We start from the raw sequence: 214,285 nt of genomic DNA, 5'->3' as shown, positions 1-214,285 counted from the left end.
ATTATCATTATTATTCTATTTATTAATATTGTAATGCTAGATGGGAAAATGAGTTTCATTCAGTCTCATTTTTGAAAATGATGAATGACTTTTATTATAATTATATTTATTATTTTATTATTGTTTGCAGTAGTTCACCTGTGCTGAAGCTGATGTGGTCTACTCCTTTACATATTCTAATTGGAGTCATTCATACCAGTCATCACTTGTATAAAAATGTATGCTTTTTGAAATGTTTTAGAATGCCATTAAACTTCTATACACAAAACAGAGGGCAGGACTTGTTTGTTTTTTAATTTTTCATAGTACAAGATTATACTATATTATTAAGAAAGTACCAAAGATGGTATGCTACAATAATGGAGAGAAAACCTCCAGATTCAGACAGCCTCATATGAGCAAGCACTTGGTAACAGTGGGAAGGAAAAATTCTTATAAGGAACCCTCTGCACTGAACTAGACACATTACAAACTGAGGAAGATAGATTAAGAATAATAATTATTAAATGCAGCGTGGTGCAGAAACACCACAGAAATCTTGATAACCTCAAATTTCTTGTGACCATGCACAGTTTTTCACTCAAAAACTACTCTACCTACTGTATTCTACCTGTATGTGTGGATGTGGAGGAAAGCTCAAGAGCAGTCACAGGGAACAACAGTGGAAAGAAATTATCCTGTACTGGTCCTATTGGTCCTATGCACAGCCGAAGCACAGCTTTGCAGGACATCATCTACCTGCTGTTTACTACCACCTGGAAAAATCTATTAAAGAACCAGTGTTTTGGTTCATCTTGCTCGTTGTTGGTCCTTCAGCCAGCAGGGCTCAAGAATGTTCTAACATGCTAAAGCAGGGGTCGGCAACCTTTCTGATGATGAGTGCCATCTACAATTTCCTCAGAAGTCAGTGTGCCATATGACTGCATTAGCAATCAATTTAACTTTCACTTTCACTTTCACTTTGTGATCTTTTATCTAGAAATGTGCTATGTAAATAAAATTTTACTTACTTACTTACTTTCTTAATAATGCTCTATATCAACAGTTACACACTATATAGAGAAACTTTATAGAATTATATTTGTTTGCAGATGTTGGCATAGTGCAGATCAGCTATTTTGAAACAAAAAAAGACACTTTTTATCCATAACAAGAACTCCATAACAGCAAATGAACTGTACACAAGAAAATGCAAATGCTATTCATTGTCTCAACAATGATAAGAGAAATAAGCTGGGCGGATATGGCATGTTTGTTAATACAGGGATACACATGTTAATGTGATCTCTGGTCTTCAAGTGTCCAGCATTCAGACGGCTACCTGAGGACACTCTTCGTGTGAGAGAAAATCTGCTCACACGAAGATGTAGAGCCAAATACTGTCAATAATGCCTCTGCAATGTTCTGAAGACAGTTAAACTTGTCAGGTAGTGATGTTCAGCAGGTGAAATGCAATCTCCATGAACACGCACAGCTGTGGATTCCAGCTGCGTTCATAGTTCTGCAAACTCTGACCCCCACAGAGTCAAGCTTTTCAGTTCAATCAGCTGCATTTCGATGTCTTCTGTGTCCAGATTGTTAGTGTGAGACAAATCCAGCTGCTCATTAAACCTTTCTGGTTTGATCAGAAATGAAAACATTGGTCGATACACCTGAAAGTCCCGAAAACGCATTGTGAATTCTGCCTCGAGTCTACAGATGTATCCAAGTATTTCCATGGTACTATACTGCATTAAGCGGACAGCTCCTGAAGCATTTGAATCGTCGGAATGTGGAAATTTCAACATCGCTTGAAAAAACTGCCAGCTATCAACGTCACAAGTTACAAGTTATTTTTAGCCAATTATAAGTTGAATCTGGTAGTTGGGGTTGTTAGCTAAGATACCGTCATAAAGAAGTGGCCCAACTAATGTGTCTATGCGAGCTAATTTGTGATGTGCACCTCTGGCCCAGCCATTTATTTTTTAATGCACCTTCTCAGATTAATTCACTACATGTCGTGCCATCAGTTAACCTTCGCGTGCTAGCTGTGGCATTGCATGCCCAGGGTTACACAACTGAACCAGATGTCAGCAGATGTTTCATGAGTTGTCCGTCTTTTCTTCCTCTCTTGTCCAGTCTTGTCATCTTTCTCCATCTCTGAGTGATGTTAGCACTCTTTCCTTTCTCTCCCCTTGTGAAATACAGCAGCTGGACCAACACACTGTGAGACAAAATAATGTCACACAGTTTGTATGTTTTCTCTTTAGAAACTGATAGAAACACTGCATTTGAATTTACCAGCCACTTAAAAAAGTCACTCCCTTTATGTTTGCTCCTCTTCTGTAGAGATAGCTACACAATCCCACTTTTAAACCCTGACTATGGCAAATTTAATCTCTTTTTATGTGACCTCCTCAGTTGATTAAGAGACGAGCAGGAACACCTTTCTTGTTTAGGGTCAAATTGGTTTGATGTTTGGAGGCAGGCAGTGAAGAAATTATAACTTGACCAAAATGCATTAAAGCAAAGGTGTCAAACTCCAGGCCTCGAGGGCCGGTGTCCTGCAGGTTTTACATGTGTCCTTTATCCAACACAGCTGATTCAAATGGCTAAATTACCTCCTCAACATGTCTTGCAGTTCTCCAGAAGCCTGGTAATGAACTAATCATTTGATTCAGGTGTGTTGACCCAGGGTGTTATCTAAAACCTGCAGGACACCGGCCCTCGAGGCCTGAAGTTCGACACCCCTGCATTAAAGCAAAAGTAAGTAGCCTGTTCTTTAGTCATATTATTATTTAAAGGATTTTGCTTGGATAAAAGTTCCATACGGGGTGATTCCTTTGTCATGCCCTTGATAGCATGTAATATCCTTTTTTGCATTTTTCTGTGGAAAAAACAACAATCTAATGCTCATGAATCTCATGAAAATTACACAGAATAGACATCATTATGAATAAATACAGTCACAGTGGTCAAATGTGACTACCAGTGCTATCACACACACACAGGTGTACAAACAGGCACTCACAGACACACACTATCTTGGTTGGCTGCTGCCTTTAAACATCTCATGCGTTGTTGGCTTTGTGTGTGTCACGGCTGGGGCAGCAGTCGTGTGGTGGAGTTAAATGAGGACCCAAGATGCAAGAAATGTCGAGATGCAGGTGAGCGTTTTATTTACTAATGGTGAAGTATACAGAAACGAGGGTGGCGAGGACTGCACAAAGACATGAACCTAAACTGGGAAAACTAATAAACCTGGAACACAAGATGGAACAGAGAGAGACACGGCGAGATACCAACTAACGCAGAGAAATACAGACAACGCGATGAGGAGCACAAGCAGACACACACTATAAATACACACACCAGGCAATCAGGAAATGGCACACAGGAGGGGACACAGCTGGAACTAATGGGCATAACGACACACAGACCTACAAAGTAAAACAGGAAACACAGACTGTTTTACAACACAAAACTCGGGACCCGAACAGAGCACAGAGGACAGACACAGGTAGGGCTGATACAACACTCAAGCACTAAACACAAGAACCAAATCCTAAGAACTAATACCAAAATCAGAATAAACACAAAACACAAGGTGAAACCAAAAGGAAACACAAAACGCTGGGTCAAAATGACCCAGGATCATGACAGTGTGCTACTCCATAAGATTCAATATTTATTATTTACTGTTACCTATGCTTATGTTGGTTGTTCCTGTAGTTTCCCTTCTGTGCTGTTTTCCTGTTTTACAAAGCAAGTAGAGAAGCAGATTTTCAGTGTCTTTTCTCTCTATCCCTCTTTTCCTCTATTTTTCTTTCCCTCTCATTCTGTTAACTCTCTTCCCAACTTCTCTTTAGTCATATGATTTCTCTTTTCTGTCCTTTCTGATTGTAATAACTTCAAATAAAAATAAATTATAAAGAGCAAATAAACTATGACAATCAAGTGGACCAATATAGCAAAAGGTCCACTTGAAATAATATAAAACTAAAGTAAAATAAATAAAGACAAAATAAACAGCTGTAGAAAAAAGCAAATAAAACATTAATGCCTTGACAAACTGCTAAAATACACCAAATGCAAATACAAACCAGTTCTACATGAGTTTGTACCTGTTCCAGTAAAGACAAGCTTATGCTTGCCAAAGTAAAGTAGCAGTGCAAATCCTGTTCAAAGCAAAACAAGCCGGCAGAGCATGGCTATCAAAGGTATCACCGTTAAGCAAGATTCATTAAAAAAAAGTTCTCAGTGTCACAGAGGTGGCAGCCTTTTTTACAAGGGAGAAGCATTAGGGTAGCTACAACAAGTTTTTATACAGTCTGTAGTTGATCATGGTACTGCATGTAAGTTAAAAGAACCAATAATTTTTGTTACACAGTAGATACCTATTTAACTATGCATTTAATTCTCACAGCTGCCTGTGTGGAACGCAGGAGTCTGACCCAAATGCAGGACTCAGAAACAAAGGTTAAACTATAAAACAACATTACTGCAGAATTTTAGGAAGGTATAAAAACAAAGAAATAAAATCAACAAACCTTCAAAGGGGGAAAATGTGAAGGAGGACATGACAAAAGGCAGGGGGAAACTGAAAACTTAAATATAAATAATGGATAATGAGAGGATATAAAACTTGAACCAAAGTACAAGAGAAAAAACAGAATAAGACAGATAGGAAAAGAAACACAAACTTGACCCTGTAGACTGTGACAGTAATAATGTTTTGCTTTTTTAAGTTTAAATAAAATTTTGTACATTAACAACAAAGGTAATTATAAAATGTCACTATAAGCACAACATGAGTAACAACATGAGTAACAAACAATAATTTCATTTTTTTTGTTACTGTACTTAAACTGTTTGTACTAACCACACCTCTCGACATGGCTCTTTTTTCCCCCCTTAAACTTCCACCCAGGTTCTTAGAACTCTCATCGTACTACGTCATTCCTAGTAGGAGGAAAGTTTTTAGAAAGGCGCTAGTCCCAGAAAACTATGTCAAGTCTTATTATGGGTGTGTGAAGATGTTCTTGCAATGAGCATGATTTGTAAATAAATCCAGGCTAAGAGTGCCAGTTTAGTTCATAGTGCGAGTAGGCAATAAGGCTGAAATGTAGTGTCCCTGGTCCTAGTCCCACTCTGCACTTTGTCCCTAATCCAAGGTAATCCAATTCCTTTTGAATTATAACATTGACAAGATTTTCAGAAAACTTTAACTGTGATCTTGACCTTGAGGTGCAGCTGAATATTTTTGCTTTGAGATCAAGGTCAGCGTAATTTGAAGTTGTCTACGTCGGACCCTATGCCACCAGAACCAAGACAAAGACTTCGGTAAGGGAAGGGGGGGGGGCTTTGTGCTTATTCTGGACCAAAAGCTGGCCATCTACTGCTCCTCAGGGGAGAGCATGCTCTTCTGCTTTTAGTAACACAAATTCATTGCACAGAACATCCTCTGAATTGTCTAAACTGATCATATCTCTGCTTTGTTTGATATCCAAGAAAGATTTGTCAATGAAATATCTCACGGTGACATCAGCGTGACGCATGTTTAGACTTTAGATAGCTCACGGAAAGACACATGACGCAGACAGAGGAATGGAATAAAACGTAAAGAGAGGAACGACACAGGAGACAGTGATGAGACAGTGATAAGAAAACATGAACTGGAAATAAACTTAAAGGCAAAAAGAACTAAACTCAAGACTAAACAGTAAAACCTGAACTTAAACATCTTAGAAAATACAGAAAAGGAATCATATTATTATTAGTAGTAGTAGTATTAGGGTCTACCTTACAATATGAAGCACTATGAAGTAACTGTTTATGTGACTTGGCACTGTATAGATAAAATTAAACTGAATGTAAAATTGAACTGACTGCAAAATAAACATGGCCTTGAAGGCTCTGGTTCCCATTCTACATTTGAAACCTAAGACCTGAACTCTTCCACAGCATGCATTTTCAATTTCTCTTTGATATTTGGCCATATTGGGGCCCGATGAATGTAAAAACAAAGAATTACCAGATTTTTTTAGATTAGATTGGATGAAACTTTATTAATCCCTCGGGTGGGTTCCTCCGGGAAATTCAGTTTCCAGTAGCACAGCACCGACAGAAGTTGCATGTTACAGATACAATAAGGGGAATGAGAGTAAGGATATAAGCATAAATATACCATGTATACATATATATAAATACAGAATATATAATATGGATAAACAGGATTGCACATTTGAGTGAGTCTATTTCACAGTGATTATTGCACAGTCAAATATAAGAAAAAATATTGCGAATATGGCACAGTATAAAAAGCACTACAGCTCAATTGTTCCCTCCCTCTCTAGTCCCCCTGTTTCCCCTCCCTCTCCCCACCAGTGAGGAGTTAAACAGTCTGATGGCGTGTGGGACAAAGGAGTTTTTAAGTCTGTTGGTGTTTGACTTTGGGAGAGGCAACCTGTCGCTGAATAGGCTCCTCTGATTGTTTACGACCGTGTGCAGAGGATGCCCAGCAATGTCCATAATGTCCAGCAGTTTCTTTAATGTCCTTTTCTCTGCCACTGTCACCAGAGTGTCCAGCTTCATGCCGACCACAGAGCCAGCCTTCCTGATTAGTTTCTCCAGCCTGGATGAGTCCTTCTTTGCTGTGCTGCTCCCCCAGCACACCACAGCATAGAAAAGAGCGCCTACCACTTATTTACAGTCCAGGCCCTGAGGTGACAGTTGATGAGCGCCTGGTTCCTTTCAGCGGTCGCTGTTCCTTCAAGGTGTACATTCCGAAAGAACCAGGGAAATGTGGCTCAGGGGATTGGGAAGCTCATCTGTAACTGGAAGGTTGTCAGTTCGATCCCCCTGCTCTCTCTCTCTTGGCCGTTGTGTCCTTGGGCAAGACACTTTACCCTACCAGCAGGCACTGGTGTTGGCCAGAGGGGCAGATGGCGCGATATGGCAGCCTCACTTCTGTCAGTCTGCCCCAGGGCAGCTGTGGCTGTAACTGTAGCTTGCCTCCACCAGTGTGTGAATGTGAGAGTGAATGAATAGTGGAATTGTAAAGCGCTTTGGGTGCCTAGAAAAGCGCTATATAAATGCAATCCAATCCAAAATTGTTCACAGTTAAAGAATGTTGAATATTAAATAATATAAAAATTTGGTGGTGAAAAATCGTTTTTGTGCTAATTTAAGAGGACCGGTCAATTTTGACAGGGAACACTGGAGCAAGGGATGGGAAGTAAACGTTCTTTTTCAAACCTTTGAACACATTCTCACTCACTAAAAAAAACTTCGAATCATTGTTGCATAACTGGAGCGGATGTTAAACCTAACTTTAGCACAGGTGCTGCTTTTCCTTGCGGACAATGAAGACCATCCTGTGAACTGTTGCAAAGAATGATTGTGTCAAAAATAACATCAGTATGATGCATCGGGACACCAAAAGATTTCTAGTCTCATATTGCATTTGATGACAGGGTATGTGCTTACTGGAAGAATATTTCTTTCTGTGCTATTGACCACACCTCTTGACATGCCTCTGCATTGTGTCTGCAATGCTTTTACTCCTTTGTAAAAACATTGCACATGTATAGAGGGAGGAGTAGAACTAAGATCAAGAAAAAAAAAAGCAGGTGCATGTGGAGAGGTGAGGTTTTCATATGTCACGTCATTCTCTCAGGTAGAGGTCATGTTTTTCCACACTAAGCTGTCTCATCAATGTTTTTATGAACCTTATTTTGTGCATTGGTGCACTGCCGTGTTGGAACAGGAAGGGGCCATTCCACAATTGTTTCCACAAAGAGCATGAAATGGTCCAAAATCTCTTGGTATGCCAAAGCATTAAGAGTTCCTTTCACTGGAACTAAGGGGTCGAGTGCAACTCATGAAAGACAATCCCACACGATAATCCCTCCTGCACCAAACTTTACACTTGGCACAGTGCTGTCAAGTACCATTCTTCTGGCAACTGGCCAACCGAGACTCATCCATCAGGTAGTCAGGCAGAAGTGTAATTTGTGACTCTGGAGAACACGTCCACACTGCAGTGGCATGCTTTACACATTGACACTTAGCACAGCAAACTAATGCAGAGTTGCCTCTCAGTGTGAGCTTAGACCTTTCATTATTTAAGTATATTAAATCCATAGAATCGATTATTCATTGAATGAGACCTGCACACTCAACCAGCCCACACACAGGTAACATTTTGGTAAAACCTTAAACAATTTTCACCTAATTAGACACAGTTTTCCCTTCAGTCATAAACTGTTGATTGGATGTTGTCATCACCCTGCCTCTGAGGTCAACCTCATGGTCAGAGGTCCAGCTTTCTGAAGAAATGTAATTACAAAAAATTAAAAAAAAAAAAATGTCACTGATTCAGAGATGGTCTTTCCCTTTTCACGTAAATGGCCTCCTTGACTCCGCACTCAAACCAGCGTTCTTCCCTGTCCAGGATGTGTACATCCTCATCGTTGAAAGAGTGTCCACTGGCCTGTAGGTGTAAATAAACTGCAGAGTCCTGGCCTGATGAGGTTGCTCTTCTGTGTTGTGCCATCCGCTTCGCTAGAGGTTGTTTGGTTTCCCCGATGGAAAGACCATCTCTGAATCGAGGAGGGGGCCTAAGGGTACATCTTTCGCCATCTTACAATGCTGTGATTGCAGCCATTCCCCAACTCTCTGTAAATGGTACTCATGGCCATTGATCAGTGTTCTTTGATCAGTGGGTTTTGGTCAGTGATTGTTGATCAATGGTCATGGGAATTTGCATAATTATGATTAAGGAACTGACCTCACAGCCCATTGTTCCTTCAGTGGGCTGGTTTCAGTCATTATGCAAATGTACTGTTTATAAGGTTTGGGGAAACCTGGAGTCAGCTGAGACTGAAGAAGTCACTTGGATGAGTGACGAAACGTTTCTCCCACAAAACGCTACGTCCAGATGAACAGATTCAACTTTTGGAGATCACTAGTGATCATTTTGGTGTCATATTTTGACTACAGATAGAGATCATTTAAAAGTTTAGGTTCTTCTTTTCAGTGTATTAGCAACTCTTAAAAAAATGAAAATGCAAAGCCTGCTGCTGTGATGTTCCACCCTGATCTTCATCTGCTGACAGTGCTACTGCTGGTCTCAGAAACACAGCTAGAACACAGTGTTCTAGTTTGTCAAATGTAATAACATGAGTAACTATAGTACAAATGCCCATCCATGCATTTTTCCGGTCTTTCCTGTTTTGTTTTATTTGTCTCTCTTTATTATTCATGTGCGTGTTCTCACAAAGATTCTGCTGACACCTGCCCTTAACTAGAACTTAAACAATCCTCTTTCGGTGTGTGAAATGAGATGATGGCTGTCAACACACTGTCAAAAAAGGTTTGCTACTTCCTTCTAGGTTGCTTGGAGGATCTGTTGGTGTCCTGTAGTGTGATGGAAATATTAGGTAATACATTATAACACAGCTGTAACTCAGTGTATTTTATATCGAATTTACATTGTAATTGCATTTACCAACAACTATTTAAAGGTATATTCACTAGAAAAAGAGACTGACAAGTCAGGTTTTTACAGGGAAAAAAGAAATACTACCTCACCAGGTCTTCACTATACCTACAGGTTGTCAAGGTTCTGAGGAGGACTAACCCCTGAAAAGCAGGTGGCGCTGAAAACACCTCTCCAGCGTGTCATTAAAATGGCACAATTCATCTGTGGAGTACCCTTCCCTCGACTACATCATCACAAACTCATCAAGGACTGCACCAACCCACAGCACACACTGTTCATACTCCTGCCATCTGGTAGACGCTACAGGAGTGTGAACGCGAGGACAACCAGACTAAAAAACAGTTTCCATCTACAGGCTAATCTGTCAGGGGGGCGGATAAAAAACTGACTCAACAGCAGAGCTCCTTGCAGATAAACAGTGAGGTTTATTTACAAAGTGGAGAAAATAATGAACATCTGATCTATGTACAATGAATGTTGAGTGGGGAGTCTTCTTTGCTAATACTCCAGTGCTGACTGAAGATCGATCACTCTGTTAAATAGTCTGGCTAAGATGGCGGAAGATCAGCAGCAGGTGCAAAGGCTTCAGCCCGGGGACACCCCAACGGACGTAAACAAACATATATAGAGAGAAACGAGAGGGAGAGAGAACACTATATCACGGGTAGGCCAACTGGTGAGGACCGTCGGACCTTGACATAATGAATCACTGACTAATTGTTATCTATTGACTATTGTTGAATAACCTGACCTGTACATTTGCAACATTGAACATTTATATACAATCTAATACAACTTCATGCAATACAAGCAATTATCACATTTGGAATATCTTAATAACTGTGACAGTGCTGCATAACTACTTGCCCTTTAAAATTTTAATTACACCCTACTCTTGTGTACATAGCACCCGCTTTATTCTTTTTATGATTAAAGTTAAGTTTATTCTTTAGTTAGTTGTTTATTTAGTTGTGTGAAGGGAACTCGCAAAGTAAGAATTTCATTGCTCAGCGTAACCATTTGTGTTTTGCAGTGTATATGACAATAAACTTCTTGAATCCTGAATTACCACACTAAATTAAATCACATTTATGTTGCTACTTGTGTTACAAAGTTTTTTCACTTATCTTAAAAATAAAAGAACTTTTTCCACGATTAGCAAAGCTGCTAGACCTTTCTTCTGCGGTGCCCAAATGTGATAATTACAAATACCAACCGTGTAATTTTCCCAGTCTTTCCAGTTTGGGCGTGTTTTCTTTTGTTTTTGTCTTGCTTTGTTACACCTACTCATTTCCGCATTTCAGCTGCAGCATGAAATGCTGCTTCATTCAAAGTTTCAATGTGTCATCATTCTGAGTCAGTGCTTCTCATTACTTAAACCTTTTGACGTCATTAAACATAGCATTCAACAGATCAAAAATATGTAATTCTTGTAGAAGAAAGCACAGAGGTATGAATGTTTGTTTGTAGCTAAAAATTATAGTCTATGAAAGCAAAACAAAGTCACAAAAAATATCTTTTAAATGAGATGACTTTTGCATATTACTGTATGAGTTTTTTGTACACTTGTCTATCCATTTATTGATTTTACGTATATTTGGCTTTAAGATTTTTTTTAAATTAATTGTTGATTTCTCGCCACTCTCCTTATAGTAAGCTCTTATTCTAAGGTAGAAATGTTTATTCTTTGTAGCAGAGTGACCTCTGCCCTTGTCACTGGACTTTGGGGAAACACTTCTTTTCCAGAAGACCTTTAAGTTTTCAACATTCATTTCTCTGATCTATTTGACAGATTTCACCATCTCATGTAAATATGACTACTGCTGACTCCAAAAGAATCATTGGCAATAAAATTAATATGACACTGACACACCTTTATTAAGACACTGATGAGTGAAGGCAAGCAATGCACAACTTGTTAAATCTAAAAATAGACATAGATTAAAACGTACCAGAGTAAAGCAATCTTTTCTTTAATCTCAGACAGCATATTTAATAAAAATCTCCTTGCCTATTTGCATCCTTCCTTTACATCACCTCCACCGTGTGACCACTGTCAGCTGTTGTCACTGAATGCTGCACTTGTTTCATGCTCATAGGAAAACGTAGTTGTCTCTTTTTCATGGGCATGTATGTCTCCCTTGAACTGGGCAAGTTGAGAGGCTAGAAGCTAACACAGATGAACACACAATGTAAGCACTGTGGATAAACCTCTGGTCTTTCATGGCAAAGAAAGATTCTCCGAGGCTTATTGTCTGTGCTTTGCCTAGAAACCCAACAAGTATTAGCAAGTAAACAAGCTTGAGTGATTTATCATCATAACAGATACGTTTCTTCATTCTAACCACCTTCTCCAACATGTGTGAGGCAAAGAAGATGGAGTTTGAACAAGTTGTTAATTACTCCTTTAGCTGAAATAACCAGAGCTCTGACCATCTCTGGTTTAAAAAAAACAGCCAAGCAGGTACAGGCTTGGCCACAATTTCAAAACTGATATCTGTGAGAATGTCTGAAAGTAACAAAATGCTCTGCTAACGCTCTACTTTAAATTTTTATTAATAATTTAATACCCCTTATAGGTATTGACTATTAACTTTATCACATGCTCCCAAAGTATTTTAATATACTACAGTAACTTTTTAATTTATTTATTTTTACACTTTGTTCAGTTTGGTTTGGTTTCTATGGAACTCATGTCAGATTTGTTATGGAGAGGGGGGATCATAGATATGACAAACTATTGATTTTTACAATATGATGCTGGACATTAAACAGAATATGAAGTTTTCCAAAATCAGCTCCACCTTCAGTATATGCAGCAGTGTAAGACTGATGGAGAGCATTTTTCTGCAGTATAATTATTTTTTACTTTTGCCTTCTTACGCAAAACTTCTTTCCATTAATACAGATTTTTCAGCACAGAGTTGACGGGCATCTTTTCTTAAAGGAATATGTTTAGGAAAAGATTCAAAATCCCACTACTCATTGCTGCATCCAGCTAATAGTTAATAATCTTTATTAATGCAGTCAATATTAATTTAACAAAAGACATCATATTTTACAGTTCTTCAGTCAGGAAGGAGGGCAGCACGGTGGCACAGTGGTTAGTACGGTTCCCACACAGCAAAGGTTGAATTCCAGCATCAGGCCAGGGTCTTTCTGTGTAGAGTTTGCTTGTCCTCCTCATGTTGTTGTGGGTATTATTCCTCGCAAGAATATGCACTTAGTGGGGTTAGATTAAATTGCCCATAGGTGTGAATAGTTGTCTGTCTCTCTGTTAGCCCTGTAACAGACTGGCGACCAGTCTAGGGAGTGCCCTGCCAATAATAGCTGGCTTAGGCTCCAGCACCCCCCACAACCCTGACAAGGATAAGAGATAAGAATAAGGAGTGCAGAAAGGTAAAGAGGTATGTATAGAGTGCACGGTTGTGTTCTGTAAGCCACTGTCAAAAACTGGTGAGACTAGAAAAACCCTGATTTTCATGAGCTGACATGTCCTGGAGAGGTAGTGAAAAATAACTAACAATCTTGGTGTAACAGATACATGTAAACGTTTACATTTACATGTTTCTATAATAGAAGCCCCATGGCAGTTGCTTTGATGTGTCTTTGGGCTGGTTTTCAGCTTTGATTTACATTGACAATTTTATGTTTATACATAACAAATAAAATAAATATAATAAAATAAATAAATATAATAATGAAAATAAAAATAATAGATTGGATGTTTTCAATTCAGTTTTATTTATATAGCGCCAAATCACAACAGCAGTCACCTCAAGGCGCTTTATATTGTACAGTAGATCGTGCAATAATAGATACAGAGAAAAACCCAACAATCATGTGACCCCCTATGAGCAAGCACTTTGGCGACAGTGGGAAGGAAAAACTCCCTTTTAGCAGGAAGAAACCTCCGGCAGAACCAGGCTCAGAGAGGGGCGGCCATCTGCTGCGACCAGTTTTCTCATGAGGACGGGCATTTGTGTTGATGTGTGGGATGTGTGGGATTTATGTGACAATCCATTACCCGTCACTAATCCGTAATTATGTGTGAATCCATTTCAGGTCTTTCAACAAAGCAACACAGGAAATAATGTAACTGTAGTTTAACAATTTACTTTATTCAGCAAATAATTAGCTAACATAATTTTCCTACATCCAGCTTGCAAACTCAGGTATACACAAGTTTCTTGGTTTCTTTTAGTGATTTTAAAAAATATATAAACCAGTTCTTCTCTGGATGAAACCTGCATGCTCAACAAGCCCTAACACAGTCCTTATCAGATTTTTTTATTTATTTATTTTTTTTTTAACAGTAGTTTTCACTCTTGAAATGTACTGATGCATGTCTGCCTCTCAAACATTTTTAGATGTGTTCCTTTGATAGTAGAAACTCCCTCATCATGCTGACTGATTTCGAACCATTGATTTGCATTGCTCCAAGTAGAAAGTAGAGTATTATTGAAATATTTTGGCCACTCCTTAAAAAAACATGCCTTTCATCAGAATTTAAACTGTAAATGTCAAAGTTAGAACACAGTGTTCTAGTTTGCATGAATGTAATAACACGTGTGACTATAGTACAAATACCCATCCGTGCATTCTCTGGTCTTTCCTGTTTTGTTTTTTTCTCTCTCTCTCTCTTATCCATGTGCATGTTCTCACGAAGACTGCTGAACCCTGCCCTTAACTACAACCAAAACAATCCTCTTTCGGTGTGTGATCTTGAATCAATACGTGTCCTTGTTTAAACTGAGAAATTCTGAGATGATGGCTGTCAACACACAGCCAAAAACAGTGTGCTACTTCTTTGTGGGGGATGGAGCACACAGGTGAATCATGCAAGGACATTTGTTTTCAGCTAAACTCCGTGCCAGCTACAGAGCTACCTTGGCAGGGCATTTTTAAGATTGTACACTGTAAAGTGCTATACAAATACAGGCCATTTACACTTGTAAATGTACCCATGGATATTGACCCTATTATATTATCTTCTAGGTTACTTGGAGGATTCTGTTGGTGTCCTGTAGTGTCATTAGAATATTAGGTAATACATTATAACACAGCTGTAACTTAGTGTATTTTCAATGTCATTTATATCAAATTTACATTGTAATTGTATTTAAAAGTATATTCACTAGAAAAGGTGGTTGACAAGTCAGCTTTTTACAGGGAAAAAAGAAATACTACCTCACCAGGCCTTCATTATACCTACAGGTTGTCAAAGTACAACTGTGGTGTAAAAGAGCTGCAAACCAAGTACGATACTTTCTTGGTCCATCAAATATAGCTGAACAGCACTTGCAACTGTGCTTTACTTATGGTTAAGTTCTGCCACCTACAGTTTTTCATGAGCATTGCATGTGCATTTGGAACAATGTAAATGGATTTAGGTCAAAGAACGTAACTTAGAATTTCAGTAATGCAAAAGCCTTTGTGGACTGGACAGAAGAGAGGCAGATGGGACACCTGAGGGGGAACAAAGGATTGAACCATGTAAAAGAGCGAGTATGAGTGATCAAGAATACAGTATCGCAACCATTAAGTTTGCTCTTTAGCTAGACTTTAAGTCTAGCTGTAACAAGTCTAAAATTAAGATTTTGACTCACTTTCTATTCTCAGCCTTTGGAAGTAAATATCTGTTGATCTGTTGTCACTATGTTTGAAATCTGCCAATATTTTCATTATAGCTTGCACTATTGGAACATGTTATGTTTAAAACTACTCATATAGCAATGTATTTAATATACTGTGGGAACCAGGAAAAGGAAACAGCCAAGTTATCATTATCGTCACCAGTGAGTTGTAGAATTAGACTGCTGATTGAATAGAAGCACAAACCTAACATCTAGTGGTGAACACAGTTACAGTGCAATGACACTGTGTACTAAAAGGTCAATCGTCATTAGATTCCTCATATTTTCCTTACAAGCACGCTGATCATTTTTATTCTCCTGTACATGTATGAAACGCTGCAGCAGTGGTCCCAAAAAGCGCGTATTTTTTTCTTCATTTTTTTAAACAGCAATGTTAATTTTTATGTGAGGGGGGGAAAAAAAAAAAAAAAAAAAAAAAAAAAAAAAAGGGGGAGCCTTAAATGCTTTACTGTTCCTTTACATGACAGATAAGGAAGTTCACAAGTTTACCGTTTTGCCACAAAAGCACGTATACAGTATTAAAATATTGTCCAACACAAGGGTGGTGCGACAGAGCAACACTAAGCTGTATGAAAAACTCATGTTTTACAAATCAATGTACCCAATTCATCAGCTGATTTAACTGATATCTCTCTCTCTCTCTCTCTCTCTCTCCTCCCTCCCCCCCCCTCTCTCTCTCTCGTTTGTTTTTGGAGGGTGGTGACCATCTCTACTCAAAGTCCCCTTTTTAAGATTGGAGAACAGTAGGTGGACAGTTCCATTTTGACTTCTAACAGCATGCTTTCAAAATACAGAGCCAATCAAATCACACTGGATAGAAAACTGAAACAATGATCAAAAATGTGTTCTGAAGTGAAACACTGAACAGTTAGTATTATTGTAGCCAATATCCAGTTTCCCCTTTACCTGAAAGAAAATGCGTAAGAAAATCGTAACATACCACTGTGCCACAATAAGCAAACAAGGTAATGAGTGTTATTTGAATAATTTTAAATAAGTTCATCTCTTTTTTAAAAATTAGGCAAATAAGCACAGAGTCAAAGATGTATTCAAGTAGCTTTATTTGTTAAAAACCAGAACAATTGACAAATAAGACTTAAAATTTATTTCCCTTGAGCCGTCAATTCCAGGCTAGCTCATGAATGATGTGTAACAGACGATGTGAATGAAGGCACTCCATCTTAAGTCCAAGTATCATTCCCAACCAGTTCAAGTAAACAACCTCCTCTCAGCCTCTGTGACAATCAATAACAGCTGAGTGTAGGATGTTTACATGAACTGAGTCTGAACAACTGAACACAAAGCTACACTTTAAAGGAGCACAGTGTCTAAATCAGGTATGGATTTCAATGAATATTGAATAAAAAGGTTAACTTGGCAGTAGGAGGCAGCCAGCAGCCGCAAACATCAGACTGAAAGCTCTGTGGTGCAGACAGCTTCCAGTCGGGGATGTTTACAGCCCCAGACTACCAAGTGCATGTGGAGCCTTAAATGCAGATTATACAAACACTTTCCACCTACATTTGATCTGAAGATGCCAGCCCAGGTCCTTTATAGAGTTAAGGTCAGAAGGTTATAGTGGCCACACTGGTTTTCCTTTTGAGCAATCAGGAAGCCTAGAAAAGAAAAACATTTCCATAGCATGTTAGGACATTGCCAAGTTGGGATCACCATAGGGCTGGGCGATATATTGAGTTTTTTAAAAATATCGATATATTTATACGAGATATAAGATGTGACAATATCCTTTATATCGATATAGTCTATGTTACGTTATAATTATACTTGTGGAGCCACAAGTTTGCCTCTCTTTCGTCCACTTTTGTCTCTACACAACGTTACTCTGCCGCGCCTCTCTCCTTCACTGAACACAACTCCCCCTCCTCCCCCATTGCTTCACCTGCAGGCAGCGACAAGATGGACACAGCAAATCTCCGTTAACAAGTTACTGCGCATCCCCCCCGTGCGTGGGGCTGGATGCCATCAACGTGTTAACGAGCTAACCGCGGTAACGCTATGCAGCCCACGGGCTGCACGGCCTGAAATCCTTTCATTTTCTCAAAAGTTGACAGCGCGCCTTATGTATGAATTCTGGTTGTGCTTGATGAGCGCGAACCGATTTTATGTGGTACACGGCGCTCAGCAATACGTCAAAAAATGTTTTAGTATGACTTTGGTAAGCTACGGAGCTGCTACGGAGATGGATTGTTGGAGCATTACGACTACCGAGGAGCCTCGCGGAGTAATACGTACTGTGCTTCAACGTACTGTGTGTGTATAAGGACCATAAATGGCACCTGTTAAGAGACATGGTTACGAAGCAGATTTCAAACTCAAGGCTGTCAGTCACACAGTAGAAGTTGGGAACAGAGCAGCTGTGAAATCTGTCTGTGTTATTATGCTCAGCGTCTCTTAGTTTACATTCTGACTGCACAATTGTGAGCTCTTTGTTATGCACAAAAACAACATTGTTTTCTTTTATTTATGGAGCATTATTATTGAATAAATGCTCAATTTATTTTTGAGTAATTTTTTCATGTACATCGACGCTGTATGTTAATAAAAGTGCCTGTGTGACATCTGGGACACAGCTTTGACTAAGAACTCTGTTCTTACTTCATGGCTTTAAAAAAAAAAAAATATATCGAAATATATATCTTATATCGCCATCCAGCTAAAAAAAATAACGAGATATGAATTTTGGGTCATATCACCCAGCCCTAGATCACCATACACCTATGAGGACATTTTGACACACTGAAGTGGGACCAATCATCTCGCTACACAGTATTCCAGTTCAGATCCCGCTGCCTTCTGCTTGGTGAGTCAGGTTGGTGTTTACCAATCGTCTAAAACTCCATCCACCTGGACCATAGTAGCAAGGCCTTCACTGGTGGATCAAACAGTTTTAAAATTACAGATATCTGGTCTGTTGGAAACATGTTTTTAAGTATTTTTATTTTGTTTATCAGAAGTCTTCCTTAAAAATATGGTTCATTTACTCCAAGCCCTTAAGCACTTTAGTATACATTCATTTTTGTGGCAAATACAGAATAGGCACCTACCATGCATGTCTTCTGGACAGTCACAGGGAGCACATGTGTAACTCCACACAATAAGGTGACAAAGCAACAACACAATACACCCACCTTACCACCATTTCTCTATTTGACTCACACTTTCCCCAAGATTTTTATGAACCCTCTTCATTTTTCCAAAATTATATCCATGTCTTTCATGCCAGACACTGCACTTCTGCCACACTTTATCTTCTGAGAAATCACACTCCCATTTTGCATGAAAAATGCAACTAGTTTAATTTAACTAGAGGTTATTTAATAACAAACACCTGGCAAGCCAATTAGCAACCATGTCCAATTCACAAGAGAACAAAAAAACTAACTCAGCTGAATCTGTTTAAATCCTACTGACATGTGACTACATAATAATTTCTGCCGTTAGACATGAAAGAAGAAGAAGCAGCAGCATAATATTTGGAACACAGTTTACGTACTGCACCAGGAAGACATACTATGAAAATGTAGATACTGTCTGAGGCGAATGCTGACCAGATGTATATCCGCGTACAGTTTAGTTGCTCCTTAAAGAAAGAAAAAAAGAGGTATAATGAGGAGTAAAGTTAACATTAAATCGTTTCCAAAATACTTTAGTTTAGTGACAAACATCCATAGAGGCTTGTGAATTAGCAGAATGGTGCTCCTGGGAGAAAAACGACAGCAAAACAACTTTGTCCCTCACTGCACTGCCTCAAAAGATTAACATGCCAGCCTGCTGTTTCACGCTGACTTGCGCCACAGCTTAAATTACATTAGCTACGAAACAGCTGTTTGGTGCCTTGTTATTTAGAAGCATATTGCGGTTTAACGGTACTGTAATGTCACTGAAGTAAACTTGCACTGCTGGTAAAGACTGTTGCAAGGCCAGCTACTGTCCTATCTAACTGAACACAGGAAAAGCTAACTTAAACAGCAAGATGACTGTTAGTAACACACGTCAACTGCTTGTAAAGTAACCGGCATCTCTAGAGAACTGCTTAAAGTAACTTAGTGCTGCCAGGCGTCCTACCAGAACAAACAATATAATGTGGTAAGTGTTAGCACTAGCTAACCAACGACCTAGGCTACAGCTAGCTCGCTAGCTGCTGTTAGCTCGTCTGTGACCCTAACCTTGTGCTGTGTGACGTTCCCTTACCGGTATATAAAACGATTATTCCCGGACGAACGACACGACAGCATCCAGTGCAGGAAATTAGTTTGTATTTTGAGTCAACCTGGTACTGTTCTGTGCTATTCTAGGAAGCCTGTTTAGTTTCCTTCCGTTTTCATTCACTTGTCTTTATTTTGACCTTTGGTTACTCGACACCAACATTGACGTCATTGTCATGGCAACACAGTCCCGCCTACCACGAGCCCGGACAGACATACGGTAGTTACTTTTACGTTTTGCGCTTGAAATCTAGCCGTAATTAACATCTCACTGTGAATGTAGTTTTTTGTTTCTAAAGAGTTGAACAGGCGCAAAGCAAGCTAAATTCCGATTTGTTCATGAGAAGTAATGATAAAATAACAGAAAGACGAATATAACTAAAATCTGTGTAAACTGTTAAGTAAACATTCACAAATATGTTTAAACTACTAAAAGCAGAGTCATATCAAAAAAGCCAGTTTGAATATTTGGATTATTTAGGCATCAGCAAAACTATTATTTTTGCAAGCCTGTTTTAAAACTACTTTGTTTTTTGTTTTTTGCATACATAATTAGTAGGCTGTTGGCTCTATATTAGCAATTATAAAGGACAGGAGCCTCAATCTGAGATTTTGAATTCTAGCATTAGCATACTTTGTTTTCTTTTTTTTCTTTTTCTCTTTTCTTCCCTCTTGCCTTTCATCCAAATCTACGATGACTTTTGGAGGCCAAGAAAATACCATTGAACTGAATAAATGTACTTAATGCAAGTACTTACGGCAATCGGTTGCCTTAATTTTTTTCTTTTCATGTTTTCTGTGACATTCCCTGCATACTAGCATCGTGCACCCAGCTGTTATGTGCTGCATTTTCTCAGGGGCATCTTTGCACAGCCTGCACCTGGGGTCTTGCCTGGTGTGGTAAACCCATGTACCAGGTGTGGTACATGCTGTACAGGCTCCTCTCCATTCATGATGGTTCCTATTGTTGCACGTCTTCTTTCTCAGGTTTCTGCGGCCTGAGGTATTCACTAAGCACATAATCAGTTGTGGTTATCTTCCTGATATACTCATGGATGTTTGTTGTTTCATCTTTAATATTGGTTTTGACACACTAGAATTTGGCCTTCTGCATAGGGTACACTCTCATGGTGCTGTATTTGGGGTGAAACACTCCATGCATGATAAGAAGCTTTGTTGTCTTGTCAGTGAGTTCTCTCTCCTCCTTTGGCCAGCTTATTATCCCAGCAGGGTATCTGATGACCGGCAGGGCATAAGGTTTGACTTATGAGAGACAGAGAGAGATAGATAGATATCTATATATATTGGCAATTCAAAGTCATCCATTTGAACCCAGGGGCTTAGCATTTGCTTTACTTTCGTAATTCATTACGTAATATTTCATTTACATTAATAGTCACTGTGATTATTAGATTAGTTACCGATAAAGATTTACAGCCCTAACTCATATTTCACAAAGGCATCAAATATATTACACAAGTTTAGCTTTATTTAAACTTTGTTCAATAATGCACATTGGTATTTATTCGCCCAGATTACTGGTCTCAGCTCTGCCTTAGCTTCCAGTAGTTACTATAGCGCAAGTACTTGCTTGAGGGAAACCCTGAGTCCAGTCTAACAAAGTTATGCGGCCTGTCAATAACAGGCTTTCAATTGCAAAAAAAAAAGCAGGAAAAAAAAGAAGAAAGTGCTTTGAAAAAAGCAAATGTGGAAGCTACCTTGTAGCTCTGAGCATTCACCATCTGCTTATGCCTGTGGAATAATCTGTGAGTAATCATTTAAGGTACATGCGTTTGCCCCACTCATGTTTTCTGTTACATCATACCTGTTGACATATTTGATAAGCAGTGCACTCATTAATCTAATTAGTGCCTTTAGCTACTTATGTTTATTCCATCAGATGGATCAGATCAGACTGCTTTACTCTCATCTTTGCCTTAGCGTGTCTTTATGTCCAATCAAAGTGTAATGGATGTAATACAGCAATTCTTTAAGCATAATAGAGTTAAGTGCATTTTTAATTGCATATAATAAAAGAGTGTAGATGAAAGAGTAAGTAAGGTCCTAGCAACTTCACATAATCCAAAAAGGAGTCATTACTCTCTTCAAGAGAGTGTGTTAGAAACTGCTTTGTGCAGTATCCTCCACATGAGGTCAGGCTAGTTCCACAAATCAACCATCTTTTCATTATCTAGTGGAACAAAGTTAGCTGAATTCTTGTGAAAGATTACAGTGACTATTTAATATTCAAAGCCCACGAACATGTTGCAAGAATATTCAAAGTACCCAATCTTCAGTCAAAATTGTGAAGCAAGATCAGCAAATGCCAATTTCTAAAAATTATTTCTGAACCTATAACAATATTCATTATATTTCAGAGGACGGTGGTGTAGCCTTCTTTATGTAACACTGCAAAAGACTTCTTAATAATTCATATAACATATTGCAGTTATTTCTTATGAAAAGAGAGCAAGAGAGAGAGAGAGAGAGAAAATCCATCTATAACCTAACCAGGGAAATTGATTCCCTTGTCATTCTGTGTGGTCTGAAATTGCCCAGAGCTATTATGAGAGAGACTGATTTTCACTGTGCAGTGGAGTGGAACAGTCTCGCCTTGTAGAGCTTTTTGTGAGATGTGAACAGATTCATGAGCACTAGCACTGCTAAAGAGGCATGTTATCATGTGCTCTCGGGCAGATATCCTAAACATTTTAAGCTTTTTAGAGTAATCTAACTGATCTATGATAAAACGTGCGATTTACACAGTCATTGGTACAAATACTTTCTGCATGTTTAACCAAAGTGCGTACAGCATGACTTTGACAGTTGTAAAAAAATAAAGTTGTAATTAATTTGACAGTTGTGAAATAGGTTTGTTATTTTTTTCAAATGATCCCATTAACTGTAAAGTTATATTAAAACATTTTTTTAAACTTAAACAACAACAAACAATATTTTTGACAACAAATCAGAGGTATTTCTAATGTGGTGGACATGTGGAGGCACCAGTGGCACACTCACATTCACACCTATGGGCAATTTAGCTTTGCCAATTAACCTAACCCCACTAATTACATTTCTTTGGGAGGAAGCCGGAACGCGGGAAGAACATGCAAACTCCACACAGAAAGGCCAGGTGATGAAATCGAACTCAGGCCCTTGCTGTCAGGGAACAGTGCCAATCAACCATGCTGCCCCCTAATCAGGCCAAAGCAATATATATGTCACACGAGCAACAAATTCTGTGTATGTTTCAACCAACTGGCGACACCAATCAGCACACACAGAGGTCATAGATGAGCTGTCCCAGAGGAAAATGAAAGTCAGTAGTGGAGCTGAGAGTTACATCACTGCCCTTCTTATCATATCTGTGAACACTGCATGAGATCCTTATTTCAAATGAGCAGAGGGGTGTACCAGAGGACCACAGGGATGTTCCTATCTGGGGCAATATGATTTTTTTCACCATGCTTCTGTGATTCTTTACTGGTTAATAGACCACCCACAACTTACTGTAAAAGTCAGTGTTTTTGTGGCGTGATAAATAGAAGAATCAATACACGCTCTGATTAATTTTAAAGTTTTCTGTGAAATGTGTGTCTGGGTAGTTTTACTGGGCTGGAAATTACAAAGGCTATCAGCGCTTAAAAATGGATGTTTGCAGGCTGGATTGGCAGGTTTACAATACCTCGCCACATTGCCAAAATATGGATTGCTTTTTTTCCAGTATTTTACCTTGTGGCTAAAATCAGAGTGTGCTTGACCCATAAACTAAGAAATGGGCATTCTTTAATTTTGAGTTTCTTCACCAACAAACAAAAAAGCTGTTTGTTGTGTTTTTTGCTTATTTTCTGTCAAATATATGCCAATGCAATGGAGATCAAACACGGACAATTTTTCAAATACGAAAGTCAGTATACTTTAAGGAAGTGATCCCTGTGAACAATAAACCACGTACACATAGTTCACCACTTAATGCATTTTGTTTACTCTTGGTTCTTTAATGTCAGTAAGAAGAAGAGCAGCTCCCTTATTCACAAAGGTCACTACAGCAGGTAGCGCAGCCTGGCTGATTTGGCAGAGTTTTTACACCGGATGCCCTTCCTGATGTCAGTGAGAGTGGATGAATTAATAACCATAATCATAGTCATAATATAGTCATCTCAGGCACACAGCTCTGACTGAGCAAGGAAGCCCCACCCACTTACTATCAAACCTTTTATTTGTGAGGGGCAGCAAATTAAGATGAGCTAAAATGGCTTTGAGAGAGAATAAAGTGATGGCCCACCAAGGCTCAGTGTAAGATAAATGTAGATTATTTTTAACTGTGAATCATGCAAAGCTACTTTAGAAGATTTCATGAATAAAATATTGAAATATGGTATAAGTGCTAATTATTCATTTAAGAGACAAGCATAAAGCATTTGTACAATTTACGCTGATCCTGATTTAAATATATCTGCAAATTTTTGAAAAATGTAAGTAAGAAAATAAACATGCATAATACAACTCAGGGTAAGCAATGTCTGCAATAAACAAAGAGAATCATAAACAGAAACCATAACATCATGCTTCATTTCACTGGGAGGAACTGAAATCCAAAATAATGAACTGAAATCACTATGGGAGCAAGGAGAATCTAAAGAAATAGTGTAGGCTCAATAGCTGTATTTACATTCATCTAACTTCCTCTAGCCTTATTCAGCAAAGAAGGAATTATTTACAGGACTCAGCAGCTCACATGCTGTATATCTTTTGAATAAACCATGTGAATTTGTTGGATTGTTAGTGACAAAGCAAGCAACCAAAAGAACTGCTCACCAGTGGTTTGCAACACTTCCTTTTCCTCTTCAATGACAATTTGTTGAACAGAAAATAATTTTAAAAAATATATGATTGTGTCAAGATTAGTGGTAAAACTGGCCATTGCAACAGTGTCTGGAAACAAATGTTTTGCCAAATATATCAATTCATCTGTGAAAATTTAAAAAAATTATCATAATTTTATTATAATTATTATTATTTTTTATATTATATATTTTCCCATCTATCTTTATATACACGATCAAAAAGTGTATGCACCTGTGTGTTGTTTAGCCTCTTGATGAAGTCAGAAACTGATCACCAAACCAAAAGAGTGGCCACTTAGACTCTGCACCCTTTTCCAGCTGAAAACTATGACGTCAGTCTTGGAGGTGCTAATTCTCATCCCAGCTCCTTTACACTTGGCTGCAACCTGCCCAAGTGCAAGTCTGCCATTATCACTCAATGAAGCCAATTTCCCCAGTGCAACTATAGAAATGTAAAGTGTCATAATGGCGTAATTATTTCACTCGTAAATGAATCCCTCATTCTCACATTCTCAGATTTGTTTAACTTTTTGAGAAGAAAATCTACGCACAGCTAAAACAAAATCCTGCTATTAACACCATGTGCACCATGTGCTAATTTGTAAAGCATTGACATTCAATATCATAAACTCAAGACGTTACACCTGGAACCCATTTAACACACAGTTCATCAGATGGAAATACATCTGATGAACTGTCGATGGAAATGCCCGAGATGTTGACGACTGAAGAATGCTGACACAGAATATGGATTTTTGTGATTTCTGAATATTTGGTTCTGACAGTAATTTTCCTACAGTTAGATGGCACTGGAGAGCCAAAACGGTGTGTTCAGATCTCTGAAGCTGCCTGCAGAATCTGGCACCCAGATTTTAGCAGCAGATCCTTTCAGTCCTACAGGTAAAAGTGGATAAGACATGTAGTAGCACATCCTCAACAACTCTTTCACTGGGTCATTGTTTGTCTCTGTTTGGACTGCTATCTGTAGTTTTTCATTACTATAAGGAGCATGCGGACACGTTCGCCTATTAAGTGAAACCTTCTTAAGCAATCTGTTAAGTAGTACCATGTTTATTTGTTTGGTTGTAATGGAGATAACAAAAATGAATAACCTTGGATACTCACATTAGACCCCTATTGCCTTGACAACAAAAGCCTGAAATGACAGATCCAAACTGGTTCTCTTGTCCATTGTATGTAAAACTCTTACAAGGCTGAACTTTTGGGGCATTTTAGCCTAACAATAATAGCTGACAAATCAAATCTAGAATCAAAACTGTATCAGGAAAGAGGAAAAGGCAAACACTGACTTAACAGTAGGAAGTTGACATCCTTGAGTGGCCCATATCCATAAATCCATCCATCCAATTAGACAATGTTAGATTACAGTAGTATCAGACTAAGAAGGTTTTTCCAGTTGTTGTTGTTTTTTTTTTCAAAACTCTGAAAACCTCTGCCCTGAAAACCTGCAAAGGAAAGTGCCCAAGACGCATTCTAATCAGATTCTCCTGTAGCAGAGAACTGGAAGTCTTGCCTTCCAGTTCTCTCTCAGGTTCTCTCAGTCTGGTACAGCGGTGTAATGATCTGCTTGTCCATCTAACTCCATTTTATTTTTCACCAGAAAACTTGATGTCACGGTTCAGTTTTCCCCAAAGCAAAGGTCGCTCTTCACCAGAGCTGGGCAGTAATGGTTAAAAGTAACGCTTTGCTGTAATCAGATTACTTTTTTCAAGTAACGAGTAAAGTAAGGGATTTGTTAGGTCTAATTGTTGAATGTTGCCATTGTATTTCTTAAATTTGTACAGTCTTATTTCAAGCAGTATTATCAAAGCCATTCCTTTGATCCTGAACACCTCTAACCACTTTGTGTTGGGGGAGGTTTTATTGTAGATACATCGTATCTGAGAGATCTGTTTCTTGTGTTGTAAGCTTCCTGCTTTTATGACCCTTTTGGTCATCAGGAGGTCACACAAACGCACCCCCAAAACACACACACACACACACACACACACACACACACACACACACACACATTCTTACTAACATACAGAAGTTCACACATATACATACAGAGCCTTGTCTTAGAACCATGTGGGCGTTGCTTTGCTGTGTGAACTGTCTCTCAATAAAAGGCAGCAGGGGGAGGCCATCGTCGGGGTCATTTTCGTGCTGGACACAGATGAGGCCTCCCTTGCGCAAGTAAACGATCGATCGCTGACTGTCTTGTTTTCTTTCATGATGAATAAGTCTCTAGAATTAGCGGGTTTGTGGGAACAGACCCAACAGGATTGCTATTGCAAAAAAGTAATTAGATTACTGTTACTTTCCCCCAAGCACGCTGCATTACTGCATTACTACTGTATGTGAGAGTGTCTCATGACAATGAAGTACGAACACATGACGTTCGTGGCAGCAACAGATGTGTGTAGATCAATATTGGATAATATGGAGCGCGGGAGAGAGTACGCAGAGTATGCAGGGTTTAGAGCGTGGAAGTACTGACATTACTTTGAGTTTGATTCTGTAAAAAGTGACAAAAACATCAACGTCCGCTGTACACTCTACCTGGGAAAACTTCTTTCTGCAACGAAAAATTAAACTTCAAATCTGAGCAAGCGCCTAGCAAGCCGGCACAGAAATATGATATTCACAGAGAAACCCCCGGATCCCCCCACTGACATGAGGCAAACCTCTACGTGTCCCACTCCTGCTAAACAGGTGAAAATAGATTTAAAAGCGACAGGACTTAGTACTGCTGAATCTTTGATTGTATTTATTGCTGAGTTTTACTTGTATCTGTTTGAAAGACTGAGTGTAAACACAAAAAAATATTTTATTTTATATGCTGGAATATGCAGAAAATAGGTTTAAATGTTAAACAAATTTCTTCCAGTCAGAGAGTGTTGCATATGATTTCATTTTTGTTTGATGCAATGTGCATAAAGTTAAAAGATTAAAACTAATAAAACAATTTTTAAAAAAAGACTTTTTCACGTGATTCAATTTTATATGATGGATTATGCAGAAAAAATAGAACTGGGCTGAAAGGTCTATTGCTTTATAACGTATTCAGGTTGTGTTTCATATTTTTTAAAATTAACTAAGTAATAAAGGAACTAATTACTTTTGAAAATATGTCTTTAGTAAACTAACGGGATTACTTTCTTGGAGAAGTAATAAATCATTTGTAACTAATTACTATTTTTAAGTAACTTGACCAACACCTCCACTAACTAGAAGGTTGTGACTCTAAAAAATCTATCAATATAAACGAGCATTGGTTCCAATCCATGTTTTTTGTTTTATTCAAGAAAAACAGAAGACTGTCATGATTTTGAGTAGAGAATTACAAAGCCTTCTGTGTTATTTTCAGCGCTCTCTGCACTTTCTGCCATTTCCCCTCCACTCTCCTCTTTGCAAAAGTGGTGTACGCCACTTTACCACTCAGCTGTCAAGAGGGCAAAAATCCTAAATGAAACCACGTCCTTTAAAACTGTACAGCATTTATTCAATACTTGACTTCGGCTTAATGATGTAAATCAAATGAAAATCAATAAGTAAAGCTTCGTCTTACAGTACTTATGGTATTACTCGCATGAACTGAATTAATGTGTCTGTGCTGTACTTTCCCAAAAGCTCAAAATAACTTACTGCCCATGCAGCTTCTCCAGAATGGCCTTGGAGGATTTATGTTTTGTGTTAAGTAAGGCTGAAGCTACTCATGTTATCTCACTCCATCAATAGCAAATACATTAACAATATCTAGTCGCTGCAAGCACACTATTAATTTACCACGACCTGTCCCTACAGGGACAGAATGATTGTTGGAGGCAACGAGGTGTATCTGCTTACCCCTCCCTGGGACACGGTGTCGCTGCTGGGGGATCAATGTCCATTGAGCATGGATGAGGAGGGGGCAGGCAGGCAGCCAAGCAGCCGGCTGGAGGAAGCCCTCAACCTCAGCTCGAATGACGCTGTCACCTAAGAGTTCCCAGCAGGCCTTGCAGAGACAGAGAGTTATGTGCTGCCTGATGCTGGAGCCATGTCCTCTCACACAGAAACATGGGCCTTTGTTCCTCAGAGGTTGAAGAGGACACAAGTAATAGATATTGCAAGCTCCGGTTCATGACAGGAAAAACCCAGACTGCCACCGACAGTTAACTGTCAGTCAGATATCTTGACATTTATCATTGGGAGAAGTGCAGTGGCTCTCATTCTAAGTAAGACTGTCTGACACTTGAAAGAAGAAATGGTGCTTTTTTCTTCCCATGAATCAAACCTTGAACGAATATGGTGGAATTAAAACACAGGAGGGAAAAAAAAACAATGTAACATTTTGAGAAATGTTACGGGTCCGAAATTGAGGACGAGAGTAAAACAATGATGGTCCAGAAGAGGTCAATCAAACAATTGATTTTAATGAATACACGCAGCGTGGGGAGACGTACACTGGAAACCATCAGTTGTAAATCCCCGACCAAAAATACACTTCAGATTGCTTTTATAACATCAGGGTATTATGACGCCCCCTCTTGCGTTTACAAGCACATAATTTGCATCTTAAGAACATTATTTGCCTCTTCTACAGACACTGATCTATTCTAAGAGATAAATGCAGACACAGAAGTTCCCCTTTCTGGCATCCATCCAAATATGGTGATGAGGTCAGGCCTTTGAGGTCCCCATGGACTTGTCCTCCTCTTTGCGTCACCTGTTGCTAGGCAAACTCAAATGCAACAAGAAGCTGAATACATTCAGGCCTTCACTCAGCCACTATTTTACTGTAGCAATATACTCAGCATATAAGCTTTTAAGATTATAGATTTAACTCAATGATTTAAAGTGGTTATAACTGCACCTGTAATAAACATGTTAATATTTGATTATGATAACCCCTGTAATACAAATTATAACATAATGCCAGCAACTTCAATAAATGCTTGGATGAAATGATGATTAATGCAATGATAAAGATGATGGTTATGTAAAATAATCCCTGTAATTCCACAGAAGGAATTCAATAATGACATTATTTATTCTATTCACCTCTTTAGGAAGGGGAGGTTTCTTGGTGTCTTAAGAGAATTTTGAGAGAAGGTTCATGTCACCCTGGTCTTTTTGGTTATGTCCAGCTTCTTATGTGATAATGCAAAGTCTTGAACTGTTGGAGACTGCTAAATGGGGAGGAGGGGTTGAGCACCATCCTCAGAGTAGAGCTGTTATGTTGTAGCAGGTATTTGTCCACCGGGGGCAAAAGTTTTTTGAGAGTAGTGTCAGTGTGTGTGGCGCTTGCCCCAGTTCAGAATAATAAAGAGTTGACTGTGAGATCAACATGGTCTCCGTGGTTCCTTAGTTCTAGGATATCACATATGGTGACGAGGGTAAAAGCCGGGTGTTGCTGTGAAGTTAAGCCATGATAATTGGCTTGTAAAGTGAGGTTATCAAGTTGTGCGGCGCTGGCATCTGTTGGAAGCGGAGCATAACCCTCAGTGAGGAGTAATGGCTACCACAGTGGGCTCGGTGGCACCGTTCGACAGCCAGCTGCAATCCTGGGAGGAATATTGTGAGATTTTGGATTACTTTGTAGCGAATGATATTAAGGAGGAGGAGAAGAAGCGAGCGGTGCTGTTGAGTTGAGTGGGCGCACAGACCTACGCCCTGATAAGGAACCTACTCAGTCCGGTCAAGCCGGGAGATCATTCTTATGCTGAGTTGGTGGGATTGTTGAACAATCATTTTCACCCTAAACCAAGTGAAATTGTGCGGTGGTGGAAGTTTAACACACGGAACAGGAGGCCAGAGGAAAGTGTGGGCGATTATGTGGCGGAGCTGAGGAAGCTCGCACAGGACTCTAACTTTGGAGATTCCCTGACGGTGATGCTGCGGGATCATTTAGTATGCGGAATAAGCGACGACAGGATACAGCACAGATTGTTAGCAGAGAATGCACTAACATTTGAAAAGGCGCTGAAGTTTGCTCAAGAAATGGAGGCTGCTAATAGAGACATTGTGGACTTGAAGAGCATGATGGAACAGTTGCGATTCAATAAAGGTAGGAGTGGTGAACAAGATGGAGGACGGCGGCTCGACATCACAACAGGTTGTCAGGAAGTGCTACAGATGTGGAGGGATAAAACATGTGGCCAAGGACTGCAGGTTTGTTTCAGAAAAGTGCCACAACTGCGGCAAGGTGGGACACATAAAAAGGGTCTGCCAAATGAAAATGGAACAAAAAGGAGGGCATGGCAGACAAGGTAAACAAGCACATTTCTTAGAAGAGGAGAATGTGGAGAGTGAGGAGGAATGAGCTGAAATGCACCACATAAAGGCAAGTAGTGTGACTATGTATAATGTGCATGAGGAGATTAGTATCCCAAGGGAGGAACCCATCAGACAGTAAAAGTAAATGGACAGAATGCGACATCTGAAGTAGACACAGGCTGTGGCTACACTATCATGTCGAAGGAGACATTTAAAAAACTTTTTGAAGGCAGTAATGTACCCAAAGTAAGCAAGTGTGGAATCAAACTGAGAACGTATGGAGGCCACAAGGTACCCGTGTGGGGAGCAGCCAAAGTGCAGGTGGAATTCAGAGACAGTAAAAAAAAAAAAAAAAACTGGACGTGGTGGTGGTTGAAGGGGCTGGAACTAGTTTGATGCGTCGGGGGTAGATTAATGCCCTCCAATTAGACTGGCAACCTGTACATAAGATAGAAGGCAGAGAAGATTCCTTACAGCGGATACTGGCCAGACATGAAACAGTGTTTAAGGACGAGTTAGGGACACTGAAGGGGTTTGCAGCAAAGATACATGTAGCCAGTGATGCCAAACCGTGCTTCTACAGTATAAGCCCCGATCAGTTCAGTTTGCTATGTAAAAGAAAGTGGAGCAAGAACTGGAGAGACTGTTGGAGGAGAAGATCATCCAACCAGTGAAATTCTCAGAGTGGGCCACGCCCATCGTACCAATACTAAAGCCCGACTCCAGCGCCAGAATTTGTGGTGACTACAAACTGACTGTTAACAAGGTGTCACCTGTAGAACAATACCCCATTCCAAGAATGGAGGACATGATAGCAGGGCTGGCGGGAGGAGAAAAATACACCAAGTTAGATATGAGTCACACATATCAACAGGTTGTACATGATGACAAATCTAGAAAGTATGTCACAGTGAACACACACAGGGGATTGTTTACATACACCAGGTTGCCATTTGGTGTGAGTTCAAGTCCTGCCATTTTTCAGCGCAGTGTGTTGCAAAGTCTGACCAATGTTCCAGTGTATCTGGATGACATCATTCTGACGGAAAGAATGACAAAGAACATCTTCAGACACTGGATGGAGTGCTGCAGCGCTTGGAGGAGGCGGTGAAAGTGAAAGCAGTGCAGCAGGCACCACCCCCAAAATTAGTGACAGAGCTCAAAGCTTATTTGGGGTTGTTGAACTTCTATAATATGTTCTTGCTAAACTTGTCCACACTGTTGGCCCCACTGCACAAGCTTCTGAGAAAGGGGAAACCGTGGTGTTGGGGACCAGCACAGGAGAAGGTTTTCTGCAAGTCAAAGGAACTGTTGCAGTCAAGCAGTGTATTGGTACACTATGATGAGCAGAAAGATTTCATTCTTTCTTGCAATGCGTCCCCTACGGAGTAGGACCAGTGCTAGCTCACCGCATGCCAGTTGGTCAGGAGAAACCTATTGGGTTTGCATCACGTACCCTGAATGCAGCGGAAAAGAACTACTCACAGCTGGATAAAGAAGGATTGGCTGTAATATTTGGTGTACAGTATTTTCATAAATACTTGTACGGCAGGAAGTTTATGATTATCACGGATCATAAGTCATTGATAAGTTTGTTCCATGAGATGAAGGCCGTCCCTCAGATGGTGTCACAGAGGATCATGTGATGGGCTGTGTTATTAAGAGCATATGAGTATGTCATTAAATACAGAGAGGGCAAGAACAACAGTAATGCTGATGATCTGAGTCGTCTTCCTCTTCCAGAGAACCCCCCTAAAGAGGTGGCAGCAGAGGAAAAGGTGTTGATGGTGGATCAGGACCAGGAGGGCGTGATGACATCTGAGCAGCTGCAAAGATGGACAACCAAAGATCCCATACTCTCCAGAGTGCGTGAGTATGCTTTGAGAGGATGGTCCACTACGCAGCATCCTAATTTTCAGCCTTACAGACAGAGACAACAGGAGCTGAGTGTGCAGGATGGGTGTGTGCTGTGGGGGGCTAGGGTGGTGATACCAGAATGAGGTCAATGCCCCCTGTTGGAACAGCTACATCAGTCACAACTGGGAATGAGCTGCATGAAGGGCCTGGCCAGAAGCTACATGTGGTGGCCGCATATGGAGACTCACACTGAAGACAAGGTGAGGTCCTGCAGTACATGTCAAGAACATAGACACAGGCCTCAAGAGTCACCGCTACATCCCTGGGAGTGGCCGGAGAAGCCATGGAGAAGAATACATATCGATTATGCTGGCCTATTTTTGGGTAAAATGTTCTTAGTAATAGTGGATGCCCACTCCAAATGGTTAGCTGTGTATCCGCTACATCAGCTGAAACCATAGACTGCCTGAGAAACAGTTTCAGCATGCACAGCCTTCCTGAGATGGTGGTCTCAGACAATGCCCAGTGTTTCGTAAGTGCACAAACTAAAGAGTTCATGGCAAAGAACGGAATCACTCACGTCACCTCCGCTCCATATCACCCGGTATCAAATGGGTTAGCAGAAAGAGCAGTGCAAACTTTCTAAGAACTCATGAAAAAGAGTACTAGAGACACACTGGCAACCAAGTTAAACAGGGCTCTGTTTAGTTACCGAATCACACCACAGTCCACAATGGGGAAGTCTCCCGCTGAGTTGATGATGGGCCAGAAGTTGAGGTGTATTCTTGATCTCATACACCCTGACTTGAAACAGAAACTATGGCGGAGGACCCAAATGGAAACCAGGACTTATACAGGAGATGATGGGCCCTGTTTCCTACTTGGTGATGCTGGGCAATGGGACAGTGGTGAGGCGTCACGTAGATCAGCTGTTTGCCCACCTGGAGCCGTACATGTCAGCAGGAATTCCTGAAGGTCACCCGGGCAAGCCCACAAAAGCAGCACCAATCATCAGCGCTGAGGCAGGAGACGATGATAAGAGAAACGTGGAGGTGCAAGTTACACCAGTGGTGAAGCCACACATGGAAAATAGTGATTCAGCCACTGGGTTACGGCGATCGCAAAGAACCAAGAGACCTCCTGAGCATCTGAGAGACTTTGTGCCATGACTGACAATAATAAGAAGGAGATTACGGTGAACTGTTATAGTTTAACCTAAAACTGTTGGACTAAAGGTTCATTATTACGGGGTGAAATTTCAGTAAAGGCTGGGGACAGAGTTGTTGCATTTTAATAAAGGAGAAGTTTTTGTTTATTGGTATTTTATGTAGTGATTAAAACTACAGAGTAGTTTCCGTTTAAGGAGGGAGGAATGTTATGTTGTAGCAGGGATTTGTCCACCAGGGGGCAACAGCTTTTTGAGAGTGGTGTGTATGGTGCTTGCCCCAGTTCAGAGTAATAAAGGAGTGACTGTGAGGTCAACATGGTCTCCGTGGTTCCTTAGTTCTAGGATATCACAAGAGCCACGGGGTTAATTGCTGTGCACAGGAACCATGTTTAATCTTAAACTGCATGCTAATATCAGCAATAAATGAGTGACTTACAGTAAATCGTGACATGACAAATACTTAATGGTATGCTAAAAAGATATCATTACACCAATCCTGTGACTGGGCAGACTATTAAAGAAAATAATATTTTTAACTACAATCACTGGAAAAAGAATGTTTTCACAGGACTCTGTGCTGTCCTTTGACAAACTAAGTATATCATTAATGCTTCCATAGGAATTAAGAGAGTAAGCACTAGCCAGGTGTAGCTAATCAAATGTAGTTGATTTATTGATTATCAGCAAGTGTGAGGACCTCTATGAAAACAGAATTTTAGGCAGTTGCTGCTCTGGAATATTCAGCAGTCCAGGAATGGATACTGAAGCAAATCCCCTCAAAGGTCAGACTGTGCAATGGTGAAAGAAATTGGAAAACATCCAAGAGCTACATCTTCTACATGTCTCAGTTAGCATGTTAAGTTTATGACCGTACAGTTATAGCCATACTGATGGCTATGATTTGGGCTTCTTTTGCAGTCATCGGACCTGAGTGACCCGCAGTCATTGAGTTGACTCTGAAATCCTCCATATACCAAAGTGTTCTAGATTAAAGTATCAGACCATTGGCTGAAATTGAGATATGCAAAGCAATGATCCTAAGTGGAGCAGCACATTTACTCCAGAATAGCTTAAAAAGAAAAAAATGAGGGGTGTCAATGACCAAGTCAAAGTCTAGATCTAAACCAGAGTGAAATAAATTCAAATTTCAAATCAATTCCATTTTATATACATAGCGACAAATCACAACACAAGCACCCTCAAGGTGCTTTACACTGTAGGTAAAGACTGTGTCAAAACTATCAGAGAGCTATGCATTAAGCCTCAATGACCTGAAGCAAAATGGTAAAGAAGAGTGGGCCAAGATTCCTCCAAAACAATGCACGAGACTGATGAAGTCATACAGAAATTGATTACTTCATGTTAGAGCCACTAAGGCGATTCGAAAAGCTACTGAATAATGACGTGTACTTAGTTTTTCACGTGACTGCACTGAATGCTGTGAAAACTTTGTCTCACATGACTGCATGTGGTAGTAGAAGCAGAGGCCTTAGTGCTGAAAATAGCTGTGAGTAATCCCTGGCTGCTGGCAGATTAAGGAAATGTGTTGTTTTCTGGATTTAGTTAAAACAAAACAGGTAAACTATCCTTTGGTTATCTTGTCAAGTATATACATATGCTGACATTTGGTCAAGAAGACTTTTTCACATTTTAGCTTTGTTCCTGTCAATGTAATTACCACAAACTGACCCTTTAACAGCCATTAGATGACAATCTGTGTTAATTGGAGTTAAATTATCTTACTTTCAGGAGCAGGACCATGCCTCCAAACACGCCTCTTCATTCCTTGTCTTATCTCTATATGACCCCCCCCCCCCAGTTTTACAAGTTGTTCAATCACGTTTTCGTGCCCCACCCTACCTCCCCCTGTTTAAATCCTTTCCCTTCTTCGCTTCTCATTAGGGGATCTGCCAGGCCCGGGAGATCCCTATGTCCCCAAACCGCAGCTCAATTCTTGATAAAGTAATTCGCCTTTATCTACTAAAAAACGCTGCCAAACCTAAAATGAGGACGTGGGCCCAGCTAGTGAAATGTTTTTACAGGCATTACTGTAAAACTGTATTTTATGATACTGGAAAAGCCCAAATTATGTACAAAAGCCCAAATTATGTACAAATAAACAACTAAGTACTTGAAATCGTTTAAGTTGTGGGCCCTGAATCTATAATCTATGAAAGTTTAACATTTTGAATGGAATTATGGAAATAAATCAACTTTTCCATGATATTCTAATTTTTTGGAAAGGGTCTGTAATAGCTTGTCTCATTTTGTATGTAGGTACAAAATTTTTATTTTGTCATGCACACACACTTACACACACATACATAGTAAGTAATAATATATGTAGATATGCAGTAAAAGGAACTCTGTTTAAGACTCTTAACAAGTCAAAGAGTTTATGTTGGAAATCACAGTGCAAACTGAAAAAGAAATGATTTAATTCAACACTCAGTTAGTCAAGAATCATTTCTTGGCTCTTCTACACAGAAACCTTCCTTTGACCAGCTCAGAAAAAGCCTGTTGTAAGTTTTCCACACCTACTGCTGTTTCAATAAGAAGGAGCATGTTGGAGCTGATAGCCTCTGGAGGAAAGCTACTGCATCATCCAGTTTCTCAACCTCACCACCATTGCCTTAAGTGTGGGTCAAAGGTCAATAATAGAGCAATTGCAAGCAGAACATGAAATCCAAGTAGTGCCTGTGTGGAAGAGAATAAACACTGGAAATGGTACAGCATGATACAAATCTCAGAAAAAGACTTGCAGAGAGTACCCCTTCAGATAACATCACCGTGGGTATGTGGTTATTACAGTGGGTGGTCAGAGAGCACTGACTGAAACAAACTCCCCAGCAAATAGTTTTGACATTGAAATATCAGACAAGTTGAAAATTGACTCTTTAATTTGTTCTGTGAAAGGGGATCACCAAAGGATGCATTATTTATGCAACAGCACATCATGAATCAAAGCAGGGATACTCACGCTTTGTTGATGGGAGCAGTCAGACTCAAACGTGATTTAACGGTTATAAATTCAGTTTTTTCATCTATTCCCATTTAGCTGTTTAACACCAAAACATCCTTACACGTTCTCTCTGGAAAGCAACAGCTCCTTGTGTGGAACGTTCCCAGCTGCCAGCCTGTGAATGCTCACTTGATGTGTCTTTGTCTTCTCTGTCACACTCGAGAGGATTGAAATTCCTCGTGTGAAATGATATTTGAGGTGATTAAAGGGAGTCATTCCATGGAGCTGACAGTTCTAATGGAGAGAGAGCAAAATCTGCCAGTCCGGTCCTAATAGCGAGACGAGCTTTGTGACAGCCGCTGGAGGAGCTCAGAAATGCCCTGCTGTGGGACAAAGTGCCGAGAGAGGCATGCCCTCTGATTCTGTTGTCAAAACTGCTGTTTGTTTAGTTGCTCATGATGTATGAAGGAGCGAAAGACGGAGACAGAAAAATGGAATGCAGCTTTTTAGTCTTTTGGCACAAGGCGTCAGATATCAGCACATAGCTAGTGATCAGAAATATACTGCAGAAAGAGCTGCTCAGGGTTGGAATCTGGAATGGTGTTTGGGATATTTAACTTCTTCACTCTGTTCCTACTTCAGTAAAGGCTTTGGAAAAAAAGAGAAATGAAGACAAACCTGATAGCAAAGCAGCTTTCCCATGAATGTGAGTCAAAACTGGAGCACAACGTAGCAGGTCACGTATCCCCTTTTCCTGCACACTTTAGTTACAGTCAGGTGACTTCAGTTAATATGAAGAGAGGGAAAAAAACGTAAAGTGATCTTAAACTTTTGACAAGTGGAAATCTAAAAAAAATGCTTCCACTTTCATTGCACAAGAGAGTGCAAACTGCAGCCAGGCCAGAAACAACTTCCCGTTACTGCTAGTGCTTGACTAGCAGTTGCAATAACAAATAATAACAAACATTATTTGTTATTGCAACCATCTGCAAAGACAACATCCTGACACAAAGTTGGTAGGGAGGAATTCCTGACCCACAATGATAAAGCTAAGTGCAGCCAGAGCCTCATCTTCAGCATGTAAAAGCAGTAATTAGCAGTTAGGCTTGCCGCACTGTAGCATGCATTTTCTAACTATGCCTCTTTCAATCAGTATTTTTGGGGTGGTCTTCACCAACTTTGCTGTCAGTTTCATGTTAATACGTAATGCTAAAGAAAGGTCTTTGTGTGTGTCCTCGTTATGGATGTGTCAGCATGTGGGACTGTAGTCTAAGGTTTAAATTGATAGCTGATAATGATGTTACAGTGCATCTCAGGCCTCATCTCCTGCTTCCAAGCAGCTGGGCTGGCTTCAAGAAGTACTTATTTTGTGAAGTCCTGTATCTACACACCAGTTCCAACTGGCACACCCAGTCATTTACCACCCACTCTCCTCCACATCATTACAGCAGTCCAAGTGGTAGCAACTTTGTGATCTCTCATTATAAATTATACAATACTGTGAAAAAAAGTATTTCCCCCGTTCTGATTTCGTTGGTTTTCTTTGTCACACTTACACATTTCAGATGATCAAACAAATGACCATAACCAACTTTTTACCTTTTTCACACAGGGCCAGGTGGGTGTGGATAGTTTTTTCCCCTTAATAAGTGAAATCATCATTTAAAAGCACTGCATTTTGCATTTAATCGGGTTATCTCTGTCTAACGTTAAAGTTTGTCTGATCGTCTGAAGCATGTAAATGTGCCAAATGTGCAAAAACCTAAGAAATCAAGAAGAGGGCATGTCATTTTACACAGCACTGTATATAAAAGAAGGATGATGTTACTCACTGGTTATTCCCTTATGAAGCATCGAGCAGAGTATTTTTGCAGTCACATTCTCATTGTTTTGAAATTGGATGTTATGAATGAATGGAGTGGATGTGAAGTGAGGAACTGGTTGACCCTAAATGCTCATTGGCTGGTGACTTGTGAGTGACAAGTTGTTAACCAGTGAGCACATCATTGTTTATCCTTTCAAGCACGTCTGTGATCTCAGTTTACTTTTTAGAGCTGGAAACCATCAACCTCTGTTGTATACAGTCTATAGTTCCGATCATCTTGTGGGTGTTACAGAAATGTACATTCAATGACAGGTGCTATACCCAAACTGTCAAACAAGCTGACATTACCCCTGGGCTTCAGTGCTTGTTTTGAGTGTTTTCACTTTGCAATATGGGCATCATTGTTTAGAACATCACCTTCTGTACCTGCCATTCGCAGACCCTGCTTCCAGTGTGACTGACTGAAAAAGGTTTTTCCCAGTTCCAGCAGAGCACTGCGATGCCAATTACCCCCTTTTTCCTCCAGCACGTCCATCCTTTTTTTTTTCTTTTTTTTTTGCAGTTAACAGAAAATAATGGATTTGTGTGAGAGTGATAACGGTGGGATTCCCCTGAGGGATGTAATGCACCAGAGATCGTTTTATCCTCTCAGTTCCTCAACTGATATAGATCAGGTCTTAATTCCTGGACTATCACTCCTGGATTTTGTTTAACATTGTATTTGAGGATTTGCAAATTAATTTCCCCTCATGTGCTACATTCTTGTTTTTTGCAGGTTTTTCACATTAAAGCTTTCCTTTGGTATTTGCATGTTCAGACATTGAATTATGAAAAAGAGAAGCCTTCTGTGAACCTTCACTGCTGATATTCCCTCCCAGGACAGTACTCGGGAGGTATTTCATTTTCACAGGTGACTCTGTAAATTCTTTCTTTTTTTTTGTCCTTGTTTCACTTTCTAAGACTGTTTCAAAAAGATTTCTTTGACATCATAATTCCAGATCGATAGAGTACATAAGCCTTGATTATGCTGCATTTATACAAGTCGTGCAGCTTGTAGTTTCAAAGAGGCGAAATACACGGCACAAAGGAAACCAACAGACAAGAAACCACAACACTGCTGCCATTCAACAATTGTTTAATAATGCGACTGTGATGACTAAGAGAAATAAATGGAAACAAAAGACACCAGAACCCTTGGTACAACAAACAAAAGAAGAAGAAGAAGACCATGAACACAACCCATGCTTAAAAATCAAAAGCATAACATGCAAGTGAGGGAAGAGGAGGAGACAGAGCAATCAAGACATCACTTGCCGACCCACCATGTTTTGCCTTCTCTAGGTTTATATTTGTTATTCACTGTATTATATTCAAGCCTTTAGCAACCAATCAGCGCTGAGAATAAATCTGAGAAGTGAGAGAGCGGGTTAATGAGGGTGACAATGAAAACACGACAAGATGGCGACTGAGCCGATGCCCTGAGGTGGCACATAGTTTTTATACACTGATATTCCTTCTTTACTTTGCATTCACTTTCTGAGGTAGGGAAATTGTCTTCTTACTCTAGCTGTTAAGCTGATAATTAAATGATTAAACCGATTTGAGACAGCACGGTTAATAAAAGTGCAAACTTGATTGTAAGTTTCTATAAAACCTAGGAGCGAAAGTTTAGTTTGCTCAAATAGCAAGACTTCTAATCACAGCAGTTATTCCTGATGGTTGTTTTCCTGTTTCACAGAAAAAGGACTTTTTTTTTCAGATAGCTTTAAATTGGATCTGTTACTTGTTCTTTTCTGTCATAAATATATTGAAATATACTATTTTGCTGGTGTATGCTCATGTATGCTCATACAGTAAATGTGGCCAAAGGTCCCATTGATGACTTCAGTTTATGTAAAGGCTAGGCTGCTCTAAACATATGTGTCCATAGAGGACTGAAAATGTGTTTGTCCCTTCCGTTGATATTGTTATTCTGCCACGCTTCAGATCATCAAACAAATTGTAACATTAGATAAAGATAAAACCAGTAAATGCAAAATACAGTTTTTAAGAGAGCACGGCACAGCCAAGGACCATCTGAGATCATCTGCCACAACTGTGTAATGTTGCCATTCCGTTACAGATCAGTCATAGCAAGCACTGCAGGGTCCATCAGACATGGCAGAGCATAATCTCATGAGACGGACGATGCTAGCATATATTACGGTTTTAGATAGTCAGGATCAGTTTTAACTTTGCTGTAGACCATTAGTCATTAGTCTTTCTCTGTATTATTATAGGGCCTTTACCTTACAATATAAAGCACCTTGGGGTTATTATTGTGATTTAGCACTGAAAAAATAAACCGGAATTGAATTGAATCATCCTGATACTATCAATGAGGTTGTGCTGGTGTGCTGAAATCTCATAGACACCGTGCTAAGTTTACCGTCATCACCATCTTAGTTTGTTGTTGCTCCCCCTGTGGTCACTTTTGTTTTCTTAATGTGTTTCACGCATGACGAACTCTGATGCTTGGAACCTTTGCAAATAAGTGTGTACCACCCTGCTGAGGCCGTCGGTCCACCAGGGTTATGTGTTACTCTCACAGAGTGCGAGGTCAGTCCTGCTGATACTTCTTGTTTAGGAGTGGTATGCCCTTTGTGACATGTTATTGTCACACTAGAGTTCACCTGTGCCATATCATCTTTGTCAGGCTCTTGTGTTCCTGCTGGCTCTTGTTTTTTTTTGTAGATTGTAATACTTTACTGAATCTTGCAGTGAATATATTTTTTTATCAGCTCTAGTAGTTATAGAATAAAGGTCTGTGTTTATCCACCTACCTGCCAGCCCCCATATTCTTTCCCTTTTGTGACAATAATGGTGACATATTTGGCAGTTTCACGGCAGTCACATATATTTGGAGGATAGTTTAAAACTTTGCAGGCCCCAGTACGCTTCAGTATGTGTCAGTTTCAAGGCTTCTGGTAACCCCGGTATTCTTCCACTCCATTTAGTTTAATTAATCATCTTTATAGTAGCTATCAAAACTGGTGCGCTCCAAACTGCTTACTTGGATTTCCAACCTGCTGTCCTCCATAAAGAATGAATGAAGTCAAAGCAGTAACTCGAGACACTTAAGCAGGTTAGCTCCTTGTGTTTAAGTGCTGCTGAATAGTGAATTCCAAGTAATGATTTTCCTACCCCTGAAATGAATATGTAGCTTTACAAATACAGCCTTTCAGCTACTATCATCTTATCATCCCTCTACAGGGCATGCCCTGGTAAGTGACTTTGTTATCAAGACACACTGCAGTGAGTCAGCTGCTTAGTGTTTAGCTGATATTGACGTTCATTGAAACTGTGACCTTCTTATCACCTCTTCATTACAGGATGACCTCTATGCTGCCCGGCCACTTGTGAAAACCTTAGTTGTTAATAATACAGTTATTAGGGCCCCTTCTCTAGGACATGTCACCCCTCTCTTTACAATTGATTTGTCTTTTCCATGTAGAGCACTTTTTTTTCCTTCACATATTTGTCACACTTATCACCCCACACTCCCCCTTCAACCCTGATAGGGACAAGTTAAAGAGGTTGGATGGATACATACATATACATAGTTTAAGTTTAAAGTTTTAAATTTTTAAGTAAAAAAAAAACAGCTGGGAGTGAGAGCACACTATCAGCCACATGTTTCGAAAGATTTCCCTATTATATTTCTCTTGGTTTTGAGAAGCACTAAACAAAGAAAGAGATTCTCGTAGAATGAAATGACAAAAGATGTATTTTTCAGAATATTCCCCCATGCCTCAAATTAATGAGTGACATTCCAGTAACTTAAACTGACAACGTGAAACTACAATGCTCATACAAAGTCAAAATATAAAAAAGTTTAAATGAAATCGAGTTTTCAACCACTGGACATCACCGTCACATAAACATGATGAGAAAAGGGGGGGTAAAAAGCTATTGAGAGGGATGTTAAATTAATATGTGACTGCATTCTCTTATTTTCATATGTTTTATAGATTGGAAGAAAATTTTGATCACAGGAAATGGAACTGAGAAGGAGGGGAAGTTGAACTAGTTTCCCCCCTGGTTGCTTGAGCCATTAGTTGCAGTGATGATGGATCAAAGATGATGTTGAAAGGGCTGAGCAGAGGATTTACCTGCCTGGCCTAGACAGCTGATCTGTGGGGATGAAGAAGACTGCTGTTAGCCAAATCCTTCATCTCCCTTAATGCCATAACTACGACACCTTGGAAAAGCAAGTAAAGGGCATGCTTGTCAGAGATATACCAACACTACAGGTTTTGTCTATATCTCTCTGTGCAAATGTTGAAATTGGAAGAAATCAAATAAAGTCATTTTACAGAGAATTTGCTATGTAGGTTTGGGTATCCTTTTTTTCCATTTAATAAATGAAATTAATTATTTCATTTATTAAATGGATTAAATTATTTCTATTTACTAGGGTCATCTTTGTCTAATATTAAAATTTGTTTGATGATCTGAAATATAAATATGTGACAAACATGCAAAATATGCTGTCTGGATATTTTGCCAGAGAACAGAAGAGAACGGCCACACTGCTTCTAGCTGTTCCTGTTGCCTTCTAGCTGAAGGCAACAGGAACAGGAAGTTTGAGGCAGTTAGAACCATGGTGAACACCATGTGCATTCCTTTGTGACCACAGTGTACCCATCTTCTTATGAGTGGTTCTAGCAGGAACACTCCATGTCACAGAGCTCAGATCATCACAACCTGGTTTATTGATCACTGAAAATGAGTTTACTCTGCTCAAGGGGCCTCCACAGTCACCAGATCTCAATCCAACAGAGCACATTTGGAATGTGGAGACTCTAACAAGGTGTAACTCATAAATTGTCTAGTGTGTATAGACAGACAGACAGATAAATCAGACTAGATTTCATCATAGCTAATTAAGGAAAGCATTCAGGATTCAGGCTATCACAACACAACATGAGGCCCAAGCCCATGCAAAGCGACATTTAGAGAATATTGGAGAATATTGAGAGCAGCCTGGGGCTGTGTGGTGGTTGCTGATGCTATCATGCTATCATTGTTCTTGTGCTTAATCGCTGTGGCTAATGACAGGAAATGAAATCACCCACTGAAGACCAACGTGCTTCCCACAGAATAATTACCGCTGTTGACCTTGTGCCTTTCTCTGGTATGTAAGTGCACTATGAGAACACTCACCACACATTCAGTCAATACATACTGTAGCATGAGCTACTTAAGGCTGCTCTATTAAGCTCTTATTCATTACACAGAAATAACAACAACAAAAAAGATGAAAACTGAGCCACTGACTACATGTTGCACTTGCTGCCAGTTAAACAAAAAAATGAAAAAGATTTATCTGCTTTGGCATTAGCTATCAGTTGTGTTTAGAATTGCTTATGAGAGCAAAAACAAGCATTTGTACAGACAATGTGATAGTCTGCCACAGCACAAAGCCTAATGGAACATGTCAGTGTATGAATATTTCAGAATTTCCCTCACGTTTACTCAAGTATTGATTGTGCTTTCACAGTACTTGTCATCGTTTTTGTTATTAAAGCAGTCTGCGGACTTGTTTTTTACTATGGTTTCACTTTATGTCGTTTTCTATGCAAAATCCCCGTTTCACAGGAACACAAGCGCAGCCTCGGTAGCTGTGAGTGGAGATGATAGAGTGCCTCTCAGTCCTAGTTTTACACACATGAGGCTGTTATCAATCATCTCATCTAAAGCAAGAAAGTAAAGAAACACATTTCCCAAACCTGTCAAAACTATTCCTTAAAGGTAAAGCACTGACGAAGCAGCGTGGAGAAATCCCATTTAAAGCCTGTTTACCTGCTGCGAGTCAGACCCTGACAGCGCCCTTTTACACTGCACAGGCTCTGACTGCAGCTCCAACCTCAGGTTCTTTGGACGACTTGGGGGTGTGTGTTTGGGAGTGTGTTTGTGTGTGTCTTGACCTTGGGAGCCCTGCAGGGTGCCATTGATTTGTTTACCTGCGCGCTGCTGACAGTTTCTCATTAGGTTTCTTTTGCTCAACACTTCCAGGACAGGAGACCAGAGTCTGCACTTCACAGCCGACGATGCATGATCAATGCGGCTGATAGATTGGCACTGGCAATATCATTCTGTTGAATGACTCTTTAATGGACGCAAGCGCTCCATTTAGTGGCCACAATAAGGAGCCTTTTTGTGTCTGAACCGGCATTGTGGGTCTGTATGAGGAAGCAAACAATATGCTGAAAGGAGAGCTTTGTTAAAATTACTCTGGAAGACAAGCGTGGCTGCAGGAGGAATTGTGCTTTATTCCTCTGTTATTAGGGGGTATTTGCAAAGTGTATAAGAGAAAATGCAATTTAGCATTACAAAAGCTTTTTGGCACTGCAGAGAGCGTGCATGCAGCTTGTAGAACCTCTTAAGAGGAGGAAATAGAGGATAAATAAAGAAGAAGGGGCAGCACAGTGACATAAAAAAAACCCATTTCCTCTCTTTGCACACCTCTTCTAATTCCTCCCTCATTTTCTAGTTACGCATTAAAATGATTTTCTCCAAATACCCGCTATTTTGGATTTAAACACAAGGCTGGTGGATCTCTGTAATGATGCTTTTACCAAAGCACAATATGCACTGAAGGGAGTGTGTGTGTGTGTGTAGAAGGGGGAGTGCTGATAAATTAAGCAAAACTGCCCAATTTACAGCAAAGCTTTACAGCAATTAGTCCGCCTTTAAGCGTATTCCTTGCTCTTATAGGGCTTTAATTCCATCCCACCTCCCTTTCCTTAATGATGAGGATGTCTTTTTCTCTCATTGTCTGCTAAAATGGGCACAAGGAGGCAGTGTTGCTGCTCTCCTGCCAAACCACTGCTGAGGGAATCCAACCTTTTGAGGTGCTAAAAGTGCCCCCTCTATTTGTCATATCCAAATTTAAGTAGAAAGTTAAGATCCCCACCACTAACACCACCCAAGGCTCTGAAACCCCCCAGCTCACTTTCCTGTCCTGACGCGAAGTGACACCGCAATTAACTTGAGGACACATCAAGGTCTAATTACTTCCTCAGGTGACAAGCCGAACATCTCCACCCAAAACCGTGACAGCTCCCTCTCCCTGGAAAGAAATTTTAAGAAGACTGAAAGCTGACAAGACATTGAAATCAATAAACATTTGCTTCAAACACCTGTCTCCGGCTGTAATGAGCTCTTCTTGTTAAGAAAGAGAGAGAGACAGAAAAGAAAGAAAGAAAGAAAAGAGAAGAGAAAACGCTGACCCTGAAAGCAGAAGACTGCAGATGTAATAGTATGGGTGCATGTAGCATTTATGACGCCCCGGGGCGCTGCACAGCCTGTCTAGGTGTAGCAGTCCGACATCATATTTAGTGGGCTGGGACGGGCTGGCGGGCCAGCCATTCTCTAATGATCAAAATAACACTTTGTCAATGTAATAGCCCGCTGTTCTTCATTCTTTACACCCGCCTGACAGAACATTCCTCACAGCTTTGTTTACACCCCGCCCTGCTGCCCCTTTGGTCGCCCGTGACTTCTGTAAAAGGGGGTGGGAGGGGGTCCCTCCAACACCACCATAAACCATGATTATTTTCATTGGAGCTGATGTGTTGCGATCACTTACAGCACTGAGCTCCCTTTCAATAAAATAAAAAAAAAAAAAAAAGCATAGGTCCCGGTGACTTTGGTTCAAACATAAACGGTAACGCCAGGCTTTGTTTATGAAGACGGGGAGCAACAGATGGCAAGCATATCTATAAATAAGTCGCTCCTCTGAATAGGAGATTAGTGCATTTGAGCCGGTTTTTAATGGTCTCTGGGAGAGATTAAAAAGTAAGCTGATTCATAATGCATTTCTCTTTGCCGTGAATCACACATAAACGAGAGTCTGGAAAGTATCAGAGCAGGAGGGGAGGGGTGACGGAGTGGTGGTGGTGGGGAGGGCTCACATGTTTAAAGTGGGAAGTTGCATGACGCATGCCTTCTTTGCGCCACAGCAGTTTCTCTACACGTTATCTGCGCGGTTGATTCCTAAATTCGCAGACCTCAGCGTGCATATTTCGACCCATTCATTTTCACTTCGCGCTGTTTATTTTATAATCATTAATGCCCTGAGCGGTTATTCCAGAGCACAAATATCAAGCAATATTAAAAAAAAAAAAAGAAAAAAGAAAAATAACCAATAGCGCATTCCAAAGTTCATGGAGAATATAAACGCTGATAAATATACATAAACCCATCTTGCTTTTAGCCTCTGGGTCACATTTTCTCCAAGTTATTGAAATAGAATGGAGAGGGGAAGGGAAAAAACATTCTCAATTATATAACCAGTGCTGATCAGCCTACAGATAGCCGCCCACCTGAGGCTACCGCATCCTCCACAAATATTGACAGAATTCTTATCTTTTTCTTTTTTTCGTTTTACCACTTTTTTTTCTCGAACAAATATGAAGCCTGTGTGCAAATCCTGTTACCTTCCCATCTGTTCCAACACCGCACCGCACAAATTTCCTCACAAATGCATTTTGGTATTCATTGTCATTGTGCGCGTTTCCAGGAACTGCTGGGCTCCATCTGATAAAAGTGGACGTATCTTTAGATATCTGCCGCCTGGATAAGCTCTGTATCTGCCATTTAATGTCGCTGGTGCCAGTTGTGTGGAGACTCACCAAGTTTGTCCGCAAGCCTTTTTTGTGGCTGTGTTTTCTCAACAGCAGCAGCTCCTACTTATTTAATGAATTCATAATCACGCCCAGGAGAAACACATGGCTGACCTATAAGAAGGTGAATGGATTTTTTTTTTTTTTTTGAGAACTATTGACATGTTGTCCTTAACAAAGAGTCACGCTGTCCTAATCAATTGCTTAAATGAACAAAGAACACATATCACCACCCGAGATGTTCCTGTATCTGCCCTGACCAGCCTCGCCTGTGTAGCCTTGAGTGACACACAGTGTTTGAATATACGAGCACTTTTCACGGGATGTAAACAGTCAAGAAAGCATCTGTGGAAATCTATTTTCATACATACATCTGTTGGGTGGATCTGTCAGCACTTATCAACAGTCATTTCTATGCCCACACCTTGTGTTTCTATTTCTAACGTGTGTGAGAGAAAGGCTTGGGAAAAAAATATTTGCAGACTAGATTTTTTGCCCTTAAAACACAGTGACTCACTGTGTCTCTTACTCATTAAAGAGTTTACAGATATTGTATTTAATGCTATTCCCCCAGCATATCTCATCACTTTGCAGCCACTCTTCTGTAGTGGCCTTTTAAATTCTGATTCGCAAGACTGAGAAAGCAAGTCAGAAATAAATGCACTGCAAAAAAGTTGTGTCGAAAGCACTGCAAGTTTACATCAAAAGCATCAATGCACATTGTTTGTGCATGATTGTTTGGTGTTAAACAACTGATTTGCAAAGAGGGATTTTTTTTAGGATAGTTACTCCATTGGAACTCATAATCATACTTAATAGTGCAAAACCTGTTATAAAAATATACTAAAATAAAAAGCTAATTAATGATTTATGGATGTATATTAATATTGCAGCTTTTACTACTGACAGATAGATTTGACTATAATACTACAACAAAAAGTTAGGTTTAAAATTTAAAATCTGCAAAGTTCAATTCAATTTTATTCATACAACACCAAATCACAACCCGAGTTGCCTGAAGGCACTTCATATTGTAAGGTAAAACCCCTACAGTAATATGGAGAAAAAAGACAGTCAGGAGACCCACTATGAGCAAGCTGTTAGTGACAGTGGGAAGGAAAAACTCCCTTTTAACAGGAAGATTTCTCCAGCAGAACCAGCCTCAGGGAGGGGCATCCATCTGCTGCAACCGGTTGGGGGTGAGAGGAAAGAGACAGGACAAAAAGGAGAAACTGAAGCTTTATAATGCATGTGGAGTATTTGCATCTAAAATATAACACAAAAATACACCATGTGGACAAAAGCACTGGGCCACCTACACATTACACCCACAGAAGCCGTCATGAAGCTCCCACTTTTTGTGTTGATGTTAAAGCGAGAGGAGGTTTGGAACTTTGTGCTTACTGAACCGGCACACCGTTGGTGACTTGTACAGTCCACAATATGCACAGCAGCACTCACTTACCTCACTGTGTAACTTTAACTCGTCCACTACTTCCTGGTTGAGTTGCCATGGTTCCTAAATAGTTCCACTTTGCAGCGATACCACTTTGCGCTGATCATAGAATATTTGGGAGGGAAGAAATTTCACACTTCTTGCATCCTACTAAAGTACTTCATTTGATTTGATTTGATTTGATTTGATTTGATTTCAGTGAGCTCAGACTGACTCCTTTCACAAATGCTTTCAAAGACAGACTGCATGGCTAGGTGTGTAGATTTTATACACTTGTGGAAGATTATGAGGTGTGCCTCAATACTTGTGAAAATAGTGCACTTCTACAAAGTACGGGCACATTCAAACTATATTGAGGATTTAAAGTTACCACTCTTTCTTTTCCTTATTTTGAATTACCCCCAATTCCATCACTGAGATATACATGTTTCCTCTGCAAAAAAGTTTGGAATGTCGGCTAAAACATATTGAGCTCTTAAAATCCAGGTGTTTGACACAAATTACATGACATATACATGAAAATAAAGTAATTTATTGGTGACACATTGACTTTTAATTGTCTCACTTATCCAAACAAAGGACCCAAAATGACTTGATATCAAAAAGAATTGTCATCTCATCATGCTTTCACATCTTGAATCAGGCAATTACATAAAGAGGACAGAAGAGTAAAATGCTGCCTGTTATGTGTGTTGACTCAGCAGGCATAATATTAAAAAATGGAATAGCTGAGAATGCCTGAACCTGCCTGCATTATATTCCAGTTTATGATATGCTGTCACCTGGTGCATAAAAATTCACCAGAATGCAGGAAATGAAGTGTGTGATGTACACTTTGATGAACTTCAAATATAATGGATGGCTCCTGCTCTCTGGAGGAGCTCGGAAGATAGTCCAGATTGAATGGGGGTCCCATGGAGCACAAAAACTCCCTAAAATGTACATTTGGTGAGGTAAACAACTTCTGGAAATGTTCATCGTGTTTTCGATAAAAGTGGATGAGACATACTGGGTTTTATTTGAGATTTTTATAGGTTTCAATTGCAATAAAATGCATTTCTGTTAGTATTAGGGACATCACAGCACCATGGGTTGCTTTATAGAATCCATTATCTTCAGTCATGAAGTGAGCAGCAGCAGAGAATTTCTAGCAGCAAACTGCCTTCAACCGCAACAATACAAACATGGAAGTTTCCGCAATGTTTCTAAGACTGCATTCCAGATACCTCAGAACTTGTATGCCGAAAGTTACCGAGTTCCACATAGAGTCAGTCAAAACAAGTGTGCTTAGCAAGGTAGATCCAATCAGGTATCACTATACACCATAATACTTTTTTGTGCATAAAAAACACATTTATGCATAGAGCCGTATCAGTGCTCTGCATATGGCTTATTTAGTAAGAAAAAAAAAATACCAACGGTGGCAGTACAGAGTAAAAGTTTACTGCCTTACTACTGTTTAAGTTCAGTGCCGCCATCTTGGACTGCTAACTAATTTCCGTACAGATTAATATAACAGCGAATGCCTGTGCTAGACTGGCTCTAATACTTACACTATCCTGGTTTAGACACTCAGAGTCCCGCTTATTGTGTCCCCCAGTGCTCAAACACAAACTTATTATGCTAATAGCATCTTTTTACTCATAGCAAATTGTGCTGTGTATCTTGAAAAATAAAGGGGCTTTAGAGTGTAATAAGCTGCGGTGGAAGTAATGTGCATTATTTACATCGCACAGAAGAAAACACACTCTTAATCTTGGAGTGGTTTGCTTTAGTTGGGTCTTTGTCAATTGCCGCTCTACATGGTGATTTTATGATAATGATATGGTAATGGCGAGACTCAGCACCGCGGACAGCTCCCAAGTGTCGCTCCGCCCCCTTCCACCCGCTACGTGAGCGCGCGGCGACCAATCACTGCCTCCGCCTCAGTTCAGCTCTGGATACAACAGAGGGAGCTTCAAAGAGCCCCTTCACCCAAAGAGGAGAGGACCGCTCCGGGTGTAATGCATAGCTGGGCTTTGCCTTCGTCTTGGATGGGATAAAACCTACCGTTCAAATTTAAACGCTCACTGTGTGTGTGTGTGTGTGCGCGCACGCGCGTGCGAAAGAGAGAGGGGGTGTGTGTGTGTGTTCCGCGAGGACCGGGAAATGCTCTTCTAGCGCGAGCGCGGATGACATTAGCGCCCGCGTTTTTTCCTCCCCCAACGCAAATATTCCTAACTTGGAGCCTCCTGGACGCCGAGCAAGTTTTTGTTTTTATCTTTTCTTGAATTGCGTTTGAGCCGTGTAGGTGGAAGACCAGAAAGCAGCGCAGGACAAGATGGGGAGCGAAAAGTACTTGCCAGAGCTCATGGCAGAGAAGGACACGCTGGATCCGTCTTTTCAGCACTCCCTGCGGCTACTGGATCAAGGTAAGCGTCCGTGGATAAACACTGAAGTAAACACTTGAGCTGCGTGAAAAATGTTTAGTAAGAACGTTTAGTTTTTAACGTTTGGTCTCAAGGCTACACGACATCACCAGTCCGCCCACTTTTGAGTTAAAAATAAGAGGTACATACAAATTTTCCCTTGGTCACACTAGCACAGCGAGGTGCTTTTTAGCAACAGGGCTGTTTTTGCCAAGTTTTCATGCTCACACGATGCTTTAGCCTCCAGTAGTGTAGAAAATTTGGCAGTAGAGACTAAACACTGCACCTTCACACCTCACACCTTAACAACTTTAAATTGGCCAAGCCTTGGTGTGAATGATGACATTTCAGCCTCTCTTAATTAGCTTGTAATTAGTGATATGTCACAAAGGCGGGGAAAATGCCGGCAAAGTGAATATCTAAATATCCCATTTTTTTTCTTTTTCTGATGGCATACCGTGAAATGCTAGCCTGCAGTTCATGAAAGGAACAGAATGACATCTCAGTTTACAGGCTGGCCTCATCTCTATCCCCGTGCTAACATGTGTGACCTGTGGTGCCAGCGCAGGAATAATCGCTCTTTATTCAGATAGAAGTGTTTCCCGCTTTGAAGACACGGACGTGACTGAAATAGTGTGTGTGTTTGTGTGTCTGTGGATGGAGCGGCAGAAGCGCTCGCATGCAGACGCTTTAATTAATCCGTTGCACAGGGTCCTACTTTGAAGATGTCGGGTTTTTTACCCCCCTTTTTTTCTCTTGCAAACACTTTCTGGAGACTCCTGAGCTCTTAGGAGCGCGCTTTTACCGCAGCCAAGTGCATCCTTCAAGCAGCACTCACGGGCTTTGTTCGAGAGTCGATTTACAGGTAACAGACGAGACAAGGAGCACGGGTCTGTAAGCAGTCCTTCTGCGCTGTAACTAATTATGTTGAATCCCAGCTCTTTTTATTCCGACAGCTGCGCCTGTTCTACTCGCTGTCTCGCAAACTTGGGGGATCTCAGGGTTAAAAGGGTTCGCCGGGGCTCAGAGCAAAGCCAGGCACGAATCAAGTTTAATGGTGTTCGGATGCTGGAGTTTGCTACAGTTATAATCAGGTTACAGGTTATTTTGAACCCTGGTTGTTTGAGCAAATGTATAATATATATGTCTTTCATATTTAATTGAAAATGACAGGAAAAAGAAAGTCAAGATAGCAGTTAAAGGGTGGGCCCTTAATAAAAAAAAAGGCTCTTTAATGTAATGTATGCACGTATTTAAAATGAACTTACTTATATTGAGTTTTCTGTCTGTTTTGCACACCTAGTGAGGAGTATAGTTGTGCATATTTGTTTGAGCTTTCACTTTTGCGTTCAAATCTCTAAATCTGTGCTGTTGCCTTCATTTTTTTAGTTGTGTGGAGGACAGAGATTGATTAGTGTAGATATGCATTGCTGCTCCCAGTGTTTGCGGTTTGAGAACAGTGTGAAGGTTGAGCTGTCAATGGGCCACCACGACTGAGATGATCTCTGTTCAAGTGTGCTGCTGTAATTCTGCAGTGTGTGGGGGATATGAACACAAGCTGTCTCTCAACACACAATGTAAACCTGTAATTAAATATGGGTCCTTTATGTCAACATTTTCTGACTGTATGTACTATAAAGATTACTGTATTGAGGTTGTGTAATGGGTATCTAACTTAAAATTAGAGGTGTCAAGGTCTTGACTTGTATCTTTTCTTTAGGTCAGTTTGCTTAATTTTTTTTTCGGAGTAAATCGTAATAGAAACATGTCGGTTTTATGTAAAACTCAGTTGCTCAAAAAAGTAACCTCAACCTAAAGCATCTTAAAGCAACCTTTTGCAACCTTATTTTAAGTGCATCTCATGACGAATAAACTCAGAAAATGGCCTTTGAACGATCTAGATTTTTAGCTTGAGGCAAACTTGTACACTGTGTGTATGTGACGACTTAGGGGACGGAGAGCTCACTTTTTGTTCAATGACACTACAACATCATTAAATGTGTTAGTTATCCCATGTCCTATTAACATGCCAATGAGTTTTTGCACCTTGTTTTTCTATGTACATTTTCATGAAGATAGAAGCGTACACAGAAAAATGAAGCAATTATACCTCTATTACACTCCTATACATGCTCCTAAATTTAAAAAATATAGATGGCAAAGTGTAAAGCACAACGTCTTTGGTTGACTTTGTGTTTTATCAAGTTTTTGCACAATATTATAAATAAAACTATTCCACTGCCAGTCATACTTTGAGTCGCTGCTCTGTCTCACAACCTGCTGATGAAAGTGACTGGTTTAAAAGTGTGGCACTTTCTTTACTGGAATCTAGACCATGAAAAATTCAAGAGCCAAAAGGCTTTGATCTCCTTTTTTATATATAGTGAAATGTAAACAGTAGTGACTCTAGACTTACAGAGTAACTGTCCTCTGTTCAGTCTTTATATTTTGGAGCGATGTATGTAATGGCCTCACAATATCAACTTTTGGGTCTTATTTGAAAGAGCAGCATTTTTCATTGAGCTGATTCATGTACAGTAAGGTAAATTCATTCCACTCAGTAAGCCAGATAAGCCTTTGTTTCACTCAGCACTTTTGGTTATCAGCTCCTTTTCAGATCTAGGTTAGATTTTTTTTCTAACAACACTCATCTCCCTTGCTGATAGAGGGAAGATGGCAGCACCGAATCCTTAATGCTAGTTGAAAGACACTTACCAGCCACTTCCGTGACAGACTCTCTCTTAAAGACCTTTATCCACATGGCAGGTCTTCTGTAGAGTTCTAGCAAATATTAGCCTCTTACCAGAATGGAATAAAAGTGAGTGAATACTTAAAGTATGAGCCAGGATATGCCAAAAAAGAAATTAAAAATAAGTGTGTGAAGTAAAATATTGTACAACAAGTTCTTAATGTAATACTTCCAATAAAGTTAGTTGGCGATATTTCCATCGAGGGCAAAGATTGCACTTGGATGCTGTCGCAGTGGCAGAATTAATCCGTGACATTTATGAAGTAAGCGGTACTCTGCGGTGCACAAAATTTGGCCGAAACAGTCTGCCACAACTCCAAAACTGTAAATACTGTTATCTCGCTCTTACACAACAGATGGAACACGATGCGGCTTAATAGAGCACTTCTTCTGCCATCTTGCTGATGAGTTCTGGACTTGATTATGCAATTGGCAGGGGATGCAGGGAACAGAGCCGGAGTAACTGGAGTTACTGCGTGCACACGGCGAATATGAGATTACTCCGGGTCTGGAGAGACTTCCATTCAGGAAAAATTAGGGGGGCATTGTATTGGAAGCTTGGGGACAGGGCGGACTGCTTTGATAAGTTTGAGCCATTCGCAAAGCTCCTCTCCCGCAAGGAGCGTATCTCTTCCCCCTGTGACAAGCCTCATACAGGCAGCAGCAGGCTCTTGGAGCTGGAGGAATATCTTAAGCCAAAATAAGAGACAAGCAGGACTAACAGTCTGCCTGGAATGAAAAATCCTCAGCAGCATACTAATGAAGTGCTTCCAGGTACGAAAACACCTCATGTGGCAGGAAGTGCGTCTGTTATTAACATGAAATCACGACTGTAAAAAATTGTTATTTCCATTGTGAATTTAACTAGTTGTTTTGAGAGCAAAAGTTCATCCAGGATCTTAGAAACAGTCTTGAATTTCACATTATCAGTGGAATTCTACTTCGCTTCCGCTCATATTTGATGTGATCCGCTGTGTGCTTTGTTCCCCTTAGTGAACAAGGCTTTTATTGTTCTCTTCACTCAGTGGAGATGCAAATTGGAGAAATCTAGCAAGCCATGCTACCTGACTGATGACACCAAAGCATCTAAGAAGTAATGTGCGGTAAAATAATAGATAAAGGTGGGACTGTTTGCTGACTTAGGGGAAATGAATCTGCTTTAAGCCATGTGTGTCTGCACAGCATGCAGAATGTTAGCAGAGCAGCAGCTCTGGTGCTCTGCGTGGGTCTGCACAGGAGGCATTCAGGTGCAGTGTTCAGCTGTACATCACCTGCAGGTCTGGAAGCCTAGCTTACAGTCACTGTAGTACTGCACACAGAATACAGGAAAATAAATTTAGAGTGTAAAAACAGATTCTAGGAGCCACTGTCAGACCCTGGTGACTATAAGGGGAGAAGGGACTTGATACAGTGTTGTACAGGATTCATAAAGTGCGATGCACTTGTTAATTCTTAATTGTTGGTAGTGCAGCAAGACCAGCAGCTACATATATGCCTCTGTGCAAACAGGAGGAGAAGGAGGTGGGGGGACGCTGGGAAGCTTTTTCCAAGGGATCGGCACAGTTGATGGATCCAATGGATTTGTCACACATAGACATGAGGCTCTTCCTGGTGCAACCATCCTATTTATCCGATCTTGGGACTGGCACTAGGAGTAGACTAGCTCTGAGGCTGGGTTTGTTTCCACCTCTTGTGAACCGGGAATTCCCAGTGGATAGACGCAGCACAGGTCAGCTGAGGTCTGTTTGGCTTTGCTTGTGGTAGAAACCCTAGTTACAGCAAGGCTAGCATGTGAATATACACATATTAAAAGGTTAGGATTAATTAAAGATTTTATAATTAATTCTCGAGAGTCAAAAAATGTCCAATTCACATGACTGATTTAAGATGACGTAGCAGCACGACAGTCTGACTGAGTCGATGTTTCAACTTGTGTAAAATGTGCAGACCTCAAATTATGTACAAGTTTTTAAAACTAACTATGCAGTTCTGTGGATTTTATTGACAGTTTACCTTGCCTATGCTGTCTATGTTGTGGGCATGTCTTACTGTAATTAACACAGAAGCTTTTGAAATATGTTATGCTGTGAATGATACTGTTAAACTATTTAAAATAATACATTAAAAGCAAAAAAAAATGCCCTGAATTACATTTAGTGTTATATTTTAGATAATCTCAACAGATAATTCGGATTCTTGTATTGTTTTCAGTTTGATATTGCAAAGCACCATTTGCTACTGTTGGTGCTGCTCTCCCAAAGCGTATTAGAGTTATGGTTTAGCACATATGATATGTTAACTCAAATACATTTTATATTTGTTTAAATTCAATCTGGGAACTCATCAGCTGCTTTGCCAAATTAGCAAAATTAGAGAAGTTAAAGGCCACATGATGGCCAATAGGCCATTTACCTACTTGCAACCAAAGCCTGCTCAAATGTGATTTGTCAGAACTACAGAAACTATAAAGCATGAGGTCCTAGAAATCCATCCTTGAGGATTTGATTTTTAAGGACTTGATTACAAATTACCAGTCCTTGTCTTTTTAATAGCTCAGTTTCATCAGAGAAAAGGAATACTGGCTGAACCTTTACTTAACTTGTTTTTGATGGAGTAGAGAAAAGTGTTAGTGATAGATGCCTTAAATCAAACACAAACCATTACAACAAAATTCACAAAGTAAGTTACATAAAAGGAAAGAGAAAAAAAGAGGAAAACTTTAAGGACACATTATTGACAGTCTTGTTGATAATGCTTTTGGAAATGTAAGCTTTTTTTTCTGCATGTAGATGTTACTCTACTCCTGATTAGCTCCTTGCTGTCAACTCATTTTGTTTGGCTTTAAAGTGAGGTGGTAGACTATGTGACGAAAATGTGAGAGATTCAAAGATTTTTCAGCTCTCGTTTGACGTTGCAGCCTCGATGCACACCGATGAGCTGAATATTAAAAGGAGGTAAAGCCGACAGCCTTGATCACCTTAGAATCTTACTTTGAGTTGTACCACCCACCGTGGCATTTTTGCAGTCCTCCACAATATCAGGCAGAGGATACAAACTTTTTGTGTACACCTTTGATTATTAAAGATCATTGAAACAAAATTTGCTGTGCTTCAAAGGACAGACAGTCATGTTTTTGTGTGGGTTTCTAGTTGTAAACAAGTTTCTCCTTGCACCAGATGTATTCTGTTTGTTCAGGATGTGTCTGCAGAGCTGCGTGCAGCCCACTCTGAATCTTTCAGGACCTCTGGCCCAGTTTGGACATTGTAACCTCAGTCCCACACCTAAGATGCTTTTTTTAATTGGATACTCCACAGCGGGAGCCTGGCACAATGTTTGGATTACATTAACAGCCTCAGCTAGCTTACCCATCAAAAAACAACCCTAACTGCAACACACACACACAAAACATCTGCAAAAAATGAGCAGGTGTTGGAAAGTAACCTTATTTCAGACATGATGCTCCTATTGTTAATTCATACATTTCCGTCTCATCAAAAGAACAGGGGGTATTTTTAGTCGTGCTTGATTTTGTGTCCTGAGTGAGAGAAGTCTGTGGGATAGAATGCCCAGAAGTGAGCAGAAATAAGCTTTGGCATAGGATCAAAGGCAGAGATATCATTTTGTTGGGGAAACAGTACTTGATAGCGATAATGATCTGCGGATCTGTGGCGGACCGACACGCTGAGCCACACAGCGAGGTGGAGGTGAAGGCGCAGCCACAGCACTGAATCTGTCTGAGGCCGGGACCTGACCGGTGATCTGACCCACAGATGTAGTGAACTCGCAAATGAACTGTAAGAGAGCAGAAAAGCGGAGCTCCAGAAACTGGCTTTGCATGCAGACAAGTCTGCAGAACGTTGCTGTGGCTGAAGGCTGTTTGCGGAGCGCCGTCTCCTGCTACGCAGCAGCTCCCACTGGAATCCAGGGGTGAAATGTAGGCCAGGACGAACGCAGGCACACCCCGGCTATTTCTAAGAGCTGCTTGTTTGCAGGCGTGACGAATCACATGACTTCCTTGATTTCTCCGCTAATGTGAAATGCATGTTCTTGCTCATTAGGGCAGCAGTAATGAGCTGATGAGACTGTGATTTTGCTCTTTTCCCACGTCGAAGCTGCACCTGATAAGCTTTAATACAGTTAAAATGTAGAACCTGGAATATGTTAATATTACTCAAGTTATTGAGTCACACTGCTGCATGTAAACAAACACAATCACTAGTTATCAATTAGAATGGTAAATAGACTGCATTCATAAAACACCTTTCTGAGTGCTCAAAGCACTTTACACTGCAAGACACTTTCAGCTATTACTGTGTAGATACAGTGCTTTTACAATCACTTACATTCACACACTGATAGCACACTGATGACACCAAAATAACTTATAGTCTGCCCTAAGGTATGTCTATTGTATCCTTTTGAGGGGGTACTTATTTTAACAAGCAGACCCTTTACAAAGGGGGAACACAGGGGTACCTATTCAGGTAATTTCTTGAGTTGGGCAGGTATGTATGTGGCCTTTCTAACTTTACTGACTCTTCAAAGCTTTATTTTGTATCTGAACCCTCAATAGATTGGGGAAATACTTACCTAACATGTACATCTTTGCCCTGTGAGAGGACAGGAGAACAAATCTTAAATTCTTAGAGTAAAAATTTTGTCCTTCAGATGAAAAAGACTGTTTCCTGGTGTTGTAAAGGATACATACTTTCACTTCTAGGTGCAAATATGTATCTTTTACTGCCTGGGAACATATATTTGAACCTTTTGGACCTTTAAAACGGTGCACATAGTTACCTTAAGGTCCAATAATTATTCATGTCATTATTTTATTCAGTCAATATTCATGTAGATTATTCCTGTAAGTACACAAATGGATTTTCCTGCATCCGTATCTCTAAGAGAGTATATGAAGTATGAGTGTGCAAGAAAATGTGTCCATTTTAGAATTCATAACAATACATATTTGCTTCACAATGCAAAAGTTCAATTAGCAACCCGCTGTTTTTAATCCGCCTTTAATACATATAGCTTCTTTGTTGCCTTCATGAGGAAGACTGAGAGATGTTGATGTTTTCATTAAGCCCATATTTATCAAGTCCTGTTTTTATTCTCAGTCACATACTGATGTATATGTGGAATTAGATTTAGTGTTCCAACGATGTAGGCGGACTTCTCCCTCTTTAAAGCTAGACTTTGCGAGTTTCGAAAGAAAAAACACAGTGTTTGACTAACAAATAAAAAAACTCATAAGCAATAAAGCACACTCCTGTGGGAGGAACCTGACTATCAGAGAAAACCCAACAGGCAACACCAATATTAAAGACAGATACAGAGTTAGATACTTGTTAGAATGTATTAAATGCTTTTTATCTACTTTAAAATTAGTAAAACCTTAAAATCTAAAAGCAAAGTTAGTATTTTACCTTATTTGGCCACACACAGACTGTCTCCTTGTAGTAAACCTTAAAATCCTTAAAATGAGGCAACACTTGCAAAGAAGTATGAATATATGTATATGTATCTGTTTTGGGTCTTCAGCGTGGTGCACATAGTTAAAATATGGCCCAACTCTTTAGTATTAGTGTAGACTTTAACTGTAGAGACAGAAATGGACTTTTACTGTGTCTCTGTTTCCAAAAGTGTGTATTATATATGAATGGCTGTTAGAAAATGCATCCATTTTAAAATTCACAACAATACATATAAATGTATACTTCACAATGTTAAAATTCCATTAGCACCTTTTAATTTAAATGACTAAACTTTTCTGTATTATGTTATACATACCTTCTTCTGGTAGAAGTTAATGTGTTTTTATTAAGCATATATTTACATAGGGCTTTGTTATTCTCAGCCATGTACTGGTGTATATGTGGAATTTAATTTTTCATTCCATACATGTGGGCGTATATTTTCTCTTTAAAGCTAGGCTTTGTGTGTTTTCAAAGGAGAAATAACACATTGTTTGACTAACAAATACAAAGCTCAAAGTGTAACTCATGAGCTATAAAGCACACTCCTACACAATTATAAATGACTGTATCAGAGCTGCTTATTAGCTGTTTTTCATATGGGAAATTTACCAGAAAAACTGAAAACTTCTTATATTTAATACTTTGCAATTCTCACAGCTCACGCAAATTTATTAAATTATTTCAATGTTCTATTACAAATATGGTACAAATATGTAGCTTCTACTGCTTAAGAACACGCACGTATATTTTTTTATTATTGTATAAAAAATATACATATGTGTTTACCCCCCTGAAGGGGTAAAAAATGGTTGCCTTAAGATCCCTTCAACATATAGAGTAGAGGAGCTAGTGATTAAACCACTTCTGTTACATAATAATATTAATAATAATTGTTTTATATGTCAGCGGTCCCCAAGCCCTGGGCCACGGACAGGTACTGGTCTATGAGTTTGGTACTGAGTTGAGGCTCGGGTTTGAAATTCATGGTTTTCAAGGTTTTTATAAGTTTTTATTGTTATTTTTTTATCGTTTTTATCTTTAACTCGGTTTCCCTGGGTCTTTTACCGTGTGTTATGAATAAATCTTCTTTTTTTTGGTACCGGTACTGGTTTTATTTTGTTGTATTTATCCACGACATCTTAAAGGCCGGTCCTTGAGAATATTGTCGGACATAAACCGTTTGGGGACCGCTGATATATGTCATTAAAGGCCTGGAAGAAAACCATGACAAATGTGTGTAATGACAACGGAATTGCTTAAAGTGATGAACCCAAAGAGAAATGTCATTATCTGTACCGGTAGTTTCCTCTAGCTAAATGGGGCGTTTTAGTGTTTTTGTTTTTGTTTTACAATGTACCACATGTGTACCAATGTGCCAATTATAGTCCGTATTGCATTTTTCATTTTCAGTATATGCCTATCATAAACTGCCAGCTAGGTAAAAAGATAAATAAGAATTATTTATTTTTAAGTGCACTACAGAAACAAGACTGCAAGTAATGTTAATACCGTGGTTGCTTGATGTGTACGTAAGAAGTGTACGCTTAGGAAGTTATTCTCAAGTAAGTACTAAATACCATGAATATCAGAAAAAAAATAACCAAGATTATTTAACTCAATAAACAGAAAGCAACAATTTTGAGTAAGATGTATCTTAAATTTATAAAATCAAAGGTTTATTTGTTTAAACAATTATTTATTTAAGAAAAATATGTTTGGTAAAAACTAAAGGTATAGTGAGCAACAAAATTGTATTTGACCATGTAATATAACATTTTAAATTGTACTTATATAACACACAAACGTCACCTGTAATCAGATTACTTAAAGTCAGCATTTTTGGCATAAATATTTTTTTTGGATTTTCATTTTTTTTGTTGTGCACATTTTGTTCTTTTACTTTTTTGGGGGGAAAATTAAAATTTTGTTTAAAAAAAACACTAACTAATGTACTAAAGAGCTTTATTTATTTATTTTTTGTTAATTCTTTGTTATTTTTTTATATTTTTTTGTTTTTTAAGCCGTTACCAACAGGCATTGTTTTAGCATCACTGTCCAATACTAAGAGCATTCCTGTTGTAGGTTATGGGCTGTGGCTTTTCTGGGCCCTTTTTCTGCTCATTCCACGCCACAGTGCTTAATAATTGCGAGATTCCTCTCCAGCTTTTGGCTCATTGGTCTCTCCTTGCATCTTTATCATTGTCCACACAATCTCATCACCATATTTCACAGAATACAGTCTCCACCTGGCGCAAAGCTTGCCGTGGGCTCAGTTTGTTGATTTAATGTTGAGACTGTCAAATTTCCATGTTGTACACGCTCCTCAGGTCTAAACGCTGCGTTCATATTTCACATGCCACAGAAATGTGCGTTTTCCTCCTCGACCGGCTTGCATACCTTGCTGAGGGCCTGCCTTGAGCTGTCTACTAGGAAGGATGTCCAACAGGAGACTCAATTAAAGCGGCCGGTCAGAGCTGCTTAAATAATGCAAAATGCACTTGTTTAGGCAGGAGTATGCTGTAAGCAGATATTCCACCTCTCTGGTTAGGAGATCAGTGATAGGGGTGTGTTGCTAGGTCCTTGACATCACTGGGTATGGTTTAAAATTTTAGATACAGGTATTGGTGCAATAAAACTACTGTTTTCCCTGAAAAATTAGTGATTTTCCATGCAGTTTGACTATTATGTATTATTATTATATAATAATTATAATAATATAATATTATATATTATGTAATATATTTTCAAAATTGTGCATAAACAAGACAATTAAACAAAATAATAAAACAAAAATTATTTTGTGCATAAACAAAATAACGAAAGCTTAAAATGCTGAATTAATGTTGTATCTATATCAGATTTTCAGTGAATATTTATGCCTAAAATAATTTCATAGAAATCTGTCTAAAACTAAAACATTTGAACACGTAAAAAAAGCTAACTGTCAAATTCATCTTGAATTTTGTTTATAGTGTGTTTTGCTTTTTTTTTTCTTGCACCACTTTCTGTAGCTGTAACTGTACATAAGTGTTCAAGAAGAGCAACTGATTCCAAAGTATTTCAAAAAAAGTGTTAATATTACATGTACACCTTACATGTATACGTTCATATGCAGCAGTAACCATCATCCACATTTGATACGCTCTGCTGCTAGATTGGAGCATTAACTACACGGCTCCTTACACTGGATTCTTTATATTTTCATACGTGCATTCTTAGTATGATATAAATAGCTGATGTGATTACAGATGGACTGATTCAATATTTGTATGAAATATTGGTCTGACGCAAACTGTTAGACTGCGTGTAAGTCTATCATTGTCAGATAATATATATCACAGTTAAATATACAGTATCTGTTCAGTTCAGCAGCATGAGGAAAATGAACAGATTGTTTTACTTGCCATTTGTATCATCTTCTTGCCTGCTCCACTCTGTGTGTGCGAGTTTCTAAACGGAGAGCTAAAACAGAGAGCACTACATTCAAATCACAGCAAAGTGCAGCAAAGACTCACATTGTGCTGAAATGAAGCACAGGCCAAAAAAATAGGCGAGTATTATAAAGAGATTTTCATTTAATTTATCTTGCTCCCATTCTTGTGTATGATTTCACTGATATGTAAAATATTTAATGTTATAAAAAAAATTGTACCATCCATGCCTTCTATCATGATTGGCTGTCTCCATCGTGCCAAGAGAAAATAAAGTGTTCAGCTAGACCGGGCAGTTTAGATCTCTTATTGCAGAACTGAAGCTGAGAAGCTCGTTTCATCACCTTAACAGTGCAGCCTAGATTTCAGCTTTCCTACATCACATATATAGAGATCATTAATCAAAATTTTATTGGATGATAATGTGATCCACAGCGGTGTCCAAGAGAGGACACAGACAGGCCAGGATTACACTGGATTAGTTTGAAAAGCAGTAGAAACTCCCAGACTGTATCAATCTGTTTGCTGCGCCTGAGGCTGAGAGACAAAAAGGGATGGGGATATAAAAGAAAGAGAGGGTTGGCAGGGCTGTAGAGAAAGTAAGAGCCTCTTTCCCCTGGGGAAAGGTTATTTGTAAGGGATTGTACCAAAGTCACTTACAAAAGGCAAAATGCAATCTGGTGGGGGTGGTGAGTGGAATGAAATGGGAGTGGGAATAGAAAAAAAATGCAGTTATGATATAGAGTGCTGCTGTAGATGTGTTAGTGATAAATACAATTTTTAAAAAAAGTCCACGTCCACTGTTGTTGACTCCTGCTTTCATGCTATATCTCATCTTCTCCATTTGAAATACAGTTTTAAAAGCTTGAAAGGGTGGCACTGCGCATCCCCGACTAAATCTTTTGTCGTTACTGATACGATGAAAGATAAGTGTGATTTCCCACTCCCTCAAAGGACCGGTGTGCTGCAAAGTCATCGCTTATTCATTTTTGACGCTATAGAAGCTGTGCAAACACGTTCTGCATGCTCGGAAACATCCTTTTATCGCGTGAATGTTTTATTTTACTTTGAGATGCACTAGAGAATCAGATATATTTTCAGCCCAGTTTTTTCTTTTGCACTAAACTCCTCTATTATAGTTTATGTTTAACTTTGGAGCTCCCCCCCAACCCACCCTTTCTTTCTTTTTTTTGAACTTGCAGGAGCTCTTTCTATGCCCCTGCCTCACCTTGATCTCTCCACGACAGCCACTGCTTCCCTTTCTCACTCTCTTCTTTATTTATGTCGTTTTGTGTGGTTGGCACCTCTATAGAGAGGATTGCAGTGGATTAGCTTCTCCGCCTTCCCAACTGATCCGATCCATTTTGTGTAATCCAACTCAATTTAATTATGTTTATCGTTCCACCTCGCTGGTGCCGAGAAGCAGCAGCACACCTCTACCAAGATAAGCCTGGGGACCTTGTGCCTCTTTGCTGGCAGAGCATCTGCCTGAGCCTGTTGCTTTATAAACAGATGGTGTAAGTCACCTACACTCTCAGTAAATAATGTGTTAGGCACAATATTATGTTTTCAAGCACCGCTCAAACATCAGCGTGACATGGAAAAAATATCCGAGGCTGAAGATCATAACCCAATTTTTGATGTCGCTTGTGGAGAATTTGTACAGTTTAGCACCGTCTCCACCCTCTTGATAGTGAGAGACTTAATGTGCCCACTATACAGTCTTCCTTATTACTTCTGCAAATCTAATCCTCGGCATGGAATTTCAAAGGCTCACAACCAAAGCCTAAAAAATGGCTCAAGGGCTCACAAATAGCCTGACCACATTGAAAATACGACTCAGAATGTGGCAATTGTGCGGTAAATCTTTGTTGCGAGATGTCCTTTGGCTTCTCATGGCACAATTTCTGCATGGGTGAGAAATACCTCTATTATGTTTTTCTTCGAGGGAGAGGAACCAAAGCAAACTTAGAGCAGACAGGCAGATGAAAATGAACAAAAAGACCTCTTTTGATGTAGAGGCGGTCTCAAAGAAAAGACAGCTGGAGATCCAGAGTCCTGTACTACGGAGGAGGATTTCAGGCCTAGTGGGGTAACCTCAGGTTTAACCAAGGATTTTTCAGGGTTGTGAAGGTGGTTCACTTCTTACTGGTGTGCATCGCTGTAGTAACTCTGGAGACATAACCTGCTCTGTAGCAGAAAAATAGCATTACCATACCTGTGGAGTTCGATGTGCACATTCTGAAGGGAATTATAGTTTGTAGAGACTAAAGTCTTTAAATTTTTTTCATTAATACCAATAAGAAATGTAGATTCCTAGGAGCAACTTTGAGAAGCAAACTAGTAACAAACTATTTTAGAGCAATTTTTTTATTCTGTAAGCCTTAAAATGGCTAAAACTGTTTTATATAGGGATGTGTGCGACAAGTTGACTAGACGAGTAGACGATTAATTGTAGCTATTGTCACTAGTGAGTACCACGTGTACCAGTTATTTAATCGAATTGTTAATATTTTTAATGACGCTCATTGCTGGTAAATTTTCGTAATCTGGTTGTTATGCAGCCATCAGTCACTAGGTGGAGCTGCAGCCGCAATATTGTTGTAGCAAAATGCCAGAACTTTATTAATCTAGGCATGATCTTTTTGCTAGGCCTATTATTGTTAATTGCTTTGAAAGTGAAAAAATTAGATCAGTGGATACAATGAGTTTCCTCTGAAGGGTTGCTGGCATCTTCCTTAGAGATAGGGTCATTTGGGAAGGGCTCAGAGTAGACCTGCTACTCCTCCACATTGAAAGGAGCCAGCCGAGGAATTCACGCCCTGGGTGAGGTGTTCCAGGCTTGTCCTACTGGAAAGAGGCCCTGGGGTAGACCCATTAGACTCAGGAGAGATTATGTCTCTCAGCTGGCCTGGGAACGCCTCAGTGTTGCCCCTGATAAGCTGGCGGATGTGTCTGGGGAGACGGAGGTCTGGGCTTCTCTGGTTAGGGTGCCACACCTGCCACGCCCCAGATAAGCAGAAGAGGATGGATGGATGGATGATTTATTGTTCTCTTTTCATTTTGGACATGAATAGTAGAATGGCACAATCATCACACTTTTTAATCACAATTTTTCATTTCTTGGGTGTTAATTTGTCATGTTTTAATAATATGTGCACATCTTTTGAAGTAACATATTTTTATATCATATTTAACATTAGCTGATTTAATTTAATTTACTTTTTTATTCTTCTTTGTTGTCTGTTTGGAGCATAATGTTCATGATGTGCGATGCCAGGTGCCACAGAGTTAAGCGCAATTAAATTTTTCATTTTTAAAGGATGTGATTAAAGCTTTCAAGTGCCTTTGTTTAGACAGTTTTTAACATTGTCCATTAACCGGGCCTCAAATTTAACATCTGATTGTTGTTAGTTTTAGAATGTTCGGTTAGTCTATTTTTTTCCCTTGTTAAGTTGAAATTAGTCACCAGGAACATCCTTTGTCTTACCGCATGTCTTATAGGATCTAACAGATAATGATAGCCAGATGTACTCTTGCTAAAGGGCAGTGATACTAAAAGGTCTGTTGACTGACACAGTCATCTTTTTTTTTTTGGTCAGCTTTCTGCTGTGGCTTTTTTCTGTCTCAATGACCAGTCAAAGTGCACATAATTTTGTAAAGCACCTTTTAATTCAACAGACCTACATACAGCACAATTATATCACATACATTCATGTGAGTGAAGACAGTTTCCCTGATTACTCACCCAGCATACAGCACACAGCCATGCTTCTATTTGCTCCGCACCCTTTCCAGCGTGCTCCCGCACCTTCATGTGTGTCCTCATGCCAGTTTTTTTTTCTTTTTTGGATTGCAGTTTTTGCCTTTCATGTAAGTTTGGCCTGATGTATTTTTCAGACTGTTTTTGGATTCTGTCTCTTCCCTGCCCCTTGTAGTTTGGACACATCTGCTGTCACGTATTTGGCGCCGTCTTGGTGTCATCAGATTCCCCGAGCACTCATTTCACCAAGTCCTCCTTCACATCTTTCCTCAAACTCGTGACGTTTTCAGTCGAAACAGAGAAAAAGGGATTGGTAAAAAACACGGGAGGGATTTTCTTTTTCTTTTAACCCTTCAACTGGAATCTAGAGAACGTGAACATGAGAGAAGTGAACAATAAATACAAAAACAGAAAACACAATTTGACAAACAAGAGGCCAACTCTAGGACATTCTCCAGTTCTGTGTGGCAGTGTTAATGCAGTGGACTTTACTAGGCAGCAGAAGTTATCACCCACCAATAGTGAGAAAAAATAAAAGGCTAAGCTCTGCTCTGATGACTAGAATACTTCTGTCATCTGCACCACAGTCTGGTTCAATGTCGCAGAATGAATCTGTTACTGAAATATACAACATTTGTCAGGAGTAAAACAAACATTGTATGGAGTGTAGGATAATGCAAATCCAATTAGGACCAAATATAATAAACAGGACTTGAAAATATCCTTACAGAAAACATCCCTACATTTAAGCATTGTTTTGATGTCACACACAGAGGCGACCTGCTTCCAAGCATCATTCTTTAAGTAACTATTAAACATCATTAATCTTGTTTGTCGCGTTAAGTATTAAATGCCCCGCTCATCTTCTGACAGCGGAAAAAAAAAGAAAAAGAAAGAAAGCAGGGCGGGCTTTGGTGGAACATGAATCTTTAATGAGTGAGGGTGGTGGAGATATCAGTAAATGAAAGTTAAGTGCATTTTCTGGGTTTTTGGAGCAGGAGAAGTTATTCTGTAATGCACTAGGAGAGGAGGAGGAAGAGGAGGGGAGATGGATGCTCATTTACCACCTGTGCCAGGAGACCTTTCTTCGTGTCCTTCCGGGCTGCTGGCTTCGCTGTGTCTCCCATCTCTATTTTAAGAGCTTGATATTACAGCCTAATTGTGTTCAGAGTTTTTTCAGGGGCATCTCTCCTCTGTTTCTTGTGTCCCTTTTTCTCCTGTCACATAGCACGCCAACAAAATCATTAAAAATAGAAGGCACCATTTGTAATTTGTGTGATTTTTTAGGATGGCTGCTTTTAAACATGAATTATCTCGTTCTCATTAATACGGCGTTGAGAACAGATGCAGCGTGGTTTTCAGTCAGCCTGTTAACATGTCACTGCTGTTCTAGCTGGCTGTAAATCATTCATTAAGTCTAAGCAATAGAAAAGCCATAAACAAGGGGTCAAATTAGGGTATACGACCCTCATAACCAGCCCAGTTTTCCACTCTTGCCTTGGTAATGAAAAGATAGTGCTGGTTCTTTGGCACTCCAGCGGATGGTTCCTTCATTGTGCCATCTGGCAGCGCTTCTTGGTAAAGTTTGACCCCAGCATTTGCCCAGTAAGAGGCTTGTTAAAGTTTGCCCTGGGAGTTGATCTCTTTCTGTCTGCTTGTTAAATTTCTGTCGGCGGCCATCATTAGCCAACACGGAAAAGGGTTGGTGCTTATATAGAGTGGATATAGATATATATTTATATTGATATGCATGAGCAAAATCCTGCATGGCTCTCACAAAACCAACTGTGTTAATTATGCAAACCTTTATATAACCTTTATATAGGCACATATAATAGAAGAACTGAACAATACTTGGTGAAATATGGAGTAGAAGAGATAATATAATTATAATAAAAATAATGCTGCTAGTTTCCTGCAGAGTTATTGTTCTGGGCATTTTCTAGAAAAAAAAACAATTTTGTGCAACATTTTAAACCCTTAAACAACAGATTGTTAAAAAATTTTACTTGCAAGCCTATTCATTGGTGTTATTCAGTTCTGGACAAATATAGCTTAATCACATTATGACTGTGGGGTTGGAAATGTATTGGCTTACTGATAGATTTGGTACACAGACACTGGTTATAATCGATTGGGCATAATGTTATGCCTAATATTGTGTTGGTTCTCCCTTTGCTGTCAAAAAAGCTCCGACCCTGCAGTTCGGCTCATCCTGCAGATGTCAAATTGGCTTCAGATCTGGGGAGTCTGCAGGCCAATCAACACCTCATTCTCATTGTTGTGCTCCTCAAACCACGTTTTGCTCTTAAAAAAATGCTTCAGGCTCACGTCATCAAATCATCACAATTTGGCCCTTTGGTCAAACTCACCCAAATCCTCATTGCCAACCCATTTATCCTGCTTTTAAGATGAACTTTGAGGACAACATGGTCATTTCCTCTCTAATATATCCCTCCCACTAACAGGTACCACGATAAAGCGATAATCAGTGTTGTTGACTTCACCTGTCAGTGGTCATTATCTTAAGCCTGAGCTGTGAATTGTCTGGCTTCTTATTTCTTCCAATAAGCCATGCTGACACTGGCACACTGTCCAGGTATGGTTGCATGGCGAGTCATGTACTGTCCAGGTCACTTTACTCACTGTCCAGTTATGTCACTCATAGTACTGACAAGCGACGGGGTTGACTAGAGTCGGTTTGGTTGCTTTTTTGCAAAAAAACCCCTTAACTTTACAAAACACTGTAAAAGTTAATGGAATAAAAGAAACAAAAATCAATTGAAATAATAAAATCAAAACATTTTTTTTAAAGCCTGGTGAAATTGGAAGTAAATTGCTTTTGCATCTATGTTTGAAATGTTCACCTTGCTCCATTCATTAGCTCAGTACTGATATATGCCAGATTAAACATTATTTGTTTATTATATCAGAACTGTAGATGTACATAAGATCACACATTTAAAGTCGAATGTACCCAAGGGGTGAAAATGTAAGAGAGGGTTGCAGTGTTCCAAGGTGCTGGTGTTGTTTTTTTGAAAAGCTTGTGGAATTGTGAACATAGCATTGGTTTATTTTGGTGGATAAAATCTGTTTTGCTGCTGACCCCTTCCTACAGCTTCAGTGCCAGTGCTGTTGCTTGTTTGAGCGCATGAATGTCACACAACCCCACCTAGAGACATAATGAAAAAGTGAAATATTTTGCATTTCCTGAATATTGCATTGGCTCCCGGCTGCAAAAAAGACGCTCGAAAAAGACAAGCATGTTCCCCGCTTTGTCTGTGGTTCTTTTGCTATGGATGTGAGTCTGTTACAGAAAGTCACCACAATATCAATTAATGAATGAAGAATTTTTTAAAACTGCAGCAGGAAAAGCAATAGATTTGTTTTTTGGGACTATTTTCAGCTGCGGATTAATATCCATTTTTTGTGCCGCTGAGTATTCACAGCAGCTGGTTGGAGCATGTGGGAGCGACTCAAACTAATATTAATTAAAGCTCATGCCAGTCAAGCGCGTCACTCTGGCTCATTTGTGCGTTTTTTTGTGTAGTTTGTCGACAAAAACAACTCAATTGCGGCTGAATAATAAATATCCAGCTCTGGACACGCAGGCTGTGATTGTTTGCGACATCAGTTTGGTTTGGTGGAAGTTATTTACGAGGAGAAAAATCGAGAACATTACCAACAGCAGAAATTAATGATGTGCAGAGCACAGAGCCTCTGGTATATATCTAAAAGTTAAACTCCACGCTGCACATTTGCAGCCTTTTAGGAGGCAGCTCATTCATTAGTGGCAGGGATCACAAGTATCGCAGCTGAATTCTTTTCTGTCATATGTGACGCGTCTCCAAGCAAAGATGATGGTAATTACAGCGAGAGCCGAGTCCACAGAGCTGACGCCTCCTGAGCTGGAGTGTCGATGGGAGGCTGCAAGAGGTGAACGGATAGAAATCAAGTTTATAGATCTGCGGTCGGTGCGTGCCCACCCCTTCACCAGAACACTGGGGTTTTAATTGCTGTCTGACCAGAGCTGGGTCTGTGCGAAGATGTGGTGCCTTGATACGAGAAGCGAGGGGGGAAGGAATGGTTTTCTTTCTCTGTGGTTGTTGTATTGACAGCTCCCCATCCTGGAGGAGCTGATAAGAACACGCAATCCAAAGTAGGAGCGGATTGCATTTCGGGGCCAGGAATCAGAGCTGTTTTTTGGGTGGGTGTGTCACATTTAACTTCTGGAGGGCACAAAAGAGCAGGGTAGCGGTGTTACTGCGAACGCACATGCAAGGGAGAAAATGCCTGAGCAGATGGCGAGGATGAGTGGAGAGGTTGTGCATAAATGAAACACCTGCATGCTTGAGGAGCATCGTATTTGAAATCAATGAGGGAAAGTGCATTGATTTGAAAACAAAAAACAAACACAGGGGACCTCGCTGCTTTCTTTCTGCTGGGCCACTGTTTTGGTGCTGCTTTCTTTGCTGGGGCTCCGCTCACACGCATTTATAGAGACAGAAGATTATTTTTGTTGCTTCTGCCTGTTTCTTTTGCTCTTGTATTGTGGATGCTAATTTGATGCTTTTAAGCTGGCCTTTAAGTTTACCAGCACTGTGCTATAAATCTGGCTCACTGGATAATTATTTTTCTAAGAAAATATTAGTGTTTTTCCAACCACAGAAGGGGCCGCAGGGGATGACTCAGACCATGAGTGGTTACATCTAAATTTTGGTCATCCTATAAAGAAAAAATATAGTTAAGCGTGGGACTGAAACATTATTAAAGTGCAACAATACCTCTGACGCTGTCTGGTATTTTTTTTTTTCTACTGCAGAAAAAATATAAAATAAGTAATCATTTGGACAGATGCAGTTATCCCTGCCTCATACACACTGCGGTTTAATCCCAGCCAACAACAGAGTGTGTTACTGTGAGCAAGCAGACCCAGTGTTTAGACGAGCACTTGGTAATGTTTTTTTTTACTTTAGAAAACTCGTTTAATTAACTAATGTAATCTCCCTTCAGTAAAACCGTCGCAATGTACAGGATTCCCATCCCACATCACAACCTGTGCGTGACAAAGTGTTAAACATGAGCTGTTCACAGGTCCACAGGTTTATAAATGTCTAATGAGTCTTTAATGCTGACGACACCTACACGTCTTAGGAGGTTACATCCCCAGTCAAAACATAAGAAAACTGAAGAGAGCAAATTATCCTTATATGTGTGTTTGCTCAATGGGGATGACATTTATTGAGAAAGTGAGAATAAATATTTGAAAGCTGTACAGAATGCCTGAGAACCTCTCTGCATTTTATCACAGACATTAGAGGAGAGAGAGAGACGGGGCACTTAAAGAACTCTTTGGAAGAACTCTGCAACAGCAGAGATGGTGGTAAGAAGGAAAAAAAGATGAGGTTTGACTGGTGTTGTTATACATTGCAGTGTTTACGTCCCAGTGATCATTAAAATTAATTTAGATAATGCTTCAAAAATATTTAAAAACAACTGCCACAACACTTGAGGCACATACGTTTGTCTTGCTTTTAGCCCTGCAGCACAAGGCTGTAAGCACGAGCTGGGTTAATATTCACTGTTTAATCTAATTTAATCTAGTTTAGTCTAATTCAGTGTCTGTGGCACTCATAATGTGTTAGCTTTATCAGTTTCCTTTTCCTTCTTCTTTCTATGAATTTGACTACTAAAAATGGATACATTCAGAGCAGTGTTAATTTTGTTGGAATAATTTTTGTCACAAATACCTACTTGGATCCACTCGGCACGGTTTGCCATGGTTTCAAGGGTTTTCCATTAGGTCATAGTACCTGGTACCAGGTGCTTTTTTATAACCTGCTCAGATGGGGTTCCAAGTGATCCAAGCAGGTACTAAAATGTGACATCATCAGACTGCATGCCACCGATTGGCTGGTCACTCGATGAGTCATGAGTCGGCAATGAGGGAAATGGCTACAAAAAACAACTCCGATTCTAACGAAAAGCTACAGACCGAGCAGCGGGTATATTCTTGCTTCAACGTCCACCTTTTTTGTAGCGTTCGTGTCGCATATTAATTGCGTCGCAGGATGCTTGGATGCATTGCTATGAGAACAAATGGAATTGAATGGAAAACCAGTCGATCCGAGTTGAGTCGTGACGAGTCAATCCGTGTAGGTTCTAATGGAAAAGGGGCTATAGTTTTCATTAACAATGTTTTTTTTTCTGATGAAAACAAAATGATTACTAAAAAATAAGAAAAGTATTCTGGAGAGAAGAGAGTCATTCAGACCATTCAGAAGTTGTGTAGAAAGGCGAGGTGAGATGGAAGGTGGAAGTGATTCAAGAGACAGGAGTAAAGTTGGACGCGCCCATTTGATCTGCCCCCAGGAAACAGGGGAAGATCTTCCATGATTGTTGTTTCTCATGAAAATGTGACAAATTGTCAGTGCTTGGAAGGAAGAGAAGAGTAGACACATGGACACATTTCATATTTTATATCAAAGAAGATAAGAAACCCTCATGTTTTTACCAGTGAGAGTTTCTCCACATGGTTTACAAACTATTACACTTTATTTTAGTCAACTGAATCCACTTTAGATTTAGTTACGTTGTAGTTCTGTTCTGTTCTGTTATGATATTTAATCAACTAAAACTAAAATAATTTAGATGTCTAAATGACTAAAACTAAATTTGCTAAATTTGCTGTAAGAATTAACACTGGTTCCAAGCTGAGCTATATTTCTTCCCTTGTGGAAAAAAAAACACCAAAGACTATCATAGCAAACACACAAAGACGCTAACTTACAGAGCTAGTCTGATTACAGATAATATAACGTGGAGAAGTCTACGTATCAGAGCAGGATCACATCATCGATCAATATATGATGTGTATCAAAAGCCATACATCAACGAGACCTCTTGGAATGTGACATCACTCCAAACACTCGACTCAGTGCTGCTTTTATTTCCTCAACACATTGCCTTCCAGGCCGGAGAATCTATTGTGCTGCAGGACAAATTGCACTCTATGTGTCATGGATCTTACTGTCAGGAGTTACATTACGCCCACTGAGATCCTCAGGTCACCTAGTGAGAGATAATTGTGACCCCTGCTGAGAGGGAAGACTCCAACTTAGAGGAGCCACCTTCTATTCTTTAAGAGGCATTCAGCTACTGTATTTTCCTTCAGAGTCAGCAGGGTGATCCTGGGCTCATTCCTCCGATGTTTTCCCTTATGCCCTCTTTTCCTTTTTGGTGGTTGTTACACACTGCAGCTGGGGGAATTTTACAGATTACTTCAAATCACAGTATGTAGACATTAAAATGTGACAATCAAAATAGTTTTGAAGTCTTCCACAGTACCCTATTTTACCTTTAGCGGAACAATGGCTTGTCATTGAGGCAGTGTCCCCTATGGCAGCGGTCCTCAACCTTTTTTGCGCCACGGACCGGTTTAATGTCAGACAATATTTTCACAGACCGGCCTTTAAGGTGTCGCAGATAAATACAACAAAATAAAATAATACGACCAAGACAAAAACGGTGGTATTTTGTAAATATAATAATAAACGCGAATTCACTGTGTAATTGTGTAACTTTATTAGCAGCGTCCTCCTTAAATGCGCCAACAACATTAGAGTAACATCCTCCTCTCTGCCCCTTAATGCTCTCTGGTCGTTATAGTAACGCGTACATATTTCTTTCAAAATAAAACACACAACTACAACACGGGAAAAGACCCAGGGAAACCGAGTTAATGATAAAAACCCTGAAAACCATAAATTTCACACCCGAGCCTCAGCTCTCGCGGCCCGGTACCAAACGACTCATGGACCGGACAGGAAGTAGGCAGGTAGGTTTTTAACAAATTAACAAACATTGCCATGCATTCTTCGTGTCAGTAAGTAATGGCACACATATCGGCTGTCTGAACGCTGAGTTTCACATTCTGTGTACTCCCTCCAACTCACCCTCCAGCCTTCTGTACTACAGCAGATAGTCCTTGTTCTGCTCTTCAGTCTCACTGAGCTTTGAGTAGGGCACATAAACCAGTCCTCCACCTGCTTCTGGTTAGAGACACCACCTAGTTCACAGAAGTTCTCCAGAGCAGAACCAGGACAGCTGTCACTAGCTAAAGTCCATGAAGGTGATGGTGTTGTGGTTCTTTTTGGTTTTTTTGTTTGTTTTTTTTGGTTTGTTTGTTTTTCCATAACTTGTGTATCTGCAAATATACTCATTCTGTATTTTTCATATGAAAGAAGCTATACTGTGGTGGGGCTTGCTTATTTCTTGTTTTTGATTTAGTTACGTTTTATTTTGTTTTGCTTTTTTTTTACTTTTGTTTCATATGTTGATTGTTTAATTTAAGACTAAAAGAAAATTAAATGAATGAGAGGTAAAACTTGAGGGGGTAGGGACAAATAAGTAAATACTTCTGCCTACTCCTTTTCAAACAAATAATGAAATGATATTTTATAATGATTGCGAAGACACGTTTGAAATGTTTGAAATAAAAATGAACTGAACTGAACTGAACTGAAGGTGGAGTTGGAGTCTGCGGGATGAGACTTTCTGTGGTTCGCCAATGACAGTGACCGATCTATTTGTAGTCTATTTGTAGAGAAGCACAAAGTGGGAAAGGGTTGTTTTAAGTGGTTAGAATGGGCTGAACCATCAAAATCAGAGTGAGGGGATTCTTCACTAAGGCTGATTTTTTTTTAAATAAATTGTGAAACATACAGTGCTATTTGTCACCTTCCTGATTTCTTTTGTATTTATTTATTGTTGCGTATCATCGATCAGTCTGGAAATGGTAACAAAACCATTTCACATCTTTGGGACTCTGGGAAACCACGGTGAGAGCCATAATCCACAAAAGGAGAGAACATGGAATACTGATGAACCTACTCAAAAGTTACCTAAAGAATACAGGCCTGTGCAAATGTTTTCGGCAGGTGAGGAGAAAATGCTGTAAACAAAGAATGCTTTCAAAAATGGAAGTGTTAATCATTTATTTTCATCAATCAACAAAACGCAGTGAATGAACAAAAGAGGAATCTAAATCAAATCAATATTTGGTGTGACCACCGTTTGCCTTCAAAACAGCATCTATTCTTCTAGGTACACTTGCACACAGCTTTTGAAGGAACTCGGCTGGTAGGTTGTTCCAAACATCTTGGAGAACTAACCACAGATCATCTGTGGATGTAGGCTTCCTCACATCCTTCTGTCTCTTCATGTAATTCCAGACACACTCTGTGGGGGCCATACAATCACTTCCAGCACTCTTGTTCTTCTTTATGCTAAAGATAGCTCTTAATGACTTTGACTGTATGTTTGGGGTCATTGTCATGCTGCAGAATACATTTGGGGCCAATAAACAGTCATTTATATTTCTGAAAGCATTCTTTGTTTACAGCATTTTTTTTCACACCTGCCTACAGTACTGTACACATACAACAGCTAAAGACCTGCAGGCCTCACTTAACTCAGTTAAGGTTCATAACAAAATTATCACAAACAACAGTAACTGACATCGATAAAGATAATGATAAATGCTTGCTTGCGGTTCTTGATGCCAACTGGTTATTAGGTCTAGGGGCAATTGCTTTTTCATGCAGGGCCAGGTAGGTTTAGATAACTTTTTCCCTTGAAAAAATGTAAAATTAGCTTCATTTATTAGCTTCCCCCCTTCTAATAAATCAGAAGGGGGGAAGTACTTTTTCACAGCACTCTACATATCTTTGTTACATTCATAAGAAAGACCCAGAGATGAGGATGTGTTTTTAATAATATATTTACAACCCCCTTGTTTTTTTATTATCAACCATCTACTGATGTATATGTGGAACTGAATTTTGTATTCCATAGATGTGGGCGTAGTTCGTCTTTACAGCTAGACTTTGTGAGTTTTTTGTGAAGAAGAAATAACACATTGTTCTACTAACAAATAAAACATCTAACTCGTGAGCAATAAAACACACTCCTATTTAATTATAAATTACTGTATCAGAGAGAGCTGCTCATTAGATCTTTCTCATACATAAAAATTACCCGAATATTTCATTTATTTGGAATTCACACAGCACACACCCTGCTAATAAATTATTGCACTTGCAGGCTAATGCAACTCCGTTACACGCAGCAAAACTCCCCGCAGTCTTAACTGGTCCGGCTGCAGACCACTTTCTACTCTCACTACATATCCACTGTAACAGTATTTTTCATTTCCAGTCTACCTGCTGTTCTCTTCTTATAATACAAATAACACCTCCCGGCAATCGGTGGTGTCTGCCTCATTATCATATTTATTTAAAGTATCGTATGACCCATTTCATTCCAACATGGGTTCCTCTCGTCATGATTGAGTAGTCCCATATTTAAGGGTAGTCTCCAGAGATGCTGCTGTGCATAATAGGAACATTACTATTAAGCATAGTCACAGGCCTGTCCTTGCCATAAAATGAAAAGAGAAACACTTGCTCTGTTTCTAACTAAGAATAGTTTTAGGTTACAATTACTGCATTATTACAGATCCGTTCAAATGCTGCAGACTTTTAAAAAAGGAGCCCTCGATCCTTCTTTGGACGGGATGCTGGAAATCCAACTCAGCCGATCAATGATCTGTCATGTAAGCAATACCAGATGAAATACAGAATATGTTTGCCCAGTTCCTAGTGATATAGTATGTGGAGTCGTGTTTGTGAATTGTGCCGCCCTTTGTAATGTGACCATTCTAATAGACCATATTTGATGAATAGTCGTGATTAAAAGATCTCACAGTGCACCTTGAATCTGTCACCGAATGTCTTCAGTCGTCTTCACAATGGCCACTGGCCAGTGGCTGGCCATGGAAGATTAATAGCAGTCCACCAGACCATCTCTGATTGGAGTTATTGAATGGTTTTCCTTGGATACATGTCTCAGGACTTGGCTACGTCTGTGTTGTATTGATCTGCTGCTTGCAAATTTATGGTTATGTTTCTTCAATTTGCACAAAGGCAAAAACATTGTTGTCTGTGTCGGCATCAGTCGCTGACATCCTGCAGATGTAGCTGCAACAGTAGGTCTCAACTCTATCTGCCCCCTGGTCCCAGAGGGTCCAACCTTCTCCTTTTGTGACAATGTGAATGTCATCGCTGTTACTTTATCCATCTAACTGAGCTTGACCTTCTCAACGTTTTACTTTCAGAAAATGTTTATTGATAAGAATTTCTCTTTGGTGCTTTAAATACAGCACATGCTGATATGATATGATTGCTGCTGCTGTTTTAGCCAATTCAGCTTATTTCCAGTATATGTTGTATATGTTGTCCAGACTGCCATTCTCTACTTGAGTGAAGGTCAGGGCTTTCTTGTAACAATGGCTTACAGGTTCTTGGAAACTAAAGCTACAGCCTAACCCACCAACCCAAAATGAAGCTTCAGATTGAGCACAGCACAGGGTTTAGCCTCAGATTTAGCTCCCACCCAACCTGACAACAACAATGACACCACCCTCCACCGTCCCTGGTTTAACTTCAGTGCGTGGGGTTTCATTACCTCTGCCTTAGTCAAATGGCTGGGAGCTCTGGACTGATATTTCAGCTTAGACATAATTAATGAGATGTGCACGTCTGGTTCTCTCTCCTCTGAGCAAAGCACTGTAAGACATCTGCTGGCACTAAGCACAAGCGCTAAGAACAGCAGGAAGAGGAGTGAACTCCTGCAGCAGCTAGAACCAAGATAATAGGAAATTCATTTTTGTCTACAAAAGAAGACAAAAACCCCCCCAAAACATGCTGACTGCACTGGCTTTGAATCAACTTCACTGACTCGTACTTACATTAACGCAGTCATTTTGCTTATTTTCAAAATGAGGACATCCATCAGATTCATAAAAATAATACTGTGTTTTATATGACCGCTTTAAGCAAAGGGATTTCTATTCATAACCTACAGAATGTAGTGTTGATCTGTTCATAAGTGCACAAGTCAAATAGTACGCAGTTTAGAAACACATTCTCACAGTTCTGGAGAAAGAAATGTTGTATGCAAAGCATTTGTTTAGAGTCCGGGATAAGAACAAAGCGGCCTGCAACATTATCACTAAGACGCCATACGAGGTGAATCTAGGGGGAAATATTAATGCCACAAGGTATTGCATGGCTTTGATGTGATTATTGATACACAAATGTGAAATATTAACCATTTTATTCAAATATGCAGCGATCTTAAGCAGATTGTCCCTGTGCCAGTTTGACTTATTAAAGTTGCTAATAATGTTGTAAGTTGTAGTGAAGAAAACAAAAAAACCAAACTCACGAGACGAAATGCGAGTCAGAAAGCTAACTGAGTGAATGTAAACATGATTAAAATGAAGTAATAAGCATAAAACCCACACACTGAAATAACACCACTTTTTTTATCTTTTCTTTTTCTATGCCGATTTATTATATAAAATAAATAAAATAAATGTAAATATTGCAAAGCATCGAGTATCATGTCACAATCAATGTTATCATGGTCACTGTGCAATGAATCATAATGTGGCTGATTCTCACCCACAGTGTTCATAATGTGGACAGTTTGCTTTATGAGAAACTCCAAGTAATTGTTGTATCATCACAAATTGAAATGGTTGACACAAGAAAAAACAGATAAGAGGTTTAATAGAAGAAGAACATGGCAGTAATATCGTGAAAATATAATCATTAACAAATGCTTTGTAAAAGGATTAATGATTGTTCTTCCCTGATTAACAGAAAATGAATTATTCAACAAAGTTTATCTGGAATACCACGAGTTTCAGTTAACCATGAGTAGTTGCCAACTTTTCTGTGTTTTCTGTCGCAGCTATGTGGATTTTGGATTGAAAAGAGCAAGAAAAAATATCCTGAGACATAATTTGTCTCTTAGAAATCATCTGTGGGAATTAGAGCTGGGCGATATAAGATTTTTTCATATCACGATATGTTTTTTTCATTTCAGGCGATAACGATATATATCACGATATAAGCCAAATAACTATATTTGTAAGATTTAAATGTGCCGTTGCTCACAAGTAAAATGTGAAATAATTAGCAGCTTGTTTTAATTAAAATATTTATTTCCCATAATAAGTTCAACAGGGCAGATGTACTTAAGGAACATGAGACTTCAGTTTCAGATAAATAAAGGCAAATATTGCAAACTACACAAAAGGCAGCCGCTAAAGCGTTTAAGTTTCAAAATAGAACAAACAAAACAGACTACTAAATTGTCAATTCCACTTAGAAACAAAATATTAATTCTAAAAATAAATCTTAGTTTGTTTTACAGAAGAACAGACAAAATTGACTAACTTTTGTCAATATCAAATAAACTGAGAACTAAAAGGAAATTCTCAATCTCTCCTTGTTGTATAGCTTAGCTTTTCAAACAGTTTTAACAGTTACTTTAGTCTGACAAAAGCCGAATGACGAATTAGCGCTTTCAGTCAGAGATTGAGCATGCACCGCTTTATTGTATTTCAGACTTGCTTTCGGCACAATTTACAGTGCGCTACTCTGTTTTTGTCAGACTTGAAATAGCGAAATACCTTCACACTACGGAACTTCTGTGGCCCTTCCGTTCGACAATCTCTCCAGCATTGGAACCATCATCTGTTTTTCTTTTTCGTAACCTTCGCTCACGCTCTCGGTTGATTTTTCTCTAGTCGGCGCACTCATTTCCTTCATTACCGGGCTGCACGGCTGCAAAAACAAATACACATGTGCGCCTTGGCGCTTGTGCTGTACGTAACAAGTCACGTGACGTGACGCTGCGGCTGTGATTGGTTCGACTCTGCGCTACTTAATTTGGATTGGCTGTTCTTTTTTTTTTTTAAGAGGACAAGAGAGATGAGGCCTATCGCAATAGTTTAATTTTTCTATGGAGAAAAAGTTATTTCACAATACATATCGTTATCGTTCTATTGCCCAGCTTTAGTGGGAATAATCAGATTTAAAACCAAACATTTAATCAGTTTGTCACTAAAAAAAAGTGAGGTGAATAAAAATAACTTTAGTTGCCGACCTAATCTTTCTCTCCGTTTATCGCTGATGGAGGTCGAGAGTAGTGAAGCAGTTATGACAGACTAAATTAAAGCTTTTCATATACGGTAAAAATGTTCCCTTTTTGGCAAGATTTCCTCGAGGACACATTCTTTCATCTTCAGAAGCACCTTAAGATTCCCTGCGTGTGAAGCTGATTGAGTACTTGGCCTCTGCGTCATTCTACTAAAAGGCCTCTTCTCATCACATTACTTTATTTTTTTTGCCCTCACAAGTCTGAATGTTTAAAAGTTTAAAGTTTCTCCAACTTGCTTGCACACATCTATAGTCAAGAATGGAAACTGTGTAACTTGGCAACCAAATTTAAAGCCAACTTTGGTGCTAAAAAGGTGAAGTGGGAGGGCATGAAAATGTCAAATGCATGCTTTCACAATGATATTCTGCATAGGCGGTCTGCGTTGTTTTGCTTATGCAGTTTATTCATCAAAAGCTCTGGAAAGCAGGATAGTAAATACAACAATTACAGCAAATCTACTTTTGAACAATGAGTAAAGCCCTGTGGCAGTGCTGAAATCATAAAAAGGATGTGCTGTGTTTTTTTGCAGAACAATGTGTCATGTGCTTTGGCACTGCATGAGAATTGTATTTGGAGGCAGTTTTCTGGCTCTGGATGAACACTGCTCTCAATTTTACCACTTAGACACGGCGTCTTCAAATGAACAAATTAACAAACACCCAAAAGCAATGTTCCTGCAGCTCTGCTACTTGTTCAGTGTTACCACTGTTAAGGTGGACTCATTATTTTTTTTTTTTGAAAGGGTTAGAGGTTTTGAATTTGAAGTAGGAAATAGGTCTGTTTGCAGGGACCGAATGGTGTGAATGACGGATGTCATGATAGCCCTGTACTGGTTACAACCGTGGTTATCAAAACATAATGATGTGCAGTGTTTTTGTTGTTTTTAAGTAGAGTTGTACAGTTAGAGGCGCTAACTACTTTTTTTTTTTTACCTCATTTGTCCAAAAAACAAACACAGCAACACATAATAAGTGAAGTTATACATTTTTTTTGTAGAATGCCTGTTTCTTCGAAATCATACTCAGTGTATTTAAAAGCTTTTTTCCGTACAAAAATCAACTTAATTGTTTTGATTTTCAGTGATACTGATTATTTCTTTAATAATTTCCAATTTTGACTGTAGATTAAATAAAATAGAACTATAAAATATAACTTCAGAGAACCTTTTTTCTGTTGCGTGTCTGGACTATAAATGAATACTGCTAAAAAATACACATTCATTCTTTATCATTCGCACTGCACTTGATGTGCATAAAAAAATCTCAGTGATGTGTCTTTAATTGTATTTTATTGATTTTTGCATTTTTAGCAGTTTTAGCATTTTAGGGTTTTTTTGTTGCACCTTATTTTTTTATTTTTCTGTTTTTGTATTTTTTCCAGTAAGCCTCCAATTCACTTATTCTGTCACGCCCTTGCTGATTACTGCTCTAAAAAGTCACTCTCTCCACTGTGCGATTAATAAAGTCTATATCTTAATAATGCAGTCTCAAGCTTCTTGTAAGGAAAGTTAGTAGTAGTAGTAATTAGCAGTAACAAATTAAGGCAATTAGGTGATATTCATAATGCCTGTCTAAATGGAATTACAATAATACGGTGCTCTTGTGTAATTATAAAAAGTAAACAATTGGCAATTTAACGAAAACATTTGAGTGAAATCAATAAGCACTTACTGCTGCAGACTTCAATCTAAGACCAAAATACGTTCAGCAAAAAAAATGTTTTAATGTTTATAATGTAACCATAATAATATTGGTATTGTGATGTTGTGTAGTATATAAAGTGTGTTTGATTTGTAACTTAAAAAAACCAAACAGACATTCTTGGCCTGCAGTGCTGCTAACAACTGAAAATATATGATGACCTTTAGCTGCTGAGATTCCATCCTATTATCACCTGCCCACAGTTTTGCTTCAGAGGTGCGTTTCACACCTACACTTTCCCAGTGATCATCTATTGGAGAGTTTTCACTGCCAACTCTCATGCAAACATGCTTTCTGTTATCTGGCGCTGTCACAGCACAACCCCAGTGCAGATGTTTTTGGACAGATATAAATAACCCATTAACCCTCTGTGGTGCAGTTTAAGCCTGATCGCCTCTGAGCGCTCACTCGGGCTTGAACTGGTTGAATCTGATGACAGCGGTGGACAGCTGCCTCCTGTACTTTTTAACTTGAAATCTCTCATGCTAATGATGTGCAGTGGGTGGTGATGAACGGAGGCATTACACATGCCATTGCCACCTTCTCACTTTCTGCTGACATAAAGCCACGTCTGCAGTGTGTTACACTGCAAACTGACATCCTGAAGAGTAGAATACCCTTCACAGTGCCTTGTTTTTTTCTCATTCCCTGAGCCTTATTTGCTCATACGTCTCGTGTTGCAGGTCTGACACTGACATCGCTGTCAAAGATTACTGTCAGACAGTATACCCGGAGATGCATCTCCAACATAAAGGGCACGGCACGATAGAATGCCTTTACCTAGACATTTACATGCTCGGTAATTGGGAAACAACTGCCGTTATTTTAAGCTCTTCCTCTCCTTGAATTTGCACTCCTGTTGTTGTTTTCCAGTTCGAGTTGCTTGACTGAAGCGGTGTGTCAGTGGGTGACAACACAGAGCAAAACATGGTTAACATGTTTCGTGTGACACTTCAATTTCCTTTCTGTCAATCAGTACAGCAGCTGTATCTCTCTTATTGCTCCGCAAGACTGACGGCTCATGATAGATCTAGTTCTCGCTTAGCAGCAGAGAGTGTGATTACAAAGACGGGCCTGCAAATACATGCATAAATGCAACTGAGAACTACATACACCTGCTCATGCTGTGCAAAACTCTTAACAAGTAATTTAGGTTTGGCCTGGGTTCAGTTTTACTTGGAGCGTGACACTTTTTTTTCCAGACAGCACCATACATTGAAATAATCAAATTGCTAAATTGGGACTAAGACTTGATTCAGAACAACTCCTGATTTCTAGCTGAATAGTGTGCATTTTAATTCTGTTTTAAATGACTTGCTCGGAGTGCAGAAAAAGGAAGTGCATATGATTTATGTCAGCACTGCTGGTTATAAAAAAAATGCAAAAATAAAATAAAAAAAATTTGAAAATACCCTGAAAATTGATTTTGTTTATAGTAAATCCTGCACAATGCGGGCACTAAGGTGATGGCTCCTTGGCCCTGTATGCCTGCTGTTGCCTTGGAGAGATTGTCATAAAAATGGTGCGTCCTGGAGAGACAGCCGGCGGCATTGCTGAGTCGACAGCCCCGCTGTGTCCTAGAGTAGTCCATTAGCTCTACCTGCCCCTTTTCTCCACAGGATCCCCACAGCACTAAATGAAGCCAGGCATATTTTCATCTTCCTGACAGGCTGGCTGCGGCTGCAGCCACTGGGAGATGGAGGTCTGTGTCAGCCTCCGCATTCTGCCGCATTCCTGTTGGCAGCGTTGGCCCAGATGCTGATGCACAGACAACTGTATCATTCATACAAGATTTAGCTTTTTATTTTCTTTTTTAAAACAACTGATTTCAGTACATTGAGGAATTGCAGTTACTGTATCCTGTATTGATATTTGCATATCCTCCAAAAAGCTTACGTTTTGATAATATTTATAAAATTACGTTTTTTTAAAGTCTTTTATTTTTTGAAAGCTAAATTTCTCTGGATGCCAAATTGATAGCATCTGTCAGGTTTAAATTTAATTGGAAATGCTAGAGAACTGCTGTTTTATTCAGAGCCATTTCAAATGTAGACGTAAAAACAAAAAAATAAAACAGTTTTTAAGCTTCTGGCACCAAGTGAAAAAAGAAAGAAAAACAAAGCATGTGCCAAGTTGTCCAAGTTAGTTAGTTAACCTCTAAGTTCACATGCGATACCAGCCTTCAGCTACGGTATCTAGGCAACGTCAGAAATGGCAGCGAGGTTGTTCCGACACAAATCTACACTTACACATATGCTGAGTTTGTCACATAAAAATACAGCATACTAAGACCACTGAAGTATCTATCTAGTGAATAGGATTTACTATTATTACTACAGTAGAAAAGAGCAGCTGCAGTATGTGTTCATCCGCTAGTTTTAACCAGGTGTTGTAAAAATTCTGCTGTGTTATGTCATCATTAATTAGTTTCTGAAATATTTGAAGCTACTTTAAAAGAGAAAAGATTGAGGGTTTTTTTCTTCTACCCCCAAGACTGAATTAGGGCAGCTAGTTAAACCAGATTTCTGGCTTAAAAATAAAATATCTGATTTGTGAACAGAAGGTTGATAAGAAAAAGGTTTACTGCAACAGGGAAAAATCTTTGAATCCATTTATGTCACATAAGCTACAGTGTGAGAAAGCTAAAGATAAATCTGCTAACAAAACAGATTTTGAAATCTGGAGTTTCACTTTCTATTAACAGCTGCGACAAAAAGCAGTGTTATGCAGTGTTATACCCATGGGTATTTTAGAAGGTAGATCTCTCCACTGAGCCACAGTAATGGATAAAACAGGATTTCTGTCAGTAATTAATATTTGACAGCATTGTGTTCTTGGAGACTCGTATCTAGAGCCCAGGAATACTGACAGATGAGCCATTAAGCCAGACACAGTTTGAAAGGTGGTGCTGGGGTTAAACTGGGTTGCAAAGCAGTTTGCAGATGTGCATTGTGAGCTAGGTTAAAGCAGCTTAAACTGTGTGCCCTATATGAAATTAAGACATTGGTTGTGTAGAGGAGCTAACCATTTTTAAAGCATTTTGTATTTACCCAGGTTATCCTGCAAAAAAAATAAGAAACCAGGGAGGTGGGGAAATACTTTACAGTAGTAAGTATCCCCCCCAACCCACCCAAGCTGCTACTACTGTAGCAGAGTATGCTTACAGTAAAAGAGGAATCTTCACTCCTTACTGTGCCCCTGTATCCCCATCAAATGGATTACCACATTAAGTTGCAGAGGCTAATTTGTTAGGAAACAGTTGCTTTGTTTATGGGTCTCTCAGACACAGAGCAACATTAGCATTCACTTGACTTCAGCTTTCTGGCCACCTGGTCCAACACCCACTGTTTCTTTAAGCTTTGTTATGGGAAAAATTGTACTTTCTCTCTGTTAAATGCTACACTAATGCTACACAGTTGCCAACTTTGTCTGTGTGTTGTTTAGTGCTGGGTGGATTAGAGTGCAGCGAGTATATCAGAGCTGTGTTTTTGGCTAAAACAGTTTCTTCCTGCTGGAGAAGTCAAACAGAAACAATAAGCTGAAATGCTGCAGAGACTTGATGACTTGGGACGTGATTCTCTGAAGGTCTCTGCTCTACAAGCCTGATTGATTGTTTAGTCAGTATGCACATTTTTACAAATTTCTCACTGGCTGATTATGAATTTTAACAGAACAGATTACTAGCTAAAAACAGGATGTTTTAAATTTGAATTTGCTAAACTTAATCTAAAGTGCCAGTTCTACTTCTTAACGTGATCTGAATATGCTGGATCTAATAATCATTTCATATAACGGCCTTTTCCCTTATTGATGGAAAAATAATGTCACAGTCAGATAACTATTCAATAAAATTCTCATTTTGTATAATTACCATGTTTAGCAAGTAAAGCTTCCATTCAAGAATGATGTTACTAATGTTACTTCTGTTTTTGTGTTGCATCTAATAATCGGAATATAAAAATATTGCTTTGAGCAGCTCCACTCCAATGTTACAGTTGGAAATAACATAAAATAAAAATAAAACTAGCCTTTTGGAAAAAATTAAACTAACTACAATGATTTTGTGAACTTGGCAAATCTAACTAAAAATCAAACGCACTTAGTTTTGCTATCTGTTAGTTTGGTGTAAGATTTATTAGAACCTGTTGGACATTTCACTGAGACTGAGTCAACTGCTTTTAAAAATTGTGTTTTTATTGTATTGTACTGATTTTCTGAAAATTTGCCTCTGGCTCAGGTCTGCCATACAGTAATAATTAAAAACTAACAGTGAAACCAATAAAAACTGAACTAAACATCAAAAACAAACAAACAAACAAAATAAATGAGATTAAACTGAATTGAAAAACAAAGTCTAAGCAAAATAAAAATAACTAGTAAATAACTAATTTGAAAATATAAAAATATGATAATGCTACATGCTCTTCCAGTTCTAGTCTATAGAAAATTTCCAAATGCGTTACAGGTTGTTGAAGAAATGCATTTAAATGCTAAAAGTAAACAGTATCGTATGAAAGTATGCATTAAACAAGCGTTCTTGGTGCATGCTGAAAATAAGTGAATCCATTTTCTTTTAGTATGCTGTTCCTAAACAGGTGCATGCATGCATTTCAAATGTGAGTGAAAAAAAACCACCCAAAAAAACAAGTTGTTGTTTTTATTTATAATCTCGCTTCGCCATTTAAGTTTGCTGCACACATAACCCCCGAACCATTGTTTTTTCATAGCTGTGCACACTGAGAGCTAAGCAAACCATCTGGCTCCAGAATAGCTCTGCCTCTGAAAAATGTTTGCAGAGCAAAAACTCCAATCTGGAGAATGAATGCTACCCCACAACGGCAGCCATACCTGGAGTATTTATGTGGATTTTGAAGCTGCAGATGCTAGGGGAGAAAGCTTCCGGCTGTGTGGAGGAGTCGGTGCAGCAACTCAATCTTAAACCACGGTGGCCTATGCAAAGACAACCACCTACTCGAGTTACATTTGAATGTGTCTGTTTGCCAAAAATGACTAAGCGAGAAGGTGAAAAGATAAGAATGCTCCATACATTCAGGCTTTTATGCTGAATGTAAACCAACACAGCACACCCCAGTGCTTCTGCTAATAGATCTGGTAGAAGTCTCAGAGCTGCTTTTGTGCTTTTTGTCCTCTGAGACTTATGAAGCCTACACAATGTACACTCACATGCACTATGAGATTCCACTCAACATCCAAGCTGTCAGTCAACGGAAGCGGAGACTTCTGCCAAGCACTGCTATTACAGCCTGCCACCATTCCCCTGCCTTACTCGGTTACAGCTTTAATTTGTTTCCTCCGTGATGCTGTGTGGAGCCGTCGCAGAGTTAGCACGGCTGCAAGGACGCAGGTGCTGAGAGCCACAGTGTCATCCCCTCTGGTGTGTGGTCGATAATGAGACTGGGAGAGCGGCATGAATAACTCCATGAACTCTTTTTTCATTTCCTTAATCTCTGCCCACAGGCCAGTCCAGTAACACTGAGTCATTATTTTCCATCAGTTTGCTCGCTACTTGATCACACATATTGCCTCCTATGGGGCAGGATAAAAAAAAAAATCCACTGCACAAATGAAAAACACTCTGAAATCCAATATCTTTAATAAAGATGGTAAACAGATCTCCTTGTTAAGCTTTGTGTTGGATGATTAATTGTAGATCCTTCAACTTCAAGCCTTCGAGTAACTTTTGACCTCAGGCTACCAGACCGTAGAGGTACAAGAGGCTGCCGGACAACTGATCCATCCTCTCCACGCATTAACCGAGCACAAGGAGCCTCACAAAGACATGCATTCTTTTTGTTGTCGTTTCTCATTTTCATCCCGTTGATCTTGTCACAAACCTGAAGCTCCATTGTGGTTCTCTGCAGTATCCCCTTTCATAAAATCCCAGGTTTGATGTGCTTCCCAGGGATCTGGTAAGTGCTTGGCTGTACACGCCAGGTGACTCAGCAAACATGGAGTCAGCAGGCCGACACTATCGCTCCTAAAGCAAGGGCCTGAAGCAAGGCTAAGCACTTGCAATTGATTTAATCACATAGAATAGGAGCAGAATATAGGGGGACTCTGTTCATGTCTTTTTCATTTTACAGGCTTAGCCATGTACAAAAGGTTAATCTGCTACATAGGGTAGTCTACTGTAGATTGTGCTATCAAAGTAACGAGTGTTATTCTCAAAAGGAAAAAATAGAAAAGAAAAAGACTCCAGATTAATCAATCAGCAATAACATCCACTGGATCATCCCAACCCAGCAATCTGGCTTTTGCTTTGCAATCCATGTCAAATTGTGCTGCCAAGAATGTAGAGAAAGTGAGTAATGGAAGTGTGAATGGATGAAGGGGGTGTAGGAAATATATGAGCAAAGACACAAAGCAGGATGATCGTTATTTTGCATTGCGGGAAATTTTGCTGAAGTGCAGATTTGAATAATGCATAAGCTGTGTGACAAAAGCTAAATATTCAAGTAAAGTGAGTTCAGTCAATATCTGCAGAAGAACACCTCGTCAAATCACAATGTGAAAACAATGTGACAGCGCAAAGGTGTTCTCTGAAGATGAACCTAAAGAGAATTATCACACAACTCACCGTTCTCTTTAGAGTGGCAGAGATTTCTGGTTAGTTTAAGGTCAGCGATCAGAGGTTTGGTTATTCTCACCCCTCACATACTTATTATTCCAGCTTTCTGTTTTCTGAGGAAAACCTCAGACATTCCACCTCCTCCAAGGGCAGATACAGATAACAGTTTCCAAGTGAGCAAAATGGAGCATTTAGCATCTTGGCAGCATGAGTATGAATGAATGAGGACTACTTCGTTTATCCCTTATTTGGGAAGGTGTTTTGTTACAGTGGTTGAATAATAACATTAATAATGATAATAATGACAAATGATTCTTTGGCAGATGCTGGTTGCCAGTCAGATATATTGTGTTATATGGAGCATGTGGTACAAAATATTTCCTGTGTCTGTCCTTGCAGCAGCGGAGCTGAATCAGTCTGTTAGAGAAAGTGCTCTGCTGCTTGTCCAGAAAGTGTTGCAGAGTGTGCTCGGGATTATCCATGACAGATAACAGTTTGTGGCCTCTTCTCCACCATAGCTGCAAAAGTGGATTACTTCAGCCAATCACAGAGCCAGCCTTCCTGATCAGTCTGTCCAGTCTGTTGGTGTCACCAGCTCCAATGCTGCTGCCCAGTACACCACAGCAAAGTACGCTGTGTTCGCCACAGAAAATTGTCATTCTGCTTCACACATTGAAGGATCTCAGGTTCCCAGGAAAGCTCATCTCCTTCATGCACACAACCTCTGTTTTGGTTTGTTGTTGATGTGGATGCTCAGGTCCTTGTAGTCCAGAATATTAGCATCATGTCTCGGGGCAGACAAAGGCCGTGTAGCCGTCCTTTTCCTCCTGTAGCTGACCACCATCTCTTCAGTCTTATTCACATTCACAAGCAGATGATTCCTCCCAGGCCACGCCATGAAATGATCCACTTCTGCCCTGTACTCTTCCTCCTGCTCATCACTTATACATCCAACCACTGCAGAATCATCAGAGCATTTCTGTAGGTGGCATGACCTGTTGTACTGGAGGTCTGAGGTGTGAAAAGTGAACAGGAATGAAGGCAGAACATTGTTGTGCTGCGCATAACCAGATCCGACAGGACACTGCCCAGTCGCACATACTGTGTCCTGCCTGTCAGGTGGTCAGTAATCCAACTGAGCTAAAAGAAGCTGGATATTGGACTTAACAGAAGCACGACTCCACATAAATGTTATTTTTTTAATTAGTGATTACCGTTTGCTCCACAGTATAAGCTTAAAATGTGTTTTACCCTCAAATGAGCAGTCACAAGGCAATTGTGAACAGTTGCTTGAGTTGTGTTCTCTAAAATAAAATGTATTTTTCTCTCTATGACAGAATAGCTCTGCCTCTAAAACTCTGAACTCTAAGTCACGAGTTTATAGTTTTAGAGCACCACATCCTTCACAGTTTAATTATGTAATTGGGCATTTTAGAGATTAAGAGCTTTAAATGCTTAAATTAAGTACTGAGTCAATGGGTGCATTTTGTAACTGGGAAGGTGCTTTCAAAGAAACGTTATTCATCTTTTATAAGCTGCATCGTAGGTGACCTCAAAGGGCACACAGGGAAGAGCCTGGGGTCGATGGCTGGACCAGCTGTTTATTCTACGTTTTCTTAAAAACCTTTGACTACAAAGGTTCCCTAACCTTAATCAAACTCAAGCCAAAGCATTATCAGTGATCTGTGGTAGTTTCTCAGGGTACAGATAAACATTGTGAATTTAATCTTTTTTTATTTTAGCATACAGCATTGTTGCTATGGTTACTTGCAGTCAAGGCTGAGAAGTGATTTACAATTAGGAGTGATGATAAAGCTGTTGACTGTTGTTGAGGTGTCCCAGGATACGGTGTTAATTGACACCTACCATTTGGAGAACATTTCATGAAAAAACATCTATTACAGTTACCCAGCTGTTATACGAATGATGTAATTATTTACAGTCATAATTGTTTCCTCAGCTCTTTTTGCTTCAGGGCACACTTTTTTGTGAATCCAAGGCATAAACAATTAAATGGTTTTTTTTTGTTCTAAAATTGTCACGTTTTAACATTTGGTTATTTCCCAAACAAAGCCAGAATGTTAGTGTTTAACTGCAGGAGAGGATTAAAGTCTCTGTGATTGAATTGCTGTTCTGTAATTTGTTACTGTGCAACCCAGCACCGGAAAGCCTTGAGACAGGGGCATGACTGTAGGATTTCCTAGCTACGAGGCCCAGCGAAATAGATGAGAAAATGTCAAGGGCTTTACAAAGGACTCAGATTGTACCTGCAAAACATGAGGACGGCCCCTCGACATCGACACTATGAGAGGAAATGTGAAAGTGCGCGTGAGTGTGTTTAGTGAGGGGGTTAATTTGCACTGCTTTGCTCGCGTACATTCCCATTACTCATTATTTATTTAGTCAGAGTACACTCTTAAGCAGTGTGACCTTTCAGTGCAGACCTAATTGAAGTGGCTTGTCTAGCTCTCAGCGGGCCCTGAAAATGCTTCAGTCTTACCAGGTGGAGCTATCGTGATCCTCGGTGTCATAACCTGTAAAACCACATGCCAAGCTGAGGCAATGGAGCCGCTGCACTCATAGCTGCGTACTGCAAATGACAATGAGAAAATACATATGAAAGCAATATGGGCTTCTTTCCTGGCAATTAGTCTTGACTGAATCGATGCACGGCTGGATTGTCTTGTTTTTCAGCATTACTCTTGGCTCGCAGATGATATTGGTATTGGTAGACAAGTCATTTCTGCGAAAAATGATATCAGATTTGTTTAGAAAAGATCTTTTGCAGGGGTCTCTCAAATCCACTGCTTGTGGTAGAAATGTAGCCTCTCAGATTAAGTGGCTCAGCTGCATGTTCACCTCCATCTTTGGAGACATTTCAATGACGATACAGGCTGAGACATTGTTAAAAGGGGAGGGGTGGCGGTGTCCATTTACCCAGGAGAGAGCCGGTGTAATCCATCAGCCTGGCTGCTGCCCGTTCAGCACAGCCGGCCCCAGCTGCCTACTGCTAACCAGCCCTCCACCTCTCCCTCTCACTGAATTCCCTCCCTCCTCCCTTTATCAACATCTCTCTTTGTGCCATGCGTGGCCTCTCAAGACTTTCTGTCTAGAAATACTGTTCACTAAAAGCTCCCCCAGATTTTATAATTTATCATATCTGATCATCTGCATCTGACCTCACCACTAACAAAAGCAGACACAGACAACATACAAATATTTAATGTTAAGTGATGCATTATAAACCACAGGCTTACTCTCTATCGAAGCCTTAACGTAGTGACGGGAAGGTGTGAGGACTGCTTCTTATCTTCTCTCTGAAACTCAACCCGATGCCCTGTTTGTTCTTAGCGATTATTCATTCCCACTAAAGATTTGCATCAAAATTAGTGGTGACAATAACGGCATAATTAGTCTAAGGAGGAACAGATGGGCGCTGTACTTTTTGGTGGCAAATATGAAGAGCTGCCCAGAAAAATTGCAGTTTTTAGTGGACAGTTTCCACTTGTGGATTAATACACATTTGGCGTGCTAGTGACTTTTAACAACACTGGACAAGCGAGCATAATTAACTCACGATAAAGCCATGGTTAACCTTTAAAGGTGTAGTTTGATCTTTAGACATGTCTGGTCTGTTTCTGGTAATTCAATGGAAGATCAATACCACTCTCTTATCTATATGACAAATATGATGCTTGAGCCAACTGATGAAGAGTCTGCTAACACTTGAAATGAAATTTATAGTTAGCTTGGCACATAAAATTGTCAAAACATCAATGGAAAACATCTTTTAATTCAGTAAAATATCAGTAAGGTTTGTAGTACTTTATTGTAAGTTTTTCTTTTGAAATAAGAGTACACGATGTAGATACAGTTGTACAAAAGTCTTTAGTTGTCCATCTTTTCTTTACATGTCACTAGGAAAATGGGAAATAGCTGCAGATACTTAATGAACTATGCAAACATAAATAGAAAAATAGAACATAAGGCTAAAACAGAGTTATAATACTTAGCATGCTTGAAAGTCAGTATTTGGCACAACCACCTTTATTTTCCACCACAGCCTGAACGCTCTTAGGCAGTCTTTCTCTTAATTTTGTTAATAATCTTCAGGACTGATTCTCCAGGACAATCCAAAGTTTTTCTCTGAATGTTGGCTGCCTTTCTTTCATTCTCTGTCATGATGATCCAACACTCCTGAAATAATATTAAAGCGTGACTTCTGGGGAAGCCAATCCATGAGTGATAGTGTTCCATTCTGTGTGTTTTTTATCCAGGTATGCTTTTATTAGTCAAGTCTTTTCAAAGATGGTACATACGACCCCCGTCTATTCGCGGTTCAGTATTTGTGGATTCACGTATCTGTGGATTTTTCTGTGGAAAGTAACTTATTATTTGCAGAAAATTTACACATTTGCAGATTTTTTGTAGAGCATATCTAAAATATTGTTTATATATTGACAGTGATTTGAACCAAAAATGGTACATTTGCATTCAATATAAGACCTGTTGTCAGTGATTTTCAGTCTAGTTTTTATGTAATTTGACATACCTCAGCCTTTTCTCTCTGTTTCCCTTCCTTAGGATGTACTACTTCACAGCCACCGTTCCACTGAGACCATTTCTGCTGAGGCTTTAGCGAACAGTAGATAGATGAACTTGAGGGCCAAATGTGTCTCTCAGGTCTTGTGTCAAGTTTTTGATGAATTTTTTTGTATTTCTTCTTGACTTTCAGATCCTGTTCACCTGCTGTAGCTTTTTTAAGGCATGCCACTTTTTCTTTCTCCCTCCAGTTTCCTCCAAATGTTTAGGACACTGGGCATATCATGCCAAGATGTACAAAGTCCCTTGACTTGGGTACTTTTTTATACTTGCATGATGCATGTGCCAGTGCTAAAGTGGCTTAACAAACAAAAATTATGGTCAAATACAAAGATTGGACTGAAAATGAGTGAAAAAGCCTCCGATGTCCAAAGAAAACTGGAGAACGAAATCCCTTTAAAAATGACACGGAAGTCCCACTCCTTGGAAGGAAAATATAAAAGAAATAAAGGGTGGCTCAAGAATTTTGTACATTACTCTATAATAAATAAATCTGAGATTAAGTCTGTTGCCGCCAACCAAACCATCTAAAAACATAAAATCTGTTTTAGCTATTTGACAGAAACAGGCTAGCTAAAATCATCTCTTTTTCTCAGATGTTAAAAATGAAATTATATATTAAAGTTAAGAAAAACATGTATTCATATTAACCATATATTTTTTGTTAGAATATATCCTGCCATTCACTTTCTGCTGCTCTTAGGTTTAATATCAGCTATCTGAAAGCATAAAATCTGCCTTTTTTAGCCAATGGACCGCTAAAAGTAGCTTTATTTTAGAAGTATAACTGCTAAGTTTGTGAACATTACATCTGAGATTAATATGTGGTATTTATCTATCACAGTATACTAGCCAAGTTTATGGTGTTAAAAAAGTAGCTAGCTCTATATTAACTATTTTAAACTCCTGTAAAAAAGAATAATGTTGTCACATTGGTGTGCTTTTTGATGGAAAGCGTAAGGAGAACCATATGTTCATTCTCTATATTTGCAAGTAAAACAAGCCAAAGTAAAAAGCTACTCAACTTCAGTAATTAGCATGAATGCAATTCCACTCTTGAATTAATGATTCATGGGCTAATGTTGAGCATTCTAATTTGCTCCTGCAGATTAAACCCCCGTCTCGGATGTAATCTCTTTGGTTTTCCTGTCCCTGTGCTAGGCTACCACCCAGGCTGTTTCTCAGCTAAATTTAGCCCCTCTGTGCCATTCTTAGCAGCCTTAGTTTCAAATGGAAAGGTGCACCGAAAGTAAAAGTGAACAATGCTTTCAGTGTGTGCGCATGGAAATAAGAGAGTGGCTTGTATCAGTTTCTCACCCATTCAAAGATATCACTTACTGTAACTCAATACATCGTCACTGGACTCTGAGTAGGCGCTGAAGTACTTTTCACTGCTGTCCATCCTGTGCGCGCGTCTGACGACTACCTCTAAGAAGTACTGTACCATTCTTCAGAAAATACCTCAGCTGAAATGACTGTAATTGTGATGTGATTCAGCTCCATCTTGGGTAATTCATCCTTGGTTCTTCATTGAGGTCAAGTGTCTTGCGCAAAAATGATATGTGCGTAAAACTCATACAAGTCAGCTTATTATTAAGAAATATTAAGGCCAAGAGAAATGATCGCTCCGGCTGTATTAATATTTGATCATCATGAAATCGTTTTAATCTCCTTTTGTAATTAAACTTTTGACAGTCATGTAATGAAGGTTCAGCAAAAGAAATGTAGAAAATACATATCACATAACTATTTAATTACTTCCTGAAGTCATTAGAACATTTTTGCATATACATTGCCTATAAATCTGGTGAAAGGGGGGTGTGTGGGGTGGGGGCGGCACAGTTGGTCATTTCACACAAAGAAAAGAAAAGAAACATTTTCCATTTTACTGTCTTTTAAATACTATTTGAATAAATAGGCAAGTTGCAAATAAATGGTTGCACACTACATCAGTTCACAGCAAAACAAACAGAAAAAGAAACCAAACAGATGTATATACATTAACCAGCTTAATGCTCTTTTTTTCCTCCTCTGTTTAAAGTCCTGTGGCAGTCTCAGTAGGGACAAACTGTTTCAGGGCAGCAAGGGAAGAAATGGAGTGTATTCACCAAATAGAGCTGTTGGTTTTCCCTCCCCTGTGGAGTCGAGTTCACGGTCAAAACATTTTCTTCCAGCGCTGCATCTATAAACTGTTAGCCTGAGATTTATCCCTCTGTGTATCCAGGAGCTCAAATCAGGACATCATCCACAAACCAGTTACGACATTTTACATTTTCAGCATAAGCCGTCATCCACAGTCGCTTAACTTTTGGGAGCAACATTTCAAGCTTTGGCTTCAGCGCAAGCAGGAATAAAGAGAGCAAAGCTTTTGTATCCTTTAGTCAGGCGAATAATCTAAGGCCTCACACAAAGTTCATGTGTTCACGGAAGGAAAAGAAATAAAGTAAGAGCAAATGAGGGATAGAAGGATTTTTTCCCCTCAGAGGAGACATATCATGTGTGCAGCTGGTCTAAGCAACTCTGTTAGGGCTGTATGGAGTCACTCTTCCTTCTCCGGAGCCTTTTGAGACTCATTAGGACCTCCCTCGTAACTGTAACACCCCGTCATGGTTCGCTCCCCCAACAGTAAGACTAGAGTCTCTTTAGGCTCTTTCGCTGCTTCAAAATGTCCGACCAGCCTAATCAAGATGTTTTCTTTTCGATGTTGTAGCTTTCTTTGCTTACATAACACTTAATCTACTTAAGCCACTCTCTGCACTGGAGCAGGTCAAAGTCAAACACATAGGCATTTTGTTTAGATCCATTATAAATTCTTCACTCCTCATTACACTGAAGATGCTCTCTTCAGTAATGGCAGTGTTAATGTTGCAAGGTGCAACAAGGTGAAAATGTGAGCAAGCAAATGTAACTGTCGGTCACTAAGGTGCTCTAAGCTGCAAACAGCATAAATGGATGTGGTGATTATTTTAGATTAGTCACCTAATACCAACAGTTTGCTGATAGACACTCGTTTGAAACCCCTGACTAGGGATGGGTACCGGTGTCTGGTGCCATGATGGCACCGGTTCTGACATAAACGGTAGTAACCAGACCGAAAAGCAGCACACATTTCGGTGCTTTATTCATTTTACGTTTCCGAGGATAGTAGGCGGGGCCAGGTACGTACGTTCTTTTAGAGCAGAGCTACAGATTAAAAATGCCCAAGGCGAAGCGATCAAAAGTCTGGCTGTACTTCACAGCAAAAGATGCAAACTCAGCAGCCTGCAACAAGTGCTTTAAGCTGATACTGTGATACTGTCAAAGGAGGTAACACCTCAAATCTGATGAAACACCTGGCGACGCATAGCGTTTTTTTTTAAAGCCGAGAAATGCGCCGTGTTTGATAGCTTGCTGCGAGACCTCACACCGTGCACATCTACTGCGGGTGTGGTGCCTGTTATCGGACCCGGAGTTAGCAACATCCCCCAAAAACCCAACGAGGAGAGTCCTGGCCCCTAGCCCTGTCAGCGTAGCAGAAATGATGACGGATGATGATGGCAGCAGCAGCCGTTCTCCTCTGCGTGAGTAGCTTCATGTTGTTCGTGTGTAATTAACGTTGAGTACGCTAACCACATTATTACATTAATGCATGTAAGGTGAACTAGCAAACACCGTCGTAGTTACATGCGGCTGTCTTCTTGTTTGATGGCAGATACTCCCTTCACCCTGGCCAAAAAGGCTAAAATGACCAAAGAAAAAGTGGAAAACAGCTAAACATGAGAGGTTTTCGGACAAAGTTTGTGTTTTTTCCATTGTTTAAGCACTGCTTCCAGCCAAGAGTGAGACCATATATGCCCTATAGCTGCAGAAAAGGCTAACATTGTTATCTTTTTACAAAAAAAACAGCTGAACATGAGAGGTTTTTGGACCAATTTTGTGTTCTCCATTCTTTAAGCACCGGTTCGAGCACCGTTTAAGCACCGGCACCGTTTCAAAAGTACCGGTTTGGCACCGGTATCGGATAAAACCTAAATGATACCCATCCCTACTCATAAAGTCACCGCTGTGTTGGAATTCAGCCCTCTGATTGTTGTGTTTTCTGGCTACAGCCATCCTTACTGTACAGTCTCAGTAAAATCCTGGTCTCTCTGTTGTGGCTCAGACAAAGACTCCCTTCATTGCTACACAAAACCTTTTACAGCTAATTTCACAGGCCATGTGGTACTAACTTTACTTTTATGTGTTCAATGATGGAGCAGCTCTTTACCTTACAGTTCAATTATTCTTCTGATCCTTAAAGTCACCGAACATTTGGCTGCACACCAAAATTGAGCCTAGACGTTCAGAGCGGTCACGTGAGTTCCTCTGTTATGGATCTTCTCTTGAAGAGCAAACTGTCGTCTGCCTTTATGTTTCGTGAAGATAATCCGTCAGTAAGATTTGTCTATTGAGTGCTAACAATTGTGTAATGGCTTTAATAAATAGGATAGAATAATGGATTCAGTTGACTCTATTGTGTGATCATGTACTCAGCGGCAGCGTCTGGTAATCCTAAATACAAAACGGTAAAATGATCTGTGGTAATAAAACAACACAGGATGTATTTGCAGAGCTGATCTGAGCCTTTGCCAGCCCCTCGCAGTTAATGCCAAACACCATCCCTATCTCTGTGCAGAAATGAGTGTATCTCCACTGGAGAACATCAAGTGCTTTCTTTCATTTGCAATATTGATCTTTTCTCCCTTCTTGAATTGTTTGATGCTCACGTCCAATGAAGGGACGACAAACTGCAATCTAATTGATTTGGCTCAGTTAGGAACAGAGGTTCGCCGAGCTTGTTGCGATTAGAGAACGCGTGATGCTGAGAGGCAAGCGTGTTAGCACCGTGCTGCATCGGAAAATGTTCAAAAATAATACGCTCGTGATAATATCATGAACGCACACGCTCCCTTTAATGCTTCTGTAATGCTCGCTGACTTAGTGTGTAAATGAATTTCTCTATTTGCCTGAATCTGACACACAGTGTGTGCAAATCCAAAGCAGCAGCGAGGGCTTTTAAGAGGCACTTACATGCTTTCAGGCATTTGTCTGCAGTGTTAATTGACACACGATGAGTAATTGAAAGAAAAAATGGAGGTGCTTGGTCATTATGAGATATGATGATTCAGTGTATTTTTATAATGCAGCCCGAGATGTCCCCGATAATGATGTACATTAAGCTGCACAGTTTTCATTTTCCTCCTCAAATCCCTCCTCCCCGGCTCCTTTCACAGCCTAATGACAGTTTTATGGGAAACTTCATTAGGCGAAGGGATCTTGAACCGATAAACATCAGCTTATAATTGTGGGATAAAGTGGCAGTGCCGTGTCTCTCTCATGTCTGGGTCAACCAAGAAAGAATGGTTCATTGTTGAGGTTAGTGTGTGATCAGACAGGTGATTTATTGGTAATTAATAGATGTTTAAAATGATTTATATTTGCACAGCCATCCTTTTCATTGCTGCCCTTTGGCTCAGGGCGTACATGCACTGGGGCTCAGTGTTTTGTTGTACACAGCGGTCTGCAGGTAGCCTGATGATGAGAAAGCATTACAGACTCTATTGTTACTGGAACCTGCTAAACAAAGACAGTCATTCATCTAAGTTGTTATCTGGGTGGAAAACAGTAAATAGGTGCCTTCCATAGACTGTATATAAAAGATGGATGGCACCTGTGATGTCACACATTTGTTTTGAACCCCACAGGAGCTTTAAAATAGGTGTTTTGGTCATCATGGTTTTTTTTCTTATTGCCTTGTTTTTGCTTCAGAAGCAGAAATAAATATATTTTGGATTCTAGTTGGCTTCATTAGCAGTCCGCATTTCCTAAACAAGCTAAAAAAATACTCGATTTTCACTCGTCAAAGCGGAACTACTGTGTTTTTTTGGGCAGGCTGTACCACACACCAGACTGTGCTATTTGTCAGGTTATTCCATTAAAAAGCTCTAAAAAAGCACAAACACAGTCAGACTGGAATACACATTAATCAGACATCCATTTGGACACTTGTCATAACAGTATCCAAATGGATGAGTTACAAAATTAAATTCACCTGTGTACAGTTATTATGGAAGGGGACACTAGCCAAACATTTTTTTTTAATACATTTTAGCTATACGTTTTAATATGGAAATTATATGAAATGGCTCGCTTTTGAAGCAGGCCTCAAGTTATCATCGATCAAACTGCAGTCACGGCACCTTAATTTCATTTTTCAGCCACTTGGTGTCTTCAGCTGCTGCACAACCACATCAGGAATGCCTTTTATTTTTATATCTGTCTGTCAAATGGTCCACCTCTGGTATAAGAGAGAGAGAGAGAGGGGTTCCTACAGTGCCGCTGAATTCTCATTGTGTTTTTTTATTCACTTGTTCATTATTTCTGTTTTGTCAGCCTTACTTTTGTCTCAGTGTCCCCTGGATGCAATGGGTCACTCTGCACTGGGCTTGTGTTATCATTATTGTGAGAATATAAACTCAAATGCAAGCACAATTATCGTTCCCTAGACACAAGGGAAGTTAACTTCAGCTACCTACAGGCACTGAACTTTACATTGTGATGTACTCTTTATCTGTTTAATTGCTTCTTGTGGACTTGTTGATGTCAACACATAGCCACTGCTTCAAAAGAATACAGTATATGCATGTTAGCCATAAATTTTCTACAAAAGGTACCCTGCAGTATTTTCTTGTTAACAAAGTTGCTGTTTACATTTAGTGTTGTTCTACTGGTGCATATGCTTTAGGTGTTCTCCTACATACATTACATATTTGCTCTTTGCTGGCACTTTCCTCTATTTCTTGCATTTGTGTGTTCACCATTGGTGCAGTGGTGTGAAGCCATTGGTAGCCTATTACATCACTATAGATGGTTTCCTCTGTTCTCATGCATGATGCAAGCAAAATAGGGGTGTTATAAGCATAACAGGAAATTATATAGATATTATATTTACTCTCTGCAGTTTTAAAGAAACGGTACTGCCTTGAGGCTGTGAATGAGATACTTGATTTTTGATTTAAACAGTAATGACAGTTATTGTTATCATTGTTATTTGCTTCACAATTACTGTTACTTAAACTGAAAACACCACCAACAGGTCCAATTCAGCCACGCTATTATTGTCTATATACAACCCTACATTAGGAGCAATTTTTCACACATGGTACGGTAGGTTTGGGTAGCCTTTAAATACATGATATCATTTAAAAACTGCTTTTTATTTATTTATTCAGGTTGTCTTTTTCTAGAATTTAAAATTCTTGTTGATTTGGTTCTGATTTTTAAAAAAAAATATTTTAATACCAAGATGAAATATGAAAATCAAATCATTGGCCACCCCGAGTGTGCAACAACAGATAAACGTTTTTAGCTACTGTTACTTTACAGGCTAACAGGCACAGATTGTAACTAAAAAGCGTTTATGTCCTGATGCCAAAAGACTTTATCTTTGTTACTTTTTTTGATGAACCCATATTAAACCCAGTGGAATTTCTGATAGGTCTGTATGTATTTGCGACATACACTCGATACTGTTTCTGATCTTTGTACACTGCTCTGTCATCTACAAGACATCTAAAAACTATACATGCATATTATGTAAATATTCTATCGCAAAAGCAATTGTGGTTTTTTTTGGTGACTATATCTTTATGCGTACACTGTAAGATTAATGTAAGGTTTTGCTTATCTTGCTGCTTTCTGAAAACTTCTGAACCATTTCATAAATTCTGATCTATTGTGTGAAAAACAGAATATTTTATGATGAGAAATATGTTGAATTATGTATGGAGGAATAATATTAACCTATATAGCGTGTTTGGGGATCAACCTCATTCTGTATTCAGCAGTTTTTAGGCCAAATCTCTGAATGTTCTATACATTTGTTTTGGAACTTACATCTGCTGTGTATAGCACAGTCAGCAAGTCATAGAATATGTCTTTAATAAATTTCATAAATCCACTTAGCACTTGTGTGTTATGTTGATGGCGAGGTCATAGAAATGGCTCAATTACAGATTTTTTTTTTTTATGATCACTACTGTCTGTTTTCTGTGATGCAAATGGAACAGCTAAGCAGAATAAAGCAAAACAGAGATAAAGCACTGACCATGACAAACTTGGGCAGTTTTTGTTTTTACTTTTTTCTCAGCTTGTTCAAAACGGTTCCTGGATCGTAAACTATCCAGGAAAACCTCCATCTATTACACCTGGCTGTTTAATGCGCCTGCTCATAACTTCACAGACTGGCAATTTTGTTAAAGCAAACCTTCGGCAGGTTGAGAACATTGTGATAATCTCGTTGTGAGCAAGTATGTAAATGGATTGGTGCCGAGGTGAATGCTAAACAAACAACCCGGCCCTGGAGTATGTGCTGTCATGCGAGGTAGAAGCCTGAAGCAATTCTAGCTTCTTTGTTGCGTTAAATGTCCTGAAAATCCAAACTCTTGCACTTTGAACAACCCTGCCACCCAAGGGGATCTTCAGGGAACTTTAATGTTCTTACACAACCATTTTAAATCGGTGACTCACCCCGAGGGTGACAAGAGCGTCCCCAAAGTTGCCATGATTTTTCGCTGCGAAAATGTTCTTTTGTGTTTGTGTAATGCTGTAGCCATTACCACTGAGTTTGGCGGATTAGGATCATATGCGTACACACACTTCATAAGAGGACAGAGTTTGACTTCCACCGACATTCACAGAGTGGAGTCTCTGACTGGCTAGCTGTATTTATGATGCTTCACAGGCCAGATACTGAAATGAAAGAGGCTCCACTCGAGGGGCTCTCTGTCTTAATCCGCGGACATTATCTCCACACTGTAAGTGGGTCTTGGCTCGTTACCCCGCAGTGGAGAGCCAGGCTGGCAGGGTTGCGAGGAGAGAGGCAAAACAGGAAAGGGAAAGGGGGGAGGGCCTTGCCCAGCCGCCGAGAATGTAATCTCCAGATTAGGGGGCGAGACGAATTCCTGCTGCCAGCCTGACCTTGTCAAGGCAATGGAGGAGCCAGAGTGAAATTGAGATTTCAGGACAGGAGCGAGTCGAGATGTGTTTCATTCTTTTTTTTTCCTTTTTCTTTTTTCCCCCTGTGTTAGTTTCTCTTTCAGGGGTCACAGCTTTGACACCATGATTCATGCTAAATGTGTGCGGTCACACTGGTAGCACACATGAAGTTTATGTGAGCAAAACCATATCTGGCACTGACCATACTGCCTGAAACTCTCGGCAGTCACTCAGTCCCCCTGTGCAGTTTTTATAGGATGAGCAGACAACAGGAAAAGAAATGGTGTTCTAATTTATTGAGACTGGTAAATACGAGTGTTTCAGCTAAAAACGACCAAGGCTGTCGTGCTGAACTGAAACAATTATTTGATAAGAAAAAAAAAAGAATCAACAGTTGTTTTATTGATCAAATAATGCTGTTAGACAGGTTCAAAAGAAAGTGGAAGCAGTTCCAGCTTCTCTAATAGCAGGACTCACTACATGTATTCCTCCTGAATGATTTTTACTTGAGAGGAGTGCTGCATGCCTCAGATGGTCGACGTGACAGGAGCTCTTCAGTCGTATTAAAAAACAATCTCAGTAGATCTTAAGTATGACTAAAGAAAAACTGAGACACTCTGTGTTCAGGTTAAATTTTAAGTTCAGCCGAATGGCAACTATTGTAAAGGAGATGCTCTGTAATCACTATTAAGTGAATTGCAATTTTCATCCAGAAAATTTTACATATTAAAAGACTGGTTTATAATACACCATAATGTAATGTTGCTACACTGTGATCACTTTAAGTAAATTAAGCAGATATGTTTAAAGCTGCTCCTTAGTTTTTTGCAAAGCAATAAAGAATAAAGATTCTTCTTCTTACAGATAAATGAGCAAATTACTAAGTAAAAATCAGAAAACATTTACCAATATAATAACTAATAAAAACCCATTCTGAACAGTATGTTCCTTACTCTGGGTTATAAAAGCAACAGTAACCTTGCACATTCGATCTTGGTTAGCCAGTGTTTGCTAAATATTTCTTTGTTATGGAAATCACTGAACCAGGTCTGTTCCATAACTCGTACTTGTGTCTCACTTTAAATATATATGGTTGAACACAAAGTTCATTCACTGACCTTTGGTGCATGGACACGCGTTTCCAATGAAGCTCCACCTACTTCAAACCGCGAATAAAAAACGTGACACGAGCATGAATAGAGAAAAAAAAATCTTTAAAGTTGAACAAGCAGAACAGTTCAAACTCCCGCACAGCTTCTGTTTTGTTAACAAGCTTCCTTTGTGAATATTCTTACTTTATATTCTGAGTATTTCAACTTTCTGGATGACCTCGGTGTCCTTTCATTGAGTTTATATTAGCATGTTCTGCTGGATGGAAAGTGGAAAATGAGAATAATAATGTGTTTGCCCCTATTTGAGCATTTCATTCATTTGACCCGTAATTGCAAAACAACAAAATAATGAGTGTGTCTGCCGCAGACAGCTGCATACAGCATCAGCTGCATAAAGGAAGTGGCAGAAAGCTGCCGATAAACTGCCATTGTGCTGTTTAGACAAGACATGTTTTTATTGCTTCAGACACTCGCTGGAGCAGAAGAGAAACTCACTGTCTTGCAATTTTCAATTCAATTATTTACGGAAGGAAACGCATTGAGTCATAAGCTCTTTCCATGCAGGTACATCCTGTCTGTGCTCTATTCAAATGAAAAGTAGTGCAAATGATAATAACGCTCATAAAATACAAACGAAGACAGAAAAAGTGTCAGTTTTGTCAGCGTTCTCCAATTAGGAATGTGATCTGCATTGCCTGGAGATAAAAAAAAACATAAACATAATAATGTTTTTTCCCTTTATTTGAGACCAAAGACTTGTCTGTTAATATTGCATATAAGCTCATGTAACTCCTGACAGTCTCTGTTTAGTACAGCAAAGAAGTGCGTGTTGCCCTGGGGGCACCTTAGTTAGATAAATACCACAAACATAAAAAAAACCTAAAATCCACGGGTAAAATAAAAAAATGTGGCATAAAACACTTTTTAATTTATGATTAATTCTAAAGCACCAGTCAGTTCTGCTAAATTGAACCCAGAGCTATATAGCTGCACATTCTCTGTGAAGTACAACGTTGTCTGGGCTTTCATTCATTTTCTCTGCTCCTTTTTTTTCTCATCCGCAGCTTTCGTTCGCGCCACAAAAAGGTGTCATTAGATCTATAATTCAAACTTTGTGCCGCGTTAATTCAAAGTTTTTGACATGAACTGTTTGAATATCCTTGAACATCCAAAGCCACTGTGGGCTCTTGGGTAATTAGCGCTTGAATCAGTGCCGATGTAGCGCTCATTATATTTCTTAGCTGTGAACTTTCACTTCATATATATTGTTTACTAAAGTGTGGCCACTAAGAGCACCCACACTGCCTCATTTTCACATTAAAGCAACACTGGCTCTTACCACTTTGGTATTATTGGTAATCAGTTATTAAAATTGAAACCATGATAATTGAAGACAAAGTAAAGTTTCTCTTAAATTGTGGGTTTTAGTGTAGCATGGGATTAAATGAACAGCTGCTTTTTCACATTCAGTGAACAACTCAAAATTTTGTCAAATTGGATTGTCAGAGGAGAGTGACAGGGTGAATATTTGAGATGCCTGAGCATTAAGAAAGACGTTAGTCAAGGGCAGTTAGTCTAGCTAAGCATGCAGCCTGGATGGTGAAACAGCTAGCCAAGAATGAGTGAATCAGATCAATGGAGCATTGTTTGTCAAGAAATACTGGATGACAAATCAACAAATGTTGCTTTACAGTTTTGTTGTTGTGCAGGACTAATAAATGAGACAGAGTGCTAATCTGACTGATTTAGGAAGCCAGTAGCAAGCTCTTCATGATAAGCTAGGGTCTCACCATATAGATAAATATGAAATTTAGATCTTCTCTGTCATATCTGGTGTTTAGTTTAAGGAAAAAACACGGTTCAAGACCATTACCATATTTAATAATACTAATATTATACTTTATATACCTGCTGATTATAGTACTTATAGCTTATAGCTTTAAAAGGCAATTTTTGTGATTAAAAACTACAGAATGTATGTAAAACTTTCGCCACCAGGGGCAGCGTTTTACCAGGTGTGTAGAAATATTTAAAAAACCTTTTCTTAATTTCTTCAGTCAGTTTCCAGAGCTGTGACTTTTTGAGCTGGGGCCCAAACATCACAGCTCTGAGGGCACAGGGTTGCTTAAATAATCAACCCACTGGGTCGCTTTTTGGAGGAGGATATGCTCAAATAAAAGATAGCAGAAAGAGTCATAGAAACAAACAGTTACCTGTAGTGTTTGCACTGCAGATCACAGTGAGTCACAGCATGTACTTGGCATGATCCTGCTGGTTGTCATTGTCCATTGACAATGTGGGTACACCCCAACCCAGTATCACGGCAAAACGTATAATGGACACACCAGTCCACTGTGACCATTTCATGCTTTGCTTCTAAAAAACGTGAAATGGGCACGCATGCAGAAGTTGGATTAACAGCAGGGGGAGATAATATATTTAAAGCCACGAAGTCGGTAACAAACAAAAAAACGTATGAAGTACATTCCAGGGTCCTTAATCGCCAGAAACGATTAAGCTGAGCAGCTAATATGTATGTTAATGAATTAATAATGTCTGTTTAAACACTTTCTCATGATTATTTTCATGTTGGTTCGAAATAAAATCTCCCTCTGCTGTTACTGCAACTTCTGTATGTGTGTATATTTCACGTTTTTTAGAAGCAAATCGTGAAATGGACACCGTGGACCTGCTTTGTAATAGACGCGTGATATCGGGTTGTACACCCAGTGTGAACATAGTGTATTTTTGCCATAGCTCTGAAATTGTTAGACTTAATGACCCAGTTGCTTCCGTCCCTAACTTGACTCTGTAGCATGCAGCTGAAGTCATGCATAATCCCACAAAATCTACCCAGCTTATGAATTTTAAATGGGAAGACCTAAATCACAGAGCTGCTTTTAAGTGATCCCATTTCTAATAAGAAAGCAGACAGCTGGGGCGGTGTCCCGTTGTGGGGTGGCGTCACCCAGGCTGACATATTTTATAGATTGTAAATATATTTTAATGTGTGCATAGGTTGTAAAGTTGACACATTTGATGCAAGAGAAGCTAAAAAAACAAAAAAACTCCCAAACATGAGGGGCTCAGGGAAGAGCAGACGTACATGGAGAAGAGAGGTGCTGTTGTGCTTTTTGCAGTTTCTTTTAACTCTGTTTTTATTTTTCTTGTTTTGTACTCTTCAAGTTAATTGCCAAGTTCTGTGCACACCATTCAGCAACACTCTTGACTTGTGAAGTTGTGTGAAAAATGAAAAGAATTCAGCTGTTTTTATGCCAATATTATGTCTCAGCTGAACAGAGACCCATATGGATTGAATGAATAAAATATTGAGTTTTGAAGTTTTTTCTTAAGTTATGCTTCACTCTGACATTCTCTCTGTGAGCTCTGAAGGAGCCACTTGTCCTAAACATTACTAAATATGGATATCATGTTCCCCTCATGGGGATTATTGCTGCTGAAACTTGTTGCTTTTTCTTATCGCTGAAGAACAAAAGCCTTCTTTGTGTACACATATATACTAGCTGTAAATGTAGGACCGTGCTTGGACCAAGATCCTTGTTTACTACACTTATGTGTTGAGGTTTCTCCCTTTGCCATGTCTTTCTTATGTCTGGGTCTTCATAGTGTCTGTGTGGATTGGCCCTCTTTCACTCTGATTCCTGTGTTACTGTGAAGATTAGATCCTCCTGTTTCTTTGTTCAGATCACATGATTAAATTTTGGGGGTTTATTGAGACTTCTTTGTATCCAAATGACAACACACGAGGGAGGCCTTAAAAACAGAAAATAAAGCTTTATTTAACCCGATGACTAAAAAAGTGAAGCCAAAGGCTCGTTCAAACAAAACAGGAACTCTTGCATGAAGAGGGCAAACAGATGGACTGATAAAAGAGCGAAGGAGTTGGAACAGCTAGAAGCAATGAAGGCTGAAAAAATATTGGAAAAGAGGGGAAAATGAACAAAGGCTGGAAAGGACAACACTAAAACATAAGAGAAAATTAACCTTGAATATAAAGTAGGAAGGAACTAAAAGAAGAAACTCCGGGAAACAAGAAGACAGAGATGGGGGACACTGAAAGAAAGAAGAAGAAGCACTAGAAACACAAAGGAGTGCCACAGATAACAGTTATTGTTGTTGGTGATTTGTCCTGGACAAATTAGCAGCAGTCTGAAATCAAAACTACACGTAGAAGATTGTACAGTGAAACTCTTCAGCTGAAATGATTTGGAGATCCTTTTAAATCTCTTGCCAGGCTTATATGAAGCCACCAGAGATCTTTCGCTCTTGACACCAAACACTTCTACAGCAAAGATGAGCACCAGGTTTAAATAAAACATGTTCCTCTTGTCACTTCTTAAAGCTGGGTATACAGAGAGAGATTTTAGGTTGTGCCAGAGGACCAGGATTATGACGATATCTTTAGCTGGCTCCAACGACTAACAAAGAAGAAAGTCGAGTTGAGTTATGGGAGCATAAGCAGTTTGTATGATGTTATATATGGCGGTTATTGTGACCAAGCCAACAGGGATGTAGCATAAAAAACAAATAGTGGAAGAGTAACGGCTCCATGTCGTGGCCTTGGTTCAGTAGTTATTATCAGCTGTGCGGCCTGCATTCATCAGATGATGGTATCCTACTAATGCTTATTAAACCCGTGTTGCACGCTGCAGCTTTTAAGGAGGTTGTAATCATTGGCATCTAATCTAGAACACCAGATTATAATTTAAAAATGTTGATGGTTTTATTAAATTTAGGTGCGTACATATTTTCCAATGTATCTGTGAAATTAGAACTATAAATAACATTTCATATCATATGAGTATATAACCTTCATGCGTAGGCACTGTTCCGATGTAGTAATAATGAAATACAGTGAAAGATTTCCACTACTTACTTTTTCACATAACCGTAGAAGCAAAGGAATTGAAAAAAAGAATTTAGCTGCTCTTCAGCAATAATGAAAAAATCGACATGTTTTAGCAGCAACAGCCCTCATCAGGGGAACAGGATGTACATACATATTCAACAATATGTAGGCTAAGTGGCTCCTCAAGATGTTTTAAGGAAATCTTCAAAATTCAATGTTTCATTAATTTATTCCATTTGGGTCTTGGAGCAACTGAGACACATTGGCTTCAAAAGCTCTATCAACCCACTGAATTTCTTCACGAGTCGCCGTCTTCTGTTGAATGAGAGATTCACATAAAGCACAGCCAGTGTAACAAGAGTAAAGACTTCTGATACTACGCTGTCAGGAAATAAAGTACCTCATTGTACCGTTAGGGGTACAAGGCTACAGCCATTGCACCCTTATACCTGGAGACAAGGACAGATCCTTTTTCAGGTTCACCTTGGGAGTTATGTTTCCTATAGATTGATCTATTTGACCGAAGGCTGTCTTTTAGAGATCTTTATTAGGGCTGAACTAAACAGTGAGTAGGTATAAATCAGGTATACTAATCTAAAGGAAATGGGGTGCTGCTGATTTATAAGATATAGAAACATTTCTATGTCTTACGAGTGCAAAAACAAATGCTTATGCAAATGACTATTTTTCAAAATTCTTTGGATACCAAATTTGATTAATTGCCCAGCCCTGATCTGTAGCCTTGTAGGTTTTTTTATACCTCAGCTAGAGATGGGCGATATAAGATTTTTTCATATCACGATGTTTTTTTCATTTCAGGCGATAACGATATATATCACGATATAAGCCAAATAACTATATTTGTAAGATTTAAATGTGCCGTTGCTCACAAGTAAAATGTGAAATAATTAGCAGCTTGTTTTAATTAAAATATTTATTTCCCATAATAAGTTCAACAGGGCAGATGTACTTAAGGAACATGAGACTTCAGTTTCAGATAAATAAAGGCAAATATTGCAAACTACACAAAAGGCAGCCGCTAAAGCGTTTAAGTTTCAAAATAGAACAAACAAAACAGACTACTAAATTGTCAATTCCACTTAGAAACAAAATATTAATTCTAAAAATAAATCTTAGTTTGTTTTACAGAAGAACAGACAAAATTGACTAACTTTTGTCAATATCAAATAAACTGAGAACTAAAAGGAAATTCTCAATCTCTCCTTGTTGTATAGCTTAGCTTTTCAAACAGTTTTAACAGTGACTTTAGTCTGACAAAAGCCGAATGACGAATTAGCGCTTTCAGTCAGAGATTGAGCATGCACCGCTTTATTGTATTTCAGACTTGCTTTCGGCACAGTTTACAGTCGCGCTTACTCTGTTTTTGTCAGACTTGAAATAGCGAAATACCTTCACACTCACGGAACTTCTGTGGCCCTTCCGTTCGACAAGCTCTCCGGCATTGGAACCATCATCTGTTTTTTCTTCGGTAACCTTCGCTCACGCTCTCGGTTGATTTTTCTCTAGTCGGCAAACTCATTTCCTTCATTACCCGGGCTGCACGGCTGCAAAAACAAATACACATGTGCGCCTTGGTGCTTGTGCTGTACGTAACAAGTCACGTGACGTGACGCTGTGGCTGTGATTGGTTCGGCTCTGCGCTACTTAATTTGGATTGGCTGTTCTTTTTTTTTTTTTAAGAGGACAAGAAAGATGAGGCCTATCGCAATAGTTTAATTTTTCTATCGAGAAAAAGTTATTTCGCAATACATATCGTTATCGTTCTATCGCCCAGCTCTAATCTCAGCTGTAAAAAGCTGATGGTGTCATGTACCTTTCCTGATACTGCAACAAGAGACTGCCCACATGTGTACCTTTTAATTGTTTGGGAACCTTTTTGGTCTGAAAATTAGCCCAGGATGGTGCATTTATGTAGGTTTCATTTGCAGGGACAGACTCTTACTGTACCCCTGTTTCTGAGAGCGTACCTTTAATTTCAGATGCAGGAAGTTGGGGTGAAAATTCAATAAAAGTTTTTGTCGTGCCTCTCAGACAAGCAAATTGAGTTGGAACAGAGGAATCTGATAGAGCTGGTAGGAAAGAAAAAAGAAAAACAACAGGGACACTGTGCATGTGTCAGTGATGCATGTTTCATCTCTTTGGTTTGAGCAGGACTCTGAGGTGGAGGAGCTTCTCAGTTCCACATTTTCTACATTTCTGTGCCGCAAACAGGATTTTGGAGGAAACTGTGGTTGGTTAATTTGCACTAGCTGATTCTGATGCCATGTTTAGAGGGTGAGCTCATTTGAAACTGCCGTTTTGGCTGCCTATTACACCTGCTGATTGATTGCACTGCCCTGTTGGGGCTCATTTGGACTTGAAATGCAGCGTTTTCTTGTGCTGTAAGCTTGAGGGGGGAAAAAAAGAATGCAGTTGAATCACAGTCTCACTCACTGTCTCCCAACGTAACGCCTGGTGGAAGGAGGAAACTCTGTCTTGGCATGTTGCTAGGTGATGCATTAATATTAATGTTGTCTTTTTTCTCAGAACATGTGCACTCCGTGCCCCCTTTGGGATAAACCGAAGCTTAAAGATATCTCCATCTCGCTGATACTTCTTTTATCCCCGTTAAAACTCGTATCAAAGGTTTTAATTACATTCTGCTAATGTAATGCTGCAGAGCTTTGTTGGGAAATCACAATTGGCTCGCAGTTTCTAGTTTGCAGTGCTGATATGGTCAGCTCAGTGTAATTGAAAAACGGGTATGTGGTGTATCTGCTCATGTGATGTGTTAAACCAGAGTGTGTTCAACTTTATAGAAACAGAAACAGACCCTGTTTTGCCTTCATCTAATCACTGTCAGATCAGATTCTCACGTTGTCTTCGTAAACCTCGACTCAAAAAAAAAAAGGTTGATTGTTCTGTTTTTATCTAATGTTTTTTTTCCTGTTTGAAAATCATTTTGTGCGGGAGACATAAATCTGTGATGGAGTTCACCTTCTGCCTCACCCTTTCCTCCTGTTGGGCTTTTAGCCTCGAGTCTTTGTCGCGGACCCCTCCTGCACCTCTCTACAAAACCATTTTCCTGGCGCTGAAACACAGATGTTATCCATCTGATTAAATGTTCAAGGTTACATCTCCAAATACATCAAAGTCTCCCTCTCCCGAAAGAAGAGGCGTGACAGCCAGTATTTTTGGTAGCCTGGAGGTACAAGCGCCAGTGTCCTCCCTTTCATTTTTTTCCACAGGAACATGAAAGGGACTGTAGCACATGTCGTGTGTGCTCAAGTAAATCGGTGTCTCTGCTCAAATTAGAAAGTATTAATGATGGCTGTGACTCAGCCAATAGGTGAGATGGGTGATACTGAAGGGAACTAAGAGTTTGACAGTAAAAAATATACTGATGAGGGTCATTTTCTTTCCCATTTCCAGGCTTAGAAAAGACCTGTGTCCCCACAGAGAGAGTCCCAATAGCATCTCAATTTAATTTTTTTTATAATCATGGTAAGAATGGATTTTGAATAACACTTTATACCACTGTTTATTGGTAATTTAGTAATTCATTCACCTTAAATTCATGTGACACATGCATCACAGGAGTCACAGTGAGGACATCTAATAAGTATGTTGGGGATCCTTGGCTTTCGTTAAACAACCACTTTACGCCAGAAAAACTTCAATAATTACAAACCAATAATCACATTTAGTGGATGAAACCAAAAGCATACTGTAGCATATAAAATGGCATGTGTGCCTGTGTTATCGCTGTTATGATACTTATGATGCAATACATAGTATATCATTTCAAGTCAATACCTTATATTAAAGAAACCAAAAGCTGCTCTTTGGTGTTCCCTTACTCACCGAGTGTAGCTCACATTTGAACTGACAGATTTTTACACTTCTTTCCTGACAAAATCACTGAGGGATTTGTGTCTCCTCCCAGGATCAAACTGTGGAGTTTTTACTCGATAAGCAGATGTGTCATCCATTACACCAGAGGTTCCCAAAGTGTGGGGCCCGCCCCCTAGGGGGGGCGCAGAGCCATTGCAGGGGGGGCGCGGTATGAAAGGAAAAAAAAAAAGAGCGCTTGGACACTGTGGACAGGTTTTGACGGGCTCCCACATAAACATAAAGCAGGAGATGAAGCATCGCCAAATATGTTTCCAAACCAACTTCCTTCCAAGCCAAAGACTAGAAAATATGGTGAAGCATATCTTCCCTTTGGCTTCACCTGCACAAGTGCCAAGGTAGGTCTCCCCTGCAAAATTAGTTTCCCTGCGTCGGGAGCAGCGCTGGGCTCTCCAAATCACGGACAAACAGGATCCCACCAGAAGTTCACAAACACTTCTTGTAATGACTAACTACTCCTGACATTTTGGACATGTTAGCTCTTTATACAGTAAAGTCACAGCGGGATACAAATAATATCAGGCTGATCCTGCCGTAATTTGTTCCCCCTGTTCAAATCACGGACAAACAGTATCCCACAGCTGTTTATGTGTTTAAACCCATTTTACACAGAGAGACATTTTTGAAAAATGTTGACACAGCAATGTTGAATATTATTACACAGGAAAAAAAACAACTACACGTAAAATAATTACACCGTGACGCCTCTGCCTTTCTAAATGGAGGGACAGTAACTGCGTGTGTGTATGTAAGCGTGTAAAACAGCTGAGTTTTCAAAAATACCCGTGTAGGTGTGGACGTAGCGTAAAAGAGTTAGTAGTATATTTTATTACTACCTGTAATTTATTGCCGTACTTGTATTTGCTTAATTGTTTACTAAATGTTTGAGGTGTGAAATAAACCGCAATGGAGTTTGTAAACAAAATATGGGTGTGTGTGTTTGGAGGATGTGTTTGGGGGGGGGTTAGGTTGGGGGGGGGGCGCGAACATTTTTCTTGTAAAAAAGGGGGGCCTGGCAAAAAAAGTTTGGGAACCACTGCATTACACCATGGAGCCTCTAATTTGTATTACACAAACAAATGTCATAATTCAATTTAAGTAATGATTTTATTGTTGACAGATTATGATCAGTGAGATTTACCAAACAAACCAAGCATGTTATGGTTAATTCAGTGACTTCAAGCCCAAATCATCACACCAGCATTCTGGATAGTTGGTTTGATGTGATAGTGCTGATATGCTGTGTCTGGGTTTTTACCAAACGTGGTGATGTGTACTATGGCCAAACATTGGTCTCGTCTTGTAACCAGAAGTCTTGCAATTTGTTCAGATGCATTGCTGGAGCCTTGCTCCAGGCAACATTTCCAAACAAGCTGTACTTGTTCAGCCTTCTTCTAATTGTACCGTCTGCAACTTTAACATTTAACATTGTAACTGAGGACTTCAGAGCCAGACATTTAGATCTCGTGTTTCTTTATCACCGAATGGTCTGAGTTTGGGGTAAATTTACTGGGACGGCTCCTCCTGGCATGGTTTGTGGTATTGTGTTAACATACACCTGCCAAAGCTTCTGCTTTCATAGAGGTGCTCATTCTTTTGAGCACCTTTTTTTTGTATTAACAATTTCAATATGCAAAGATATTTAGGAGCTAAAGGAGCGCCCCCTTTTTGACTCACCCTTCATGCTGCAGCTTTCTCTGCCAGAATGAGAAAGGTGGATGGCTGCTGTCACCCTGCAGCGAAGTTTACAAGAAATGATATGATTAGAAGATTGTGGCAGACTGAACAGTTTTCCTGCATACAGACAGCTTTCATTTGAGTTTCTTCTGCATTCATTTGCACTCTCACAACTAAACAAAGCAACAGTGGATAAGAGCAGGTGAAGAAATTGCTTTTCTTCACGTGACTGGAAACCTTTATTGGCATTTTAATGCGTAAATACAGACTGCAAGGAAACAGTAGAAAGAACTAGTTAGTGAGGGTTTAATTTCATTCAGACTCACAGGTGAAGTAATTAGTGGAAACAGTCACCACCCAAAAAAATCAGGTACATTCAGCTGCTCCCTCGCCACAAGGGGTTACACTGCATGTTCGATTCAACAGAGTTTTATACCAGATGCTCTTTCCTACTGGAAACAAACCAGCAACCTTTGGCTTAGCAAGTGTACAAGAAGTAACAAGTAACAGGAAACAAGGATACGCAATAGAAAACACAAAATAGCAAGAGAAATTATGAATACCAATAAAAGAACAAAAGCCAGAAAGCAGAAAGAATAATACAACAACAATATATCAGCGGGAAATAATTATAAGCAAAATAAAAATCTAAGATAAAGATCACATATAATAAAAGCACATGAAAAAATAAGTCTGTAAACAATGTGTTTTCAGAAGTAATTTAAAGTAGGTCACTACTTAGAATTGACTCAGAACACACTGTACTGCTGTCACTGGTTCAGTTGTGTTTATTTTGTTCTCCCCCTGAAGGGAGGGGGTATGTAATCGGTGCTGTCTGTCTATGCTACCAGTCTAGCGTCCACAGTTTTCAAGATATCGTTTCCACATTTTGTGTGATGGTGGAAACCAGTAACAGCTCAAGCTGATTTCATTTTGGTGAAACTCGGGTCAAGGTCAAAACTTTACATTACCCACAATTTTTTTGGATCGTAGTCAAACTTCACAACAATATACTAAGCCTTGGGGGACATGAGTACCTAGGTTGGTTAAGCATTTGACCTTTACCTTCACTGTTAGCGCCCAAGGTCAAAGTTGACCTTGGAAAAAAATTCAAGAAACCATGGGGAGAGCTGTAAAATACATTTTATTAAACGCACTCTATGGCAGCCCTATGGCATCACAATGATGCCATAAATGTTCACAAAATCACACACTGCATAAATATATCTTAAAATCTCAAGTTTTTACAGCTTCTGAAAGACACAGATTTCAGCCAATTCTGGTCAATCACATGAGTAAACATAATAAAATACAGTTTAGTGTGCAAGGTTTCGAGGTAATAGGGTCAGGGGTTTTAGTTTGCATTGGATCATCTCCAACCTTTAAAACACTTCTTTTGTTTAAGCTCTTTAAAACATTATTTTTTCAGAAAAACACTAAATGACTTCTCAGTGACACAAAAAGATTTAATATACTGCACTAGATTTCCATATTCTTTCATTTATGCCCAATTTTAGGTTGCAATGTGGATTTTATAGTTTTATAGTTATAGCTTTTACTGTGTATTAGAAAAATTTGAGAAAATCATGAAAAACACTCTCATGTCTGTTAAACAAAGCTTTACTTGTAAAATTGTTTGAGGTCCTTGCAGTGGAGAAAAAACCTAAATATTTGCTTTTTAGTAACAATTTACTCTGTGTTTTGTGTTTTATAAATGTGTTGTAGCTGGGTTTTGAACAAAAGACACAATCCTAATGTGTCAAATTGAAAAACTTTAAGGAGCCTTTTGACATTTTCTCAGCAATCTGAGAAGCAGCATTCACTTGAGGTTGAACAGTTCAGGATTTTGAAGAAAAAGCTTTTACCAGAAGTGAGTTTTGTGTTCATTACTGTGTGACACAAGTAGCCAGTGTAGCAGTTTCCAGCCATTATGACAGGCAAGGCTAACTGCTATTGCATACTCATGTACTCTCACCTTGCTCTTGTACTGAAAACAGTGCATCCCAAAATAAAAGAAACTTCAATTATTCTTTCAATGAAGATATGGTTTTTTTTGCACTCGTACTTCTCTGCTGCTCCAGTCCTGTAAGTTCATGCTTTTCAACACAGGCTCATCTTTTTTTTTTCTTGCTTCTTTCCAGAGATTGAAAAAATTCAGAAAGACGAGGGGAAGGAGGAGGAGAAGTTCATCGATGTCGTCATCAACAAGAACATGAAACTGGGCCAGAAAGTTTTAATACCAGTCAAGCAGTTTCCTAAAGTAAGTGCTATGGTATCACCACCAGAGACTTCTCCAAGAATGTGATGTGCACAGATAGAGAATTTTAGATTGCGTTATTTATAGATAATGAAGTCAACTACAGTGGCTCTACTTTTGATTTAAATTCCTTCCAACAGCCACTTGACACTTTTTGTTGATGCTTTATGTTATTAGATGTAGCATATCCAGTAGATGGTGTTCAGGCAGAGAGTCGGATGACAGAACTGGGGTAGGACGATGTTAGGGAGGTTACTTTCTGTCTAAAGAACTGTTTAAGCTTTTGAAATGTATAACTTTAATTCTAATCGTTCCTCTCTCCAGCACCAAACTCTCCTTTGTGTTGACCTTGGTCAGTGACGCTGTGATGCCTCTGTATATTAATTTGTCAACGAATAACCTCGCAGTGGATTTCATTTTATTGAATGTCAAACGATTCCTTGTGATACATGGGAGATTCTGGGTCTTTTACAAGCTCTAGAAGCTGTTTTTTTCATGACAATTTATCGCTTGTATGGGGAGAGCGTGATTGCAATGTGGCCCATAAGTCACAAATATAGAGTCCAGGACGGTCGGCTTCACAATGACCTCCATGTAAAGCCGTTTTGAGCGATAATACTGTTGGCACATTTGAGAGCACTTCAGCCTCACCCGCCAGCAGGAGCCTTCATCGACAGCTACATTTATTGGAGCCACAAGCTCGATGCGTGACAGGGATTTCCCACTGGGAGCGCGATGAGGAGGCTTGGTGTAAAAGTGAGAGGGCTGCTCCTAGTTGGGGGACATCACTCAAGTTTTCATCTCAGCCCCCACGGGAAGGATAGCGGCAACCTTCAGTACACCACTGGAGAGGACAAAGCTGAACCAACAAACCTCTAGGTTTGGTTTCATCAATCTCAACACCAGACTCAGAGTGACATTTCAGCATATAAACATCAGCAATACACCACGCTTTATTATTGTTATTATTTCACACCTAGCACTTAATTTGTATTTGTGGAAGACTGTAGATCAAACAGGAGTTAACACTTTATGTACTTTTTAATGAAATATTATAAACTAGAGATTTTTACAAAAAAATGCAAAAAACTGTCCCTCATAACATCTTTTTAAAACTTTAAAAATCTTTAATTTTTCTTTAATGAATTTGTCTCTTTGTTTGGCTTAAAGGCATTTTATATATTTTTAAGGACTGAATCCCCTGCTGAACCTTGACACTGCTAAGAAACTATAAATAGATGCATTTTGTAAATTGTATAGGCATACACCAGGAATTCAAATAGAGTAAAATCTAATTTATCAATACATACTGTATGTTACATTAATGCAGTGTCCATAGTTGTATTCTGTAAATATTAATGTATGTAATGCTAACATTTTGCTAGCTAACGCCTTTTAGACATTGCAGCTGTTTAAAGCACATTTCATGTTCATTCATGTTTTGAACCCCAAGTGTTTAAAAAGTAAAATCACACTTAGTTTAGATTTCCATATAGAAGTCTTTGTACTGTGGAAAGATGATACATTCGTCACCAGGTAAGGTGAAGATGCACTCTGTTGTAAACCTCAAAGTAATTCTGCTAAATAAAATAATCTCAATTAGCGCTGCCTGTGTACGACATACATATGTGTGTAATGCTATCTGAGACTGATCTGAGTCTCCCAGGTTCACAGCTAAACAGATTTGCTTTGACAACTTTGATAAGTAGAGCCACTAATATGCTGTTTAGAGCTCCTACAAGCCACCGGAGGAAGACAAATTCAATTTGTTCTATCTGACAGGTAGCAGTGGCAAGAGTGATCGGTCTGACTTGAATGGCTTTTCTCCTGAGCTGCGAGCATCACCTTTTGGCTTCTGGCATTGAAGTGGCACTGCCATTTTCCAAATGGCCATTTAGGAGCACGTGCAGAGAGGTTAAATTCATCCTCTGCAAACACAGCTTTTTATCAAAATGAAGCAGGCAAGGACACCAGGCGGCAAATTCTAGGCTAAGATAGAGCCGTGTGTCAGCAGTGATTTTTAATACCCAGCACTGATGAATTATTTAGAGTTTCTAAAATACTGGAAAGAATGACACTTACAAAGGGATCCACTATGTGGTGTGGGGTGTTGTGAACATGGCAGTACTGTTAAGTTAGCTGTCTTTTACGTTTTTAGCAAAGGATTTAATCGAACCCTTGTCGATATAAATCACTATGACACATAATGTCACGCCTACCCAGGAACTAAAAATATTCTACCTTTTGAACGTCGATGTGCTATCAGAGCTCATCTGTACCCTTCTTGGTTCTGTAGGCCTTCTCCTAGAAAGCTCTCTTTTGGCACAAAGCACCACAGGTCATTAGTGAGGCGTAAGGAGTCCCACCGGTTTATTTCCAGTTCAGACTGTGGCGTTTCTCTGCTCTGGGAGCTGTGATTTATCCTTCTGCTGTCGTTCCTGTCCTGCTGTCCTCAGCACAATCACTCGGCACTGGCTCTCTGTGCGTGCACCTTTCGCCAGACTTGCAGTAATACATTCAGCAAATGATGAAAAGAGCTCAGATGTGCCCACCACCACTCCCGCCCCCTTCAAGTTAAGCATGATTAATCAGACACCCTTTCTCTTCCTGTGTCCCCTATTCTTTCTAATCATCATCCACATTTTTTTGGTTTTGGATAACAAGCTGGGCCAAGATGCAACAATTAACTTTTTTTTTTGGGAAGGGAGGGGTCTGTGTATTTGCATCTATTTATTTTTCATTCAAGTAACAGCACAACAGAGCAGCAAGTGACAACCTGTGATTAAATACATCAGCTTTTATTTTGGTGATTACAGACAGCAGCAGCACAATCCTTTCACACAGTCTAATGACATGAAGCGGCTACAGAAGCCCGGGCAGGTTTTCATAAGTCATATAATCCCTCCTGATAACGGAAGCATTAGCCAAACCCCAAAGCATCAATCACACTGGAAGTCAGACAGATTTTGATATCTGATAAACAGCAGGGATTACAGCTATTTGCTCAGTATAGACTTATATATATGTGGAGTACGGTCCATATGAGGAGATGTGTGCAGATGTACCGACTGCCTCGTGATGCGTTCAAATAATGGGATTAAGACTTCTCTGTGACATTTACTGGCTTTAATCAAACCGGTACAAAGCAAATCTGCATGATCCCTGTTTAAACAGTCACAAACTTAAAATAGCTCCAAACACATGCCATTACATCATGTCACTATATTGTCTGTAACATTAGTGTAACATGACTGGATTAAGCTGCTACACAGCCATGGGGCAAAAATGAGCTGCTCTGCTCCTCTTTAAAGATCTCGTCCTGCTACACTTTTACATTAAAACAGGTTTACTGTGGGGCTATATGATGAAGGCAACACAATTTAGGAATGTGCATGCACCACTTGAGCACAGCTGGCTTTAAACTAGCTTCAAGAAACATAGCCATTGCTTGTCAATATTGAACACATCATGGCAGAAGCTTTTTGTTTTTGTTTTTTTGAAAACCCAGAATGCACCCTGAAAATGATTTCACCTGAAAGTTTTCAGAGAACATACAAGCAAAACTGGTATAATAATATCCTCTACTGGCAAGTGAAGCATTGTTTGCCCATTATTTATTCTTGAGACCTATTAGAATAGCTTTATTAGCATGTTTATGTTATTAGCACTTACAAATTATTCCTCTTTATATTTTTCATCTGGTGCAACACTTTAGTTCATTCACTGTCTAATACAAGCTGTTTTAGCTCAAGGGCCACCCTCCTGCTAACTCATTACATCTTCTTCTACTTCTTCTTCTGAAGTGAGTGGTTTCTGACATAGTTAAGGCCTGATTATAGGACAAAACGTCTCGTAGCCATCAGATTATACATATATATATATATTTATATATATATATATATATATATATATATATATATATGTATATATATATATATATATATATATATATATATATATATATATGTACACTGTTCCAAAAAATAGTAATGTCAAAGTATCTTACTGTATATTTTACAGTTTTGTACTGTTTTTCTAGAATATCATTAAATTTACACAAGTAGACTGTGATTTTACATGTCAAATGTAAAATAACATGACATCACTGTAAATACAGTAAGACACAATTTACTTGTTTTTTAAATATATTTTTTTATACATATGCATATTTAGATTGTAAAAATACATTCAGAAATGTATCATAATTTCACAAATATTTGTCTGTTATTTGAAAGATTGAACTGTTGAATTCAAATGTAATGCTATGGAAAAGTATATAACATGATTCCTATAAGCTTGTGTTACATCACATAAGTATTATTATCATTGCTATTTAGGGCGATCGTGACTCAAGAGTTGGCAGTTTGCCTTGTGATCAGAAGGTTGCCAGTTCGAGCCCTGGCTCGGACACTCTCGGTCATTGTGTCCGTGGTCAAGACTCTTCACCTACCGCCTACTGATGAGGGGCCGATGGTGCGATATGGCAGCCTCGCCTCTGTCAGTCTGTCCCAGGGCATGCAATCCATTATTATTTAAACCAACTGTTAACTGTATATTTCTGTACATTCACGTATTATGATTCATATTGCCACATTCATTGACCTTGTTTATAGGTAATTTCATTGTTTAATCACATTAACATGTTCCTAATTTAATGTTTAACATCACTTGAAAAAGGCAAGATCCCATGTAAAATTAGCGCAACAAACTGTATTGTCATTGCTGGAAATAACCGTATTTTTATGAGGAAGTTATTTTCTGTTATTTTACAGTAGTATTTTGGCGCCCCAGCTGCTGGAATATTACCGTTTTTTTAAGATGTTTTTTTTAACTGTGTATATATATATATATATATATATGTGTATGAACTCATCATTAAGGATACAGGGGAGGTCACAAAACCCTCTAAACTCCCCAAAATGTCCAGAAAATAAATGAGGTGATATGTGTCAGTACTCTTCTGATTTCCCTCTATGGCCTAACTTAGTTAGCTGGTTAGCTTGAGTACCAAACACCACTTCGACTCCTTCAGTGATACGTATAACCATAGCTTTATTAGCTGGAGTGCTACATGAACCTGATCTTTGCAGCAGTTTTTTAAAGAATAGTTTATAAATGTAAAAAGACTTGGATCATCATTCATTTCTTTTACATTTTACTGAAAAACAGAAAATAGTTGCAACAATTTTTTGAAACACTGGAAACATAAATACAATTAGAGCTTTAAGGCAATTAACAGAGTTTGTGCAATTCTAACAAGTATGAAAGTCAATATTTGATACAATGTTGAGGTCCACTGAGATTTGCACAGTACTCTATAATTACTCATATTTAGCTACCCAACTCAAGTTCCTTTTGAAGCTAACTAGTCTGTAAGGTGTTTTAGTGGTACTGTACATATTTTATCATAAAAAATGACCAAAGTGAAGTGTTACCACAGAACCTGGAGAGGTTTGCCGATTCGCCCACTTGGTAATCCACACCTTATGCTTTTAGCTGTGTCAGTGTTAATCTTCAATACCCATGCTTGGCCTCAAACTTGACCAATTATTTTTGGAAACTAAATGTTTCTGCATTTAAAGCCATTTTTATATAAATGCCTGAGGCCCTAAATATCTTTTCCCTCATCACTGTCTGCCATTTCTAACCCTTTCTGCAGCTCCTTCATTAAACTATGGCTCTCCACTCATAGAAAGAGCAACAAAACCCTCCAAAAACAGAGAATATTGTTTCCAGGTACCCCCTCTAAAATGATGATCAAAAGAACTATTTCAGAAATTGATTTTCTGCTGATGAGCCTCATATATTCTGTTTTTGTGCTTTTTTTGTTTGTTGCAACAAAAAGATCTAATTCAGTGATTGGATACAAAATGCAACGTTAATTTGTCTAATTAGTGTAACGTGGTCTTAAAGAGGATATTGGTGGAGGGATTTCTTCAGGTGTAGACTGCGTGGTTAGCGCAGACTAATGAGACAGTGTGTAGGATCTGAATTCAAACGAAGAGCACCCTGACACGTTTCTCTTTGAGTAGATTCTGTCTCTCTTTAAACTGTCCTCTGTAGAAAACACTGTATCTAAATGAAGAAGGGCATTTGTCCTCTCAGCTCAGCAGAAAGCCAGCTTCTCTCTAATTGTGTCCCTTATTCCACTGAGCCTCAATTGCTCTGCCAGCAGAGTAAATTTATGTCTGCATTCATTTCTGTTTCACAGCCCGTCTGATTTTTTTTCTCCCTGTAAATTAGCTTCTTTTTGCTTTCTGCCTGATGCCCATGTATGCACATTTGATAGGGCTTCTACACTACACTTGTACACGGTATACACAGCAACGCTTTGTTCCTGATCAGAAAATACTCTTTTCTGCTTGTTCAAGCATTTTTACCCATCGGCGGGTACACACAGTTGGTAGCCAGAGGACTGAGATATCTACACAAACATCCCGGACGTCGTGTCCGATACACAACCTGTCAGAAGGAAGGAAAGGGTGCATAAAAGCTTTGGTAATGCGCAAAGATGTCAGCTGTGTGATCTGGCTCTGCAAATCATTGTTCAGGAGACGGCACAGCTCAGTGATCAAGGCTCTATCCAGGTGGAAATGATGGATGCTCAGGACATCGGTTAAACTCAGCACATTTACAACATTTCCTGACACCCTCTGTTTGCCCTGGTGCCGCTGTCTGCTTTCATCATCCTTTTGTAAACTTGATTCCTTTCGAGGGGGCGCGCGCTTTGTTTGCGTAGATAATTTTGAATTGAATATTCTTCACCTGACAATTCATTTTGTCATAGTTTTTGTGATGATTGATGCTTGTAGTTGGAATTCTTAGTGCTTCTTACTTTTCACGTGACTCTTATGTTTCCCCTTGTCTGTATATAACTGTTGTTTGAGTATATTCTTGGTTTACCTCCTGCTTTGCTTTGAAGTTCAGTTCCTCATGTCCCTGTGGTTTTTACTTTCCTCTTTTATTGTTTTACATTACCAGTGCCTCATTATCACGCTCATTGGCATTGAAATTAATGCTGGGTGGTATGGCCAAAAATGAGTACTCGTGTATTTTTGAAGTATTTGGTCACCCGTTAGACGACAACAGAATCACTCTCATTCTTAAAAACCTCCACTGAACAGTCACCGCTCCTCTCTCAGTCACAAATTTCTGAGCCTCTCTTCTCCTCGTCCTCCGTCTGTCTTTACGCTTCTTGAACCTAGCAGCAGAGCCCTCCCCAGCTGTTAACAGACTTTTATGCTACCTTGGTAGCTAAGATTACCCAGAAGCCTGTGCGCCTGCACTTTTGTAAATATTGCACATCTTAGTGTTAAAAATAGTCTCTGTCACAATTGTCTCATTGTGTTCCATTATGTTTGCCCTGCAGTGAGGATTATATTATTTGTTGTTATCTATTATTATTGGTCAAACAGTGTAGATGTGTATGCAGTACACCGCCCAACAGTAACTGAAATGTTTCAGGTGATGTCAGACGGGGACAAACTGAGTAAGTGTTGGAGTCCACACACACCAATGTGAAGGTTTAAGTGTTTGGTACATAGTCATTATTGAAGAGTCGTGATATATTTTAGGAGTTGACTCGTCCCGATTCACGAGCGCAGGCTTGGCCATTGAGGGATGATATTTACTTTAAGTGTACGATCACATCCAGGCACAGGACTCGGTGTAATTACAAAAGCTGGAGGAACACACTGTATCTGAGAGTGGCTGGATTTCAGCCTGGCCGGGATAAAAACCCAGCAGTCAGTTACCGCATTAGAGCGAATCACTAAAGCTTGCCTCTCAAATCCTTCACCCAGGAATTGGCAGGAGCTTCCTAATAAGCACTCGCTTTCAGAACAAAAGGCAGGAGAGATATAGGTGAGGTGTAGAACAAAACTGGCTGTTTTTTTTTAACCTCCTGCTCGCTAATTGATGACCTAGATAGTGGAAGGAGACAGCTGTATAACTCACTGTTAAAGGGAAAACATAGGGAGGAGGAGGAGGAGGAAGGCATGGTTCCCCTTTTGTCTCTCTGACCATCTTCAGCTGCTGGTGAAATTGTGATGAGGTTCTCTGACTTTGATAGGTGTCTGTGCACAACACTGGAGATGGCAATGTGTAGCATTTGTGTTTTTACGCTTGAGAGGCAGTGACCTTGTGAAATGATGTAGCCGAAGCCTTCGATGGCCCAGAGATGCTACACTGAAACATTTATATTAAAATATACCAATCTTTGAGAGAATGTCATCAACTGACAAGGTAAAGCTCATGAGGAGATGTTCTTATGCCTTCATCACCTGCAAAATTAACAATAAATAAAACTGGCTGTCCAAGTTTGTTAATAAAAACTGCACTTGTAGGGTATAGCGAGTCATTTCTTCCTTTATATGCTGCCTGTTGGGTTTTTTGGCTAGCTCATTCACATCAAAATCATCTCTCCCATTAAATGTATCTATTTTCAGGGGTTATCCTATTTTATGTTGAGGGAAAGTTCTTCATGTGGTTTTCTGTTTTTTTTCTTCCCTTGTTGTTTGGAGTTCACCAGTGCCTTAGTCTCCCTGTCTCTGGTGTGTGTCTTATATTCCCCCTCAGTCTTTTCTTTGGTACATTGCACTTATTACTCAGTATTTCCTGCTTTCTTGTCCTACTGGCTTTCTGCATTGGTTGTTAGAAGTTGTTTTTGGTTTTTGTTAAGTAGACAATTTCAGTGTTCAGTTCAAGATTCAAGCTCCCTTTTTTCCAACCTGGCAGTCTGCACTGTGTCGAATATTGGTAACAAATTGTAATGTAACATAACATAATATAACATCACTTTGAAATAAGGTTATTGCAGTTAACTAAACTAAGAAGCTAAGAAGTAAAACCTGAAAAACATTTTTGGTCACTGAAAAATATAAAGTTGTTTTGAGTTGTTTCAACTAGAAAATGAAACAAAAACTGAAAGAAACTAAAAGAAAACTGTGTACTTAGAAACAATTTGTGTTGTATTATTTTAGAGATGTTCCCCATTTTATAGTAAAAAAACCCAAAAGCTGAGATTGAAACAAAAACTAAAATAAAAAGAACTGTTATAGTCACAGGGAGATACTACTACTGAGCCTGTGTAAACTAGTGTGTCTCTGGTTTTGGACTGGGCTTGGGGAAAATAGTCAAGAATCATATCTGAAAGATGACAATGAAAGATTTAACAAGTTTGCAGAAATCAACCCTTAAGATGAATAAAAGACAATAATTTTGAAAAGAAAATAATTTCTAAGAGTTTATTTGATAACATGCAACAGGCTTATTGCCCAAAGAGAAGTACGTAATTGGAGGTGAGTTTTCCAGTGAGGATTGTGTGGAAACCCTTACTCGGTTTCTTCACTGCTCTCTTACAGTTTCCTCCAGGTCACCTTTTCCCAGATTTTCACCTTCAGCTTCCAAACCTTGCTGATGGAGGTCCCATCTTTTATTTACAGATAAAGAAGTCCTGCATTATTTTCTGAAAGTGTTTATCTTTTTGGCAGTTTAGTAATTATGAGATATGAAACATGTGTATGGAAACTTCATCACTGATATTGTTACTGTGGTGTTTCTGCCACTCCTGAAACCGAACCTTGCAACAGTGCCTTTTGAATGTCATGTTCTATTATTCTTTTTTGAAGACTTTTGGCCGGAGCCACACAGCTTTTTCCTGTGCTATAAAATTACAGCCCATGAAAAGGTGACCTTGTGAACCTTGGATAAGACATCTCAGAAATGCTTCCTCGCTGATTTTATCAAAACATGAAAGAGGAAAACCGCTGATAAGTTTTCATTAGCTTCAGTCTGTGGTTGAACCACATGCGACTGACATAAAAGTCTTTGCTCTTTATCTCAAACACACAGATTCTGACTGATCCGTGCTCTCTTGCTCTCTGTTGCAGTTTAACTTTGTCGGCAAACTCCTCGGGCCACGCGGGAACTCGTTAAAGAGACTACAGGAGGACACTCTCACAAAGATGTCAATTCTCGGTAAAGGATCCATGAGAGACAAAGAGAAGGTAACCCTTCAGTCGGTTATTTCATTTTTATTCCTGCTCGCCTTGCTCCTTTTGCTCTCTTTCACCTCCAACCCATTTTAACTTGCTCTGCTGTTACTCTTAAAAAAGATTTGAAGTGAACAGGATATACCCTTAGAGTTAAGCAATGCCTCCCATAGAAAAGGGGGAATGTGAGGAGCCCATCTTTTTCATTTCATAAAATGCAGATTTTCTGAGCAAATAATGAACTGACATGAAACGACTTTGTCTTATTGTCTCAGCTTTTCTCAACTTTTTTTTTGGCCTCCCAGAGACATTGTAAGCTTTTTGTACGCACACCCACTTAGATTATTAAAATCAGTGGCACTGACTGAACTGACTTGTAACGGATGCAGACTACCTCGGAATTCTGATAGTACTGTGTATATTTTTTTATGATATAAAGGTGTCATGTTATAATATCAATGATGCATCGACATTATGACTTAGCATTCCACAACAGTAAGACAAGCTCAGACATGTTTGACAGCAAAAGCTTCATCAGCCTCTGACGATTTAGAAAACAGGAGCTACTTCAACAACCTCCAACAAAGCACAATACTTTAAAAAATATACAAAGTATATTTCAATAAACTAAAGTGAGGAAATTGTTCCCACTAAATGTGGAAACAACAACCAGGCTCTGAATGCACAGGAGGAGGAGATGCTAGCAGCTGGTGGTGTGATCCAAACAAATGATTCCGCCGAGCATCGCTGCAGCACTCACTAGTTGCTTTCCATATGACAGGGAGAGCAAACGATGGAGGGAAATTACTGATGTGGGCTCATGGTGGAAAAAGCAGCTGGTTAAAAAGCTCGACCTAAGACACAAGATCCCAGGTGGAAAATATTTTTCAGTTATGTAACAGTATTGTGCAGGTTCCAGAGAGTTTGAAGGTTACGCTGCTTTAGTTATTGTTATTGTCAAACTAAAGTGGCTAGATATTATTTTTACCTAAAATTTCCATTGAAAACACTACTTTGGCTACATTTCGATTTGCATTTGACTGACAATCGGTCACTATTTTGTACTATTGTACTAGAGTGCTGCTTTTACTTGCACCTTGTGGCAACAGATTTACACGTTGAATTAAATAGTGTGTCATTTGAGACAGTAGCTGATTGCAAAAGAAGGGTGGAGAACGCCCTGCCTTTTGTTTGCTCTAATAAATGCTGCTTCTGCAAGCTGCAGTCACCAATAAAACATTCAGTATTCTTTTCTACATCATCAGAAATATAATTATCACTAACTTCCTTGAAATATTATGATAAAATATGCTGAAATTTGATCGACCTAATAAAAAATACTAAGACTAAGGGCATTCCAAAGCTGATGTTAAATGACTGTGCTTCACAGTGGCACCACAGCAACAACCATAACTTAGCTATCAGTGTAAAGCTGCAGAATCAGCCTCACAGGTTAGGTTTTATAGTGTTTCTACATTGGCCGTAAGTATGCATGCAAGATGGATAAAGCACCTAAGTGCACTGAGAGTTCAAAAGGTGAATGTAGATTGCAGTATAAAGTGCTTTGGGTGGTCAGTAAGAAGTTTTAAGATGCAATTTGCTAAGAGACAATGAATTCAAATATTAGGTTCACTCTATGTATATTTTTTGACCCTGTGCTTATTTTAGAAAACTCAAAAGAAAAAAATTAGACCGTCAAATTCTTTTTTTTTAAAGATCTGTCTTCACATCCATGTTCATGGTTATGTAACTATACAAATGCAACTGTAAATAGCTGTAAATAATAGGTGGCCATTAATGAGTGCCTATAAAATTAAAACTACATTTTTACATAATTGATAATCCCTTCCACATATTTCATCTAAATATAAAATATATGTGGTTTACAATCACAGAAAACAAACATAATGAGTTTTGTTTTGTTTTTTTAAGGGGTCAATAAACCCTCTGAGGTCTACGTCATCATCATCAGTAACAATGCTAACCCTAGCTACGCGTTTTTAAGTCAACAAAAAAATTACCCTTTTTTGAAAAAAAAGTAATTATTGATGGTTGTCAGGAAAGAATTAGGATAGGGTGACTGATCAGTAATGAAACCTTTATTTTAAAATGACAGTAAGATTTAATAATAATAACAAAAGCACAATGTGGTTTATACAGTTTTATATGTGCAAGTGAGATCAGAATAGAATTGCTGTTGTCCCATATCAACTGCAATAATTATCTAATATCATTCACATCACACTTACTGAGGCTTTCAAATAGAATCACAGGGAGTGTTTTTATTAAAACAAGTTTTTCCTTTTTCATTTTCTTTTCGTTCTAAATTGGAAGATGCTGATCTGAAAATGTATAAGTGTGTTTGTTTCAGATCACCCCCCGTATCTACAATCTCTGCTTGATTGACAGCTCTCAGGTCACCTAGGCTCCATTGGAGAAATGCAAAAACAACGATGTCTGGAAAACAAATTTCAAAAGTTTATGGAAATGGGAATGATCTTGGGGACCGCCAAATACGCCTGACATCTTTCAAAGCATACTTCGTCTCTCTCGTAGCGAGCAAAACACATGCAGTCAAATCAGCACGCACACAGGAAAAAACACTCTATCTGGATTTATGGGTTTGTTTTCATAGAAATTTCGAGTCTTTGTGAAGATTCAAACCAAACTTCATGTGAAGAAAAAAGATTTTGTGAAGAGGGTATAGCTTGAAATTTGAAACACAATCCAGTTTAATGACTTCTATCATCCCCGATCATGTCCGCACATAAAGACAGGATATAAATGGCTCTAACAGAAGATCCTTAGCAGCCGGATTGATTGCACACAGGAGTGTTTAACTGGGAATAAATCGACTTCTCTTGGCTTGTCTGTGTCTCCTCTCCCCCTCTGTTTGTCAGAGGTGATTTGTTGTTGGCGATGACTCTTGCTATCATACAGCACATTCTTTTTGATTACTGTGATCAATAGTCTTTGATGGTACACTCCTCTCGAGTAGGTGGGAGAAAAGATCTGTCATGGCGATATGCTGACCTCGGCAGCCCTCACCTGTCTACGTAGAACCGCTGTGGGATTTATTCCTGACAGCTTTCTGTAAGGGACGCTCCTCGCGCTGGTGCTTCCTCTCTTTTTTTAGGTGAGGGATATACCGTTGCTACAAAACGAATACTTCATGTTGAGCTGGTTGCTGACTCTCTGTTTTCAGCTTCACGGTGTGTGTCATTGTAGTTTTGTGCCCTTGCGTGGGTCAGGGTGCCGGGCTACTGCAGAGCAAAAAGAGAGACCCCAGAAGGCTTTTTCTAGACAAGTGAAAACAAAGCTGTCTTATCTGTACAGACACGCCAAGTGAAGAACCGCTTCCTTTAAGGACACATTTCTATTTATAATGATAAAATGCATACTGCACCGTACCTCTGGGTTACATATGACTGACAGGAAAGGTGATAATATACCGTTTTCACCCCACGGAAGACATCAGATGGAAATGTAATTGTAGACTTGGAGGATGAAACTAGACAAAGCTCAGTTCATTTGCTTTTAAGCTCTTACATGTGGCGGAGACACGGCAAGAACTGCTATAACTACACAAATGTTTGCTGCAGATCCTTGATGTGCTCACAAGAATGTGAGTGCCGAGAAGCTGGAAGAAGCCAGAGCAGCCAGGAGTCACCGCTCCTGCTTACAGCAGCTCAGCTGTCCTGCTGCTGTCAGAGCAGGATGATGTAAAGTCATCTGTGTTTCCCACCCTCTTCTCATTAGCACCGTGATTAACTCATCCATTTTCCTCCCTGGGAACTGTACTCACTTTTTAATTTTCCTAAAAGATAAAACAGTCACAATTCCTTTGTTTAACTTTTAGTAAGCTCTGCATCAGGATTAATAAGCAAGCTGTTACTCTGCTCCACCACCACCACTACATGGCTAATCATTCCACAATTCATTAACAAGTTAACATGATGAACCAGTTAATCATATAAACTTAAATGTGGAAGATAACGTTGAGTTCAACAGCATTTTGCTACAGTTTATTTCTACCTATAGTTATTTTCATTGATTGACAGTTTTATTTATTTGAAACACACTAAGTAGCACAGTAATTTTAGAGCCTTTTGGTACAGTTTTCTGTGGTGTTGTATTGTCACTGTGGCTTCTGCAGAATCAGCCAATTCGCTGAGCTTACCATGTTTTTTCTTCCTTGAAGGTAAAGGTGGTGTTGGTTAGACTTGCCAAAGTATTGTGCAGTAGACTCTGTAGACTTACATGATTTATTTTGTTCTGTATTGTACCCTAGTGTTCTAAAAACCCTGCAAGACGCTTTGGGTTAGAGTGCTTAAACTTTGGGCTGTTCGATATAACGATATATATCGGATGACGATATAAAAACATCTATCGTTTCATTTTACGCTATTGTTTGTTTCGTGGTGTCGCAAAATAAACTGTTTACGGCAATATTTTTTCATTATTTTGATGGTCATTGTAGTGGCTATATTAATTTGTTAAAGTTCTCTCTTTCTCTTATATTTAATATGACCACACTAGGGACGGACAAACGACTGTTTTTATGAGTTGTCGTTAGCAACCACAACGGTAAAACAATGGTGTGGCTCCGCCGCCTGCTTGTTTGTTTTTATTTTTTATCATATTAACCTTTCACAATAAAGCTCAAGATCCTGTTGAGACTTTTCAAAATGAACTAAATCCCGTGAAAGAGTATGCAGAGAGTTTATGGATGACAAGCAAAAAAGAGGCGTTAGGTGCTAAAAAATGAATCTGAGACTCAAACGTTAGAACAGGCTTTCCCCCGCAGCACGCTGTGTAATAAATACTCAAAGAAAACGGCGGCACTTGCAACTTGCGTCTAAAAATGTATCATGCATCGGTTAAAAGTCTCAACTCCAGGTAGTTCAAGTTATTTTTACTTCCAATAGTGTTAACATACTACACAGGTCATGAACAAGATTTTTTAAAATTTTCATTGTAAGTGGACTATAGCAGTTAATTAAAAATAGTCTAACATAAATGTAAATGCTGTAATTTGATTATTTTAATAAACCATGTAACTTGGATGGATTAGATGCTGGCGTGACCACAGTGCACACGTCTGATGTCACTCACAGTGGTCCAAGGGATCGCTCAGGGAGTTTGTGTGTTCGCTCAGACAGATGAAAAATTAGAGGGAACATTGGCTCTCACTCTTTTTGGCTAAGGCGGTGTGCCTTTATGCTGTGAGACACCTATTGTTGGGAGACACATTTCCTCAGACTATATGTAAGTACACGTTTGTCACGTTAAAGAAGAAATCTGGTGTGTCTATGAGCCACTTTGGTTGTCAGAAGTGCAGATGAGTAAGGCTGATAGAGCTGTGTAGTTCACCCCACCTGTCACACACACAGAATAATAGAATTTTTCACTGTCTGTTCTTGAATATTTCATTTGAATGTGAATATCAATTCCAAGCTTGATGTTATTTTTTACCACTAAGCTCCTGCTGCTGGAGTTCCTACGTCCACAGTGTTATGTGGCCTCGTGTTACCAGGGTGAACAGCTTTCAATAAGCAGATTTACAGAGGAAGAAAATGTAAACAGAAGGAAGATGCTGCCTATAGATATAAAAAGCAGACAGCCGTATTTTCCTGCTGTGGGCTGCTGAGCTGCTCTAGGACTCTGCTGCATCACTTATGCTTCTCATCAGCCCTGAGAAAGGCCACCTAATGTATGAAAACTACTACAATATCATATGCATTTGATGTGGCCACCATCCACGAGGTGTAACAATGACACTACATGTTAAATGGACTGTTAAGACAGAGTATTCGGAAAAAGAACAGTTTTTAAATAGAAAGTCCTCAGATGACACGCCCTAGACCTTTTTTTAAGTTAAAAGAACTTCGATAATGATTGTTTTTCATATATTTTTTCATGCAAATATACTAAGGAGCACATGAAAGGGAAGAGGAGAGACAGATCTGTGAGCAGTTGCCTCTTTCCAACACCCCGCTCACACTCCCTGCACAACACCGGCAGCTCTGGTGCTATGAGCAAAGGAGCCCTCTGCTCGTAAAGCACAGATTTATGGGTGAAATTAACATATCATTAACATACCACAGGCACTCTTAAAAGAAGGTTATTTATAATTAGGTGACATCAGAGACACTGGTTTGCGTGACGCTGGAAAGAGAGAGAGAGAGAAGGGAGAAGAGGAAGCTGCCACCATTGGAAGTGCCCTAGAGAAGCCTTTTTTTCTTCTCTTTTTTTCATTGAAAAGGAAAAACTGGGACGCCAAACCTGTTGTTTCCTTTGTGCGATGCGGTCAGAGACATTTGGGGTTTTTGCTGTCCTATTTCTCGCTATCAATAACACGATACTGGCCTGTTTCTGTCGGGTCTGAATGGCCTGTGCGGCCCCTCTGTTTACACGGTATACTTTTCTGTTGCAGCCTGAATGTGCTGTGCTCTCGCAGACTCGTGGCAGAGAGGAGCGAGTTACATCTGCTGTGCTTTCAGGGGTTTGGGTGGAAGTAAACAACAAATGCAAGCCCTTTCAGGCGAGCCCATGAAAAAGTGTTGCAGGTTAAAGCGTTATACATAAAATGAAGGCCGTCGTGTGAAGTCCAAGTCTAGTAAAGCGTTATTTTGAATTGGCATATTTTGGAGCAATTAAATAATGTTTCACCCACCACAAGACTGTTCTATAAGAAGACATGATTTGGAAGAACTGAACATGATTTATTGAGATGGAGAATTTGATTAACAAGACTCTGATGAACCAATGTGGCAAAACAGTCCCAGAATTGACAGGAATTAGGACAGGACCCCCTGATGTCGAGACGCTGGTGGTGTTGGAAAGGAAGACGAGGCTTGCAGGGGGTCTGAGTGAACAGGGTGAGGTGGAAACGGGGAAGAGGCAGACTGCATGAATGAAAGGCAGAATGACAGAAGAGCACTGAGTTGACGGTGTGGGGAAGTGAAAGTGGTATAAACAATCAACAAGAAGCTTTAATAAACAGGAATGCAGGCGGATGAGTGATTACAGATCCTCTTTACTGAACACTTTTCTTTGTTACACGTGACAGTAATCTGGGAAACTCGCTGTCAACAATAAGGTGACCTTGATATTTCTATAAAAGATCATTTCGCATAAGTCAAATGTGCGCTCTAAACCGGAGCTTCTCAGAGTGCCACTGTGGAGCCGGCGTATAACAGGGAAAACACACGTTTGCTTGGTGTTTGTGTCTGCTCAGAGGATGATAGATGGTGATTTATTTATTTTTTAACTTTTTTTTCGGGTGAATGTTATATTTCTTTACATTAGCTGTGTTTGTCAGAGGTAGGAAAGTTTAATCTTCTATGATTGCCAAACATTATTTTAAATTGAAAAAGAACATGACATAAACTGAGAATTAGAGATTTGCACAGTAGTGCATTCTTCTCAAAAAACATGTGGGAGAAAGGGAATGAAATGCAGTGTATGACTGTGTATCTGTCTCATCCAGACCTCAATGTTAAGCTAAAATAACAAAGTCTTATTAGTTAATTTGAAATCACGCGCATAAATCACACACAACTTTAGGAGCATTTTGCATGTCTTGTCAGTGCATTTTAAGCTTTCGGTTACTTTACAGTATTAAAGGTCAAAGTATGGGAAAGATTATAGTTTCTAATGTAAAGTGCATATTGATAACCTAATGAAAGGACTTGTTGTGTAATTCATACAGTATTTTATACCAGGCTGTACTAACGCTGATTCTACAAGGTCAACAATCTGAGTTTAACCTTAGCGCTGTGCTAAGGGACAGGATATCAGCGCGGGGGAATATTGGTGGAGGAGAAAAAGATGCCTAGAGTCAGTCTATTTTTATTCTTGGTTTAGATTGACACAAAATATTGATTTTGCAGATACCATATAGTTTCTTTTTCCAATGCAAAATACACTACCTCCATCTTGTCTATCTTGCCATTCAACCAATTCAGTCTGTGAGAGTCAGTGTTTTATATCTCGTTGTTCAAGGTGCTCATCAAATCCAAAAAAACTGACAGGGTAAGAATTTCAGGTGTTAGCACATGAGCGTCTGGCAGCGCCCAGTACTGCAGATTTCTTTTCGTTGTATGAGACACTGAAAAAACCGCTCTACTTGAAATAAGTAGAGCTGTGTATTCTTAAATCTGACAAAATTATCTTGTTTTGACAAAAAATCTGCCAATGGGAAAGCAAAAGGTTTTTTTGCTAGAATCCTTAAAACTAGCAAATGACTCTAACATCTGTATGCCATTTAACTGGACAAGACTGTCTACAATTTACACTAAATTTGACTGAAGATTTTACAGCTTAATTTAGATTTTCATATAAACAAGAAGAAACAAGAAGCTAACTGTAGGACAAACCTTAGTGTCATTAAATATATTTCTTTTTCAGGCCTTTGTTTGGCTTCATTGGTAGGGACAGTGAAGAATCGACAGGAAAACAGAGGGAGAGAAAGAGTGGAAGACATGCTGTCAGCCATGCAGCATGGGGGCACCCGCTCAACACAGTGACCTAAACCAGTGACCATTAAATACATTTCTTGAATTGAAAAGTTGTTTATGTGGCTTCACTCTTGAAATACGAAAAATAATCGTATTCTTATTCTGTAATTTTAGCCAAACCATTACCATACCCTGTAACTGGGGGAGAAAAAGTTCTAGATGAGCTGAAATATCTTATAGAGAAAAGTTAGACATATTTTCCTAGAACAAGCTTAATTTTCTTGTGCAAAACCTGCTTGTTAAGAATGTGTTTTATTTTTACACAAAAAATAAGAAAAAAAGTCCATAAACAAGAGTTTTTTTGCTTTCTTGAAAATCGTTTTTTGCAACGGAAGAACAAAAGTCCATCATGCTTTCACACGTGTTTCATCTCTGTCTGACATGTTGCCATGCAGCTGCGTAGTAGGAAAGTATCCAGTCCTACATTTGTGATCCGTTATCTTGTTAAGATCAGCTAGCAAAATAGCAGACAGGGTCACTGTTATATGGCAGAACTATTACATGTCCGTTAGATGCTAAAAAGCTCACATTTTAAGGAAACACGTTGAGCCAACAGCTCCACCAGTAGAGGAGGAGAAGGATGCTGGTGCTACACCTCTGAAACCATAATGGCTAGCTTTTAGCTAAAGCTGCCTTTCTGTGGGAAATAAAGACACGTGTTGCTGGTTTTGCAGTGGAAGAGATGTTTCCACTATTAACTCAGTATGCAGATGAGGAGGTGAATGTACAGTAGTCCGAAAACCCTCTGGATATTTTATTATAGGTCTGGTCTTTACTTTACAATATAAAGAACCTTGAGGCGACTGTTACTGTGATTTGGCATTATGTAAATAAAACTGAATTCCTTTTTTTTCCCATTAAGATGCAAAGCTATGATGTCACAGTAACGTGATTGGTCATTTGCAGTGTGATCTGAACCAACATTATTATAATAATCCGGGACAAACACCACCACGGGGATGTCAGATTCACCCCTCTACTACACACTGAGTGAAAGATTTAAATAAGCAATCTTTTTTCCGTATAAATGATTTTTCTAAATGACTTCTCAATTTTTCACATAAGCCTGTTTTACAGAAATCAATACTGCACTCCATCAATTATAAATCAAAACTTTCATTTCCTCCCAGAGTTGCTTAATTTATTTTAATGAAGTGACAGCGATCACATAGATGAGCTGAAATGCAACAAGCAGAGATGTCGGCATAAGCATGCACTGCACATCAATTCCGCCCATTAGTAATGAGGACGGGACAAAAACAATCAGCTAAATGTGACAGCTGAGGAGATTGTAAAGAATGCCCATTGGCTAAAGTTTTTAAACTCTTCAGGAGCAAAGCATCAAACCTCATTATGTTAACAGTCATGGAAATCGTTACAGGTAGATGAATGTTCCTTGCAGTGGGAGCAAGCCCAGTCTTATTGTTCAGAGAAACAATACATGATAACAAACTGTTGTTCTTTCTTGTTGTGGCATCAGGAAGAAGAGCTACGGCAGAGCGGCGAGGCCAAATATCACCACCTGAACGAAGACCTGCACGTCCTCATTGAGATCTTCGCCCCACCAGCCGAGGCGTACGCCAGGATGGGTCACGCTCTGGAGGAGATCAAGAAGTTTCTCATACCAGTATGTTCCCTTTCTCCTCACACACACACCTCTTTTGGCTTTTCCTTTTTTCTCCTCCTGAATCTCTCTCCAGCTGCTCTTTGGCCCCAGCCAACTCATTTTCAGTCTGTCCACAGTGAAGTGAGTGAATAACAGCAGAGATGAGTCGCTCTTTCACTGTCTCTCTTTGTTTGTAACTTGTACTATAATTCTGTCAGGGTCTTCCAAGTGTGTGTATGTGTGTGTAATTCAGTGTGTGATCCTGTGTGGGAAGTCGTGGGTATAAGAGGAATAAAAGAGCACAGGAGGGAATCTCTCTGCATGGGCCAAACCCTCCTTGGCAGCAGCATACAGCATGGAGCATATTTACTCTTCATTCATTATGAATGATGTCTCCAATACTCAGAGCTCCAATGATTTACATCTCGTCATTAATTATAGGCAGTCCCGTCCCCCCCGGCTACCTTCTCATCTCAAAGTTGCCATAAAGTGTAGACACTGATACTGCGGACACATGACAATCATATCAGTCATTTTAAGATTAAAGTCATATTTCCATACCGTTTTAAGTTAGGGGCAAAAAGCAGCTGTGTGAGAAGATGAAGTCAAGCTGGGTCCCGAGGATTTATCAACAGGAATGATCTGAAATGTTTTGCTGCCTCAGGAACGGCGGTCACGGCAGTACTGTAAAGTATATTAATTAGATATTCCCGGGGCTGTAGCCCTGGAGATAAAGGACGTAATTTAATACAGTGTAATTGAAAGCGAGTCTATTGCCGTCTGCACGCATGTGTGTGTGTGAGTGTGAACATGATGCCTCCCTGTGTGCAGGATTACAATGATGAGATCAGACAGGCCCAGCTGCAGGAGCTCACATACCTGAACGGCGGCTCTGAGGATGCCAAGGTGCCATCAGTGAGGGGCAAGTCAGCTGCCCGTGGAAGAGGGACACCTGTTCCAGGGCCTCCCAGGTAACCTGTGTCCAAATGTGTGTGAGAACGTGTGTGTGTTTGTGTTTATGTGCAAGATGTTGTGCATTTCAGATCATCTGGGGATTGAGTATTATTTACAAATAAAGAGCCACTGGGAAGGCTCTTTATCTATTTCTCCATAAATAGATGTAAATAGTATCCAGTTGCATTTTCTGAGTTAATGTCTCTATTTGGAATTACAGCACATTTTGACCGTCTGTGTCTGATAACACAAGAAATATCTGGTGTTTTTGTTTTGGATGTTTATTATGTCTCTTGAATCTCTGACGTGACAGCCTAGGTATTTTTTCAAATGCAGTCTGGGTTGGATTTACTGAAATCTCGGCTGTGTGAGTGTAATTACTTCTTGATTTAATTAAATAATACCTCATGGGCTAATACAGCTTTTCAGTACTGATACCAGAGTACCAGTCAGAAAGTACTCTGACTGCTATATAAGCACCAGTCCATTTACCTTTAGTGGGACACTGGTAATTCATGAGTTATGAGAGATAGATCACTTTGTTCTGAGTATAGCAGGTGAAGAGTGAATGTAGTGATGTAGGTGTTTCTTCTGGTGCACTTCTATGCAGTTACATTCAATAACTGACACACTGTAGAGATTCTACAAATACTCAACTCTGCTTATCACTGTGAAACTCTTAATAGACATTAGGACCATTTAAGCCTTTTACTTGCTTTCCATATCGTCAGTAATTCATAAGGGTCTGCATGACACTGTACGCTGCTCAAAAGAATTAAAGGAATGCTTTGAAAACCAATCAGATCTCAATGTGAAAAAAAGTCAAGCTTGATAACTACATTGATATGGACCGGCTAATATAGGAATGTATGGATGCCACATTATTTGATGGAAATTAAAATAATCTACAGAGGGCTGAATTTCACCGAAGTGAAAAATGATGCGACAGATTGGTCAATTTTGCCAAAATTTCATTGTCGCAACTCAAAATAGTGCTCCTCTAATTGTTCTGTTCCTAATGAGATGACAGGTGGTGTCCTGAGGAATAGGGCTGTGCAATATGACCAAAACCTCATATCCTGATATAAGACATTTATCACCCAGACAACAATAAATATCACAAAAATTTAACATTTTCTGTAAATTCTGTGAATCTCCAGCAACTCGACTTGCGTGAAGTGTTTTCAGCTGGGAGTCGTGTACCTGGAGTCGAGTGTTACATAAGTTGAAACGGCCACAATTTTCTTCGTGAGTATTTATTACACAGCGTGCTGCGGGGAAAAGCCTGCTCTAAGGCTTATTTTTTAGCACCTGGCGGCTCTTTTTAGCTTCTCATCCATAAACACTCTGCATACTATTTCACATGAATCAGTTTATTTTGAAAAATCTCAACAGGATCTTCAGCTTTATTGTGAAAGGTTTATGTGGAAAATCAACAAGCGGACGGCGGAGCCACGCAATGGTTTTACCATCGTTGTTGCTAACGACAATGCATAAAAACAGTCGCTTGTCTGTCCGTAGTGTGGTTATATTAAATATAAGAAAAAGAGAGAACTTTAAGAAATTCTACAGTGACCATCAAAATGATGAAAAAATATTGCTGTAAACAGTTTATTTTGCGACACCATGAAACAAACGATAGCGTGATATGAAACGATAGACGTTTTCATATTGTTATATCGAACAGCCCTACTGAGGAATGTCCCACAAAATCTGGACCAGGGCATCACTGAGCTCCTGTGCCACATCACCAGGTGCAACCTGGCCCCACTCGAGAACGTCAGCTCTCAGGCCACCTTCATGAAGTCTATTTCTGATTGTTGTTCTGACAGGGCAGAGAAGAGTAAGTATGTGTAAAAACTCTTAAAGATCCAAGACAAATGTGTAACAACTAGAGACAGTGGTGTTAGTGGCTTGATTGTTTAAACATAGGGGCTAAGCTAAAGGACCAACTGGTGATGTTACCAGTTATTCCACATATTTGTGACGCTGCCCCTTGACACAGCTACAACAGGCAGACTGCAAACATGCAGAGTGTAGCACCTACGCAGAGCTTTGCAGAATTAGGATAACAAAATAACACAAAAAACACACAGGATTAAATAGGCCATTTTAAAAGCCCTGGTAAATAGCCTAGGTTGCCATTTATACTTGTTGGTGCATCTGCCAGAAAGACGTGTATCATAATGTGTCTGTACTGATCTATCGCCATTCCAACAGGACAAAGCAGTGGTATTAAACTGAGCACAACAAACCAGACAAAGACTTCATGTGTAATATGACGTGTTATTGAATAGTTTGGAAGTTGTTTCTTACTTTTTGAAAGAATAAACTGTAACAAAAAACTTTCTTCTTAAGCCAGAAAATGAGCACTGGTATTTCTGAGTACAGCATGCAGAATGGCTGCAGACCTCAGCAGGAATTAAAGAAGAGTGAGAAACTGTAGTTACAGCAAACCCAACGCAGTGCCGTTATCAATTGAATTTGGCACTGTGGAACTTTGCATACAGCTGCTCATTCCTTGAATTTATGCGCTTTTTTTAATGTATTCTGGAAGACTAACAGGGCACAAACAAAAGAACCAAAGCATCAAATATGAGGGAGACAAGTTTTTTCTTTTTGCACAAAACTGCTTATTATCAACCATTGCTTTAGAGGTAGAATTGGGTATTGCTTATCCTAAATATTAAACATTTAATAAAGAGCTACATTTATTTGTCATTCCAGTCAAATAAGATAACTAAAGACAAATGTAAAAAGAAATTTCTGCATTTTGAACGTTAAAGATATGAAGGACTAAATATATTGTAGACATTTGGCCCCCAGGATCCCTGCTGTAGACCCTTTATTCCACTCATGGTAGGTTTTGACAGCAGCACCAGCACTTTAATGCAGCAAGCATTCCTTGAACAGCCTTTTTGTAAATGCAAGAGATCAACTGGCGCATCTGTTTACGGCAAAGCCAGACAAACTCACCCACTTTAATAAAGTACAAGTCAATAATCTGTATTTTTCATCAGGCCACAGGCAAGTGCAGTCTGATTTTGTGCAACACAATAAGTTTGCTGCGTGAACAGTTCTTACACACAAAAGCAGAACACGCTGATGTTTATTATTTTGCTGAGACTTTTGAAGTTTGAAGCTGATAACTTGCAAGTAAGCCTGACTTCTTGTTCTGTTACTTCACTCAGTAGCTCTGCTGTCAGAAAGATCAAATCAAAGGCCCTCTAGAAATGCAGCTCACATTAATTACTCAATGCTGTGTTTAGCTAAATATTATGACACAGTAGATATACATTTTATATTAACAATGTAATTCTGAAAAATAACTCATTGTAGTAATATTTTAAAATAAATCTAGTGGAGAACATTCCACGCCCCTATACACACACCGTGCATGCTGCTGCAGGTCTCCTGAGTTTACGACTATGAGCCAAATTTGGTTTGATTTGTGGCAAACTAAGCTAAGTTTGTTTGCCTGCAGGCAACAGTCATTTTAGCTCTTCCTTAATTTAATTCACTTTCTCAAACAAAGTGGGAGTGCATGGAAGGTGAAAAGCTCCCTTTCCTTGATGCTTAAGCTTTTTGAGCATGTGCTGTGATGTAGAACTCATATTGCTTTTTCACTCTTGGAAGTTTTGATTACCCTTACAGTAACGAGTATGGCTGTTTTGAACTAGGCTGCAGTTTGATCATGAGTTAGATAAAGTAGATCCAGGATAACAGCCATCATCCTTACTTGTGTTATAAAACCTTTTTATTATAAAATACAGTATAGAAGCTGCGTGGGCATTATTTTTTAATACTTGTTATTAGCAAATGTGATCATCTGTACATTTTACAGTTTACACAGCTGGTTATAGTTACAGATGTTAGTCTACAAAGTCAAAAGGGTAAATTCATGACTGCTGATTTGTCAAATCTAAACTTTTAAACTTTAGTTAGTGATCCTCCATCAAGCTGTTCTTCTGAGATTGATCTGGCCTTATGCGCATTATGAGGATCTAGATTGTACTGTTTTGTTTTTTTTTTGCAGTGATAGACAACAATATCATTGTAGCCTTTTAAGGTTAAACAACCCTTTTCAGGGTGGCAATATGGAAATGAAATGCAGATATGGAAACACAGATAAGTTTAAAAATACACCAAGCCAAGATAAGATGCAACAAAGCACAAAGGTGATGCCAATCCATCATTTAACAAAAAATGCCCGAACAATCCTGAACCACCTCTGTTCATATTTTGCCTTCCCTATGGGCGCAGTTGCTGAAACTATTTGCAATTTACTTACAAAATATATGAAATCTTACAATATTCAACAATAAATAATTCAAGAATCATAAGAAAACTGAAAAGTAAGAAAAGTATTTCAACATAACTACCCCTTCCTCTTCCCTTAGTGGCACAGTCTAGTGAGCTCAGCTCTCATCAGCCCCTTTGGATCGCATGGTGGTTGCTAAAGTTGCCTTGTGTCTTGCAAATAATTCCTATCTAATTCATAAAGGCAGACAGATGCATGTTGCAGTCTGGCTGAAATCAGATGGGAAATAGTTACTGTGAATTTCTATTTAATCTGAATTTCTGTGTCTGTAGATGGAACAGACAGAAACAGATTTCACTGGTTTATCACAGTTTACTTACATATTCAGGGTTCGTACGGGTGCTTGAAATCCTTGAAAATGCTTGAATTCTAATGTCGTCTTTTCAAGGTTTGAAAAGTGCTTGAATTTCAGATGTGGTGCTTAAAAGTGCTTGAAAATGTAACTGTATTTCATTCACAATAAATAGCTATCTGATTGAATTGTTTTCTTATCAGATAGAGAAATAAAATGAGACGCAAAAAGCAAAATTTCCCTGCCTGGGCTGCCTTGCGTCTGTTTCAATATAGACCCCGCCTCCCTCGGACAGTCGGGGATGAGTGCGCTAACATACCTGTAGGTTGCTGTTTTAATGAGTGTTTGATGGAAAACAACAATGGCGGAGTTTGCGTTCTCCAGTCGCATGATAGGTGAGTGCTAGTAAATAATTTTCCAGTACGTGTACGTTACACATGCTATTTTTTTTAAATTATGGTTATTATTTTGCTAGCTATCAAACTCGCTGGAGAAATGATTGAAATGCACTGAGTGTGATGCAGTATGGCAGCGCTATTACGGAATATGCTGTGAACTTAGCTAACATTACTTAGCAGTAATATGAGTTAATTTACTCAAGTGAAAGCTTTAAACATTAGCCCGATACATAACTAGCTAACTTCAGGCTATCTGATTAACCCTCTGGGGTCGACGGACCCAGAGTCTCCATTTCAACTTTGGTCGAACGTGCGGACTTCAAGCTATATACCAGTTTTTAAATTGTGTTGATAGGTCACGTAAAACCGATGTTTTTTGGGGGGTTTCTGAATAAAACAGTGGCGTTTACTCCGGGAAGAAACGGTAAAACCGGCGTTTTTTATGGAGAGCGCTAGCAAACGCCCTTTGCTTGTGAGTGAAAAAGGAAAAAACACTCCTTCCCTATTGGTGGAAAAATGTACCATGTCGACCAATCAAAAAATGATACGGCAACATGTGGTATTTGGTTGTTGGGAAGAGAGAGAGAGCGAGTGAGCGAAAAAGAGAGAGTTTTGATACGTGAGAGATTTGTGATGTTTATCATGTTTGGAGTCTCAAGTTAGTGTGTTTTCTTGTGTAGTTAGTGTGTAGTGTAGTCGTTTTGTTTTGTGTGTCAGTTCTACTAGTGAACGTCACAGTTGCTGCAACTGTGTGCTGGAAAAGCTTAAAAAGGGACCTTGAAAGTGCTTAAAAAGTGCTTGAATTTGACCCTGAAAAAAGCGTACGAACCCTGCATATTATCACCAGCACAATTCATGTAATTGTCAACTTGACCCCATTCAATTGCAGACTGATAGCAGACTGACTTTGTCTTATTGCCTTTTTATCAGCATCTGCAGGCCCCACAGTAGTTTTACCCACTGGGGCTTCCATGACTGAGAATAAGGGACTAACTAACCTAACCCCTAACCCCTACATTCTGTTCCACACTCTAATCCCGTCGGTGGCAGCACCACATACCCACATTTCACATTAGTACAGGGCCCCACAGTGGGCAGCCAATAGAGAGGAGTTAGCAGATACCAAAAACGATTAAATTAATTTACTAAACCAAACTACTTCCTATACCACAATTATTATTAGATTAGGTATATTTAAATTAACATTTACTTAAATATTATTTAGCAGAAAGCCTTTAGAAAGTATGAATGTGCAGAATAATAATTCATAATATTATTGCTTGATGTTATGCTTACATTTAACACCATTATTTCTTAATTTAACTGTACTCCCCTGGTCATGGTTAGCACACAGAAATAGTCCGTGATTGAGGCGAGTGTGTATACCACCTTTTGGTTAAGCTAACAACGTACATTTTGTGAATAGCAGTGTTTGTTTGTTCCATGTTAAAAGGTCATGTTTTACCTGAAACTGCTATTCATGTGTGATGAAATAGGTCAGGCCGGTGAGCAAGCACCTCTAATTGGAAAACAACAATGATAGTAAATAGTGTCTAGCAGAGTGCAGTGATGCAATGTCTGGTGTCCATAAACATTAGCAAAGCAAAGCCTCATTTGCATAAAATCCTTTAAATGCAAATGATCTCCAGTTGATGCTTGCTTCTGTACCATCTCTGTGAACCCACGCTAATTCCAGCTCCTTGGAGACCTCACAAGACTACAAATGAAAATACTCACGGCCATTAGGAGACTTTAACGTTCTTTGCTCGACGCTCACTTTAAAAAAAAGAAAGAGAAAGCAGTCGTGTTGTTTGCTCTTTGTGTTTAGAAAAGAAAACACACTTCTTTTATCAGATTTTGAGATAAACAAGGTCACGGAGAAAGGGCGTTTGTGTTGCTCAGAGTCAGAATATAATTGGCTGTGTTTTAAATTACACTGTAATTAGCATTTACCATGCTTAATTTGTGCGTGATAAGACAGAAGTCCCACAGGCTCCTACAGTGGAAGTAGCATGCAGTTTCTTCCATGTTCGCACTCACGCTTTTTTGATGTCGATCTAATAGAGACTTTGTAATTGATGTTCCTTTTTACACTAACGTTGACTGGAGCTGGAGCTGGAATAGAAGGATCCAGCTCTTAAAGAGGAATCATTTTTACAGTATTTAAACTTAAGGATGGTCAAATTGCAATCAAGTAAACATTCCCTACTATCCTGGTTAGTCTTTTTTCACTCTCTCTGTCTTCCTGCCCCAAATCTGTGATGTTTCACCAGGAAAAAAAAGAAAAGATGGGAAGAAGGAGCTGAAATGGAAAGCATAGAAAGAAAATGACCCCTGGCGGTTTTCTGCTGCTGCTCCAGATCAGTTAACTGCTTTTAAAAAGAAAGCTCATTCGATGTAAAAAGCGCGCGCAACATTTTTACCAAACCACAAGGTCAGACCGCCTTTGATTTCCAGCAGAGCAGCTTGAATTTGCTTCCGTCTTGATTTCAGCGCGAGTTAGGCTCGGTGTTCCAGATGTCATCAGAATCGCTCTCTCGTTTGCTGCAGAGCAGTGTGTGATGGGCATGCTTGGCTACTAAAATATTAAAGGCAGAAGTCGGTTGTTGGCAGTTCTAAATATCAAAAGCAACCATGTCTAAGAAACAGATTTTAAAAAAATGTTCAGTTTTTGCAGAATTCTAACCAGTGCTTTACTCTCAAGGCTGACAAGTTAGAAAATCAACAAACACAGTAGAATACATTTATTATAAAACAGGCAGAAGTACTTTTTTTTCTTCATCTACATTTGCCTTAATAGACAAGAAAGCAATTCAGCCACAAGACATGCTGTGTTTTGAGTAATGGACATGACTCACTTCTTCTCGACTGGAAGAACTTGCCCTCCACCCTCGCTGTTCCTCTCTCTCCACCTACACACATAACCTGCCTGCCGAATGTATCAAATTCATTGCTACGGTTGCAGTCAAGTCATTCTGGCCGATGTAGGAAATCACTAACTGGAATGGAAGTAGATGAGGCAGCTTCACTGCAAACATGATAAATTACAGCACATCATCGTGAAGACATGGAATGCAATGGACATCTGAGATAGATGAAATACTGTGAACTGATATGCATTTAACAGTATCGTTTACTGCCTTAAAAATGATATGAATATGTTGTGTTGTGCATCTGATCCATCTCAGCTAGACGCACATTTCCATTCCTCCCTCCAGTAATCTACAGAATTTATTACAGTCGCCTCCAAAAAAGCTAATAAGATATAAAACATGCATTAGCTCTTCTTCTCTTTCATCTAAACCTGGGCGGATGTTTGTGTCTCGTGTCAGGAGTCGCGGAGGAGTTCCTCCACTGCACGCAGCACTGCCTCGAGGAGCGGCACCCAGAGGAGCCCCGCCCAGCCGGATTCCATCCTCCAGAGGGCGAGGGGTGCAGAGAGCCAGAGGGGCCCCCCCGGCCACCGGGTACAGACCAGTTCCTCCCATAGTCCAGGACTCATACGGCGAATATGTGAGTATTTCCAATCAAGTGTGAGAACACAGCAGTGAGCATGTGTGCAAAAATACGTTTGTGTGTTGTAGTTTGTGTCCATGTGTGTGTGAAATTGAAGTTTAACATAATTTTCACAAAGGTTGCTAGAGTCGTAGTGTAGGGCTGAGTGCCATATCAACTGCTCCTCGTTTTTAAAATAACAATGAAAGAGTTTTATTGAAATTTTTCAGATTTGGATTGATTTTTATGTTATATTAAAAATGTAGATTCAATTTTTACATCTTACTGTTTCCATGAGGCAATCTCTGGGGATTAAAAATGAAGCCACTGGAGAAATTGTTATTCCTCTAATGCCCACTTGAGGCTGGCACGTCACCCTCCAAATATGGTCACTGCTGGGTCTTCAAACCCAGCGGTCCCCAACCCCCAGGCGACGGACCGGTACCAGTCCATGAGTCGTTTGGTACCAGGCCGCGAGAGCTGAGGCTCGGGTGTGAAATTTATGCTTTTCAGGGTTTTTATCGTTAACTCGGTTTCCCTGGGTCTTTTCCCGTGTTGTAGTTGTGTGTCTTATTTTGAACGCAATATTTACACGTTACCATAGCGACCAGAGAGCATTAAGGGGCAGAGAGGAGGATGTTAGTCTCAATGTTGTTGGTGCATCTCAGGACGACGCTGCTAATAAAGTTACACAATTACACAGTGAATTCGTGTTTATTATTATATTTACAAGATATCACAGTTTTTGTCTCGGTCGTATCATTTTATTTTGTTGTATTTATCCGCGACACCTTAAAGGCCGGTCCGTGAAAATATTGTCTGACATTAAACCGGTCCGTGGCGCAAAAAAGGTTGGGGACATGCAAACCAACATGGCAGCAGCAAAAACCCCCAAACCATCAGTCTGAACACCAACCAATGACATCACAGTGGTTACATCCATCTTCGACTGAGCTATATTTGTGTCCAAATAGTCTATGATCGTTCTCTATGAATGTAGCTTGGTAACATTGTGCTTTCTGAGAAGCTCATTTAACAAGCTGCAGGTTAATTGAGGATATTTTTCTTCAAAAACACATTTATGCATGGGTCACTTTTGAGTCCATCTTTTTTGTAATGTTTGTTTAGTTTTAGAGGTGTTTGTTTTGGACAGTTCCACCCCCATACTATGGAGAGTAGAATCTAGTTTTAAATATTACATTTTAAAGCACAGCAGTGAGGGTTTTCTTCTCCACCGGGCATGTCCCGGTTACTGTGGATGAGAGGTTTTCAAACTGTGAGGTGCATTTCCCCAGTGGGAGTGGGAGAGTTGGAGGAAGAAGCCAAGAATAGTGAACACTGTGTTCATGCATTCTTGTGTTATGGAAACAACACCAGATTAGTTGCTGCAATTTCATTGCTGATCTGTCTGTTCATCAGCATGGCAGCAGCAGGAGATGCTGTGACATATAGCTGAAGGAGGTGTAATTATAATGTGTGTCAAACATCGAACTCCTTCTCAGAGTCATAACTCTGAAAATGCAAGTTTCATGTGCATATTTTTATACTTGGTATAGTTTCTGGTCTCCAAGTATACCAACATTACGTGGCTGTACATTGTCTCACTGACACTTCAGCGTTGTCCCTTAGGCCTCAGAATTGTTGTGTTTTTAACTAGTAAGGTACTACTCCTGTTTGTTCTGTAATGGGTATGTTGCAAACAGAGACTTAAAAAGGCTAATTTGGTTTATGTTCCTTGTTCTAATTATCCTGAATTTAAATAAATACAGGATAAAAATCGAGTTCAATTTGTAGCCTGTGGCTAATTAATGGACATTATGGGATCATTATTTTCTCCTAAGAGTAAGATCTTTTTTTTTCCAGTTTGAAATGTAAGCTCTCCTCTGTTGTTGCCTTAACAGTCAGAACGTATGAATCTGATTTCTAATTCTGAATTATCAATATTGGAGCAGCATAATAATAAAATATGGATCACACACAATATCTTGTCTCATGTATGAAAAAAACTAGATGTGACTAGAGCTGGGTGATATAAGATTTTTTCATATCACGATATGTTTTTTTCATTTCAGGCGATAACGATATATATCACGATATAAGCCAAATAACTATATTTGAAATAATCAGCAGCTTGTTTTGATTTAAATATTTATTTCCCATAATAAGTTCAACAGGGTAGATGTACTTAAGGAACATGAGACTTTTTCAGACACAAAGGGCGGCTGCTAAAGCGTTTAAGTTTCAAAATAGAACAAAACAGACTACTAAATTGTCAATTCCACTTAGAAACAAAATATTAATTCTAAAAAAATAAATCTTAGTTTGTTTTACAGAAGAACAGACAAAATTGACTAACTTTTGTCAATATCAAATAAACTGAGAACTAAAAGGAAATTCTCAATCTCTCCTTGTTGTATGGCTTAGCTTTTCAAACAGTTTTAACAGTTACTTTAGTCTGACAAAAACCGAATGACGAATTAGCGCTTTCAGTCAGAGATTGAGCATGCACCGCTTTATTGTATTTCCAGACTTGCTTTCGGCACAATTTACAGTGCGCGCTACTCTGTTTTTTTTTTTTTGTACCTTCACACTAGAAACTTCTATGGCCTTTCCGTTCGACAATCTCTCCGGTATTGGAACCATCATCTGTTTTCTCTTCGATAACCTTCGGTCACGCTCTCGGTTGATTTTTCTCTAGTCGGCAAACTCATTTCCTCCATTACCCGGGCGGCACGGCGGCTGGCTGCTTCCCAAACAAATACACACGTGCGGCTTGGCACTTGTGCTGTACGTAACAAGTCACGTGACGTGACGCTGCGGCTGTGATTGGTTCGGCTCTGCGCTACTTAATTTGGATTGGCTGTTCTTTTTTTTTTTTTTAAGAGCACAAGAGAGATGAGGCCTATCGCAATAGTTTAATTTTTCTATCGAGTAAAAGTTATTTCGCAATACATATCGTTATCGTTCTATCGCCCAGCTCTAGATGTGACTATGTTTAAGGTAGTATGTTACATTCGGGTGTCATAAAACTGTAACCTATTTAAGATCCACCGTCTCTGGCAAACTTAAGGCTAGGGTTAGAGTTCAGTCATACTTTAGCCGCAAAAATCGTTTCAGACACGAAAAAATGTTACTTTCAGCCTTCTTGCATGTATTTTGAACTTCAAATTCTTCTGTTATTCACAGTTAGTTCTCATACTACATACTTAATGTTATCACCTAACTTTAAAACAAATATAAATTAAAGTAACAATTTTTTCTTAAAAAGTTAAATTGTATAGTGGTCCAGCTACCTACAAACAGTCTCATTCCCATTTTTTAGGTGGTTCAGATGCCTCTTAATAAAAGGGAAATATAACCCAGTATATGTTCACTTTGTTTAATTGTTTTGATTCAGATATTTTTGATTTATTATCAATGTATATGTGCTGCCCAAATAGTAACCAGATGTGTTGAAAATGTTGACTGTCAGTCAAACGTTCTTTACAGCTTTAAAAATGTATACTGTTAGGCTACCAGAACACAGTTAATGACTGAGTCATTCCAGTAAGTAATACTTCTTCAGCGGTTTGCCATTTAAAGTTACCATCATAGTTCATATATAGTATCTTTTTTCTTACCTCCATCTCATTCTACAGCGTAGACTTCACTTGCAGGCAGGTTGATAATCATGGAGGAGCAACTTTTGAGCCACTAGGCTAATGTTTCTCGAGCTGTTGCTAGCTTGCTAACTGATCTTACAGTAATATTTTGTGCTCTTCAAGATTTCAGTCGGCCACTGCATACCTGAAATCAACATTATTCTTAACAAGCCTAAAAATCTGGGTTCAGAGGCTGAAGAATGAAGTTAATCGCCATAACATGAATGTCAGACACATTTACAGTTAAAGAGGTTACGTCCACAAACGATTGTGTAATTGTGTCGACTCAGCACGGTCTATATGAAACACGAAAAATATCTGAGAGTGATGTGTAGGTCTTACCACCTTTTAGAGACATTTCCACCTTAAATCAGTGCAGCAAAGATACAAAATGGTGAAGATGGTATCACCAGAGTACAGAAAATTAACTGTTTGATACTCAAAATGTGGCACAGATGTCTCTCCCAGATGTGTTTTTGTAGTAGTTCACATCCCTGTGGAAAGAAAAAAATCAGTCTGAAGTTCCCTCACTTTAAGCTGTGAGTTGTTACAGTAAACAGTAGAAATGTGTTTTTCGAGCCGTTATTGTGCTCTGTTCTTGTAGCTTACCTACAGTCTTATGGTAACCTGCAGTATCAACAGCTCCCAGAGATGAATACATTAGGCTTAGAGTCAGAGCCTTTTGTGCATTTGCCAAGAGAGTCTCCTGCCGCACTGTCAAGGCAAGTTCCCCAGAGACCCCGGGATCAGCATCGCATATTTAGCAGAGGGAAGGAGCGAGGAGGTGGCCTGCATTGGAAAATTGCCCCAGCAGCCCATACCTAACCACATCTGACAGGTTTATTCAGAGGTTGCAATTCAAATGCGTGGAGGTCGTAGAGAATGACTCCTGGACCAGCTGTTTGCCATCATTGTCACAGTTGTAAACTGTGTCCCCCCACCCCAGCCCCCGTTTCCCTTCCCGACACCTGCACCTGTGTGTCTGTTTGTGAGGGGAAAAAAAGACCCCCAACATCTGCCACATGATAAATCGAAGCACATCGCTGCAAATTAGAGGCTCAATGAGTTACTCTGTATTATCTGAATGTATCACTATCCCAGGGCAAGCGTTCTCTGTCGGCCGCTGACAAATAGGCCCCTGTATTCATCAATGAAATGACAAAGGGATGTTTCGCTGCTTTCATTTGTCACCGCTTAGCTTTCGCTCATATGCACGTTCCCGTTGTGCTCTGCTCGGCATCGCCACGGGCCAGAACACTTGTTCAACTGGAGGCGTCTTCTCTGCTCTTGTTCAGGAAGAAAGAGCCAGACCTCGATTACCCCCTGGCGATTTTTGTCTTGATGATGCCCCGCCGTGCAGTTGGCATGCACCTTTTGTTAAAGGTTCTACTTGCATCAGTATCAAATTACTCTGAAACTAATTGTTACCAAACAAAATCACAGAAATGTCATTATCCCGTGTTCCAGTCCTGGCTGCCCCAGCCGTCTTGAGTGCCTACTGTGACTGCAGCCAAATCTCATTTCGTGTAATTCATTAAGTGCATTGAGATCACTGTCTTACCTGCTGCTAATCCCATTGGAGGAGAATTAAACATGATGTAACTCCCATGTCAGAAATGAGGCTCTGGCTGGTATCTTTCCGTTCCAGCATTGCCAATATGGAACAGAATCCAAGGAGGCTAACCGAAATAGTAGAACATCAGCTCCATGCTGGAGATGTACGCGAGAGAAACTGTGTTTGTTTCTGTTCACACGGTAGCTGAATTCCTTTGGGTGAGAAGACCACAAAGTGTGCAATGCATGTGGGTTGGCATTGTTTATGTTAAATCCTCCAGGAACAGTAATCCGTTCTGAGCATTGTGAGTCCTTGCTGACTACTGTGGCATTAAAAAAAACCAAAAAAAATCTCCCTCAGGCACTTCTCCGCATGTCGAGTCCTGCTGAGAGCCAAGCACTGTTAATTGAATCATGTTGTCTAACTCACTGTCCTTGTAGCAGTTTTAATCTCAATCGAATGTGAAAATATTTTAGATACAGTAACAAAGAAGCTGCAACCAACTGGTGTGGCAGGCAAGACCAGTCATGAAGATAAGATTGAATCCTCCCCACACGGGACCAAACCTGTGATTTGTACTAATTGCAGAGAAAATTGAATTATTCTTTGTTAGCACCCAACAAATGAGAGTCATCTGTAATTTCTACCACAAATTAAACATTTCAGTTATCCTCCACTATTTTATTTTTGTATGTGGAGCCTCTAATTTGTTGTTGTGGAGCAAATTATTGCCTTTTTTTCTTTTCGTTTTTGGCCTGATAAAAATGCCTCAAGACAACATATTGCCACAAAATGTGATTTTCTTATTGCCTGGAGACTGACGAATTCTCTGATTTTCATTCAGCACCTCCAGCAGCACAGTTTTATCACGCATGAAGCAAAATATCTTTCTCTCTTCAATTAATGTCACATTTTTTATAAAGCACCAATTCAAAACATCAGTCACCTCGAGGCACTTTACATTGTAAGGTAAAGGGCCTGCATTGTTAGAGAGAAAACTGTCAGAATTGGACAATCTAACCAAACCTAGAAGTAAGCACTTGGAAATACTGGAGAGGAGCAGCTCACTTTTATGAGGAAGAAACCTCCAGCAGAACCAGGCTCAAGGAGCAGCAACCATCTGCTGTGACCAGTTATGGAGTAAAGGGAAAGAGAAGAGCAACAAAAAAAGAGGGAAAGGGCAAAATGGGAGAGGAGAAGAAATGTTCAGTGCATTATGGGAAGTTCCCAGGCAGGCTAAATTTCAAGTAGAAATTCACATTTAACTATTGCATCTGTGATCTGTTCTATATATAACCAGAATACAACCAGCTGGCAGCCAGTGGAGACGAGTCCCCCCGAGTTGTGTTCAGTGACATAGACTCATTCAGACTGTTGGCAACATGTTGGCAAACTGTTTGCATTTATTAATTAGGCAAGTATTTTGAAACCTTCGACATGGTCTCAGAGAGTGATTGCAGTCAGTCCAAGTCGGATGGCGACTGTTTGCAGAAAACTTGCAACCAATCAGGCAACCTGGGCCTTGCGATCAAAAGCGCTCTTAAATGTGCAACAGCCTCAAACTGTGGGCACCTGTGTAGTCGCTGTAGTCGGTCGCAGAATGTGAAAGACTTCTATGCATTCATCAGGCGTCCTCTAATTTTTTTTATAGATACAGGGAGGCTACTGTCCTGCTTTTACTCCAGTGACTGAGCTCTGTCAAGCTAAGCGTGTCGGGTGCTTTTCAGCTGAGCCGATTGTTCGATTTTCTCAGGAGCAGGGTGCATGAGATGAGCCCTCTTGTTAGTAGTATTTTTCAGAATCCAGAATATTTGAATTTTTTAAATAAATTAAAATATTGATATTTGGTGTCCTTGTATTAATACAGTCTTGCCACGACCTGTCATGACTCTGTTCTGCATAAGCACGTATAGTCGAGCTACATCAGAAGTGAAAGCGGTGAGTGATTTGCAGTGTGCAGATGTTTTTCTTCAGGGCTAATTTATTGATGGCATGAATTCCCTTGATAATACTTGGCAGGTGTGAACAGAATTCATTTAAAACTAAGCCAAGATCAAAACCAAAGGTGTTAAAATAACGGAAGGAAAAACATTTGTCAGGCGTAACACGGGGTAGTGATACTTCAACTTGATGCATGAGGCCAACTTTTTGGCACCCTCAATCTGATAGCGTGAGTAGTATTTCTACCCCTGCAGCAGAAAAGCTCCAGCAAATTCCAGCCTGTTCAGCTTTCTGAAATATGCTGGCAGGAAGAAGCTGAATAAATGACACAAAGCTACTTTGAGAAATTTTTGACCAAGACAGATGACCGAGGATTGCAAATACTGGCTTATTTGTTTTCGGCGCGGCAATATCACGGGGTGTTGTTTTGCCTTCATCGTTAAAAAGTTAAGACCAGTGTGTGGCACAGCTGTATGGAGGCGAGACATTTTTCTTTGAACAGATGGTGTCGTAATTTAGTCATCTTGGGAACAACAAAGCTTTCCTTCTTCTTTTCATTTGCTTAATTTTCTCACTTTGTTGTTTGCTTTTGTGACACCTTTTGTTGCGTTTCTTCCTTCTCTTTAGCACAGGCCACGGCGTGCGTGCACTTTCTGGGAAAAGTTCGTAGAGCGAGGGCTGCACGTCGCTGAACTCATTTGGATTTCGTACAGACTGCTTGGAATAAATCCAGCGCCGGAGTGTCAGTGGCATCCTATCTGTTACAGTGGTATTGTAGAGCACAGTGCCGCGGCTGTGATACGCCTGTTGTAACATGCAGTGCCAGACCCTCTGTTAGTCCTCAGTGGCCTCAGAGGCCAGTCCTTATCTTTTGACAACACGCCTCTCAGCCATCCACTAGCATTCAAATGAAAGACTCACTTAGGAGCTGTTCTCTCTCCCCCCTATCTGTCTCTGCACCCCACCCCCGGCCCCCTTCAACCTCTCACTGTCACACTAATCCTGTTTAGCGCTGGAAACACAGCACCGTTGCAGTATTGTCGCACTATTGTGCTCTGGAAGGTATTTCGAGTAAATGGTATATCAGTACAGACACATCAGATATTATAATCGCTTCACTAAAACCATCATCACAGTCTGTGCTCCATTTTTAAAAAGACGCCGGTGAAAAGAATCATTTTAAATGTGCCACTGTGATTTATAAACCAGGCATGTTTCTCCTCTCAGCCTTCTTGTAACTCAATTATAGAGTAGCTGCTCTAATAAATGGCAATAACATGCCATTGTTAAAGTTTAATGTGGCCCTTAATACCAGTCAGCGTTGTCCAATGTGAGTGGACAGCACCTAGATAGAGTCACCAGTGAGACGAGATGAGGACTTAGCAGTAAGGGCTTGTGCTGAAGCCTAATTAAAGTGTCTACCAGCGCTGCACCCACGGTGCTTGGTCTGCATCTGCTATGGTTAAAGAGGGCTTTGCATCATGGACCATATAGAACAATAGACGTTTTGAAATCTCTGCTTGTAAATTTGAACCCTCCCACACTGGATTGTGGAACTTTGTTTATACCAGAGGAAGCTAAGTCATCAGCTAATGCTAGCAAGATTGTTAGCAGTCTCATTAGCCCTGTGGTTGCATTACCTGCTAATTAGAGGTAAATAATAGACTAATACAGTACTACAGCTTCAGTCATCAAGCCACATCAAGCTGTATTACATTTGTAGTTATGGTTTGTAATAGTGTTGAGTTGGAGATTTTGACATGAGATCCTATGCGGATTGACTCATTATGGAGCCAGCCTCATGGTAAATGGACTGATTCTTATATAGCGCTTTTCTACTCTCCCACAGTACTCAAAGCACTCTGTACAACATGCCACATTCACCCATTCACACTGCCTTCTATGCTTTTAAGTGCTTACTAACTACCATATTCATACTCCGATGGATGCAACTTGGGGTTAATATCTTGCCTAAGCAGATTTGGCATGCAGACTAGAGGGAGCCAGGGATCGAACCACGTACCTTCCGATCAGTAGATGACCTTCTCTATCTCCTGAGCTCATGTGGCCATTGCCATACCATACCACCTTTTCTATCAAGTGCTTTAACATAAAACCAGCGTTTACAAGGTGCTGTACATATATGAATAGCATAAACAGAAAATACAATCAAACGTGTTAAAAATAGAAAATTAGAAGAAATAGAGTCAACCTCATTAGAGAAACAGTTTTTGGCAGTTCTGCTTCTGTTTGTTGTTTGTTTGATTTTTTTTAAAGCAGATTCTGTTTTGCCACAGGGTATTGCCATCTTACTAGTAGGCGTAACAGCAGAAATGTCAGTCACTGTGGATTTTTATCAAAATATTTTTAACCCTGTAAACTAGAATTGTTTTTCACAATAACACACAGGGTTTCTTAATAAATTCAGTTCAGTTTTATTAATCAAGCCCTAATTTTACTGCCATATCTCGGGTAACTCTGGATTGTAAAGTAAACCCTTCCTATTATGAAGAAACAATTGCCAGTTATGTGAAACACGAACAACGAAGACGTTACATATTACATGAATTCATACGAGAGAACCATTCAAATTAAAATAACACCACCGCCTATTTTATTATTTTTATATTCACTATGTTTTTATTCATTATTCTTAAAAAAAAGGCTAATCTGTAACATGGATGTGTCTTTTTCTGGTAACAGGTGAATGAAATTGTAACCTGCTTTTAATAGAAGCCTGGCACAAATAAATTTCATCTTGTCTTCTAATGTTATACTTATTTTGTATAAGAAAATTGATATGTATTGCTGCTACTCATAGAAATAATGGCATGGGAAAGCCACATGATATGAAATCAATACAGAACACACATAAAAAGGGATAAAGTTATCCCTGTAGGAATATTGCACAAATATAGTACACAGAGTTTGACGTGAGGAGCTAAAAAAAAAGTAGTGCTTTCTTTTTTCTTTTTTCTTTTTAGTATTAAGGCCATTTCCTTGCAGTCTAATGCTACTCTAATAGAACCCACAAAGTGCATTTGTGAGGTGAGGTCTATTTGTTTTTTTGTAGTAAATTTTCTGAATGACAATGCAGCATCAGCAGAGTACGGAGGCTACTGGTTGCTGATGAGGAGGAAAACTACTCTTTAACTCTCGATTACAGAACCCCCCTGCTGCCTTCATAGCACAGGAACAGAATAATTTTTCTATTAAGATCTTCACATTAAATTAATATTCCTCTTACTGAAGGAAATTGAATTCAACAATGCAATTTAAAAACAAATAAAACTGGGTATTGGAGGGGAGTAGGAGAGTCATCTCCCTGGTTACATGACCGCTGGTTGGTCTCAGCAGTGAACTGGAGCTTGTACTATAGATGTGCCATTGCATGGGTTTCCATGGGCGAGCAGCTTCATGTCAAGCCTTACATCACAAAATAGGATGGCGTGATTTAATGCACACTACCACTGGACTCTAGAACAAATTGTGCTTCATTATCTGGCAGTCTGAGATCGTTACCTGCATGACGCCATTGTGCCAGGTCTGTTTGGTGGAGGAGGGATAATGCTATGGGGTTGTTTACCCCGCCTAGCTCAGCGAAGGGGATAATTAATACTTCAGCTTACTATGATATTTTGCACAATTTTTATACTCTCAACTCTGCACGAACATTTTGGAGAAGGTCCTTTCCTGTTCCAGCATAAATGTGCTCCAGTGTACAAACCAGGGTCCATATAAAGACAATGTTGGATGACTTTGGATGTGGAAGGACTTGACTAGCCTGCACTGTGCCCTGACCTCAACCCCATCGAACACCTTTGGGATGAACTAGAATGGAGATTGCAAGCCAGGCCGTCTCATTCAACATCAGTGTCTGTGCTCACAAATGCTCTTTAGGAGATTTCCTGCAGACACACCCCAAAACCTTGCAGAAAGCCTTCCCAGAAGAGTGGAAACTGTTGGTGCTGCAAAATGTATCATACATCTTCATGTGGATGATATTCGTAGGTGGCCCAGTACTTTTGTCCATATAGAGTATCAGTGACTTAGGCTGGTAGACTTTCTCCGGCCCACACAGCTCATTATTTTTAATTAGCCATACCTTTTCAGTACAGGTACTTCATGATGTCGCTCTGTGTCATTAACTATCGAGCTTTAAACACAGCCAGATGTCTGATGTGGTATTTTTCCACATCATTTTATGCAACTCTACAGCCAAGTAGCAAAGACACATTCCTTGCTAATTTCATTAACTTTGCTTTCCTTTATACACCAGCTAATTGGTTTTAGTTTGAGACACGGAAAAGTTAAGATTGATTTTTTTCACTGCATTAAATGTTGTAACTCACTGGGTATATTTGGAAACCGACTGTGTATGTTTGCTCTGTCTAGCAGAAAAGTGTTAGGTTTAAGTGTAATTCAAATAACTAAATTATCTCCTGTGAATGATCTTATTTGACAGCTGAGTCCTTCTAAGGATTCTCGTCATTCAATATTCAAGACCACCCTTGTTTATTCCAGCCTGATAAAGTGACCTTAAACAAGAGTCAACTTTTAAATACATTGAAATGGGATGTTCTCAGAGTAATGAGACAAAACCAGACGTCGTTCTGACAAAAACAGCAACATTATTTTAAATTCAAATGGGAAGACATTTATAGCCACACACAATCTTTCCAGTCGTCTATTAGTTAACGCTGTTTCAGCTTCAAACACTTGAGTTGTGGCTTTTCCATTTCTTTTTAATACATTTAAATATTCTATGATTAAAGATTCATAGATGATGTTAGGAACCTGATGCTTGAGTTCATGGATGGAAAAAGTAGGTTGCTATGGAGAAAAGCATCACCAACTTAATGAAGCCTAATATAAGATAGCTGCTCCTTTCCTCACCTTGACTGATGCAATGTAATAAACCACCGAGCCAGATAAAGTCATGTAGTGTTCAGAATGGAAAGGTACTACTAGTCTTAATTCTAGAAAAATCAGTTGCTGTCATTTGTTCTCATCAGATTTTTTTAAACGTGGTTAATATTTCCAATATTAAAAATGTCAGCAATTAGTATTTTCACCATTGCTCAATGGTTAGTATTCTAACATTAAACAATGTTTCAACATTAAATTTATGGCATTTTGGCATGAAGCACCAAGCATCTTGGGTGAAAAATGAAACTTAATGACCACTAGATGCTAGTTTTAAAAACTGAGAGATTTTTTTTTAGACTCGGGACACAAAAAAATGAGTATTTTTTTCTCCTAAAAACAATATAAATTTTCCATTTCGGTGCTCTGAGCAGGTGAAACTCCTGTGAAAAGAGGTGGACATTAACCCAACCTTAACCCTAGGTTGCCAATAAAATGTTAACAGTTAAATATTCACGTCAGTTTTATTCTACCTTGCGTTTGTCAGCCTGATCCTTTTATTGCCACTGTTTTTCGGGTTTCAGGCAGAGGGAAAGCCTTCAGTTTCCTCTGCCTGTTGAAAAGTGGTTTTAATTACGTAGCTTTTGACAAAATTGCACTGCCTTTTGAGAGCCTCTGCTTTTGAAGTGGGTTCAAGAGGGTTCATATTGTAGAAAGTACAGTTATTGACTAAATTTAGCCTTCGCATTAGTGTGAAGAACTGTTGATGTTGCAAAAGCGTTTGTAACTGTAGAATTAGAAATGTCAGAAGGGACTTTAATTCCCTAAAGCTGCCTCAAGATAAATAGAAAAGAATTCACAAAGACCGAAATCAACAATTTTCCCACGTGAACACCAGTAACATAGTACCTTTAAAATACTACAGTCATTCAAAGTGGTTTGCAACATAAAATTAAAAAGGAAAAAAGCAACAATAATAATAATAATAATGATAATAACAATAATATCAATAAAAATAACAAAAATAAAAACAACAATAATACCAATTATGGTACAGCTCTCTGGTGGTTTCATTTCTGGGTTCCTGCTATGGGGAGTGTAGTGGCTAAATGCATTATCAGCCTGTTTAGTTCCAGATCTGGGAACTACTAGGTAACCAGATGTTGCAGAGTTTAGAGACCTACCTGGTTTGTATCCATCTCACATATTTAGACCCCAATCCATTTAAAGATTTTTAAACATCAATTATACTTACTGGAAACCAATACAGGGAACTGACAACTGGAGTCATTTTTGTTACAATTCTAGCAGCAGCATTCTGAACTAACTGTAGCTGTCTAATAGTCTTTTTAGGGAGAGCATTGCAGTAGCTTTTCTTTATAAGAAATAAACAGAGAGAACCATCAACAAGGTTCAGGATCTCAGAGCTCAGCTAAACTGTTGAAAGTAGTTTTAAGAAAACACATGGGAAGGTCCCAGGATTAAGATGGAGCACTATTTGTTTAAGGGTTTTGTGGTCAATGGTACTAAACTCTGACATTCAAGCTTCAGTTAATCTACGTGTTAATGTTACGTTAGTTCAATTAATGGCTGACAGAGTATAAGAGGTATTTGTACTGATACTTTCTCTTGAAAACAGGGAGAAACTGATTACACTTTCTGGTTGAGACCAAGTCTTGTGGTATAAGTCTGGAGCACAGGACTGTGTGGCTCTACATAACTCAAAGTTTTAGATGTGAAAATTCAATTCAATTTTAATAATAATAATAATAATACATTTTATTTATAGGCACCTTTAACACCCTCAAGGTCACCTTACAATAGCACAAGAACAATAGCAACAATACAATATAATAAAACATGGCAAAATAAAATTTAGGCATAAGGTAAATAAGAAAATAAGAAAAAACAAGCAATTTTAAATTCAATTTTATTTATATAGTGCCAAATCACAAGAACAGTCGCCTCAAGACACTTTATATTGTAAGGCAGACCCTACAGTAATACAAAAAGTATTTTAAAGCTGTGTGTAAAAATGTCATAGTCATTCTGAAGCTTGCTTTTCCTTTATTTACATTCAGAAGTATCTTCCTGTTTGCCCGATTCAATTATGACAGGTGCAATATCGTCAAAGATCCTGAGTTTCAGAGTTAAACTGATCAGGCTGGTCTTCCACAGACTAGCTGTGGCTGTCACAAATAAAATACCAGCATTTTCATTTAAATACATGTTTTAGTTGTAGGTCTTGCCTTGTTTCCTAGGTTGATCAGCTCATTAAAAAACACAAAAATTAATAAAACATTAACAAAAATAATACTAAGGCCAATTAGCGATCAGTAAATCTAGTGTATTACCATGAATGTGGGTGTTATGGGTTACCTGCTGTACCAAATCAAACAAAGCAATAAGTTATTTTAGTTTGCTGTCAGGAGGACTGCCAATATGAAGATTAAAATTACCAGTTATTGTCTTAAAACGTCACCCAGTTGGATGACCAAGAAGTTTCCGCATACTCCTATCCAGCAGATTCCTAAAATCCAGCTGACATAATTCACCACAGACTAAGAAAACAACTGCCTATCTCGTACTTTACCCAGAGACAGGGAAGTCTTACTACATCTGAGTTGGCTTTGTTATATGTCACATGTAGTTCCTTCACTTTGCTTCTGAAGGATTAAACATAAAAGAGTCAATTCAAATGCTGTCATTTGGCAAATGCATGTTTCTAATCAGGAATTAAGTTTTTAATAATAACGTGGATGTGATGAGCATTTTCTTCTGGTGCTGAATCTTACAGACATTCGTTTCAAGCATGCAAATAAGGGGCAGATGGAATTAGCCAAGAAGTGTGTGGGGGATGAGAGATGTGTCGCTAGGGGTCGACGCCTTTTGTGGAACATAAGTCCCATTTATCCCAAATTAGGACGGGTGCGGCACTGGTTCGCTTTGATGTTCCTCTTGGCGGGGGCCTGGGTAGAGTGAGGGGGTGGGAGGGGTGCAGATTGCTGGAGTATAAACAGATGTTCAAGGCTCATCCTTTGAGGTGGTGATGAAACATACCCACAGCAAGTCTTTGCATCCCACTGTCAGTTAGTTGACACAGGGACAAGGGCAGGGCTGCAGTTGCTACTCTAATAGTCCTGCATATGTACTTCCAACAGCAGCAGATGAAGCTTTTTGACCTATATATGTGCTGAAAGCTTTGATGTATTGCATTGCAAAAAAGTTGTCTTTAGTAAGAGATACGACTTAACGACATTCGGATGCTGTTGTTAACCCGCATTAGAAAGGTATCGAACCGCAAGTTAAACAAACAGCACAACACAGACGAATATATTAATCATACTATATGTTTTCTTAACGTCATCGCTCCACATTTCAGCAGGTGTGATGTTGAACAGCTTGTCATATCAACATCCTGTTAATGTCAAAATGTTTTCTGGATTTTTTTTTCTGTGTTGAGCTTCATCTAACTGGGTAAATTTTGTCTACTTTTTTACTACAGGAATACGACGACGGCTACGGGACAGCTTATGATGACCAAGGATATGAATCGTATGACAACAATTACAGTAATCAAGGACAAAAGTAAGTTCGACTTTTTACCAAAAGAGTCACGAGTATTACACATTTATTCCACGGATTTATGGGTAAATGTGGAATATACGACTGTTTTAATACATGAGGCACCTAGTACTTTATTGAGATAATGTATGACAATATATTATCACAGTGTAATACACCATGACTATCCTGTAAGCTGGAAGCAGTCCTCAGGAGCAGCGGTCCCCAATCCCCGGGCCACGGACCGGTACCGGTTCGGGAGTTGTTTGGTACCGGGCCGTGAGAGTTGAGGCTCTGGTGTGAAATTTATGGTTTTCAGGGTTTTTATCACTAACTCGGTTTCCCTGGGTCTTTGTAGTTGTGTGTCTTATTTTGAAAGAATTATTTACGTGTTACCATAGCGACCAGAGAGCATTAAGGGTCAGAGAGGAGGATGTTACTCTAATGTTGTTGGCGCATTTCAGGAGGACGCTGCTAATAAAGTTACACAATTACACAGTGAATCTGCATTTATTATTATCTACTGTCATTCTATTTTGTTGTATTTATCCGTGACACCTTAAAGACCGGTCTGTGAAAATGTTGTCTGACATTAAAGCGGTCTGTGGCGCAAGGTTGGGGACCGCTGCTCAGAAGCATCTCCTAAATAAGAGACCCCAAGTTTAGAGCAGAATCGAGTTTGGCATTAATGTTTGTTGTCATTGTTATAATAATAATAAACACAAAACTGAGAACATGAAACAGCCATGGGTTAAAAATGTAAACATAAAAACGGAGCGGCCGCTCTTTTCAGTCTAATTTTCAGTTAACCTGTCCGTCCACCCTGACCTCCTCCCTTTGGGGACTTCATAGTGTTCTTTCTGCGTCGCCTCAGTTTGTCATTTGCTCCAGAGAAAACTGCTGTTACCCCCAGATGGTGCTGTCACAGTGACTGGCTTGTAAAAATTGAGAATACAATGTAAGAACTCATGTATTTATGCTAACAGTGGAACAAATGCTGCTGTTGGAGATGGTGGAAATCAAAGGCAGTAAATATTGGACATTAGACATAAACAGATTTCTAAATACCCACAATCTCTCTTTTTCTGCTGGATGTATATTTAAGCAAAACAATCGCAAAACTTTTTTTGCCAAAAAAACCCAAAATCTAAACAAAACGTTCCCCACCACTCAACAAACTGTGCCAAAAATCCAATTCATAACTAATATGACCCATCCAGAGTGAGTAATAGGAACAACACTGCATTTGGCAATAGGGTAAAACTTTAACACAGCACAATGCAACAGCATTTTTCAAAATGACCATAAAGCTCAAACACCCCTTTTAAATGGCTGCACGAACAAACTGAATGCTACAGCATGTCTTTTATGCAGCTTGAGTTCATGCCAGGGCAGAAACTTGAAAATGACATTTATCTTAACAGCCTGAGTGAGTGCACTGAATTAAAAAGCAGTTAATATGCAACGAGTTGTATTTACATCTCTTGAAGGATTAAATGCAAGTTATGACTGCGTTACACAAAGGCAGCAAGTTCAGTACTTTCTGGGCGTTTGGCCTTAAGTATGGAACGAGGATATGAGCTAACAATGAGATTTTGAAGTCTTGTGGGTTGAGAGCAGCTGGATTATGGTGTGCATGCTGTTAGGAGTCGTTTATGCTGTTCTGCCCTGTTTGAAACTCAGAAGAATGCTTGCTGCTAATGAAGCCTTTTGTGAGGTGTGAAATGTTTTCACTGACCTTTGAGTCGTCCTTTGCAATATTCTCAGAAAACACACAATGTCCCGCTTCAACTTAAAAAATACAATTAGGCAGGTGTTGAAGATTTAATATGTCTGGGCCTGGTTGTTAGTAAGAAACTAATCTTTGAATCTAAGAGCTTAAAATAAACCTCTCTTCACAGCCTCAGTGACGTAACCACAGTTTGCTCCGAGGAATTCATTCTGGCTCATTGTGATAAACATATTATCTATGCTTTAATCATCCTTAAAAAATATCAGGCAAAAGGTGCATTTCCCTCAATGTGTCACTGCGGAATAAACAGTCTTTGTGGCATGCTGCTCCATTTAACATAGGGTCCTGAACAGCTAAATGTAGAATATTGATTTTCTTACATCCAGGCAGCTATCACACTCTCCAAGCCACACAAGGTCAAAGGCTTTCACTTTGGTCTTCCACTGTATTTTATCAGCGCACAATGCACTACATTTATGTAGGCCTGCCTGTGCCACTTCAAAGAAAGAATGATTGTTGCCACATTTAGGGTGTCAAAAATTGGATTGAATTGGCGGCAGCTGGGGCAAAAAAGGAAATCAGTCAGAGAGAACAAAAACAGCATTATTCTGTCTCCTGGCTTTTGTGAGGAGGGTGGTCGATGTTTTCTTTTGTAGAGGTGTCAGGATGTATGTCACCTCGGCTTCATCCATCTTTTGTGCCATCGCTCTTTTTTTCTCTCTTTTTTCCTTCGTCTTTTTTTTTGTTCTCACGCATAGTCTGTCTCCGGCTCACACCGACTGCCGTTCGGAGCTTGAAATGTTGGCGGTTGGGTGTACACATGCTTGCCGGGGGAAGCGCTGGTCCGCCTCAGGAGTCTGAGGCTATTTGTTTTAAAAGCAGCCGCGTGAATAATAGTGGGGGTGTTTTGGTGGCAGCACAGGAGGGAAAAAATGGAGTCCATCAAGTAGAGGCTGGAGGCTGGGCGGACTCTGAGATTTTCATGTCTGTTATCTGGAGGGAGACGAAGCAGCTAATAGGGCTCAGACACAGAAGCCTTTGCCTCCAGAGACAGCTGATGCACTTACTTCCTCTCTTATTTGTTTGTCCTGTGCCCTGGATGTGGATCACAAGTTACTGCAGGCTGACATTGTGCGTGTATGAAACAGAAGCCTCATGCAGGGCCTGGGATAAGTGGTCCTGTGCAGATCAAATTTTCATTGTTTGTCCATAAACACAGGATATAATTCGTAGCATGCCCTCTTTGTTTGTCCTTTGTTTACTCTGACAGGAAGTATATTTAGAACTACGTTCATACCTTTAAAAAAAAACCCCAGCAATCTATTTGTTACCTTTAATTGCCGCTTTAAAACATGCAACAGAACGCTGTCCCATAACTCTGTTGTCACAGTTACAATCCTGTTTAGCTTTGTGATAGACAAAGGTGCATTATTTTCACCTTGAGGAGAGTCATAGCTGGTTCCAGCTGCAGCAGGACCTTGTGGAGTGTGTGTGTGTGTGTGTGTGTGTGTGTGTGTGTGTGTGTGTGTGTGTGTGGACAAGAAGTCTCCTAACAATGTTTCTCACAGCCTAAGGAGCTCCCAGTCACCAATCTGAGCCCCGATTGCATGGCAGGATTTCAGCTGCCGGAGGATAACAAGCAGAACAATTTACAGTCTCTCTGTCATGGTATTACCCGATGGCCTTATGCTAGAAACAGGGCTGCCATTTGTGAACACATAAGGAAAGAAAGAGGAGGCTGCTGATTTTAAACTGATTGCGATGCAGCATCAGATACCTTTATTAACTTGAAATGTTTTTGTGCAGTGAATGCAATAAATGTTGCTGATCAGTTTTGTTCTTATAATATCTTATCCTATAAGACTTCATCTTACTTACACCTATTGATTCGGCCGAGTCGAAACGCATTACATTGATTTATACCACTATTATACACACAAAACAAAGCACTCATTCCTCTTTCTTCTTTTAGATTCTGAAACAGCTTCCTCTCCTGTCAAACACTCACTGATTAAACCATCTTTCCTACTAAATTATAAGTTGTTTAAATATTTTTGGGGTCTTAATTTTCAACAGAATAAGAAACCGCATTTGGGCATGTTTCCCTGCTTTCTAAAATTATGTAGATTAAATGTTTACTTGAAAATTGCTAGTTGGAACCCTGCGGCTATGTAATAATCCACATTCTTCAAAGTGCCCTATAGGCGGCCCCCATATAATTTCAGACTGTTCTAATACATCCATCCATTCACATTCCTGTTTCCTTGCTAGCAGTTTTCTACTTTGCCTGATGCATTGCCACATTTCTCAGTGCATTACCACCACAAACTACCACTCAGTTCAATGTTTGATTAGCTAATGCTTTCTCACGGATATGCACAAACTGGAAACTTTTGAACATTATCATCAAACTGAACTTCAAAAAGAAGAATTAGTTGATTTAGTGGTGCTAAAAGGTGTTTTATTTTAATATATATATTTGTAACTGATATTAAACCATGCATTTATATTTGCAAGTTTGTCTGAAGTTCCACTGAAGTGGAAAAAAGTAAAGCAGGAATGTCTTGTGGATTGTAATCTCTATTTCTGAGTGTTTTGATCTGGAAACAGTTGGCTAATATTTGAGGAATTACATTAAATAAAACCCGATTTGAATTTCAACAAGAGCATAGATGGTAGTATAAGTTTAGCTTCTAGGGTAAGTTTGTTAAAGCCGTAACTAAGCAGTTTTTATCAGATTAGTACATTAAGATAGTGTTTCAAAATATCTTCTTATAAAAGTGTCCGGAGGTGTTTTATAAAGGCTTTAAAGTTACAAAACTCAAAAGTGGTTAAAAACTCTATAATTTTTTGATTGTCCCTTTAACTAAATCCAAGATGATAACAGGGATTTCCTTAAAAATATTCAGGTATGTATATTTATTCAGGAATATTTTTATATGTCCTCTGAAAGTAACAAAGAAAAACAGCTACAGGTCTTAACAGAGTGGGAGGAACTGTGAAATCTTTAGGATTAATACTTGAAAAATGACAAAAAATTTTAATGGGTTTAATTTTGTAATTAGTTTGCTGTGGTTATTTACCTAACTAACTGTTACAGGGCTCATCAACTATATGTTTCTGCTTCGGATTGTTCAAGTAAAAAAAATCTGCACACAGTGGCTTTAACATTATGCTTAAATGCAGAATGCTGACACATTTTACATCTCTGTGTGACATCGCCCCGCAGTGATAGAGATCTTAACATTCTGTGCCGTGTTTAACTTGCATGAAAGTGTTCTACCACACATTACTGTCTACAAAGGCAAAAAAGAATGTAGCCACTGACAAATGAAACAAGACAACCTGTGTAACTGTACTGTACACTCTGTGTCATACAGAACAGCCAGAACTGAGTAATTTAGACATAATTAAATTTGAAAGGCAAATAAGGCGCTCGCAACCTTAAGACATAAGACTTGAGCTAAAAAGCTGTTTTTAGATGCCCTGAAGACATTTCACGACATTTACATCTTTCAGGAGCGAGCTGACGCCTGGGGGAACCTCACAAAACGCTACCTCAGCATGACAGCCGTGGCAGTCGGTCCGCAAGCTCCCAGATCACAGCCTCCTCTTACCGTGTTTATACAACACAGAGCAGCGAGCTATCATCATTTTTTGGAGAGGCAGCTTTATCTCTGGAGAGTCATTGAAAACTGCAGCACTCTGCTACCAATCAAGCTGTACGGTCAAGGAGGCTGAAGGGGGGGAGTACTTGTGAGGAGAGGGTCTTTAATTTTATTAGTGGAGAGGAGGGCACGTCTCTGTAGGGAAATGAGGAGGATGACAGCTGTGGCACAGCGCTGGCTGGACACTTGGAGAGGTCATGGTGAGGTGATTTCATGCAGCTCGGGTGTGATCAAAGTATTCTTTCACATGCGGCACCTCGGAGACTTTCTCCTGCTGACACCTCGCACCTTCCCTTGCACCTTGCTTTAGTATGCTACATTGTAGGATGGATCCGGAAGCCAGTGGGCACAAGGATAGATCTGTGACAATGCTTTAAAGGGCAGACGCATCCCAGAGGAGCAACAGCAAGCCTTAGACAAGAGACGGGCAGGATCTGGAACACAGAAAAGTGGCTCATTTTTCTAAGTTTCACAGTACTACTTAAAAAATAACCCCAAAACAATCTGCATCACCAACATGCACAGTGGATGTTGACCCTCCCCTAGCCCCCACAATGTCCAAGATTTGATTAAAGACTTGAGCTGAGCATTTTCTCGTCAGTGCTGGGCAAGTTTGAAAGTGAAAAACAAGTGACTGCGTGGTCACACGGTAGCAACTTGTTAATTACCTCATATACAAGCGTTACCGTACCGCAGCAATTTCCTAATGTTGTAAACCTGCTCAACATTTGGCAATAAAACCCTTTCTGATTCTGATTCTGATACCTGCCCTAAAGTGTACCCTGCTTTAGCGCCCTTCCAATAATACTGATAGGGACTCATCAGAAAAGTGTTTAGTGACTGCATTGTTTAAGCAAACTAAAAACTTGTTTTCTGTAGACTTTTATACAGCTTATCTTTTTCTGGCTTTTAGAAGGGATGCAGGTTGAATTAGGCATGGGCATTACTTTCCAGAGCCATCCGTAGTCCATAAACTGTCTTATCCCACTAACAATGCATCTGACACATAGGAAGAGATTGGGGTGGGTAAGAAAAGTATAGTTTTGTTTTATTGTTACTCATTTGCTATTGTGGATATAATCCAGTGGCAAAAATAGCTAAAAAAAAAACAGATATCAGGGGTGCACATTCGTTTATCTGTTGTGTAACATCAGTTTTGTTGCCCTTTTATCTGGGATCAAGTTTCCTAAATGTGTAATGTGAGTTTGTGCTCATTTAAATGGTTTAAAGAAGCTAGAGGATTTTTAAAACGATTAGGTATTTATTAAATTGAGAATTTCTCTGTTTTGCTTGCAAAAGTGAGAATGAATGAACAACAAAAATATTGGTACTGACCACGTTTTTAGCATTGTTATCAACCCAGAATTTCACAATTGTTTCATAGTTATTGTGAACCATGAATGCCTGAACAGAAAATATTTGACCTCAGTAAATAATATGACAGGGTGGGGCTAGGTTTCACAGTGGTTTCACCTGAAACCTTGGCTGATTGCGACCCACACCCTTTTTCACACCTTGGCTCGAGTGATTACGTAGAGGTCCATGACCCTCTTGGGGACTCTCCCATAGAGCTTAAAATCTGGGACTCTCCACCAATTGCTCTTAGAACTGAAGAAGCTTCTTGGTTGAGAGGTGAAACGTCTTCAAGTCCAGACGCTTTTCTTTCCGAGCTCCTTAAGACTACGATGACCTGGATGACTGAGAACCTTCACAGACAACAGAAAATAAAAGTAATCTGCTGTTTATTGTTGAGTTACTTTAGCCTAGAACAGAGAGGTGGTCTGATCGACCGTCGTTGCCTTTCCTAGAGCCGCGCTAATAGCACAACTAAAACTGATAGGAAGTAAAGTATTTTTAAAGGTCGTACATTTCCAGCTAAAGGGCGCTAACACAGCTCTGGACCATCTGCTGTCACTGGGCCATAATTGAGCATCTATGGCAACTGGTGCCCAGAGTTTCTGTTCTGTGTTTGAATCAGGCATTAGTCCCACCCCACCGGAGAGAGAATTTGGCAGGTGTCTCGTTATTTAACCTCATTATTCAGTAGTTTTACCATTTTAGTGGAATTTCTTTTCTGTACTTTTCCTGTAACACGGGAGAACCACGAGCTGACAACTCAAGCTTAGCAACTCGTGCATTCGCAAAGGCCCCGAATGATATGCATGTCAGCAGCCACTTGGTCTCGCCTACAGTCTTTACAGTGTCTTTAACTGCATGGAGTGACTCAATGTGTTTGATCATTCAGCCTTCGTCATTGCTACCGCTTTGATGTCTGCGTGTTGTGTCAGAGGCCTCAGGCAGACAGTTAGTAAAACAGGAAAACTTGTGTTTTCTGTTTTTTTTATTCTTAGTACAGATTGGCTGCCTTAGCTGTCTGCTTCTGAAACGCCTGTGGTGGCGTCACAGATGCTGGGTACCTAATGCTTTTTTTAAGGTAGGCAGCTTGTCAAGATAAGTGACAGGTGCTGGTGTGGGAATTACACCTTCTGAGGGAAAGGAGGGTGGGATTTACAGTACTCTGTGTCTCAGGACCAAAACTCACATGTTGTAAATTTAATGCTCCATAAATAAGACAAAGTCTTTCACAGAGTCCAGATGCTCAGAATGCAACATTCAAAACATGCTGAATTTTAAAGAATACGGTGCCTGACTTGACTGGAGCAGTGTTTCCCTTGGAGGAGGATTTCTTGTAGTTTCCAAAAAAGAGGCAAGCTCGAAAGAAGACTTAGTTGGAAAGTCAAATCTTTGCCGTAGGCCATTTTGTCCCTCTTTGTGACTCTGCGGCAGGGGGTCAGCAGCGGAGATAGCTTTGCAATCAGTCACCACGCTGAGCAATCACCAGTGTATCCATAACGAAGGTTTTCATTTGAAATTATGTGAGCCTCATTTCATACAAAATGGTGGGGGGAAAAAAGGTTGTTCCGCTTTCTTTTTGCCCGTCTTATTTTCATTGTCATGTTGTCTGTGGAAATCACTCAGCCGGTATAATCAGCGCATTCAGCGTGGGACATTTTTCATCAGCGTTTTACTTTTCAGCCTTGTGCCAAGAATGAATGAAAAACATGATTACACGGGGAGCATCAAGGAAGCACTTTTTGCTTTAGAAGTCCCAGTCATGATCAGTTAAAGTGTGCAATATGCAGGAACTAGGCTAACCTCTCCACATCACAGGCAGCCTCTCTCCACATCAGACCGCTCCGTATTATCTGTACAGCCCCTTGTAATGTCCTACTAGATTTCCTCAAATTTATCACAGCGGACTGGAAGACTAATGGCGATGGAAGAAAACAAAGTCCACAAGGGACGTGTACTACATCATTCAGATTTAACACTGCCATCTGTTTCATAGTGCCCAGGAACAGCAACATCAGTGCTTAAGATGAAGCATTTACAGAGATGACAGATGTGAAGAGGAGAGGAAGGGTCTTTACCAGTGGAAACGCAGGCCTAGATTCAGATGCCTGATCAATGAGACACAAAGAGACACACTTATCTAATAGGTGTTGTTTTTGCCTCTCAGGGTTCATGCTTGTGCTTCAGACAGATGGGCTCTTTCTTTCCTTCTTTCTTTCCTGCTTTTCAGGGCAGCGAAGTTTGGGGACACACAAAGCAGCAGACGCCTTCTGCTAATGAATGTCAAATCAAAAGCTGTCCTATTAAGAAAGTCAAAGCACTTTTACACCTATGACAGGGTGATATCTCGACTGAGATCCACCCCAGGTACTTCATCTCATGCTTGTGTTAATGCCTCCAGTGTGTGCGTCTGACTGTGTCAGCGATGGTAAATTTATACTGTGTAGATATATCAATGTATACAGTACATTGAACTAAATCGTATTCTGTGAAACATATATATAATAGAATAGAATAAAAAGGAAAATGTATAATCTATAACTTTGTTTAGTGCTCGCTGCATTTTGGGCTGAACTGCATTTAACAGGCGAGTGCAAAGAGGTGGTGAAGGAGTTGATAGCAGTTAGGGCTCTGCCATATCATATCATCTGCAATAATACCAGTACAAATTTTTATGTGACGGAAAAATTAAAAATGTCATATAGCTGTTAAATTTGCAGTATGTAAATGTACCTAAAAAGGAGCAACTTTAACAGCCTCCAATAAAGTAAAGTAGAAAATATGCAAGAAAACTAAAGGTAGAAACAACAAACCCGTTTCAGCACTTGAGGCAAACATAGGAAAACAAACCGAGCATCATCTGCTCCAGTCGCTAACTGTACTCCATATGATAGAAGGATTGAACGGTGGATAATAATTCCTGGTTCAGTTACACGGTGGAAAAGCAGAGCTTTAAGCAGCTGGTGAAAAACCTCGACCTAAGTCACAACATCCCAGGTAGAAAATATCTTTCACTTTTTTCATGTGACACCATTGTGCATGCTCCTGATGAGTTTTAAATTTAAGTTTGTTATAATTGTTTCAATAGAGTCACACTATTGAATACTACTGACTGCAGAAAACCAGGATAGAGAACGCCACTCATTTACCTACACTTATAAATTCCAGACATCAATAAATGTTCAGTATTTTTTTTTCTGTTATCACACATTTTTATGAGATATTGCAATATAATTTTGAGGATATATCACCCAACCTTAGTTACAGGACAAAAGCATATGAAGCAAACAAATGTTGATGGACAAAGCAGAGAAGAGTGGGCCAGAGTGTGTGACCGAACATGTGGAGAACTGGCTGTGCAGAGCAGCAGGGTAACCATAGCTGACCTCAGCGGCAAGTCCAGAGTGTCGAGGACTCATCTAAGCAAATAAAGAGAGAAATGTGGAGCAGAGCAGCTAAATCAGATGGGTTTCAGGCCTGAGGAACAGAGCTGGAGGGCTGAATACTGAGGCGGAGCAGTGTTAATGATGGATGGAGTGAGGCTGCAGGTCCGGTGGCAGAGGTGGACAAGAGATGAACTTTAACGGTTCTATTTTTACAACCTTTAATTTATTAAAACGTGTTTCTCACTTTGTTGTAATTTTGACAAGGAGCAGTTTAGTCTGTTTCAGAGGTGGGAGCTCTGTTTTTATTTTTCATTTTAGCAATTCTGTTATCCAAAATTAATTTTCAACCTTCAGATAATTTTCTTCCTCTATAATTATTAAATTATTTCGATATGTTAGGTTTTGTGTCTGAATTCTAAGATATGTTTTACAATCCGCAGTGAAATCATTGGAATCATCTGTAAAAAAAAAATACTAAAAACACTCCTAAAACATAATCTTAAATACTAATGCCATTTTCTTTGCATGGGCCAGCCAGTAAGAACAAAGATGATTTAAAGAATAGAGTGCTTAAATTCCTTGTTTTAGATAGGTGGATCAACTGAGTGGCAAAAAGGCCCAACGAGGGCTATTTAGAATAATGATTCAAACCAAGCTTCTCTGATAGAGTACAATTTTTTTAAACATGGGCTTAGAAATGAGTTTAATCGGTCCAGTTTAATGAAAAATGTTTAATGCGCTGCAGGGCATCAAAGGAGTGTTTGGCCTCATAAAGGTGAATTGTTTTTTGTTTTGTTTTTATCTTTGACCTTCACGATGCATTTTAGGACTCTGGCCAATATAACTGAGGAGAGACAGTAACTAAGGAGAGAAGTTGTGTAGCAATATCGACAAAATGTCACCTCAGAAATTAGAGGCGCCTAACAGCTCCTGTTGTACTGCTCTCCTTTGTGCACAGAGCAGGTCTGCACTGGCAGCTTCCAGCGAAGCAGGTCCTTTTAAAGGTGCTTTCCACTATTAGCTACAAAGAGAGTTGAAGAGTTAAATGAAAAAGTGTGTGTGTGTGTATATATATATATATATATATATACATACACATATACATATATGTATATGTCTTAGGTCACATATTTTTGTTTAGTTTTAGTTGTGTTATGTGGCATCTTGGTTTTTATATTTTTTATTGCTTAATGTGACCTGGCTATACATGAAGGCTCAAAATAACCCAGTATTTTACATCCTAAACAATAAGTCTGCAAGCACCAGGGAATTTAGACAAATTGATTTTCTCTCAGTCATAAAATGATGTATATTTTGATAGCAGCCTCTCTGGAACACATTTTAGCATAGAGTAAAATCTAATTACTGGGTTGCCTGTCAAGTCTTGTCTCAGGATACACAGCATGACAAGCCAAAAAAAATGCATTCCGTTGTCTCCGCGTCTTCTCCCTCTTGGTAGATATTCCCGTGACTTGACATCCATGGCGGATGTGTGGTGGCGCCTCAGCCACGAGGGCTAGCTGCAAACCCTGGCGGCTGGCCTCGCTTCTCAAAGGAAGACAAGATTGGTGCTGGGGAACTGCCTTGTTTGCCTCTGCTGGCTTAGCATTGTTTATAGCTGAATAATGAAGTGTTTAAAATTTATGTTAAGCCTTACTTAAGGCACAACTCCCTTTAGGGAGCTGTCTCATGTCCCGTTGAGCCACTTCAGTGCTCTTAAAATGATGCTTTTCTGCATACAGGACAGTCATTTTGTTGCAGGAAAAATATAAAGGGCCAATCAGATTGGATATTTTACTACTATTACTAGTTGACTGGGCATTGTTGCAACACTCCTTTGCTAGGAGGCACTATAAATACTAGTTGGTTAACTAATCCAGCACATGGCTGCTCTCATTTCGCTCTGTGACAGAAAATTGTATAGATTTAGGAATCCACTAATAAACAAAGGATGAAAAAAATTAGTTATCGTATGTAAGGATGTTATGGAAAAGTTAAAAATGAATTTTGGATAATGTGTCGTCGTTATATCTAAATAAAAAAGTAGAAAACACAAATCACTCATAACCAGTCATAGGCTACATTTTTAGATTGGCCACACAGTTATTAGTTACGTACATAGACCAGTGTGCAGCTCTTCACGTCGTCAGTTGAAACCCATCTGATTCTGCTGCCCTTCACCCTTCACTTACTCAGATCAATGTTACCTTAAAGCGCCTTGAGGTGACTGTTGTTGTGATTTGACACTATGTAAATAAAGTTGGATTAAATTGAATTGAATTGATTAATTTTCCAAACCAGATCATCTCATTTTGCAGTGAAAACAATTACTGAAGTAATTTTTTTTTTTACTTTGATTTGATTGCTTTTAGGTGTCAATGCTTATATTAATATCTTTTAAAATCCAAAACACTGCAAAGTTCACTCTCATGTATAAACCCATTTTAGGAAAAGTTGCAAAATAAGATAGTGTGGGGTTTATTTGAACAGTTCTATAATTTTAAATGCTAAACATGGTAAAATGACCCCTTAAATGATGTGCTGTTAGTGGCCTGTTAAGGACCTGGTCATCCTGGGTGACATCACTGTGGCTTTTGCATACAGTCCAAGTGTGCTGCTAGTAATGCTTTCATGCTAACTGGATAACTTGCTAGCATCATTTAAATGACAACATTTAGTAAAGATTTAGCATCCAGCAGCGCATTAACTTAATCCCTCTCTAAAGTGCATGGAGATAAAGTTTCATTTTCTACAAATTGGATTGCATGAAAGATGCTTTATATAATCACAAAAATCATTTAGTTTGAATTTCTTCTACGAGGCTGTATTTTATTTTAGGAAAGAACAACTTATTAATTAGAGCAATGCAAAGGGTTGTGTCTTCAGTTTTATTCAAAGATTTATTGAGTTAATATTTGACTTTATGCTTTTGTTAAGTAGATACCGCGCAGTGAAAGCAGACTAAATGTCAGGAACCCGACGTTCTTGAATTCTGCCAACTTTGGTGTAATGTGATTCAACCTCCTGGACCGTGGCTTTTTTAGTTAATGCCACAAAAAGCTTCCCCAGTACAGTAACAAGAGTAAAATGAGAATTTGTTATTTCCACTCTGGTGTGTCATTACTGTCACCTCTTTGCCCTCACCAGTCAGACGGTGTTGATGTGGTGTGTTGGTGCTTTGGCTGGTGCTTTCAGCTCTCTAATCTGGAGAGCAGAGAGGTGCTGCTGTCGCTGACAGACTGAGTGACAGGCAGGCGGAGAGGACCCAGCTGTGATGGCTGGTGTCGGCTCAGTGGCAGCCTTATGATGAATTGCCTCTCTTGAATGATAGCGCTGTTACTGAATGATACTGACGCAGGATTGTTCTGTCAGCATCTCACTGGCACCCGCAAATAAATAAATAAATAAATAAACAAGAAATAAACCGCCGTGCAACTTGCCTCCCCATCTTTTTATTTTTCATTAAAGTTGCCACCTCTCATAGATCTCCATATGCAGTGATATGAAACTGGAAGCTTGTGGAGAAAATTGCTTTACAGAACCGCAAATGTGGTCCAACTTTTGAGTGATTGAAAGCTGCCTCTTGTTTGCTCTTTGTTTTTTGTTTTTTTACTTTCATTTCCAACCGAGTACATATATGTAAAAAAAACCAAAACCTTTACTCTCGCTGCTCGAATTAGACATGATTGCACTGCGATGAACGTGACTTTGATGTCCTACACTTGTGGGAAAAATAAGCTGCTCTCTGTTTCTTTGCTGATAATTGTATTGTTTTCCTCATGCTGACATTCACCTTTGTTTTCTGTGTTTTTACAGCTCAGATGACTACTACGAATACGGACACAGTGGGGAATCATATGATTCATACGGTGAGTTACAGACCTCTTTTTTGTATTTTTACTCTCTTCATAATATTTTTTGTTTCATTTATCAGAACAATGTCAATTTCCTTTACCTGACTCTGTCCTGCTGGCTTCAGCTCAGTTGCCACACCACCCAGAAAATCCTGTGCCCTAAAGATGAGAAAACTTTGAATTGTAAATTGTATCGAATTCTAATAAGTCAGACCTTCCAGACTTCATTTGGAGAATTAGGCGATGACAATGGACCAAACAGCACTAAATGTAATTTTTAATGTTATGTTCTTCTCTTACAGGAAATATTACACAAATTTTACATTTTTAGCCTCTAGAACTAACCAAAAATGCTCCAAGATTGATTCCCGTACTTCTGAAGAGAAAATGTATCAAAAACAGACAGTGTAAGAAGCTCCTATTAGAATTGCAAAGCCAACTGCTGTCATAAAAATATACAGAACAATTATTAATAACCAACCAACTTCTCAAAAGACTTTTTTTCCACTTCAAAACTGTTGAGAACATAATATATATATGTGCAAATTAAAGTCATAATAAAACACTAGCTAGCACCATATGTTAAGAAGCATCAATTAATATGTAACAATGCAATAATAAATATTCATAACATTTTGAAACTCAGAAAAAGTATTATTTATGCGGGTAAAGTTATCCGTGAGTTCAAAAATCTGTTTTGTTTTTTTTAGATTGAGCAAGCAAAGAGGACAAAAGACATTGTAACAATAAAAAATACAGCAAAGACAAAACAGGTATTGATACAATTATTATAGACATTTGTAACATTAGATTGTAGTTCAAAGTCTTCAGTTAAAATAGTTCATAATAGCAGAGTCCCAGTTATTGGGAGATCCTTAACAACAAGCATTACAAAGACTCACTTTTTACTAAATTCATTGTTTTCTATAAATCTGCTCCAGTAAACATGATCTTCTATCACTCTCACTCAAACATGTTTGAGCATATATGGCTATATGAACCATGTGTCACCAAGGTTATTATAGTTACCTCAAAATGCTTAAAGCTAAAACAAGGTGGTAAAATATTTTTAATTAACTGCAGCCAAAAAAGAGAATATTATGAGAAACTGAAAAGATTTTGTGAACTTACAAAACTATCCAGCCGTCCTCTTCCGCTTGTCCTTATCAGAGTCATCTACCAGAGGGTGAGAGGCGGGATAGACCTGGGTGAGGTTCCCAATCTGATGCAAACAAAACTAATGAGAAAACAAAAAAACTCTACCTGTCTGCACCACCTTTAACTACACCTATAAAACACCAGCTACTGTTAGCAGGGTTACTGTGCAACTGTGTTTGGTTTCTGTGTGTACTTCATACAGTGCCAGCCGAGTTGTTAGCTTAGGAGATAACGCTGGATTTGGGGTACTTAAATGTTCAACAACAGTAACTTTAACTGAAAACGCTGCAGTGCAAAGAAGGGAGCTGACCTGGGAACGGATTGTGTTTATACATACATGTTTTACAGCTCTGAAAAGAGGGAAATGACAGATGCTGCACTGGCAGATTACTTGCTACTGTGCTGGCATTATGAAGAAAGCAGATTAAATGAAAGCCTGTTACATATTACATTGTGTTTCATGGAAGAAATGTCTTTGAGTAAGTCAACATGGCTTGTTTAGATTGTGTTGTGTGCTGGCATGAAGTAGAGATGCAAACAAATTCAAGAAAATCAAAAATAACACACTAGTTTAGGCGTTGGGGAATAAATATGTTCGTTTAAACATTCTGGATAAAAAAATGTGGCTTATGAAAAAGTGATGGGTGGGTCCAGCAGCTTCTTAGCAGGCTAAAATTCGGTATACAAAGATTCTTTCATGACCTCGATGGGATCATACAGTATTTATCTTTGATCCCTGCACTTCCATCTGCCCAGTCACTGAAGTTTCACCAACATTTCTAATTAACTGAAGTATGTGTGATGTTTGTGCCACAGTAACATCTGTCTCTGCAGTCACCTCAGCAGAACTTGAAAATGTCGCTCTCGGCTTTACAGCCTCTGAAAAGAGCCGCCAATAACTCCGACCGCAGCAAAGTTCAGACAAATCTCAGATAATGTTCAGCAATCCTGTGTCAGCTTTTGACAAGATACAGTGAGAAATGGGCCAAGGTCACGTCTCCTGCAAAGTACATTTCAGTGATAGCAGGGCTAATACATGCTACTGTACCGTGAAGGTCGATCCTTCTTTTATTATGTATGTGCAGCCTTTGTGTGTACCTGTAAATACACAAGTCTGGTTGTGCTGTGTTTAATGTCAGTCTGTCAATTCCTCACGGTCTGGGTGAAAAGATGAAAACACTGTGTTGATACCAAGGTGTGTCTGCTTTAATTTAGCTTCTCTTGAAAGCTTCTAAAAGAGTATTCACTGTGCACTTTACCAAGGCCAGTCAAACAGTTTTATTAGTGACTGACTGCAAACAGATGACCAACTTTTTAATTACTGAAATGTATCATTTATATGTGTTGTAGAGATTCACCTTATGCTGCATATTTTTTGTGTTTTAAAGCAGAATAAGACTTTGCTGGGAGTTTGTGACTTCTTAATTAGGCAAAGCAAATGGATTGTAAACTCATATCTTTTCATTTTTGGCAATAAGTCAAAGTTTTTTAAAACTTTCCCAACTTTTCTGACCACACGAGTGGAAGAACTAAGCACCTCCTGCTCATTAGAGTGTTTCCTACCATCGTATGAAACTGAAAAACAGGAGGGGGGGAGTGCTGCGGCACACTGAAAAGAGGACGACAGTTCAAAGGCAACAGATAAACAGAGTTGATGTGCATCCATGTTCTCAAAACACAAGGTTACCTTGGTGTGTTTCTTCAAAGTGACTGTCAGTGGAGGGGTGACAGGTTTAATTAAGGGGTATTGGCTATGTGCTGCCAACAGTGAGCCTTTACACAGAAGAAAAAAAATCCCTTTGTGAGCCTCAGCTCTAGGGAAGTCTCAGTGCTGGCTGGAGATCAGACAAAGGGTGCCATCGATACTGGCACTTTCACATTGACAGTACCAGCGGGTGAACTGGGCTGATTTGGGCTAATGGTAATTGTGACCTTTTTTGCTAGGAGCCACTAAACGGGCTCTTTTCAAGTAGCTATTTGATCCTCTTATTCAATTATCTGTGATGAATACTTCCAGGTGAAAGTCAAGCTTCTTGGTGCGAGTCGCTGTTTGTGCTCGCAGCATGAAACTGCTTTTTGTTTTCACCAGCAGCATCGATACCAGACACCCAGAGCACGGCTAACTTTGTGCTGTAATAATTTCATGGAAGGGAGCATATTTACAGTATTTGCATAGAGCTTGAAATTGATTTAAGTGCGACGCCTCTGTAATCACTCCACATCTGTTTCTTTCCTTTTCTTCTTAATCAGGTCAGGAAGAGTGGGCAAACAATCGCGGCAAGGCTCCGTCAGCACGAACAACCAAGGGAGTGTACAGAGATCAGCCATACTCAAGATATTGAACTGTTTATACAACCCGCACCTGAGTCCTCATGGCTGTTTCAACCCCAAGTAATGGATTTTTTATGGACGCTCCCACCTTTTTAGAATTGAAAACATAAACCGCAAAAAAATAATCCAAACCAAACGGTGACCATAGCAAGACACTGAATGAGACAAAAACGTGGAATGCCCCTGATTCTAAAAAGATACTCCCACTGGATAAAAAGTGTGAAGCAATTTAGGTAATCTATCCTTTCCCCCTAGGAGAAATCGACTGGACAATAAGATTAAGAAAAAAGCTTCATAGTACATTAAGTTTCTCTCTCAGCTATGTGATTATGAAGAATGACATTGTATCAAGCTATTTAACTTGGTAATGATTAGCGAGCCACTGTAAGGTGTTCGATACAATGTTTCTACACAGCTGCCAGTGCGACTTAATTTATCACCCTCTATTCTTTAGACCTTCAACTGCGTGGTTGATCTCTTAAAAATGTAGTAGCTTAGTTCTAGGAAAGTGCAGTTCTGTAGATATTTTCTCTGAGGGGTAATCGGTGAAATTGTGTCCCTTGTAAATGATTTACAAACTGAAAAAAAAGACAAAAAAAAACATCCTGTATACATATTGTATTGCTGTTTCCTCCTCTTTTTTTGTAAAATAATAGTTATTTAGTGTTAAAGGGCTTATAAAAGCATGGTGTGTAACTGTGGATATTGTCAGCTGTTTTATTCTGAAAAGCCTGTGTAGTTGTGTTCATTGATTATGCCCCCCAAACGTCCACTTAAGTACATCTATAAATAGCTGCGCATACTCTATGTACACTGCACAACCAGAGCTGCAAAACAGTCCAGGAGCTTTTTAATGTTTGTGGATTCTTTTTAATTTTTTTTTTTAGATGATCTAAGTAAGTCATTTTGGTGTCATTTTTTTAACTTTTTAACAATATACTTCTCTGACTGTGTAGGCATAACAATGAGTTTTAAGGTGCTCAGTCACATGCTGGTGAATTGGCAGTCATTTCCATCTAGAGATTTGTTCACTATATTGATTTTAAGCTTATGTAAGCCCTTTAATATTTTCCTCTTTGTTGATGCTAAATAAACATTTTGAAAGAAAACACTTGTGTCAAAGAGAATAATTATGAACTCATTAAAAAGCGTTATAATTTAAACTAAAAAAAAACAGCAACACGCGTGCAATATTTACAACCACACGCAAGCCTTTTAATGTAGTAAGCCGCAGTGATTATCAGCGTAAAGTCAAATATCGGCATAGGCAAGATGAACTTCCAAAAAAATACATACAAATAGTGGATACAGCTGTTTGTGACCTAGCAGATGACCTTGGTGATCGGATAACAACAGTTTCCTATTTGTATTCGAACTCCGTGCGCTGCTTTTCGTAGGAAATCTCTCCGACTGAGATTTAGGGGATTTAGCGATAACGGCATCGGCGCTCTTGAAAATCTATCCGCTCTGTTTGCTCACATAATTCGCTGGGAAGCAAGCGCTGATCGCGTCAAGCATCATCAGTAAACACACATTAACTTTCTGGGTGTTTACCCTTACAGAAATGGCTCATAGGACCGCATCAAACAGAAAAAGAAAGAAAGACTCCTTGACCTCCCACAGGGGTCAGGTGTGTGGTTAAGGGGAGGAGGTGGAGGGTGTTGGTGGGGGAGGGGGGGTTCTCTCTCTCTCTCTCTCTCTCTCTCTCTCTCTTTCCCTCTCTCTTCTTGTTTTGCTCTTTCTGTTCTCCTCTGGTCATGTGACCCCTTTCCCAGTCATATAAAGAGCCTGCCTCTGCCCCGTCCATTAAAGAGACTCTAAATGACCCCCAGCTGACCTCCGCAGAGAGAGGGATGGCAGTAGCTGTTTAAAAAGACCTCCGTTCCACAAGGTAAACAAACTGACCCAGTTTAACCTCTCCCCTAATGTAGCTGCTCATAAACCCTCTCTAAACTTCAGTGTAATATGTTTTGCTGTCTCTGTTGAGTGCGTAATCCAGCTGCAAAGCTGGGAATAATTAGATGTATGTAACCAAAAAAAGAAAAGAAAAAAAAACCTGTAAAAAAGTTTGATAAATAGCAGGAATATTTCAACTAACTGTGTAGTGAAATAATTTTATCATAAGACTTTGATAAAAATATGTCCTCTGTTACAATAATTGAACCATAAAATATTATGTGTCTTGGCATTTCTTTTCATGTTATTTGTTGTTACATGTGTTTATGACGTGAACTTAAATAGTCACACTGTTTTATATATTTCCTTCTAGGTCGAAGTATTGGCTGCACAGGGGCGTCCATCCATTTATTCCACTGGTGTTGAAGGTATGTTGTTTGCTGCATCATGCGTATGCTGTCAGTGATGATATTGTTCATGTAAACTTGTCGTGCTATGTTCAAAATTGGATCTGGTGGTGGGCATTCTTGAAAGCATTGAAAGAGAACAGGCAACAATGTATAACAGTAGTATAGATGTGAAATCATGCGTCGATACAATGTGGCGTACATAGTTATATAAGGTTTATGGGTTTTAACATGTAAACTTAATGTACAGGTCTACATCAAAAATATAAAGTACTTAAAGGCTGTATCTGACAATTTTCAGTTACACTTAAAAGGCTTTCAAGAAGTATGCAGACATGTCATGTGATTTATGTTCAAATGATACATGACAACATAATAATACACTCAATCTCAAACAGGGTAAAGCTAAAGTTTTTTCTTATTTATTTAAAATCTTGACGTGTTACCAAAAAGAAAAGGATTTGCATGAAATTCAGGCTTTAATAATATTGATCCAAACAATCAGCTGATGCTCAAAACTATTTTGAACATAATTCAAAACATCCATCCATCCATTCGCTTCCGCTTATCCTTTCCAGGGTCGCAGGGGGCGCTGGAGCCTATCCCAGCTGTCATAGGGCGAGAGGCGGGGTACACCCTGGACAGGTCGCCAGTCTGTCGCAGGGCCAACACACAGGGACAGACAACCATTCACGCCTAGTGACAATTTGGATTATCCAATTAACCTATCCCCTCAAGCTGCATGTCTTTGGACGGTGGGAGGAAGCCGGAGTACCCGGAGGGAACCCACGCAAACACGGGGAGAACATGCAAACTCCACACAGAAAGACCCCGGTCCGATGGTGGAATTGAACTCAGGACCTTCTTGCTGTGCGGCAACAGTGCTAACCACTGTGCCACCGTGCTGCCAATTCAAAACAGATTCTTAAAAAACAGAAAAATAAAATATAATCCAATTTATTTTAAACAATCTATAAACAAATTCAAATGATTAGGTTGGGTCACATCCTGGTAATCCTATGAGCATAAGGCTAAGGCTTCAGACTGCTTTTAACCTTTTTGCTACGTATGATCATCAGTGAGAGCAGATATCTCAGATAGGGTCATCTTTGGCACCGAGTCTGGTTAAAAGAACAAGTCCCACTCACCTGCTGCCTTAACCTGTAAGCGAGGGCCAACCAATCAGGAGAAAGTTAGTTCAAACGAAGGTTGTACTTAAAGCTAAAAGGGAACCATGAGGGGTTATTATGCAAAGCTTCTCTATTAGAGTCCAAGTGTGAAAATATGGAACTGAAAAAAGCATAATTGGTCAATTTTAAAGATCACATGTACTGAGCTCAACCATCCAATATGAGCATCTTTTAATTGGGTTGGCTGAGGGCTAGTTACAGTCGAACAACACTAATCCTCGCAGATGAAAATGTTTTCCTGTCAGAGGAATTCTCACATGATGGTCTAACCTGTTTGAATGTCAAGTTAAAAACCCCTAAAATGAAATATTCTGCAGAGGACACAATGTTATCATGGCACATCAAATATTAACGTGACTTTGAGGCAGCGCAATGTTGTTGTCATAATGGATCTTTAGAAGTAAAGCTGTTTTTCCAGAGATTGTGAAATTCTAACAATTGCCTCTAGAAAGCTCAACCCTCAGCAGCTCCCCTGTTATGCCCTTCCACAATCTTCTAGAGGGGATTCAAGTCCCACCGGGTTATCTGCCAGAAGGTAGAGCAGGTTGTTCACCAATCAGCCGGCTTCTCTAGTCCACAGGTTGAGGTGTCCTTGAGCAAGACATTGAACCCTCAACCGGCCCCTGACACCTCCCAGTTTTTTTGCAATGCCTATCCATAGCTCACCCACACAATTAATCTATAGAACATCCCGTGTTGTTTGTGAAGGCTTTTCACCTCTTTGGAACATCCAAATGGAAAATCATTTACAGCTGTAATGCCAACATGTATAAAACCTCATTTGAAATGTAACATGGTCTCCTTTCTGAAAATCTGCCTGTTTAGTAAAAACAAACCCTAATACTTGGTTGCCTAGATTCGCCAGCAACAAATGAATGTTGTGCAGTCCAAACAAAGCATTGTTTTTGCCTGTATTTGTTTTGTTTTTTGTTAATCGTCATATTGTTCTCTCTTCTTTATTTCCTTGATAGACTCGATGAATCATTTCCTTCCAAACATTCAGGCCCACACAGATTCAAACCCACTCCTGATGGAGGGAAAGAAACAAGCTACGGACTCTGTCCTTCGGACGAATCGCAGACGTCTAGATTTTCACAGTCTGGGCCGAGGTGAATCCTGTGGGGGAGGGGGTGGAGTGGTGACCTGTTGAAATGCACAAAAAGGAGGGGAAAGATCGTGCGTGTATCACACATCTTCAGAAAGGAGGGATGGGAGGAAATCCGTGAGGCAAATGGAGTTCCTTATCCTCTGGGACGGTCTGTCGGGGGATATTTCCTTCAGAGCTTCACCGGCTGCGTATACATTTTACATATAGCAAGAGTGCTCTGAACTGAGTGTGAACCTCACTTCCATGGTTCCCGATTCAAACTGTTGTCAGACTGGATATGTCTACCTCTTGCGTTAGATCCTGAATGCCAGCTAAGGATGAGTAAATAAATAATGCAACATGCTAAGGAAAAGGCATAATTCTAGCAGAGACACGTCTATTCTCACCCTGTTGTGCTCATTAACCTCTATCAAATCAGCTCCAATGAATAAATAATTCACCAAGTGCCTTATTGTTGCATTGTTTTGACACTTTTAGATGTTTAGTCCCATTACCCGAGTTAACATATATGCCAACGCTGGAAGGAAAGAGAGCTACTTTTTTTCTTTTATGTTGTTTTTCTGCTTCTTTGTATGCAATACAAGCATGCAGGAAAACACCACCCATCCTCATATACAAGAGCACAGTCTATTCCAGATGTACTGCTTAATCAGAAACGACTTCAGTGGATATTACAATTCCAAAATAGCTTTCTCTCCGGTGGAGAGCTTCATTCTGTCTTGTGCATAAGTCCAGATAGGCTGATCCTTATTCCTCACAGCTGTATGTCCTCAGTGGCAGACAATAGTTTTCCATTAGAGGAAGTGATTCTCGCTGGAGCCTCAGGCCAAGCGTCAGACAATGGCACAGCGACCTAAAGCTCACGTCTCAGGCTCCCGGAGTCAACTCTCATCACCTCCAGAGGCTGATTTCCACTCTGCAGTGGCTTAAAGGGACAGGCTTATCTGAAGTGAGCTTGTCCAAGTTAATAAAGTTAAAAGCAACTTATTTGATTAGGAATGCATACAAAGGAGGATGCAGTCATCTATCACTGGCAGACGAGTCAATTTCAGCGCTAGATCGATGGTGAGCAGACCAGCAAAATTAGAAAGTGCTAAAAGGCTGTGAAAACCATTTTTTTTTTTCAGTTAGCTTCTTACTGTGAGGTATGTGGTCCTACTGAACCCGCTGTGCCCTGTTTCAAGGTTAAACTGAATTAGTTTTTGAATAAGGGTTGTTTTTTTTGTATTTGTTTTTCCCTTTCAAACAGACAAACAGGTAGACTGGGCTTAAAATATATTTGAATCAAAGCAAGTCTTGTTGTGTGTTTGTTAGCGTTATTGTCAAAGTGACTGTGAAAAAGCATGTGACTGGGTGAATGACCTGCTCTTCTAGCACATGTAAAGCTCATACTGTATAACCTTTTGTTACATTTATCCTGGGATGTATGAGTGGGACTGTTTCTTGACCACATATCGGAGCGTCTTGGATCATCTTCTGACTGAGTTCCCCTTGAAAAATGTTGGTAGGGGGATTTTGCTGCACTTATTTATTTTAATATGTCAAATTGAGCTCGATCTGGCTCCTTATTTGTTTTATCTTAAGCTCCATGTTTTTCATGTAAAGAGACTTGCACAGAACAGGTTCAAGCTGAAGACCCACTTGCAGCAGTGGCAGCCGTGCTAACAACTCAGACTTTTTTAATACTCATACAAATAATCTTTAAGAATATTAAAAAGTATTTATGCTATCAAGCCTGTGTGTGCTTTTTAATTGGTTTTGGAAAGAAGTTTCCACACATAACAGATTTAATTACATTTATTTAAAAGGGGGGAGAAAACCTATAGCCTCTAGCTCTTCCTTTAGTGTTATCTTGCCTATATGTTGCACTTATTGGTTGACTGTTTGTTACATCCCCACATAAAAGCTAGGCGATGAGGGTGGGGGGCAGTAACAGTTGGATCCGGGTGAAATGAAAAGAACGCCAGGCAGATGGTATGTAACACAAAATCAGTCTTTATTATAATCAATTAACTCAATAATCATATAAATGGTAACAACAGAAAGAGACAGCACCGCTGCTTTAATGATAACTCCGACAGGTCAACCCAAAGTGAATGGTGACCACTTCAACAAAGAAAACAACTATAAGGCTTCAACAGAAAAAGACAGCAACGCTGCTATTAACGACAACCAGGCAGGCCAAGCAAAGTAATGGAGGCCGCCGTCACTCAAGCAAAAACACTGCCCAGTTGAGCTACTCACAAAGAGCCACGCACGGTGGGGCTGGTCACACTCACACACAGCAGGCCTTTCCACACCTAGGCTGGAAACACACACTGACCAGCACAGAGGAAAACCACCAGAAACCTCTCCCACTGCTCCTACCACTCCACACCGTAGGCAGGACAATCACACACATAACATGCAAAGCGGAGACACCAGAGAAAGCCACCCTCCCACATCCAGTCCATCCCCAGCTTATATAACCTCAGAGAGGTGATTGCTGACTGGGCCCAGGTGGTAAACGAGGCCAGTGAGCAGCAGCTGTGTCCTGGGGAGAGAGAAGAAGCGAGAGAGAGACAGAGGGGTGGAGCAAGAAAGGAGGAGGTGGAGAAAAACACCACGCCCACACAGGGGCAGTTTCAGGAGGCCCAGCTAGGGCCGTAACACCCCCTCCCATAAATACAAACCAGTGGTTTTTCACAGAACGTCCTACCCAGCTTTTAAACACATCACCTACCATGCACCACAATAACGGTTAGGCATACCCTGCCAAATCTGCCAAGACCTTTTTGATGGGTCGAAAACACTGAATGGGGTTGGCTCAAGTCCCCCAAAATAGTGTCCCAAGCGACAGCCAGATGTTTTTTGAGCCATCACACAAGGAGAACCCAGCGGATAGCTAGAAGGCCTTACTGAAACACCTTTCAGACGCTTCTTTGCTAGGTCATGGTGACAGGTATGCTGGTTAGCCAGAGGTGCAGGTTTGAATGTTTGTGTCGTACACAAGGTGTCACACTGCAGGTCATCTGGACCTGACAGATTGCCAACAGGTGGCCTCTCATACTTAGGTGACCTCTGACATTGGCCAAATGGCACCACTGAGCCATTACGCTCCAATTGTGGCCTAGGACTAGCAACTTTGTCTGTCTGCGAACCACGGTTCACTGTTTTGACAGCAGATAGTTTTTGCTTTGATTTGGCTTTCAGACAGCGAGCAATCAGGTGGCCAGGTTTGTGGCAGAAAAAACAGCTTTGTTTTGGCTCTTGCCACCATGCCTGTATTAGCATTGTTAGCTGGCACAATCCTAGCCCTCGAGACTGACCGTTTCTGTTTGTAGGCCCCACAATTAGCTATTAAATGGCCAGACTTGAAACAGAAAAAACACTACGGTCTGACCTGGGACGAGGCACAGGCACCTCCCCCCTTGTGCCTTGCTCACCACTAGCACCGCTAGCCTTCGCTAGTGTGTCGTGTCGCTCTTGCTTAATGATACTGGCTTTATGGACAAGTGCGAACTCGTCAGCCAGTGTCGCGGCCTGCTGCAAAGTGGAGACTTTCTGTTCATTCAGATATACTGTCATCCGCTCGGAGATGCAGTTTTTAAATTCCTCAATGAGAATTAACTCCCGTACTGAATCTAGGTCTGCAGCTTTACAGGCCATACACCACCGGTCAAAGAGGACACTTTTTTCCCCTTGCAAAATCCAGGAACGAATGACCCTGCACCTTTTTCAACCCCCGAAATCGCTGCCTATAAGCCTCGGGGACTAGTTCGTAGGCTAACAGGATAGCACTTTTTAGTCTGTCGTAATCCAAACTGCACTCAGTGGACAACGAGGAACAAACCTCCTGTGCCTTGCCCACCAGCTTGCACTGCAGCAGGATGGCCCACGCATCCCGCGGCCAACGCAAGGCTGTTGCTATCCGCTCAAATGATTCAAAATAAATCTCTACCTCAATGTCACGAAACACAGGGACCAGACGACTATTCCTGCCTACATCAAACTGTGCCTCGGTCTGTGACAGCGAGGCCACCACAGGAGGGGAGGAGGCCTGCTGGAGTTCCAGCTGTCGCAGCTTGACCTTCGTCTCCGCCTCCACCTTCTTTAGCTCGACCTCCCTAGCCAGTTCCGCGTCCAAACGCCTAAGCTCTATTTCCCTTTTCAGCTGGAACTCTCTCTCGAGCTGCTCCTTTTCCAGCTGGAGACGAGCCAGACGGACTTTGAGCCTAGCATCCTGCTTAGAACCCTCTGATGACTGGGTGGAGAGTGGATCAAAACGGGGCAGCGTCATTGGCCCGCCCTCGGGCAGCCCCTGGCCCACGGGTGTAGACACCGACGGTTCTACGCCCTGGCTTGGAACATGAGGCGCGGCACTTGGTCCAGCCGGACCGGGCGTGCTCGGGGGTTCTTGCATCACAACCACCCCCTTCTCCAACAACCCGGACACCAGAGCGGCTTTCAGCTCTGCTTTGCGGAGACACTGACCCCGTAACATGTTGCCACCTCATGTAGATCCCTCTTCCTAAAAACATCTAGCAGGGCAAGCGACGGCTCTGCCGTAAACCCAGAAATATCAAAAGTGGCCATGAAAACTCAAAACGGCCTGCAAAACACAAGATAACCACACAAGGGCCACACAACACCTTCACTTCACTACACAACCAAAAAACAGGCGAAAGAAAATGTGTTGTGTCAAGTCAACCAACCACTGACTAGAATTTTACCCGCACTCCCCCCAGTCCTGCCTACTCAGATCTAGCCTCACCTAGCTTCTGGAGCGTACCAGGCTCGAGGCCACTTTAAAGGCAAATCATCAAGTGCCGAAGGCACCGAAAAGCCTACCCCCAACAGAGAATTAATCCCCACCCGGGTTTGCTCTGAAAATAACAAAGGCAAAACAAAAAACGAGTGTCCGAAGGAAGAGCAAACGCTCAGCTAGACACTCCCCTGTTCTAGCCAGGGAGAGCAGCAGCAGTCAAATAACCCTCACACAACACACAAACACCTGTTCACAATCGTAATTAGCTCAACTTCTTTCATTCCGATACCGGACGAGCCCCCACTTTGTTACATCCCCACATAAAAGCTAGGCGATGAGGGTGGGGGGCAGTAACAGTTGGATCCAGGTGAAATGAAAAGAACACCAGGCAGATGGTATGTAACACAAAATCAGTCTTTATTATAATCAATTAACTCAATAATCATATAAATGGTAACAACAGAAAGAGACAGCACCGCTGCTTTAATGATAACTCCGACAGGTCAACCCAAAGTGAATGGTGACCACTTCAACAAAGAAAACAACTATAAGGCTTCAACAGAAAAAGACAGCAACGCTGCTATTAACGACAACCAGGCAGGCCAAGCAAAGTAATGGAGGTCGCCGTCACTCAAGCAAAAACACTGCCCAGTTGAGCTACTCACAAAGAGCCACGCACGGTGGGGCTGGTCACACTCACACACAGCAGGCCTTTCCACACCTAGGCTGGAAACACACACTGACCAGCACAGAGGAAAACCACCAGAAACCTCTCCCACTGCTCCTACCACTCCACACTGTAGGCAGGACAATCACACACATAACATGCAAAGCGGAGACACCAGAGAAAGCCACCCTCCCACATCCAGTCCATCCCCAGCTTATATAACCTCAGAGAGGCGATTGCTGACTGGGCCCAGGTGGTAAACGAGGCCAATGAGCAGCAGCTGTGTCCTGGGGAGAGAGAAGAAGCGAGAGAGAGACAGAGGGGTGGAGCAAGAAAGGAGGAGGTGGAGAAAAACACCACGCCCACACAGGGGCAGTTTCAGGAGGCCCAGCTAGGGCCGTAACACTGTTACACATATGCGACTATAATAATGGTTCATTACATCTGTTGTAGCTGAAAACATAAAAAGCATGGGCTTTTTGATTTCATGAAGTGTGCTAACCCACTAGTATTTGCCTTAATCATGTTCAGGATCTAAAGCGGCTGCCTCTAGCTGTTTGTTCTGTAATTAACTGGAGGGCTCTTAATCTTACTGAGATTAAAACACCCTGATCAATGTTGAAGTGTCCCCGTGTCTCCTGAAGTGAACACTAATGTGACCAGAGGTCACTGTGTGTCACTTACTAAATGGAGGCTTAGATTGAGTGTGATCGATCTCCAAAGGACTTCAAGTCAACGGCAGCAAATAATAGCAATGAAAACAAGGAATGCTTTGCCAAGAGATCTTTTTTTATTTTTTAAAATTTGTTTTAAAAACAGAACAGAACTTTCCATTATTCATCTAAGAGCATGAAGTGAAAAAAGCAAATGATATCAAAATTAAGACACATAAAGAAACATGCTTAAAAGAAAGAAGAAAAAGAAAAATTGATAGAAAAAGCCAAAGAAAAACAGGGAATATAAGTGAAAGCATAAAACCCCAACTGTGAAGTCAAATCTCATATTTATTGTGCTACATCTGTGCAGTCAAAGCAGAGTCTTTACCATAAAACAACCTTGACTGACACAGGAGGGGAAAGAGTTTGGAGTCAGGGGCTGCTTTGTGTAGTGCCATTAACCTTACAATGTTAATTGTGCAGCACAGGTGGAAAAAAAATGTCAGTACATGACTGTACTGAGGATATGGCGTTATGGTACTGTAGCACTGGTGTAACACAAGTAGTGGGCATGAAAGACCTGTTAGTGCTCCTTCGTGCCTTCTTTGCAGGTAGTATAGGCAGTATAGTTACCTTTAACCACAGTACAAGGAGGGAAAATATGGGCCAGACAGGTTCTAGATTCGTAGAAGCCAAGGGTGTCTGACAGAGGACTTGTACACCACAGTTATGGAAAACGAAATAGCATTTATTAACAATAAAAGTTCAGTAGGTTGTACACAATTAAACCAAAGTAGAGCGAGCTTTTTGAAAATAAAATAAACTCACAAATAATAGACCCAATGTTGTATTGTCCTTGTGTCCTTTTTTTAAAGTCAGTTTCAGTCTGTCAATGTTCAATCATCACTCTGTGTGTTCGTAACCAGTCAGGTTACAATCTCCCAGTTCATCCAGCTCTTTGGGCTGGGGGTCCCCATCCAGTACTGGAAAAGGGATCCTTGATTCTTTTCAGGTCCTCAAAACCAACCCAATTGAAATAAGCACAGAAAAAAAAAAACATGACCCGGGGACCAGGTCAGAACACAGTAGTTCAACCATTGAGCTCTGATGTCTATAGCTTATTACTACTAATTGCTACTACTGTTTGTAGATTTCTCTCAAAATATTCTAAGTTGCACAAGTTAATTCCAATTTTCAAAGTGCATAGAAAACACATTTTAAACAACAAAACACAGCACATAGACTGTTATTAAGAAAATGGGACAGGGCATAGCTTTGGCTATGAAATACTCCTTTCACATTACTAAAGCTATGAAAGACGTCATTAATGCACTAGTATTATCTCGTCTAGAGTATTGTTCAATCATTTGGTCAGCAGCTAATAAGACAGATCTTAATAGACTTCAGTTAGTCCAGAATAAGGCGGCCAGATTAGTGTTTACGTGATCATACTACACATATCGATAAAATGCATCAACTTTTTTGGCTTCCTGTACAAGCTAAATTATACTACAGCTTACTTTTATTTATATAGTAATACTGTTAAACACACCTTTTTTTCTCCTCAGTTGCAGTATCCAGATGAAAAACGTAATCATACTACACGATTTTCGACAAACCGCAATTGAGTAATTTCTCGAGTTAAAAGCAAGTTTTTGAAAAACTATTTAGAGCATTTTTTAAGTGGAATAAATTGCCTTATGCAATTAGAGAATTAGCTTCTATTCATAATTGCAAAAAAACAAACAAAAAAACAAAAACAAAAACCCCCCCACAAAAGCCTATTTAGGCAGCTTTTAGTTATTGTAAATATTGTAGGAGGGCAATGTGATTTGTAATGGAAATCTGTATTTTGCCTCAATGTTACTGATATTTATATGGTTATATTCTCACAATTGTAAACCCTCACTGTGGACGTAAGAGCTAAATTATGTGGATATTTTGCATCCACTTTATTGCGTAATATTTTTTATTTGATTGTATTTGATGGCTTGGGCCCCAGGAAGACTAGCAATCACTGTTGTGGAAGCTAATGGGGTTCCTTGTTAGCGGCAATTAGCACGCTATGCTAGTGCACATGCACTGACTGGGACTTAAGGTGAAGTACTCACAACCTTCGGAATTCACCGAAGTATGAGTATTTTCACCGAAAAGACTGCTACTATGCCGTTATCTTCTTCACCACACAAGTAATTGATCTTGTACCGTCTGCGTCTCTGACTTGTGGACACCAGGTGTTACGCTAAGGGGAGCCCTTCAAAAAACAAAAAAAAAAACTGACAGAGCAGGTACAGGGAACCAATGCAATAGATTATAACGGTAAAGTATTAAAAGATAATTTATTTAACAAAAAGACTTACACGCAATTAAAACACCCCTGGCCAGGGAGAACAAAGTTAAAAACATGAAAACAATACACTAGAAGTCCAATGGCCTCAGCCACAACATTAAAATCCACTAAAGTGCCAACGGGGGAAAAACGTCAGCTTCCTCGGCCTTCCTTGTCCGCCTCTTCGCTCCGGTGCTAACTGAAAAAAGAGAGGGAGCAGCGACAGTCACTGTTTTATGTCACCGGAGTTCCTTCTCACAAGGAATTACTCGGCACTTACCCCGGATGGGCAGAGCTCTCAACTCTGCCCGCCGCTTTGCTGTGTTTCGCACCCGTAGCTATGGTCTCGCCGTGGGACGAGATAGGGTGCCTTCCCGCTGCCTCTTAATCCCCTCCGTGGTCTCTTCTCGGCGTCGAGCTACTTCCCCTCCAGCACCAGCACAGTCCTCTCTTCGTCCCCGAGCACTTTGCCGCGGTCTCCTCTCGTCGCCGTCCTGCTGCCCCTCCGTCTGTTCACCTTCGCCGCGCGCCTCGCCAGGCCGCCTATATCCACGCTTCCATGCCGCTCTCCACGGACGCCGCAGACCACCAGCTGCCGCATCATATAGCTGCCTCTCATGTTCTGTCCTTTCTTTCATCCCGCCAGGCCCTCTTATTGGCCTACAGCAGGGGTGTCAAACTCAAATACACAGTGGGCCAAAATTCAAAACTGGAACAAAGTCGCGGGCTAACGTTAATATTTATTGAAATATATTTATTCCTCCAGATATAAGAATGAATCTTTTCTTATGGACTCAAACACATTTTGCTGAAAAACTGAATATGGAACAAGCAAAGCTTAATACTAAACAATATATATATTAGCTGTATAATACCAGTAGGCCAGCTCTAATAGTAATTTGGTATGGCTTCGCGGGCCAAATTTGGCCCGCAGGCCAGAGTTTGACACCTATGGCCTACAGTGTCCGAAAGGCGAACCCTGATTGGTCATTCTCGCAGTCCTGACCTCTCAGGTGGGTCAGCTTAGTAAGTCAGGAAGGGGCGGAGTCTCTCCGAGACAAGTAAACAAATATATACAATAAAACATGCAATAAAACCATAAGAATAAAACACTGTACATTGTTAAAAGATTAAAAATAATAAAACACAGCAACCCATGCAAGATGAAAAACACTCAGTTTAAATTGTCCATTCCACCCTGTAACAACTGTACAGTCAACACCTTTAGCACCAGGTCATAAACTTAAAGGTCTTTAATACTATTAAGCTGGGCATCTTAACACATGAGTCTATGTGGACTGACCCACTTTTTGGAGCCAGCCTCCATTAGATGAACTGCAGTTTTTGACACTTGTATTTATTTAAATGTTCCAAATGTTCTGAAGGCTGTCAGTTGCTTCTTGCTGCTTGGTTACAAAGAGATGCATGACTCGGCTTTAGGTCAGGCTGGACTTTGATAAACTGGTGGAAACCCTAGAAAGGTGGGTACAAGGAACACACATAGACATAGACATACGTATAGATACATTTAAATATAATGTACATGTAATTGTGCCTTTTGTACATTATGTTTGTCATTTCAAATGTGCTGTCACACATTGCATGTAACTAAATACACGAACAAGTGGAATTGTAGATATATTCACAGGAAATTTAAGTTTTCCTCTCGCTGGTATAAAAAAAGCATGATGAACATTTTTTTTGCTCTGTGCCATGATTATAAACTTTGAAGTCAGTTAGCTGGAAAACAAATCAAAGAGGCAATTGCACTGTCCCGACTACTGAGGACTGACACTCTTTAATGAAGTCGGAACTATATATAGTCATAACGGAGTGGGGCGGTGTTGTGGGGGTGTGGAGGTGCTCGTGATGAGTTTTGGCAGTTGGCATGTTTTTCTAACTTCAAAACCTCACCACTGCAGGGATATTATTTACCTTGATATGCCCTTGAAATAATAGTTACAGATCAAATACGTTTGTGTAGCAAAGGCTGTCTCAGTCTCCATCCTTTTAAATATTGTATGTTCCCCTTCACTGCTGCTCCCTTGGATACATCTCTCTCCTCATGTAAATGCTGCTGTTCTTTATTCTTTCAGCTTTTTTCTCCCTTCTCTCTCTCTCTCTCTGCTTCCATCCTTCAGGCCGTTCCACTTTGAAGTTGTGTCTCGGCTGTGTGAAATTTGAGATTAAAGTCCATATGTTTATGCCCCTCCCCCATCAATACTTACAGAGATATAAACAAAAAGAGAAAAAAAGGAGTTGTTGTTTTTAACAGGTCAAAGTCAGCCATATTATTATTACCGTGTGCTAGCTACGTGAGCACTTTCAGCCTCACCTGACGCAATTTCTATTTATTTATCAGATGTGAACACAAACACACTGCATCTGCGACCTCAAAGTTCCTTTTTTAATGACCCCCTGCAGATTTTAACTAAAATGTTCACAGCTAGGGGCTGAATTTTACTAGTGGGTGTGATTTCTTTTTCAGCCTACCCCAATTTTTCAAAAAAATGCATTGCCTTTTCACAGGCTGCCATTACAAACACAAAAAGGAATTACACAAAAGTGTTATAATTTTAAATGATATCTCTTCAACCCATAAGTATTTTGAAAATTACTTCATAGCAGGGGTTTTTTCAAATAGCTTTGGACATTTTCAACATGGGAATTGTAGATTAGTGTCTGTAAAGATGTGTCTAAGCTGTGTTGTGTGTATGTAGGGGTTAGAGTGAATCAGAAGGATCTGGAACGGTGTTCTGGCACCTTAACCTTCAAGTGCTGCAGCTTGGCAATTTCTCTAGCCTAGGGTTTGGATACACTTTCTTAGTTACAAGAAAATTACATCCCATCTATCGCTTACATCCTCAATACTGTGTCGACCCTGTGACGTGCTACTCATCAGAGGTGACCATAAATTGATTAGCTTTTTTTTTTTTGTAAATTCCATTGAATTTCAAACACAGCTTTTCAAAACAGCTCAGCAAATGTGATCAAATACTTAACTGGTAACTATGCAACTTTTTTATGTGCAGTTTGTGTCTGGGAGCTAAATGCACAGTAGATGTATTTCCCAAGGAAAGAAAAACAACAGTTTGTATCAGAGAGAGAAAGAGTGAGGTAATGTCATTATTCATGCTACTGAAGTTCATTTTTTTATTTTAATAACTTGTAGTATTCAAAGGTTGCATGAAAATACTAACCATTTTACCACAGGCTAAACTGGTTAGTTAGCAGTACTGTGATGGAGTTTACAGTGACTCTGTGTTGAACTGGAGGGCAGTCTGTGGTGTTACATTAATGGCAGTAGACATGAATTTAAATGTAATTAGCTGATGCTGGTTAATTAGCAATTTCCTGCTTTTGTACCTCCTTTATGTGAACCGAGGGAGGTACCCGTTTCAATAGGACTGAGCCGTAGGCATACAGCCAGTTCACAAGGTTTAACACTAATACAAAACAAAATCTTTCTAAACAGCCAAGACAATTTATTTTATTTAATCTACATTTAATACATTTTAAACTATAAAATTGTACGATTGTAAGTGGAAGACAGGATAAGCACTGCAGGGAATCTATAAAAAAAATCAACAACATGTGTCACACGTTAAAGACATGGCAATCTACACTTCACCCCAACTGGGCAAAGATGTATGAACATAAATCCGTCACCGCCGACGCTCACCACGGTACATGAAAAAGCAGGGAGGAAAGATCAGTTTCCATGTAGCGCCTTCACAGTCTGCAATGATAACAGATGATGAAACCACAAATTACAATAGAGCCACCAGCGTATCAGGACCTCGGCCCAACAGCAAGAAATCCACTGCGGCAAAGCAGCAGCTTGGCAATCTGTAAAATAAAACAGGACATCACGGAACAATTTACCTATCACAATTTATCCCTCCCACTTTGCTTCATATCTGTTTTTCAGTTACCCATCTCCAGGTTAGGGTCACACCCTAATAAGTATCAGCCAGAGGTGGCGGAGTCCACTACAAGTTTCTCTACAGGCATTAAATGATGTTTTTTCCTACAGGGGTACAAATAACTTTAAAACTTTACCAAAACTCAAGCAAAAGGTTTCCTGTGACCTACCACTCCAATAGAAGACTACGCAACCCACATCAAGCTGTCATAGAAAAGTTAAAAAGCTAACTAATCGACTAATCAGTGTTGCCAACTCCTCAGTAAGGAAAATCGCTATTGGCCGTCCTAAAAGTCGCTAGAAGTTGCTAAATGATGTCATTGTCTAATTTGCATAATATCATGGGATATTGCACAGTGGCAGGAATGAGCAGCAGTACAAACTGAACAGTACAAAAGTTTTTTAGTGGCTGTTGTTACAGTATTGCACTTTTTAAAATATAAATATCAGTAAAGTGGAGTGACCAGTGCAGATTAAACAGAGTACTTGTGAAGCTGCAGGGTAGCTTCTGAGTGCGTCCTGTGGACTGTGTTGTGTGTGTTTAAGTGTTGTGGTTGAGGTGTCGTATGGCTTGATGGTAGAAACTGTTTTTAAGTCTTGTAGTCCGAGCAGACAGACTCCTGTAACGTCTGCCAGATGGTAACAAGGAGAAGAGCTTATGTGCTGGGTAAGCTCTTCTTGTTACCATCAAATTTTTGAGATTTATTTGTAAACAAATATTTTTCCCAAGCTGTACTGCTACACCATATCTCTCACATGCCAAATCCCACTCGAATATAATAGTATATTTTCCTAATCAAGTTCATGTGAGGCTAAAGTTGCCTACTTTATAAACTGAAAAGATGATTATCAAGTTGCTCTTCCACTCTACTGTTCACTTTTCATTCCACTGAGGTAGGCCCAACTGTAAAGCAACAGCACTGTAGCAGAGCCGGAGATTAAAGCAATTGTTTATGCTTTGAGTGCATACAGGCAGGCGGGCTGTGAGGCAATACAAACAGACAGAATTAAATGACATAGAAATTGTGCTATCATACTGCAGTCACAATATGAATGGACTCACCATCATGAGGAAAAGTTAAAAGCCCACCATCTAAATAGTTTACCTTAACACAAATTTCCACTCATGAAACACTGACCTTCTGAATGACATTTGCCTCCTGTTAAGCGGAGTGTGTTTGGCATTTAAAAATGCCCTGATTCAGCCACTTCACCTTACCTCTGCCAAGAAACATGGTAAATAAAGGAAGGAAACAATCAATGTGCTGCCCTCTGATTTTCAAGGAAAAGCCTTGTGGTGCTTTCCAACGCTCTAATTGTACACATTTGGCTTGTGTGGTATTTTAGCCTCTGTAATCACGAAATTACAGTCCACGTATCCTTCATACCCACAGGGGCGCAACAACATCAGTGTAAATGGAATGGGCCCAGGGGCTGCTTTTTTTAAACTGTGGATATACAGGCCAGTGACAACATTACTATGTAAAGACACCTTAAACAAAAACATGCGCACAAAAAAAAATTCAAACAACTGTTTTTCTCAAAACCTTGTGTACTCAAAAGCACACAATGCTTTCATATAATAGAAACCACACACTACATAAAACAAAAGAAGAAAAACAGTCTTCAGGGAATGTGACGTGCAACATAAATTCCTCCATTAAAATCAGTTTTGTTTACACAAAGAGCCAGTGTACTCATTTCCTTGGACAGGAACAGTAACATAGCATCGTCAATGTCCTCTATCCTCAGTATGTGGAAGGTTTTAGGATGTCTTCAGTGGAAGCCTGGGAAACATGGTTTTCACTGCATTTGTAATCACACAAGCAGCAAACAAATTTAAATGAACCTCCATTGAATACATCTGCTTTCAGTCTTCATGTCAGCAGCAGCAGCATTTAATCATATAGTATGTCTGAAATTTTTTTAAAAAGGTAGAAAAGACCTGAATCCTTTCAACTGTGCATTAATTTAATAATATTTAATATGCTTATTTAACAATTTGCTACAAAGACAGGTGGCATTTATGTCCTTGGATCGTTTAGAGCAATCTTGATTTTTTTTAACAGCGTTTTACGCGTAGGGACAGAGGGGGGCATTCAATAACAAAACCCAAAAACTGGATCATCTATGAACTCAAGTTGAGGTAACGATGATGACTTGGTGAAATTAAGTAAAATAAATACATTAAATAAAACCCTGTTCTCCATCGGCTCAGTCTTGAAGGATCAAAAAACATAACTCACAGTGTGATGAAGCATTCAGAGGATGACACTGTTGATACAAATTTCTAATTTCTGTCTTTCAGAAATCAAAGCAGTGAAAGGCCAATACAGAACTTTTTCACTTTATCATAAATGTTTTTACTTTATTTTTAAAGTAGTCTGCATTGTGCCACAGTTAAATGTGGCACAATGCTTTTGTGCAAAATCCTGCACAAAAGAGTTTAGCAAATTTTGATTAAAAATACACATCTAAAAACATTTTATTCATTGTTATTTTTTTTTTTTTAAATAAAGGCCATTACAGGTTTATAGATCATGGAACCATTAATTAAATTTACCAGATAATGTTATTGTTTTTTTTTCATCATTTAATTTCACATGTTCATTGTGACATCATCATTACTCATCACATTCTATTAGGATTCCTTTGATCTTAAGTCCATAAATAGGTGTCCTTTGCTCTAAAGTCCATATAGTAACCCAAACCCTATGTCCATTCAGTTATAACCTCACTGAACAGGCAAACAGCTTATACGCTTGACTGTAATTTGAGACACTTTTTGTAGTGAACAAGGAACACAGTTAGTACTGTTGCAAGTAGTAGTAGATTTTAACTTTACTTAAATTACAAAAATGGCTGAGTCACCCTCCATTCCCAGTGATGTGATGGAAGAGAATGAAAACCTTCGCCAGCAAGTGAGGGAATTCAAAAATGAGAACGAAAACCTCCGACAAAATATTGAAGAGCTTCTCATACAACTCAAAAGCTCTGAAGATGAGAAAAATATAATTAGGCAATATAACAAAACTCTGGAACAGGAACTTACCAAAACGATAAATGATTGTCGGATGGAACTTACCAAAACGATAAATGATTGTTGGATGGAAATGAGACGAAATGAAGAGGTTCTGCAAGAAGAAATGCACCGTCAACAGGAAGAGTATGAAATGGAGAAGCTGGCATTGCAGCAAAAAGTTGAAAATCTCCAAACGGACAACCAGGTGTTCACAACGGAAAATGATGTTACAATACGGAGCATGGGTGGCCTGAACCAGACTTTTCAAAAGGAAAAAGATAAAATGAGACAACAAATCCAGGCTCACCAAAATGACATCCATGAGGCAAACACAACCCCGGAAACTTTCAAAGAATTTAAGGAACTGTTTGAGGCAATAAAGCAGGAAATTGAGTTTCTGAACAATCACAACCAAGACCTGAAACAAGACATTGAAGCAAAAAACATTGCTGTTCAGGAAGAAATTCAGGAGCTCAAATCTGTTTTGCAAGGACTCAAATCCGTTGAAACTGACAGTAACAGAATAAGGCAACAAAACAATGGTCTGAAACAGGAAGTCCAGGAGCTTACCAAAAAGTTGGCTGATTGTCAGAAGGAAATGAGACAAAATGAAGAGGGTCTGCATGAAAAAATGCGCCGTAAGCATGAAGAGTATGACATGGAGAAGCTGAAATTGGAGTTCATAGTTGAAGATCTTGAATCGAACAACCTGGCATTCAGATCAGAACATGATGCTACAATACGGAGCATGTGTGACCTGAAGCAGACATTTCAAAAGGAAAAAAATAAAATGAGACAGCAAATCCAGTCTCTCCAAAATGACATCCAAGAGGCAAACGCAACCCTAGAAACTTTCAAAGAATTTAAGGGCCTGTATGAGGAATTAAAGCAGGAAAATGAGTCTCTGAACAATCAAAACCAAGACCTGAAACAAGAAATTGAAGCAAAAAACATTGCTATTCAGGAAGAAGTTCAGGAGATCAAATCTGTTTTGCAAGGACTCAAATCCTTTGAAGAAGAGAGTAACAGAATAAAGCAACAAAACAACGCTCTGGAACAGGAAGTCCAGGAACTTACCAAAAAGTTGGCTGATTGTCAGAAGGAAATGAGACAAAATGAAGAGGCTCTGCAAGAAAAAATGCAAGCGCCTGATAAAGGTGAACCCCATCAAAGTAGTTTTGAGCTCACACCTAATTCCAATGAGTCAACTGAAAAGGAAGAGAGGATCAAAACAAGCAAAAATACAGACCTGGAGGAAAAAAATAAGGACATCCCTACAGAAAGTTCATCTCACATGGAAACTCCACAAGAGCAGACGCTTAAACCCAGGGACGTGGAGGAAAAGGATCAGCGGAGATGGATAACATGGCTTCAAGGTGCTGCCTTGCATTTTGCATTTTCTGACTACATCTATCCCCATTTCTGAAAGGCAGTTCGCAGTAAGGGGAGCATTTCTTCCCCACTTCCATCTTTCGACTTCCCATGTGTATACACTCCTACAATTCTTTCCCCTCAAGCCCCATAGACAGTATAGAACAGGGGTGTCCAACTCCAGTCCTCGAGAGCTACTATCCTGCAGCTTTTAGATGCATCCTTGTTCTGACACACCTGAATCAAATGAATGGCTTGTTATCAGGCCTTTGCAAAAACCAGATGTGATAAGCAGCAGTGGATCAAGAAAGAAAGCCGTTTTCCTATAGATTTCTATAGGTTTGCATCAGGCTAGCTGTTGCCATCTGGTAGACTTCAGACCGAATGTACGCTTAAGGTTCTTCTGTATTGGCTTCATGTTTCCAACGAACAAGCTATGTCCATGTTTTGTACCATCTATGCCCCAACCAGTCGCGGAAGATGGCTGCCCCTTCCTGAGCCTGGTTCTTCCCTAGGTTTCTTCCTGTTAAAAGGGAGTTTTTCCTTCCCGCTGTCGCCAAGTGCTTGCTCAGAGGGGATCGTTAGATTGTTGGGGTTTTCTTTTATATTGCAGGTTCTTTACCATGCAATATAAAGTTCCTTGAGGCCACTGGCTATGAGTTGGCCTAAATTAGCCAGTGGTCACATTACATACATAGCTATTTATCAACCATCATTTGCATTCTATATTCCAAATGGTTCAATCTGTTGATCTGGATGTAGCGTTTTCAGTGGCAGAAATGTTTCGTCAGTCATCCAAGTGACTGACGGAGAACGTTTCTCCCACTGAAAACGCTACGTCCACATGAACAGATTCAGCCTTTTGGGATTTACGTACCTGGATGACTGAGCATGCATCAGTGCATTCTGTATAATTTTTCCATCTTCTTTGTATGGTTGATTATAAGATTAATGGAGATTTTCTCCATTTTCTTGAACTGGGTTGGAAACTATTCTTAGCATGAGCTTTAATTAACATAATTTGCTGATAAAATAAAAAGAAAATGTGAAACGATTTAAAGCTTTGTACAGTTTGATTATTTGATTGTTAAGAAAAGGTTTGGAGAATATGCTACTTTAGTGAGACACTGTGTTCTTATCTGTATCTGTGGTTTTAAGTTTGCACCAAAGTTGTTTTGTACCCCACTTTAGTTGCATTTCTGTATTTCCTTTAAATTAACTTTAAATACTTTAATGTATCTGCTTTAAATTTAAAGCAAAGGGTATCTTGTATGCAGATATAGTCCAAGGAGTTTGCAAAGAAAAGCGTCTGGACTTCTTTAAGTTGCTTGAAGACGTTTCACCTCTCATCCGAGAAGCTTCTTCAGTTCTAAGGTCAAATGGCCGAGAGTCCCAGATTTAAACCCAGTGGGAGTATCCCCAAGGAGGGACAAAGGACCCCTGGTGATCCTCTAATCACATGCGCCAAGGTGTGAAAGTGGGTGTGGGACCTAATCAGCCAAGGTTTCGGGTGAGCTCATTGTGAAACCTGGCCCCACCTTGTCATGTGAATTCCTGAGGTTTCACACCTTGGCGCATGTGATTAGAGGATCACCAGGGGGTCCTTTGTCCGTCCTTGGGGGGATACTCCCACTGGGTTTAAATCTGGGACTCTCGGCCATTTGACCTTAGAACTGAAGAAGCTTCTCGGATGAGAGGTGAAACGTCTTCAAGCAACTTAAAGAAGTCCAGACGCTTTTCTTTGCAAACTCCTTTGACTACGATGACCTGGATGAGTGAGAACCTTCACAGACGTATGCAGATATACAGGGCCGTTGCTAGCCATTTGGGTGCCCTAAGCACAAATGCTTTATGGTGCCCCCCGCCACTTAAAAAAAAAAAAAAAAAAACATTAATACTTTTGAATTTCTCAGTGGAATTTGTTTAATTAAATAACAACAAACATGACAGTTAAACAAATAAATAAGGTTAAAGGAGGTTAAAAATACTGTTACAAATAAATACTCAGGCCCCTTTGGAAAATTAAAATCAGAGCTGACATTAAAAGGACCTCTCCGCACAATTTCAACACGATCAGCATCTACAATGTGAGCTGGCCAAAGAGCAGGATCGGTTGAAGGGGCACACATGTCTCCACAGTGTCACTTTCTGATAGTCTCTCAGTGACAGGACTCTCAGTGGTACTTGTGTATGGAACTGTACCTGAACTGGTGGTTGATGGTTCTTGTTCTTCTTGGCTAGGGATTGTTGCAGGGTCTACAATGGCTGGTGGTTGATGTCCAGGGATGGCACTACTACTGGATGGTTCATCCTGTCCTTGAGATCCTCCTTGAACATATTTAAGCATTGACCCTGCATACAAGAGAAAATATTCAGGGATTTTACAGAAATACAATTTTGAATCTACAGTAGGCCTCACGAAAAATTGCATTATAAGACTAATAAATTAAGTAAGTCACTGGTACATTTAAAAATTACTAACTATATTTTACATGTATAGATTTTCATAATGGCAAATGGCAATATAAACATGCTGTACATAATTTGATATAAATGCGCAAGTAGGAAATCTATATTACTGGAAGATATAGGTTTCATATTACACTGTAATATGAAACCTATATCTTATTTATGCCGCATAAATAAGATATGCGTCTTTATAGATATCCTGAAATGCAGCAACATACAAAGTAATCTTGTCTAATCTGATAATAATACTTGACTGCATCACTGACCTATCCCAAAGTTAAGGTTAATCAGTAGCATGCATGACGTTAGCCAGCTAGCAACCTGAGGAGGGAAATGCTAGTCTCACGATTGCTAACGTTATCTGAAAACCGTCAATTGAGTGACCATGATGAGTTGCTTTTAGTAGTCCATTCTATATTCATATCCACAACGTAAACAAACTACCCAACATCAATCATTTGCAACATTTGTTAACACAGTATGAACACTGCTAACAGGAGCTATCACAGAGTTGACGGACATGAGCGTGCAAGCAAGGGCTACAATAATGAACTTTTTATTGTTATTATTTAAACATTGCCTTACCGGCAAGCGACGCCTGAGTTTCATCACGCTTCCTCTTCTTCTTTCTTTTCTCCGCTCCCGACTCCTGTTGCCGTTTCGAGGCCATGTTCAAACAGGTGTTTACCAATACCGAATTGAGGCATTATAGAACAGACCACTGGGAGTGGGGGGGGGGGGGCACCAGGAGGAGACTGGAGACAGGGCACAAAGCAGATTCACCCCTTTTCTCGGGAAAATTGTTTTATGTTGCTTTTGTATTGTTTAACCATATTAATGCATATGATATTTATAGTATTAATATGGTTTACTTTTTTTTTTTTTTACGACCCTGATTTTTTTGGTGCCCTACGCAGTGTGCGTTATGTGCGTTTGCGGAGCTACGGCGCTGCAGATATACACTGTAAAAATAAAAACAAGTTAAAAAAAACGGTAAAACTCCAGCACCTGGGGTGTCAGAAAAATATTGCAAAATAACTTAAACTTACGATCACATAATTTTTTTCATCACTGTATTCTTTTGGGATAATAAATTAAAATACAGTTATTTTAGCTTTAAATTTACATGAAATATTGTGTATTTTAACAGATTCCGTATGTTTTAAGTACAGAATGATGAGATTTTGTGCTCATTTCAATGGCTTTTAATGAGACACAAAAATAATCAAAATTAAAATTAAACATGTAGATAGTCAACTTATGTTTTAATCAACATTTAGTTGTAAACAGGTACAGTTTAGGTGAATTGTGAAATGGTGCACAGGTACTCTAGCTCATGGCACATTCATAGGTGCAATTGCATGAAGCCTCAGGACCAATGCCTTCGTGCAAGGAGGAATGGAATGAACACTGTCGGTCCTTTAGTGGGATTTGTGCTCACATTCAAGCACATACAAATTTTCTGATTTTCCCCAGAGAATTCCAGAACTGGCTGGTCTGCCACCAATGAAGAGCATCTGTTGAATTAAATATAAAAAATCAAAACCTGAAAAATTACTAATGAGTGACTAAACATGTAATGATATACACCATCTCTGACTTGGACAGTTTAGCCATCAGTAGTAACGCCCCTAAGCAGCATTTAGGAAACCTGGTGGTAATGTCTTGTGTCTCCACCCGGGGAGAGCAGGGTAGATGTGCATTCACTTACAGGCTTGCTATACTACATATTTACACCTTTCAAATTTGTTCAGGAATTCTAGAATTATAACAGACTTGATAACACTGAGCCTATCTACAAAATACTGATATAGACACATGCTTGCAGCAAACCAAAAAAAAGGGAGAGGTTGTGCACATTGAACCAGCAAGACAGAAGACATAAAGTGATGCTTGCATGCTATGATTACTACTTGCTAGTGTTTCTAAACATCAAAGCACAAAATTATTATTCAGCTTGACTGCTAATATCTTTATCTAAAATGTAAAATTGAACTGAATTGAATTAAACATTAAAAAAATTAATTTAATTAATTAAAGCCAGCAAATCATGGAATTTCAAAACCTGATTTCAAAAACATTTTTTAATTTCAAATAAAAAACCCTGATTTTTCAAAACCTTTTTCAAAATACAATTAAAAAAAGAGAAATAGGGTAAATAGATTCAAAAATCAAAGATTTATTTCTGACATTTAAAATGGCGAGTCCACTCTTCATTTGAAAATTCAGTTCCTCAATGGATTTTCCTTTCCTTTTAGCTCATGGATTTGATATTACATTAGCAAAGTGATTAGCTTTGGGATTAACTACCGGATTAGCTAACAGATTAACTATTGGATTAGGTATGCCAAGAAGTGTGTGTGCTTGTACAAAGGTCATTGAGCCTCGGTATTTACACTGTGCCCAACATGGATATATGGATTATGAAGAAACTCTTGAGTGAATTAGAGAGCTGAACCTCTGAGTGTGCGCCTGTGGACTCCACTTAACCACCAGCTTTATTTACCACCAGCTTTAATTGCTAATGCTACCATCACCACACATAGACCCGCTCTGTTAACTTATGAAAATATTACGTCCCAACAGTACTAGCTAGCTAGCTACCAGTTTTTGAAAGCTAATGTGCTCTTCACAAACAAAGCTTGAAGCAGCTCAGACTATTAGAACCATCAACTGTAGAACAGCGGTCCCCAAACCCCAGGCCACGGACTGGTACCAGTTCGTGAATCATTTGGTACGCGAGAGTTGAGGCTCGGGTGTTAAAATTATTATTCAAAAATTATTCTTTTGGAAAACTTCCATACTAATCAAGGTATCTGTTCCTTGGCAGACCTTCACCCAATAAAAACCCATGAAAACCCATAAAACAAATAATCCAAAAAAATTATGAAACCTCATTGTGTAAGCATATTATTTTACACAAATAATGTTAAAATTACTCATGTGTATTATGGATAGATAAGTTTGCTCATCCAACTGGGAATAGGATACTTGTCAAATTGAGGCACAGGTTCAGGTACTGAAAACTCAGTGCAAAAATTGAATAAACCATATTTTTCTGGCACGAAAACAAAAGTATTCAGCACCAACATCAAACAGATTTTAACAAAGGTACCAACTGTTTTGGAATCTTAAGGCTCTTTTGCAATGTTGGAGCATCTTATTTTAGCCAGATCTTGTGCCAGACCAGGTCTGTAAAACCTGGAGACCCCTTGAAGATCTAAGATATAGAACCTGCCCTGTAGCTGATAAATCTGCATTGTCAATCCCCTCACCGCCTTTCCTTACTAATACATCTGGAAATTTCAAGCCACTTGTTTAGAAACGTACAATCTGAAGTTGGGAGCAGCAACACCCACTGGTTCTTCTTTGGTTTCTGCTGTGCTGTTCTCATAGCTTCCAAGGCTAACACTGCTATTTCCTCAAGGTTTGCCTCATCGTAACCACATACACACATATGACTTGGTTGATTTTCCCAATAGTCCTTCAACAAATTGGTGTAAGTGAATTCATGCAACCTTCCTTCCAGAAGTAAGTTGATGTTTGGCACACTGGGAAAATTTGGCCATATAAAAAGACTGGCAATCCTTTACAAAGTTTTTTGAAATGCCATGTGTCCTGCCAAGAGAACTGAGTGTCCCAGATTCATGACCCTCTTCTCCAAGCCTTTAAAATTTTCTTGCACTTATAGAGAATACCTCTTTCACTATATATGTTGTGTCCTCCTAACACACAGGCCAGCCCTGCTTTACCATCTCAATCTCTGTCACTTTTGCAAACAAAGATTTTAAATCTGGATTTTGCCTCTGAAGTACACCTACATCTGGAGGAGAGATAAGACGTAGATCTGGAGATCTACAGTACATCTAATAGCTGGTTTGGTTTCATTCTCCTTCATTGCTGTGCCCCTCAAGTTTCCTCTTCCTCTATGAGCTTTTGACTTTGGAGTTTTAACTCGAGCTATTTCCAACACCTTTCTGTAAGGCAGCTTCCTGAAAACGTCGCCAGTACTTTGAGCCATAGTGGTCACCATATTGCATACTTTAGCTGTACCTTTAACTGGGATCCTTTCGGCTTCCCCACTTTCTTGACCTGGGCTCCTAACCTCAGTAATTCCCGTGTGGTGTGCTGCACAAGAAATGGAATGGTGGGGAAATCATTACCTGTAATGACTGCAAATGTTAACTTTTTAGCCAAGACTTCTGACATAAGAAAAATCTGAACCCTGCTGTCAGATGTCACATGTGCATCTCCATGTATATAGCTTATGCAGGACTTGTCTTCACTCCATTTATCTCGAGGCACCAAAGTGGACAATGCTGACTGAAATCTTTCCCGTTTCTAATGATACTGTAACACACTGACCATTAATCAGAAAAGGGGATGGTAGGAGCTGCTTACTGAATTGTACACACTGAGGTTGGCCAAGTAACTGTGCAAAAAGAGATGATTTTGTCTCGTTTGTAAGTGGACAAGAATACTGAGCGCAACCCAAAACATTACATCTTATATCTGGTTCGGAGAATCCAGATAACGCACTAAAACAATGTGGGAGAACAATGACTGTTATGATGCTGTTAACATTAGTTTCTTGTCAGACACAGTCACAGCTCAGTATAAAAAATGGAAGGTAAGGAAGATGCACAAACTAAACAAATGCAGCATCTGTGCACTATATGTCAACAAATGGTGTATATTTGCTATGTGCTGCAAATGGGGAACATACAGACGTACATATGGTACAGCCATTATAGTATGATGCTATGATATATTGTAACATTGTAATCTAACGTTCCATTCTTTACTCATTTTAACTGTCAAATGTACAAATGAATAAGACTGTGGGATTCGAATAAAATACGTATATACATTATATAGGTGTTGGCATTCACAGGTACCTGTTTATGCAAAGATTTATCAACACTCATCTAGGAGGAACATACACAAGGAAGGAACATACACAAATACATACATACATACACTACATACACTACAATCATCCATCCAATTTCATCCGCTTATCCAGGGCCGAGTTGTGAGGGCAGCAGCCTCACAACTCGGCAACATGTATAGGGATATATTGATTAATATGTAAAAAACACTGATATGATGAAAATCAGTGCTATAATTTAACATTACACCAGGTACATAACTATTTTGTACTTTGAGAACACTAGAAGAAAGTAGTTCCTTAATTTAAACTAATAACTCATAACTAATGGCTATAGTAATGATTACCAAAATCATGCATATAATTTTTTTATGTATTAATAATTTACATTTTAAAAGAGCAACTCTCAAGTTTCCATTTGCAAACATCCCTTTGGCAGATTCTTCAGGTCTCATGAACAGTTGGACCAAAGAAGGAAAAAAGAAAATCCATTCATTGCTCCCCTCCTTGCAAAGACAGAACCAACAGCAAAAAGCATGCTACATGAACATACTGCAAAGATCAAAAGTTAAACACTGTATGGCCTGCATTAGTTTTTGTTTATTTCAGATAAGAATACAGAGAGAAAGTAAAGTACAGGGGTCCGTTCTTCGTACCTCGCTAAGTAAGTTAGCTGGATTTGATTGCTGACGATTTCGCGTGATCTTGGATCGTTCGGTTCTCCGAAGCTCATCCGGGACTTGCTGTCATAGCAACAGATCCGTGGCGTAAACCTGCTTGGGAGCAGGCTTACTTTATGTAAACAGGATTAGATCGCGCCACTCAGGTATGTCCGCTTCATTTATACTGAAAGCAACAGCGATATTTCTCCACTGTTTTTCCATAAATAAATATTATCAATGTAACTAAAGATAATGCAGTATTTGATTCTTTTATTGATTTCATACAGATACATACAGGTCATACAGTAGTAATAGTAAATTACTTCGTGTAATCAAGATGAGAGACCACGGCTATAAAAGCGATAAATAATTTAAAAAAAGATATATATATATATGTTTATATATATATATATGTATATATATATGTCCCCAAGGACCCCAAGAAGGGACCGCTCCCATACAACTACCGACCAATAACCTGCCTCAGTACTACATGGAAGCTCCTGTCAGGCATCATATCGGCTAAGATGAACAGGCACATGGGTCAATACATGAGTGGCGCACAGAAAGGGATTGGCAAGAATACCAGAGGCGCAAAACACCAGCTACTGGTAGACAGAACAGTCAGCCGAGACTGCAAGACCAGACTGATATATATCTATATATATCTATATCTATATCTATATATATATATATATATATATATATATATATATATATATATATATAAATCTCCCAACTTACTGTGCATGCTTCAGTCACCACTTGCATGGGAACAGGTAAAAGTGATGGAGTGTTATGTGAAACTACACACAAAAAAACCCACAATGTCAATAAATGTCACAGTACTAAAAGCATTTTAATTAAGGCAACAACCAAATATTTTACATTGTACAAATAGAATCATGAGCTCATTTACCAGTTATGAAGGTGCTGCTACTGCACCCCGGCTGCTCGTCTAAGGAAGAGCTGCCCCCAGGGATGCCCTCAACAATGGGTCTGGTGGCAACCCTAGGGCCAGCTCCTCTGCCGGGGTGTGACGAGGGGGTGCAGGACCACCACCTGTCTTTATTTGCTCTGCCCTTTTCTTGGTTGCTGTTATAAACAAACAAACAGATTATTTCAGGGTCTCTTGTCATAGACTAAAAGCAATATAAGTGATAAATATTACCATTCTGTAGAATATTCTTATATTTCACTTTTACTTGTCCCCATGTTCTAGTGGGTCCTGTTGTGGCTCTAATGTGAAAGAGGATATAATGTAATATAATATAATAAATCACTTACGAGTTTAATTTGTCAGCAACTTTCTGCCAGCCCTCTCTCCTTGCTTTTGCAGCCTTTGCAGTGTTCCCTTGCGTTTTAATTAAACTCTGAAACTCCTGAAATCCCTCAGTCAAGAGTTCTTGCTCTGCTGCCGAAAAATACTGAGCGCGCTCCTTCGACATTTTCGCCGACCAATCAAAGGGTTGCCGATCAATGTCTCTACTATCGATGCGTAGCCCCTTTTAAGCCACCCAGTGATCTCACATTACTTCATCCAGCTGTACTAATCGTCAACAACAGCTGTGTTCGGAGAACCGGATTAGCGAGCTCAAAGTTGGCGCAATGATTTGATCTTGGATGTGTCATTTGATCTTGGATGTAGTAAGCGAGGTACGAAGAACGGACCCCAGCTCTTCATCTAGGAGCGTTGCATTGGAAAGATCATCTTACCCTTGAGCTGATCCACGTATTGGTCTGTGAAGCTTCATCAGAAATGGTCTCAGTGGGTGGCTTTCAAGAAGCCATTCTTAATGAAAGGAATCCGGGAAAAAAGGCTGGAACTGCACTGAAACAACTGGACTAAAAATCAGGGGTAATTTTTGGTTCAAATTGGTGTCAGTCTCGAAGGAGGAGATCAAGAGAAAGTCTTAAGAGCTTGTAAAGAAGGCGACTGTCCAGTCACGTGGTGGGGGCTTTCTCATGTTTGAGGCTGCATTTATGGCTCTGTAATTAAGTGGCATTAATTCTCCTACCAGACACAGTAGTCAACTATGAGCACAACATGGCAGTGATATAATGGATAGTTGTAAACAAGCATGTAAGAAGCTTTAACTGTAATAGATTGTACATCTTTATGTGAGATTTGACTTAAAGAGAGAAAATTACAATTGTGGTTATCTAATTGTCCAGTCACATGTTCAAGTCTGTGAAAATCTGGAAAAAGTAAAGGGTCAGAGCTGTGACTTGATGACACATAAAGTGAACAGTTAGTTTTTGTACGTAAAGTCCGTGATTAATTTGCTTACCTAACACATCATTAACAAGTACTTCTGCAGTACATAAGTACATAAATGCATCAGTTGTCATAATGATTTTTACTACAGTTTAACAGCATTTCTCGTTTTCACTCTGCATTCGTGCATGTGTGTGTGTGTGTGTGTGAGTGTTGGTGGCGGTATGTATATTTTTCTACATTTTTGTGATGAATTAGCGACGCAAAAACAAAAGGTCTTCTCTGTTACATGAATTTAATCCCATGGAAGAGGTGACATCTTCACTGACAGTTCTAAAACTTCTAAAACTCCTAAAACTTCCCCCTCTTCCTAAACATCCAAATGCCATGTTGCCATTTAATTTTTTGATTGGTCAACATGGTACAATTTACCACCAATACGACAGGGATGTTTTTTGTTTTCTTTCTTTTTTTTTAAGGTCGTAAGAGGAGAGTGCTCGCTAGTCCCTGTCCTTAGACAGTAAACGTGAAGATAGTATTCAGGAAAAAACATTGCGTATATATTTTTTTAATCATGACTCTGGTTTTACATGGCCTATCAACACAATTTAAAAACTGGTATATAGCATCTTGTTGCTATGTCATCTTAAAATGGTCATGTGATTGGTTTCCCATGACTACTTTATTTTTCCTCAGCCAATCAGCAGCACTCATGCGATTGTTTCGCCCTCCCTAGCTCCCGGTACGAAGAAGACAACTACAACCGTCTGTGTGTTGAAAAATAGTAACACATCTGCATAGAATGCAACAATAGAAATAGTAATTAGTTACATTACTCATGACTGAAAAAAAGCAATGCCATTAGTAACACTGTTATTCCCATCACTGCTGGTATCCAAAACCAACTGTTTTAACTGTTCTTCAGGTGGTACAAACACGACTTTCATGCGGCAGTTTTGTCATGCAAAAAGTAATGAAAGACAGATTCTGCCTGATCTGCTGTGTTGTGTATGTAACTGAAGTGGCCTGATTCAGGTCTGCGGTGCATATTGAGCTGCAAGCTAAACTGCAAGTTCAGCTGAATACAGGCTCCCATGCAGAACCACTAAGAGGGGTTAACAATGATTATGAAGGAGGGTTGTATGACAGCACAGAAAGCAGTTCAGATGATGAGTATATGTAACAGACGGGGTGCAGATCTTATTCTCAGAGGAATCTCAAAACTTTGCTCATGTTTAATGTGATAGTAAGTTTGATTTACCTTCTCTGTCATGGATCTGTCAAGACTTCTGCTAATGACTTGAATGATTATACTTGTGTGTTTTACTTTAAAAAGGGAATTTTTAAAGGGGGGGAATCAATCACTTTTTTCACACAGGGCAATGTAGGTTTGGATTTTTCCCCCATAATAATCAGTAACTTTATTTAGCAAAATTTTGTGTTTGTTTGGTGATCTTGAAGAACATTAAGTTTTATTTGCAGTTTATACTGTACTGTGAACTAGTCAATGCACTAAATCGTGGTCATTGATGAGAATTTTTTTTCATGACAGCACAGTGATATAATTCGAGTTGGCAAAAGTACAGACATTCTCAACTTAAGTAGAAATACTACTATTAAAAAAATAATCCAGGCAAAGCTGAAGTACTGATTCAACGTCTTTATTCAAGTAAAAGTAAAAAAGTACAGACTCCGAAATGTACTCAAAGTAAGAAAGTAAAAAGTAGCTCTATGTGTGTCTCTGTTTTAAATTTCCTTAATGTACAGGCTGTGATCAGCTGACCTGCTGCTCTTCGTAGATTTACACAACTGAATTCAACCAGATGTCAGCAGATGTTTCATGAGTTGTCCTGGCTGATGACAGCATAAACAGTACAGCTGTTTATGCTGTCTTTATATCAGACACTATGCAGTTGGTATGAAGGTGAAATTCAGTCAATGAATCTAACCATCATCAGCTAAAAATCATTTGAATCTCTACTACACTTGATGTAACCTCACTCAGACCATAAAACCACAGCCACTGTGCACCACACACTGTTCTTTACTTGAAATCCATCACAGTGGAGCAAAATAACCTGTTTATCCTGCACTCACCCGCAGGGGATTTTCATGCAGGCTTTAAATAGCAGTTAGTGTACCTGAGTTTGATTTGCAGCACATTTCAAAATATGAAAAGAAACAAAACATCGTATCACATGTACAGACCCAATATCTGATTTAAAACATAAGGAATTACATGTAAACTTTAAATTTCCAGTTTCTCAAATCCCATTGAGCAGTCCTTACCTTTATATCTAACCTCTCTTGTTCTGTCTTTCTTATCTTTCTCCATCTCTGAGTGACGTTAGCTCTCTTTCTTTTCTCCCCCTGTGAAATACAGCAGCTGGACCTTTAACTAGCAACACACTTTGAGACAAACTGCACACAAACACTTTTTGTGTTTGCCGATCTTTGTTGAGGTGATAGAAATGCTTCATTTGAAATTACCTGCCACTTAAAAGAAAGGCTCTCCCTTTATGTTCGCTCCTCTTTTGTAGCACTAGCTAGAGGCTGAAGTACTCCAACCGTCACTTACGGACACCTGTGGCAAAAACAACACAAAAAAACACTGTCCCACTTTTAACCCCTGACTTTGGCACCATCTCTTTTTATGTGACATCTTCTTGTGACTAATAAACAAACAGGATGTGTTTCTGTTTAGGCTCAAATTGGTTTGATATTTCAAGACTGGCATTGATGAAATAATAACTCGACCCAAATGCATTAATGCAAAAATAACAAGCCTGTTTTGAAAAAGTAAGCAGTAGAAAGTACAGATATTTGTTTAAAAGTAGTCAGAAAAAAGTACAGATACCTGAAAATTATACTTGAGTAGAGTAACAAAGTATATACTCTGTTACTTCCCACCTCTGGATATATTTAAATAGGAACAATATTTCGTGTCTGCAGCTTACAGTATATGTTGTCTGGACAAAGAAGGAATGTGTCACCACCGCAACCAAGAAAAGACTTGCGTTTCCAACCCATAGCCATGATTGTTTTCTAAACCTATGTAGATTTTGATGCCTAACTCTAAAAAGTAAACCTATTTTTCATTTATATTAAAAAATAATACAAATGATGTGCGAAAATCTGTGACTTTTATATGAGTTATGGGACATAAGCGGCAAAATGATGACACTCTGATGTGGATTTGCGTGTGAGTGTTCTGCGCTTGTTTCATTTTTAAGTTTGATTTTATTTTTGATTCTGTTTCCCTTTAAGAACAAAAAAAAAACTCTAAGGGTTTCACTTAGAGTTTTTTTTTTTTCTTAAACAAGCTTAACCAGTGAAAATGAGATCTGCAGATGTTTGGACAGGAGATGAAATTTACACATCGATCTAAGGAATATTCCACAGGTACCCTGCATATCGTTGCAGGGTTCCCATCTCTGTTTGTTTAGATGTTTAACCTCACAAGGGATATAGTTTATCGGCTTTGTATATTTAGTTTATGATTCAATTGCATATAAACCATCAGAACCACCAAAGACGGCGTCTTTATAATTTTCCAATTAAAAGAGAATCTCTGTTGGGTTTGAAAATAACCACACAATTCCTGTTTTATGTTTCCTTTACGTTCAAAGACAGACAAAGAAATCTCATGTGGCTGCTCATCCTGAGAAATCATCGTATGTTATGGTAGGTCAGATTTAGGGCAAATACAATGAGGCAATTTAGTTTTAGATTTAATTAAATGGCTCCTTTTAATGCTGCTATGAGCTGTTTGAACGGTCAGCGTGAGTGCCGTCTGTGGGTACAGTGAGATGACAATCGCCTATAAAGGAGTTTCTCCCCTCCTCTTTCTTACCACTTCTAGAAATAACTTTTTGATGCTAATTTGTCACATAGCTGTGTGCACACACAACCCTAGGGAAAAATGATGCCGCTTCCCCCTCCCTCCCCCGAGTCACAGCCCTCCACTGTTCTATAGCCATCCCCATTTAATAAATCACTTGGGGAAAATTATCATGTCTCTGGGGGTAACTTAGACAAGAAATCCCAT

The 214,285-nt window shown here is 39.6% G+C and overlaps 1 protein-coding gene and 2 long non-coding RNA genes across 4 annotated transcripts; 2 read left to right on the top strand and 1 right to left on the bottom strand.

Moving 5' to 3' along the window:
* The first annotated feature begins 3,119 nt into the window (after nucleotides 1-3,119).
* LOC120435821 lies at nucleotides 3,120-10,781 on the top strand. 2 transcript variants are annotated; one of them, XR_005609943.1, is made up of 3 exons: nucleotides 3,120-3,146; nucleotides 9,375-9,422; nucleotides 9,596-10,781. It is a non-coding gene; the product is annotated as an uncharacterized LOC120435821 (long non-coding RNA). The 2 variants fall into 2 exon arrangements; XR_005609941.1 differs by lacking the exon at nucleotides 3,120-3,146 and adding an exon at nucleotides 3,434-3,499.
* Nucleotides 10,782-16,184: 5,403 nt separating this feature from the next.
* Nucleotides 16,185-19,486, bottom strand: LOC120435851. Its single transcript, XR_005609971.1, has 3 exons — nucleotides 19,354-19,486; nucleotides 18,674-18,742; nucleotides 16,185-16,757 (listed from the first exon to the last, which is right to left on the bottom strand). It is a non-coding gene; the product is annotated as an uncharacterized LOC120435851 (long non-coding RNA).
* A 30,878-nt stretch (nucleotides 19,487-50,364) lies between these two features.
* khdrbs3 (KH domain containing, RNA binding, signal transduction associated 3) lies at nucleotides 50,365-179,764 on the top strand. The gene is made up of 9 exons (XM_031743465.2): nucleotides 50,365-50,826; nucleotides 115,935-116,053; nucleotides 125,941-126,057; nucleotides 136,045-136,191; nucleotides 137,002-137,141; nucleotides 145,468-145,648; nucleotides 161,139-161,221; nucleotides 175,153-175,205; nucleotides 178,599-179,764. The coding sequence occupies exons 1-9, from the start codon at nucleotides 50,736-50,738 to the stop codon at nucleotides 178,688-178,690; spliced, it is 1,023 nt and encodes a 340-aa protein (XP_031599325.1). The 5' UTR covers nucleotides 50,365-50,735; the 3' UTR covers nucleotides 178,691-179,764.
* The last annotated feature ends 34,521 nt before the right edge of the window (nucleotides 179,765-214,285 follow it).

The sequence above is a fragment of the Oreochromis aureus genome, linkage group 22, assembly GCF_013358895.1.
Source record: "Oreochromis aureus strain Israel breed Guangdong linkage group 22, ZZ_aureus, whole genome shotgun sequence".
Lineage (NCBI taxonomy): Eukaryota > Metazoa > Chordata > Actinopteri > Cichliformes > Cichlidae > Oreochromis > Oreochromis aureus.
Note: the sequence above shows the minus strand (reverse complement) of the source record. Positions and strands in the feature narration are given on the sequence as shown.

Bases quoted from the DNA above. Each gene is read 5' to 3' on its own strand.
- khdrbs3 (XM_031743465.2), top strand. From the start codon at position 50,736: ATGGGGAGCGAAAAGTACTTGCCAGAGCTCATGGCAGAGAAGGACACG. The intron at 116,054-125,940 runs GTAAGTGCTATG...TCTCTGTTGCAG, and splicing joins CAGTCAAGCAGTTTCCTAAA to TTTAACTTTGTCGGCAAACT. The intron at 137,142-145,467 runs GTAACCTGTGTC...GTCTCGTGTCAG, and splicing joins CCTGTTCCAGGGCCTCCCAG to GAGTCGCGGAGGAGTTCCTC.